The sequence below is a fragment of the Dryobates pubescens genome, chromosome 16, assembly GCF_014839835.1.
Source record: "Dryobates pubescens isolate bDryPub1 chromosome 16, bDryPub1.pri, whole genome shotgun sequence".
NCBI classification, from domain to species: domain Eukaryota; kingdom Metazoa; phylum Chordata; class Aves; order Piciformes; family Picidae; genus Dryobates; species Dryobates pubescens.
Genome location: NC_071627.1, coordinates 4,470,408 through 4,756,848, shown reverse-complemented (window position 1 = coordinate 4,756,848; position 286,441 = coordinate 4,470,408). Strand labels below are relative to the sequence as shown.

The 286,441-nt window shown below is 51.1% G+C and overlaps 5 protein-coding genes across 9 annotated transcripts; all 5 read right to left on the bottom strand.

Moving 5' to 3' along the window:
* Positions 1 to 58,247: 58,247 nt before the first annotated feature.
* Positions 58,248 to 270,708, bottom strand: LOC104304271 (protocadherin alpha-C2). 5 transcript variants are annotated; one of them, XM_054168629.1, is made up of 5 exons: positions 126,342 to 129,752; positions 114,976 to 115,034; positions 111,813 to 111,901; positions 58,962 to 59,063; positions 58,248 to 58,505 (listed from the first exon to the last, which is right to left on the bottom strand). In XM_054168629.1, the coding sequence occupies exons 1-5, from the start codon at positions 128,856 to 128,858 to the stop codon at positions 58,435 to 58,437; spliced, it is 2,838 nt and encodes a 945-aa protein (XP_054024604.1). In that variant the 5' UTR covers positions 128,859 to 129,752; the 3' UTR covers positions 58,248 to 58,434. The 5 variants fall into 5 exon arrangements, with proteins under 5 accessions (XP_054024604.1, XP_054024601.1, XP_054024602.1 ...); XM_054168626.1 differs by lacking the exon at positions 126,342 to 129,752 and adding an exon at positions 268,173 to 270,708 and having other exon boundaries at positions 58,248 to 59,063; XM_054168627.1 differs by lacking the exon at positions 126,342 to 129,752 and adding an exon at positions 202,828 to 205,314 and having other exon boundaries at positions 58,248 to 59,063.
* Positions 179,580 to 182,518, bottom strand: LOC104304280 (protocadherin alpha-6-like). Its single transcript, XM_054168596.1, has 2 exons — positions 179,930 to 182,518; positions 179,580 to 179,606 (listed from the first exon to the last, which is right to left on the bottom strand). The coding sequence occupies exons 1-2, from the start codon at positions 182,516 to 182,518 to the stop codon at positions 179,580 to 179,582; spliced, it is 2,616 nt and encodes an 871-aa protein (XP_054024571.1).
* LOC128897947 (protocadherin alpha-8-like) lies at positions 210,656 to 213,313 on the bottom strand. The gene has a single exon (XM_054168595.1). The coding sequence runs from the start codon at positions 213,311 to 213,313 to the stop codon at positions 210,656 to 210,658; it is 2,658 nt and encodes an 885-aa protein (XP_054024570.1).
* LOC128897946 (protocadherin alpha-8-like) lies at positions 216,987 to 223,785 on the bottom strand. Its single transcript, XM_054168594.1, has 3 exons — positions 221,173 to 223,785; positions 218,116 to 218,280; positions 216,987 to 217,007 (listed from the first exon to the last, which is right to left on the bottom strand). Exons 1-3 carry the CDS (start codon positions 223,783 to 223,785, stop codon positions 216,987 to 216,989), a joined length of 2,799 nt encoding a protein of 932 aa, XP_054024569.1.
* On the bottom strand, positions 251,779 to 256,308 carry LOC128897917 (protocadherin alpha-3-like). Its single transcript, XM_054168375.1, has 3 exons — positions 254,573 to 256,308; positions 253,771 to 254,485; positions 251,779 to 251,868 (listed from the first exon to the last, which is right to left on the bottom strand). Exons 1-3 carry the CDS (start codon positions 256,306 to 256,308, stop codon positions 251,779 to 251,781), a joined length of 2,541 nt encoding a protein of 846 aa, XP_054024350.1.
* Positions 270,709 to 286,441: the final 15,733 nt, after the last annotated feature.

Below are 286,441 nucleotides of genomic sequence, written 5' to 3'. Positions count from 1 at the left end.
AGCAGAGCCTGTTGTGACAGGACAAGGGGGGAAGTTTGGGAGCTAGAAGAGGGAGATCCGTGGTGGCTATAAGAGAGTTTTGATGGTGACAGTGGTGATACCCTGGCCCAGGTTGCCCAGGGAGGTGGGAGATGCCCCATCCCTAGAGACATTTCCAGGTCAGGTTGTTTGGGTCTCCGAGCAACCTATTTGAGTTGCAGATGTCTCTGCTGGTTGCAGGGGGGTTTGGACAAGATGTCCTTTAAAAGTCCATTCCCACCCAAACCAGACCATGACTCTGGGTGCATTAGACTGAAAAAAAAAGGCGGGGGGGGGGGAAAGAAGTTGATCTATTTTTATATTAAAAGACTTTTTTCCACCAGTGAAGACCAATAGAAAACAACCTGTAGTCCATGAGCACTGCCACATATCAAAATGTTATCTGCTTTAGACCACCCAAGAAGGCTCGTGCACATCTTGGAATCACTTCAATGCAGTTTTGGTCACCAGAAAGTCTGCCCTTTGCCCTGCCCAGGGACGGGGATGAGCAGCAGGGAGCCGATTCGATTGCCTCGTCCGTGGCCGCTGCAATTCCACCTCTTCAGCAGCAGAGGGCAGCAGCCACCCGGGGAAAAGCGAGCGGCGGATTCGCGAGTCACGGGAAGGAGCTGCTGGGAGAGGCTGGGAGAGGCTGGGAAACAACCGGGCTGGGCAGAAGCCAGGGACTGAGTGCCCCGGAGAAAGAGGCAGGTCTCTTTATCTATCTATCTATCTATCTATCTATCTATCTATCTATCTATCTATCTATCTATCTATCCATCCACCAATCCATCCATCCATCCATCCATTCATTTATCCCCATTTACCCAGGTATCTATCAATCAAATTAACTACTTACACATCCAACCATTATGTATGCATGTATGTGTGTATATATGTACCCATCCATCCACCCATCCATTCTTCTATCCATCCACATCCTGTCCACAGGAACTGGCTCCTCTTGTGCTGCTCTCTGCATAGGGAGAAAGGAGCACACATCCAGATCTAGGGAAACAAACCCATATTGAGAGAATTTCAGACTCAAAGCAGGAAGCTGGAGAGAAAGGGCAATTATGAGGCCATTAGGGATGTGGTTGGTGTGGGGGAATGTATCCCAGCACTCTGGACTGAGTTGGGTTTGGGAGGGGATATAGGTCATGGAGCAGCCATGAGGATCATTTTATCCCTTGGGGTCCCTAACACTGTTTTTCTTTGCCCTTGCCACAGATCAAAAATGGAAATCCAGTGATATTGAGCAGTGTGCTGCTTCCCCCCCAGCACTGGGACTGCAGGGCGAGTGAGGACAGCAGCCAGCTTAAACCCTGGGAATCAGGGATTGTTGCAGGAAACACCAGGGCTGATTAATGTCTTAACTTCCCTCCCTGTCAGGCCAGGGCATTTCTAATGCAGAAAATATTTAGAACATTTTAAATATGCCTAAAAAATTGTGTTCACATTCATTACTGCATGCTTGTCTGTTTTAATCTTTGCAGAGGACAAAGACACTTATTTAGAGATAGAGAGGCAGGATACACACACACACACACACACATATATATATATATCACCGAATCATAGAATAGTCTGGGCCAGAAGGGACCACCAAAGGTCATCCAGTCTGATCTCCCCATAATCAGCAGGGACATCCCCAACTAGATCAGGTTGCCCAGGGCCTTGTCGAGCCTCACATTGAATATCTTCAGGGAAGGAGCCTCAAGCACCTCCCTGGGCAACCAGGTGTTCCACCACCCTCATAGTAAAGAACTTGTTCCTCATATGCAATCTAAATCTGCTCTGCTCTAGTTCGAAGCCACTGCCCCTCGTTCTGTCACTCCAGGTCTTTCTAAATAGTCTCTCTCCATCCTTCCTGTAGCCTCCTTCAGGTACTGGCAGGCTGCTATTAGGTCTCCCTGGAGCCTCCTCTTCTCCAGACTGAACACCCCCAGCTCCCTCAGCCTGTTCTCATAACAGAACTGCTCCAACCCCTTGATGATTTTCCTGGCCTCTTCTGGACCCTCTCCATCAGGTCCATGTCCTTCTCATATGGAGGACTCCAGGCCTGCACACAGCACTCCAGGTGAGGTCTCACCAGAGCCAAGTGGCAGAATCACCTCTCTGGCTCTCCAGGCAATGCTGCTTTTGGTGCAGCCCAGGATGTGATTTGCCTTCTGTGCTGCAAGCTCACACTGCCTGCTCCTGCCCATTACACTCCTAATTGCATCTTAATTTAAAGTGGAACTCTCATGTTTGTCCACTATTGATTTATTAATTTAAAATACCTCAGAGAAAATACACCTTAAAAAGTCTAAAAGCCAAGATCATTAAATAAGATTAGTCTGGAGAAGAGAAGGCTCTGAGGAGACCTTCTTGTGGCCTTGCAGTATCTGCAGGGGGCTACAAGAAAGCTGGGGAGGGACTTTTGAGGGTGTCAGGGAGTGATATGACTGGGGGGGGATGGAGCAAAACCAGAAGTGGATAGATTCAGATTGGGTGTTAGGAAGAAGTTGTTCAGCATGAGGGAGGTGAGACACTGGCACTGGTTGCCCAGGGAGGTGGTGGAAGCCTCATCCCTGGAGGTTTTGAAGGCCAGGCTGGCTGTGGCTGTGAGCAGCCTGCTGTAGTGTGAGGTGTCCCTGCCCATGGCAGGGAGGTTGGAACTGGTTGATCCTTGAGGTCCCTTCCAGCCCTGACAGTTCTATGATGTGCATGCACTTGAAATCAAGAATTTTCAACCAAGGCACAGCAAGCAGATCTTCTTTTCCAAAAGCAACTGTGTCATGCACCTCTAGGAATCTCCCATGCAGATCCTTAAGGTGCAAGCAAATAACATATTTTTCTTGCCTCTGTTTTGCCTTCTTTTAAAAATGCCTTGTAGAAAACATTCTTGTTCCTGCACTTCACAGGGCTGGTTCATTTCTGCTGAAGATCATTTTATTGTTTCATTTTACCTGGGCTGTACAGTTTTAGTTCTCTAGGCCCTGGGCTGCCCACTTTAGTCCTCTACTCCTGCAGACTTGCATTTGTAAGTTAGAGAAAGATATTTGCAATGTAAATGGGCAGTGTGTTGGTCAGCATGTTAGAGGTAAATTCACTTTAGATGTCTCATTAGCCAGGTACAAAATATTTGTATTACATGTCTAGGAAGTGTGACCCCTACTCAGTTTCACCAGCTGGCACTGGGTATGCTTAGGACTAGCCCTCAAAGCCCAGATGATAAGAGGTTGCTTAAAATACTTCTTATGTGGAAATTAAGGGCAGATTTCTTGGAGTGTAATCCTGAAATGCCTTCTCTGTGTCTCCTAAACTTGGAGACACACTGCTGAAGAGCATTAGCTCCTTAACTCCAGAGTTCTGTGAGCCCACAACATTCTGCTTTTGCACCTGCAAATATCATAGAATTGTCAGGGTTGGAAGGGACCTCAAGGATCATCCAGTTCCAAACCCCCTGCCATGGGCAGGGACACCTCACACTGCATCATGTTGCTCTGAGCCACATCCAGCCTGGCCTTAAAAACCTCCAGGGATGAGGCTTCCACCACCTCCCTGGGCAACCTCTGCCAGTGTCTCACCATCCTCATGGGGAAGAATTTCTTCCTAACATCCAATCTGAATCTATCCATTTCTAGTTTTGCTCCATAATCAGGTTTCCCAGAGCCCTGTTGAGCCTCACCTTGAATATCTCCATGGATGGAGCCCCAAGCACCTTCTCAGGCAACCTCTTCCAGTATTCCACTACCCTCATGGTGCAGAACTTTTTCCTAACATCCAATCTAAATCTGCTCCTCCCTAGTCTGAAGCCATTGTCCCTTGTCCTATCACTGCAGGCCCTTGTAAACAGTCTCTCTCTCCTTCCAGGGTCATCCAACATTCTTAGGGTAAAATCAGGGTGTTGGATACAGTGTCAGGAGCAGCCTGTATCAGGAATAGTGTGGCCAGCAGAAGCAGTGAAATCATTCTGCCCCTGTACTCAGCACTGGTTAGGCCACATCTTGAGTTCTGTGTCCAGTTCTGGGCTCCTCAGGTTAAGAAAGATGTTGAGTTGCTGGAACATGTCCAGAGAAGGGCAACAAAGCTGGGGAGGGGTCTGGAGCACAGTTCTGTGAGGAGAGGCTGAGGGATCTGGAGGTGTTCAGCCTGGAGGGAAGACCTTATTGCTGTCTACAGCAACCTAAAGGGAGGTTGTAGCCAGGTGGGGGTTGGTCTCTTCTCCCAGGCACCCAGTGGCAGAATGAGAGGACACAGCCTCAAGCTGCACCAGCGGGTGTTAGGAAGAAGTTCTTCCCAGAAAGAGAGATTGGCCATTGGAATGTGCTGCCCAGGGAGGTGGTGGAGTCACTATCACTGGAGGTGTTTAGGAAGAGCCTGGATGAGGCACTTGGTGCCATGGTTTAGTGGATTAGATGGTGCTGGGTGATAGGTTGGGCTCAGTGATCTCAAAGGTCTTTTCCAATCTGGTTAATTCTATATTCTGTAAATGCTCATTGCCCTGTTGTTCAGTAGATGGAGTGTGAGCTACTTGTAGATAAAAAAGCTAAACCAAAAGACTCCTGGCTACCCATTCTCCTTCCCAGAATCACAGAACCAGTCACAGCATGGTAGGGGTTGGAAAGGACCTCCAGAGATCATCCAGTCCAACTCCCCTGCCAAGCCAGCTTCACCTAGAGCAGGCCTCACAGGAACACATCCAGGTGGGTTTAGAATCTCTCCAGAGACAGTTACTTCACCACCTTTCTGGTCAGCCTGCTCCAGTGCTCTGTCAACCTTAAATTAAAGAAGTTCCTCTTCACATTTAAATGGAACTTCTATGGTCAACTTTGAGACCACTAGCTCTGGTCCTGTGTACCACTGAGAAAAGACTGATCCCATCCCCCTGACACTCACCATTGAATTATTAATCAGTATTGATGAGATCCCCCCTAGTCAGCTCTGCTCCAGACTAAAATGCCCCAATTCTCTCAGCCTTTCCTCATCACAGAGATGTTCCAGTCCCCTCAGCATCTTTGTAGCCCTTTGCTGTACTCTCTCCACCCTGTCCTTCTTGAACTGGGGAACCCAGAACTGGACACAGTATTCCAGATCTGGCTTCATCAGGGCAAAGTAGAAGGGGATAAGAACTTTCCTTGACCTGCTTGCCACACTCTTCATGATGCACCCCAGGATGCCATTGGCCTTCTGGCCACAAGGGCACACTGATGGCTCATGGTCACCCTGTTGTCCACCAGGATTTCCAGGTCCTTTTTCCCTAGAGCTGCTCTCCAACAGATCAGCCTCCAACCTGTGCTGATCCATGGGGCTGTCCCTCCCCAGATGCAGGACTTTATACTTGCTCTTATTGCCCCTTCCCACTAAATGCACATAACAAAAAGACATCAGAGGATCTATTTGGCAAAACCTTTAAGTTGAACAGAAGAAACTCATGGAGTGATTCTTGCTTTGAACACAACCTTCACTCACTTATCACAAACCTCATGAGCAAAACACCAGAAACATCAAGATCACAGAATAACCAAATGCCAGGTTGGAAGAGTCCCCAAGGATCATCTGGTTCAGCCTTTCTAGGTGATAGTGCAATGAGCTGGCCCACAGCCTGTCAGGCTGAGTCTTCAAACCGTCCAGTGCAGGGGAATTCACTTCCCTTGGGAGATGATTCCGGTGTCTAACTGTGCTCATGGGAAACATTTTCTTCTGGAGTCCAACAGGAATCTCCCCAGCAGTACCTTGTCCCCATCAGCCCTTGTGTTTTCCATGGGACTCCTTGTGAAAGGGACTCTCCATCCTCCTGGTAGCCACCCTTTACGTCCTGGTCCATGGTAAGAAGGTCTCCCTTAGGACTTCTCAAGGCTAAACAAACCCAACTTTCAGCCTCTCCTCACCTGGAAGGGCTGACAAGTGTTGAGTAAAATTGGACGATGACTTCATCTCTGCTGCTGATGTCCTTATTGCCTTTCTTTGCCCTTGCAGCACACTCCACCAAGACCCCCAAGGTTCCTTGCCACAGGACTGCTCTCCAGCCAGGCAGATCCCAGTCTGAGCTGCACTTATGAGTTATGCATTCCCAGGTGCAAGACCCTACATTTGTCCCCATCATAAGGTTCTTGATAGCTCACTCACTCAGCCTGCCCAGATCTCCTTGGGGTGCGGTCCTCCCGTCTGGACTATTGACTTCTCCATTCATTTTGGTGTTATCTGCAAACAACATCAAGCTGCTGGTCCATGAGAAGCTCAACATGAGCCAGCAGTGAGTGCTTGCAGCCCAGAGAGCCAAGCAGAGCCTGGGCTGCAGCAAGAGAAGTGTGGCCAGAAGGTGAAGGGAGGTGATTGTCCCCATCTGCTCCACTCTGCTGAGACCACAGCTGGAGCACTGTATCCATTTCAGGAGCCCCTAGGACAGGAAAGATCTGGAGGGGCTGGAGGGTGTCCAGAGAAGGACCATGAGGATGAGCAGAGGGCTGGAGCTGCCCTGCTCTGGAGACAGACTGAGAGAGATGGGGTTGTTCAATCTGGAGAAGAGAAGGTTCCAAAAGGACTTTCTTGTGGCCTTACAGTATCTGAAGGGGACTACAGGAAAGCTGGGGAGGGACTTTTGAGGGTGTCAGGGAGTGATAGGAGTGGGGGGAATGGACTAAAACTAGAAATGGGTATATTCAGATTGGATGTTAGAAAGTTCTTCCCCATGAGGGTGGTGAGAGACTGGCACAGGCTGCCCAGGGAGGTGGTGGCAGCCTCATCCCTGGAGGTTTTTAAGGCCAGGCTGGATGTGGCTGTGAGCAACCTGCTGTAGTGTGAGGTGTCCCTGCCCATGGCAGGGGGGGTGGAACTGGTTGGAACTGGATGGTCCCTTCCAACCCTGCAATTGTACGACTCTATGATCAGTGTTGAACTGCACAGATAATTGAATTCCAGCATCACACAGATACAGCAAAAGCTTTCCCCAAGGCACTTTTGCCTAAAGGTGAACTACAGCAAAAGGAGAAGTAAGAAGGCAGTATGCTAATGGGCTGCTGATTTCCATACCCTTCAGACAAGCTGAATGATGTGTCTGAGATTTTTAACTTGCTGACTCTTCTCCTTACCTCAAATGCTCTCCAAGTCTGGAACAGTGAGACACAGCTGGCTGAAAAGTCAGCTTCCACAGGGAAACATCTGCTTTGTTCCAGGGTGTTGCAAAGGTGGGGACTGAGTGCAGCCTTATCCAGTCTGCAGGCAACACCAGGTTTGGTGGCTGTGAAGAGCTGCTGGAGGACAGGGAGTCTCTGCAGAGAGATATGGACAGGTTGGATCAATGGGTCTGACACCAATGGTATGAGATTCAATAAGGTCAAATATTGAGAGCTGCAATTGGGCCACAACAACCCTATGAAATGTTACAGGCTTAGGGCAGAGTGACTGGAGAGGTGTTTGGTGGAGAAGGGCCTGAGGGTGTTGATTGATGGCTGGCTGAATATGAGCCACCAGTGTGCTCAGGTGGCCAAAAAAAGCCAATAGCATCCTGGCTTGCATCAGGAATGGTGTGACCACCAGGACTAGGGATGTGATTGTCCTCCTTGGGCACTGGTGAGGCTGCACATTGAATACTGAGCTCGGTTTTGGGCCCCTCACTCCAAGAAGGACACTGAGGTACTGGAACAGGTCCAAACAACAGCAGCTAAGCTGGTGAAGGCTCTTGAACACAAGTCTGATGAGGAATGACTGAGGGAACTGGTTTTATTTTTATTAGAGGGGGTTAAGGGGAGATTTCAGTGTCCTCAGCAACTGCCTCAAAGGAGGCTGGAGCCAGGTGATAGTTTTCTGGCTCACAGGATGTTAGGGCTTGGAAGGGACCTCCAAAGATCATCAAGTCCAACCCCCCTCCCAGAACCCCCCTCCCAGAGCAGGACCATAGAATCCAGCACAGGTCACACAGCAACACATCCAGACAGGGCTGCAAAGTCTCCAGAGAAGGAGACTCCACAACCTCTCTGGGCAGCCTGCTCCAGTGCACTGTGAGCCTCACAATGAAGAAGTTCCTCCTCCTGTTGAGATGGAACCTCCTGTGTTGGAGTTTCCATCCACTGCCCCTTGTCCTCTCCCAGGGTGCAACTGAGCAGAGCCTGTTCCCTCCCTCCTGACACCCAGCCCTCAGATATTTATAAGCATCTATTAAATCCCCTCTCAGCCTTCTCCTCTCTAGACTAAACAGCCCCAGGGCTCTCAGCCTCTCCTCACAGGGCAGTGCTCCAGTCCCTTAAACTTGTGATCATTCTTTAAAGGAAATTTTAAATATATAAAAATTTCTCAGACTTCACAGTAATGATTCAGAAGCAGTCAACAAGTACCAGGATAGGAGGAAATGGCCTCCAAGTTGTGCCTGGGGAGGTTTAGATTGGATATTAGGAAAAATGTTATCCCAGCAAGGGTTCTCAGGCACTGGCACAGGCTGCCCTGGGAGGTGGTGGAGGTCCCGTCCCTGGAGATGTTTATATGACCCGCCTGGTGGATGTGGGGCAGGCTGTGGATGTAGTCTACCTGGACCTCAGCAAGGCCTTTGACACTGTCCACCACAGCAAACTCCTGGCCAAGCTGTCAGCCCATGGCTTGGATGGGAGCACACTGCGATGGGTTAGGAACTGGCTGGAGGGCTGAGCCCAGAGAGTGGTGGTGAATGGTGCCACAGCCAGCTGGCAGCCAGGCACCAGTGGTGTGCCCCAGGGATCAGTGCTGGGCCCTGTGTTCTTTAACATCTTTATTGATGATCTGGATGAGGGCATTGAGTCCATCATCAGTAAATTTCCAGATGACACCAAGCTGGGGGCAGGAGTTGATCTGCTGGAGGGTAGAGAGGCTCTGCAGAGGGACCTCGACAGGCTGGACAGATGGGCAGAGTCCAAGGGCGGGAGACTGAACACATCCAAGTGCCAGGTGCTGCACATTGGCCACAGCAACCCCATGCAGAGCTACAGGCTGGGGTCAGAGTGGCTGGAGAGCGGCCAGGCAGAGAGGGACCTGGGGGTACTGGTTGATGGTAGGCTGAACATGAGCCTGCAGTGTGCCCAGGCAGCCAGGAGGGCCAATGGCATCCTGGCCTGCATCAGGAACAGTGTGGCCAGCAGGAGCAGGGAGGTCATTCTGCCCCTGTACACTGCACTGGTTAGGCCACACCTCGAGTACTGTGTCCAGTTCTGGGCCCCTCAGTTTAGGAAGGAGGTTGACTTGCTGGAAGGTGTCCAGAGAAGGGCAACAAAGTTGGTGAGGGGCTTGGAACACAGCCCTGTGAGGAGAGGCTGAGGGAGCTGGGGTTGCTTAGCCTGGAGAAAAGGAGACTCAGGAGTGACCTTATTGCTCTCTACAACTACCTTAAGGGAGGTTGTAGACAGGCAGAGGTTGGTCTCTTCTCCCAGGCAACCAGCACCAGAACAAGAGGACACAGTCTCAGGCTGTGCCAGGGGAGGTTTAGGCTGGAGGTTTGGAGGAAGTTCTACACAGAGAGAGAGATTGCCCATTGGAATGGACTGCCCAAGGAGGTGGTGGAGTCACCATCACTGGAGGTGTTCAGGAGGAGACTTTATAGGGTGCTTGGTGCCATGGTTTAGTTGATTAAGTGGCGTTGGATGATAGGTTGGACACGATGATCTCGAAGGTCTCTTCCAACCTGGTTTATTCTATTCTATATGCTGTGTTGATGTGGTGCTGAGGGATGTGGTATGGTGGTAGTGGCTAAACAGTAGCTCTAGGTGAGTGGTTGGACTTGATGATCTCAAAGTTTTCTTCTAACCTCAAGAGTTCTACGATTCTGTGGAAGGAGAAGCACGGAGAGATCTGGTACCAATAATACAAACTGGATTAGAGCAGCAGCTATGGGATAAGACTGGGAAACTAACTTGGCGTCTTTCACAACAAAACAGTCTGACTTGTTTGTTACTGAGGGGGAAAGAGATGCTGAGGAACACAAAATAATCATAGAATGGCTCAGGCTGGAGGGGAATTTAGAGATTATCTACTCCAACCCCCCTGCTATAGGCAGGAATGCCTTCCAAATAGACTTGGTTGCTCAAGGCCTCATCCAGCCTGGTGTTGAACACCTCCAGGGAGGGGCCACCCACAGCCACCCTGGACAACCTGTTCCAGTGTCTCCCCACTCTCACTCTAAAGAATTTCTTCCCAATCTCCAGGCTCAATCTCCCCTCTTCCAGCTCAAAGCCATTGCCCCTTGTAAAAAGTCCCTGCCCTGGTCTTCTGTAGACCCCTTCAGGTGCTGGAAGGCTGCTCTAAGGTCCACCCAGAGCCTTCTCTTCTCCTCCGGTCTGAACAGCCCCAACTCTCCCAGTCTGTCCCCATAGCAGAGGTACTCCAGCCCAGTGATCATCTTAATGGCCCTCTCTGGACCCACTTAAACAGTTTCATGTTCTGCTTGTGCTGGGGACCCCAGAACTGGACACAGTACTGCAGCTGGGGGTTCACAAGAGAGGAGCAGAAGGGCAGAATCCCCTCCCTGTCCTGCTGATCACACTTCTCTCAATGCAGACCAGCACACAGCTGCCTTCTGGGCTGCAAGCGCACGGTGCTGGCTCATGTCCCCAAGTCCTCCTTGAGACTGCCCTCAAGCCACCCCTCTCCCAGCCTGTATTTGTGCTTAAATAACTTATTTAATGCTTTCTCCCAGAGCCTCCTCTCCTTGCATGGCAAGTGCTTGAACTTTCCTCACAAGTTTAACAAGGAGAGTGCGGCTTAATGGAAAGCAGATTATGTCAAAGAGATTTGAGATCTTTCTCTGACAAGATTACAAATATGAAAGATAATGGAGGAGGCCCTGCTGATAAAATACACTCAGACTTTGGGAGAGCTTCTGGCTTTAGGCCTCTAACATTCAGATGAAAAAAAAAAGAAGAAAAGGAAAACTAAGAGCACTGTGGAAAATCAAGAAGCTACTGAATCAAATCTGATTTGTTGAGTTGATAGTCTCATTGCAATTAATGTGGACTCATCAAATAATTGCAATTACACCAGTAGTGCCCCAGGAAGTCTTCCTCTGGTGTTCTCATGCAGTTAGAATCTTCTTTTGTAATGATAGAGAGAGTGTAGATAGAGGGCAGGTCAAGAGAGGTGATTCTGCCACTCTGCTCTGCTCTGGTGAGACCCCACCTGGAGTACTGTGTTCGGCTATGGGGCCACCAGCACAAGAGGGACATGGACCTTGTGGTGGGTTGAAATTACCACCCCAATTAATTTGGAGAAAACTACCCCCAAAATAAATTGCCAGAGCAGCTCAGTTTGGGATGGAAGCAAATGAATACCAGAATCACAGAAACATTCAGGTTGGAAAAGACCCTCAGGATAACCAAGTCCAACCCAGAACCCTCCTCTACAAGGGTCACCCCTAAACCATATCCTCATGCACCACTTCCAAACCACCTTTAAACATATCCAGGGTTGGTGACTCAAGCACCTCCCTGGGCAGCACACTCCAATCGCTGACCACTCTTGCTGTGAACAAATGTTTCCTGATATTCAGGCTAAACCTACCTAGTCAGAGCTGGAGGCCATTCCCTCCTGTTCTATCACTAATTACCTGTGAGAAGAGACCAGCACCAGCCTCTCCACAACCTCCTTTCAGGTAGCTGTAGGCAGCCACCAGGTCTCCCCTCAGCCTCCTCTTTTCCAAATGAAGCTCATTCAGTTGCTCTTCTTCATAAGATTTATTCTCCAGGCCCTTCACAGCTTCCCTGACCTCCTCTGCCCTGGCCCCAGCACCTCCACATCTCTCCTGTATTGAGGTGCCCAAAACTGGACACAACACTGTAGGTGTGGCCTCACCAGAGCTGAGTACCAGGGGACAATCCCCTCCCTGCTCCTGCTGGACACAGCATTTGTAATACAGGATGACTGCATCTACAAGCAAACTAAACTCTAGAAATATGAAATGCAATGAATATGTACAAAATATACAATAGATGTAGGATATAGACATGTTTACAATGTATGAACAACACAGAAACTCCTCAGACCCCCTTGGGTGGATACAGGGGACAGTTCAGCCCCTCCCCACTCCCTCCCTCCTTCCCATGACCTCACACAGGAATTAAAACAGAGATACTCCTGGCAAGGCCATGGAAGAAAGAGAGAGAAATTGCAAGCAGAAGCAACAGAAAAAGAGAGGAGATAGAACTGTTTTTGCCTCTGCTCTATATCCCTTTAGCAATCCAATGAACTCTATAGACCTTAGCATAATTTTCCTTTTGCATTCAATGGTAATTTCTTTTACTTTCAGCCTTTGCAGTCAGGTTCTAGGCTAAAGTTCCCCCTTCAAACTGTAACAGACCTGGGTGGTTGGATGAGGCTTTGAGCAACTTGGTCCAGTGGAAGTGTCCCTGCTCATGGTGATGGTGTGTGTGTTGAAACTAGATGATCTTTAAGGTCCCTTCCAACCCAACCCATTCTATGAATCTGTGAAATATCTCCACTGGTATCCATCATGCCCCAGGTGATCTATCATGTCACCCGTGTTTAGCCTGTGTTGATGCCCAAATATCATGCAGCTATTAGCTTTCAGAATCATCTCCTGTTTTAATTAACACTCAGATTCCCCAGGCCTCAACATTCTGAAACAGTAGTATGAATGAAATTCAGCTTCTACTCTGCTTTGTGCCTCTAGTGGAGATGAAGAGGACTGAAGACTCTCACAGAAGTTACTGAAACAAGAAAGTTCAAACCTTGGGAAACACATATGTCCCTTTCCTTCTGGTCAAGACATATGTGAGCATCAGATGTTGCTTCCTGCAAGTCCATTTCCCACAAGATTCTTTCAGATGACAGGCTGAGCCCAGTGCACTTTGCCTTGTTGAACCTCAAGAGGTTCTCCTGAGCATCCTCATTACCACTTCAGTTCATATTTGTGATACTGAAGAGGCAGAGCATGGAGTCCTCAAGGACTGCATACATGTGTGCCAAGCAGAATGAGCTGGGGTTAGGCTCTTCATTTTGTCATTTTGGAAATAGCACTTTTCACTTCCAATTATCTTCTGCAGAGCAGACACCCTGCTGATCCTCCAGCTACATTTGGTTATCCTGCTTTTGTTTGTTTGCTTCTTTTTCCTTTGAGATCTTGTAAGCCAGCTCTGCTCTGCCTCTTCAGTATCACAAATATGAACTGAAGTGGTACTGCAGATGCTCAGGAGAACCTCATGAGGTTCAGTAAGCCAAAGTGCAAGGCCCTGCACCTTAGTTGGGACAATCTTTGATAGCACTCCAGGCTGGGAGATGATGAGACTGAGAGGAGTCCTGCAGAAAAGGACTTGGGGGTGCTGGTGGGAGAGAAGATGGAGAGGAGCCAGCAATGGGCAATGACATCTAGATGTCCCTTCCACCCCCTACCATTCTATGATTCCTTGCTGCTTTGTCCAGGTATTTCTTCACACCACCCTCTAGAAATTAAAGCCAAGAAGTTCAGATACAGTTCAACTCTGTCCCTTGTTCTGTACAATGAGCTTCCAGTCAGCTTCCTGTTTTCCAAACAGCAGAGATGAAGCTTTTGTAGTGTTTTTAATTAACTCCACTTCCCAAGTCCATGTGCAGTTCTGACTGATTTCTGCTCTCTCTGTTTCTATCATATCCGCCTGATAACACACACATGGCCACAGCACACAGGAGAGCTCCTCTTCAGCAGCTTAGCCAGTCCAAAGGAATATTACCAAGTGATAAAAGCCTTGAAGGAAATTAAATGTGAGGAAAGAGAGTTAAAATACATATAGCTTACGGCAAAACAGATGAGGAGATGAGATATAAGTCTCTGAAACTCAGAAGTGTGTCAGCAACGAACCAAGAAGTAGCAGAGGCACAGGGGTACAAAACTAAGTACTTGCACAAAAGGACTGAGGGGAAGATGTGAAGTGAATGCTAAGGAACTGCTGGGGTTTATTTACATATAGATCCCTGCAAGTCCAAACATAATCTCCATATAAAAGCACTGTCTAAAATTAATTAGAGCAGAATATATTTTTTTGGGGGGAGGGGTGAATATTCTTGGAGTAAGACTGGGAAATAAAGACCATGAAAAGAGAAGAATCAATCTTCTTGACCTACTTGATCATTCTTCTTCTAGTATCTTTTCCCAGACTGCAAATTGTATTAGAAAGACATTAATTTTACAGGGAAATGCTTCAAATTTCAGAGGAACTGCTGTGGTTAGGCAGACAAATCAACATTCCTGAGATCAAAATTCCAGGCTGAAATTTGTCCAGTTGTACAAAGATAAGGAGGCCAACCATACCCTGGACTGAGACCCCACCTGGAGTACTGCATACAGTTCTGGAGCCCCAAGAACAGGAAGGATCTGGAGGTGCTAGAAGGTGTCCAGAGAAGGGCCACGAGGATGAGCAGAGGGCTGGAGCTGCTCTGCTATGGAAACAGACTGAGAGAGTTGGGGTTGTGCAGTCTGGAGCGGAGAAGGCTCCAAGCAGACCTTCTTGTGGCCTTCCAGTATCTGCAGGGGGCTTCAAGAAAGCTGGGGAGGGACTTTTTAGGGTGTCAGGGAGTGATAGAACTGGAGGGAGTAGGATAAAAATAGAAATGGGTGGATTGAGATTGGATGTTAGGAAGAAGTTCTTCCCCATGAGGGTGGTGAGGCACTGGCTCAGGTTGGTCAGGGAGGTGGTGGCAGCCTCATCCCTGAAGGTTTTGAAGGCCAGGCTGGCTGTGGCTGTGAGCAACCTGCTGTAGTGTGAGGTGTCCCTGCCCATGGCAGGAGGGTAGGAACTGGATGATCCTTGGGATCCCTTCCAAGCCTGACAGTTCTGTGATTCTATGAAAAGCAGTGTGACCAGCGGGATGAGGGAGGTGATTCTCCCCCTCTACTCTGCTCTTGTGAGACTCCACCTGGAACACTGCATTCAGTCCTAGGGCAAATGCATCTGAGGGACATCAAACTGTTGAAATTTGTCCAGAGGAGGCCACGAAGATGATCAGAAGACTGGAGCACTTTGACAGGCTGGAAAAGTTGGGGCTGTTCAGCCTGGAGAAAAATGGCTCCAGGAAGACCTTAGAGCAGCCTTCCAGTACCTGAAGGGGCTACAGGAGAGCTGGGAAAGGACTTTTTCCAAGGGCCAGAAGTGACAAGATGAGAGAAAAAATGGGAGATTTAGACTGGAGATTGGGAAGAAATTCTTTAGAGTGAGGGTGGGGAGACACTGGAACAGGTTGCCTAGGGAATTTGTTTATGTCCTTGCCCTGGAAGTATTCAAGGTCTTGAGCAACCTGATCTGGTGGAAAGTGCCCCTGCCCATGGTGAGGCGAGTTGGAACTAGATGACCTTGAAAGTCCCTTCCAAAGTAACTCATTCTGTGATTCTACCTATGATGAAGTTTTATGTCTACCTTTATAGTTGCCGCTGGTGTCATGTGTATCACTTCTTTAATGACCATTACAGTGCAAAAGAAGTTTGTGCTGCCACTTTACTATCGGGTATGTAATGTTTTGGAACAAATTTGGTGTTGACCAGCCTGCAAATGGTTTTACAGAATGCAGAAGTAACCAGGTTGGAAAACACCTTCGAGGTCCATCAAGACCTTCGAGATCATTGAGTCCAACCTATCATCCAACACCATCTAGTCAACTAAACCATGGCACTAAGTGCTTCATCCAGGCTCTACTTAAACACTTCCAGTGGTGGCAACTCCACCACCTCCCTGGGCAGCCCATCCCAATGGCCAATCTCTCTTTCTGTGAAGAATTTCTTCCTAACATCCAGCCTAAACCTCCCCTGGCACAGCTTGAGACTCTGTTCTCTTGTTCTGCCACTGGGTGCCTGGGAGAAGAGACCAGCCCCCACTTGGCTACAACCTCCCTTCAGGTAGTTGTAGATGGCAGTAAGGTCTCCCCTGAGCTCCCTCTTCTCCAGGGTGAACAAGCCCAGCTCCCTCAGCCGCTCCTTGTAGGGCTTGTTTTGACAGAGAGCTTCTGGCCTGGCTGCTCAGCAGGAACCAACATAACTGACAAGAGTATTTCAACCACGTGAGAAAGAGGAGCACTCATGGGAATGACTTAAAAAACATATAATCATTAAAGCCAGGCACTTTGCCCAGGAACAGATGCTATTATTTTAGAAAACAAAACCCACTGGAGGAGCTTGGAATTTTGCCAGAGCTGGTGCTTAAAGAGAAAGGATAAAAAACAAAAAAGGGAAGAAGAGAGAGAGAATAAAAGAAAAAAATTAGAGCATTTGAAGATTAAGCAACTGTGCAAAATGAGCAAACCTCCTTCACAGAATCCTCAGGCAAGAACCACCAGAACTGGGCCAGGATTAGCATAAGTAGCATAGATTCGTAGAATCAACCAGGTTGGAAAAGGCCTCAGAGATCATCAAGTCCAACCTATCACCTATCACCTAACCACTCCTGACAACTAAACCATGGCTCCAAGTGCCACATCCAATCCTATTTTGAACACCTCCAGGGACAGTGACTCCACCACCTCCCTGGGCAGCACATTCCAATGGCTAACAACTCTCTCAGTGAAGACCTTTCTCCTCACCTTGAGCCTAAACTTCCCCTGGCACAGCTTGAGACTGTGTCCTCTTGTTCTGTGCTGAGGGCCTCGGAGAAGAGACCAACCCCCACCTGGCTACAACCTCCTTTCAGGTTGCTGTAGACAGAAATAAGGTCTCCCCTGAGCCTCATCTTCTCCAGGCTAAGCAACCCAGCAACCCCAGCTCCCTCAGCCTCTCCTCACAGGGCTGTGCTCCAGACCCCTCCCCAGCTTTGTTGCCCTTCTCTGGACACCTTCCAGCAACTCAACATCTTTCTTAAACTGAGGGACCCAGAACTGGACACAGTACTCAAGGTGTGGCCTAACCAGTGCTGAGCACAGGGGCACAATGACTTTCCTGCTCCTGCTGGCCACACTGTTCCTGATCCAGGCCAGGATGCCATTGGCCCTTTTGGCCGCCTGGGCACACTGATGGCTCATGTTCAGCTACTATCTACCAGTACCCCCATATCCCTCTTTGCCTGGCTATTCTCCAGCCACTCTGACCCCAGACTGTAGTGCTGCATGGGGTTGTTGTGGCCAAAGTGCAGAACCTGGGACTTGGACTTGCTAAATGCCATCATGTTGGACTCTGCCCATCTGTCCAGCCTGTCAAGGCCCCTCTGCAGAGCCCTTCTGCCCTCTAACAGTATTAAGTGTGCTTCTGGAAGCAAGGAGATGGTTAGAAAGCCTCGAGTGTCACACCTGGCTGTTCTACTAAGGAAAATATCAAGGCATCAAAAATGCAGGGAGGGTAAGAGAGGACACAGTTAAGCCGAGCTGGAGCAGGCCAGCTGGACTGTTATGATTTAATTAAGGAGAGTTTGACTCAGTGGGATTCACACATGGGAGATTATTCCTATCACATCTGACAGGGTTTGTCACAGTGGTAACAACCATCACAGAGGGAAACTGCGGACATGAAAACGATTTGACACTGCACTGCATGCTGTACAATGAGAAAATGAATGAAAAAGGGGGAAAAGTTGGCTTGGAAATGAAGTATATAAAATCAAAAAATAAAGCATGGACCAAATGAATTCACTCAGCTTCACCAAATTCAATGTATCTGCCTACTCCTTGCATCTTTCGGTCAATGAACCGTGGAGGCAGAATAGAATCAGAGATTCGTAGAATGGTTTGGGTTGGAAGGGACCTTAAAGATCATTCAGTTCCAACCCCATGCCATGGGCAGAGACACCTCCTTCTAGAGGCTGCTCAAGGCCTCATCCAGCCTGGCCTTGAACACCTCCAGGGAGGGGGCAGCCATGACTTCCCTGAACAAACTGTTCCAGGGTCTCCCAACCTTCACAGTCAAGATTTTTTTCCTCATCTCCAATCTCCCCTCTTCCAGCTCAGAGCCATTGTTCCTCATCCTATCACTCCAAGCCCTTTTAAAAAGTCCCTCCCCAGCTTTCTTGTATCACCCTTCAGGTACTGGAAGAAGGCTGTCCTAAGGTCTCCCTGGGGCCTTCTCTTCTCCAGGATGAACACCCTGATATAATACACCACTTTCAGCAAAACATGAATTCCCTTCTTCCACCTCACAGTGCATTAGCTGCACGTTATCTTAACCTGACTTTCTTGATTCTGGTCTTGTCTGTTCTTTCCGGGAGCTCACTGTCAAACTGCTTCATCAGGAACCAGTTTTCCTATCATCCACAGAGCCACAGAACAGCTGAGGTTAGAATGTAACCTCTGAAGGAAGAATATAGAATTGTTTTGCTTGGAAAAGGCCTCCAAGATCCTCAAGTCCAACTGTCATCCTACCATCACCATGACCATTCAACTATGTCCCCAAGTGCCATGGCCACACATTTCTTGAACATCTCCAGGAATGGGGACTCCACCACCTCCCTGGGCAGCCTGTGCCAATCCCTGACCACTCTTGCAGCAAACAGTTTTTTTCCTAATCTCCAACCTAACCTTCCCCTGGCACAATTTCAGGCCATTTCCTCTCACTCTGTCACCTGATACAAAGGAGTAGAGACCTACCCCCACCTCACTACACCTAGCTCACAGCCTATCCCAGTGCTGGGGAAGCTGAAGCAGGTTACTCAGGCTCTTAACTAGATAGATTTTAAATACCTCCAGGAATGGAGACTCTGTAACCTCTCTTTCCTGTGCTGTTCTTCTTTGTTTATAGGGTCTGTATTCTTTACTTCCTAGGGTGCTTGGTGCCGTGGTTTAGTTGATGAGGTGGGTTGGATTAGTTGATAGGTTGGACGCGATGATCTTGAAGGTCTCTTCCAACCTGGTTTATTCTATTCTATTATATGGAGAATAAATCTCATGAAGAGCAACTGAAGGAGCTGGGGATGGTTAGTATGAAACAGAGGAGGCTGAGGGGAGACCTCAGGGCTGTCTACAACTACCTGGAAGGAGGTTGTGGAGAGGTTGGTGCTGGTCTCTTCTCACAGGTAATTAGTGACAGAACAAGAGGGAATGGCCTCAAGCTGTGACTGGGTAGGTTTAGATTGGATATCAGGAAACATTCTTTCACTACAAGAGTGGTCAGGTATTGGAATGTGCTGCCCAGGGAGGTGGTTGAGTCACCAATCCTGGATGTATTTAAAGGCCATTTGGATGTAGTGCTTGAGGATATGGTTTAAAGGTGAACCTTGTAGTATGGGGTTCTGGGACGGACTTGGTGATCCTGAGGGTCTTTTCCAATGTGAATGTTCCTGTGACAAACTGTTCCAGAGCCTTAAAGTTTTCTCCTTGTGGTTAGAACTGCATTTAACATCTTTCCATTCCTGCCCACTGCACAGTGAGTCATTCAGTCTGTGTCTGCTTTTCTCTCTCTAATTAGGTGTTTGATAAAATCTTCCTGAGCCTCCTCCTCTTGAAGGTGCACTCCACCAGCTCTCAAAGCATCTCCTCGTGATGGTGTCTAGTCCCCAGCTGAACTTTCTACCTCTAGTCACAATTCTTTGAGTCTGGTGGTTTAACCATTTTTCAGTCCACATTGGTGCCCACTTCTCTAAGCCATTCCTTATCATAGACTCATAGAATCAATCATAGAATCATAGAAATGTTAGGGTTGGAAAGGACCTCAAGGATCATCTGGTTCCAACCACCCTGCCATGGGCAGGGACACCTCACACTAGATCAGGTTGCTCAGAGCTTATCAGTTTGTCTGCATGGATGTTAGAGCAGACAGCACTGAAAGCCTTATTAAAGTCAAGGTGGACAACATCCATTGGTCTTCCCTCATGCAGTGGTCTAATCAGCTCATTGTAGCAAGACATCAAGATGATCAAACATCATTTCCCCTTCATAAATCCATGCTCACTACTCTTACTCACCTTATCCTTTCTATGTTTCAGACTGGCTTCCAGGAATCTCTGCTCACTGTCTTCATTGAGGTCAACCTGATGGGCTGTAGATCCTTCCTCTTGCTGGGCCTGAAGATACTACTCATATTTGCCTTCTTTCAATTCACAGGAACCTCCCCCAAACACCTTGACTTTTCAAGGTTGAGTGGCCTTGCAGTGACATCAGCCCAGGTCACTCAGCTCTGGTGGATGCATCCCATCAGGTGCCATGGACTTGTGCATATTCAGTTTGCTTAAAGCTTCTCTACCCTCATCACAAGATTCACAGATTCACAGATTGCATCAGGTTGCAAAGGTCAACTTGTCCAACCCTTTGCATTCAGCAGGGACACCTCCAACTAGAGCAGGCTACTCAGGGTCACATCAAGCATGATCTTGAATGTCTCTGGGACAGGGCCTCAAACACCTCCCTGGGCAACCTGTTCCAGTATTTTACAACCCCCATTGTGAAGAACTTCCTCCTAATGTCCAACCTAAATCTCTCCTGCTCCAGCTTCAAACCATTGCCCCTCCTCCTACCATTACCTGCCCTTCTAAGCAGTCCCTCCCCAGCCTTCCTGTAGGGGATGAATGACCTTCAAGGGTCCCTTCCAACCCAATGCATTCTATGAAATCTTCTTTAGTGAATACAGCTGAGTTCTAAAACTCATAAATTGTAGAGTTGTTAGGATTAGAAGGGACCTCAAGGATCATCCAGTTCTAACCCCAATGCCATGGGCAGGGACACATCACATTACAGCAGGTTGCTCACAGCCACATCCAGCCCAGCCTTAAAAACCTCCAGGCATGAGACTTCCACCACCTCCCTGGGCAACCTGTGCCAGTGTCTTACCACCCTCATGGGGAAGAACTTCTTCCTAATATCCAGTCTGAATCTACCCATTTCTAGTTTTTTCCCATTACCCCAGTCCCATCACTCCCTGACATTCTAAAAAGTCCCTCCCCAGCTTTCTTGTAGGCCTCCTTAAGATACTCATCTCTCTACTTGACTAAAGAGAAGCAAAGTCTGGAGACTTTGGCCCCCAAGCTGCACTTTAGTTAACACTGAAGTTATTTGTCTAAGTACCAAAAGTTTATAGATAAGAGTTTGTGAAGGTTGAAGGCAGCCACTGTAGATAACATCAGCCAAATAACAGAGAATGTTAAAGAACCACTCTTTGATTTTCCCAACAGTAATGTTTACAGCAACATAATCTGTAAGGAAGATCATTTGAGAGCAGCCTAATATTTGGAAGGAAATTAAATGCAGGCTTTGACAGTTATCTGTCCTGCAGATCAGAGCTGGGGCCACCCATATTGACTCTGCCTAATAACATTTTGAGTTCAGCCTGCAGACTTCGAGAGCTCTCAGTTTGGCACCAAGAGAGCAACACATTCATCTCTGTCAGGCTGAGACTGTGTTTGTTCCATAGACAAGAAGGAAGATGGTGAGTTCCTCCCTAAGAAAATGCAATATCAAGGAAAAGTTCAGTCCTGGGCTTCTTGGACATTGGAAACCTATGCTCTGGCATTTCATTACACACTTTGTAGGGCACAGGCTGCCTGGGCAAGTGGTTGAGTCACCATCCCTGGAAGTGCTGGAAAGTGTCCAGAGAAGGGCCACAAGGATGAGCAGAAGGATGGAACAGCTCTCCGATGGAGACAGACTGAAAGAGTTGGGGTTGTTCAGTATGGAGAGGAGAAGGATTCAAGGAAACCTTCTTGTGGCCTTCCAGTATCTGCAGGGGGCTCCAAGAAAGCTGGGGAGGGATTTTGTAGGGTGTCAGGGAGTGACAGGACTGGGGAGAATGGAACAAAACTAGAAGTGGGTAGATTGAGATTGGAGGGTAGCTCTCCCTTCTGGGGGGATCAGATGTGATCGTTTTAGGCTACACCTTTACATTTTTGTCACAGATTTCGAGCAGAAAAGTAGAAAACCATAAATAAATCACTTTTGGGTGTGAAAAAGAAAACTAAGGATCATTCTAAACTATTTCATTGGAGAAATTTCTGCCGTATTTTGGCTTCAATTTGGTCCTAACTGAGCTAGTCTGGCAACGTTAATGCTGGGGGGGAAATTTCAACCCACCACATCAAATTACTCAAAGCCTCACCCAGCCTGGTCTTAAACACCTCCAGGGATGAGGTGTCCACAATTTCTCTGGGCAACCTGTTGCAGTTTCTCACTAACTTCATAGTAAAGAACTTCTTCCTAATGTCCAATCTAAATGCCCCCTGCTCTAGGTTAAAAATGCAAATGGATAAACCCACATTTTGGTCTCTGCCCACACCATCTATCCTTCAACAGCCTTTTTCCTCACATCCCCATACTGACCACAGCCTGTGCCCAGAGTAACTTGTCCAAAATGTCTTGATGTATTTATAACATTTATAACTCATCATGAGTACTGTGATCAGTTTTGGGCTTTGCAGTATGAGGGACAGGGATCTGCTGGCGAGGGTCCAGTGGAGGGCTACAAGGATGATTAGGGGACTGGAGCACTGCCTTGTGAGGAGAGGCTGAGGGACCTGGGGCTTTTTAGCCTGGAAAAGAGAAGACTTAGAGGAGATTTAACAAATGTTTATAAATATCTGAGGGCTGGGTGCCAGGAGGAAGGGGAGAGGCTCTGCTCAGTTGCTCCCTGTGATAGGATAAGGAGCAATGGATGGAAACTCCAGCACAGGAGGTTCCACCTCAACACAAGGGTGAACTTCCTCACTGTGAGGGTCACAGAGCACTGGAATAGGCTGCCCAGAGAGGTTGTGGAGTCTCCTTCTCTGCAGACTTTCAAGACCTGTCTGGATGTGTTCCTGTGTGACCTGTGCTCTGGCAGGGGGATTGGACTCGATGATCTCTGGAGGGCCTTTACAACCCCTGACATCCTGTGGTCCTGTGGTCTCCTTCTTTCCTTTTACTTAACCCTGGTGTGCCTTTCTGTATGTGGCTGAAGAGCATTGATCTTTCCTGCAGTTTAGTCACTTGCTGTCCATGGAGACTGAGTTTCTGCTGACTGGTGCCCCAGAATGCAGATAAGGGCAACCTAAAAGGTAGGCTTCCGTGAGCTGAAATTAAGATTCAGGTCTTTCAGCTCTTAAACATAAATAAAGCAGAGTGAATCATCAAAAGGAAGGAAGATGTAGTGTGGTGGGTTGAAATTTCCTCCCCAACATAAAATTGCCAGACCAACCCAGTTGAAAGCAAATGAAGCTCAATGTAAAAGCAAAACTACAATCTAAAATATGAGATGCAACGAAGATGTGCAGAATGTACAATATCTACAGGTATTTACAATCTACAAACAGCACAAGAACCCCCTGGACAAAACCAAGGGGTCACCAACAGCTTCCTCCTCTTCCCCCCTTTCCCTCTCCCCCCTGCACACAGGACAAGAGAAAGAGCAAATGGTAGCTTAGCCACAACAAAAACACCGCCAAGGTGAGCAACAGCCAAGCAAAAGCTACCAGCCAGTAGCAGCTAGAGCAAAGAAACCAGAAAGAGAAAGAATAATAGAATCATAGAATTGTTAAGGTTGGAAGGGACCTCAAAGATTGTCTAGTTCCTACCCCCCCGCCATGGGCAGGGACACCTCACACTACAGCAGCTTGCTCACAGCCACATCCAGCCTGGCTGCAAAACCTCCAGGGATGACGCTGCCACCACCTCCCTGGGCAACCTGTGCCAGGCTCTCACCACCCTCATGCTGAAGAACTTCTTCCTGACATCCGATCTGAATCTACACATTTCTTTTTTTTTCCCCATCCTCCCCAGCCCTATCCCTCCCTGACACCCTACAAAGTCCCTCCCCAGCTTTCTTGTAGTCCCCTGCAGATACTGGAAGGCCGTAATAAGGTCTCTTTGGAGCCTTCTCCTCTCCAGCCTGCACAACCCCATCTCTTTCAGTCTGTCTCCAGAGTAGAGCAGCTCCAGCCCTCTGCTCATCCTTGTGACCCTCCTCTGGACACTTTCCAGCACCTCCAGATCCTTCCTGTCCTAGGGGCTCCAGAACTGGACCCAGAGCTGCAGCTGTGGTCTCAGCAGAGTGGAGCAGAGGGGCAGAATCCCCTCCCTCCCCTGCTGGCCACACTTCTCTTGCTGCAGCCCAGGCTCTGCTTGGCTCTCTGGGCTGCAAGTGCTGACTTCTGGCTCCTGTTGAACTTCTCCTCCCCCAGCACCCCCAAGGCCTTTCCTCCAGGGCTGCTCTCAAGCCAGTCCCTGCCCAGCCTGTATCAGTGCTGGGTTTGCCCCGACCCAGCTGCAGAACTTTGCACTTGGTCTTGAACCTCATGAGGTTCAACATGAGAATTAGTTTATAGAAGTAACTTTCTGTTAGATTTCAGACCAAAGGGATTATTTAGACCTTATCATCATTTTTCCCTTTACATCCAATGGTAATTTATTTCCATTCTTATATTTTTACTCAAGATCTGTGGAAAATTTTTCCTAGGCACAGCCCAAAACTGCCACATGGAGGCTTCTTTAAGGAGGCACAAAATGCCCTCGAGCAGCACAACGACACAGAGCGAAGGAAGCATGAACAGAAGAGAGTGATTCACACATGAGAGGCCCTGTGGAGCATGCAGTGAAAGGTCCTTATCGTGCACAGGAGCAGCCAATGGCATGGGCAGCAGTGGGCTTGGCTTCTCCCACTGTGCTGTCACCCTTCAGCACAGGGAACTTCAGTGGCAGTAACTGCACAGGGAAATCCCTGTGCTGGCACAGAAAGATGGCACTTAAAGGAGCAACTTGCATCATGAAAATCACAGAATTACAGAATCACAGAATTTCAGGGGCTGGAAGGGACCTTGAAAGATCATCTAGTCCAATTCCCCTGCCAGAGCAGGATCATACAAACCAGATTACACAGGAACTCATCCAGGTGGGTTTTGAATGTCTCCAGAGAGGGAGACTGCACAAACTCTCCAGGCAGCCTGTTCCAGTGTTCTGTCACCCTCACAGGGGAAAATTTTCCCTCATATTTATGTGAAACTTCCTATGCCTTAACTTCCACCCACTGCTCCTTGCCCTGTCACTGGGCACCACCCAGGAGAGCCTGGCTGCATCCTCTGGGTACTCACCCTGCACATCTTTATAAACATTGATAAGGTCATCTCTCAGTCTCCTCTTCTCTAAGCTAAAGAGCCCTCAGCTCCCTCAGTCTCTCCTCATACAGATATTCCATTCCCTTAATCATCCTTGTGGCTCTGCACTGGACTCTCTCAAGCAGCTCACTGTCTTTCCTGAACTGAGGGGCCCAGAACTGGACACAATATTCCAGATGCAGCCTCACCATGCAGAGCAGAGAGGGAGGAGAACCTCTCTCAACCTACTGGTCACACCCCTTCTAATCCACCCCAGAATGGCATTGGCCTTCTTGGCCATAAGAGTACATTGCTGGCTCATGGTCATCCTTCCATCCACCAGGATCCCCCAGCTCGCTTTCGCCTTCACTGTTCTCCAGCAGGTTTGTCCCCAGCCTATACTGGTGCATGGAGTTGTTCCTTCCCAGGTGCAAGACCTAATCAAGTTTCTCCCTGCCCAGCCCTCAACCTGTCCAAGTCTGGCTGAATGGCAGAACAGGCTTCTGGTGTTTCAGCCACTCCACCCAGCTTGGTGTCATCAGCAAACTTGCTGACAGTGCATTCTATGCCACAGTTCAGGTCAAGAAGTTTTGCCCAAGAAGTTTTCTGCCCTTTGCATAGAATCACAGCTCCTAAGACATCCTCCTGAGGCCCTTTCCAACCCCTAACATTCTCTGATCCTGTGACATATTGTGCTGGTAATGGTCCTGATTGGGTTCTTGATGTTGACAGCTAGTAGATGAAAATTGGAAATCCAATACAGGTGCTTTGAGAGTTAAACTCCTTAAAATTTTTCTGGCCTAGAAAGGCAGCTTTGAAAATGTCTTTGGGAGTTTAACCTTTCTCTGTGCATGACAGAGTCATGGAATTGTAAAAGCCCTCTAAGATCATCCATTCCAACCGGCAACCCAACCCCACCATGGCCATCTAACCATGTCCACTAGTGTCATGGCCACACAGTTCTTGAACACCTCCATGGATGGGGACTCCACCACCTCCCTGGGCAACCTGGGCCAATCCCTCACCACTCCTGCAGGAAACAAATTTTTCCTCATCTCCAACCCAGCCCTCCCCTGGCACAATTTCAGGCTGTTTCCTCTCCTTCTATCACCTGAGACTAGGGAGCAGAGCCCAAACCCCACCTCGCGTCAGCCTCCCTTTAGGGAGCTGTGGAGAGCAATGAGGTCTGCCCTCAGCCTCCTCTTCTCCAGACTAAAACCCCCCAGGTCCCTCAGCTGCTCCTCCTAAGTCTTGTTCTCCAGACCCTTCCCCAGCTTTGTTGCCCTTAACCCTCTCAATTCCCCTGTGTGCTGTGGTTAGCAACATCTTTCTTGGAGAGGATGAAGAGAGACCTGTAACCTCTTGCTGCTCCTTCCCTCCATCTGGTTGTTCATCTGCCATCCACACTTCCAATCACCCATTACAAGTCCCTCTGTCACAGCACTGTGCTTTCTCTGTTCATTTGGATGTCCAGAGGAGGCCACAATGATCAAGAGGGCTGGGAGCACCTCCCCTATGTGGACAGGTTTCAAGAACTAAGGCTGTTCAGCCTGGAGAAGAGAGTGCTCTGGGGACATCTTACAACGGCCTTTGAATACCTGAAAGGGGCCTCTGAGAAAACTAGGGAGGGAATTTTTACAAGGGCTTGTAGTGATAGGATGAGAGGGAATGGATTGAAGCTTGAGGAGGGCAGATTTAGACTGGATAGGGAAAAAATTCCTTTCAGTGATGTTGGTGAGCACTGGAACCGGTTGCCCAGGGAGGCTGTGGATATCCCCTTGCTGGAGGTGTTCAAGGCCAGGTTGGATGAAGCCTTAAGCAACCTGGGCTGGTGGGAGGTGTCCCTGCCCATGCCAGGGACTTGTATCTGGCTGATCTCAAAGGTCTCTTCCAACCCAAACTATTCTATGATTCCATGAATCTATGTTTTCCTTTTCCATCCAAAAAGGAGGTGTTTCCATGAAGAAGAGTTGAGGTCTGTTTCCCAAACATGCTTCTGCTGCTTTTGCTTATGATGTTTCACAGTTCCACAAGAAGACTTTTGGTAAGGTCATCTTTCTACTTTCCAAAGTCAGTTTGCCCTTCAAATCTGCTTCTTTTTCAACTACAGAAAATTGCTTCTCTTTTCCTAGCTGCATAGATCCATAGAATGGGTTGAGTTGGAAGGGACTTTAAAGCTCATCCAGAGCCAACCCCCTGCCATGGGCAGGGACACCTCCCACCAGCCCGGGTTGCTCAAGGTCTCAACTAGCCTGGCCTTGAACACCTCCAGGGAGGAGGCAGCCACAGCCTCCCTGGGCAGCCTGTGCCAGTGTCTCCCCATCCTCACTACCAAGATTTTCTTCCTCAGCTCCACTCTCAAACTTCTCTCTTCCAGTTTATAGGTCGCAGCATTCTCTATCTGTAGAAATGCACACAGACAGCTAACTGCAAATGCAGAGCAGTGGCACTGGATCCTCCAGGGAGCAAGGCAGGCCACAGAGAGGAGAAATCCCTCAGGAGAGCAGAGAACACAGCATCCCCACACCAAGAGCTAATGGATCTCTAAGGTCCTTTCCAACCCAGGTCATTCTGTGATTCTCTGACCTGGTTGTGCTGCTCTGCAGACCCCTGCAACACCTTCTGTCAGTGCTGGTACTGCTCCAGTAAAGAAAAAGCAATCTGATTTTTCGAGGTGATGCTACTATGGTGACTTTATGCACCCACCTCTAGATCCTGTGTGGTTCACAGCTCCCAGGATGTTAGGGGTTGGAAAGGACCTCTGGAGATCATGGAGTCCACCCCCCCTGCCAGAGCAGGACCATAGAATCCAGCACAGGTCACACAGGAACACATCCAGATAGGTCTTGAAAGATTGCCTAGTTCCAACCCCCCTGCCATGGGCAGGGATGCCTCCCACCAGCCCAGGTTGCTCAAGGCCTCATCCAACCTGGCCTCAAACACCTCCAGCAAGGGAGCATCCACAACCTCCCTGCCACCCTGCACTTTGCCTTATTGAACTTAATGAAGGGCTCCTAAATCCAACCTCTACAGCCTAGCTAGGTCCCTCTGGATGCCATCCCATCTTTCAGTCTGATCAACCACACCACTCAGATTGGTATCATCTGCACAATGCTGAGGGTGCCTCAATCGCAATGACATTTCATGTGTACTGCTACAGGGGTCTGTCCTGCATCCAGCTCTAAAAGCTGTTTCACTAGCACCTTGTACACACTTGTAGTGCACACAAAACCTCAGAATCACAGAACCATTCAGGTTGGAAGTGACCCTCAGCATCACCAAGTCCAAGCCAGAATCCTACTCTACAAGGGTCACCCTTAACCACATCCAAACTGCCTTTAAACACATCCAGGGTTGGTGACTCAGCCACCTCCCTGGGCAGCACATTCCAACACCTGACCGCTCTTGCCATGAAAAAAATGTTTACTAATGTCCAGTCTAAACCTACCCTGTTGCAGTTTGAAGCCATTCCCTCTTGTTCTATCACTAATTACCTGTGAGATGATGTTGTAGTTTGAGCATGAGACCAGCACCAACCTCTCCACAGCCTCCTTTCAGGTAGCTGTAGACAGCCATGAGTCTCCCCTCAGCCTCCTCTGTTTCAAACTAGCCATTCCCAGCTCCTTCAGTTGCTCTTCATAAGATTTATTCTTTAGGCCCTTCACAGCTTCCTTGCCCTCCTCTGCCCTGTCTCCAGCACCTCCACATCTCTCTTGTATTGAGATGCCCAAAACTGGACACAACACTTGAGGTGTGACCACACCAGAGCTGAGTACCAGGGGACAATCACTTCCCTGGTCTTGCTGGACACAGCATTTCTAATGCAAGCCAGGATGCCATTGGCTTTCTTGGCCACCTGGCCACACTGCTGGCTCATATTCAGCTGCTTGTCCATTAGCACCCCCAGGTCCCTTTCTGCCAGACACTTTCTGGCCACACTGCCTCAAGCCTGTAGTGTTGCTGATCTGATGCCAGCCTGATAAAGTGGGGGAAAAGGAATATTTTTTTGTGTGGAGTTCAAGAGCAAGTTCAAGAGCCTTGACAATCTGGGAGGAGAGTCTGAAATAAGACAAAATTTTCTAATGGCCTGTTCAAACAGGGAACAGCAAAGAAGGTCAGAGCACAGAGAACAAAAGAAATGGGGAAATAAATGAATGAGCAGTGCTGCAGAAAATATCTGGGGCTGTAGTGGTTCACAGCCTGAGAGATGCTACTTTCAAACCCACAGCAGATCTCATTCTGGGGGATATGATCAGAAGTATTGTATGGAAGACAAGGGAGGTAATTATTCTGCTCTACTTGTTAGTAGTGAAAGCTTGGTTCCTGCTTTAAAGCATTTAAAGGAGCATGGACATAAAGAATATCCAACAGAGAGCAAGGGAAACCAGAAATTTGGTAAAACACCAGCATGAAAGAATAGATTAGATGATAAAAAAGGAGGTGCAGGGGAGAAGAGTCCTTCAGTTTACCAGAGGTGTTGCAGTGAAAACAAGGGACCTTGAACTACAGGAGAGCTGGGGAGGGACTTTTGACAAGGGTTTGTAGTCATAGGATGATGGACAATGGATTGAAGCTTGAGGAGAGCAGATTTAGGCTAGAGATTAGGATGAAATTCTTTCCAGTGAGGGTGGAGAGGCACTGGAACAGGTTGCCCAGGCTGGCTGTGAATGCCCCCTCTCTGGAAACACTCAAGGGAGTGTTCACTAACATCAGTTGTTCTCCATGTCCTCTGAAGAAGGGCAAGAAGTAATCTGCTTAATTTGCAGCAAAGAGGATTTAGGTTACACACAAGAAAATATTTGCTCCTCTAAGGATAGCTAAGCTCTGAACCAGGCTATCTGGAGAAGCAGTAGGATCCCTTCAATAAGAAGCCTTAAGGACAGTGCTGCCAGGGATGGGAGCTGCGTGTGTTGAATGTTTAAACTGGGGGAGAAGATCATTTGGTCATCTCTTGAATCTTTGATGTAATTTTACCACTGCACCTACACACATACACAGAATGTTAGGGGTGGGAAAGGACCTCTAGAGATCATCCAGCCCAAGCCCCCTGCCAAAGCAAGATGACATGGGGCAGGTCACACAGGAATGCGTACAGGTGGGTTTTGAGTGTCTCTGGAGAAGTAGACTCCACAACCTCTCTGAGCAGCCTGTTCCAGGGCTCCAGCAGCCTCACAGCAAATAAATTCCTTCTCATGTTGAGGTGGAGCTTCCTGGGTTCCAGTTTGCATTCATTGCCCCTTGTGCCCTTTCAGCACCACTAACAAGCGCCTGCAACCTTCATCCTGACACCCAGCCCTCAGATATTGATAGACATTGATCAGATCACCTCTCAGCCTTCTCTTCTCCAGGCTAAACAGCCCTAGGGATCTCAGTCTTTTTTCACAGGAGAGATGTTCAAGTTCCCTTCACCATCCTTGTGTCTTCTGTTGGACTCTCTCCAGCAGGACTCTCTCCAGTCTCTCCTGATTTGGGGAGCCCAAAACTGGACACAGTATTCCAGGTGTGGTCTTACCAGGGCAGAGTAGAGGGGGAGTAGAGCCTCCCTAGACCTGCTGGACACATCTTGCTTGATGCACCCCTGTTTGTAATGATACTGGACCAGCCTGTGCATCTGACCTTCCCCTGCTGAGCACCTTGATTGCAGATCTGGCAGGGTTTCTTAGGAGAGGCTTGCTGAAGTGTTTGACAAATAGTACTGATTCTATTCCTGTTGTCTTTGATCTAATTGGCTATTTACACACATGCCAGCCAGGATCATTAGCAGCACCATTTGATGATGCTGTTTCATTATGAAGCAGAAAAGAAAATGAAAGTAAATTATTAGAGGGCAGATCGTACTTGAGCAGTCTGTGACTGTAGCAAGAGGTTGCTACAGTGCTTTTGACACTGAACTTGTCTAACTTGGGGGGCTGGAGCAACTCCTCTGCAGGGACAGGCTGGGTTGTTCAGCCTGGAGAAGAGAAGGCTCTAGAGACACCTTAGAGCAACCTTCCAGTGCCTAAAGGGGGCCCACAAAAAGCCAGGGAGGGAGTTTTCACAAGGGCTTGGAGTGCTAGGATGAGCGGGAAAGGACTGAAGCTTGAAGAGGGCAGATTGAGACTGGAGCTGAGGAAGAAATTCTTTCCAGTGAGGGTGGTGAGACACTGGAACAGGTTGCCCAGGGAGGTTGTGGATGCCCCCTCCCTAGAAGTGTTCAGTGCCAGGTTGAGTGAGGCCTTGAGCTACAGGAGAGCCAGTGAGGGACTTTTCACAAGGGCTTGTAGTCATAGGATGATGGACAACGGATTGAAGCTTGAGGAGGGCAGATTTATGCTGGAGATTAGGAAGAAGTTCTTTCCAGTGAGGGTAGGGAGACACTGGAACAGGTCATCCAGGGTGGCTGTGGATGCCCCCTCCCTGGAAACACTCAAAGTCAGACTTGATGGGGTTGGACTTGATGATCTCTGGAGGCCCCTTCCAACTCCTGGCATTCTATGATTCTGTATGCACAAAGCGTGTAGCTTTTCTTTTCCATTGAGTCAGCACTCTACAAGTGGTGTAAGCCACCTGTGTTTACTCCATGCCTTTAATCTGTCAGCAGCCTGTAGAATACATCCCTAGAGTCTTTCCTAGTCCTTGAATTCTAGCAGCTGTCACTTTAAATTTATTTCTTCCCTTGTCTGGAAGCTATTTTGGTACAAAAGCATCAGACATGCTCTAAACAAGGCTCCAAAGAGCAGCCCCCATGACAGGACCTCTCCTGCATCTCTGTGTTATCTTCTTTCAACAGGCTAGAAACTGGTGGCAAGCAGTTTTCCTTTTCAGGGATTTTTTGTTAAGCCATAGCCTATTGCAGTGTTCCTTTCCCTCACTGCTTCCCAGATCATCCTCTATGGCCTAAAGCATTGGTCACAGGAGCTTAGTACTGTTCAAGGTGGTATTGGACTCAAAGCAGCCAAAAGATGCTATGGAAGGAGCAGCACAGGGCCCTGTGCTGGGGATCAGACGTAACACGTATCCCCCACTGTAGTCTTTCATGTCTGTAACTCTTTGAGCTCCAGCCTGTTCAGTCAGCAATTGCTCTTCAATCATGAGAAAAGGAAATTCCAGACTTAAGGCTTCACTGCCTCATTTGTGGCTTCCTCATTTCTGGCTTCCTCATTGCTTCTCAAATGCCTGAGAGCTTCCTGCCTTCCCTTACACTGCAAGATAATTACAGGTGCAAACTTCCCCAGCACTGCTTCCTTCTCTGCCTGTTTGTTCTCTCTGGTATCATAGAATCACAGAATGGTTTGGGTTGAAAGGGACCTTAGAGATTGTCTAGTTCCAAGCCCCTGCCATGGGCAAGGGACATCTTCCACCAGCCCAGATTGCTCAAAGCCTCATTCAGCCTGGCATTGAACACTTCCAGAGAAGGGGCATCTGCAGTCTCCCTGAGCAGCCTGTTCCAGTGCCTCACCACCCACACTGGAAAGAATTTCTTCCTAATCTCCAGACCTCCTCAAGATTTAATTCTTTCCCTCTCATCCTAGCACTCCAAGCCCTTGCAAAAACTCTCTCCCTGGCTTCCTTGTAAGCCCCCTTCAGGTACTGGAAGGCTTCTCTAAGGTCTCCCTGGAGCAGTCTCTTCTCCAGGCTGAACAGCCCCAGTTCTTGAAACCTCTCCCCATAGGAGAGGTTCTCCAGCCATCTGATCATCTTTGTGGCCTCCTCTCGACCAGCTTCAACAGCTCCAGCTCCTTCTTGTGTTGGGGGACACAAGAACTCCAGGTGGGGTCTCACAAGAGCAAAGAGGGAAAATCACCTCCCTCCTTCTGAGCAAGGACGTTATGAGCAAGTGACTTCTAGAAGAGACTGAATTTCATTCCATTAGCCATCTTCTCCCTTTGCTCAGTATAAATTGCTTTACCTTGCTCCCCAGATTAATAACCTATTAACCTTCTGGTGAGACCCCACCTGGAGCACTGTCTCCAGTTCTGGAGCCTCTGTTCCAGGAAGGATCTGGAGGTGCTGGAAGGTATCCAGAGAAGGGCCACAAGGATGAGCAGAGGGCTGGAGCTGATCTGCTCTGGACACAGCCTGACAGAGTTGGGGTTGTTCAGTCTGGAGAAGAGAAGGCTCAAAGGGACCTTATTATGGCCTTCCAGTATCTGCAGAGGGCTACAAGAAAGCTGGGAAAGGACTTTGTAGGGTGTCAGGGAGGGATAGGACTGGGGGGAATAGAAAAAAATAGAAATGGGTGGATTGAGATTGGATGTTAGGAAGAAGTTCTTCCCCAGGAGGGTGGTGAGACACTGGCACAGGTTGCCCAAGGAGGTGGTGGAAGCCTTATTCCTGGAGGTTTTGAAGGCCAGGCTGGCTGTGGCTGTGAGCAACCTGCTGTAGTGTGAGGTGTCCCTGCCCACGGCAGGGGGGGTGGAACTGGATGACCCTTGAGGTCCCTTCCAACCTTAACAGTTCTATGATTCTATGATTCTCATTAGCACAGAAATGTGCACTCCTCCTACACTCAGCTTCAGGAAAAAGGAGACTGGGAGTAGCAATTTAGGCAGGGAGAAGAAAAATACAGTCTGCATAACACATTTACTCTGTACTTAGTCTTAACTAATCAATACCTACTTGACCTCAAAAACTGGATTCTTTGGAGAAGGTCAAGAACAGCAAATAGTTGCTGGGCTTTCTAACTCTGTCTAAACCAAGATTTTAGTAACTTTTCCTGTGAATAGACAAGATGAACTCCTGGCTAGACAATCTTCCAGGAGCAGACATCTCTAATAGCCAAAGGGTGAGATTCCCCTGTCAGAATGGAGATGGTGGTAGTGCAGACTGTCACCTTGGAGCTCATTGTCTGGGCTCTCTTTACAAGGAGACAGAAATAGGCCTTTCAAGGGTCACCTCATTTCAATGGAAGATAGGACAAATGACTAGACTTTCACAAGAGTTTATTTCCCTCCACTGAATCTGAAAGGAGAATCAAGGATTAGGTCAGATGCAGATAGCTATGTTCCAGCCTCCTCAGATTAGGCAAGATGAGTCCCACTACTGCATCTTGCCTACAGGTTTCCCATCACAGAATCACAGAATGTTAGGGGTTGGAAGGGACCTCAAAAGCTCATCCAGCTCAACCCCGCTGCCAGAGCAGGAGAACCTAGAGCAGGCACACATCCAAGTGGTTTTTTAATATCTCCAAAGAGGGAGACTCCACAACCCCCCTGGACAGCCTGTTCCAGTGTTCCCTCACAGGGAAAAAAAATCTCCCTCACGTTTCCACGGAACTTCCTCTGCCTCAGCTCCCACCACTGCCCCTTGTGCTGGCATTGGGCATCACCCAGCAGAGCCTGGCTCCAGCCTCTGGGCGCTCACCCTGCGCACGTTCCCAGGCTTTCACAAAGTCACGCTTCTATACTTAACTACAGGAACTACCAGATGGTTTTCACCTCCTTGCCATGTTTACCAACTATCTGTCCTCTTTTTGGAGCAACCAGTCTGAGATTACACGGGGGGGGGGGGGGGGGGGGGGGAAATCCCCTCCTTTTTGAAAGAAGCAGCAAAAATCACAGACTTTGTGGCTCTGTTGTTCTTAACTCCAAAGTTCCTCTCACTCCTTCATTCATCACAGACTCCATTATGCCACTCAGGGAAAAGGAACACCCAATTCTGTGGTTTTTATAGGCTGAGGTAGCTGGGGTTGTTCAGCCTGGAGAGGAGAAGACTCCAAGGAGACCTTAGAGCTGCCCTCCAATACCTGAAGGGATCCTACAAGAGGGCTGGAAAAGGACTTTTCATGGGGGTGCCTAGCAATAGGACAAGGGAGAATGGTTTGAAGCTGAGGGAGAGTAGGTTTAGACTGGATCTCAGGAAAAAGTTCTTCAGTATGAGGGTTGTGAGACTGAAATAGGTTGTCCAGAGAGATTGTGTATTCTGCCTCCCTGGAGGTGTTTAAGGCCAGGTTGGATGAGGCCTTGAGCAACCAAGCCTAGATGGGAGGTGTCCCTGCCCATGGTGGGGAGGTTGGAGCAGATGATCTCTGAGGTCCCTTCCAACCTAAGCCAGTCTGTGATTCCATGATTTTCTGGTATCAGGAAGGGTTTGGACTGAATGGCTCTCTAGATTATCAGCCACACTCAGTCCTTACCTTGTGACCTCAGTCCTACACAAGCTCTGCAGGCCATGCTGGGAGACAATGAGCTGGAGGAGTATCTCCACCTTTTGCTCTTGTTTTTTTGCAAGTAGTGAGGTCCTTTCCAAGCTCAGCCATTCTGTGATTCTGTGAATCAGATAGATGTTTCTTGGCCTGAACCATTTGTACTCATTGGCATCCACCCAAAGCACATGTTGCTCAGCTGTTTATCCCTCTGCCTTTGCAGTTATCCCCCAAGCCCATCTGCTTCTCAATGTGACGTGTTTGCTCTGCAGTACTGCTGCCAGACTTCAGGACAAGAAGCAATATTAAACAATTAATTGTCTTTAAATCTAAGAATCTTTCAGTTGAGGTGAAAGCCCTTCCATGATTTGTCTAGGGAAAACAAAATACTTCAGATGCAAGAACATTTCTTCCTTGTTGCATTCAAGAGCTACTACCTGCGAAAAAGCAAGAGGAAAAGGTGGAGATACTCCCCCAGCTCATTGTCTCCCAGCATGGCCTGCAAAGCTTGTGTAGGACTGAGGTCACAAGGTAAGGACTGACTGTGGCTAATACTCTAGAGAGCCATTCAGTCCAAACCCTTCCTCATATCAGAAAATCACAGACTGGCTGAGGTTGAAAAGGATCTCGGATATCATCTACTCAGACCTCCCGACCGTGGGCAGGGACATCTCCCATCTAGGCTTGGTTGCTCAAGACCTCCTCCAAACTGGCCTTAAACACCACCAGGGAGGCAGAATCCACAACCTCTCTGGACAACTTATTTCAGAGTCTCACAACCCTCATACTGAAGAACTTTTTCCTGAGATCCAGTCTAAATCTTCTTTCCATCAGCTTCAAACTATTCCCCCTTGTCCTATTGCTAGACACCCCCATGAAAAAAGTCTCTCTCCAGGTTCCTTTGACACAGGCAGTCTGGAATGATTGAGAGTTGAATGTCATGGGATAAGTGTTGTTTTCTTCTTTCTCTCTCTTCCAGACAGTGATTTCAAACCCTCAATGATTACAGGCACTTGTGTCTTATAAGAGGAGCAACCAAATGAATGTGCCTCAATTATTTACCAAATAGAAGGGGGAAGATGAAGGAAAATATTTAAACATCTCCCTAATATTTGATGCTCCAACAACTCCCCCAGTCACAAGGCTTAGCAATGAATCAGGAGTTCTGCTCTGTAGAACAGCATGGAAGGAGGCAGGCTCCTGTGCACACAGATTTCCTCAAAGGATCCACAGCTGACAGCACACATCAGCTCTAACAGAAAAAGTCATCACTGGGCAGAAAGAACAGAAAAGGAAAGCTCCCCTAGCAACTGAAAGAGCATCTCCTCAAGTGCAGCAAGGAAACCCCAAATGCTTTCCCAACCATAACAAGAGAATAGAATCACAGAATGGTTTGGGTTGGAAGAAACCTTAAAGATCACAGCTCACAAGATATTAAGGGTTGGAAAGGACCTCCAGAGATCATCAAGTCCAACACCCTGCCAGAGCAGGACCATAGAATCCAGCACAGGTCACACAGGAACACATCCAGACAGGGCTGGAAGGTCTCCAGAGAAGGAGACTCCACAACCTCTCTGGGCAGCCTGCTCCAGTGCACTGTGAGCCTCATAATGAAGAAGTTCCTCCTCTTGTTGAGATGGAACCTCCTGTGCTGGAGTTTACTTCCATTGCCCCTTGTCCTACCCCAGGGTGCAACTGAGCAGAGCCTGTCCCCTCCCTCTTGACCCCCAGCCCTCTGATACTGATAGACATTGATCAGATCTCAGACTTCTCCTCTCCAGACTAAACAGTCCCAAGGCCCTCAGCCTTTCCTCACAGGGCAGTGCTCCAGTCCCTTCTTCATCCTTGTAGCCCTCCCTTGGACTCTCTCCAGCAGATCCCTGTCCCTCTTGAACTGGGGAGCCCAAAACTGGATACTATATTCCAGGTGAGGCCTCACCAGGGCAGAGTAGAGGGGGAGGAGAACCTCCCTGGATCTGCTGGCCACACTCCTCTGAATGCAGCCCAGGATCCCATTGGCCTTCTTGGCCACCAGGGCACATTGGTGACCCACGGAGAACTTGTTGGATTTCCAGATCAGCTGTTTTGCCCAGGGAGGTGGTCGGGACCCCATCCCTGGAGATATTCAGGGTGAGAGCTCTGGGAAACCTGATCTAGTTGGGGATGTCCCTGCTGACTGCAGGGAGGGTTGGACTGGCTGAGCTTTGCAAGTCCCTTCCAACCCAAACCATTCTGTGATTCTATGATTCTGTGACTCTTATGTAATTATGGCAGGGAGTGTCTTGTACAGAGGAAAGCAGTGGAGGCAGCCATGCTGTGTTTTGCAAACATGCCATTGAAGGCCAAGCTGCCCCCAGCTTTCACCACAGCTTGTTGCATTTCATCACTGTTAAAAGCTGGAGGCTGAGGCAGGAGCTTGTGCCATTCGCCCACTGCATGACCGAAACTCCTCTTCCATTTCTGCGCTTTCTGCTCTTTCATGCTTGTCCTTGTCACCCAGACGACAATCTTGACAGCATGTCTGGTCTCTGAAGGGCTTGTCCTAAGCCAGTAGGCAGCCAGAGAAATGTGAACTGCCACGTCTCAAAAGAGCTGAGAATGGTGAAATGAAACATTTATAATTCCGCAGAATCGATGCCTTTGACTCTTTCATTTCTCTTCATATTCAGAAAAAGAAAATCTCCCTTGTCTGCAACTGCCTCCCACATCATCAGCAAGTGTGTAGATGGCACCAATCTGAGTGGTGCTGTCAATACACCAGAGGGACAGGATGGCATCCAGAGGGACCTGGACAAGCTGGAGAGGTGGTGCCCAGGTGAGCCTCATGAGGCTCAGCAAGAGCAACTGCAGGGTCCTGCAGCTGGGCCAGAACAATCCTCACTGTCAGTACAGACTTGGGGGGGAGGTGATATAAAGCAGCCTTGAGGAAAAGGACTTGGGGGTGCTGATGAGTGAGAAGCTGGACAGGAGCAGGCAGTGTGAGCTTGCAGCACAGGAGGCCAGTAGCAGCCTGGGCTGCATCCAAAGCAGTGCTGCCAGCAGAGCCAGAGAGGTGATTCTTCCACTTGGCTCTGCTCTGCTGAGACCTCACCTGGAGTACTGTGTGCAGGTCTGGAGCCCTCAACACAGGAAGGGCATGGACCTGCTGGAGAGAGTCCAGAGGAGCACCATGAAAATGATCAGGGGGTTGGAGCAGCTCTGCTGAGAGGACAGGCTGAGGGAGCTGGGGGTGTTCAGTCTGGTGAAGAGGAGGCTCCAGGGAGACCTAATAGCAGCTTCCAGTACCTGAAGAGGCTTACAAGAAGGATGGAAAGAGACTGTTTACAAAGGCCTTCAGGGACATTACCAGGAACAGTGGCTTCAAACTAGAGAAGGGCAGATTTAGACTGGATGTTAGGAAGAAGTCTTCTGCTATGAGGGTGGTGAAACACTGGAACAGGTTGCCCAGGGAGGTGGTTGGGGTCTCATCCCTGGAGATACTCAAGGCGAGGCTTGACAACACCCTGGGCAGCCTGATCTAGTTGGAGATATCCCTGCTGAGTGTGGGGAAGTCAGACAGGATGAGCTATGGAGGTTCCTTCCAGCCTGCACCATTCTGTGCTTCTATGATTCTGTGATCTTTTTGTGTGTTGAAAGCTCCAACTCTCCTCTACTAATTTTGGACACTTTCTCTGAGACTGTGAATAGGACAATCAGGGCTCTTGAGGACAAATGGAAAAGTGTGTCATGGAGAGCACTGAATATTGAAGCAAACAGTTCAGGAGAAGTGCAGTGATTATGTGAGCACTTGAAAATGAAAGCACTGCAAAATTTCCTGTCTTTTGCACCAGGGAGTGAAGAATGAGATGCTTGAAAGGAGGATTTAGGACTCGGTTTGCAGCAGCAAGTGCATGGCCTTGACAGCTGGGTTGGTGATATTTTTCCACCCCCACTGAAGTGTATTTGGCAGAGGCATTGTACTGAATCATGGAGGGTTGGAAGGGAAATTGGGGATCATCAAGTCCAACCCACTCCCAAGGCAGAGTTACCTAGAGAAGGTCATACAGGAACAAATCCAGGTGGGTTTTGAATGGCTCCAGAGACTCCACCACCTCTCTGGGCAGCCTGCTCCAGGGCTCCATTACCCTTAAATTAAAACAGTTCCTCCTCATGTTCAGATGGAAGTTATATTCACTTCTGTGCCTGTTGCCCCTTGCCCTGTTGCTGGGCACCACTGAACAAAGCTTGGCCCCATCGTCCTGACACCCACCCTTGAAGTATTGATCAGCACTGATGAAATCCCTCCTCAGTCTTCTCTTCTCCAGACTGAAAAGCCCCAGTTCACACTGTTGCAGTCAAGGTTGGAAGGGGCCTCCAGAGCCCATCCAGTCCAACTCCCCTGCCAGAGCAGGGTCACCCAGGGTAATCTGCACAGGAATGCATCCAGGCAATCAGCACCCTCAAGTCTTTTTCATCAGGACTACTCTCCACCAGCTTTGTACCCAGCCTGGATTTGTGCCTGGGGCTGGCCCTACCCAGATGCAGGATCTTACACTTTGACTTGTTGAACCTCATGCAGATGGCACTGGCTCACTTCTCAAGCTTGTCAAGATCTCAGTATCACACAGTACATTAGAGGTTGGAAGGGACCTCCAGAGATCATCCAGTCCAACTGCCCTGTCAAAGCAGGATCACCTGGGGTAGTCTGCACAGGAATGCATCCAGGTGGGGTTGGAAAGTCTCCAGAGAAGGAAACTCCACCATCTCGCTGGGCAGCCTGTTCCAGGGCTCTGTCACCCTCACTGTAAAGAAGTTTCTCCTCATGTTGAGGTGAAATCTTCTATGTTCAAGTTTGTATCCATTGTTCCTTGTCTTAGTATCGTACACCAATGAAAAGAGCTTGGCCCCCTCCACTTGACACCCACCCCTCAGATATTTATAGACATAGGTAGACATAGATAGATAATCCTCTCAGCCTTTCCTCATAGGAGAGATGTTCCAGTCCCCTCAGCATCTCTGGAGCCCTAAACAAAAGCTGTGGTAAGGGCTGATTCTCAATAGATCACCAGGAAGGAGCTGCTCTGTTATGTACCAAACCCTCACCCAGAACCAGGTTGTCCATGAATGATTCAGCCCCAGCTGCCCCACAATCATGCAGTCACAATGGGGGACAGCACCACATCTGTCCTCCTCCCCTCATGCTTCATTGTGGTCTGAGTGAAACATTTCATCACAACTCCACCTCCAGTAGACCCTGCTGTCAGTATGAGTCAAGAAACAAGCCCTGAGAGCCTGAGAGAGCTTAGAATCACAGAATGCATCTTGTTGGAAGGGATCCTCAAAGGTCATCTTGTTCAGCCCCCTGCAGTCAACCAGCCCAGGGCTCTACCAGGTTTTACTCTGAATGTCTCCAGGGATGGGAACTCCACCACATCTCTGGGCAGCCTGTTCCAGTATTTCACTATCCTTGTTTTGAAGAACTTCCTCCTGGTCCAACCTGAATCTGCCCTGCTCCAGTTTCAAACCTTTGCTCCTCATCCTATCCCCACAGGCCCTTCTGAACAGTCCCTCCCCAGCTCTCCTGTGGGTCCCTTTCAGGTATTGAAATGCAGCTCTAAGGTCTCCCCAGAGCTTTCTCTTCTCCAGGCTGAGCAACCCCAACTCTCCATCCTCTCTTCACAGTAGAGGTTCTCCAGCCCTCTAACCATCTTCATGGCCTCCTCTGGACCCTCCCCAGCAGGTCCATGGCCTTCCTGTGTTGGGGGCCTCGGAGCTGGACATAGCACTGTATGTGAGGTCTTAGCAGAGCAAAGCAGAGCAGAGGGGAAGGATGACCGCTCTCTATCTCTGGCCATCTTGCTTTGGATGCAGCCCAGGCTGCCCTAAACCTTCTGTGCTGCCAGTGCCCATTGCTGGCTCCTGTCCAGCTTCTCCCCCACCAGCACCCCCAAGTCCTTCCCTGCAGGGTTCCTCTCAATTTCATTGATACCAAAAATTGCCCCAACCCCGATGTAGGACCTTGCCTTTGCCTGTTGAACCTCATGCTTCATTTTACAGAGCCTCGAAGGGGATGAGAGACTGCTGGATAAATATCCACCCATAGTAACTGTAAGAAAGGAGAGCATTTATGGACAGGTTTCTACTGCACGTGGAGTTTCACAAGCTCTTGTTGTGTTATTCCAGCGTTGGCCCAGAAGCTTCACCTGAGATTGTTGATCTGTTATGATGAAAATAAAGTAAACCTCTTCTGTGATCACAGCCAGAGCAGCTGAAATACTACAAAGTGCAATGAGTCTGTTTACACCTGCTCACATTTCTGCATGTATAAATGAATACAGAATTAACCAGGTTGGAAAAAAACCTTAGAGATCATTGAGTCCAACCTATCACCCAACACCATCTAATCAACTCAACCATGGCACTAAGTGCCTCATCCAGTCTCTTTTTAAACACCTCCAGTGATGGTGACTCCACCACCTCCCTGGGCAGCACATTCCAATGGCCAATCTCTCTTTCTGGAAAGAATGTCTTCCTAACATCAGCTTAAACCTCCCCTGGTGCAGCTTGAGACTATGTCCTCTGTCACTGGTTGCCTGGGAGAAGAGACCAACCCCCAGCTGCCTACAACCTCCCTTCAGGCAGTTGTAGATGGCAAGAAGGTCTCCCCTGAGCCTCCTCTTCTCCAGGCTAAACAACCCCAGCTCCCTCAGCTGCTCCTCACAGGGCTGTGCTCCAACCCCCTCCCCATCCTTGTTGCCCTTCTCTGGACATGTTCAAGCAACTCAGCATCTTTCTGAACTTGGAGCTGATGAGAGATCAATAGAATCACAGAATGCATCAGGTTGGAAAGGAGTCTTGAAGGTCTTGTCCAACCCCCTGTGGATATCAGCATTCAAGAACAATACAAGGATTGGTTCAGGTCCCTTCAGTGACTATTTTATAGAATCATAGGCACATAGAATGGTTTGGGGTGGAAAACATCTCCAAGATCATTGAGTCCAACCATCAACCCAATCCCACCATGACCACTAACCCATGTCCCTTAGTGCCAAGGCCACACATTTCTTGAACACCTCCAGGGATGGTGACTCCACCACCTCCCTGGGCAGCTTGTTTCAATCCCTCACCACTCTTGAAGGAAATAAATTTTTCCTCATCTTCAGCCTAAACCTCCCCTGGCCAGTTCCTGTTGTTCTATCACCTGATTGTAGGGAGAAGAGACCAATCCCAGCTCACTGCAATCTCCTTTCAGGGAGCTGTGGAGAGCAATGAGGTCTCCCCTCTTCTCCAGACTGAACAACCCCAGCTCCCTCAGCTGTTGCCACCAGATCTGCTCTCTAGTCCCCTCACCACCTTTGTTACCCTTAAATGTCCTTAGGAACTCTGAAAAGAGACCAGTGAATGAGGCCAGATGGCAAGAGCTAGAAAATTGAAGAGCAAAGAGCCTGAAATCTGTGCCAGGAAAGAACTAAGGAAGGTCTATGGTGCGCAAACAGTAAAGTGTAGAAGGATGAAATTGGTCTTGTTGAAAGAAATGCAGTAGGAGTTTTTAATGGATCATTGCCCTCATTTATGGAGCACAGCCTGCTAACAAATCCTGAGCAGTTTCTGGGCCTTTGTCTTACTGAACAGTGATCATACAGAATAAAGCTCAACAGGAGCCAGCAGTGAGCACTTGCAGCCCAGAGAGCCCAGCAGAGCCTGAGCTGCAGCAAGAGAAGTGTGGCCAGCAGGGCCAGGGAGGGGATTCTGCCCCTCTGCCCCACTCTGGTGAGACCACACGTGGAGCACTATGTCCAGTTCTGGAACCCCTAAAACAGGAAGGATCTGGAGGTGCTGGAAGGTGTCCAGAGAAGGGCCACGAGGATGGAGCAGAGGCCTGGAGCTGCTCTGCTCTGGAGACAGCCTGAGAGAGTTGGGGTTGTTCAGTCTACAAAACACAAGACTCCAAGGAGACCTTCTTGCAGCCTTCCAGTATCTGAAGGGGGCTACAGGAAAGCTGGGGAGGGACTTTTGAGGGTGTCAGGGAGTGATAGGACTCAGGGGGATGGAACAAAACTTGAAGTGGGGAGATTCAGATTGGATGTTAGGAAGAAGTTCTTCTCCGTGAGGATGGTGAGACACTGGCACAGGTTGCCCAGGGAGGTGGTGGTAGCCTCATCCCTGGAGGTTTTGAAGGCCAGGCTGGATGTGGCTGTGAGCAACCTGCTGTAGTGTGAGGTGTCCCTGCCCATGGCAGGGGGGTTGGAACTGGATGATCCTTGAGATCCCTACCAACCCTGACAATTCCGATTCTATGACTTGTGGCCAAGATGGCCAAAGGTGCATCAAGTAAAGTGTGTCCAGCAGATCTAGGAAGGTTCTCCTTCCCCTCTACTCTGCCCTGGTGAGATCACACCTGGAATACTGTACCCAGTTTGAGGCACCCCAATTCAAGAGAGAAAGGCATCTCCTGGAGACAGTCCAGTAGACTGAACATTTGTGCTGTGAAGAAAGGCTGAGAGCCCTGAGGCTGCTTAGTCTAGGGAAGAGAAGGCTGAGAGAGGATCTTATCAATGTCTATAGATATCTGAAGGGTGGGTGTCAAGGTGTAGGTGCCAGGCTCTTGTCAGTGGTGCCCACTAATAGGACAAGGAACAGCAGGTATGAGCTTGAACACAGGACCTTCCACCTCAACAGGAGGAGAAATTTCTTTGGTGTGAGGGTGCTGGAGCCTTGGAGCAGGCTGCCCAGAGAGGTTGTGGAGTCTCCTACTCTGGAGAAATTCTAAACCCACCTGGATGTGTTTCTGTGTGTCCTGCCCTAGGTGATCCTGCTTTGGCATGGGGGTTGGACTGGATGATCTGTAGAGGTCCCTTCCAGCCCCTACCACTCTATGATTCTATGATCTTATTGAGCTAACCTAGAAGATGAGAGGAATGACAGCCCTGCCCTCACAGCTGCACAGGCATGAAGAGACCTGGGGAGCTTTCAGGATCACAGTTGGGATAGACCCAAGCAAATCACTATTTGCCATGGGGCTGGGTGAGCATTGCTGCATCTGCTCCATTTGCCACCATAATCCCACCATTGATTCCCAGCATGTATGGATTGTGTAGCCAGCCCTATGCCTTTACACAGAGCTGGTACCAGCATCTTAAAGCCCACTGGGCATCTACAGTCAGCAATATAGATATGGATGGTGGTACACACATGACCTTGCAGTGAGATCAGGGATCATGGCCAAGTGCCTCTAGGGTTAAGAGATTTTAGCACTATGTTCACTGAATCATAGAATGCCAGCTAGGAAGGGACCCCAAGCATCATCTGCTCCCACCTTGATAGGTGATAGTGCAGTTGCAATTTGCTGGCCCAGCAGTGGGTCAGGCTGAGTCTTCCAACTGTCCAATGTAGAGCAAGCCACTGCTTCCCTTGGGAGACAATTCCAATGCCCAGCTGTTCTCATGGGGAAGTATTTTTTGCTGGAGTCCAATGGGATTCTTCCCCAGGAGCAACTTGATCCCATTACTCCTTGTCTTTTCTATGGGACTCCTTGTAAAAAGGGAGTCTCCATTGTCCTGGTAGCCACCCTTTATGTCCTGGTCCATGGGGGAGACTTCACAGGATCCCAGGTCAGAGGATGTTAAGGGTTGGAAGGGACCTCCAGAGACCATCAAGTCCAACCCCCTGCCAGAGCAGGACCACAGAATCCGGCACAAGTCACACAGGAATGCATCCAGATAGGTCTTGAAAGTCTCCAGAGAAGGAGACTCCACCACTTCTCTGGGCAGCCTTCTCCAGTGCTCTGTGACCTTCACAGTGAAGAAGTTCCTCCTCCTGTTGAGGTGGAACCTCCTGTGCTGGAGTTTATAGTCATTACCCCTTGTCTTATCCCAGGGTGCAACTGAGCAGAGCCTGTCCCCTCCCTCCTGAACCCAATCCCTCAGATATTTATAAACATTTATTAAATCCCCTCTCAGCCTTCTCCTCTCCAGACTAAATAGCCCCAGGGCTTTCAGTCTCTCCTCACAGGGCAGTGCTCCAGTTCCTTCAGCATCCTTGTAGCCCTCCCTTGGACGATCTCCAGCAGATCCCTGTCCCTCTTAAACTGGGGAGCCCAGAGCTGGATGAAATAATTCTAAGTGTGGCCTCACCAGGGCAGAGTAGAGAGGGAGGAGAACCTCCCTCGACTTGGCACAGCATTAGAATTTTCCAGAGCCTCCCCTGCAGGGAGTGCAGCTGTCGTGAGTGCTCCTTGCAGTCTGCTGTTGGGGCTGCTCATACTCATACCTGCAGCCTGCCAGTGACCTATTTAGCACTGGATGCAGCCACATGATCCTGATGGCCGCTGGAGCAGGGAGAGCCTCACCACAAACCTCACTGCCTGCAGGGGTTTCACTCTGCAAGTTAATCAATGCAGGCCAAGCTGCACCATCGATATTAATCAGGTTGTGAAGGCTTTGGCGTTCCAGCACTTCAATTCTCTGCTACTTCCAGCGTGCTGTGCAGTCTGTTTTGTGCATACCAATGGATGCCAGCACCTCCATGGCTCAGCAGGTTCACAGGGGAGCCCAGGAGTGCCCAATAAGGGCCTAAGCAAAGACACTCGACAGTGATTTAAATTCTTTTCTGATGCACAAACAACTGGAGCAGTAGAACTCACAGGTCAGCAGTTGCTGCCCTCAGCTGAGCAGCCTATTTGACAGCTCTGCAGATGATAGGGGTTGGCCATTTGTGAGAGCTTGCTTGACCCAGGGGGCTATTAGCGAGATCCATAGGCAGGATAGCTCCTCCCTCTGACTGGAAGTGCTTGCATTTAGTGCCCTGGCTTGACCTGCCACGCTTTGAATCTCTGGCATTGTCTAATGCCGTGGAAAAATTCACCCACATAACACTCCCATTAGTTCCTGGCTAATAAATGTCTCCTTGCTGGTGCTGCTGGCCACGACCTGACCCTACATGGCCAGCTGAGACCTTCCTTTGTGTGTGTGAAGGGAGCCTGAGGATGAAATAAAACTGATTTTGACTTTTTGTGCCACTCAGTCCCTGAGAACAGAAGGAGGAAGGCTCTTGCTCCTGCCAGTTCCAAGTGCAGTCAGCCCTCAGGGTAAGAGGCAGCTGATCTTCAGGATGGCATTTGCATTGCAATTGCCCTGACAAGAGAGATTAACAAGAGATTGTTCCACGTGGTCTTGGAAAGATCAAGGATACTTTCGTGGTGCTTAGTGGCAGCTTAAATTCACTTCTACAAAGAACTTTCTGAGTCTACAGGTCTAGCACAATTTGCACACTCTCGGGGTTAGGCAGCTCCTTGTTTCAGGGCAAGAAGCTCCCAGCAGGAGCTCCGTGAGTCACTTTTTCAAATGTCAGCATCTGAACGTTGCATGGTCCCCTCTGAGGTGTCTAAGGAGACATAGTCATAGAACAGCTTGAGTTGGAAGGGACCTTCACGATCCCTTAGTTCCAAACCCCTGCCATGGGCTGCAACACCTTCCACGAGGTCCAGAGGAGGCCATGAAGATGATAAGAGGGCTGGAGAGCCTCTCCTATAGACATGGGCTGGGAGACTTGGGGCTGTTCATCCTGGAGAAGAGAAAGCTCCAGTGAGACCTCAGAGCAGCCTTCCAGTACCTGAAGGGGCTCCAGATGAGCTGGGGAGGGACTTTTTACAAGGGCTGGGAGTGACAGGAAGAGGGACAATGGCTTTGAACTGGAAAAGGGTGGAGTGAGACTGGAGATGAGGAAGAAATTCTTTAGAGCAAGGGTGGTGAGACACTGGAACAAGCTGCCCAGGGAGGTTGTGGATGCCTGCTCCCTGCAGGTGTTGGACAGCACCTTGAGAAACCTGGGCTAGTGTGAGGTGTCCCTGCCCATGGCAGGGGGATTGGAACTGGATGATCTTTAAGGTTCCTTCCAACCTAACCCATTCTATAATGCTATGATTCTATGATGAAGAAGAAGGCAGACACCAGTGATAGCTTTGCCACTGTACCTAATCTGGGAGTAGGAGCAGTGATGTCTGAAAAGCCTTAAATCCTGCTGTAGAGAACTGATTTGCTTGGCAACTGCTTAGCAGACCATTGCACAGGTAGAGAGACTTCAGGCTGCATTCTTCCAACACTGATGGAATCAAGCTCTCTGAGACAGAGACTGTTTCATGTCTTCCTAAAGGAGGGCTGTGATGCACTGGGGGCTTAGCTAGGACATAGGTTTGCATGTACAGATATTTTCAGTCTACTTTTCCTCCAAATTCCACACATTTTTTTTCCCACTGAGGCTTCACTGAGTGGATTTTGAGTCCCAGAAAAGCTGAAGGATTTATCTAACAGGAAAACTACTGCAGGAGCACAAGCCTGGGGTGGCTGTGATGGACGTGTTTCAACAATTACTGTGCCTTGCACGGCGCCATTCCTGTAATTTATGGGCAAGGACTTTCTAATTCTCCTTGGTGCTGCTCAAGTGGTGCCAAGACACTTGGACCTTCCATAAATTAACTCTCAAGCAGCTGGAACAGGGCTGCCAGGGCCACCTCTAATTTATCTCATCTCAGTGCTGAAGCCTGAAATCAGGTGTAGAGCCACAGCAGGGATGTAATAGCCTGGCAGGGATGTAATACCCAGCAGGGATGTGACAATCCAGCAGGGATGTGGTACCCAACAGGGATGTAGCAGCCACTGCTGAGCCCTTCAGGCTCTTACATTTGGGAGGAGATGCTGGAATGGTGCACTGGTAACCAGGGCTTTCACCCCTCACCTAACACAAAGCCCCAGAGGTGTCCCCAGTGGCCTTGTGGCAATAGCATGCCTGTAGGCTAACACTTCATGGAGCCATAGAGTAGTTTGGGTTGGAAAAGACCTCCAAGATCATTGAGTCCAACCAGCAACCCAACACCACTGTGGCTGTTAAACCACATCCCCAGGTGCCATGGCCACATGTTTCTTGAACAGCTCCAGGGATGGGGACTCCACCACCTCCCTGGGCAGCCTGTTCCAGCCCCTGACCACTCTTGCAGCAAACTTTTTTTTCCTAATATCCAACCTAACCCTCCCCAGCACAATTTCAGGCCATTGCATCTGGTTCTGTCACTTGACACTAGATATACACCCGATAGATTCCCACCTGACAGCATGCACAGGGAGCTACTAGAGAAGAGTCCAGCGCAGAGCCACAAAGATGATTCAGGGAGTGGAACATCTTCCATAGGAGGAGAGCCTGAGGAAGCTGAGGGCTCTGTAGCTTGGAGAGGAGGAGGTGACCTCATTCCTGTTGATAAAGATGTGCAGGGTGTGTGCCCAGAGGATGGAGCCCAGGCTCTGCTGGAGGATGTCCAATGCCAGCACAAGAGGCAGTGGTGCAAGCTAAGGCAGAGGAAGTTCCATGGAAACAGGAGGAAATTTTTTCCCTGGGAGGGCAACAGAACACTGGAACAGGCTGCCCAGGGGGGTTGTGGACTCTCCCTCTTTGGAGATATTCAAGACCTGCCGGGATGTGTTCCTGTGTGATCTGCTCTAGGTGATCCTGCTCTGGCAGGGGTCTTGGACTGGATGAGCTTTGGAGGTCCCTTTCAGCCCCTGGCATTCTGTGATTCTCTTCATGAGGTGTCCTACTCCAACATACGATAATGCAGTTCATTATGTTGAGGAGCATTTAAGTTGAGCAAAATCAGAATTATGGCTGCTCTACTTAGTATGCAGGGCAGCTTAATGCCTTCAACTCTTCATCAGGTTTCTGGGTTTAAAATCTAGTTTTGAAGCCTAGCACATCCCTGGAACATGTCCAGAGAAGAGCCACGAGGATGAGCAGAGGGCTGTAGCTGCTCTACTCTGGAGACCGACTGAGAGAGTTGGGGTTGTTCAGTCTGAGGAAGAGAAAGCTCCAAGGAGACCTTCTTGGGGCCTTCCAGTATCTGAAGGGGGCTTCAAGAAGGTTGGGGAGGGACTTTGTAGGGTGTCAGGGAGTGATAGGACTGGGGGGAATGGATCCAAGCTGGAGAAGGGGAGATTTAGATAGGATGTTAGGAAGAAGTTCTTCCCCATGTGGGTGGTGAGACACTGGCACAGGTTGCCCAGGGAGGTGGTGGCAGCCTCATCCCTGGAGGTTTTGAAGGCCAGGCTGGCTGTGAGCAACCTGCTGTAGTGTGAGGTGTCCCTGCCCATGGCAGGGGGGTTGGAACTGGATGATCCTTGAGATCTCTTCCAGCCCTGACAATTCTGTGATTCTTAGATGTGGCTGAGTTACTCCCTGTCTTTTCTCAGAAAACAATTACTCAGCTCTGGGCACCACTTCCAGGCAAACAATTGTAGTTCTTGCCAGGCTGTGTAGCTTCTGAGAGATGTTTCCTTCACTACATCTCTGTCATCTTTTGATGTTAAAGGCTGTGTCAGAGCAGCTGCATGGGACATGAAAGAAAATACACAGCACAACTTCAGTTGCTCTCTTCTCACATCACATGGCAGAAGCAATTCTGCAGCACTTCATGCTGAAGGATTCTTAGACTTCAAAGCCAGCACTAGAACCCAGAGGGAGATTCTCCTCCCTCTCTACTCTGCCCTGGGGAGACCTCACCTGGAATATTGGATCCAGCTCTGGGCTCCCCAATTCAAGAGGGACAGGGACCTGCTGGAGAGAGTCCAAGGGAGGGCTACAAGGATGCTGAAGGGACTGCAGCACTGCCTGGGGAGGAGAGGCTGAGAGCCCTGGGGGTGGTTAGTCTGGAGAGGAGAAGACTGAGAGGGGATTTAATAAATGTTTGCAAATATCTGAGGGCTGGGGGTCAAGAAGGAGGGGACAAGGGACAGGCTCTGCTCAGCTGCACCTTGGAATAGGACAAGCAGCAATGGAAGTAAACTCCAGCACAGAAGGTTCCACCTCAACAGGAGGAGGAACTTCTTCACTGTGAGGGTCACAGAGCCCTGGAGCAGGCTGCCCAGAGAGGTTGTGGAGTCTCCTTCTCTGGAGCCTTTCCAGACCCATCTGGATGTGTTCCTGTGTGACCTGTGCTGGATTCTCTGGTCCTGCTCTGGCAGGGGGGTTGGACTTGATGATCTCCGGAGGTCCCTTCCAACCCCTAACATCCTGAGAGCTGTGAACCACACAGGATCTAGAGGTGGGTGCATAAAGTCACCATAGTAGCATCACCTCAAAAAATCAGATTGATTTTGTTTTATTTGAGCAGTACCAGCACTGACAGAAGGTGTTGCAGGGGTCTGCAGAGCAGCACAACCAGGTCATAGAATCACAGAATGACCTGGGTTGGAAGGGACCTTAGAGATCCATTAGCTCTTGGTGTGGGGATGCTGTGTTCTCTGCTCTCCTGAGGGATTTCTCCTCTCTGTGGCCTGCCTTGCTCCCTGGAGGATCCAGTGCCACTGCTCTGCATTTGCAGTTAGCTGTCTGTGTGCATTTCTACAGATAGAGAATGCTGCGACCTATAAACTGGAAGAGAGAAGCTTGAGAGTGGAGCTGAGGAAGAAAATCTTGGTAGTGAGGCTGGGGAGACACTGGCACAGGCTGCCCAGGGAGGCTGTGGCTGCCTCCTCCCTGAAGGTGTTCCAGGCCAGGCTGGATGAGGCCTTGAGCAGCCTGGGCTGGTGGGAGGTGTCCCTGCCCATGGCAGGGGGTTGGCTCTGGATGAGCTTTAAAGTCCCTTCCAACTCAACCCATTCTATGAATCTATGCTCAGAACCAGGGCATGAACTGGGGGGAGTTGGGCAGCTTGGATATCAGTCATTGGCTGCTGTGCAACTGCATTGTGCAGCACTTAGCTTGGGTTTATTTCTCTCTCTTTTATTTGTTGGTTGTTGCATTCCTTCTCATTACTATTATTATAATTATTATTGCTATTATTATTATTATCATTATTCTTGCATTTTTATTTTGGTTTAGTTTGCTTTGGTTTATTAAGAGAAATGATATTTTTAAATTTTTATTTTGTATTTTATTTTATGTTGTGTTTTATTTTATTTTATTAAATTGGGGGGGTATTTTATTATTTTTATTTTATTTTAATTGTTTTTTATTTTATTTTATATTAGTTTATTATTTTATTTGATTTAATTTAATTTAGTTTCATTTTATTCTATATTTTTAGTTTATTTTATATTATTTTTATTTTATTAAATTGGGGAGGTATTTTATTATTATTATTTTTTAAATTTTATTTTATTTTATTTTAATTGTTTTTTATTTTATATTAGTTTATTATTTTATTTGATTTAATTTAATTTAGTTTCATTTTATGTTATATTTTTAGTATATTTTATATTATTTTTATTTTATTAAATTGGGGAGGTATTTTATTATTATTATTTTTTAAAATGTTATTTTATTTTATTTTATTTTATTTTTTCATTTTATTTTATATTAGTTTATTATTTTATTTGATTTAATTTAATTTAGTTTCATTTTATTTTATATTTTTAGTTTATTTTATATTATTTTTATTTTATTAAATTGGGGAGGTATTTTATTATTATTATTATTTTAAATTTTATTTTATTTTCTTTTATTTTTTCATTTTATTTTATATTAGTTTATTATTTTATTTGATTTAATTTAGTTTCATTTTATGTTATATTTTATTTTTTAGTTTATTTTATTTTATATTCTATTATTTCGATTTAATTTTATTTCGATTTTATTTTATTTATTTTCATTATTTTTCATTTTATTTTATATTAGTTTATTATTTTATTTGATTTAATTTCGTTTCATTTTATGTTATATTTTATTTTTTAGTTTATTGTTATTATCATCATCATTATTTTATTTTAGTTTAGTTTTCATTTTATTTTAGATTATTTTATTATTTGATTTAATTTAATGTTATATTATATTATATTATATTATATTATATTATATTATATTATATTATATTATATTATATTATATTATATTATATTATATTATATTATATTATATTATATTATATTATATTATATTATATTATATATTAATTTCATTTCATTTCATTTTACTTTTTATTTTATTTGTGCTATTTTATTTCATTTCATTTCATTTCACTTTATTTTATTTCATTCATGGAACCTTTTTTCATCTCAACCCAGGAATTTTTTACTCCTTTCTTTTCTTTTTTTTCCCCTCCCTTGATTCTCCCAATCCCACTGGGAGTGGGGAGGAGGGAGTGAGCAGCTGAGTGCTGCTTAGCTGCCATCTGGGGTTAAAGCACAACATTTGGGAAACATATTTTGGATTCCCTGTTCTTGCCCTTATGTAAGATCACTGGGAGAAAAGAAAACCACAAACCCACCAAACAAAACCCAAGCAAACCTTTAATTGAATCCTCCTCCTATGCTGTGCAGTGACCCAAATACTGAGCAGGGAGAAGCTGCACAGGATTAAGCCTTAGAAGCCTAAAGTAAAATGAGATGTCCTTTTAATGACAGGAGGTAATTAATGTACAACATCATTTAGGCTTAATTGCCATCAAATCCCAGCGGTTTGGGCCACTGAGCTTGTGTGCACGAAGCCCAAAATACCAAAGTCAATATGCTGGCAGAAAACAGGGATTTTGGGAGAAGCAAGAGGTAAAAAGCACCCCCACTGTAATTTCCCTGCAGGCAGTTTTGTCTTGCTCCTTTCACTGGCAGCAAGAGGATAAATCCCCTCCCCCTCTACTCTGCTCTGCTGAGACCCCACCTGGAGCACTGCACCCAGGTCTGGAGCCTCTGTGCCAGGAAGGATCTGGAGGTGCTGGAAGGTGTCCAGAGAGGGGCTGGAGCTGCTCTGCTATGAGGACAGACTGAGAGAGTTGGGGTTGTTCAGTCTGGAGAAGAGAAGGCTCTGAGGAGACCTAGTGGCCCTCCAGTATCTGCAGGGGGCTCCAAGAAAGCTGGGGAGGGACTGTTGAGGGTGTCAGGGAGCGATAGGACTGGGGGGCATGGAGCAAAACTAAAAGTGGGGAGATTGAGATTGGATGTGAGGAAGAAGCTGTTCCCCATGAGGGTGGTGAGAGACTGGCACAGGTCGCCCAGGGAGGTGGTGGCAGCCTCATGCCTGGAGGTTTTGAAGGCCAGGCTGGATGTGGCTGTGAGCAACCTGATGTAGCATGAAGGGTCCCTGCCCATGGCAGGGAGGGTTGGAACTGGCTGATCCTTGAGGTCCCTTCCAACCCTGACAATTCTCTGATTCTATGAAACCAGACATTTATTTTACAGACTCTCAGCTTGCATCTAGTTCAAAGGGACCTCAAAGGTCATCTTGTCCAACCCCCCTGCACTCAGCAGGGACACCTCCAGGCAGCCCAGGGCCACAGCAAGTCTGGTGTCTGCAGGGACACAGCTCTCAACCACATCCCTGGGCAACCTGTTCCAGTATTTTACCACTCTCTTTGTGAAGAACTTCCTGCTGATGTCTGACCCAAATCTCCCCTGCTCCAGTTTCAAACCATTGCCTCTCATCCTATCACTGTAAGCTCTTCTAAACAGTCCCTCCCCAGTCTTCCTGTAGGTTCCCTTCAGATACTGAATTGTATTTATAAGGTCTCCCTGGAGCCTTCTCCAGGCTGAACAACCCCCAACTCTTTCAGCCTGTCTTCATAGCAGAGGTGCTCCTGCCCTCTGATCATCTTTGTGACCCTCTCCATCAGCTCCAGGTCCTTCTTGTTTTGTGGGTTCCATATCAGGACACAGCACTGCAGGTAAGGTCTCCCCAGAGCAGAGCAGAGGGGCAGGATCCTGTCTCTCCATCTTTGGCCACACTGCTTTGGATGCAGCCCACGCTGCCATTGGCCTTCTGTGCTGCCAGTGCCCATTGCTGGCTCCTGTCCAGCTTCTCCCACACCAGCCCTCCCAAGTCCTTTTCTGCAGGGCTCCTCTCAATCTCATCATTCCACATCTTGGATGATATCAAGGATTGTCCTGACCCTGGTGCGGGACTTTGCACGTTGCCTTATTGAACCTCATGAGATTCTCCTCAGCCACCTCTCCAGCCTGTTGAGGTCCCTCCCATCCTTCAGTCTTACCACCCACACCAGACAGCTTGGAGTCATCTGCAAATTTCTTGATGCTTGTTGACCTTGGCCACCTCTGATTCTCTTTTCCTGCTGCTGTGTTATTTTAATGCTAACCCCCAAAACTGTGGCAGAATGTGCAAGTGTCTCCATCCTGCCCTCCCACACCTCAGCCTCCATCCTCCACAAATACTTCAACCCCCGAGTTTCTTCTCCTCCTGGACATTCAAAACCAAGGCTATCAATGGTATAATTTGCACACTGGATAGAAGTAGCCAGATTTCACTTATCTCAGCATTCCAGATGTTCAAATATTCTGTATTTCAAAATCTTTTAACATCCTGTGAGGTGCTCAACTCAGTCTTCTGCAGTGAACCTGAGTTATGTTTATTCTGCTACTCCTGGGCATAAACAGCTCCAGCAAGAGCATCTCCTCCTGTGAGAGCTGTTTGGGTTTGGGTTTTTTTTTTGTTTGGTTTGGGGTTTTTTTGTGTTGCTTGTTTGGTTTTGTGTTTCAGGTGAGGGTAATTTGTGTTAAAACAGGCAAATGTCTGTAAATGTTTTAAACTCTGACCCGGTGAGGCCAGAGCTGGAGTACTGCATCCAGTTCTGGGCTTCCCAGTTGAAGAGAGACAGGGAACTACTGGAGAGAGTCCATGAGAGGCTTTGAAGAGGCTGAGGGGCCTAGAGCATCTCTGTGAGCAGCAAAGGCTGAAAGCCCTGGGGCTGTTGAGCCTGGAGAAGAGCAGCCCCAGAGGGGAGCTGAGCAATGCTCAGCAAGAGCTAAAGGGTGGGGGGCAAGAGGCTGAAGGCAGACTCTTGTCAGTGGTGCCCAGGGACAGCACAAGGGGCAAGGAGCACAAACTGGAACCCATGAGGTTTTATCTGAAGATGAGGAGAAATTTCTTTTGTGTGAGGGTGCTGGAAGCCTAGAGCAGGCTGCCCAGAGAGGCTGTGGAGTCTTCCTCTCTAGAGAGCTTCCAACCCCACCTGGTGTGCTGGGTTACACCCATCCTGAATGGGGGCTGAACGAATCCAGCCCCTAGGAGGACAAAAGAAACTTGATCCAGGTGAGCAGAGAAAGACTTGGTTTTCCCCCTCCCAGGAGGAGCAGGCTGCTCAGAGAGGCTGTGGAGTCTCCTTCTCTGGAGAGCTTCCAACCTCACCTGGCCATTGTGCTCCTGTGCAAGCTGCTGTGGTTGTTCCTGCTATGGCAGGAGGGTTGGACTGGATGAGCTCCAGAGGTCCCTTCCAACCCTTCCCATGCTGGGATTCTGTGATTGTGTGAAATCAAAGATACACTGCAGCTCTCTTGGCTCATTCTGATAGAAGCAAGCTTTGGAAAAACGGCTCTGGATGACTAGTGATGAAAGATTGGGCTGCAGAGAGGAAAATGCAAGCACTCAAAAGAAGAAGGGAAGGGAGGAAGGAAGGGAGGGAGGAAGGAAGGAAGAGAGGGAGAAAGGAAGGGAGGGAGAAAGGAAGGAAGGAAGGAAGGGAGGAAGGAAGGAAGGGAGGGAGAAAGGAAGGGAGGGAGAAAGGAAGGAAGGGAGGGTGGAAGGAAGGAAGGGAGGGTGGAAGGAAGGGAGGGAGGGAGGGAGGAAGGAAGGAAGGGAGGGTGGAAGGAAGGAAGGGAGGGTGGAAGGAAGGAAGGGAGGGTGGAAGGAAGGGAGGGAGGGAGGAAGGAAGGAAGGGAGGGTGGAAGGAAGGGAGGGAGGGAGGAAGGAAGGAAGGGAGGAAGGAAGGAAGGAAGGAAGGAAGGAAGGAAGGAAGGAAGGAAGGAAGGAAGGAAGGAAGGAAGGAAGGAAGGAAGGAAGGAAGGAAGGAAGGAAGGAAGGAAGGAAGGAAGGAACTGGCCTGTTTTGATCTGTCAGAAGTTTGGAACCTTAAAACATCCAGGGCATGTCTCAAGGACCCCAGCTTCTCACTTTGAACACAGATTAAAGGATCTGGTAGGTGGTTTAGAGATATAGAATCATAGAATTGTTAGGGTTGGAAGGGACCTCAAGGATCATCCTGTTCCAACCCTCCCTGCCATGGGCAGGGACACCTCACACTACAGCAGGTTGCTCACAGCCACATCCAGCCTGGCCTTCAAAACCTCCAGGGATGAGGCTTCTACCACCTCTCTGGGCAACCTGTTCCAGTCTCTCACCACCCTCCTGGGAAAGAACTTCTTCCTAACATCCAATCTCAATCCACCCACTTGTATTTTTTTTCCATTCCCCCGAGTCCTATCACCCCCTGGCACCCTACAAAGTCCCTCCCCAGCTTTCTTGGAGCCCCCTACAGATACTGGAAGGCCACAAGAAGGTCTCCTTGGAGCCTTCTCTTCTCCAGACTGAACAGCCCCAACTCCCTCAGTCTGTCCTCATAGGAGAGGAGCTCCAGCCCTCTGTTCATCCTCGTGGTCCTTCTCTGGACACCTTCCAGCACTTCCAGATCCTTCCTGTACTCCAGAATTGGACACAGTACTCCAGGTGGGGTCTCACCAGAGTGGAGTTGAGGGGGAGAATCACCTCCCTCGACCTGCTGGCTATGCTTCTCTTGCGGCAGCCCAGGATGTGATTTGCTTTCTGGGCTGCAAGTGTAGGAGGTGTTTCAGAGCTATGTAGGTGCTTACACGGTTCCAATTCATATGCCAGTCGAGCTTTATTCTGTGAATGTACAGTCACGAAGAAAACTCCTTGGAATTCCCTCATCAGCTCTCTTGTAGTTAAAAAATTACATGGATTGGTTTCAGAGCAACATCCTCAACCACTTTTAATTCTCCATTTTACACCCTTCAGGCTTAGTACTGCACAGAGCTTCCAGCTTTTCACAGAGCTTTGAGCTTTCACAGATTCTTCCCAAGAAATCCCAACGATGCATGCATGGCTTGATTTAAGAAAGATATTTTACTTGTGTTTCATACACACAGAAAAGAAAGAAAAAGAAAGAAAGAAAGCTGATGATCAACAGTGGCTTTAAAAAGAAAGTAAAATCAACACTACTCCACTTTTCCACAAGTGTACAAAGAAAGAAAGAAAGAGAGAAAGAAAGAAAGAAGAAGAAAGCAAAGAAAGAAAATGAATTTACATTCAACGGTAAAGCTTAAAATCCACTCTAATAATAGTTGCATTGACATTCACATACACAAGCACAGAATAAATATTTCAGGATCCTTATAAGAGCATACAGCATACATACAGTACTTGAATGTTACATAAGGAGTGGTAGCAGGGTCAGGGATTCATCATCTCATTGAAAAAAAAAACAAACCAAACAACCCAAACAACCAAACAAAGCAAAAAGCCAAAGGAAACGCAGCAAAAGAAAAACCCCAAGGTGCCGGGGGAGGGTTAACACCAAGGTGCTTTGCACAGAGCTAGCAGGTTCAGAAATCCATTTGTGTGAGGAGTTGGCTTTTGCTTCTTCAGTAAGCAGGAAGAGTTGGTTTGCAAAGGTGTGGTCAAAGTGCAGATTAATGCAAAAATTACCCCCCCCCCAAAAAGAAAAAGAAAAGAAAAGGAAAACCCAAACAACCGAAAAAGAAACCCAAAGAGCTATTCCTGTATTTATTAATCCATGCAAGAGTCAGCCCCCGAATCACCCCACAGAATAAAGCTGTTGCCGAGGACAGATGTTTCAGGCAGTTGGTTGGTTTGTTTTGTTCTCTAAAGCACTTTAATAGCAGCAATCGTAGTTCAGAATGGCTCTAGATCGACTCCTGTTTGGGTTCAAGGGCATCCTATTTCTTCCCCATTTACAGCTATATTTCTTTAGCAATGAATCTCTCCAACAACAAAGAGCACAGTTCACAGGGTTGTGTGTGTGTGTGTGTGTGGTTTCGTTTTCTCTCTCTCTCTTTTGCATAAGTGTCGTGGGGAAAAACAGCAAAACCTCTGACTTTTTTCAGAGACATTATGTGCAAAATCATCTCCTTAAATGTGGCAAAGAGGGACACAGAGCATCACAGTCACTTCGTATTCCTGGGGTGTCAGCCCAGCCCTTCCTACACTCTGAGGGCTTTGCCAGGATCAGGGCTTTCAGGGGTCTTATTTTTTCCTTTTGTTTTCCTTTCCCAATGGCTTGCTCGGTAAGAGATAACATTTGTGGTGTCTTAAAAAAGGAGCTGCAAATGTGAGGGGGGTTGGAGCAGAGCTGTGTAAAATACGTCATACATAGGGCTCAGTATTTCCACACAGGGACTTCTCAAGGCTTGCAAAGTTCCTTTCCATCCATTTCCACCCCAGCCTGAACACCCTTGCAGATTGGTGTGCATGGGGGTGGGGGGTGTGGGGGGGTGGTTCTTCTGTTATTTACCAGCCCTCCTTGCATTTTACAACCTGATCTCGTGGTCCCCTAGCTGACATCTGCACACACAAGATTTCCAATCAGATAGAGGGTGCACAACATTACAGCTTTGAAACCTGGCCTGTAAAGTGTCACCAAGACAGGAGCACAGGAACCACAGTGCAGAGTCCAACCTCTCACTGGCTGTACTGGGAAGGTTCTCCTGTTCGGCGGAGGAGAAAGGAAACTTGTGTCTGCTTTTTAGAGTCTGAAAACAAGCCAGAGTGGAGAAAAAGAGTTAACACCAGACTTAATAAAGCTTTTTTTTTTTTTTAAGACAAAAACCTGTTAAGCAATTTGAGACAGACACTGGAAAAAAATTTCCTGCTGCTTTTCTCAAGTCTGTACATAACAGGAAATTGGTTAAGAGTAGGAAGAATTTGGGAGTTGCTACATAGGAGAAATCTGCCATGGTTACAAAATCTGGCTAAGGAGGTTCCTTCAGTGCCAACCCCTCACTGGTCACTGTTCTCAGTGGTGCTGTTGCCCTTCTCTTTTTTCTCCTGAGTCTTGTTTCCCTTCTTCTTTTTCTTCTTCTTCTTGGTCTCTTCCTTCTTGCCAAAGGTTATGAAGTCACTTTTGTCAATTTGGCTGTTGGGTGGCTCCTGCCGGATGGAGATGATTGCAGGAGATCCTGGGATAATGAATTTGTCTGGCAACTCACCAGGACCACCTTGTTTGGAACTGCTGGGTCCAAATTTAAAGGTCCAGCTGTTGCTGTTCACACCGGCTCCCACCGGGGGGGACACCTCTCCTGCTTCAGGTTCTGAAAAAGCCAAAAGAGCAAGAAAAGCTTTAAAGCATCTTTAAGCAGCAGCATTTGGTGAGTAGCAGCTTCCCAACTGAAAACTCTGCCTTTAGCCTGGCTCTGCATTGGCTCTTGCTTGCCTGGCTGGATGTGACCAACTGGTTTTTGCCCAGGATCACACAGGACCACAGGATGTTAGAGGCTGGAATGGAACCCTTGAGATCCCACAGTAAACTGCTGGCTAAGCTGTCAGCTCGTGGTTTGGACAGCAACACTCTGTGCTGGGTTAGGAACTGGCTGGAGGGCCGAGCCCAGAGAGTGGTGGTGAATGGTGCCACAGCCAGATGGTGGCCAGGCACCAGTGGTGTCCCCCAGGGATCAGTGCTGGGCCCCATCCTCTTTAACATCTTCATTGATGATATGGATGAGGGGATTGAGTCAGTCATCAGCAAGTGTGCAGATGACACCAAGTTGGGAACAGATGTTAGTCAGTTAGAGGGTAGAAAGGCTCTGCAGAGGGACCTTGACCGACTGGACAGATGGGCAGAGTCCAATGGGATGGCATTTAACAAGTCCAAGTGCCAGGGGCTGCACTTTGGCCACGGCAACCCCATGCAGAGCTACAGGCTGGGGTCAGAGTGGCTGAGAGCTGCCAAACAGAGAGGGACCTGGGGGTGCTGATTGACACCCACCTAAACATGAGCCAGCAGTGTGCCCAGGTGACCGAGAGGGCCAATGGCATCCTGGCCTGTATTAGGAATAGTGTGGCCAGCAGGAGCAGGGAGGTCATTGTGCCCCTGGACTCTGCATTGGTTAGGCCACACCTTGAGTACTGTGTCCAGTTCTGGGCCCCTCAGTTTAGGAAGGACATTGAGACACTTGAAGGTGTCCAGAGAAGGGCAACAAGGCTGGGGAGAGGCCTTGAGCATAAGCCCTATGAGGAGAGGCTGAGGGAGCTGGGATTGTTTAGCCTGGAGAAGAGGAGGCTCAGGGGTGACCTCATTGCCCTCTACAACTACCTGAAAGGTAATTGTAGACAGGAAGGGGTTGGTCTCTTCTCCCAGGCAACCAGCACCAGAACAAGGGGACACAGTCTCAAGCTGTGCCAGGGGAGGTTTAGACTCGAGGTGAGGAGAAGGTTCTTCACTGAGCGAGTCATTCGTCATTGGGATGTGCTGCCCAGGGAGGTGGTGGAGTCACCGTCCCTGGAGGTGTTCAAGGGGAGATTGGACGTGGCACTTGGTGCCATGGTCCAGTCGTGAGGTCTGTTGGGACAGGTTGGACTTGATGATCCTTGGGGTCTCTTCCAACCTTAGTTATACTGTGAGACTGTGATGCTGTGAGATCCTCAAATCCAACCCCCAAACACTCAATGCTAGTGATTCACTCCACATATTGCTGGGCCAAATATGCTCTAGATCCCCTCTAGATCTCTCTTCTAGAGCCTTGAATACAGATTAGGAGGTGATCTGCTAGAAAGCAGCCATGTGGAGAAGGACCTGGGAGTCCTGGTGGACAACAAGTTCTGTATGGGGCAGCAATGTGCCCTGGTGGCCAATAAGGCCAATGGGATCCTGGGGTGCAGGCAGGGGAGTATGGCCAGCAGATCCAGCGAGGTTTTCCTCCCTCTCTACTTTTCCCTGGTGAGATGTCACATGGAGTATTTTGTCCAGTTTTGGGTTCCCCAGGTCAGGAGGGACAGGGATCTGCTGGAGAGAGTCCAAGAGAGGGCTACAAGGATGCTGAAGGGACTGGAGCACTGCCTGGTAAGGAGAGGCTGAGAGCCCTGGGGCTGTTTAGTGTGGTAAAGAGAAGATTAAAAGGGGACTTAATAAGCGTTTATAAATATCTGAGGGCTGGGTGTCAGGAGGGAGGGGACAGGCTCTGCTCAGCTGCACTGTGGGATACAACAAGGGGCAATGGATATAAACTCCAGCACAGGAGGTTCCACCTCAACATGAGGAGGAACTTCTTGACTGTGAGGCTCACAGAGCCCTGGAGCAGGCTGCCCAGAGAGGTTGTAGAGTCTCCTTCTCTGCAGACTTTCAGGACCCATCTGGATGCCTTCCTGAGTGAACTGCACTGGATTCTGTGGTCCTACTCTGGCAGGGGGATTGGACTCCATGATCTCCAGAGGTCCTTTCCAACCCCTGACATCCTGGGAGCTGCAATCCTGTGAACTAAAGTTGTTCTCTAGTATTCTTTTCAATTCAGAGAGCATGGCATAAGAGATTGCTGTGATGCAGCCCGCTGCAGATTGTGTTGCATGAAACAAGCAAGTGCACTGCATGGCACAAGGCCGTGTTTGAGGGCATCAATTATTCTGGGATAGGGTTAGAGGAATGTCTAGGGCAGGGGCAGTCAGCCTTGGCAGTATGCACTCCCATGGGGGATCTCTGTCAGCTGTCTCCAGAACTCCTCAGTGAGGGACTGTCTTGGTGCATCCCAGAGACAAAGCTGAGAGCCATCTTGTGTGTTGTGTGTACTTGTGTCTGCTCAGCAGACATGGACATAGAATGGTAGGGGTTGGAAAGGAACCTCCAGAGATCATCAAATCCAACCCCCCTGCCAGAGCAGGGTCACTCAGGGCAGGTCACACAGAAACACATCCAGGTAAGTCTAGAAAGTCTGCAGTGAAGGAGACTCCACAAACTCTGTGGGCTCTCTGCTCCAGGGCTCCAGCACCCTTGCAGTAAAGAAGTCTTCCTCATGCTGAGGTGGAACTTCCTGGGTTCCAGTTTGTGTCCATTGTCCCTTGTCCTATCACAGGACAGCACTGGGAAGAGCCTGCCCCCTTCTTGACAGCCACCCTTCAGATATTTATAAACATTGGTGGTCCCCTCTCAGTATTCTCCAGGCTAAACAGCCCCAGGGGCCTCAGCCTTTCCTCATCAGTCACATTCCAGCCTCTTCATCATCATCATCACAGCCTCTGTTGAACACTGCAGTACATGTTTGTCCCTCTTGAGCTGGTGAGCCCAGAACTGAACACAATACTCCAGATGTGGTCTCACTAGGGCAGAATAGAGGGGGAGGAGAGTCTGGAATAGGCTGGCCAGGAAGGTTGTGGCTGCCCCCTCCCTGGAGGTGGTCAAGGCTACGTTGGATGAGGCCTTGAGCAACCTGGGCTGGTTGAGTGGCAGGGGGAGGGGGGGTTAGAGCAGATGATCTCTGAGGTCCCTTCCAACCTAAGCCATTCTGTGAACATACTGGTATCCATTTCACCACAGTGTATGAGCAGAGAGCATCTTTAAGCTGCAGCATCTCTTCCACAACCACTCTTGCCACTCTAACAGGGTGCTCCTACAGGTCTGCATCATGAAATCTAATTCAGAGCAGGACACTGAGCCATTAATCTGGTTCTGCCTGGACAAATCCACTCAGCAGATGAAGTCAGGGGTATTTATCACAAAGTCATCTGAGATAAAGTAGCCCAAACACATCAAACCCATCACATCTCCTCTGAAAACAGGCTTCTGGTTCTGCCCTAAAGACCAAGGGGGGTTGCTTGTGCTTCTGTATTCCTCCCAGCCCCTGAATGTGTTTGCTGTCCCCACAAATAGCTTCATAAGAGATTCATAAAATGCTTTGGGTTGGAAGGAACCTTGAAGATTGCCTGTCCTTTGTAACTATTTCCACCCCCAGGCTTTCACAAGGTTCTGAAGATGCAGTTCCAGGCATGTAGTCTGTGCTATCCCTATCACTTTTTGTGCCAGTATTAGTTCTCAGAAGCAGCTAATGAAGTGGAAAATTAAGTCTACAGAAGCTTTTTCAGGAAGATTAGTTCCCTGAACCAGGTGACTCCATAGTCAGAGAAGAAACAATTCCTGATTTGAGAGAGAATCACAGAATGGTTTGGGGTGGGAGGAACCTTAGAGATCTTCCAGTTCCTCCCACCCTGCCCTGGGCAGGGACACCTCCCACCAGCCCAGGTTGCTCAAGGCCTCATCCAACCTGGCCTCCTTGAACACCTCCAGGGTGGGGGCAGCTACAACCTACCCTGGGCAGCCTGTTCTAGTGTCTCACCACTCTCACAGTAAAGAATTTCTTTGTCATCTCCAGTCTCAATCTGCCCTCTTCCAGCTCAAAGCCATTGTCCCTCATCCTGTCACTCCCAGTCCTTGTAAGAAGTCCCTCCCCAGCTCTCCTGTAGTCCCTTTCAGGTACTGGAAGGCTGCCCTCAGATCTCCCCAGAGCCTTCTCTTCTCCAGGCTAACAAACCCAACTCTCCCAGCCTGTTCCCCTAGGGGAAGTGCTCCAGATCATCTTTGTGGCCTCCTCTGGACCTGCTCCAACAGTTCCAGAACTGGATGCAGTACTCCAGATGGGATCTCAGGAGAGCAGAGGGGGAGAACCACCTCCCTCATCCTGTTGGTCACACTGCTGTTGATGCAGCCTAGGCTTTGGATGTGCTGCAGCATGTCCAGAGAGGGTCCATGAGGATGATTAGAGGGCTGGAGCTCCTCTGCTATGAGGACAGACTGAGGGAGTTGGGGCTGTTCAGTCTGCAAAAGAGAAGGCTCCAAGGAGACCTTCTTGTGGCCTTCCAGTATCTGCAGGGGGCTCCAAGAAAGCTGGGGAGGGACTTTTGAGGGTGTCAGGGAGTGATAGGACTGGGGGGGATGGAACAAAATTAGAAGTGGGGAGATTGAGATTGGATGTGAGGAAGAAGTTCTTTCCCAGGAGGGTGGTGAGAGACTGGCACAGGTTGCCCAGGGAGGTGGTGGCAGCCTCATGCCTGGAGGTGTTTGCAGCCAGGCTGGATGTGGCTGTGAGCAACCTGCTGCAGTGTGAGGTGTCCCTGCCCATGGTAGGGGGGTTGGGACTGGCTGAGCCTTGAGGTCCCTTCCAGCCCTGACAATTCTATGACTCTATGTCTGGTTCTGGCAGACAGAGATGGCAGAACTTAAAGAGTTAACATTCAGCATTCCCTATGAGCAGGGTTTCCACAGCCTCCTCAGGAAATTTCCCTTCTGCATCATTTACCTGACACCACCACATGCTGATCTGTCTTGGCAGGCTGGAAGGTCACAGTTCAGCTGTACCAACAACTGTTGGATGTTTAGGCAGCTCAGATCAAGGATAAATGTCACTTATCACAGAGTTTCCAAAGCTTCCTTTAAAACATCTCTCCTGCTTTTGTTAGCAGCAGGAAGAAAACAACCAAAGCTTCCTACTCTGAGGCTATTTTACATTTAACAGGATTAGTTGGACTTCTCTGGCATCATTTCTGGGCTTATTGAATGCTTTCAAGTTGTTTATTAAACTCAAAGGAAACGCTAAATAAAGCAAATCTGTCCAGCTATATTTATAACACTTGACTGAGAATATTACAGCTACACAAAGGAGAGGTTTGGGTTAGAGCTCCCACATAAAAGCTCAGAGTTTGGCCATTTCGTGGTGTAACTCAAAGGATCACTTTGGAGACTACCTCCTTGCTTTATTCATAGGGTCACAGAACGGGCTGGGTTGGAGGGGACCTCAAAGATCATCCAGCTCCTGCCATGGGCAGGGACACCTGGTCTAGTGACAATCCCTGACCAATCTTTCCACATCAAAATTTTCCCTCATCTCCAGCCTAACCCTCCCCTGACACAATTTCAGGCCATTTCCTTTCATTCTATCAGCTGACACCAGGGAGAAGAGACCAACCCCTCCTGACTCCAACCTCCTTTCAGGGAGTTGTAGAGAGCAATGAAGTCTCCTTTCAGCCTCATCTTCTCCAAACTAATCAACCACAGTTCCCTCAGCTGCTCCTCACCAGCCCTGTTCTCCATGGGCAGGGACACCTCCCACCAGCCCAGGTTGCTCAGGGCCTCATCCAGCCTGGCTCTGAACACCTTCAGGCAGGAGGCAGCCAAAGCCTCCCTGGGCAGCCTGTGCCAGTGTCTCCCCACCCTCACTCTCAACAATTTCTTCCTCATCTCCAGCCTCAGTCTCCCCTCTCCCAGCTCAAAGCCATTGTCCCGTGTCCTGGCACTCCCAGCCCTCGCCCAAAGTCCCTCCCCAGCTCTCCTGCAGCTCCCTTCAGGTACTGAAAGGCTGTTCTCAGGTCTCCCTGGAGCCTTCTTTTCTCCAGGCTGAGCAAGGGGCACAGCATGCCCAGGGACTGCATCAGCCTTCATGTTCAATGACCAAACAGTTTATTTGTTTTAATGCTTGCATGGAGCAGAACCCAAAATCTGGGCTGCTCCTGCACCTCCTGATGCTTCCCTGCCCATGTGTCTGCACGCTAGAATGGAGGTGAACTTCTCACCCCTTCCATCTCCTTCTCCTGCCACCAAAAGCTGAGTGTCTCTGTAGACTTCAAATGGAACTCAGAGCAACAGGGGCTCTGCAGATGAGCAGATTATATATTTAGTTGGGAGGAAAGGATTTCTAGGTTGGCTTTCAAAATATTTCCTTCTCTATCCAGGCTGAAACACACAGCAGAGAGAGATCCAAACCCCCCACCCCTCACCCTCAAACCATCTGTCTCAAAGCTTGAAGCAGTAGGGTGTGGTGCTCAGCTACTTTTTTTCTCTTCCAGAAGCATTTTGGGCCATCCTCAGGCACAAATCCAGGCTGGGTGCAGAGTGGGTCGAGAGTAGCTCTGAAGAAAAAGCCTTGGGGGTGTTGGCTGCTGAGCAGCTCCCCAGGAGCCAGCAGTGCCCTCCTGCAGCCCAGCAGGCAGCTGTGTGCTGGGCTGCAGCCAGAGGAGTGTGGGCAGCAGGGCAGGAGAGGGGATTCTGCCCCTTGACTCTACTCTGCTGAGACCCCACCTTAAATACTGCATCCAGTTGTGGTGTCCTCATCATAAGAAGGATATGGAACTGTTGGAGCAGGCCCAGAGGAGGGCCACAAAGATGATCCAAAGGCTGGAGCACCTCTGCTATGAAGACAGGCTAAGGGAGCTGGGGTTGTTCATCCTGGAGAAGACAAGATTCTAGGGGGGAGCTCATAGCTGGATGTGCTAAAGTAGCTGTGTCTCAGTTGCTTTCCACCTTCCAAGACACTTGAAGGTAGGAACTACAATTGACCTCCTGTTGGAGCAAGTCCAGAGGAGGGCCACAAGGATAATGCAAGGGCTGGAGCACCTCTGCTATGAGGACAGGCTGAGGGAGCTGTGGGTGCTCAGGCTGAGGGAACTGTGGGTGCTCAGCCTGGAGAGCTCGGGAGAGGATGACCTTAGAGCTGCCTGCCAGTACCTGAAGGGAACCTACAGGAAGGCTGGAGAGGAACTTCTCCTGAGGGTGTCTAGAGACAGGATAAGGGAGAATGTTTTGAAGCAAAGTGAGAGCAGGGTTAGACTGGATCTTAGGAAGAAGTTCTTCGGTACAAGGGGTGGTGAGACTGGAACAGGTTGCCCAGGGTGGTTGTGGATGCTCCCTTCCTGGAGGTATTCAAGGTGAGGTTGGATGAGGCCTTGAGCAACCTGGGCTAGTTGAGAGGTGTCCCTGCCCATGGCAAGGAGGTTGGATCTCTGGGGTCCCTTCCAACCTGAGCTATTCTATGGTTCTATAATTTACAGGTCCTATGTTGTAGCCCTCTCCACTTCTCACAGTACCTACATCTCCCTGTGCTCCATGCATGGAGCCCAGGCACCTACTACAAGGGACAAGGTCCCTGAAATTTAGCTTGTTGTAGCTGTAGGCACCTAAATTCTTATTCTTAGCTGCCATCCTAATTCTTTTTCTTAGGTGCCATCTAAGGTGGCCTACAATGGGGCCAGTCTCTTTTCAGGGGTGTCCTGTGACAGGACAAGGGGCAACAGATACACAGTGGAACACAGGAAGTTCTGCCTCAGCAGGAGGAAAAACTTTCTCTTACTGTGAGGATGGCACAGCCCTGGGGCACCCTGACCAGAGAGGTTGTGGAGTCTCCTTCTCCAGAGACTTTCACAACTCACCTGGAAGTGTTCCTGTGTGAACCTACTTTGGATGGGTCCCTTCCCTCCAGAGTGTCAACAGGACCACACAGCTTGACGTCATGGAATCAGAATTGCCAGGGTTGGAAGGGTCCTCAAGGCTCATCCAGTTCCACCCCCACTGCCATGGGCAGGGACACCTCACACTAGATCAGGTTGCTCACTGCCACATCCAGCCTGCCCTTAAAAACCTCCAGGGATGAGGCTTCCACCACCTTCCCAGGCAACCTGTTTCACCACCCTCCTGGGGAAGAACTTCTTCCTAACATCCAAATCTGAATCTACCTAGTCTTAGTTTTGCTCCATCCCCCACCCCCCAGTCCTATCACTACCTCTACAACTCTCTACAACTACCTGTAGCCAGGTGGGGGTTGGTCTCTTCTCCCAGGCAACCAGTGACAGAAGGAGAGGACACAGTCTCAAGCTGAGGCAGAGGAGGTTCAGGCTGAATGTTAGGAAGAAATTCATCCCAGAAAGAGAGATTGGCTACTGGAATGGTCTGCCTGGGAGGTGGTGGAGTTACTGTCCCTGGAAGTGGTTAAAAAGAGCCTGGATGAGGCACTCAGCACCATGGTTTAGTTGATTGGGTGGTGTTGGGTGATAGGTTGAACCTGATGATCTTGGAGGTCTTTTCCAACCTGGTTAATTCTGTGAGGTTTTGTGTGTGACTCTTCCCCTCCCTTCCATGTCAGGAGGACAGGCAGCTTTGCCCTTGTGCTAAACCTTTACAGATGGCTTCTAAATTTGGGGCAAAATGCCATGCAGGGAACATGTCAGCACTCAACCCACAAATCAATATCCCAGCAGGGCTAAGGCTGTGCTCTCCTTCTCACTGCCATTTCTCTCTCTTTTAGGGAAGCCACATGTTGGGGGGTTTTATCCCTGTCCCTGCAGAGCCCCACAGCTCCAATCTGGTGCTGGCTAGGAACAGGTGGTACTCCCTTCCCTTAATGGGAGCTGGTCATGGATTCTGAGTGCCATGTCCATGGGCTCTGCCTCCTATGCCTCTGCTGCTTTCTTGCAGAGCCTTTTTCAGAAGGCAGCTAACTCATGCTGGAACAGATGTGCCCCTGCTTCAAGGGGAGAAGAGGAAAGTAATTCTGTGCAGCTCTGCCTCCCTGCAGAGCTCATTTGGGCTCTGTGACATGTTCAGCCAAGACAGCAGCTCCATTCCATCCCTTTCCACTCATCATTTTAACAGAATCACAGAATTGTCAGGGTTGGAAGGGACATCAAGCATTATCCAGTTCCAATCCCCCTGCCATGGACAGGGACCCCTCACACTAGATTAGGTTGCTCACAGCCACATCCAGTCTGGCCTTAAAAACCTCCAGGCATGAGGCTGCCACCACCTCCCTGGGCAGCCTGTGCCAGTGTCTCACCACCCTCCTGGGGAAGAACTTCTTCCTAACATCCAATCTGAATCTCCCCACTTCTAGCACGGATCCTGGGCCACAGCAAGACAAGCATAGCCAGAAGGGCCAGGGAGGTGATTCTCCCCCTCTGCTCCACTCTGCTGAGACCCCACTTGGAGCACTGTCTCCAGATCTGGAGCACCTAGGGCAGGAAGGATCTGGAGGTGCTGGAAGGTGTCCAGAGAAGGGCCATGAGGATGAGCAGAGGGCTGGAGCTGCTCTGCTGTAAGGACAGACTGAGGGAGTTGGAGTTGTTCAGTATGGAGAAGAGAAGGCTCCAGGAAGACCTAATTGTGGCCTTGCAGTATCTGAAGGGGGCTCCAAGAAAGCTGGGGAGGGACTTTGTAGGGTGTCAGGGAGTGATAGGACTGGGGGGGATTGGAGCAAAACTAGAAATGGGTGGATTGAGATTGGATGTTAGGAAGAAGTTCTTCCCCATGAGAGTGGTGAGACACTGGCACAGGATCTTTTGGACCTTTGAGGTCCCTTCCAACCCTAACAATTCTATGATTCTATGATCCATGCTCCCCATTCCTATCACTCCCTGACACCCTAAAATGTCCCTCCCCAGCTTCCCTGTAGCCCCCTTCATTTTGTCCCTGTCTTGAAGAACTTGGTGGTTCATGGGCACAGGAATTCATTCAGATAAAAGCTTTCAGTCAACCCATCTATTCTGATGAGGTTTAAAGGAAATCTTTGTTAATGTCATTGAGGTTTGGTTTGCTTGGGGGTTTTTTTCTAGACACCAGAACATTCTGCCTACAGCCACCCTGAGAGCAGGACTACCCCAGCGTTAATCACAGCCCCTCCTGTCCTCAGGTCAGGGTAGCAAAACACATTAATTAAATGAATTTATTTAAAAGTGAGGTCAGGCAATAAGCAGGAAGCAAATTGCAGAGGAAGCAAGTCATTAACCTGATTTCTCTCTTCCCTGCCTCCTCCACTGCTGCTAGACTGACTGCAGCTTCTGCCTCTGGCAGGCTTAATGAATATTCACTGCTAGGAAGAGGCTGCACCGATTCTGAGACATCAAATGCAAACAGCCTGCGCTGCAAAACCCTCTCTGTGGCATTTGGAGGATCTCTGCAGACATTCTGGCTCCACTGATCATCTCTAAGCCTCTCTGGGATTAAAATGTCCATTTAATCTTTGGTTGTTGGTTTTTTTTTTTAATTCCTGTTTTGCTTTTTTTTTAAACACACAGACAAAATTCCCCCCTCTCAAACCCAAACCCAAACCCAAACCCAAACCCAAACCCAAACCCAAACCCAAACCCAAACCCAAACCAGCAGTACAACGAAGAAAGCAGAGATAAATCCATCAGCAGCACGATAAAGTGAACTGAAAGAGCGGGGAAGGATTTGACCAGGACAAAGTTGATGTCACTTTGATGACCACTGATGGATCACAGACTCACAGGACTCACAGAACCAGAGAATGACTCAGGTTGGAAGGGACTTCAGAGATCATCTTACTGCAACCCCAACTGCTGTGGGCAGGGACACCTCTCAGCCAGATTTGGTTGCCCATGGCTTCACCCAGCCTCGGTCTCAGGTTACTGCCCAGGCTGACATTGACACTGAATTTCAACTGGGATTGTTTTTATCTCATTATAAGAAAAGAAAAACCCATTTCAACTCCTGGTTTGCCAAGCAATCCTAACCATCTCTGAGGACTATGGCAGGCAAGCAAAGTAAGGGTGGGGAGACACTGGAACAGCTTGCCCAGGGAGGTTGTGGATGCCCTCTCCCTGGAGGTTTGCAAGGCCAGGATGGATGAGGCCCTGAGCAACCTGGGCTGGTGGGAGCTGTCCCTGCCCTTGGTAGGGGGCTGGAACTGGGTGAGCTTTAAGCTCCTTTTGAACCCAACCCATTCTATAAAGCCATGAATCTCTAAGGACTATGTCACTTTGGAGTCTTCAAGAGAAAACATAATTCTCCCTCTCTTCCCTTCCATCTGCTTGACCTGTTCTTCCCTGATGATTTGGAGATGGGAGGAATGAAAAACCTTCTCCCCACCAAGAAAGAATGAACAAAAGCAAACCTTCTCCTCACAAAGGAGGGGTGAATAAAATGAAACCTTCTCCCTCTAAGGAGGAATGAACAAAAGGTAAACTTCTCCTCACCAAGGAGGAATGAACAAAAGGAAACCTTCTCCTCATCAAGGAAGAATGAACAAAAGTGCAGAGGAGGGCAAGGAAACTGTGAAGGGTCTGGAGAACAAAGAGCAACTGAAGGAACTGGGGCTGCTTAGTTTGAAATAGGAGGCTGAGGGGAGACCTTATTGCTGCCTACAGGTACCTGAAAGGAGGTTGTAGAGAAGCTGGTGCTGGTCTCTTCTCACAGGTAATTAGAATCATAGAATCAACAAGGTTGGAAACTACCTCAGAGATCATCAAGTCCAACCTATTACCTAAAACCTAACACCTCCTGACTAACTAAACCACAGCTTCAAGTGCCACATCCAATCCTTTTTTTAACACCTAAATTAGTGACAGACCAAGAGGGAATGGCCTCAAGCTGTGACTGGGTAGGTTTAGACTGGCCATCAGGAAACATTTCTTCCCAGCAAGAGTGGTCAGGGATTGGAATGTGCTGCCCAGGGAAGTGCTTGAGTCACTAACCCTGGATGTGTTTAAAGGTGGTTTGGATGTGGTGCTTGGGGATATGGTTTAGAGGTGACCCTTGTAGAGTAGGGTTCTGGGTTGGACTTGGTGATCCTGAGGGTCTTTTCCAACCTGAATGTTGCTGTGATTCTGTGAAAAGAAAACCTTCTCCCCACCCAGGAGGAGCGAACAAAAGCAAACCTTCTCCCCACCAAGGAGCCTGTAGCTCTAATCCACTCTTTGGATTTCAAGCCAGCAACATTAATCAGGGTAATTACAGAACATATGTGGTGGGAGCTTCATAATCCCCCACTGCTTCAACATCCAGATCCAAAGCAGGGGGTGGGCAGGGAGGTTACTTCTAGCTCAGTCTCAGGTTACTGTCCATGCTGCCACTGAAATTGAATTTCAACAGGGATTATTTATCTCATTATGAGAAAACAACCTCATGTGGCTGTGGATTCAGAGGGCTGGAGCACCTCTCCTGTGAGGTCAGGCTGAAAGAGTTGGGGCTGTTCAGCTTGGAGAAGAGAAGGTTCCAGGGAGACCTTAGAGCTGCATTTCAATATTTGAAGGGGACCTACAGGCAGGCTGGGGAGGAACTGTTTAGAAGGGCCTGGGGTGATAGGACAAGGGGCAATGCTTTGAAGCTGGAGCAGGGCAGAGTTAGGTTGTACATCAGGAGGAAGTTCTGCACAGTGAGGGTGGGGAGACACTGGAACAGGCTGCCCATCCCTGGAGACATTCAAGGCCAGACTTGATATGACCCTGGGCAGACTGCTCTAGCTGGATGTGTCCTTGCTGACTGCAGGAGGGTTGGACAAGATGACCTTGGAGGGTCCCTTCCAACCCAATGCAATCTGTGAAGCTGTGATTCAAGCAAATGTCTGAGCTGTCAAACAGCCCTGCCAGCAGGTTCTGGGATCTGTGAAAGCAAAAACTGATGTGCTTGCTACCACAGTCTGCTGTGGCCAGAGCACCACATAGGCAAAATGGCTTCTTCTGGCTGCTGAAAAAGCAAGCAGAGAACTATTTTTTTGCAGCTCCTCTCACTCTCCTTTCACTAAAAGAAGCTTTTCCTCCCACAAAAAGGTCACAAACCCATCAACCTTCTCAGGTAACAACCTTCTGGTGCTCTACTCCTGCCCAACCCTGCTCCCAGGGGTAGAATATGTCTTGGAAAGCACCTGTCAGTACTTGCTCGGCACAAGCTTTAACCTTTTCCTCACCAAACTGGGGATTCATCTGCTGCATCCCCAAGGCAGCAAGCACACAGATCCAGGATGCTCCATATGTGCTCTCCAGCTCTAAGCAGACACTGGGCTCCGGGGGATGAATGTTTGCGTCGCAAGCAGAGGTTGTTAGGGAGCGACTGCTCCTGCAGTCTAAGGTAAATGGAGGTTTATTTGGGCATTTCCCCACCTTTGCAGGCTCCCAGTGATCATTTCAAAGAGCTAATAGTTAGAAACAGCCATAAGGTCTGATGTGTCTCCTTGCCAAGGCAGATGAGCTGCTTTTTCTGTTGCTGCAGGGCTAAGCTCCCCATAGCAGCCCAGCTTCTGATGCCTGCCTGGCTACAGGAACCTTGGGTTTCCAACAAACTGTTAATGCCTCATCCCTTTTGTTTTGGTTTCTTCTCCCTTCAGAGATACTGAGGGAGTCAGGTTTAGGCAGCCCCAGGGCAGTAATGCCCTTAATGCTAGGTTAATGGTTGGACCTGATGATCTTAAAAAGTCTTTTCCAACCTAAATAATTCTATGCATCTCTGAAAACCAAACCCAAACAGCAACAACTCCAAACAGGATGATATTCATCTTGTAACTGCATAGTGAATAAAGTGTGGGCAGCTAAAGCATCAGCATCTGCCCTGCAACAAGGCAAAGGGCAGTGACCAGCGCAGGAAAATTGGTGCTGGGGGACACTACCTGTGCCCATCAGTAGCTGGGGAGGGGATGGGGAGAAGTGGTGTGGACAATGCCTCCCTGAAGACCTGCAGTGGGTTGATCTTGCTGCCACCTACTCCACCTTCACCAAAGAAAAAGCTTTTCTTTGTCTTCATGTCAAAGGAGGTGCTGTGTCACCTCCTCAAATGCACTAAACTGAGCCTTCTGGAGCAACTCACATCTATTCAGGCTGCTGCTGAGGGCTGGTTTTATAGATTCACAGAATGGTTTGGGTTGGAAGGGACCTCAAAGGTTATCCAGTCATCCCTCCTGCCATGGGCAGGGACACCTCCCACTAGCCCAGGTTGCTCAAGGCCTCACCCAACCTGGCCTTGAACACTTCCAGGGAGGGGGCATTCACAACCTCCCTGAGCAACCTCTGGATTCTGGGTGGCAGATGCAGCGTTTCTAGGTGGCACATCCCCAAAAGCGTGGGCTTTGAGACACCTCTTCAAAAACTGAGATGCCTGATTCGTGGCTCAAATGTCCCTCTGGATGTGTCCAGGAGGGAGGTGACATTCTAACAGCTTCCATCTGCAGGGTGCTGTGGGGGGGTGCTGCCTCCATTATTCTATAGAGACACGAAGCACTGCAGAGAGCAAAAAACACTACAGAAGACAAAGCTCTGAATGTCAGGAGGACAGGAAAAGATCTGGGCACTGCTTAGTCACAGTGGAAAGCCAAGGCTGGCTTCTGTCAAATTTAAATACAGAGTAATTCAATTCTCCCATACAAGGACTCTGATATGAAACACAACAGGCTCCCAGACCACCATAAATCCTGCTGGGAAGGTGAAAAGGAGGAAGCATTTCCTGGCTGCTGCTGCAGCCTGTAGCATTCTGCAGCCAGCCAGCCCCCCAGCTCCCCCTCCCCTTGGCTCTCTGCTAGATGAGCTGCTGAATGGAGGCCAAGAGCACAGACACACTTTCTGTCTGGCTGGTTCCTGCCACTGGAGGCCACTCTGCCCCTATGGGGTGAGCGCAGCAGCAGCTCAGGCTGCTGTTCACAGCCCCTTCCCACCTCAGCCTCCACCTCAATGGCTGCCTGTGACTGACTCACAGAATCCCAGGATGTCAGAGGTTGGAAGGGACCTCTGAAGATCATCAAGTCCAACCCTCCTGCCAGAGCAGGATCACCTAGAGCAGGAATAAGAAAACCTCCCAAAAGAAGGATAATTTCAGGTGAGCTCAAGGGAAGACAAAAGACAGGAGCAGATGTTCTCCTAGTGCTGGATCTCTTGGACAGGACTAGTTTATAGAATGATAGACTCATAGAAGTGTTTTGGCTGGAAAAGATCTCCAAGATCATCCAGTCCAACCATCAACCCAACATCACCATGGCCATCAAACCATGGCCCCAAGCACCACATCCACACATGCCTTAAACACCTCCAGGGATGGGGACTCCACCACCTCCCTGGGCAGCCTGTGCCAAGCCCTGACCACTCTTGAAGGAAATAGATTTTTCCTCCTCTCCAACCTAACCCTCCATTGGCACAATTTCAGACCATTTTTTTCTCCTTCTATCACCTGAGACTAGGGAGCAGAGCCCAACCCCCACCTCACTGCAGCCTCCTCTCAGGGAGCTGCAGAGAGCAATGAGGTCTCCCTCAGCCTCCTCTTCTCCACACTGAACACCCCCAGCTCCCTCAGCTGCTCCTCCCCAGCTCTCCAGACCCTTCCCCAGCCTTGTTGCCTTTCTCTGGCCCTGCTCCAGCTCCTCAATGTCCTTCTCGGAGTGAGAGGCCCAGAATTGAACCCAGCACTCAAGCTGTGGCCTCCCCAGTGCTCAGTCCAGGGGCACAATCACTTCCCTGCTCCCGCTGCCCACACTGCTGCTGATTCAGGCCAGGCTGCTCATAGCCTTCTTGCCCACCTGGGCACTGCTGGCTCATCTTCAGCTGCTATCATGCAGCACCCTCCCCACCCTCCCCTAGGTCCTTTTCTTCTAGGCAGTTTACAGCCCCAAGCCTGGAGCCTTTCTGGAGTTGTTGTGCCCCAAGAGCAGGACCCAGCCCTTGGCTTTGTTAAACCTCATCCCTCTGACCTTGGGCCACAGATGCAGTCTGGCCAGGGAGTGAACACTCCTAAGAGAATTCAATTGAACTCAGTCCATTCCTTACCCTCAACAAAACCATTTCCCAAGCACCAACCTCTGCAGCTGTGCAAACCTCCTGCAAGCAACCTTTAGTTCTCTGCTGGTGCACCAAGGGGCAGGAACCCAGCATGGCTGCCAGAAACCCCCAGTGCTGGCAGGCAGGAGAATCCTCACTCCTTAGCAGAGCACAGTTAATAGAAAGACAGTAGCTATGGCAACTGGAAGCATCAATCTGAGTCTTTCGAAGCAGGACCTATTTTTAACCAACTTAATTGGATGCTTGAAGTGGTAGTGGAAGAAGAAGGGACCCATTTTTTATTTCAGTGCTTTTGGAGGAGTCTGTTTTAAACATGAATGAAGGGCTGAGCTTCACCACTTGGGAAGGGCAGCGCAGGAGTGGAGCATGGACATCTCACAAACGCTCTCAGAAGACAACTTCTTTTCTTTCTTCACCATCTATGTTTAGCTTACAGGCTTCAGCCATTCCTGTGTCTAGTAGAGTCTCTCAGGGGTCAGTACTGGGACCAGTTCTATTCAATATATTCATCAAGGACCTGGTGAGGGCACAGAAGGCACTGTCAGCAGGTTTGCTGATGACACAAAGCTGGGTGGAGTGGCTGACACAGGAGGGTTTTGCTGCCATGCAGCCAGACTTAACCAGGCTGAGAGCTAGGCAGGGAGAAATGGAATGAAATTCAACATGGGCAAGGGGAGAGTCTTGCAACTGGGAAAGAACAACTCCATGGAGCAGGAGAGGTTGGGGACTGAGCTGTTGGAGAACAGTGAAGGGGAAAAGGACCTGGGGGTCCCGGTGGATGGGAGGTTGACCACGAGCCAGCAAAGTGCTCTTGTGGCCAAGAAGGCCAAGGGCATCCTGGGGTGGATTAGAAGGGCTGTTGTTAGTAGGTTGAGAGAGGTTCTCCTCCTCCTCTACTCTGTCCTGGTGAGGCCACACCTGAAGTATTGTGCCCAGTTCTGGGCTCATCAGGTCAAGAAGGACCTCAGGGAACTGCTAGAAAGAATCCAGCACAGAGCCACAAAGATGCTGAAGGCAGTGGAACATCTTCCTTATGAGGAGAGGCTGAGGGAGTTGAGGGCTCTGTAGCTTGGAGCAGATAAGCCTGAGAGGTGACTTCATTCCTGCTGATAAAGATGTGCAGGGTGAGTGCCCAGAGGCTGGAGCCAGGCTCTGCTGAGGGATGCCCAATGCCAGCACAAGGGGCAGTGGTGGAAGCTGAGGCAGAGGAAGTTCCATGGGCACAGAAGGAAGAATTTTTTTCCCTGTGAGGATGACAGAGCCCTGGAACAGGCTGCCCAGGGCAGGTTGTGGAGTCTCCTTCTCTGGAGATATTCAAGACCCACCTGGATGTGTTCCTGTGTGGCCTGCCCTAGATGATCCTGCTCTGGCAGAAGGGTTGGACTGGATGAGCTTTCAAGGTCCCTTCCAGCCCCTTCTGTGATTCTGTGATTCTCTTGCATATGGCTCCCATCCCAGCAGCCCAAAGGTTTGTAATCTCCAGGCCAGATGACCACAGTGTGAAGCCTTTTGCCTGGATCTTCCTTTCAAACTGCACACAAAGCTTCAGAGAGTGGAAAATGCAGTGCCTTGGCTCAGAGGTCGAAGGTGGCTCCACGCTCTGAAAACGAACCTTTTCCCTGACTCCCTCTGCCTCTGATCACAGCCAAAGGGATGATTCGACTGGAATTTTATGGATGAAAGCTGAAGCTGGACCATAAAGGGGAACAAAGAGTACTACTGCTGCTTAGTTTAGTTTGGTTTTGTTCTCACAGAATGGGTTGGGTTGGAAGGGGCCTTAAAGATCATCTGGTTCCAATTCCCCTACCATGGGCAGAGATACCTCCTGCTAGACCAGGTTGATTTCTCCATTTTAGAAGTCAACTTTACCATAAAATCAATGCAGACCTACAGAATCCTTTTATTGAGTGACTCTGACTAGATTATCTCTGCAAACTTCTCCTCCTCCAAAGGCAAAGACATTTGTCCAGAGGCAAAATAACAGAATGCTAATCAAAACCTATTTTGAGTCCTTCTGGTATGGCTCTCAGTCAGCAACCTGCACTAAAAGAGCTGTGGTGACTTCAAAATCCTTTCACAGGAAGATATTACAGCCCTCAAATCAGTACTGCCTCCAGTTTTGTTCGGTATCTTCATCAGGCACCTGATGAGGGGATAGAGAGAACCCTCAGCAATCATCAAATCATAGAATTATCAGGGTTAAAAGAGACCTGCCATGGGCAGGGACCCCTCACACTAGATCAGGTTGCTCACAACCACATCCAGCCTGGCCTTAAAAACCTCCAGGGATGGGGCTTTTACCACTAATGATGATACCAGACTAGAGGGGTGGCTCTCAGGCTGTGCTGCCATGCAACAAGATCTGACCAGGCTGGAGAGCTGGGCAGAGGGGAGCCTCATGATGTACACTAGGGACAAGGTTACAGTCCTGCACATGGGGAGGAATATCAACAGGCACCAGTACAGACTAGGGGTTGTCCTGATGGAGAGCAGCTCCATGGAGAATGACCTTGGAGTGCTGGTGGACACCAAGTTCTACATGGGACAGCAATGTGCCCTTGTGGCCAGGAGAGCCAATGGGATCCTGGGGGGCAGCAAGCAAAGTGTGGCAAGCAGGGCTAGGGAGGTTCTTCTCCCCCTCTGCTCTGCCCTGGTGAGACTACACCTGGAATGCTGTGCCCACTTTTGGGGACACAGTTCAAGAAAGACAGAGAACTGCTGGAGAGACTCTAACAGAGAGCTACAAGGATGACTGGGGGGACTTGACCATTCCTCCTCTGGAGAAAGACTGAGAGCCCTGAGGCTGTTTAGTCTGGAGAAGAGAAGGCTGAGAGGGGATCTGATCAATGTGTATCAATATCTGAGGGGTGGTGTCAGGATGAAGTTGCCAGGCTCCTTTTGGTGGTGCCCAGTGACAGGACAAGGAACAATGGGGTACAAGCTGGAACCCAGGAGGTTCCACCTCAACATGAGGAGAAACTTCTTTGTTGTGAGGGTGCTGGAGGCCTGGAGCAGGCTGCCCAGAGAGGTTGTGGAGTCTCCTTGTGTGGAGACTCTCAAAACCCACCTGAAGTTGTTCCTGTGTGGCCTGCCCTAGGTGACCCTGCTCTGGCAGGGGTTTGGACTCAATGATCTCCAGAGATCCCTTCCAACCTCTACCATTTTATGTTTCTGTGGTTCTGTGATAACCAAGTCTGGCAGTCACAGCTCTCTTCCCCTTCCACAAGATGTATGTCACATTAGCAGCTTCCTATCATCTCCTGTTAGCATCACATCCCATTATTATTCCTGTCTCCAGACATGGGATGAATGGAGCCAGTGATATTTCACATCAGCTACAAAGGCATCCTAATTAAACGTGATGAGGAGCTGCTAATGCAATTTGATGAGCCCCCAGGATAAGCACACTGAAGAGTTTCTCTGCTTTTCAAAATCCTTTCCACATTCTCTGAGGAGAAAATGGAGGTGGCCTTGCAGAACCCCCCCAGACCCCCTCCCCTTCTGCAGAAACAACTTTGCTCCTTCATGTGGTTGTGAGGTCCACACTTGAAGGACTTTTTCTGAGGTTCTAGGCAAATCCAAGCAATGTCTTCATTTAGTTATCTGTGGCCCTAACCCTGTACAGGAGGATGAGCAGAGGGCTGGAGCTCCTCTGCTATGAAGACAGATTGAGAGAGTTGGGGCTGTTCAGTCTGGAGAAGAGAAAGCTCCAAGGAGACCTCCTTGTGGCCTTCCAGTATCTGAAGGGGGCTACAAGAAAGCTGGGGAGGGACTTTGTAGGGTATCAGGGAGTGATAGGAGTAGGGGGAATGGATCCAAGCTAGAGAAGGGGAGATTCAGGTTGGATGTTAGGAAGAATTTGTTCCCCAGGAGGATGGTGAGAGACTGGCACAGGTTGCCCAGGGAGGTGGTGGCAGCCTCATGCCTGGAGGTTTTGAAGGGCAGGCTGGCTGTGGCTGTGAGCAACTTGCTGTAGTGTGAGGTGTCCCTGCCCATGGCAGGGGGGTTGGAACTGGCTGAGCCTTGAGGTCCCTTTCAACCCTAACAATTGTATGATTCTATGATTTTGGTACTGAAAAGATTCATAGATTCATAGAATGGTTTATGTTGGAAGGGACCTTGAAGCTCATCCAGTTCCAACCCCCCTGCCATGGGCAGGGACACCTCCCACCAGCCCAGGCTGCTCAAGACCTCATCCAGCCTGGCCTTGAACACCTCCAGGCAGGAGGCAGCCACAGCCTCCCTGGACAACCTGTTCCAGTGTCTCCCCACCCTCACTGGAAAGAACTTCTTCCTAATCTACCAAACTAACTGCCCTGGAAGTGTTCCTGCTTTGGAAGGGGGTGTTGGGCTTTCTGATCCCTGGAAGCCCCTTCCAAACTCTAATGTTCTATGCTTCTAAGTCTGGAGCTATTGCATCATAGCTCCAAGCCTTCTACCTGAGTGTCCTGCAGCTAAAGGTGTCCTGTCTTATAGAACTGTAGAACTGTTGAGGTGGGAAGAAACCTTTGAGATCATCAAGTTCAGCTGGTTAGCCTGGAGCTCACAATCTCATCACTACTGCTAGGCTGCTACCACTAAACCACAACCCTCAGCACCACATCTTGAGAGGGCAGAGCCTGCCTGAACCACATGGTGAGACGTTTGCATTGGGTTTTCAACAGCATCTGTGCAGTGCTGCTGAATTCACCAGGTCTGACTGCAGTTCTGATTTGGGTGGCTGCTGAAATCTGGAGTGGGTCCAGAGGAAGCCAAGAAGATGATCAGAGGGCTCCACTGTGGGGACAGGATGAGAGAGTTGAGGCTGTTTAGCATGGAGAAGGCTCCAGGGAGACCTTAGAGCAGCTTACCAGGGGACAGGATGGGAGAGCTGGGGTCGTTCAGCCGGGAGAAGAGAAGGCTCTGAGGAAACCTTAGAGCAGCCTTCCATCATCTCAAGGGGCTCCAGGAGAGCTGGGGAGGGACTTTTGACAAGGGCTGGGGGTGACAGGATGAGGGACAATGGTTTTGAGACTGGAGATGAGGAAGAACTTCTTTAGAGTGAGGGTGGTGAGGCATTGGAACAGGTTACTCAGAAAGGTTGTGGATGTCCCCTCCCTGGAGGTGTTGAAGGCCAGGCTGGATGAGGCCTTGAGCAACCTGGGCTGGTGGGTGGCAGGGGGTTGGAACTGGATGATCTTGAAGATCCCTTCCAAGCCACTCAATGAATCTATGAATTTAAATGTGTTTCTGAACCTTCTAACTTGTTCAGAGCTTTCTTTTCCTTGCCACCAGAGCCTGCTGCAGCCAGGCAGAGCACAGCACGGGAGCACAAACTGAAAACACCAAGTGCCAGGTGGGGGATGTGCTGTAAAGGGCAGATACTGCTTGAAGGGGGTTCACAGACAAACAGGGAATGTTAAGGTGTGATCAGCCAAGTACAGATGAGATCGAAGTCGGCAGGCACCAGAAAAGACCTCAGAGATCATCAAGTCCAACTTATCACCTAACACCTCCTGACAACCAAACCATGGCTCCAAGAGCCACATCCAATCCTTTTCTGAACACCTCCAGGGACAGTGACTCCACCACCTCCCTGGGCAGCAGTTTCCAATGGCCAATTACTCTTTCTCTAAAGAACTTTCTCCTCACCTCCAGCCTAAACTTCCTCTGGTGCAGCTTGAGACTGTGTCCTCTTGTTCTGGTGCTGGTTGCCTGGGAGAAGAGACCAACCCCCACCTGGCTACAACATCCTTTCAGGTAGTTGTAGAGAGCAATAAGGTCTCCCCTGAGCCTCCTCTTCTCCAGGCTAAGCAACCCCAGCTCCCTCAGCCTCTCCTCACAGGGCTGTGCTCCAGACCCCTCCCCAGCCTTGTTGCCCTTCTCTGGACACGTTCAAGAGTCTCAATGTCCTTCTTAAATTGAGGAGCCCAGAACTGGACACAGGACTCAAGGTGTGGCCTAACCAGTGCTGAGCACAGGGCAGAATGACTTCCCTGCTCCTGCTGGCCACATTATTCTTGATCAAGCCCAAGGACACCATTGGCCTTCTTGGCCACCTGGGCACACTGCTGGCTCATGTTCAGCTGCTGTCCACCAGTACCCCCAGATCCCTTTCTGCCTGGCTGGATGGAACCACACTGCCACAGAGCTGCAGATGCCTTGTCTCCAGGGCTACACTTTCTATAATATTCATCAGCTGGGAAAGAAGAAGTCTTGGAGGTTTAACACTTAAAAAAAAATCTGAGTAGAGTCATTTTGTTAATTTTCCATCCCTGCAACCTCCTCAGAACATAGCCCTCATGATGCCAGTTTAAGAGAGAGTAAATTATCTACTTGGTATTTCACTCCTTCCTTGGTTTTATTTTTACAGCCCCAGACATGCTTTAAGCCAAGGATTCTTCCCTCAATGGAATAATTGCAGACATGGCTCTGGCTCTTTCTTCCACAGCACAGCCTCTGGTTTTGTTCAGTATCTTCATCAACCACCTGGATGAAGGGATAGAGGACCCTCAGCAATGATGACACCAAACTAGAGGGATGGCTGAAACCCTCTCAGGCCAACAAGATCTGACCAGGCTGGAGAGCTGGGCAGAGGGGAGCCTCATGATGTACACTAGGGACAAGGTTACAGTCCTGCACATGGGGAGGAATATCAACAGGCACCAGTACAGACTAGGGGTTGTCCTGATGGAGAGCAGCTCCATGGAGAATGACCTTGGAGTGCTGGTGGACACCAAGTCCTGCATGGGACAGCAATGTGCCCTTGTGGCCAAGAGAGCCAATAGGATCCTGGGGGGCAGCAAGCAAAGTGTGGCAAGCAGGGCTAGGGAGGTTCTTCTCCCCCTCTGCTCTGCCCTGGTGAGACTACACCTGGAATGCTGTGCCCAGTTTTGGGGACACAGTTCAAGAAAGACAGAGAACTGCTGGAGAGACTCCAACAGAGAGCTACAAGGATGACTGGGGGGACTTGACCATTCCTCCTCTGGAGAAAGACTGAGAGCCCTGAGGCTGTTTAGTCTGGAGAAGAGAAGGCTGAGAGGGGATCTGATCAATGTGTATCAATATCTGAGGGGTGGGTGTCAGGATGAAGTTGCCAGGCTACTTTTGGTGGTGCCCAGTGACAGGACAAGGAACAATGGGGTACAAGCTGGAACCCAGGAGGTTCCACCTCAACATGAGGAGAAACTTCTTTGTTGTGAGGGTGCTGGAGGCCTGGAGCAGGCTGCCCAGAGAGGTTGTGGAGTCTCCTTGTGTGGAGACTTTCAAAACCCATCTGAAATTGTTCCTGTGTGGCCTGCCCTAGGTGACCCTGCTCTGGCAGGGGGGTTGGACTCCTTGGTCTCTAGAAGTCCCTTCCAACCCCTACCACTCTATGATCTCACAGTGGAAAATGATCCTTTATGTTGTATCAGAAACTGCTCTTTTGCTAATGAACCTCTTTCAGGAAAGGCATTGCTCAAACAGCTGCAAGAGCATATCAGAAACTCCCTCCTATCAATCTTCCTCCCATATCACTTCTCTGAAGGAGTGATTAAAAATAGAAGAACTGCCCTGAAATGAAGAGGAAGAATCACATCTGGCAAATGAATTAACTGCCCATAAAGTGTAATGAATATCAAAGGGAGGTCTGAGAGCAAAGCAAGGAAAATGAACTGAAGCTCATTTCCACATTAAAGCATTGAGGTTGATCCCATTGGCTCTCTTGGCCACAATGGCACATTGCTGTCTCATGCAGAGATTGCTGCCCACCAGCACTCCAAGGTCTCTCTTCATGGAGCTGCTTTCCAGCAGGACAGCCTGTGGTCTGTAGTGGTCCCTGCTCTTATTCCTCCCCAAGTGCAGGACCCTGCACTTGCCCTTCTTGAGTTTCATGAGGCTCCCCTCTGCCCAGCTCTCCAGCCTGGCCAGATCTTGTTGGATGGCAGCACAGCCTGAGAGGGTGTCAGCCACCCCTCCCAGTTTGGTATCATCATTGCTGAGGGTCCTCTCTGTCCCTTCATCCAGGTGGTTGATGAAGATATTGAACAAAACTGGAGACAGTACTGTAGAAGGAGAAGCCAGAGCCATGTCTGCAATTATTCCATTGAGGGAAGAACCCTTGCTTTAAAGCAACATTAAATTGGCTTAAAGTTCAACATTATTGCTTAATGGAGGCTGACTTGGGAGGGGGAAAAATAATCCTGTCCTGATTAAATTTGAGAAAATTCCCATTTCTTAAGAGCTGTGATTCCTTTAAATGAAAAGGCAGTGGGGGGGAAATCAAGGCCAGGCTGGATCTGGATTGACAGCATAGTGATTTTCCTTCCAGGAAATGTGTCATATCCCCAGGTAACTAGGACAAGCTGTCAAAGAATAGAGACATTTAAAAGATCTTGGTGGTTGTAAAGGCTAAAAAGGCAACCTCACTGCTTCTTGGAGGCCTCACTTCAAAGGGGAATTTAAGTCCCCAGGGTGGGAGCTACAAGAAGGGTATTTAACTGAATTAAACTTGAAATGTTTGGTTTCCCTTTGTCATTGTGAGCATCTACTGAGAGTCATAGAACAGGCTGGGTTGGAAGAGATCTTAAAGCCCATCCAGTTCCAGCCCCCCTGCCATGGGCAGGGACACTTCCCACCAGCCCAGGCTGCTCAAGGTCTCATCCAGCCTGGCCTGGAACACCTCCAGGGAGGGGACATCCTGGGTAGCTTGTTCCAGTGTCTCCCCACCCTCACTCTCAACAATTTCTTCCTCATCTCCAGTCTCAGTCCCCCCTCTCCCTGCTCAAAGCCACTGTCCCTTGTCCTGGCACTCCCAGCCCTCGTCAAAAGTCCTTTCCCAGCTCCCCTGGAGCCCCTTTCAGGTACTGGAAGGCTCTAAGGTTGAACAGCCCCAACTCTTGCTGCCTGTCTTAACAAATACTAAAATAATGTAGAGAGATCTACAGGTAGGATATTTACAAGCTATTAACAACACTGGGCTCCCCTTCACATGGCTGCTTTCCCTTTGGGATTGTGAGGGCACACACACCTTCATTGGTTACATCCATATCTGTTGTCAGTCTCTGTGCCTGCTGAGGAGCTGAATGATTTTTCCATTCTGATATAAACATTCTTCAGCTTGATGGTCTGCATCCAAAGCAGTGGGACCAGCAGGATGAGGGAAGTGATTCTAACCCTCTGCACTGCTCTGGTTGAGACCCCACCTGGAGAAATTAGTTGAGTTCTGGGGCTCCCAAGGAGGAGACATGGAAATGTCCTCCTCACAAGAAGGACATGGAAATGTTGGAGAGGGTCCAGAGGAGGCCATGAAGATGATCAGAAGGCTAGAGAACCTCCCCTGTGGGGACAGGCTGAGAGCTACAGCTGTTCCTGGAGAAGAGAATACTCCAGGGAGACCTTAGACCTCCCAGTACCTGAAAGGGGGCTACAGGAGAACTGGGGAGGGACCACCTCTCAGGGCAACCTGTTCCAGTGTTTCACCATCCTCAGTGCAAAAAATGTTCTTCCTCTCTAGCCTGAATCTCTCTTTTAGTTTCAAAGCATCCCTCAACCCTTGTCCTGTCACAACATATCCTGCTAAAAAGCCTCTCCCCTGCTTTCTTACACCAAGTCCTTGTCCATTCTCCCCCACGCAGACCTCTCAAGTTCACAGAGCCCTGATGTGCTGCAGCTCACATGTGACAGAGCACAGGGTGCTAAAGGCTTATCCCTGTTGGCCCAGGGAACACTCTTCTGCCACTCAGGGATCCCCTGTGCCAGGCAAAGCAGCTCGCCCACCACCTCTCCACTTCCCTCAACTGACTCCATTGGCTGTCTGGAGCTGGCAGCAGCAGCAGCAATTCTTCACTGCAAAGGTGTGAGACCAGCCCTTGTCAGCAGGAGAGCAAACAAGTCAAAACAGCCTCATCCTCAGCCTGAGAAACCTGAAGAAGCTACAAAGGAGAATTTTTTCCCCCCCCAGCTACTTCAATATATTCTCTAACTGGAAAGAGGGAAAAATAAAGTTAACCTCTGCAGCAAAATGCCACTTGCTGGGGCATCAGCAAGAGCAACCCCTTCAATCCTCTTGATGCTCCTTGTCCCACTCAGCACTAGGTGCAAATGGCTGCAATCCTTAAATTGCTGCTGCTTCTCTCTCTGCTCCCCCACTGCAGCGCTGAGCCCATCAGAAATGTATTCCCTCTGCAGCAGGCTCAAAGAAGAAATAGCTTGGGGTGCCCAGCAGAAGCATAGTTTGTGACAACAAGGAGCAAAAAGCTCTATTTTTAGCCCTTCCTGCTGACACATGGAGCAGCAGAGGCTTCATTCAAGCATGCAGGCAGCTGCTCAGCGGCTGGAACTGCTGCGGAGCCTTGGAGGCTGCAAGAAGTGCAGTCAGAGCACATTCACTGTGCAGCCAGGAGAAAAGACAGCCAAAGGATGCTTTAAAATGCTGGGCTTGGTCTGCTTCATTCCACTCACCAGAGAGGCACAGAGCTCTGAATTTTGCATTCAACCCCCTGTGAGTGTTGACTGCAGCCAGCACTCATCTTTAATAACTCCTGCTGGAGAGTCAGAGACCTGTCGAGGCTGAAAGGGACCTTGGAGACCCCAGGGCACTGAAATGTTAGAGCAGGTCCAGAGGAGGCCACAAAGGTGGACAGAGGGCTTAAGAATCTCTCCTATGGGGACAGGATGAGAGAGTTGGGGCTGGACAGCCTGGAGAAAGCTCCAGGGAGACCTTAAAGCAGTCTTCCAGTACCTGAAGGGGGCTACAGGAGAGCTGGGGAAGGACTTTTGACAAGGGCTTGTAGTGATGGGATGAGGGACAATGAAATGAAGCTGGAGGAGGGGAGATTGATACTAGAGATGAGGAAGACATTGTTGAGAGTGAGGGTGGGGAGACACCCTCAGTCTGTCCAAGTCTCTGAATGGCCTCACAGCCTTCAGGTGTCGCAGCCAAGCCTCCCAGTTCAGTATCATCAGCAAACTTGCCAAGCAGAATCTGTCTGTCCCCTCATCAATGTCACTGATGGTTATAGTCTGGTTTTGGTTGCTTGGTTGCTTGGTTTTTTTCACAGGGGCCAGAGCTTTCCCTTTGGCACATAAACATGTTTTTTAGAGATACTGACACAGTTTAAAGGGAAGGGGAGTTAAAAAAAAGGTAAGAAGGGAAGCCAAGAATATGCCAATTGTCTATAAATAGTGAAAATAATCTGTTAATTGCTCAGCTGCTCTCTTCAGGGCCTCAGTTATTCATTAAAGTACTCCAAATGGTGCCGAGTGGGATGAGTTTCCCCTCACTGAGGGAGCTGAGACTGTTGGAGGACATCAAATTGTTGGAGAGGGTCCAGAGGAGGCCATGAAAATGCTCAGGGCTGGAGCACCTCCACTACAGAGACAGGCTGGGAGAGTTGGGGCTGTTCAGCCTGGAGAAAAGAAAGCTCCAGGGAGACCTTAGAGCCTTCCATTACATGATAGGGAGCTCCAGGCGAGCTGGGGAGGGACTTTGGGCAAGGGCTGGGAGTGCCAGGACAAGGGACAATGGCTTTGAGCTGGGAGAGGGGAGATTGAAACTGGAGATGAGGAAGAAATTTAGATTGGATATTAAGAAGTTCATTCCAGTGAGGGTGGGGAGACACTGGAACAGGTTGCCCAGGGAGGCTGTAGATGTCCTCTCCCTGGAGGTGTTCAAGGCCAGATTGGATGAGGCCTTTGTCAGCCTGCTCTACTGGAAGGTGTCTCTCTGCCCTTGGTAGTTTGGCTCTGGATGACCTTTAAAGTCCTCTTCAATCCAAACCATTCCATGAAACTCATTGATTCAAAGCCACTCTAGGACTCAAAGTCACCTCTTTGAACAACTATGTCTGCAACTTCCCCCAGGCATACAGAGCTTTCTTAAGGCTAAACCTCACTAATTTTCTCCTCTATAAATAACTTAAGAATCAGTTCATGCTCCTCCCAAATACCCTTCCCACTCCCACCTGCAGCTTTGATCTAGTGCCTGTCTTCACAAGTGAATCACCCAGTTCCTGTCTCCTCATCCTCACCTCCCTCAAGCCTCCCTACAAGGTTTCTGTTGCTCCTCCAGGTAATCAAAGAATCACAGCATGTTAGGGGCTGGAAGAGACCTCGAAAGCTCATCTAGCCCAACCCCCCTGCCAGAGCTGGATCACCGAGAGCAGATCACACAGGAACACATCCAGGTGGGTCTTGAATATCTCCAGAGAAGGGGACTCCACAACCCCCCTGTGTAGCCTGTTCAAGGGCTCTGTCATTCTCACAGGGAAAAAACCCTTCCTCCTGTTTCCATGGAACTTCCTCTGCCTCAGCTTCCACCACTGCCCCTTGTGCTGGCATTGGGCATCCCCCAGCAGAGCCTGGCTCCAGCCTCTGGGCACTCACCCTGCACATCTTTATCAACAGGAATGAGGTCACCTCTCAGGCTCCAAGCTACAGAGCCCTCAGCAAACTCAGGCTCCCCTCTTGAGGAAGATGCTCCACTCCCTGAATCATCTTTGTGGCTCTGTGCTGGACTCTCTCAAGCAGTTCCCTGAGGTCCTTCTTGACCTGAGGGGCCCAGAACTGGGCACAATACTCCAGATGTGGCCTCACCAGGGCAGAGTAGAGGGGGAGGAGAACCTCCCCCTCTGCAGCACAAGAGCTGCATTAAGCAAGAAAAATGCTAAGCAGGTGGCATTTGCCATAGTCTAACCCAGAGAATGGAATCAAGGCTGTTCCCTTCTGTCTGCTCTATTTTAACCACAATTAAATAATGAAAGAGCATGAAATGCAGCCTGGATTTTTTCTCCTGTAGATTTTTCTACCCAGGTGGGATTTTTGTGTCTCTAGCCTTTGCACTTGGGGGGATCACATCATGCCCATCCAGCCTGCCAGCTCTCAGAAGATTTGTCATTTGATTTAAACAGCAGTGGGGATTTAAACAGCAGTGGGGTTGTGATTTCTGTGAGAATCTCAGGTTTCACAGGGGAAAAGAAAGAAAGAAAGAAAGAAATCACTTTGGGCTGCTAATGCTCCAGAAAGTTAAAGAGAAAAAGAAAAGAGGAACCTGTTCTTTGTTTTACAAAAATCATCATTTAAAACCCAACCTTTTCTTGAGGCTTAGGTTCTGAGAGGTCAGGATTGGCAGCATAGGACTAGGGATGTGATCTTACCCCCCCCGGTACTCAGCACTGGTGATGCTGCACCTCCAATAATGGATTCAGATTTGGGCTCCTCACTCCAAGAAGGACGTTGAGGAGTTGAGCAGAAGGGCAACCCAGCTGGGGAAGGGTCTGAAGAACAGGGCTGGGGAGGAGCAGCTGAGGGAATTGGGGTTGTGCCATCTGGAGAAGAGGAGGCTGAGGGGAGACCTCATCACCTTCTACCACTATTTCAAAGGAGGCTGAAGCCAGGTGGGGGTTGGTCTCTTCTCACATCCAACAAGCGACAGGGCAAGAGGAAATGACCTGAAATTGTGCCAGGGGAGGTCTAGGTTGGAGATTAGGAAATATTTCTTTACTGAAAGGGTTCTCAGGCACTAGCCCAGGCTGCCCAGGAAGGTGGTGGAGTCACCTGGAAGTATTTAAGGGTCATGGGGATGTGGTGCTCAGGGCTGTGGTTTAGTCAAGGACTTGCCTGATGATTGGACTCGTTGATCTTAAAGGTTTTTTCCAACGTGGGCAATTCTGTGATGCTGTGATGCTGTGCCTGCCCCAGTGCAATTTCATGGCCTGTTGAGCCATCCTGTTCTCTGCCCCATCCTGCATTTGTCAGCAGGTAGAGCTCTCCCTCAGCCAGGCAGCTGTGACAAACAGATCAGGCCACACACGAGCTCCTGCTCTCAGTCTGTCCAAGTCTCTGAATGGCCTCACAGCCTTCAGGTGTCTCAGCCAAGCTTCTCAGTTTAGTATTGTCAGCAAAGTTGCTGAGGAGACTGTCTGCCTGTCGTGTCATCAATGTCCTTGATGAAAATGCTGTACAGGACCAGACCCAGTACTGGTGCAGGCTGCCCAGAGAGGTTGTGGAGTCTCCTTCTCTGGAGACTTTCAAGATCCATCTGGATGTGTTCCTGGGTGACCTGAACTGGTTTCTATGGTCCTGCTCTGGCCGGGGGGGTGGACTCCATGATCTCCAGAGATCCCTTCCAACCTCTAACATCCTGTGAGCCTGTGTGATCCAGTGAGTAATCAACCATCGTGGGCTCTGCCTTAGTTTAGTTTAGAGTGGGCAGAAAATATATTTTAAGCCTCCCAAAAGGAGTAAGATAAAAAGGCTCCAGACAGAACTGGCAGCTTCAACGGCTCTCCTATGTACAAATCTTTACATGACTGCAGAACACCCACATTCACATTTCAGCATATAACCAGTTCAGTAAGCCAAAAGCCTTCTAACAACCCAGGCTTCAATGCACTCCCAGCCTCCCAACCTTCCTCCCTACCCCCCAAGCTGGGCCAGATGGCTCCACTACAAAAGGAGCTTTGCAATCCTGTGTCCAGTTCTGGGCTCCCAAGCTCAAGAGAGACAGAGACCTGCTGGAAGGAGTTCAAGGAAGAGCTGTGAGGATGATTTGGGGATTTGAGCATCTTCCCTGTGGAGACTGAGAGCCCTGGAGCTGTTTAGTCTGGAGAAGAGAAGGCTGAGAGGGGATCTGATCAATGTCCATCAATATCTGAGGGGTGGGTGTCAAGTGGAGGGGGCCAAGCTCTTTTAATAAACCAAGGAACAACAGGTTCTAGCTTGAACAGAGATTTCAGCTCAACATGAGGAGAAACTTCTTTACAGTGAGAGTGACAGAGTCCTGGAGCAGGCTGCCCAGAGAGGCTGTGGAGTCTCCTCTGGAGACTTTCCAAACCCACCTGGATGCATTCCTGTGCAGACTACCCTGGGTGGTTCTACTTTGGCAAGGGGGGCTGGACTCGTTGGACTCTAGATGTCCCTTCCAACCTCTAATGCTCTGTGACACTGTGAGCCAGGCAGTAAAGCTCCCCCACATGGCAAGACATAAAGAGATCTGAGCTCAGAAGGGAGAGAGAGGCAGAAAGAAGGGGAGAAAAATGATCAAATGATCTCTCACTCAGCTTATATAGCAGACACAGGGCTGATGGGATGAAATAACATAGAGTACAATTTCCTGTGTCTATCTAGCTCCTTGGAGGACTCTCAGCTCTCTGCTTCTTAAGGGCATCTAACCTTAACCCACAAGAGGCTGCCAGACAGAAAAATACCTTCCCATGGCTTCCCTCAAAGCTGTGCACAGCTCCCTGGGTTCCTTTTCAGCATTCCAGGCTTCTGCTGCATCCCTAAAGGCCGGGCTGGACCCACACTCTTATGCAGCATAACTGTATCTGGCACTTGACCTGAATATGTTTCTCCCAATTAGAGGGTGACATTCTCAGCTGGAAGCTTCTCTTTTTTGTACATTCAAGCTGTTGTCTCAGCTCCAAGGTGCAGACAAGTTGTTCTGAAAAGCCAGCTGACTGCTAGGATGTGCTGTCCCTATCTCCAAAACTCCAGCGATGAGCTTGACAGGACGAGGGGCAATGGCTTTGAGCTGGAAGAGGACAGATTGAGACTGGAGCCCCTAGTACCTGGGGGTGCTGATTGACAGCTGCCTAAACATGAGCCAGCAGTGTGCCCAGGTGGCCAAGAGGGCCAACGGCATCCTGGCCTGCATTAGGAATAGTGTGGCCAGCAGGAGCAGGGAGGTCATTGTGCCCTGTACTCTGCATTGGTTAGGCCACACCTTGAGTACTGTGTCCAGTTCTGGGCCCCTCAGTTTAAGAAGGACATTGAGAGACTTGAAGGTGTCCAGAGAAGGGCAACAAGGCTGGGGAGAGGCCTTGAGCACAGCCCTGTGAGGAGAGGCTGAGGGAGCTGGGGTTGTTTAGCCTGGAGAAGAGAAGGCTCAGTGCCCTCTACAACTACCTAAAAGGTGGTTGTAGCCAGGAGGGGGTTGGTCTCTTCTCCCAGGCAACCAGCACAAGGGGACACAGTCTCAAGCTGCACCAGGGGAGGTTTAGACTTGAGGTGAGGAGAAAGTTCTTCACTGAGCGAGTCGTTCGTCATTGGGATGTGCTGCCCAGGGAGGTGGTGGAGTCACCGTCCCTGGAGGTGTTCAAGAGGAGATTGGACGTGGCACTTGGTGCCATGGTCTAGTCATGAGGTCTGTGGAGACAGGTTGGACTCGATGATCCTCGAGGTCTCTTCCAACCTTGGTGATACTGTGATACTGTGATAGTACAGGAAGGATCTGGAGGTGCTGGAAGGTGTCCAGAGAAGGGCCATGAGGATGAGCAGAGGGCTGGAGCTGCTCTGCTCTGAAGACAGATTGAGAGAGTTGGGGTTGTTCAGTCTGGAGAAGAGAAGGCTCCAGGGAGATCTTAGAGCAGTCTTGCAGTATCTGAAGGGCGCTACAAGAAAGCTGGGGAGGGACTTTTTAGGATGTCAGGGAGTGACAGAACTGGAGGGAATGGACTAAAAGTAGAAATGGGTAGTTTCAGATTGGATGTTAGGAGGAAGTTGTTCCCCATGAGGGTGATGAGACACTGGCACAGGTTGCCCAAGGACGTGGTGGAAGCCTCATCCCTGGAGGTTTTGAAGGCCAGGCTGGCTGTGGCTGTGAGCAGCCTGATCTAGTATGAGGTGTCCCTGCCCATGGCAGGGGGGTTGGAACTGGATGATCCTCGAGGTCCCTTCCAACCCTAGGAATTCTGTGATTCTATGATTCTATGACCTGAAGCTGAAAATTAACTCTTATATTTTAATTACAATTACTTGCAGCAAGCCTACCACAGAGCAGAACAGAGATCAGTTTCCCAGTGCTGACTCCAAACCCTTTGTGCATCCTCCATAACCTTGCTTAGCCATCACCATAAAAAGAGAAAAAGAATTAAAAGGGAGGAATAGGAGCAAAAATCTGTCATGCTGATTATATCTCTGTGCTTTGCAAAGCAGGGATTTTGGGTTTGGTTTCCTAGCAACCTTGCAGGCCAGCTTGGTAGGGACCAGATCTGTACTGAGTACTCCTTAATGTAGGGTTGCTGCAGCTCTTCCTGAAGAGATCATGGAGTCATAGAATGGTGGAATTGTCTTGATTGGAAAAGATCTACAAGATCCTCCAGTCCAGCAACACCATGACCATTAAACCACTTCCCAAACTCCATGTCCACAGCTTTCTTGAACACCTCCAGGGATGGGGATACCACCACCTCCCTGAGCAGCCAGTGCCAATCCCTGACCAATCTTGCAGGAAAGAAACTTTTCCTCATCTCCAACCTGACCCTCCCCTGGCACAATTTCAGGCCATTTCCTCTTCATCACCTGAGACTAGGGAGAAGATCCCAACCCCTACCTCACTGCAACCTCCTTTCAGGGAGCTCAGCAATGAGGTCCCCCCTCAGCCTCCTCTTCTCCAGACTGAACAACCCCAGGTCCCTCATCTGCTCCAGCCCTGCTCTCCAGACTCTTGACTCTGCTCTGCTGAGACCTCACCTCCAGTCCTGCTTCCAGTTGTGGTGTTCCAAGCATAAGAAGGATATGGAACTGTTCAAGCAAGCCCAGAGGAGGGCCACCTGGAGGATCCAAGGGCTGGAGCACCTCTGCTATGAGGTTAGGATGAGGGAGCTGGGGGTGTTCAGTCTGGAGAAGAGAAGACTTCAAGGGGACCCTAGATCTGCCTCCTAGTAGCTGAAGAAAGCCTACAGAAAGGCTGCAGAGGGACTTTTCCTGAGGGTGTCTAGAGACAGGACAAGGGGGAATGGTTTGAAGCTGAGGGAGAGTAGGTTTAGACTGGATCTTAGGAAGAAATTCTTCAGTGTGAGGGTGATGAGACCCTGGAATTGGTTGCCCAGAGAGGTTGTGGATGTCCTCTCCCTGGTGGTATTCAAGGCCAGGTTGGGTGAGGCCTTGAGCAACCAAGTCTAGTTGAGAGGTGACTCTGCCCACAGCAGGGAGGTTGGAGTAGATAGTCTTTAAGGTCCCTTCCAACCTGATTCCTTCTGTGACTCTATGACTCCAGGCACTGTTTACCAGCCTGTCTGCTTAGGCTGTCTGAGATGACAACAGGAGCAGCTCAAAATAGTGTGGTGAACACTGAAGACAAAGCATTCAGTTCCTGCAGCTATTAATGATGACCACTTCAACACCAGCATAGGCAGGCAAGTTGATTCACCACACAAATGACAGCCTCTTGCTCCTGGGAGCATAGAGGATCACAGAAAATTAATACATAATGAGAGAGTGAGAAACTGAGAGTGAGGAGGAGGAGAAGGTCATTTGCAGCTGCAGAACCTGAGATGCTTCATGTGTAATGTTTCTTGATTATGAACATTCCAGACTGGATTTTAGACTTAGAGAACTGCTTGGGTTGGAAAAGACCTCCAAGATCAGTGAGTCCAACCAGCAACCCAGCACCACCATGGCCATTAAACCATGGCCCCAAGAGCCATGGCCACAGGGTTCTGGAACACCTCCAGGGATGGGGACTTCACCACCTCCCTGGGCAAGGTGTTTTGTGTCTTAAAAGCAATGTTGCAAAGGTCTGCAGGCAGAGTTGGAAGGAAACCTGAGGGAAGAATTGTTCATTCTGCCTTTTGCAGCACTATGATCATATTTTTCTCACAGGTTTTGCCAAGTCTCATGAGGAGCAGCTGAGGGAGCTGAGGTTGTTTAGTCTGGAGGAGAAGAGGCTGAGGGAGACCTCATTGCTCTCTATAGCTCCCTGAAAGGAGGCTGCAGTGAGGTCTTCTCCCTAGTCTCAGGTGATAGGAGAGAAAAAGGCCTGAAATTGTGCTAGGGGAGGGTTAGGTTGGAGATGAGGAAAACTTTGTCTCCTGCAAGAGTGGTGAAGGATTGGCACAGGCTGCCCAGGGAGGTGGTGGATCCCCATCCCTGGAGGTGTTCAAGTGCCATGGCACTTGGGGCCATGGTTTGATGGCCATGGTGGTGTTAGGTTGGACTGGATGCTCTTAGAGGCCTTTTCCAACCCAAACCATGATTCTATGATTCTGTATTTCACTCACTGCTTTTGTTCAGAACCCTTCTGATTTTATTCTGTACAACATTTATTCTCCCTTGAAGTTCAGCTACCACATTCAAGTGATTATGTGCAACAAAAGATATCAGAAAATTGAATCAAGAGAACTAACAGAAGTTCAGGGCTGTCAGGACTTTCTTGACTGTTTTGGAGCTCAGGCTCTGGTTCCTTAGTTTCCAAAGGCCTCCCCAAAACTTCTCCTTGTGCAAAACCTGCTGCAATTACTTGAAGAGCAGCTCTTGTTTTGGAAATGCTGAGGTCAAGGTTTGAGTAACCTAAATAAGCTGGGCCAGGCACTGGGCCAAGGAGACAAGCTAAGAAGGTATAACCTAAGGCAAAATCCCTTGGCCAGCTTGAGTAGCCCCAGGGACAAATGCAGCCAGGGAAGGGTAGAGAACCTCTCTTGGCATTAATTGTCTAAGTGAGCCTAAGGAGATTAGCTGCACGATTAGGTACTGCACAATTAGGTATCTAATCAGTGCTCCTCCCAGCCCAGACAGCAGCCTGTGTGCTTTGGGTGTGCTTCAATGGCTGAGCTCTGACCTTTACATGGAGGCTGGGGACTGATCTGTTGCAGAGCAGTGAAAGGGAACAGGACCTGGGGGTCCTGGTGGATAGGAGGTCGACCATAAACCAGCAATGTGCTCTTGTGGCCAAGAAGGCCAACAGCCATCCTGGGGTGGATTAGAAGGGCTGTGGTTAGTAGGTCAAGAGAGGTTCTACTCCCTCTCTGCCCTGCCCTGGTGAGGCCACATCTGGAATATTGTGTCCAGTTCTGTGCCCCTCAGGTCAAGAAGGACCTCAGGGAACTGCTTGAGAGAGTCCAGCACAGAGCCAGAAAAATTATTCAGGGAGTGGAACATCTTCCTTACAAAGGGAGACTAAGGGAGCTGAGGGCTCTGTAGCTTGGAGAAGAGGAGCCTGAGAGGTGACCTCATTCCTGTTGATAAAGATATGCAGGGTGAGTGCCCAGAGGCTGGAGCCAGGCTCTGCTGGGGGATGCCCAATGCCAGCACAAGGGGCAGTGGTGGAAGCTGAGGCAGAGGAAGTTCCATGGAAACAGGAGGGAAAACATTTTCTCTGTGAGGATCACTGGAACAGGCTGCCCAGGGGGGTTGTGGGTCTCCTTTTCTGGAGACATTCAAATCCACCTGGATCTGTTCCTGTGTGAGCTGCTCTAGGCGGCCCTGCTCCGGCAGGGGGGTTGGACTGGATGAGCTTTCGAGGTCCCTTCACATTCTGTGATTCTGTGAGACTGAATTCCTTTGGCAGCCCTTCAAATCCCACCCCACTCCAAGCAACAGGATTGCACAGATCCCTCCCCAGGAGAGCCTGGAATCCACTAGCAGCGGATTTCCATGCCAGTCAGCAAACCTGACTTGCTTTTTCAACAGCTCCTTCTTGACTGTCAAACAGCAAGCAAGGAGAGGAAGGCACAAGACAGAACTGGGCCACTGTAAGAGACTGAGTCTTGTCTCTCTTGATGTGAATCAACAAAGATAAAATCACCTTTACTCTTTGCCCAGACAACAGCTGCCCAGGGAGGGGATGGTGAAGAAAAGACCCTCTGGAAGATCCAACAAAAAGATTGTTGTGAACAACCTCCCTGCTGGGTCAGCTCTGCCCACTGCTAGCACACCTGGGAGTCACAGAGGCATTAATGTGACTGGGGTGTGGGCCAGGGGGAGCTGCCATCGACTGAATAAAAGACACTGAGCCTTAGCAGCTCAGAGAGAGATAAAAAGACAGAGAAAAAGACATCCCCATGCATCCTGGAAGCAGCAGTCCAGGAACCCTCTCTGTGCCCTAAGTTTTGCCTGCTGTGGGAAGAAAAGAAGAACGAGGCGAGGGGAGGGGAGACATCTTTACTGAAGACACTACGTGTTGGAGGCTGCTCAGAGAGGGACTTGGACTTTGGGATCTCTGCCTCCTCTCCCCCAGGGAGGACAGCACAAGACAACAAGGATGACCTCTCCTCCAAGCCAAAGCAGCAACAACCTTCTTCAGATGTTGCATCCAGCTTTGGGCTCCCCAGTTCAAGAGGGACGAAGATCTGCTCAAGAGAGACCAGTGGAGTGTTACAAGAATGATTGAGGGACTGAAGCATGTGGCCTGTGAGGAGAGGTTGACAGCCCTGGGGCAGTTCAGTCTGGAGACAAGACTGAGAGGGGATTTAATAAATGTTTATAAATATCTGAGGGCTGGGGCTCAGGAGGGAGGTGACAGGCTCTGCTCAGTTGCATCCTGGAATAGGACAAGGGACAATGGATATAAACTACATCACAGGATGTTTCTTCACTCTGAGGGTCACACAGCACTGGAGCAGGCTGTTCAGAGGTCTTGTGGAGTCTCCCTCTCTGGAGCCTTTCAAGACCCATCTGGATGTGTTCTTGTGTGACCTGTGCTGGATTCTATGGTCCTGCACTGGCAGGGGGGGTTGGATTCGATGATCTCTGGAGGTCCCTCCCAACCCCTAATATCCTGTGAGCCTGTGTGATCCTCTGACTGAAATCATCTTGGGGCTGGGAGGCGGGAAGGGGGCAGGTAATATAATTCCTTTCCTGCTCTTCCTCTCTCTCCCTTCTTCTGTTCCATCTACTTTATTCTGTTAATCAACAGCCTGGCTTTTGGTCTTTGGCCTCATATGTGCCTTTAATTTCACAACATGGCAATGTTCAAAAAAGAACCAAGGCTCTCTCTCCCTCTGGACTGAGACAGCCCCCAAGAACTGAGCCACTAGCAGCAAATGAAGCCCTTGCTGTGTTCCTAGCTGCAAATTCAATTGAATTTCCTCATCTCCCAAGCACTACCAGTAAATCCTGCTCCAGCTCCATCCTCCTTGATAACATTTGTTGGGGGCTGAGCTGCTGCTGTTAACCGTTTAGCTCTGGTTGCCTCCCGTTATCCGATCCCAGCTGGGCTGTGCAGGCACCACGTAAGGCCACACAAACTGCCCCAACTGTACCCTGCCTTCTCTCAACTGGTCCCTGCCTACCTGTGCAAGCAGAAGCTGCACAACGTTTTTTCCTCAGCATAAACACACAAAACCAATTTCCACAAGACCACAAAGGGTTTGTGGAGGCTTCCCCCCCCCCCCCCCCCCAATCAACCCATTTATTTTGCTAGCTCTGTGTGCAGGCTAGGAGGGGATGCTTTTAGGGATGGCTGACTGTAATTATACAAGACAGGAGCAGAGAAGCTGCACTCAGATTCATTCCCTCCACAGCCAGAGCCTTGATTTTTTTTCTTTTTTTTGAGAATTAAATCTCCATAATGAAGGGGAGGCCTTTGCATGCTGCTGCCTACTGCTTTCCATCCTCTCATTACAGCCTCTGAGTGCACCCAACAAGTTCAGAGTAAATTCAGCTTCTCTAGGTCGAAGTTACATGAATCATCAGGATGTGTGCTGGCAAAATAGGCATGGGATTGCTGTATTGCTTTGTTCTCTGCTCTGCTGAGACCCTACCTGCACTACTGCGTCTGCCCCTGACCTCAAGGGCTCTCTCTGGCTCACCAGGCTGGAGAAGAGCAGGGAAGGACAAGCTCCCAGCTCTGTTATTCTTTGCTCACCTCCACTGCACTGAGAGCATTTGGGGCCAGCTGGATGCTGATCCACTCCTCAGCATCACCACAGATCGCTCTGATAGAATCACTGAGATTTTTCTGCAGTGTGGTTTTCCTTTCAAATCCAGGAGAACGATCATGACCTTTCCCTTATGTTGTTCTCAGACTTTGTCTGCTCTGCTCATGCAAGTGGGAAGTTCCTTAAGGCAAGGAAATACTGTGCATGTTTTCTCCAACCCACACCCTGATTATTTATGCAACATTGACCTGGAGATGCTGACTTCACTCTGAAGTTGTTTGGTCATTACTTGTGTGCACCTTCTCCAAGTGACTAGCAGGACAAGTGAGGTGATTCTGCCCCTCTGCTCTTGTGACAACCAACCTGGAGTACTGTGTTCAGCATGGGGCCCTGACAAGAGAAGGACATGGAAATGATGGAGAGGGTCCAGAGGAGGCCACGAAAATAATCAGAGGGATGGAGCATGGCCCCTAGGGGGCTGGGAGTGTTGTGCTGGAGAAAAGAAGACTCTGGCCAGACCTTCAAGCAGCATTCCAGTACCTGAAGGGAGCTCCAGGAGAGCTGGGGAGGGACTTTTGACAAGGGTTGGGAGTGTCAGGACAAGGGACAATGGCTTTGAGCTGGGAAAGGGGAGATTAAGAGTGGAGATGAGGCAGAAATTCTTGACAGTGAGGGTGGGGAGACACTAGAATAAGTTGCTCAGGGAGGCTGTGGCTGCCTCCTGCCTGGAGGTGTTTAAGGCCAGGCTGGATGAGACCTTGAGCAACCTGGGCTGGTGGGAGGTGTCCCTGCCTGTGGCAGGGGTGTGGGAATTAGCTGACCTTGAAGGTCCCTTTCAACCCAAACCATTCTGTGATTCTGTGACCTTTATCTACAGAAAAAGGCTCTGAGACTCATCCAGCAGCCACTGCAAAGGATGTGCAGAGACTGAAAGTGCTGCTGCTCTGAGACTGTTAAAGGTTAATTCACAAACACCAGTAGAGAAATCTGCTCTGCTTTAGCTTTAGCAGCTCCTTGATTAAAGCTATAAAAGATAAGAACTAATTAGCAACCCAGAACACAGGACTGGCATCTTGGTTTATGGCAGAATGCTGCAGCTGTGTACAATGGAAGGAGCTAGAAAATGCAGCTGTGCACATCTCTGGCCTCTATATTTATTTCAATTAATAAGGGACTGGAACACCTCTCTGATGAGGAGAGACTGAGAGGATTTGGGCATTTTAGTCTGGAAAACAACACTGAGGGGAGGATCTCATCAATGATGACTAATATGTACAGGTGGGTGTCAGAAGTTAGGGGTTGGAAGGGACCAGGCTTGGTTCGGTGGTGCTCAGTGACAGGGCAAAGGGTAATGGGCACAGATGTGAACATAAGAAGTTCCATCTGAACATGAGGAGGCATCTGTTTAGTTAAAGGGTGGTGGAGCACTGGAACAGGCTGCCCAGAGAGATGGTGGTCTCCATCTCTGGAGACATTCAAACCCCTCCTGGATGTGTTCCTGTGTGAACTTCTCTAGCTGAACCTGCCTTGGCAGGGGGGTTGGACTTGCTGATATGATACAATCATAGAATTGTTAGGGTTGGAAGGGACCTCAAGGCTCAGCCAGTCCCAACCCCCCTGCCATGGGCAGGGACACCTCACACTACAGCAGGCTGCTCACAGCCACATCCAGCCTGCCCTTTAAAACCTCCAGGGATGAGGCTGCCACCACCTCCCTGGGCAACCTGCACCAGTGTCTCACCACCCTCATGGGGAGCAACTTCTTCCTAACATCCAATCTCAATCTCCCCATTTCTAGTTTTCTGCAATTCCTCCCAGTCCTGTCCCTCCCTGACACCCTACAATGTCCCTCCCCAGCTTTCCTGTTGCTCCCTTCAGATCCTGGTAGGCCACAAGAAGGTCTCCTTGGAGCCTTCTCTTTTGCAAACTGAACAACCCCAACTCCCTCAGTCTGTGCTCATAGGAGAGGAGCTCCAACCCTCTGCTCATCCTCATGGCCCTTCTCTGGACACCTTCACAGAATCACAGAATCATGAAGTTTGGAAAAGACCTCTAAGATCATCGAGTCCAACCTTCTACCCAACACCTTCATGACCACATAACCAGGGTGACCCCCCTCCTCCAGACACACTGCCTTTGGGGAGAGGGTTCAGCCTGGCCACCACATCTCAAGGTGTTACAAAAAAGATTTACAAAAATGAAAATAAGGTAAAAAATACAACTATTGGCACAAGTGTTTGGAAGCTCTACGGACCTTCTAGCCCTGGGTAGGGGCAACCAGCTCCTGTCCTTCTCCACCTCCCTTATCCTTAAATCCCTGCAGGACCTGGGTGAGGTCATTTCTCTTCTTGTAGTGTTTGCCAGGAGGCCACTTCCAAAGCTCTTCTTGCCCAGCAAGAAACGCCATCCTCCCAGGGCAGAGACTGCGTGGAGACATCAGATGTTGGGGCCATTCACAGTGGGACAAGGCAGCTTTGGTGTCCCCTGCAGGTTCCTCATGCTGGATGAGGCTCTGGGTCTCATCTCACCTGTCCCCATCACCTCACAATGTCCCACCAAGGCTTAAAAGTCCGAATCGGCATCCAGCAGCTCAGTGTCCATCAGGTTGGTCCGAGAGTGGATGGGAGCCAAGCCAGCTCGTCGGCCCTGAGTCCTGGACCCACCACCACCATGGGGCAAGGGGCCATGGCTGGGGGGCCAGAGCAGCTTCCCGTTGCACTGCTGGTGCCTGCTGCTGGTGCCCGGGCTCTCCTCCTCAAGGGACCCATTCTCGGGGCAGAAGGGGTTGCTGATGAGGTGGAACACGTTGGCTCTGCGGTGGCCATCCCATGGTCCTCCTGAGAAGGTGGCTTCAGGTGGGAGTCCTGGAATGGCATCAGGGGCAAAGGCAACCAGGCAGGGCTGGGTGGGCAACTGGGGCAGGCGAGGGACAGCACTGGGGGCTGGGTGTGCTGCAGAACCCCCCAGGCAGTGCTCAGGACCTGGGTACACTTCCTCCTTCTTCTTCTTCCTCCGCTTCTTCTTGCGGCCACTGCGCTTCTGTAGCTCGGGGGAGACGTCAGCCTCCACCACCCAGAGGTTGGGCCTCTCCTCTGGTGGCACAGGGGTTGCCACGGGTGTCACGGAGATGTCCTGGGGCAGGATAGCCCCTCTTCTGGCCACCATCTTGGTGACATGCTGGGCCCACGCTGAGGAGACATCAGCTGATCCTTCCTGTAATAGGGGCTCCAGAAGGTCCCTTCTCCAGAGGTCCCTTCCAACCCCTACCTACCATTCTGTGATTCTGCAATAACCAATTTGCTACAGAATTCCACTGTCTCTCCCCTCAATGCTGTTATTCCAGGAAGGCTGAAATGTCGATCCCTGGCTTGGTCACACATCACCTTTTCAGTATTTGTCCTTTCCATGGGCTTTCTGTGGTGCCATCTGAGCTGAGAGGCACTGCCACACTGCAATGCTCAGAACAGGCAAGAAGCAAAGCCTGCTTCCAAAAATAAGCACATGAAAAATAAATCCCTGACCTTTGTGTACAGCAAAGTGCTGCACACAGGCAGACATCCATTAGGGGAAGATGGAACATCACAGAGTGGTCTGTACTCGCTCCATCTCTTTCCTCCTTCCATCCCTGCCACTATAAACACATTCCAGGTCCAAGTGTATTGGCATTGTTCGGAACCTTCCTTATTTTATCCACCTATTTTCTGTCACAAAATGGTTTGGGTTGGAAGGGACTTCCAAATGCTTATGTAGTCCAACCCCCTGCAGTCAGCAGGGACATCAACTAGATCAGGCTGTCCAGAGCCCTGTCCAGCCTCACTTTGAGTATCTCCAAGGATGGGGCCTCAACCACCTCCCTGGGCAACCTGTTCCAGTGTTCCACCACCCTCGTGGTGCAGAACTTGTTCCTCACATCCAGTCTAAATCTGCTCTGCTCTAGTTTCAAGCCATCATCCCCTATCCTATAACCACAGACCTTTGCAAACAGTCTCTCTCCATCCCTCCTGCAGCCCCTTCAGGTGCTGGCAGGCTGCTATTAGGACTCCCTGGAACCTTCTCTTCTTCAGGCTGAACACCCCTACCTCCCTCAGCCTGTCCTTGTAGCAGAGCTGCTCCAACCCCCTGATCATTTTCATGGCCCTCCTCTGGACCCAGTCCATCATGTCCATGTCCTTCCTGCATTGAGGGCTCCAGATGGTGAATTGTAGATGAGTTAAGGTTCCCCTGGGATCACGAATATTGTCGTAGAACCACAGAATCATTTGGGTTGGAAGGGACCTTAAAGATCATCTCATTCCAAACCCCTGCAGGGACAGGTAGGGACAGCAGGTAGGATGCCTTCCCCAGGTAGAGACACCTTCCACTAGATTCCCTATTATTAGCTACCTGGGTATATTTTCTTTCTAAAACTGAAGCTTAGAAGAATAAAATTACAGCCACAACAGCAGAGGAAAATACACAAATAAACAGAATCAAGCAAACCACCCAGAGAGAAGGGAGGCACAGCAGGGAGAAAATACAGCAGCTGTAACCTCATGAGGAACCTATTTGATTGCCATCAATTCCCTGAAGTACTGAGCAGGGAAACACTTGGTTAGCTTAGAAATTTTGACAAGACCACAACCCAGGGTGGTACAGCTGCAGCTGAATGGTTCCTTTATTGAAAACTCTGAATAAATAATAGAGATGGGACCCAAAATCCATGCCTAAAGGAGACCTCAGAGCAGTACCTGAAGGGGGCCTACAAGAAAGCTGGGAAAGGACTTTTTGAAAGGGCTTGTAGGGATAGGACATGAGGGAACGGATTGAAGCTTGAGGAGGGGAGGTTGAGACTGGAGATGAGGAAGAAATTCTTCACAGAAAGAGTGATTGCCCATTGGGATGTGCTGCCCAGGGAGGTGGTGGAGTCACCATCACTGGAGATGTTTATAATAAGACTGGATGAGGCACTTGGTGCCATGGTTTAGCTCATTAGATGGTGTTGGGTGATAGGTTGGGCTTGATGATCTCGGAGGTCTTTCCCAACCTGGTTAATTCTGTGATTCTGAGAGTGAGGGTGGTGAGACACTGAAACAGGTTGCCCAGGGAGGTTGTGGATGTCTCCTCCCTGGAGGTGTTCAAGGCCAGGCTGGATGTGGCCTTGAGCAACCTGGGCTGGTGGGAGGTCTGACTGCAGGGGGTGTTGGACTGGATGACCTTTGGAGGTCCCTTCCAGCCTGGACCATTCTGTGATTCTCTGACTGTTCATCATGTTGAGAGTCTCTGCAACTGTGTGGAATTGACTTGAGAATTCAATGACCAAGGTCAAAACAGGAGATAAAAGAAGGGATTTAGCCTTATATGGTCCTTGCAGATTATATTTATTTGTGTGTAGTGCCAGTGCTCTGCAGCTCCATGAGGGAGCTGGCAGGATTCCCTCCTTGGGGCTGTACTCAGCTGGTAGAGATGCTGCAGCTCACAGACAGATTTTTAGTGTGCTTTATGCAGATGATTTTTTTCCCCCCATGATTACAAGAGGCTGTGCACCAAATCTCTGAGATACCTCACAATGCAGACTTAGGAATTAGTTAAATTGCATATAACCTTCATTTTGGGGGATTGAATCACTGATTGGAATCATAGAAATATAGAATTTTAGGGGTTGGAAGGGACCTCTGGAGACCATCAAGTCCAACTGCCCTGTCAGAGCAGGATCACCTAGGGCAGGCCACACAGGAGCACATCCAGGCAGGTTTTGAAGGTCTCCAGAGAGGGAAATTCCACAACCTCTCTGGGCAGCCTGCTCCAGGGCTCCAGCATCCACACAGTGATAATTTTCCTCATGTTGAAGTGGAACTTCCTGGGTTCCAGTTTGCGTCCATTGCCACAGGAAATATCTCTGGGCACCAGTGAAATGAGCCTGGCCCCTTCTTCTTGACACCCACCCCTCAGATAGTGATAGATACTGATCAGACTCCCTCTCAGCCTTCTCTTCTCCAGACTAAACAGCCCCAGGGCTCTCAGTCTTTCTTCACAGGAGAGACGTTCAAGTCCTGCAATCATTCTCATGGCTCTCTGTTGGACTCCCTCCAGCAGATCCCTGTCTCTCTTGAACTGTGGAGCCCAAAACTGGATAGAGTATTGCAGGTGTGGTCTCACCAGGGCAGAGTAGAGGAGGAGGAGAATACACACAGTCCTCTTCAGACTAGAGTTGACCTCTAGGTTCCTTGGTCAGAATATTCCCCTGCCTTTTGGAGTAGTTCTGATACCCAGAGCTAACCTGCCTCTCCTGCTTATTTCCCTCAAGGAAAAGCAGCCAATATTCCCACTGCTTTTTCCTGGCCAGTTCCAGGGATAAACATATGCACCACAAATGTCAAGCATGGAGGACTGCCCATGGTGAGGTCAGGAGATTCTCACGTGGTCTAATTGCTTATTTCATCAGAGTGCTTTCAAAAACAAGGCTGCCACCTCTGATTCCCAGATGGTTAACTGGGAAAAGGAAACCAAAATGCCAGCTGCACTCAGAAGAATCATAGAATTGTCAGGGTTGGAAAGGACCTCAAGGCTCAGCCAGTTCCAACCCCCCTGCCATGGCCAGGGACACCTCACACTACAGCAGGTTGCTCACAGCCACATCCAGCCTGGCCTTCAAAACCTCCAGGGATGAGGCTGCCACCACCTCCCTGGGCAACCTGTGCCAGTCTCTCACCACCCTCATGGGGAAGAACTTCCTAACATCCAATCTCAATCTCCCCATTTCTAGTTTTGTTCCATCCCCCCTAGTCTTATCACTCCCTGACACCCTACAAAGTCCCTTCCCAGCTCTCCTGTAGCTCCCTGCAGGTATTTTAGGATTGCATTTGTCTATGCAACCTTAATTTGATCACTTGTGCATATTCCTAAGGCCAGACACGGAAATCCTGGCTTCCTTCATGTCACAGGATCACAGCTCACAGGATGTTAGGGGTTGCAAGGGACCTCTGGAGTCCACCCCCCCTGCCAGAGCAGGACCATAGAATCCAGCACAGGTCACACAGCAACACATCCAGACAGGGCTGGAAAAGTCTCCAGAGAAGGACACTCCACAACCTTTCTGGGCAACCTGCTCCAGTGCTCTGTGACCCTTACAGTAAAGAAGTTCTTCCTTATGTTGAGGTGGAACCTCCTGTGATGGAGTTTCCATCCATTGCCCCTTGGCCTATCACAGGGACAGTGAGCAGAAGCTGTCCCTGTCCCTTCCTTCCTCACCCCCAGCCCTCAGATATTTATAGACATTGATTAGATGCCCTCTCACTCTTCTCCTCAGGGCTTTTTGCCATGGACTTAAGGGCTGTGGTTAGTAGGCCAAGAGAGGTTCTCCTCCCCCTCTGCTCTGCCCTGGTGAAGCCACATCTGGAGTATTGTGTCCAGTTCTGGGCCCCTCAGTTCAGGAAGGACCTCAGGGAACTGCTTGAGAGAGTCCAGCACAGAGCCACAAAAATGATTCAGGGAGTGGAGCATCTTCCTCACAAGGAGAGCCTGAGGGAGCTGAGGGCTCTGTAGCTTGGAGAAGAGGAGCCTGAGAGGTGACTTCATTCATGTCGATAAAGATGTGCAGGGTGAGTGCCCAGAGGCTGGAGCCAGGCTCTGCTGGGGGATGCCCAATGCCAGCACAAGGGGCAGTGGTGCAAGCTGAGGCAGAGGAAGTTCCATGGGAACAAGAGGAAGAATGTTTTCCCTGTGAGGGTGACAAGAGCCCTGGAACAGGCTGCCCAGGGGGGTTGTGGAGTCTTCTCTGGAGATACTCAAGACCTGCCTGGATGTGTTCCTGTGTGGCCTGCCCTAGGTGACCCTGCTTTGGCAGAAGGGTTGGACTGGATGATCTCCAGAAGTCCCTTCCAACCCCTACCAGTCTCTATGATTCTTGTTCAAGAAATGTGTGCCCATTGCACTCTGGGTCATTGTTTGATGGCAATGGTGGTGTTAGGTCCATGCTAGGACTCGATGACCTTTGGGGTCTTTTCCAACCAAAACAATTCTATGATTCTGTGACCTAATTTTTTAACACCTCCAGGGATGGGGACTCTCTCACCTCTCTGGGCAGCATTTTCCAGTCTCTGACCACTCTTACAGGAAAGAAATAATTCCTGATCTCCAGCCTAAACCTCCTCGGCACAGCTTGAGGCCATTACCTCTTGTCTTGTCCTTAGTTTCTTCAGTTAGTTTCCTACAGCTTTGCACTGTGGTTGCAAATGGAGAACAATTTCTCTCTAAATGTCAGTGAGTTTCTATTCCCTTTCCTCAAATGCCCTTCCTTATCCTCAGGAAAAGGCTCTAATTGAGGCTCATTGAGCAGCCACTGCAAAGGATGTGCAGGGACTGAGAGTGCTGCTGCTCTGAGACTGGTAAAGGTTAATTCACAAACATCAGCAGAGTACTCTGCTCTGCTTTAGCTTTAGCAGCTCAATTTCAGGCCATTTCCTCTAGTTCCAATACTTGATATTAGGGAGCAGAGCCCAACCACCACCTCACTGCAGCCTCCTCTCAGGGAGCTGTAGAGAGCAATGAGGTCTCCTCTCAAGCCTCCTCTTCTCCACACTAAACACCCCCAGGTCCCTCAGCTGCTCCTCCTCTGTTCTCCAGACCCTTCCCCAGAATTTTTGCCCTTCTCAGGACCTGCTCCAGCCCCTCAGTGTCCTTCTTGGAGTGAGAGGCCCAAAACTAAACCCAGGATTCAAGGTGTGGCCTCACACATATAGGGGCACAATCACTTCCCTACTCCTCCTTAGATACTTCAGACTCTTTACCTGCCCTTTCCTCTCCTCTAAAGGCACAGCTGGAGTGCACTTTAAGGCTGTGTGGAAATTAGTTTGAGGCAGGGAGAAACATCTACATTTTACTTTTATCTACATTCCATTCTCTAATGACTTTTCACTCCACATGAAGGAACTGTGTAGAGCTCTCAAACCAGCATTTACTTCAAATTAATGAGGGGAAATGAAAAAATGGAGAGGAGAATCTGGAGATTAGAGTGAAGTTATCATCAAAGATCTCCAGCCAGGGCTGGCCTCACATCTATAGTGGCACAATCACTTCCCTACTCCTCCTTAGATACTTTAGACTCTTTACCTGCCCCTTCCTCTCCTCTAAAAGCACAACTGGAGTGGGCTTTAAGGTTGTGTGGAAATCAGTTTGAGGCAGGACCTGCTCCAGCCCTTCAATGTCCTTCTTGGGGTGAGGGCCCCATAATTGAACCCAGTCTGTAATTGGCCTGGTGCATAAGAAAATAAAAGGACTATTAAAACCTGCCAGCTGGAGATTCACTGAGTTCTGCATGGGTGCAAAAAGCAATGAAGGCAGTGGCAGATGAGCATCTGACCACCAGGTATTTGCTGAAGCCTGCTGTGATGTTCCAGTACAGCTCCGCGTTAGGCATTAGGGATTTACTGATTTAACACTTGTTCATCCTTCTTAAAGTGCCCCTGTGACATCATCTCTGACTGCTCTCATTGATTAACTCTCGAAATCTGTCTCTGTCAGGCATCTTACCCATGGCTTTGAGGGATTGGTAAAGGAAAGTAATGATTTAGGGACAAACTGACTGGGAGGAATCAATTCACTAACACCGCAGGGAGAATGTGTGCACAGAGCAGGCTCTGAAGCGGTTTGTGGCAGTCAGAAGTCAAGACTTGGAGCTGTCACAGGATGCTGTGGATAAGAGAGATAACAGAGAGCTTCTCTAGGAGTTTATCTAGACCCAGGTGCACTTCATTCATATCTAAATAAGTCAGGAATCACCACAGCACGGGTTGGGTTGAGAGGGACCTCAAAGATCAGCAGTTCCTACCCCACTGCCATGGGCAGGAACACCTCCACTAGACCAGGCTGCTCAACACCTCACTAAACCTGATTTGTAATGCTTCCAGGCTTGCAGCCTCCATGACTTCCCTGGGCAACCTATTCCACTCATGGGGAAGAATTTCTTCCTAATGCCAAGTCTAAATCCATCTTCTTCCAGTTGGAAGCCATTGCCTCTCGTCCTGTCACTGCAAGCCTTTGTACAAGTCCCTCCTCAGCTCTCCTGTAGTCCCCTTCAAATACTGGAAGGCTGCTCTAAGGTCTCCCTGGAGCCTTCTCCTCTCCAAGCCCAATTATCTCGTCCTGTCTTCACAGGAGAGATGCTCCAGCCCTATGATCATCTTCCTATGGAGAAGCTGTATCCAGTTCTGGAGCCCCTATTACAGGAAGGATCTGGAGGTGCTGGAAGGTGTCCAGAGAAGGGCCATGAGGATGAGCAAAGGGCTGGAGCAGCTCTGCTCTAGAGACAGATTGAGAGAGTTGGGGTTGTGCAGGCTGGAGAGGAGAAGGCTCCCAGGAGACCTTCCTGTGGCCTTCCAGTATCTGAAGGGGGCTCCAAGAAAGCTGGGGGGGGACTTTTTAGGGTGTCAGGAAATAATAGGATTGGGGGGGATGGAACAAAAGTAGAAGTGGGGAGATTGAGATTGGATGTGAGGAAGAAGTTGTTCCCCATGAGAATGGTGAGACACTGGTGCAGGTTGCCCAGGGAGGTGGTGGCAGCCTCATCCCTGGAGGTTTTGAAGGGCAGGCTGGATGTGGCTGTGAGCAGCCTGCTGTAGTGTGAGGTGTCCCTGCCCATGGCAGGGGGGTTGGACCTGGCTGAGCCTTGAGGTCTCTTTCCAACCCTAACAACTCCATGATTCTATGAGTCTATGAAATACTTTTGTTGAGTCAGTTGACTGCAAGTGGCCATAATGAGTTGAATCTCTTCTGCAAAGCCCCAGCTGTGTATGTGAACCTCACAAACAAGATTACAGACCTTGAATTTAAGGCAGAAGAAGAAGAAAGAAGCATTGCAAAAGACATTGGTGGGAAACTGCAGACAGGATTCTGAAAGAGTGGCAGTGAGCTGCTGAAAATTTGCTGCATGTTGCCACACTCAGAATCACAGAATGTTAAGAGGTTGGAAGGGACCTCCAGAGATCCTGCCAAAAGCTACCCAGGGTAGACCACACAGGAATGCATCCAGGAGGGTTTGGAAAGTCTCCAGAGAAGGAGACTCCACAACCCCTCTGGGCAGCCTGCTCCAGGGCTCTGTCACCCTCACTGGAAAGAAGTTTCTCCTCATGCTGAGGTGAAACCTTCTACGTTCTACTTTGCATCCATTGCTCCTTCTCTTAGTACTGTGCAGCACAGCTACCACAACCACTAATCCTCACTGAGATTTCCCTGTGAATCACCTGTTTGCTGGTAAGGAGCAGGGAGAGCTGTAGGTGCAGACTGGAGAAGAATATTGCCTGAAACTCACTAACAACAAGGGTTAATTAATGTTATGTCAGGGGCATCAATACCTTGGGAGTGGACAAAGACAAAACAAATGAGACTGTGCTGTGCAGGGAAAAAAATAGCTCATCTACAAGGAACCTGGTTCCCAAAAATGGGATTTCAAGGGAGCTGTAATTAGCATGGACATTCTGTGCTGCAATTCTAATGAGTCATATTTTCCTCTGTGGTGGAAAAATCTCCTCTTCACGGAACCATAGAACTGCTGAGGTTGAAAGAGACCTTTGAGATCATCAAGTCCAAGCAGATAGAGCTCACAAGCCCACCACCACTGCTAAGCCACTGCCACTACATCACAGACAGCATCAGGTTGGAAGGGACCCTCAAAGGTCATCTTGTCCAACTTCCCTGCAGTCAGCAGGGTCACTTCCAACCAGAGCAAGCTGCCCAGGGACACATTGAGTCTGATCTTGAATGTGCCCAAGAACAGGACCTCAACCACATCTCTGGGCAACCTGTTCCAGTATTTCACTACCCTCCTTGTGCAGAACTTCCTCCTGATGTCCAACCTAAATCTGCCCTGCTCCAGTTTCAAAGCATTGTCCTTCATCCCTTGAACATCTTCAGGGATGAGGCCTCAACCACCTCCCTGGGAAACCTGTTCCAGTGTTCCACCACCCTCATGGTGCAGAACTTCTTCCTGACATCCAACCTAAATCTACTGTTTTCTACTTTGAAGCCATTGCCCCTGGTGCTGTCCCTGCAAGCCTTTGCAAACAGTCCCTCTGCAGCCTTCTTGTAGCCCCCTTCAGGTACTGGCAGGCTTCTATTAGGTCTCCCTGGAGCCCTCTCTTCTCCAGGCTGAACACTCCTACCTCCCTCAGCCTGTCCTTGTAGCAGAGCTGCTCCAACCCCCTGATCATTTCTTTGGCACTCCTCTGGACCTGCTCCATCAGGTCCATGTCCTTCCTGTATTGAGGGCTCCAGATGGTGAAATGCAGATGGCAAAAGATAACAGGGTTAGAGTTCCTCTGGGATCATTAATATTGTCACAGAATCACAGAATGGTTTGGGGTGGAAGGGACCCTAAAAATCATCTAATTCCAAACCCCTGCAGGGACAGGTAGGTCGCTATTAGGTCTCCCCAGTGCCTTCTCTTCTCCAGGCTGAACAATCCCAGCTCCCTCAGCCTGTCTTCCAGAGAGTGGAACAGGGCTGTGAGACCTAAATGCCAATGGACCTCCTCAGAAGACAGGACCCATCCTACATTTGCATTTGCATTCAGGTACTTAGAACTCTGCACTCCCAGCAAGTAGAAGCTCTGGGTGCATGTTTGCATCCTTCCTGAACTCGGCACAAGGTAACAGACTGAGCACTCAGTCGAGGCTGATTAGTGCAGCTGAAAGCCTGAGGGAACCCCCCTGGAAAGGGCAGAGTGTACTTGAGATGACATTTTCAAATGCAAGCTCAAAGGTTAGGCACCATGCACACCATTCACAAGCTTCCTGCAAAGCCTGCAACAGAAGGAAGGGCATAACCCGCCCCCCCCAGGATGATTCTAGCCCCTGTTAGTTACAGTCATTTCCAACTCTGGGTCTGCAGACAGCTCCCCTGCACCACCTTGGCAGGCCTTGCTAGGCATCATTAAGTCATGGCTATGTTGTAACTGGGAGTGCCAACCATAGACTAGAATCAGAGAATCACCTGGTTGGAAAAGACCTTCAGATGATGAATTCCAACCATAACCTAACATCTCCCTGTACACAGCTCTTAGACCATGGCCCTAAGCTCCTCATCTAAACATCTTTTAACTGTCACCCAGGATAGGGTCTCTAATGCTGTCCAGTGCAGCCTGTTCCAATCCCTGACCACTCTTGCAGCAAAGACATCTTTTCTAATCTCCAACCCAACCCTCCCCTGGCACAATTTCAGGCCATTTCCTCTCCTTCTGTCACCTGAGACTAAGAAGAAGAGACAATCCCCACCTTACTCCAACCTCCTTTCACAGAGTCACAGAATTATCGAATCATTAAGGTTGGCAAAGACCTTCAAGACCTTCAAGCCCAACCATAACCAAACTACCATGACCACAAAACTACAGCCTTCAGCACCACATCTACACACTTAACACACTCCCTGAACACCTCCAAGGATGGGGACACCATCACCTCCCGGAGCAGCCTGTTCCAATCCCTGACCACTCTTGCAGCAAAGACATTTTACCTCATATCCAACCTAAAACTTCCCTGGGATAATTTAAGATCTTAAGATCATTTCTTCTTGTCCTATCACTAGTTAGTTGGGAGAGGAGACCAACAGTGGCCTCACTCAACCTCAACCTCACCTTCAACCTCAACCTCAGCACATATCAACCTCCTTTTAGATAGTTGTAGAGATCAAGGAAGCCACATTCTAAAATCTGGGTTTGGTTTGACAAGGAAATAACAGTTCAGCTTCCATCATTGTATACTAGGGAATGAAACTAGCTAGCAAAGAAAATCAGGTCTGGTTTCAGCAGGGAAAACAAGATAAGACACTCAGAGAGACTTAGTGGGCTTGCAAAACTGACAAAGGGAGAACTGATAAGCTCCTGCTCCACTTTGACTCTTCTTTTTGAAGTCAGCTCTAGAGCCCAGCATTCTGACTCTGAATGCACACACCAGGACTAAACTCCTTCCATTGTTTCATTACACAAAGCAACAACCTCCCGAGGCAGAGTGGAAGCTGGGATCAAGGACTCTTTTATCTCTATGCTCACCTGAGCCTGAGCAAAGAAAGAGATGCATTTGAGGCTTTATAGTTCCACTCTGTTTAGATTCCACAGATTAATTTGCAAGAACTTTAACCCAAAGACACAAACCAGATGTGAAAAACTAAGCAGCATTTGGAGATCTGCTTTGGTCAACAGGAGTTCCTCACATACATTCTTCCTTTCCACATCCTTACCTGTAGTAGCACTGGAGACAGTTGGCCACTGCTGCTCAGGCCCTCCTGGTCCTCCACGTAGGACTCCAGCCTCCTCCACATGCACAGCACTGAAGAAGCAGATAACAAGAGTTAGATTCTCCAGTTCTCCTCTGTCCTGGGCTGTATAAACATTTCCCTTGCTTGCTGCTCTTCAAAGGTTGTAACTGTTGCTGTGCAGCTACTACTAGAGTATTGCAGGAGGCTACCAAATTCTGCTGGGGCATTGGAGATATAAGGCTAAAGGGACCTGATGCTTAGTGGGTAGCACATAAGACCCTTAATAGGAAGGTCCTGAGTTCAAGCCTGCAGTGGGCAGTAGTGTCCTCCCTACTCTAGTCATGAGGTCTGTGGTGACAAGTTGGACTCGATGATCTTTGAGGTCTCTTCCAACCTTAGTGATACTGAATACTGAATACTGAATACCTAAGCTTAGAGCCCTGGTTAGTCTGGAGAGGAGAAGAGTGAGAGGGGATTTGAGCAATGTCTATAAATATCTGAGGGCTGATGGTCAGGAAGGAAGGGACAGGGACAGCCTCTACTCACTTGCACCCTGGGATAGGCCAAGAGGCAATGGATAGAAACTACAGCACAGGAGGTTCCACCACAGCATGAGGAAGAACTTCTTTACTGTAAGGGTCACAGAGTACTGGAACAGGCTGCCCAGAGGGGTTGTGGAGTCTCCTTCTCTGGAGACTTTCCACCCCTGTCTGGATGTGTTCCTGTGTGACCTGTGCTGGCTTCTATGGTCCTGCTCTGGCAGGGAGGTTGGACTCAACGATTTCCAGAGGTCCCCTCCAACCCCTAACATCCTGTGAGCTGTGATCTACCTGTTTGCAAAAATATCTTTGATTATTTACTAAAGTACATCTGTGGCACAATTCATAAAGGAAGCTCCCAGCAGGACACTGCTTTTCTTGGCCAGACATCACTAACAAGAAATTTACACATGGTCTTGGCTGCTAGGATTAGATTCACAGACTGAATGGGGGTGAAAGGGACCCCCAAAGATCATCTTGTCCAACCCCCCTGCAGTGACACTTCCAACTAGAGCAGGCTGTCCAGGGCCACATCAAGTCTGCTCTTGAGTCTCCCCAGGGATGGAGCCTCAATCACATCCCTGAGCAACCTGTTCCAGTGTCTCACCACCCTCACAGTGAAGAACTTCCTCCTGCTGTCCAACCTAAATCTGCCCTGCTCCAGTTCCAAACCATTGCCCCTTGTCCTGTCACTACAAGGCCATCTAGACAGTCTCTCCCCAGCCTTCCCTGTTCAGAAGGGCCTGTGGGGATAGGTTGAGGGGCAATGGTTTGAAGCTGGAGCAGGGCAGATTTAAGTTGGACATCAGAAGGAAGTTCTGCACAATGAGGGTGGTGAGACACTAGAACAGGCTGCCCAGAGAGGTTGTTGAGGCCCTGTTCTTTTCAGCTTCTTCACTCTAACTGGTACTAGCTGGTGGTTGTTGCTTGGCTGTTGCTGACCTTGGCTGTGTTCTTGTTGTGGCTAAGTACTAACAGCTACTCTCTGCTTTGCTCCTCTTCCTTTTTTTCCCTTGTACAGGGGGGAAGGAGGGGGAGCTGTTGGTAACCCCCTGCTTTTGTCCAGGGGGTGGTTCTTGTGCTGTTTATAAATTGGAAATCCATGTAAATATTGTATACTTTGTACATCATTGCATTTCATGTCTCTAGATATTAGTTTTGCTTGCAAATAGAACTTCATTTGCTTTCCAACTGAGCTGGTCTGGCAATTTCATTTTGGGGGGGGAGGTCATTTCAACCCATCACACCCTTTTACAGGGGGCATGGGGAGGGGGAAGGGGGAATGGAGATGGGGAGAGCTATTGGTAGCCCCCTGGTTTTATCCAGAGGGGCTCTGTTGTTTATAAATTGCAAATACATGTAGATTATTGTGTATTTTGTGCCTATTCATTGCATTTCATGTTTCTAGATTTTAGTTTGTTTGTAAACAGAGCTTCATTTCCTTCCAAAACCTTCTGAGCTAGCCTGGCCATTTGTTTTGGGGGTAATTCTCCAAATTCACGCTCTGTGTGTGTGATTACCAAACCCACCACGTAGTGGGTTTGGTAGAGGACTTTCAAAGTAGAGGACTTGCAAAGATCTGGACCCAGATTCGCTTTCCCTTCTTTCCAAATCCCTCTCCCCTCTTCAAAAGGTTCTTTAAACTGCACTAATCATCTTGACTGCTTAATAAACTTGACTGCAGGCACAGCACTTTGGTGGTAATGAGAGACAAGGTGGCAAACACATCAATGATGCAGAGAACCTATTGAAAGGGAATCAGCATTGATGATTGCAGGCAGCTTTAAAGTAAACAAAAGGTGGATAAGCACAGTTAAATAATTCAATAATTGGAGCAATCAGGCCTTGACAGTCAAAGTAGGGGGAGAAAAAATAAAAAGGCAGGAGGTAAACACAAAATAAAAAGGCACAGATCTGTGGTAGCAAAATAACAGCATGAGATGCAGACAGCCTGGATCTGTAATGCTTGGAGCAGAACTCAGCAGCGAAACATAGAATCATACAATCAACCAGGTTGGAAAAGACCTCAGAGATCATCAACTCCAACCTATCACCTAACACCTCCTGACAACTAAACCATGGCTTCAAATGCCAAATCAAATCCTTTTTTGAACACCTCCAGGGATGGTGACTCCACCACCTCCCTGGGCAGCACATTCCAATGGCCAATTACTCTTTCTCTAAAGAACTTTCTCCTCACCTCGAGCCTAAACTTCCCCCTGCTCAGCTTGAGACTGTGTCCTCTCCTTCTGTTGCTGGTTGCTTGGGAGAAGAGACCAGCCCCCACCTGGCTACAACCTCCCTTCAGGTAGCTGTAGAGAGCAAGAAGGTGGTCTCCCCTGAGCCTCCTCTTCTCCAGGCTAAACAACCCCAGCTCCCTCAGCCTCTCCTCATAGGGCTGTGCTCCAGACCTCTCAATGTCTCAGTGTCTCAATGTCTTTCTTAAATTGAGGAGCCCAGAACAGGACACTGTAGCCCAGAACAGGTGCTTTCCATCTCAACCTATAGATATCCTCAGTCTAAGGCATCAGAGAAGCCAGGCAGCTTTGCCCTTTTCACAGAGGACAAAGAATTTCCCCTCCCAGTGGAGAAACATCCATACATACCTTTGCATTCCTGCCCGGAGGGATGCAGAGTAGCGCCAGTCAGGGTTGGGGTGCTTTGGCTGCAGAGACAAAAGCCCAAGACAAGGTTGTTAATGTGTGGTGGTCACTGCTGAAAAGCTGCTGCAGCTGGCTGGGTTTCATAGATTCACAGAATGGGTTGGGTTGGAAGGGACCTTGAAGATCATCCAGCTCCAAAACCTCTGTCCTGGGCAGGGACACCTCCCACTAGAGCAGGTTGCTGAAGGCTTCATCCAATTTGGCCTTGAACACCCCCAGAGAGGGGGCATCCACAACCTCCCTGGGCAATCTGTTCTTTCTTCACTGGAAAGACTTTCTTCCCATTGTCCAGAAGATTCTACAGGGGGCTGTGTTACAGTTTGAAGGAGGAACTTTAGCCTAGAACCTGACTGCACAGAATGAAAGTAAAAGAAATTACCATTGGATACAAAAGGAAAATAATGCTAAGGTCTATAAAATTCATTGGATTGCTGATGGGATATAGAGCAGAGGCAGAAACAATTATTTCTCTTCTCTTTTCTTCTGTTGCTTCTGCTTGCACCTTCTCTCTCCCTCTCCCCCACGGCCATGCCAGGGGATCTCTATTTTAACTCCTGTGTGAGGTAAAGGGAGGGAGTGGGAGAGGAGGTGAACAGTCCCCTGGATCCATCCCAGGGGGGCTGAGGAGTTTCTGTGTTGTTCATAAATTGTAAATATAGCTATATCCTACAACCATTGTGTTATCTTGTACAAATTCATTGCATTTCATACTTCCAGACTGCAGTTTGCTTGTAACTTGAGCTTCATTTGCTTCCATCCCAACCTGAGCTGGTCTGGCCATTTATTTTGGGGGTAGTTTTCTCCTAATTGGGGGGGGGGAGGGGGGGGGGCTAATTTCATAGAATTATAGAATCAACCAGGTTGGAAAAGACCTCAGAGATCATCAAGTCCAACCTATTACCTAATACCTAACACCTCCTGACAACTAAACCATGGCTCCAAGTGCCACATCCAAGCCTTTATCAAACACCTCCAGGGAAGGTGACTCCACCACCTCCCTGGGCAGCACATTCCAATGGCCAATTACACTGTCTGTGAAGAACTTTCTCTCCATCACAGGCTACTCTATTTGTGTGACCATTCAGAACTGCCTCATATGAAGAATTTTCAAGCAGGCACACAAAGGGTGGGTGGCTCTGTGGCAGAGGAACTTGTTGGCCTGCCAAGGCCTTTGGCTAGAGATGATCTCCGTGGAATGACATTTAATGCTGGCAAGTGGTGGACAGCTACTTCCTATATTCATCACTATTCTGGGCACAGCAACTAAAAGCCATCATAAATCCACAGCACACATTGCCTCTTTACCTGATAAGCTGAGGAAAGACTGCAGAGCAGCTGCCAGGGGATGTATAAAATTGACCCTCCCCTGCCCTATGAAGGGGTCCCAAGTGATGACCTCTCTGCTGTGAGGTTTCTGCTGGCACTTAGTGCACTGCAGAGGACTGCACTGGATTGTATCAGATGTGCAGAGACCCACACCTGCAGCACTGCATCCAGTTCTGGGCCCCCCCAACAAAAGAGGGATAGGGAACTGCTGAAGCAGGTCCAGAAGAGGCCACAAAGATGGTCAAAGGGCTGGAGAACCTCCCCTGTGGGGATAGGCAGAAGGAGTTGGGGTTGTTCAACCTGGAGAAGAGTAAGCTCCAGGAACACCTCACAGCAGCCTTCTAGTACCTGAAGGGCTCCAGGAGAGATGGGGAGGGAGTTTTGACAAGGGCTGGGAGTGGCAGGCCGATGGACAAAGGCTTTGAGCTGGGAAAGGGGAGACTGAGACTGGAGATGAGGAAGAAATTCTTGACAGTGAGGGTGGGAAGACACTGGAACAGGTTGCCCAGAGAGGCTGTGGATTGCCCTCCCTGGAGATGTTCCATGCCAGGCTGGGAGAGACCTTGAGCACCCTGGACTGGTGGGAGGTATCCCTGTCCATGGCAGGCAGTTGGCACTGGCTGATCTTGAAGGTTCCTTCCAACCCAAACCATAGGATTCTGTGAATCTATGAGTAAGTCATTCATGAAAGGCAGAAGTGCTCTTTCCAAGAGCTACTAAATCTCCATATTCAGGAGAAGAAATAGAGGTGGGAGGGGGAATATATGAAAAATGACCTCAGACTTTTAATTCACTGTTCAAGTAACTGCAGGCAAGATCTTGAGCTCTTGAGAGGAAGGAAAAAAAGTGGATCCACAGGATCAGGTTGGGAATACACAAGAGCCACACCAGACTCTGAGGACTGGTAGATAAATGCTCAGGGGAATTCCAGCTTTTCTCAGCAATACTCTTTGACCAACAACCCTCAGCACATGCAGCAGGGTGGCTTGCAAAATAAAGAGGTAATTAACCAGTCCTCTGCTGCTCAAAGAAATTGCTCCAGAAGAGTGTGGTTTGCATTGTCAGGGAACCATCAGACTCATTTTCAGCTCCAGCCAACGAATGCAGGCTTCAGGTGCCTTGAAATGAAGCCCTGAACACCTAACAAGGTTATTTCTCAGGATTCTCAAGAAGTTATTCTGGAGGTGATACCACAGCCAGGACTACACTTCAGGCACTTGAATTCAAGGAGACAACTTGTGTCCAGATACATAATGGACTCCACTCATTCCTGGGCTGCCTTGACCAGTGCCAAACACACAAATAATAGATGACAGTAATGGTTTCATTCTCTTCAAGTTGCTGGAGGCAGATCAGGAATTAATTTTGCCCCATTACTTGGAAGAGAAAAGAAAGAAAAGAGTTGAATATCCTGAATTATTTAAAGCCAACTCTGGGTTTCCTCTGGAGGCCTGAGGTCTGCTTTGCCCTGGATCAATAGGTTTGATGCAAATCAAAATGGAGCAATTACAACTCACACTGTGGTTCTATCACCACATTTCCCAGCTCCAGCATCACTCAAGGCTGATCTACTCTTGGATGAAGCACAGCCCTGGTATTCTTTATGGGCTGACTTATACAACAGGGAGAAGGCTGCTACTTGCAACCACACATTAAGCATCTGTGCTAGCAATTTCCTTCCCATTTAGCCCCCCAGTTCCCTGGCATGCTCAGGTTCTGCTGACTTTAGCAGAAAGTGGCTTGACAAGGAGCCTATTATGCATGCTTCTAGTATTTTCTGCTTCATTCCATTTTTGGCCCCTGTCCCAGGGGTGTCAAAGCAACTCTTAAAGTCAACCATGCAGGAATAGCCAATGCAAGAGGGTAGAAAAGAACACACACTGCTCAGATCCTCTCCTGAGGTTGCTTTTCTTGATGCATGAAGGATGCTGACACCACAAGGTCTGACTTGTCCTCTGCTAGGGGATTTTCTCCTAGCAGGGGAACTGCCAGGCTGGGGATGGGGAAGAGCTTGTGCTCTGGTTTTGCTGTTGGAGAGGTGCAGGGTGGTGGTTGTGCAGTGAGAGGAAGAGGAGGAAGGTAAAAAAGCCCCAGGTAAAACACAGATGAAGAGAGATCATCTCAAAGAGCTGGAAGAGTCTGACCTGAGTTGGGTAGGAGTGAGAAAAGAGGGCAGCAGCCACTTGCTTACAGGATATAGATTTTTGATTTTCAGCTGAGAGCTTTCAAGCTCTTGGCCAGAAGACAAAAATCTGTGTTGTGTTGCAATGGCAACCTGCAGACATCAGATCAGCAATGAGTGAGATGGCAGGAGAAAGTCATCAGTTAGAAATCCATTGTTCATTCACTCCACTGTTTACCATGGCAATGGGACAGAGACAGCAGCAAACAGCAGATTGTGGCATCTTCCAAGGTTACTATCTAGAAGCTGTGGCATCTTAGGACTGCTCCCAAACAGTTCTCTAGTTGCTGTTACTCTCTCCAGCAGATCCCTGTCCCTCTTGAACTGGGGAGCCCAGCTCTTTCTGTGAAGAACTTTCTCCTCACCTCAAGCCTAAACTTCCACTGGTGCAGTTTGAGACTCTGGCCTCTTGTTCTGTTGCTGCTTGCCTGGGAGAAGAGACCAACCCCCACCTGGCTACATCCTCCTTTCAGGTAGTTGTAGAGGGCAATATGACCTCCCCTGAGCCTCTTCTTCTCCAGGCTAAGCAACCCCAGCTCCCTCAGCCTCTCCTCATAGGGCTTGTGCTCGAGACCAGGTGAGACTGCTAAAAGCATCCTGCTCCCTTCCTCTTTGCACACAAATGCAGGACAACACTACACAGGGTCCATTTGTCAGAGACATTTCCTTTGAAGCAAGAACAAAGAGCCCCTGACCCCTTACAGCTCTGCTTATTTCCTGGGGAGATAACACTGACAGATGTGGGGAAAGAGAGGCTTCTATTCCTGGCTTCCTTCTGTAAATGGTCTGAATTCGATGTGGAAAACAAACCACTTCTAGTCTGGACATGTTTTTATCACACAAGAACTCTGAATAGAAACTGGAAGAGGGACTGAGTCAGAAGCCCAAAGATTTTCTTCCTCATTTGCATTTCTAACTCTGAGACAGCTAAAGAGAAGGGAACAATCAGGTGCTTCTGCAAAGTGGATTTAATGAATTCTAAGAGGGTGGGAAAAAAAACCCAAACCTTCCTCTGCTTAATATTGGCTGCCAATTTCTGCTGGCAGAGCAGGAAGCGTCAGCCCCGGAGTGTGACTGCCCTGAAGTAGAGAGCACTGTCCCTGCTTAGCTGAACAGATTCAGGTGCTGCCACTGAACAACAGAACAAACACTTATAGTTAACCTTTCCAATGTCAGTGGGGTTGAAGAATTTCTTAAAAGCTTAAGGTCTTGAACTGAGATTGTAAGATATTCCACCATTAATACCTCTAAAGCCTCTGTGAGAAAGACAGCACCAGCTGATGCTGTGGCTTGACTGGATTTAGACACTTCAAAACAGGCTCACCTTTTAAAGTGGTATCAAGATGAGTCCTTCTTGGGTGCTGGTTTGGTTTATAGAATTGTTTGGGTTGGAAAAGGCCTCTGAGATCATCCAGTCCAACCAGCAACTCAGCACCACCATTGCCATTAAACCATGGCCCCAGGTGCCATGGCCACAGGGTTCTTGAACACCTCCAGGGAGGAGGCATCCACAGCCTCTCTGGGCAGCCTGTTCCAATCCCTGACCACTCTTGCAGCAAAGAACCTTTTCCTCATCTCCAACCTAACCCTTCCCTGGCACAATTTCAGGCCATTTCCACTCCTTCTGTCACCTGAGACTAGGGAGCAGACCCTGATCCCTCTTCACTACAGCCTCTTTTCAGGGAGCTGTAGAGAGCAATGAGGTCTCCTCTCAACCTTCTCTTCCCCAGGCTGAACACCCCCAGTTCCCCCAGGAGCTCTTCCCCAGCCCTGTTCTTCTCTGGATACACTCCAAGTCCTCAATGTCCTTCTCGGAGTGAGAGGCCCAAACACTGAACCTAGGATTTGAGCTGTGGCCTCACCAGTGCTGAGTACAGGGGTACCATCACTGCCCTGCTCATGCCCCCCACACCTTTGCTGATCCAGGCCAGGACACTCTTGGCCACCTGAGCACACACTGGCTTGTGTTCAGCCAGCTGGTAACCAGCAGCCCCATGTCCTTTTCTGCCAGGCAGCTTTCCAGCCACTTTCCCCCAGGCCTGTATCATTTGAGACCCCATTTTGAGCACTGCATCCAGTTCTGGATCCCCCAATACAGGAAGGAACTGGAGGTGCTGGAAGGTGTCCAGAGAAGGGCCACGAGGATGAGCAGAGGGCTGAAGCTGCTCTGCTCTGGAGACAGACTGAGAGAGTTGGGGTTGTGAAGGCTGGAGAGGAGAAGGCTCCAAGGAGACCTAATTGTTGCCTTCCAGTATCTGAAGGGGGCTACAAGAAAGCTGGGGAGGGACTTTGTAGGGTGTCAGGGAGTGATAGGACTGGGGGGAATGGGAAAAAAAATAGAAATGGAGAGATCGAGATTGGATGTAAGGAAGAAGTTGTTCCCCATGAGGGTGGTGAGAGACTGGCACAGGTTGCCCAGGGAGGTGGTGGCAGCCTCATCCCTGGAGGTTTTGAAGGCCAGGCTGGACGTGGCTGTGAGCAAGCTGCTGTAGTGTGAGGTGTCCCTGCCCATAGCAGGGGGGTTGGACCTGGCTGAGCCTTGAGGTCCCTTCCAACCAGACACTTCTATAATCCTATGATTCATGTGGTTGTTGTTGAGACCCAAGTCAGGACCTGACATTCAGCTTTGTTAAACCAGCCTGGAGGGACCCCTTTGCAGAGCCTTCCTACCCTCCAGCTGATCAACACTGCCTCCCAGTTTAGAGTCATCTGCAAACTGTTTTGGTTTCTGTGCTTAGCAAGCTGGTTCTGAAATGCAGAACACAGAGAAAGACCCAAAGGTAGAGCAAACAGCTGGAAAACTCCTCTGAACACCTGGATCTTAGCACCACTAATGTGCAGCTTTGCTTTAGCTTTCTGAAAAGTGTCCTTAGTGCACCATGCAAATTTCTTTCTGAGCAGCACACTTGGTCAGCCACAAAAAAGGCAAGAAGGAATGTGTTTATATCTAATTCTAGCAAGAATCCAGATTCATCACTAGGAATGTGCCAGGCTGCCTTCTGGGGCACAAAACTCCTGTCAGAACCTCTGTTGGTGGTTTCGGCTTGGTTGGTTTGATTGTTACTCCTTGAACTGAAGGGAAAAGATTGTCATGAGACACAAGACATAAGGAGTGAGCTTAACCAACCAGAATGTAAGAACAAGACAAGAGAGATAAAAAGTTAAACTAAGGACAAGACAGAAGCCAGGCATCACTCAGCATCTTCACAGGCATGTGAGGGAAGGGACTCCAGAGCAAAGCACCAAAACCTTGCCTGAAAGTGGCAGAACCCAGCAACAAAATCATGGAATCACAGAAAGGTCCAGGCCAGAAGGGACCTTCAAAGGTCACCCAGTCCAACCCCACTGCAGTCAGCAGGGACATCCCCAACTAGATCAGGCTGCCCTGAGCCCTGTCCAGCCTCACCTTGAATATCGCCAGGGATGGGGCCTCAACCTCCTCCCTGGGAAACCTGTTCCAGTGTTCCACCACCCTCATAGTAAAGGACTTCTTCCTGACATCCAATCTCAATCTGCTCTTCTCTAGTTTGAAGCCATTGTCCCTTGTCCTGTCACCACAGACCTTTGCAAACAGTCTCTCTCCATCCTTCCTGTAGCCCCTTCAGGTACTGGCAGGCTGCTATTACATCTCCCTACAGCCTTCTCTTCTCCAGGCCAAATACCCCCAGCTCCCTCAGTCTGTCCTTGAAGCAGAGGTGCTCCAACCCCCTGATCATTTTGTGGCCCTCCTCTGGACCTGCACCATCAGGTCCATGTCATTCCTATATGGAGGGCTCCAGACCTGGATGCAGTACTCCAGGTGAGGTCTCAGCAGAGCCAAGTGGCAGAATCACCTCTCTGGCTCTGCTGGCAACGCCGCTTTGGATGCAGCCCAGGATGCGATTTGCCTTCTGGGCTGCAAGCTCACACTGCCTGCTCTTGTCCAGCTTCTCATCCATCAGCACCCCCAAGTCCTTTTCCACAGGGCTGCTTCCAAAAACTGAAATAAAAACCCCAAAGGAGCCTGTTGACATTACCCAAAAGTGCCACACAGATCAGAGATGAACTTTATAAACCAAGAGGAGGAGAATGCTGCCTGTTGCTAAGCTGCCCCGAGGAAGGCTTCTAAAGACTGGTTAGAAGTTCACTTCCACTAAAAAGAAACACAGCTCTCTGAAGGACCTAGCAATGCAAAGATTATTATCCTTTAAAAGCAGAATTCAATGTTGCTAAGCAATGGGTGGCATGATCTTGAAAGGAGGGAAAAGAGAGGATTTGATAGCATGTAATTAGCTGAGAACTAGTAATTAGTGAATGCCAGGATGTTCACCCATTTGCTTATGCACACCTGGCACTAAATGTCTTCACAGGACCCACTACCCCAGGACAGTTTAAAGCAGCAGAGACCTAAGGAGCTCATGGCAGGTAGAATTTGTCAGAGTTTCAGCTCAGTTTAAATCACACAGAATGATCTGAACAATCGATTCCTCTCTTGGCAGCTCTTACAGTTTGAAAGGGGAACTTTAGCCCAGATCCTGACTGCACAGAATGAAAGTAAAAGAAATTACCATTGGATGCAAAAGGAAAATAATGCTAAGGTCTATGGAGTTCATTGGATTGATAATGGGATACAGAGCAGAGGCAGAAACAGTTCTTTCTCCTCTCTTTTCTTCATCTATCACTTCTGCTTGCAACTTCTCTCTCCCATGGCTTTGCCAGGAGTATCTCTGTTTTAACTACTGTGTGAGGTAATGGGAAGGAAAGAGATAGTGGGGGAGGAGGTAAACAGCCCCCTGGATCCTTCCAGGGGGGTCTGAGGAGTTTCTGTGTTGTTTATGAACTGTAAATATCTGTATATTGTACATCTATGGTGGATTTTGTATATATTCCTTGCATTTCATGTTTCTAGAGTTTAGTTTGCTTGTAACTAGAGCTTCATTTGCTTCCATCCCAACCTGAGCTTGTCTGGCCATTTATTCTGGGGGTAGTTTGGCCAGATTAGTTGTGAGGCTAATTTTAACCCATCATAGCAGGCAGGCAGTAGTTTGCTCTGTACATCCCTCTGCTTTTGCACTCCAAGCCTGAGCTGGCTCTGAGGCCAGTGCCTGATTTGCACCGTGTTCAGAACTTGCCAATTCATTGCATTCAGCAGAGTGATTCACAGGATCACGGCATCACAGGATGTCAGGGGTTGGAAGGGACCCAAAGAGATCATTGAGTCCAACCCCCCTGCCAGAGCAGGACCATACAATCTAGCTCAGGTCACAGAGGAATGCATCCAGACAGGCCTAGATTCCCTAAAATGCAAGAGGAATCTGCTAAACTATTTTCCTGCCACTCTTGCATCCAAACTGAAGCCATCTGCAATTACTTCTCCTCTTTTTCCTTCCCTCCCCTTAAATTAATCACATTTAAGGTTTATATTTCACTCTCTGATTCTGCAGCATACATGGAGCATGTCTCATGTTCCATCCTATAGCAAACGGATCCCAGGCATAGAATCACAGACTGGGTTCGATTGGAAGTGACCTCAAAGATCATCCAGTTCCAAGCCCCTGCCATGGGCAGGGACGCCTCCCAACAGCCCAGGTTGCTCAAGGCCACATCCAACCTGGCCTTGAATACCTCCAGGGAGGGGACATCCACAGCCTCCCTGGGCAACCTGTTCCAGTGTCTCCCCACCCTCACTGGAAGGCATTTCTCCCTAACATCCAGTTTCCATCTCCCTTTTTCCAGCTTCAATCCATCCCCACCTTTTCCTATCACTACAAGCCCTTGCAAATAAAGTCCCGCCCCCCCCAGCTTTCTTGTAGCTCCCTTCAGCTACTGGATTTTTACTTATTGCACTCATAAATAATTCAAAGTGCAAGAACTGTGTGAAAACAGGAAAAAGAATACTCCCCCTGTATCCTGTGACTGATAGAAAACAACTGCACCAACCTTAACTGGATTAGTTTTGAATGGATGATCATGACCCTCTAAAAGCATTTTTAATGGAAGATTTGCCACTCCTTAAGATTTGTGTATCTCTGTGCAACTAAACAACCATTTGCAAGAGCTGCTGAGCTCTTCATATGTGAGGAAGAAAATTATCTAAAGGAATAGATTGCATTTCTGTGACATTAACACCCGAGTCAGGCTCCTTCCCTCCCCACTGCAGTCACCCCTTTAGCATTCCCACGTCTGGAGGCACAGCAAAGGCTAATGTACAAACTGATCTTAAACGGCTGCCACAGCGGTAGGGTACAAACAGCACTCAGCGACTGCAAAACGCTCCTTTTGTGATGCAGAGTTAGTCTCTCCTGTGAGCCCTCCTGAATGTAATTGTGCTCTAATGTAGGAAGGAAACTGTCGAGAGCAGGCAAACCACACAGCGACTGCAGGCTGCCTGCGTGCTGGCATAAAGCAACCACTGTGGGCAAATACTGAAATGGTTAACAGGCTGCTGGCCAAACCAGAGGTATTAAACAATTTGTCAGCAGCAAAGCAGCACGTTAGGAGCTGTCACACTGCAACAGAACGAGGCTAACTTGTTGTTATCCCCTCCACAAAGATCACAGGATTGCAGGGTGTTAGGGGTTGGAAGGGATCTCTGGAGATCATTGACTCCAACCCCCCTGCCAGAGCAGGACCATAGAATCCAGCACAGGTCACACAGGAACACATCCAGATGGGTGTTGGAAGTCTCCAGAGAAGGAGACTCCACCACCTCTCTGGGCAGCCTGCTCCAGTGCTTTGTGACCCTCACAGTGAAGAAGTTCCTCCTCCTGTTGAGGTGAAACCTCCTGTGCTGGAGTTTATATCCACTGCCCCTTGTCCTGTCCCCGGGTGCAACTGAGCAGAGCCTGTCCCCCACTTGACCCCAGCCCTCAGATACGGATAGACATTGATCAGATCCCCTCTCAGCCGCCTTCTCTCCAGACTAAACAGCCCCAGGGCTCTCAGCCTCTCCTCACCAGGCAGTGCTCCAGTCCCTTCAGCATCCTCATAGCCCTCCCTTGGTCTCTCTCCAGCAGATCCCTGTCCCTCTCGAGCTGGGGAGCCCAAAGTTGAATGCAATATTCCAGGTGAGGTCTTACCAGGGCAGAGTCGAGGGGAAGGAGAACCTCCCTGGATGTACTGGACACACTCTTCTTAATGCACCCCAGGATCCCATTGGCCTTCTTGGCTACTAGGCCATATTGCTGTCCCATATAGAACTTGTTATCCACCAGGACTCACTGGGTGGTCACCATCCAGAAAGCACAAAATGAAACACTGGGTACAACAAATATGCTCAAAGGAGGAACTGCAGTTTTCAGACAACTAAACCACCACTGTGTTAGTAAGCAAAGCCTATTAGTGCCATGAGCTAAATTCAGCAGCTTGGCCCAGGCATGAAATCAATGCATTTGCAAACATCTGTAACTGCCATCAAGTAAGCTATGGATTTCCAGGCTAATCACTTTGGGGTTTTTTTTTTCCCCCTGCAATATTAATTTCAGCATTAAAACTTTAAACCCACACATGTCACTCCCTAGCAGTCTCTGGCAGCAGGGAGAGATCTGTAAGAGAAGGGAGAAGGAAGCATCACCCTTGCACAGTTGCAAAGGTGAAGTGGCATACACTGAACTTACCAAATGGACCCTGAAAGTCCCAGTGTTTACCTAAAACCAGAATGCACTGCACAGATTAGACTCATTAGAACCACGTTTCATAGCTGCATGGCAGGGAGCCCAAAAAGAGAGGAAGACTAAGCAGTTTCCCCAGCTTGAATTTCTCCTGGAGGACAGCTTTGCTCAGAGCACTTCCCTGAGCTGCCCATTTCTCACCACAGCCTCACCTCGTTAGGAGTCATGGAGTCATTTTTAAGTATGATCAGGTTTTGTGCACTCTGCCCACTCTGTCCTGTCAGATGCCTCTCAGTCACCACCGCAGAGGGCCCAGTTGTCCCTGTTGGGCCACAGGTGTTGTAAAACATAAAAGTGTCACTTCCTGACCCCGCTGTCAGGCAAGCCTTATAGCAGTAGGTCTTGGTGAGGGACCCATTGCCCCTCACTTCAATGAAATGGGGTTGGACTTTCAAGCCCTGGGGTAACCTGGCGTCGATGTTGTTGTTGGCCTGCTTGTATAAGTCAGCAGAGCAGCGCTCTCGGACCCCACAGAAGCCTGCACAGCAGGAGTGCCCATACAGACTGTGTCTGTAGCACTTGATGATGCTGAGCCCAACGATGGTGAAAAGGAAAACGAAGGAGACGGCGCTCAGAGCGATAATGAGATACAGAGTGATCTCTGAGTAACTGCTTGGGCTCTTAACGTGTCTCCTCCTGTCGGGGATGATCTTGGAAACTCTGTCCACCACGGCAACGGTGATGGCTACCGACGAGGACATGGGGGGCTCTCCGTTGTCCCTCACCTCCACCGTCAGGTTGAAAGTGGGCGAGCTCTCCTCCCCCAGTTTGCGAGTAGTCCTAATCTCCCCAGTGTGGAGCTCTATCCTGAACAACCCCGGGTCTGACATCTGCACCAGGTGGAAGAACAACCAAGCGTTTTGCCCTGAGTCCCCATCAATGGCTATAATTTTGGTTACCAAATATCCAGCATAGGCCGAGCGGGGGATCATCTCCAGGGCTGCTGAATTGTTGGTTGAGGTAGGATACAGAATCTGGGGAGCGTGGTCGTTCTCGTCCACCACATAGATGTAGACAGTGACAGTGCTGCTCAGTGGTGGCATCCCAGCATCCTGAGCCTGGACAGTCACTTGGAACTCCCTCAGCGTCTCATAGTCAAAGGACCTGGTGGCATACATGTTGCCGCTGTCAGATTTGACGGAGACATAGGAGGTGGCAGGTAGCCCTTCGATCTCCCCAGCCAGGAGAGAGTAGGACACGTAGGCATTTTCGGCGACATCTGGGTCAGTGGCTTTGATAGTGCACATCAAGGCTCCAATGGGGTTGTTCTCTGGGATGTAAACGGAGTACACGGGCTCCTCGAAGCGCGGAGGGTTGTCGTTGATGTCGGAGATCTCCACGTGGATCACCTTCTGGGAGGAGAGTGGGGGGCTGCCGGAGTCGGTAGCTGTAACTGTGATGTTATAGGCTGCTGCTTTCTCGTGGTCCAGTTTGCCCTGGGTGACCAAGGTGTAGGAGTTCTTGAAAGAGTTGAGTGTGAAGGGGAGGCCAGGGGGGATGCGCAGGCTCACTTGCTTGTTCAGCCCCGAGTCCTGGTCGGTGACGCTCATCAGGGCCACCACAGTTCCTGGTTTTGCATCCTCTGGCACTGGGCTGTACAAGGAAGTCAGGACCACCTCAGGAACATTATCGTTGGCATCCACAATGTTGACCAGCACCTTGCAGTGCCCAGCCATAGAGACAGGGCCCTGATCGGTGGCTTGCACATAGATCTCATAGGAGGATGCCTCTTCATAGTCCAAGGTACCATTAACCCGCACCTCCCCCGAGTGTGGGTCCACACTAAAGAGCTCTCTCACCTTCTGTGGGGTGTAGCTGCCAAAAGAGTAGATCACATCCCCATTGGAGCCTTCATCAGGATCTGAGGCATTGAGTTTGACCACTAGTGTGCCTGGCGGGGCATTCTCCAGAAGGCTCACGGTGTAGGTGGAACGGTCGAAGGCAGGAGGGTTGTCATTGGTATCCATAACTCGCACAGAGATCTGGGCTGTACCAGACTTGGGGGGGTCCCCACCATCCACAGCAGTTAGCACCAGCTGCTGCAGGGCACTCTGCTCCCGGTCCAGTGGCTGCTGCAGCACCAGCTCCAGGAGTTTGCTGCCACTCTGGAAGCCTTTCAGGTCCAGGGCAAAGTGGTGGCTGGGGCTGAGCTGGTAGCTCTGCACAGAGTTGGTGCCCACATCGGGGTCCTGGGCACTCTCTATGTGGAAGCGAGCCCCAGGCAGGGCAGACTCACTGATTTCCAGCCGGTAATCCTGGCGGGGGAAGCGCGGGGCGTTGTCGTTGATGTCCAGCACCTCCACCTCCACGTTGTGCACCTCGATGGGCTGCTCGATGACCAGCTCCAGGCTGAGGAAGCAGGTGGGGCTGAGCTCGCAGAGAGCTTCGCGGTCCATCCGCTCCCGGACCAGCAGCGCTCCGCGGCCCAGTTCCAGCTCCAGGTATTGCCGGCCGCTGCCCGAGGTTAGCCGTGCTCCCCTGGCTGCCAGCCGCCGCGGATCCACGCCCAGGTCGCTCGCCACGCTACCCACGAAGGCTCCAAGCGGCAGCTCCTCCCGCACCGAGTAACGGAGCTGCCCTCCCGCCGCTCGCCCGGTGCCGAGCCCCAGCAGCAGCAGCAGGCCCAGCACCACCGCCCCGCCGCGGCTCCGCCGAGCTGCCGCCGCCATGGCCGGGGCCGGAGGGGGGTGGGGGGAGCTGCCGGAGCCCGGAGCCGCCTCGCCCGGCCCTGGCCCGGCCTCACTCCCCGCCGCCGCCTCCGCCCGGCCGCTTCATGCAAGCGGCGAGCAGCAGCCACCGGCTGCCTCCGGCCCCGCCGCCGCCCGCTCCATGCTCACCGGCTCCCACCTCGCTCTTCCTCCGGCAGCTCCGAGGAGGAGGAGGAGGAAGGAGGAGGGACCGGGACTCGCCGGATCCGCTTTCTCCTGCTCCAGCTGCTGCGCGGGAGGAGGCGGCGGGGGAGGACGCGTAAGCCGCGGCTGGCTCCGGTTCAGCACCTCGGCGGCGAACAGCGGCGGGGCCGCCGGCGGGAGCCGCCCCTGCCCTGCTGCCTGCGGGAGCCGCTGCCCGCCGGAGGGACCCCGCTGCCCGCCGGAGCCGCTGCTCGCCCCGCCGCACCGTCCTCACCCACGTGTTGCAGCCGCCCCGGTGAGCCGGGCCCCGAGCTCCCGAGGTGGCCGCTGCCGAGCCGGGGAGGGGTGCGGCTCCTGTTCCGCCGCCGCCCCTCGTCTCCGCCCCGGCTTCGCTGCTGAAGCTTTGGGGGCGCGGGGAGGAGAAGAGGTGTGTGCGTGGGGGTGGGTGGAGAAGAGCCGCAAACCGTCCACGCTTCTGGACCTGCTGCTGCAGTGCTAAAGTGCATCCGCTGGAGAGGGTTAAATCAGCGCAGGGCTCCGGAAAAAAACGGGCCTCCAGCCAGGTCCGGTGCCGTCGGTGTGCTGCTGCAGTGTGTTTGACGACCTCTTTCTTGGAGACCTGCCCCTCTGCTCCCGCGGAGATTCATCCTCGCTGCAGCACCGGCCCTCTGCCCAATCTCTGCGGGCCCCCCTGCCCTGCTTCCAGCCTCCTCCCACTCAGCTCCCTCTCGCCCTTGCAGCAGCCACCGTGCCCCGACAGCAGCTGGGCTTGGTAGGATTCTGCAAGTCACACCCACGAGATACCAGCATTGAACGTGGGCTTCAGTTTCTCATCCAATGCAATAAACAGGCTCAAGGTGATCCAGTGCAGGTGGGGAGAAGACAGAGAAATGCAACACAATCCCTTTTTCCAGTTTTCTCCTCCTTTGCCCTTGTGATGAAGGACTGACAAAAAACCAGGGCCATGAACTGGAACAGACTCAGCAGTGAGGGTGAGGCTGCTGCAGCTGCAATGAGTTTCATCCCAATGCCACAAATCCCAGCAAAGACAAAACACTTCAGCATTCTTTCTTGCAATACCTAAGTCACTACGTTGGTTTTTAATGAGACAAACCACAGGATGAAAAAGGTCCTGAAAGGCTGAACCAGATGATCCTTAAGGTCCCTTCAACCTGGTATTCTATGATTCCATGACAGGACTATGGCACAGTCCTCCATGTTGTACCTACTGCCCAGGGAAGAAATTGCTTCTCTGCTGGTGTTTGTATCCCTGATTTTTCCCTCACTTGCCCCATAAAAATCTTTTGGAATGACCAAAGAATCCTCTCTGGATTGGCCAGGTGATGCCAGCCTTCAGCTAAAACCTCATTCATTGCCCTTTGTGGGCTTGGGCACCATGTGAGATAACTTTCAAGGGTACAACCTTACACTATAAATCCCAAAAGATTTTACTATCATGTACCTGATGAACGAATCTCAGGAGGCAATTGTCCTAATTCTGTTTCATAGCTGTGCTGAGTAATTCCCACTCTATTGGCTTTTGTCAGCAGCCACCATTATCAGAAGAGACAACAGAAGAGAGCAGGATTATCCCATTTCTGCTTTGGCTGATGGGATAATTTGCTTCTTAGCTCATTTTTGTGGCCCAAATATTTGTCCTCATACTTATCCTCATATCCTCAGTATCTCAGCAAACAGCTCTGTGAAACCACTCAACCCTGCTTAGCTTTTGAAGAAAGAGAAATGTAGGTCTGTGCAGACCAAGAAGGACAGAGATGCCAAGTGCCTAGAACATGTGTGGAAATTTGCCCATTTTGTCCAGTTGGTGAAACATGAGCCAAAAGAAAAAAATATTAAAGAAAACTCAGCTTCACATTTTTGGCTAGCTCCCCACCTTCAAGATCATAATACTCAGATTCAGAAGTGAATGACCTGACAGTCTCACCAAACAAAAGCAAACCCCAAAAGAAAATCCAAAAGCAACCCCCAAAAGAAAACCCAAAAGCAACCCCCAAAAGAAAACCCAAAAGCAACCCCCAAAAAACACCCAAAAGCAATCCCCCAAAACCCCAAAAGCAGACCCCAAAAGTGCAAGCCCTGCCAAAACCCCCCAAAATACAACCCCAAAAACCCCACCAAAACACAACCCCCCCAAAAAAAAAAACCCAAACCCAAAAGCAAACCCCAAAATACTCCAAAAGCAAACCCAAAAATACCCCAAAAGCAAATGCCAAAAAAACCCAAAACAGCCCCAAAATCAACCCCCCAAAAGCAAACTCCAAAAGCACAACCCTCAAAAAAAAACCAAAACACACCCCCAAAAATCAACCCCCCAAAACCCACACAAAAACCCCTCCAAAACCCCAAAAGCAAACCCCAAACTACCCCAAAAGCACCCCCTCCAAGAAAACCCAAAACAACCTCAAAATCAAACCCAAAACCACCCCAAAAGCAAACCCCAAAAGTGCAACCCCCCAAAAACCAAAACAGAACCCCAAAAACTCACCCCCCCAAAAAAACCCCAACCCCCTACAAGTACCCCAAAAGCAAATGCAAAAATACCTCAAAACAACCCCAAAAGCAAATCCCAAAATACCCCAAAAGCAAACCCTCAATAAAACCCCCAAACTACCCCAAAAGCAAACCCAAAAGCACCCCAAAGCAACCCCAAAAGCAACCCCCCCAGAAAACCCAAAACAATCCTAAAATCAAAACCCAAACCACCCCAAAAGCAAACCCCAAAACCACCCAAAAGTGCAACCCCCAAAAAAAACAAAACAGAACCCAAAAAAACCACCCCCCCTCAAAAACCAAAACCCCAAAATTACCCCAAAAGCAAACCCAAAAATACCCCAAAAGCAAACCCTCAATAAAACCCCTAAACAGCCCCAAAATCGAACCCAAAACCACCCCAAATGCAAACCCCAAAAGCAAACCCCAAAAATACCCCAAAAGCAACCCCCAAGAAAACCCAAAATAACCCCAAAATCAACCCCCAAACCACCCCAAATGCAAACCCCAAAAGTGCAACCCCCCAAAAATCCAAAACAGAACCCCAAAAAACCCAACCCCCCCAAAAAAACCCCAACCCCCTAAAAGCACCCCAAAAGCAAACCCCAAAAACCTCAAAACAACCCCAAAAGCAAACCCCAAAATACCCCAAAAACAAACCCTCAATAAAACCCCCAAACTACCCCAAAAGCAAACCCAAAAGCACCCCAAAACAACCCCAAAAGCAACCCCCCCAGAAAACCCAAAACAACCCCAAAATCAAACCCCAAACCACCCCAAAAGCAAACCCCAAAACCACCCAAAACTGCAACCCCCAAAAAAACCAAAACAGAACCCAAAAAAACCACCCCCCCAAAACCCAAAACCCCAAAATTACCCCAAAAGCAAACCCAAAAATACCCCAAAAGCAAACCCTCAATAAAACCCCTAAACAACCCCAAAATCGAACCTCAAACCACCCCAAATGCAAACCCCAAAAGTGCAACCCCCCAAAAATCCAAAACAGAACCCCAAAAAACCCAACCCCCCCAAAAAACCCCCAAAAGCACCCCAAAAGCAAACCCCAAAAACCTCAAAACAACCCCAAAAGCAAACCCCCAAATACCCCAAAAGCAAACCCTCAATAAAACCCCCAAACTACCCCAAAAGCAAACCCAAAAGCACCCCAAAGCAACCCCAAAAGCAACCCCCAAAAGTGCAACCCCCCAAAAAAACCAAAACAGAACCACAAAAAAACAACCCCCCAAAAAACCCCAAAACTACCCCAAAGGCAAACCCAAAACCACCTCAAACAACCCCAAAAGCAAACCCCAAAATACCCCAAAAGCAAGCCCTCAATAAAAACCCCAAACAACCCCAAAAGCAAACCCAAACCCACCCCAAATGCACCCCCCAAAAAAACCCCCAAAAGCAAACTCCCCAAAAGCCCCAAAAGCAAACACCAAAAGCAACCCCCCAAGAAACAACCCCCCCAAAAACCCACCAAAAGCAAACCCCAAAATACCCCAAAAGCAAACCCTCAATAAAAACCCCAAACTACCCCAAAAGCAAACCCAAACCCACCCCAAATGCAAACCTCCAAAAAATCCCAAAAGCAAACACCAAAAGCAACCCCCCAAAATACAACCCCCCCAAAAAAACCACCAAAAGCAAACCCCAAAATACCCCAAAAGCAACCTCAAAAAAACCCAAACAAAAAAACCACCCCAAAAGCGAACCCCAAAATGCAAACCTAAAAAGTAAGCCCCAAAACACCTCAGAAGCAACCCCAACTATCCCAAAAGCAAACCCACAATGCAAACCCCCCCAAAAGAACACCCCCAAAAAAACCCAAAAGCAAACCCAACCCCCCCAAAATCCTCCACACCCCCCAACCCCCAATCCAAGCCAGCCCAGAAGCCAGCACCTTGCTAATGGCTCCAGAAGCGCTGCATCAGCACCACCACGCAGGCTCCCTGTGGCTGTGTGTCAAAACACCTTGCAGGCATCATCCACAACAAGCCTGAAGGGTCACAGAATGACTTTTGCAGGCAATCAAAGAGTGGTTTCGCCCAGACAGTCCACAGATCAGTTCTGCCCCACACCTCCTGTGGGCAGAGCCACAGAGCCCTCCAACAAACATACAGCACAACAATGAAAGGCCTCAGGCTGCAGCAATGCGGGTCCAGAGGAAGCCATGAAATGGTCAGGGCTGGAGCATCTCAGCTATGGGGACAGCATGAGAGAGTGAGGTTTGTTCAGCCTGGAGAAGAGAAGGCTCCAGAGAGACCTTCTAGGGGTCCTACATGAATAGAGGGGAGAGACCTTATAAGGGGCTTACAAGAAAGCTGGGGAGGGACTTTTGACAAGGGCTGGGAGTGATAGGATGGCTTTGAGCTGGAAGAAGGCAGATTGCGACTGGAGATGAGGAAGAAATTCTTTAGAGTGAGGGTGGGGAGACACTGGAACAGGTTGCCCAGGGAGGTCATGGATGCCCCCCGCTCCCTGGAGGTGTTCAAAGCCAGGATGAATGAAGCCTGGTCTAGTGGGAGGTGTCCCTGCCCATGTCAGGGGGATGGGAACCAGATCATAGAATGGCCTGGGCTGGAAGGGGCCTCCAAAGCTCATCCAGTCCAACCCCTCTGCAGTCAGCAGGGACATCCTCAACTAGATCAGGTTGCCCAGAGCCCTGTTGAGCCCCACCTTGAATATCTCCAGGGATGGGGCCTCAACCACCTCCCTGGGCAACCTGCTCCAGTGTTACACCATTCCTTTCATAAAGAACTTGTTCCTAACATCCAATCTAACACTGCTCTGCTCTAGTTTGAAGCCATTGCCCCTGGTCCTGTCACTGCAGGCCTTTGCAAACACTCTCCCTCCTTCGTCTAAGCCCCCTTCAGATACTGGCAGGCTGCTACTAGATCTCCAGATGACCTTTAAGGTCCCTTCCAACCCAAACCATTCTATGATGGATCTATGCACATCAGCAATATCTAAGACCCTACACTGAAGAATGTGTGGGTAGAGACTTCCCTGGAAATGGACAATGCACAGGCTAAGAGGTGATGGAAAAACAAACCCCATCTCTGCAGGCAATTATTTTCCAGCCACAAGTTGGTTTTACTTGAAGTGTGTGAATGAAGGACACCAACCACACATCCAAGGTGGGTGTTTAACACTAGCAAGGAATCTTCACACTACCCTAGACTCCAGGGCCTTCTGGATCAGCTTTCAAGCTCTGCTCCAGTGCATTCAATTGGATCCCCAAGCAAGGCAAGGCTGATGAAAGCTTCAATCCTGGCTCACCTCAGCATTTGAATGCTACCTAGCTCCATCTTTCTTCACAGCTCAAACCTTGCACACCAAAAGCTTTCCAAACCACCACACGATGTAAAACTGAACAGAGACAACCCCCACACCTCACCAAGCCATTCCAGGATGTAATCCCTCATATTTTCCTTTCCATTCCTAAACCTTAGGTTCTTAGAAATGTTTGTTCTGCTAATTTCAGAATCATAGCTCCTGGGACTGTTTGGCTTCTTGCCTTTTTGTAAGTTTGATAGCACCAATCAGCCAGGCACTTCAATTTTCATCTGCTAGATGAATGCCACACCTTGGCTGCTTTACAGCAGCACTGCACAAAGGTCACAGCCTATCTCCAAACCTTAGCTTTGGACATGCTGACCACACACTTTCCAAGTCATGTACTGAAATATCTCCTGTTCTGATTAATGTTCCCTGAGCCCCCTGGAATCACAGAATGTGTCAGGTTGGAAGGGATCCTCAAAGTTCATCTTGTCCAAACCCCCTGCAGTCAGCAGGGGCATCTCCAACTTGAGCAAGTTGCTCAGAGTCACATCAGGTCTGACCTTGAATGTTGCCAGGGACAGGGCCTCCACCACAGCTCTGGGCAGCCTGTTCCACCACCCTCATTGTGAAGAACTTCCTCCAGCTTAAATCTACCCTGCTCTAGTATGAAACCACTGCCTTTCATCCCCATCACCACAAGCAGTACCCTCCCCAGCCTTCCTGAAGATCCCTTTCAGATACTGAAATGCAGCTCTAAGGTCTCCAACTCTTTCAGCCTATCTTCATAGCAGAGGTGCTCCAGCTGTCTGATCCTCTTCATGGCCTCTTCTGACCTGCTCCAGCAGGTCCCTGTCTTTCTTGTGTTGGGGATCCTGTAGCTGGACACAGAACTCAAGGTGAGATCTCCCCAGAGCAGAGTAGAGTAGAGGGGCAGGATCCTCTCTCCCCAGCTCTTGCCACACTGCTTTGGATGCAGCCCAGGCTGCCCTTGGCCTTCTGTGCTGCCAGTGCCCATTGCTGGCTCCTGTCCAGCTTCTCACCCACCAGCACCCCCAAGTCCTTCTCTGCAGGGCTGCTCTCAGTCTCATCATCCCCCAGCCTGGATTGATAGTGAGGATTACCCTGACCTAGGTGCAGGATCTTGCACTTTGTATTATTGAACCTCATGAGGTTCTCCTCAGCCTATTTCTACAGCCTGTCCAGATCTCTCTGGGTGGATCCCATCCTTCAGTCTTATCAACCACCCCACTCAGTTTGGTATCACCAGCAAAGCTTCTGAGGCTGCCTCAGTCTTGCTGTCTGTATCATTGATGAAGCTACTGAGCAGCACCTCTCCCAGTACAGACCCCTCTATAAAACATCTCTATGAAATTCATTGATGGCCACAATAATTTCAGGGATTTCCATCTGTTTCCATTCCACCTGGTAATGCTGAGTCAGTCCTGCAGGCTTTGAGTATTAATTCAGCAAAAAAAACTTCCATTGAGAAAACCCTTCAGGAGCTGCTCTGGAGTGATATTGATTTTTCTCGTGAACAGCAGAAATTGAAACACAGAAAAGCATCATTTCTGGTTTGATTAAATCCAGGCTTAGGGGCTTTTTGAGCTTTGTTTCCCCCAGAGCTTTGTTTTCCAGGAATGTCATGACAATTTCCATTTAAGCACCAAATTTTCACAGACTCCCAGAATGCCAGGTTGGAAGGGACCCCAAGGATCATCTGGTCCAACCTTTCCAGGTCACAGGACACAGTCTAATTGAAATTAGCTGGCCCAGCACCTTGTCAGGCTGAGGCTTCGAACTATCCAGTGTAGAGGACTCCACTGCTTCCTCTGGGAGATGAGTCCAATGTCCAACTGTACTCATGGGGAACTCATTTTCTTCTGGAGTCCAACTGGAATCTCCCCAGGAGCAACTTGTCCCCATCACTCCTTGTCTTTTCCATGGGGCTCCTTGTAAAATGGGACTCTGTCCTCCTGGTAGCCACCTTTTATGTACTGGTCCATGGTAATAAGGTCTCCCCCTGAGCCTCCTCCTCTCAAGGCTGAATGAATCTGAGGAGAGCTTCATGAGGTTCAGTAAGGCAAAGTCTTGCACCAGGGTCAGGGCAATCCTCACTGTCAGTGCAGGATGACAAAATTGAGAGGAGCCCTGCAAAGAAAGACTTGGGGGTGCTGGTGGGTGAGAAGCTGGACAGGAGCCAGCAGTGGGCACTGGCAGCACAGAAGGCCAAGGGCAGCCTGGGCTGCATCCAAAGCAGTGTGGCCAGAGCTGGAGAAAGGGGATCCTGCCCCTCTGCTCTGCTCTGGGGAGACCTCACCTGGAGCACTGGGACCCCTAACACACCTGCTGGAGCAGGTTCAGAGGAGGCCATGAAGAGGATCAGACAGCTGGAGCACCTCTGCTATGAAGATAGGCTGAAGGAGTTGGGGTTGTTCAGCCTAGAGAAGAGAAGGCTCCAGGGAGACCTTAGAGCTGCATTTCCATATCTGAAGGACTGTGGTAGGTTGAGAGAGGGCTTAGCTCTCTCTCCTCCACAGAGTAAGAAACCACAACTAGCCCAGTCGAAAGAGCAAGCTATATATTTACAAGCATATATGGAAAGCAGGTTGGAGCAGGGAGGTCATTCTGCCCCTGTACACTGCACTGGTTAGGCCGCACCTCGAGTCCTGTGTCCAGTTCTGGGCCCCTCAGTTTAGGAAGGAGGTTGACTTGCTGGAACGAGTCCAGAGAAGAGCAACAAAGTTGGTGAGGGGTTTGGAACACAAGCCCTACGAGGAGAGGCTGAGGGAGCTGGGGTTGCTTAGCCTGGAGAAGAGGAGACTCAGGGGTGACCTTATTACTCTCTACAACTACCTGAAGGGAGGTTGTAGACAGACGGATGTTGGTCTCTTCTCCCAGGCAAGCAGTACCAGAACAAGAGGACACAGTCTCAGGCTGTGCCAGGGGAGGTTCAGGCTGGATGTTAGGAAAAAGTTCTATACAGAAAGAGTGATTGCCCATTGGAATGGGCTGCCTGAGGAGGTGGTGGAGTCGCCATCACTGGAGGTTTTTAGGAGAAGACTTGACGGGGTGCTTGGTGCCGTGGGTTAGTTGTTTGGGTGGTGTTGGATTGGTTGATGGGTTGGACGTGATGATCTTGAAGGTCTCTTCCAACCTGGTTTATTCTATGTATTCTATGTATTCTAATACATACAGGTATTTACAATATCTACACAGAAATATACAGCAAAGAGAAATAACACAACAAAAATCCCTCCCCGAGGGAGGGATCCCCTCCTTGGAACCCCCTCTCTCCCCCCCCCTACCTTCCTTTTTCCCCAAATGGGTTAGAGAGAGAGAGAAAGGCAAGTTACTAAGGAAAAGAGTTGTTAGCAAGCTTCAAAAGCCCATGCAGGATTAGTGTTTGCTTATCTGAAGGCCAACTCCAGCAGCTCGCAGAAGAAGCAGGCAGGGAGAACAGGCTGAAACTCCACACTCCCCCAACTCCCCAAACCGAACTGAACTGAGGGAAAAAAAATTCCAACTGCTCTACAATCTAAAGCTGCATTTTTTTGTCTATCCACCAATGAAATTCGTTTAGAATATCAGAATGTTTTGGTTCTAGTACCGAAAACATTTAGCCAGTGTCTCGGCACTGTTTGTCCTTAAAGGCACAGCGTCAAACGGGCACAAGGACTTACAGGAAAGCTGTGGGGGAACTGTTTAGAAGGGCCTGTGGTGATAGAACAAGGGGCAAAGGAGTAGGGGAGATTTAAGTGGGACATTAGGAGGAAGGTCTTCACAATGAGGGTAGTGAAACACTGGAACAGGCTGCCCAGAGATGTGGTTGATGTCATGTTCCTGGAGACATTTAAGGTCAAACCTGATGTGGCCTTGGGCAGCCTGCTCTGGTTGGAGGTGTCCCTGCGACCGCAGGGGAGTTGGACAAGATGATCCTCGAGGGTCCCTTCCAACCCCATGCAATCTGTGACTCTGTCTCAGCCTTCATTTTGAAACACCTTCAAGCCTCACAAAACAAAAATGCCCTCATGGGGCCGAGAGCAGTGCACACGAGCAAGAGACTCAGAATCCATCCCTGCAGTAAAAACAGCAGCTAGGAGATACCAGCCCCAAATATCCATTTGCTGATAAACCTGATAACCCCTGAAGTGCTTGGATACTGCCTGGATGCACTTAGCTATCTCCACAGGCCTACAGGGCTTTGCTGACACAAAAAACTGCAACCAACACTGCACCACTTTAATTAGCTTAGTTAAATGAAATGGGGAGAGTCCTGGAGCAGGAGGCCAAGCACAGGGATGTTGTAAAGAACACACTGATTTTATCAAGGCCTGCAGAAGAACATCAGCTATACATCAAGACACTGATACATTGAGATATGCCTATATAAGAGGTTGAAGTAATATTATTAGTCTGGAATGAATCATGGACTCACAGAATGGCTCTGGTTGGAAGGGACCTCAGAGATCACCTACTCCTAACCCCCTGCCATGGGAGATTTGCTGGTTGCTCAAGGCCTTACCCAACCTAGCCTTGAACACCTCCAGGAAGGGAACATCCACAACCTCTCTGGGAAGCTTATTCCAGAGTTTTCACCCCCCATATACTTCTTCCTCAGCTCCAGTCTAACTCTGCTCTCCCTCAGCTTAAAAACATTCCCCCTTGTCCTGTCTCTAGACACTCTCCTGAAAAGTCCTTCTGCAGCCTTCCTGTAGGCTCCTTTCAGGTGTCAGAAGGCAGCTCTAAGGTCCCCCCTGAGTCTTCTCTTCTCCAGGCTGAACATCCCCAGCTCCCTCAGCCTGTCCTCATAGCAGAGGTGTTACAGCCCTTGGATCATCTTTGTGGCCTCCTCTGGACTCACTCCAACAGTTCCCTGTCCTTCTTGTGATGGGGACACCAGAACTCGACACAGGATTGGAGGTGAGGTCTCCGCAGTGAAGAGTCAAAGGCTCTCCTGCCCTGCTGCCCACACTCCTCTGGCTGCAGCCCAGCACACAGCTGCCTGCTGGGCTGCAGGAGGGCACTGCTGGCTCCTGGAGAGCTTCTCATCAATCAACATCCTCAAACCTTTTTCTTCAGGGCTGCTCTCAACTCACTCTGCACCCAGCCTGGATTTGTGCCTGGGGTTGCCCTGACCCAGCTGCAGGACCTTACAGCACTTTGACCTGCTGAACTTCCTGAAGTCCTCAAATTCCCATGCAAGCCTTCCTTGAAACTGTTCTACACACAGACATGCCTGAATGAATGGCAGAGCAATGCAGACCCACAGGGGCATTTCTGTGAGGATATTTCTCTTGGGAATGATGCAAATATACACAGATAAAGGTCTATAGGTACTCAGGGCCTCAGACTGTTCATCCATTTCAAAGCACAGAATTATAGAAGAACTTTGGTTGGAAAAGATCATCCAGTCCAACCATCATCTCAACCCCACCATGTCCCCTAAACCATGTCCCCAGGTGCAATGGCCACACATTTCTTGAACACCTCCAGGAATGGGGACTCCACCACCTCCCTGGGCAGCCTGTGCCAGTCCCTGACCACTCTGGCAGCAAAGAAATTTCCCCTAATATCCAACCTAACCCTCCCCTGGCACAATTTCAGTCCAATCACACCTGTACAAGGAATGATTTTATATAACACTGTAGCTACAATCACCTAAATTTGCTTCTGCAGCAATAAATCTGTGTTCAATTTGCTTCGCTGCAGAACACTCTGCAGAATCCTTCCTCTGGCTATTTCTGAGCCTCACGCAGCAAAAGGAGAGAGAAAGACATATGAGAAAACAGGAAGCTCTGAAAATACAACACAGTCACTGAAGGACTCCAGTGGATTTTGACATCTGAAAAGATGTTCTGCTTCTTTGTAAATAATTTCACCTTCAGCAACTCACAGAACCACAGAACAGGAAGGGTTGCAAGGGATCTCTGGAGACTCACAGATTCATGGGACCTCAAAGCTGTCCATCTGCCTGTCCCCATGCCATGGACAGGGACACCTCCCAGCAGCCCAGGTTGCTCAAGGCCTCATCCAACCTGGTCTTGAATGCCTCCAGGGAGGAGGCATCCACACACCCCCTGGGCAACCTGTTCCAGTGTCTCCCCTCTCTCACTAGGAAGAGCTTCTTCCTCATCTCCAGTCTTAATCTCCCCACTTCCAGCTCAAAGCCATTGCCCCTTGTCCTGACACTCCAAACCAAAAAACTCCAGCCAGTCTATCAGATTCCTTCCCTTGATAAACCTACCATCAAGAAGATGGACATACCCCAAATGATGCTGTAACTGAGCAAAAACAATAAACAAGGGGTGAGGGAGTGGGCAGGACATAGAATCATAGCATCATTAATGACCTCCATGATCATCAAGTCCAACCTTCTACCCAACACCTCCAGGAATGCTGAAGGGACTGGAGCACTGCCTGGTGAGGAGAGGCTGAGAGCCCTGGGGCTGTTTAGTGTGGAGGTGAGAAGACTGAGAGGGGATCTGAGCAATGTCTATCAATATCTGAAGGCTGGGTGTCAAGAGGGAGGGGGCAGGCTCCGCTCAGTTGCACCCTGGGATAGGACAAGGGGCAATGGATATAAACTACAGGACAGGAGATTCCACCTCAACATGAGGAGGAACTTCTTCACTCTGAGGGTCACAAAACACTGGAACAGGCTGCCCAGAGAGGCTGTGGAGTCTCCTTCTCCAGAGACTTCCAAGACCCATCTGGATGTGTTCCTGTGTGACCTGTGCTGGAGTCTATGCTCCTGCTCTGGCAGGGGGTTGGACTCGATGACCTCCAGAGGTCCCTTCCAACCCCTAACATCCCATGAGCCTGTGATCCATCACCATTAGACCATATCCCAAAATGCTACATCCACACACCCCTTGAACACTTCCAGGGATGGTGACTCCACCACCTCCCTGAGCAGCCTTCACCAATGTCTCACAACTGGGTTTAAGTCATTCTGAGTTCAAGTTTGATCTATAGCCACAATATAGCCACACCATAGCCACAATATCACTAGGTGGTTTGTTGGTTTTTTTCAGTCACCCCTTGGTCTCCTCCTTCCATCTCTTTCACTAAGGTGCCTAGAACAAATAAAACTATTTAAAAATACCCAAACATATATTTGGTACCCAGACATCACAGAATCATAGCCTGGTTTGGGTTGGGAGGGACCTTAAAGATCATCCAGTTCCAACCCCCTGCCATGGGCAGGAACACCTCCCACCAGCCCAGCTTGCTCAAGGCCTCATCCAACCTGGCCACAACTCATGGTAGGAAATTATTTCCTAACTAAAAGGAAGTCTGGTTTTCAAATCTAAGCAGCCTTTTCACTTGGTCATTGCTCTAGGCAGGAGCTTCTTGCCCAGAGAAGAGAAGGCTCCTGGGAGACCTTCGAGCAGCCTTCCAGTATTTAAAAGTGGCTGCAGGAGAGCTGGAGAGGGACTTTTTACAAAGATGTGTACTGACAGGATAAGGGCTGATGGCTTCAGACTGGAAGAAACTCTTGTCCTGGCACTTTATGTGAGAAGAGACCAAACCCCACCTCACTGCAACTTTCTTTGAGGTAGTGGTAGAGGGTGATGAGGTCTCCCCTCAGCCTCCCCTTCTCCACACTAAACACCCCCAGCTCCTGTTCTCCAGACCCTTCCCCAGCTTTGTTGCCCTTCTTTGGACCTAATCCAGCTCCTCAATGTCCTTCTTGAGGTGAGGAGTCCAAAACTGAACCAATATTTGACGTTTGCCAATTAGTGGGGGGGGCAATCACAATCCTGGTGGGTAATTCTGAGGTCTGTGGAATAAACCTCTTGGTGATTTCAGGGGATGCTCACACTGCTGCTTCAGTCTAATCCCACTTTTCATTTCACTCTCCTGGGATTCCTGTATTCTCCTGTACCTTACTTACAGGCTCACAGGATGTTAGGGGTTGGAAGAGATCTCCAGAGAGCATCAAATCCAAACCCCCTGCCAGGGCATTGGCTGGATTCTATGCCAGGACCATAGAATCCAGCATAGGTCACACAGGAACACATCCAGACAGGGCTTGAAGAAGGAGACTTCACAGCCTCTCTGGGGAGCCTGTTTCAGTGCTCTTACTTCAGCTGTGCCACTCTCTCCATCCTTCCCTGGAGGAGAACACGTACAGAATTGTTTCTGGTGCCTTTCCATGTCTCAAGTACCATCTGCTTGGGAAGATATGACCTGGAGATGATAAGGCAACATAAAGCAGGAGTGAAAAGGCTTCACACCCTACAGTTGCTCCTCCCTACTGAAGCCTCCATCAATATTGATTTAGGAATCTGAGCTCAGAGATGCCAAATATGGGTGGGTAGGTTCTGCTGGCAGAAGACAGCCACTGAGCATCCCCTAAGCAGATCACAGAATGCTAGGGATTGGTAGGGACCTCTAGAGTTCATTCAGTCCAATGCCCCTGCCAGAGCAGGATCACCTAGGGCAGGTCACACAGGAACACATCCTGGAATGTCTCCAGAGAAGGAAACCTCACAGCCTCTCTGGGTTGTTTCAGTGCTCTGTCATCCTCACAGTAAAGAAGATTCTTCTCCTGTTGAGGTGGAACCTCCTGGGTTCCAGCTTGTGCCCATTGTTCCTTGACCTGCCACTGGACACCACCAAAAGGAGCCTGGCCCCTTCATCCTGACCCCCACCCCTCAGATATTTATAGACATTGATCAGATCCCCTCAGCCTTCTCTTCCCAAGACTAAACAGCCCCAGGGCTCTGAGCCTTTCTTCACAGCAGAGCTGTTCAAGCCTGCAGCTGAAGCAGATAGAGAATGGTCTGCATTCCCTGCACAGGATTTTCTGGGAATGTGGGATTCTCCCTCTGCCTAAAAATACTGCAAAAAGCCTCCCTGAGGTAATGCAGAAGTCTTGTTTCTGCTCCTTGGCATAGATAAGCTCGGTGCCAAATTGCTTGGTTGGGTTGGCTCTGTTCTTTCATATCTTTCCCTAAATCCCTTTTTCACACTGGTGTGAATCTAAGTGGTGAGAATTGTGTGTGTGTGTGTGTGTGTCACAAACATCTGAAGGCAGCCTATTTAAAACGTTGCTGTTATGGGAACCAAGGCTGCTAAAACAGCCAGGGGGAAAAAAAAAATCCTGTTTGAATTTAGGTCACAATTTCCTTGCAGTTATTCTAGAGGTGGTGTGTTAGGGTTTAGAGAGGGATCTGGTTTGCAAATGTGAATGCAGAGACAAAGAGAGAGAGAAAATAAATCTCTTTTCTTCTCCTGGCTGCCAGTGGACATTGAATTATTTCTCATTTCCAGGCAAAAATTTAAGGATGGATCTCTCTCTGCCTCAAGCTGTTTGCCTTCTGCTCTATTTTGCTGATGACTTCAAAATCCCTCTGGTAATTTGTTGACCATAATGTCACAAACTGCACCATTCTACATGGAAGGAAGTTAACAACTTGGCCATTGACGCATTTCACCTTTCTAAAGTCACCACAAAGTCCATAAGAGCTGCTTCTACTGCCAAATGTTCTTCTTGAAGCTCTGGGTTGATTGTGTTTTCCTTTGTCCCTTCAGAGGCAACCTGTTCCAGAGTCTCACCATGCTCACAGTGAAGAACCTCTTCCTCATCTCCAGTCTCAATCTGCCCTCTTCCAGCTCAAAGCCATTGTCCCTTGTCCTATCACTCCAAGCCCTTGTCAAAAGTCCCTCCCCAGCTTTCATGTAGGCCCACTATAAGGTCCCTTCCCTCTATTCTTGTAGGACCTCTAGAGGGTCCCCCTGGAGTCTTCTCCAAGCTGAACAAACCTAACCCTCTCATGCTGTCTTCATACAAAAGATGCTCTATCCCCCTGATTATCTTCATGGTCTCTCCTGGAGCCACATTGCTGCAGCTTTATGCAGGCTAAATCTGCCTTCCTCAAGCTTCAATCCATTGCTTCTTGTCCTACCACTACAAGCCCTTGTAAAAGCTCCCTTCCTGGCTTTCTTGTGGGCCCCTTGCAGGTACTGGGAGGCTGCTCTAAGGTCTCCCTTGACCCTCCTCTTCTCCAGGCTGAACAGCCCCAACTCTCCCAGCCTGTCCCCACAGGGGAGGGGCTCCAGCCTTGGACTGGATGATCTTAGGGCTCTTTCCCAACTGAAACAATTCTAGCCTTCTCTCAGTTTTCTTACTATCCATCCTCAATCAGCCCTTCTGCCTTTTTGACTTCTGCCTGCATCAGCCACTCCGTTTCCTTCTGTGTGTTGATTTTCCCTACTTCTTTCCTCTCAGCACCCTAAGACTTTCACATTTGTCCTTCTGGAAGGATAAGACACTTATTCTGTCTGCTGATCAGGGATGCTGATGTCTCCTTTTCCCTTCATTTTTGACTACCCAACCCAGATAAAGTAGGAAGCTAAGCACCAAAGAGTGGCACAGAACCAATGGAAACAGAGACCTAGCTATAAAAAGAGCTGGCTAGAATCAAAAGTACAGACAAGGAGTAATATGAGGAACAGTCACCTTCTTCACTGCTGAGAAAGACTGGCAGCATCTCCTTCAGAGCCTGGCAGGGCTTCTCTTTAATAGGCTAAAGAGGTCAAGTTTGCATTGTGAAAGACTATACAAGTGGAGTCTCCACCCCTGGAAGGCCTCAAGAAATATGTGGACATGGCACTTCAGGACATGGTTTAATGGCCATGGTGGTCTTAGGTTGATGGCTAGAATTGATGAGTCATAGAATGGTTTGGGTTGGAAATTACTTTAATGATCATCTAGTTCCAAACCCCTTGCCATGGGCAGGGACACCTCCCACCAGCCCAGTTTGCTCAAGGCCTCATCCAGCCTGGTCTTGAACACCTCCAGGGAGGAGGCAGCCACAGCCTCCCTGGGCAACCTGTGCCAGTGTCTCCCCACACTCACTGGAAAGAATTTCTTCCTCATCTCCAGTGTAACTCTCCCCTCCTCAAGCTTCAATCCATTCCCTCTCATCCTATCACTCCCAGCCCTTGTCAAAAGTCCCTCCCTTGCTCTCCTGTAGTCCCCTTTAGATACTGGAAGGCTGACCTGTGGTCTCCCTGGAGTCTTCTCTTCTCCAGGCTGAACAGCCCCAACTCTTGCTGCCTGTCCCCATGGGAGAGTTTCTCCAGCCCTCTGATTATCTTTGTCTCTGGACCCACTTCAGCAGCTCTATGTTCCTCTTATGCTGGAGGCACCAGAACTGGATGCAGTACTCCAGGTGGAGTCTCAGAGGAGCAAAGCACAGGTAGAGAATCACCTCCCTCATCCTGCTGGTCACTCTTCACTCAATGCAGCCTAGGACACAGTTGCCTTCTGGACCTCAGAGGTCTTTTCCATCCAAAACAATTCTGTGATTCTATAAGTATCACAGTATCAAGAGACCTCGAGGATCATCGAGTCCAACCTGTCACCACAGACCTCATGACTAGACCATGGCACCAAGTGCCACGTCCAGTCCCCTCTTGAACACCTCCAGGGATGGTGACTCCACCACCTCCCTGGGCAGCCCATTCCAATGACGAATGACTCACTCGGTGAAGAACTTTCTCCTCACCTCGAGCCTAAACCTTCCCTGGTGCAGCTTGAGACTGTGTCCCCTTGTTCTGGTGCTGGTTGCCTGGGAGAAGAGACCAACCCCTTCCTGACTACAACCACCTTTCAGGTAGTTGTAGAGGGCAATAAGCACCCAAGCAACATGGATTCATACTCTTGAAAGACTGAGACACGGCTACTGACTTCATTTCTGTTCCCTGCTTACTCCTTACAAGTTAAGCATCTCCATCTGAAACTGGATCTGGAGAGGAGCTGGCAAGCACAGAGGTTTGTTTCACTGTTCTAATGATGACCTAAGGCTGCCTTTGAGCACATAGGGACTGCCAGTGCTCTAACTACAACCTCTACACCTCGTGCTAGATCAGATTTTGCTTTTTTTCTTTTTTAGAAGGTCAGTGCTTTCTCCTCCTTTGTTTGCTGTTCTTTTTCTTCCTCTCCTGCTCACCTAATGACTTTTCCAGGTGTGTGGCACTGCCCACATGAATTCTCTCAATCCATGAAAGCACATCGAAGTAGAAATGATAAATTCAAGACACAGAAACATATTTTCAGCTTTCATTTCACAGAATAATTGTCAGGGTTGGAAGGGACCTCAAGGATCATCTAGCTCCAACCCCCCTGCCATGGGCAGGGACACCTCACACCACAGCAGGTTGCTCACAGCCACATCCAGCATGGCCTTCAAAACCTCCAGGGATGAGGCTGCCACCACCTCCCTGGGCAACCTGTGCCAGGCTCTCACCATCTTCATGGGGAACAACTTCCTGACATCCAAACCAAATCTCCCCACTTCTAGATTTGCTCCATTCCCCCCAGTTCTATCACTCCCTGACACTCTAGAAGTCCCTCCCCAGCTTTCTTGTAGCCCCCTTCAGATACTGGAAGGCCACAATAAGATCTTTTCAGAGCCTACTCTTCTCCAGCCTGCACAACCCCAACTCTCTCAGTCCGTCTCCAGAGCAGAGCAGCTCCAGCCCTCTGCTCATCCTCGTGGCCCTTCTCTGGACACCTTCCAGCACCTCCAGATCCTTCCTTTAATAGAGGATCCAGAACTGAACACAGTGCTCCAGGTGGGGTCTCACCAGAGTCCAGTTTGTTGAGCCCTCAGTGCTCAGTTTATTGAGCCCTCAGTGCTCAGTTTATTGAGCCCTCAGTGCTCAGTTTGTTGAGCCCTGCATCTGAGCAATCATATTTCATTCAGAGCCACACAAAAACTGCAGAAAAAGGCACTGTGAAGATCTCCTCTCCTCAGCAGAGTTCTCCTGCAGGCATACTAACAGGATTTCCACCCCTACTCAATGCTTAACTCCTGCTTTTGCCACTCAAAGATTCTTCTTTCACTGCCACTTTCTTTCACAAGCCTGCCTAAACCCATCCTTAACACATCTCCAACTTATCTAACATGTCTCACCTGCCTCATATCTGCTGTCATTCTGCTTCCTAATATCTTCAGGAGATCACAGAATTGTCCACACTGGAAAAGACCTTTTAGATCAAGTCAAACCATCAGCCTACCCTGACAAGTCCTTGACCAAACCACATCCCTAAGTACCACATCTGCACAACTCTTAAATACCTCCAGGGATGGGGACCCCACCACCTCCCTGGGCAGCCTGTTCCAAAGCCTGAGAACCCTTTCAGTGAAGAAATTCTTCCTAATATCCAACCTAAACTTCCCTTTGCACAACTTGAGGCTATTTCCTCTTGTCCTGTTACTTGGTGCTTGGTTGAACAGACCAACCCCCAGCTCACTGCAGCCTCCTGTCAAGGAGTTGTAGAGAGCCAGAAGGTCTCCCCTCAGCCTCCTTTTCTCCAGACTAAACAATCCCAGTTCCCTCAGCTGCTTCTCACCAGCTTTGTTGTCCTTCTCTGGACACACTCCAGCCCTTCAATGTCCTTCTTGGAGTGAGGGGACCAAAACTCAACCCAGTATTTAGGTGTGGCCACCCCAGTGCTGAGTAAAGGAATGAGATCACTTCCCTACTCCTGCTGGTCCCACCATTCCTGATCCAGGCCAGGATGGTGGTGGCCTTCTTGGCCACCTGGGCACACACTGGGGTCATGTTCAACCCTGTTGTCACATCAACACCCCGAGGTCCCTCTCTGCTGAGCAGCTTTCCAGCCACTCCTCCCCAAGCCTGTAGCACTGCTGGAGGTTGTTGTAGCCAAAGTGCAGAACCAGGCATTTGGCCTTCCTGTGACTCACACAACTGCTCTGAGCCCACAGATCCAGCCTGGCCAGAGCTTCCCTGCCCTTGAGCAGCTGCAGCACACATGAACCCAGCACACTGGGCTGCCAGCACCAAGTGCATTTTCTCCAAGCTGATCCAGATGCCAACCTCAGTCCCATCTGTTGTCTTAAATGTGACTTAGGCAGTTTGTGTTTATTCCCTGTCCAGGAATTCCTTCCAATACACATCCAACACACTGCCTGCAGCCACTCCAGACAGCTCAAGGCACAAGATGTGAAGATGGATGGATCATCCCTACCACAGAATCACAGAATCATTCAGGTTGGAAAAGACCCTCAGGATCACTAAGTCCAACCCAGAACCCTAAACCATATCCCCAAGCGCCACATCCAAACCACCTTTAAACACATCCAGGGTTGGTGACTCAAGCACCTCCCTGGGCAGCACATTCCAATCCCTGACCACTGTTGCTGGGAAAAAAATGTTTCCTGATGGCCAGTCTAAATCTACCCAGTCACAGCTTGAGGCCATTCCCCCTTGTTCTTTCACCTGTGAGAAGAGACCAGCACCAACCTCTCTACAACCTCCTTTCAGGTAGTTGTAAACAGCAATGAGGTCTCCCCTCAGCCTCCTCTTCTTCACGTTAACTCTCCCCAGCTTCTTCAGTTGCTTTTCATCAGATTTATTCACCAGGCCCTTCCCAGCTTCCCTGACCTCCTCTGCCCTGGCTCCAGCACCTCCACATCTCTCCTGTATTGAGGTGCCCAAAACTGGACACAACACTGTAGGTGTGGCCTCCCCAGAGCTGAGTACCAGGGGACAGTCTCCTCCCTGCTCCTCCTGGACACAGCATTTCTGATGCTGTGGTTACAGCAAAGCAGTTTTCAGGTTGCTCTCAATTTCTTTCAGCAGCTGAGAGCCACAGCTGTGTCCTTTCCCCCTCCATGGCAGATCTCCACTCCAAAGCCATGTGGGAGGTTAGAACTGAGTTACAAATGTCCATTGCAAACTACCATGGTGTTCTCACACAGCACCAAGGCACAACTTGCTCCTGATATCATGTGTTCAGTTTTGGGGCCCTCACTCCAAGGAGGACATTGAGGAGCTGGAGCAGGGCCAGAGAAGGGCAAGAAAGCTGGGGAAGGGTCTGGAGAAGAGGGCTGGGGAGGAGCAGCTGAGGAAGCTGGGGGTGGTCAGTGTGGAGCAGAGGAGGCTGAGGGGAGACCTCATTGCTCTCCACAGCTTCCTGGAAGTATGTTGGAGTGAGGTGGGAGTAGGTCTCCTCTCCCTAGTATCAGGTGATAGGAGAGGAAATGGCCTGAAATTGCATCAGGGGAGGTTTAGGATGGAGATGAGACAAACATTTTCTTTGCTGCAAGAGTGGTCAGGGACTGGCACAGGCTGCCCAGGGAGGTGGTGGAGTCCCCATGCCTGGAGGTGTTCAAGAAATGTGTGGCCATTGCACCTGGGGCCAGGGTTTAGTGGCCATGATGGGGTTGGGCTGGATGACCTTAGAAGGCTTTTCCAACCCAAACCATTCTATGATTCTTTGTCAGGCAGCACAGGAATTATGAAGGACAGATTCTCCCAGTCTAAAATGAGAGCCAAAATGCTACTACAGTGAGTGGCCCAGAGATGCTCTAAATTTCAGCAACTTCTCCAATTAATGGAACAAATTACAGTTAATCAGAGCTGAAAGAGCAGAGGGGACTTTCCTTTCCAAGGTTATCTTTGAAGATGAAGTGCTTCATTGCCTTTTTCTTGCTGCTGGGAAAAGTCAATGTCAAATTTGCCAGGAAATTAAATCATCACAGGGATGTTTTTTAAAACACAGAAGGGAGGCAAATCCTCCTGCCCTGCCTCTGCTCCTGCACTCAGACACCATTCCTGTGCTGTCTGCTCAGCCACTGCTGTGGGATTGTCTCCATGCCAGAATGGGCAGAATTGTCTAGATATAGAATCAGAGAATCACCTGGTTGGAAAAGACCTTATGATCATCAAAGCCTAACTATAGCCTAACAGCTCCCTGCACACAACTGTCAGACCCTGTCCCTGAGCTCATCATCCAAATGGCTTTTAAACACCTCCAGGGATAGGGACTTCACCACCTCCCTGGGCAGCCTGTGCCAATCCTTGACCACTCTTGCAGCAAAGACATTTTTCCTAATCTCCAACCCTCCCCTGGCATAATTTCAGGCCATTTCCTCTCCTCTCACCTGAGAGTGGGGAGCAGAGCCCCCACCTCACTGCAGCCTCCTCCCAGGGAGCTGTAGAGAGCAATGAGGTCTCCCTCAGCCTCCTCTTCCCCACACTAAACACCTCCAGGTCCCAGAGCTGCTCCTCACCAGACCTGTGTGTTAAAGACCCTTCACCACCTCCACTGCCCCTCTCTGAACACACTCCAGCCCAAAAACTTCCTTCTTGTAGTGAGGAGTCCAAATCTGAACACAGTATTTGAGGTGTAGCCTCAGCAGTGCCAAACAGGGGGGAGGACAATCAAATATGTAACAACCCTGCAGCCACCCTTCCCCTTGTGCCTCCAGCTGCAGTTCTGATGACCGTGTCCAGAGAAGGGCCACAAGGATGAGCAGAGGGCTGGACCTCCTCTGCTATGGAGACAGACTGAGAGAGTTGGGGCTGTGCAGTCTGGAGAAGACAAGGGTCTGAGAAGATCTTATTATGGCCTTCCAGTGTCTGAAGGGTGCTGGGGAGGGACTTTTTAGGGTGTTGGGTAGGGATAGGATTGGGGGGAATGGATCCATGCAAGAGGAGGGGAGATTCAGATTGGATGTCAGGAAATTGTTCCCCATGAGGGTGGTGAGAGCCTGGCACAGGTTGCCCAGGGAGGTGGTGGCAGCCTCATCCCTGGAGGTTTTGAAGGCCAGGCTGGAGGTGGCTGTGAGCAACCCGCTGTAGTGTGAGGTGTCCCTGCCCATGGCAGTGGGGCTGGAACTGGATCATTCTTGAGGTCCCTTCCAACCCTGACAATTATTCTGTGATTCTGTGATCCCTGTACCAAGTACACAGACAGAAAATGAAAAAAACCCTTCAACCATTTTAAAGAGCAGCTGGGAAACAGAAAGGAGGCAGAAGTGGCTTAGAGCACAGACCCCCCAAAACCTGCTGAGAACCTACTGCTTCTCCTCAGCTTTCTGCATCTCATGTGCCTGCAGAGGAACAGCTGAGGAGGGAAAGTAGGGCAGGGAAATGTATTTATTTTCCTTTGCTCTTCTAATTCTCAGTAGGCATTTCTGAGCTTAGAAGATTTTTAACTTCAAATCCTATTAAAAAAAAGAAAAAAAAGAAAAAAAAAAATCCATCTGCCCAAACTGTGCTGTGCTTGGGCTATTTTTAACCCCTAACCACAGCTATGCTGGGGCAAAACGTTAATGCTGCAGATTCTGCTGATATTGCCTGACCTCAGGACAAGGCCTATTGATTTTCTTACTCAGCACAACCAGGAACAGCATCTGACCCTGACTTATGTACCCTCTGCCAACGATTTTGGTTTATATTTGGGCATCTCTTCAGGGCCCTGGCACATGCTAGCAACCCACACTCTCCTTGCTGCCCAATGGTGTCCTAAAGAGACATCCAAAAGTCTGTTCTTCCCCCCCCCCCCAATTTGTAATCTATATTGCAGCCATTTTATGCTCTTTATTGCTCTTCTACAGTCTCAGTCATATTTTCCCTTTAATAATCACAGGATCACAGCTCACAGGATGTTAGGGGTTGGAAGGGACCTCCAAAGATCATTGACTCCAACCCCCCTGCCAGAGCAGGACCACAGAATCCAGCACAGGTCACACAGCAACACATCCAGATGGGTCCTGAAAGTCAGCAGAGAAGGAGTCTCCACAACCTCTCTGGGCAGCCTGTTCAGTGCTCTGTGACCCTCACAGTGAAGAAGTTCCTCCTCCTGTTGAGGTGGAACCTCCTGTGCTGGAGTTTACTTCCATTGCCCCTTGTTCTATCCCAGGGTGCAACTGAGCAGAGCCTGTCCTCTCCCTCTTGACCCCCAGCACTCAGAGATTTATAAACATTTATTAAATCCCCTCTCAGCCTTCTCCTCTCCAGACTAACCACCCTCAGGGCTCTCAGCCTCTCCTCAGCAGGCAGTGCTCCAGGCCCTTCAGCATCCTTGTAGCCCTCCCTTGGACTCTCTCCAGCGGATCCCTGTCCCTCTTGAAATGGAGAGCCCAGAACTGGATGCAATTCACCAGGGCAGAGCAGAAGGGGAGAACAACTTCCCTTGATCTGCTGGACATATTCCTCTTAATGCACATAGAATGGTTTGCATTGGAAGAGACCTTAATGATCATCTAGTTCCAACCCCCTGCCATTGGCAGGGTCCCCTTCCACTAGACCAGGTTGCTCAAGGCCTTATCCAAGGAGCTAGGTAGCATTTAAGTGGTGAGGTGAGCCAGGATTTGAGCTTTCAGCAGCCCTGCCCTTCTAGGGGACCCAATTGGAAAGCACTGGAGCAAAGCTTGAAAGATGATCAGAAGTCACAGAGGTCTAGGACAGTGTGAAAGACTCCTTGCTATTAACACTACTACTAAGCCCCTGGATGTGTGATTGGTGTCCTTCATTCACACACTGCAAGTAAAATCAACTTGTGGCTGGAAAGGGATTGCCTACAGAGATGGGTTTTGATTTCTCATCACCTCTTAGCCTGTGCATTGTCCATTTCCAGGAAAGTCTCTACCAACACATTCCTTAAGGTAGGGCCTTAGATGTAGCCAACATTCACAGAATGATCATAGAATGGGTTGGGTTGGAAGGGACCTCAAGGATCATCCAGTGCCAACCCCTTGCCATGGGCAAGGACACTTCCTACCAGCCCAGCACAGATATCCCCCAGGTCATAGCTGCCAACCTTGCAGGGATACATCTGTTAGCCCTGGTATACCTCAGATGACAACAGACTCCCAGCTTTTAGCAGCTCAGATGAGCTCAGTGTATTTCCTCCACCCTTGACCAGCTCAGTGTATTTCCTCCACCCTTGAGCAGAGAAACCACAGCAGGATACATGAGGCTGCTGAGTGATAAGTAGAGATGATGCTATCAGATGGACCCACTGAAATCAATCCTCCTTCCTTGTACCAATCCAACCATTGTCCTCCACAACCAGAGAGAGACCTGAGAAGTGTCAGCAGGATTCTGCCCATTTTGTCTGCTTTTTAAACTGCCCTGTTTGGAGACAGATGTCAGGATTGAGCATTTGGAATACAAACTATGAATGGCCACATGGTTAGGAAAAAAAACACAACAAAATCATAGAATGGTTTGAGCTGGAAGGGACCTTAAAGATCATTTAGATCCACCCCCCTGGCATGGTGTGGTGGTTTTAGGCCCTTCTCTGGACATGTTCCAGCACCTCCAGATCCTTCTTGTAGACATCTGCACAGCTTGACTCATGCTGTAATCCAGGTTTTTTTTCCTCCTCAGGAAACCTCACTTCTACTAAAAGAAACTGTTCTAACTCTATCCCAGTTTCCTCTTGGAATTTATTAAGGGATATCAGGACCTCTCCTGTAGGAGAGCCAGCAATGAGAGAACCCTGCTCTGGCAGGGGGGTTGGACTCGATGATCTCTGGAGGTCCCTCCCAACCCCTCACATCCTGTGATCCTGTGAACCAGAATGCTGGAACCCAGCCCAGTGCCCTAGGAAACAGAGCCTCTGCCCAGGCTAAGAGCTGCAGCTGCTGCCCTCTCATTTGCAAGTTTAAGCAGTGGCAAAGCTGAGCAGAGAGATACAAATGACACAGACATGGCCGGTCACAGACTGCCACGGGCAAGGTGCCGCCTTCCACACCACCCACAGCCAGGGCTTAGACAAGACAGAAGCACAGACAGCCAAGTCCCCTTCTCCTCTTTGGCTGGCAGAGACAGAAGGGCATTAGTGTAAGTCACACACACTGAATTCAAAGCTTTCTGGGGCTGTACAGTCACAGATCTCTCAAATACTCACAGGGTAGGGGTCAGGAACATGGGACCAGGCTTGGTTCAGTGGTGTCCAGTGACAGGACAGGAGGTAAGAGGCACACACTTGAACACTTTTGTTCCATCTAAACATGAGGAGGAACTTCTTTAATTTAAGGGTGGTGGAGCCCTGGAGCAGGCTGCCCAGGGAGGTGGTGGAATCTCCAACTCTGGAGGCATTCAAAACCTTCCTGGATGTGATCCTGTGTGACCTCCTCCAGGTGGCCCTGCCTTGGCAGGGGGATTGGACTTAATCTCCAGAAGTCCATTCCAATCCCTACCACTCTGTGATTTGTGAAGCACCAGCATAGCCCTTCTGCTGCTGAACACCCCAGCTCCTGGCCCTCTGACCCACCCCACATGTCCCCTGCTCCCTGTCTAGTCCATCTTGATGCTCATTGCCAACACTCAGCACTCACACACACATCCAATAGGTATCCCATGCTCATGGGTACCCCTGGAGACCAAGGGCCCCTTCTTGCCTGCATCCAAACCCCCCTGTACTGTTCAGTTTGAAGTTTGCAGGTGAATGCATTTGCATGCCCCACATACACCCACTTGAAGTAGGTACAAGATACCCTCCAGCAGCAGGCACGTGGCAGCTGTCACCTGCTGCCCCATTCCAGCCACTGGTGCTGAGTCCCACACTCATGCCAGTCTCTCAGTAAGCTGGAATCTGGGACATGACCATTTCCACTCCACTGGCTGGCACCGAAACCCCCACTTATGCCAGCTGCTGACACTGTAGCTGAGGGGACACCTGCAGTTCTAGTAGCTGGGACCTCAAAAGATCATCCAGTCCAACCCCCTGCCCAGAGCAGGATCATATAGAGTAGGCCACACAGGAATGCATCCAGGCAGGTTGTGAATGTCTCCAGAGAAGGAGACTCCACAACCTCTCTGGGCTGTCACCTTCACAGCAAAAAGGCTCTTCCTTACATTCCCATGGCACCTCCTCTGCTCCAGCTTGCACCCACTGCCCCTTGTCCTGTCCTTGGACATCCCTGAGCAGAGCCTGGCTCCATCCTCCCAACACTGCCCTGCACATCTTTTTCCCCATCAATGAGGGCAGCCCTCAGGCTCCTCTGCTCCAAGCTTCAGAGTCCCAGCTCCCTCAGCCTGTTCCTGTGTTGGAGGTGCTCCATCCCTCTGATCATCTTTGTGACCCTCCTGGCAGGTGGAAATGATGACACTGAACAGAGAAAGAACAAACTGACAATGGCAGAAGGACATGTCAAGACCAGGCAGGAGAACCAAAAGCACATCCTTGTCTGTCTCCTACAACCCAGTTCAGTTCTCTTCTCAAGGGCTCATTTGGTCTCCTCCCATGCAAGGCATTTGCACACTTTCTGCACTGAAATTAGGGACCCTGCCCTTCCCTGCACCCTGATCCTAGACTGGGCATTGGTTTTTCTTTGCTTTCAGGCTTTGGGTCACAGCAACCCTAAGCAACAGTACAGGCTTGGGACAGTGTGGCCAGAAAAGTGTCTGGCAGAAAGGGACCTGGAGGTGCTAACACACAAGCAGTTGAACAGGAGCCAGCAGTGTGCCCAGGCAGCCAAGAGAGCCAAAGGCATCCTGGCTGGGATTAGAAATGCTGTGCCCAGCAGGAGCAGGGAGGGGATTGTCCCCTGGTACTCAATACAGGAGAGAGATGGAGGTGCTGGAGCCAGTGCAGAGCGGGGCAAGGAAGCTGTGAAGGGCCTGGAGAATAAATCTCATGAAGAGCAACTAAGGTGCTGGGGATGATTAGTTTGAAACAGAAGAGGCTGAGGGGAGACCTCATGGCTGCCTACAGTTACCTGAAAGATGCTGTGGAGGGGTTGGTGCTGGTCTCTTCTCACAGGTAATTAGTGATAGAACAAGGGGGAATGGCCTCAAGCTGTGGCAGGGTAGCTTTAGGCTGGACAGTAGGAAACATTTTTTTCCCAGCAACAGTGGTCAGGCATTGGAATGTGCTGCCCAGGGAGGTGCTTGAGTCACCAACCCTGGATGTGTTTAAAGGTGGTTTGGATGTGGTGCTTGGGGATATGGTTTAGAGGTGAACCTTGTAGTGTAGGGCTCTGGGTTGGACTTGGTGATGCTGAGGGTCTTTCCCAGTCTGAATGATTCTGTGATTCATGTTCTCAGCTCCAGCCCCAACTTTGGTCTGGACCACAATCATACAACTGTAATTACAGGAAGGTCCTGCCAGCTCTTGGCTGAAAGAGGGCTCTGTGCTGGCAGGACTCAGAAGGAGCTGAGCTTTCCAGCTCTTGTAAGAATCTCCCAAGTACAGTGAACAGGAATTTCTAAGAAGCTTGTAACTCAGCCAGCCTTAGCAGACCTTAATGGCTATCAAACATGACAGAGAGACAACTTCATGACAAACAGCAAGTCCTCTTCCAAAATATACATCAGCAAGGCTTCAGGGAAGATCAGACACACTTTTATGCCAGTCCAGAGGGATATTTTTCACTACCCTGAGGCTGGGGGCTGACCACATTGTGCAGCTGAACTTGTCTGACAGGCAGCCCCCAGCTGACACTCAGCCCCTCTATGAGAGACCAGGTGGGGTTTATAGTGAGTAGCACAGAGCAGTTGTACAGTGAGCAGTGGGATGAGCACAGCCTGAAACACTTGCAAGGTTTTCATTCATTCAATAAGGGACAGAGCTGGAAAAATAGAATGGACCTCTGGAGCTCACCCAGTCCAACCCCCTGCTCCAGCAGGGCACCCACAGCAGCTTGCCCAGCAGCACAGTGCCCAGGGGGGGTTGGAAGCTCTCCACACAAGGAGACTCCACAACCTCTCTGGGCAGCCTGCTCCAGGCCTCCAGCACCCTCACACCCAAGAAGTTGTTTTTCAGGTGAAACCTCCTGGCTTCCACTTCATGCCCACTGTTCTTTGTCCTATCACTGGGCACCACTGACAAAAGTCTGGCCCCAGCCTCTTGCCCTCCACCCTTCAGCTCTTGCTGAGCGTTGCTCAGATCCCCTCTGGGGCTGCTCTTCTCCAGGCTCAACACCCCTAGGGCTCTCAGCCTTTTCTCATCAGAGAAATGCTTTCATTCCTTAATCATCTTTGCAGCCCTTCATTGGACTCTCTCCAGTAGTTCCCTGTCCCTCTTGAACTGGGGAGCCCAGAGCTGGACACAGCCCTCCAGGTGTGGCCTCAGCAGGACAGAGTAGATAGGGAGCAGGACCTCCCTTGACCTGCTGGCCACTCTCTTCTTAATGGACCCCAGGAGACTGCTGGCCTTCCTGGCCACAAGAGCACACTGCTCCCTAATGGGGAACTTTTCCACCAGGATGTAGCTTCAAAATAACCAAACACAATTGCTTTCATTACATAGAAAAGACCAACCTGAAAACTGCTCACACTCATGAATTTTCTTACATTTGTCACTGAGATGACAGAGTTCTCCTCAGATGGCACAATATCAGTCACAGAATGGGTTGGGTTGGAAGGGACCTTCAAGATCATCTGGTTCCAACACCACTGCCATGGGCAGGGACACCTCCCACCAGCCCAGCTTGCTCAAGGCCTCATCCAGCCTGCCCTTGAACACCTCCAGGCAGGAGGCAGCCACAGCCTCCCCAGGCAACCTGTGCCAGTGTCTCCCCAGCCTCACTGGAAAGAATTTCTTCCTCATCTCCAGTCTCAATCTGCCCTCTTCCAGCTCAAAGACATTGTCCCTCATCCTGGTACTCCCAACCCTCATCCAAAGTCTCTCCCCAGCTCTCCTGGAGCCCCTTCACCTACTGGAAGGCTCCTCTAAAGTCTCCCGAGAGCCTTTTCTTTGCCAGGCTGAACAGCTCCAACTCTCCCAGCCTGTCCCCATAGGGGAGGTTCTCCAACCCTCTGATCATCTTTGTGGCTCTCTTGAACCCTCTCCAGGAGGTCCATGTCCTTCTTCTGTTGAAGGCCCCAGAACTAGGTGCAATACTCCAGGTGGGGTCTCACAGCTTATCTATCTCCTTAAGCAATTAGCATCCTTCCAGTACCTGAAGAGGGCTACAAGAAGGCTGCAGAGGGACTGCTTCCAAAGGCCTGCAGTGAGAGGATGAAGAGCAATGGTTTGAAATTAGAGAAGAGTAGATTTAGGTTGGATGTTAGGAACAAGTTCTTTACCATGAGGGTGGTGGAACACTGTAAAAGGTTGCCATGAAGGTAGTGGAGGCCCCATCTCTGGAGCTATTCAAGGTCAGGCTGGATAAGGCTCTGAGCAACCTGATCTAGTGGAGGATGTCTCTGCTGACTTCAGCAGGTTGGGCTAGGTGAATTTTGGAGGTCTCTTCCAACCCAACCCATTCTATGGTTCTATATAAACATCACAAGGTTGGCTACCAGAAGCAAATGGAGTTGCAGCACCAGATGCTGCTGTACACAGGAGCTGCCACTGCCCAGTTCCTCTCTGTGCAAGCAATGTGCAGGAACATTCCTTCTGGAAAAACTAATATTGCATTAAAAATAGATGATAGCAAGTGACTCAACACTCCTCAGAATAGTAGCTACAGAACATCTTTCATGCAGAACACTTCTCCCTGTAAAACCCTCCCAGCTAAGTTTATTGGAAAGAAAACAGGGCTGGGCATGGGAGGAGTGGCTGACAGCCCCTCAGGCCATTCAGCAAGGTGAACCTAATGAAGCTCAACAAGGGTTAAGTGCAGAGTCCTGCACCGGGGGAGGAACAACACCATGCAGCAGTAGAGATGAGCGGTTGACTTGCTGGAGAGTAGCTCCAGGGAGAAGGACCTGGGAGTCCTGGTTGATAATTAGTTATCCATGGGACAGCAAAGTACCCTGGTGGCCAGGAAGGCCAATGGTGTACTTGGGTGCATTAAGAAGTGTGGCCAGCAGGTCATGAGAGGTTCTCCTCTACTCCAACCACATCTGGAATGTTGTGTGCAGTTCTGGGCTCCCCAGTTCAAGAGGGACATAGAACTGCTGGGGAGAGTTCCATGGATAGCTACAAGGATGCTGAAGGGACTGAAGCATCTCTCTCATGAGGAAAGACTGAGAGCCCTGGGGCTGTTTAGTCTGGAGAAGAGGAAGCTGAGGGGGCACCTTATCAGTGTCTACAGATATCTTGCAAGAGGATGCAGCCAGGCTCTTCTCAGTGATAGGAGGAGGGACAATGGACATAAACTCAATCCCAGGAAATTCTATCCCAACAGGAGGAGAAACTTCTTTGGTGTGAGGCTGCTGGAGCCCTGAAGCAAGCTGCCCAGAGAGGTTGTGGAGTCTCCTTCTCTGGAGATCCTCAAAACCCACCTGGATGCATTCCTGCTCTAATTGATCCTGCTTTGCAGGGTGGTTGGACATGATGGTATCTGGAGGTCCTTTCCAACACCTACCAGTCTATGATTCTGTGACTAGCAGCAGACAAATCTATACTTGGAAGAGTCTAAAGCATCATGGCTAATAAAAAGGATAATTGTGCTGCTTCTATGGAGATGTACTGGAAGCCCTTGGTATATAAAGATGAAATAAATCATCAGACATATTTCTTGGAGCTTCTAATGTGTTTTAAATGGCCACAAGTTGTGGAGATTTTCCAGAGTGCACAGGACAAAAGCTTAGGCCAAGACTGTGGTTTACTTAGAGTGAGGGTGGGGAGGGGGAAGTTTGCCTCTTTTTGGTGGTATTGGGGTTTACAAATGAGGAAAAAATATCTGGCCATGGTTTCAGGGGAAAAAAACCACCAACAAAGCAAAGAAAAACCCACCCTCTGACACAACAAACCCACAGCTGCTGGAACTCTGTTCTTCTGCTAACTCTGTTCTGACCTAACTTCACCTCTACAGAATCAGTTATAAGGAAATAGAGAGTTTAAAGATATCTTTGCCATTTCCAGTGCTTTGTGCTCTCATGAGGTGGGATTCAAGGCTCCTCAAAACCCTCCAGTTCCAGAAGTGTTGCCTCACTCACCCAATGACCATCTCCCTTCTCTAAAGGCAGAAGTGGTAGCCCTGACAGCCTGCAGCTTGTTCTACAGATGACTTAAAGTAGCCTCAGGATTACAGAATGACAGAATTGTTTCAGCTGGAAAAGGCCTCTGAGCTCATCCAATCAGCAACCCAGCACCACCATGGCCACCAAATCATGGCCCCAAGTGCCACTGCCACAGGTTCCTTGAACACCTCCAGGGATGGGGACTCCTCTACCTGCCTGGGGACTCCACCACCTGCCTGGGCAGCCTGTTCCAATCCCTGACCAATCCTGCAGCAACCTAACCCTCCCCTGGCACAATTTCAGGCCATTTCCTCTCCCTCTATCACCTGAAACTAGGGAGAAGAGACCAACCCCCACCTGGCTCCAACCTCCTTTGAGGGAGCTGTAGAGAGCCTCCTCTGCTCCACACTGAACACCCCCAGCTCCCTCAGCTACTGCTCCCCAGCCCTGTTCTCCAGACCCTTCCCCAGCTTTCTTGCCCTTCTCTGGACCTGCTCCAGCTCCTCAATGTCCTTCTCACAGTGAGGGCCCAAAACTGAACCCAACATTCAAGGAGTCAAGCTGCTCTACAGATGGAGATTCCCAGCCCCACTCTGGGTCCTATCCCTGAGTTTCAACACTTATGAGGAAGAATTTCTCACTCAAGTCCAGCAAGAACTTCCCTTCCTCTCTATCACTGTAATGTCCATGAGGCAGCAGCAAACTACTGCTCAATTCCCCCCTTACTGGGTGTTGGGGGTTAGGGTTGGGTTTGGGTTTTTTTGTGAGGGGTTCCTTTTTTATGGGTGAGGTTGCTTTTTGTGAGGTTTTGGTGGTTTGCTTGTTCTTTTTCCAATCAGCTTTAACACCTCGCTGGAGGAGAACTTCCACCTCTCCGAAGGTGACCACCTCCTCTCTGGAGGTGTTCAAGGCCAGGCTGGATGAAGCCTTGAGCAAAGTGTCCTTGCCTGTGGCAGGGGGTTTGGAACTGGATGATCTTTAAGGTCCCTTTCAACCTAAACCAATCTATGAATCTATGGCTGTTGGTCCCAAGTTTTCAAAGAACCTAACCTAGCTCCATTTAGAAACCTGGGCTCCATACCCTGGATTGATAATACAAACAATATGCTGAACTAACTTTGTGCTAGATACTATGGTCCTCCTCTGGCAGGACTCCATGATCTCCAGAGGTCCCTTCCAACCCCTGTGTGATCCTGTGATCTGTTGATTCAGAACTGATGCTTTACAGTTGCAGGGCTTGGGGCTTCCATTCAGATTTTATCCAAAACCAAAAGCAAACATCTGGGACCAGCTTGAGGGAAGAAAAACTTGTTTATGAAACATTGTGGTGCCATAATGAATGGCCTCAGAAGGCTGAGAGCTCCAAAAATGACAGTATTCATCAGTATGAATTTGTATTCCACAGCTACCTTCTAACCAGGATCAAACTGGCATCTTGCCATGCTCTGACCAGGATCAAACTGGCATCTTGCCATGCTCTGACCAGGATCAAACTGGCATCTTGCCATGCTCTGCATTAGCTGGGGTTAATTTTTCTTGTAGGTTTTTCCCTTTTCAGCTAAGGTGAGATGCATTAAAGAGATTGACTGCCTTGGAGAGAAGCAGGATGTTGTTACAGAGAAGACAGCAACTCACTAATGCTAAATTCCCCAGGCAGATATATAATAAAATTAAAACAAAGCTGAAAGTGCAAATAGCAGCCCTGAAACAACAACTCAGCCCCCTTTGAAGGTTTTCCAGCTGGCATCTCTGGTTAGAAAAATCACTGACAGGCTGAGGGAGCTTGGAGAAGACTCCAGGGGGATCTTAGAGCTGCATTCCAATACCTGAAGGGAAACTACAGGAAGGATGGAGAGGGACTTTTCATAAGGGTGTCAAGAGACAGGACAAGGGAGAATGGTTTGAAGCTGAGGAAGAGTAGGTTTGGACTGGATCCTAAGAAGTTCTTCAGTATGAGGGTGGTAAGACTCTGGAATAGGTTGCCCAGAGTAGTTGTGGATGCTGCCTCCCTGGAGGTGTTTAAGGCAAGTATGAGGCCTTGAGTAACCAAGTCAAGTTGAGAGGTGTCCCTGCCCACATCAGGGAGGCTGGAGTAGATGATTTCTTTCCAACCTAAGCCATTCTGTGATTCTGTGTTTTGCTAGGATGATTTTACTTCACCAGGAGAAGAAATTCTTTCCAGTGAGGGTGGGGAGACACTGGCACAGGTTGCCCAGAGAGGCTGTGGCTGCCTCCTCCCTGGAGGTGTTCACACCAAGGTTGGATGAGGCCTTGAGCAACCTGGGCTGGTGGCAGGTGTCCCTGCCCATGGCAGGGGGTTTGAACTGGATGATCTTTAAGGTCCCTTCCAATCCAACCTATTCTATGATTCTGTGACTTATGCCTTGGCAGCGTAAGAAAGAAATGAAAAGGCACTACATGAGGTGTCAGGAGCCAGCAGGCTTGGACAAGCCCAGGGAGAGATGGAAGAAAAGGCAGATCAAAATGTGAAAATCACTCCTTTGGAGAAGAAAGAATCCAAAGAACAAAAATCTGTCTGTTTCCCTTAGAGATTGCTCAAAGACTCCAAATCTTTTCTTTACTGCTAAATGTTCCTCCTTGCTCTGATATTTCCTCTTCTTGTGTTTGTTAAATTTGCCTTCATTCTCCAAATGCCTCTGATGGCATCAAATCTTTGAGCTGCTGCCCTGCCCTGCCCTTTGCTTTGCCTCACAAATCTCAGCTGAGTATCTTAATTAGCCTGGTTGGTAATAAGTTGTCCATGGGACAGCAATGGGCCCTGGTGGCCAAGAAGGCAAATAAAACTTGCCCTCACACAACTTAAGCCTATTTCATCTCATCCTATCACTAATTACTTAGAATCATAGGATCACAGAATTGTTTGGAGCCATCTTTATCTTATCCACCTATTTTCTATCATAGAATTGTCTGTGTTGATAGGGACCTCCAAGGGTCATCCAGTCCAACTTCCTCTGCAGTCAGCAGGGACATCCTCAACTAGATCAGGTTGCAAAGAGCCCTGTCCAGCCTCACCTCAAATATCTCCAAGGATGGGGCCTCAACTACCTCCCTGGGCAGCCTTGAGAGAAGAGACCAACCCCAGCCTCACACCAGCTTCCTTTCAGGGAGCTGTAGAGAGCAATGAGGTCTTCCCACAGCCTCTTCTTCTCCAGACTGAACAAACTCAGCTCCCTCAGCCACTCCTCTTACAACATGCCCTCCAAACCCCTCACCAGCCTCATTGCTCTCCTGTTGTCCAACCTTCAACTTGTTCAGCTTAGTCAAACAAAGCCTAAGAAAAGTTGTGGTTGCTGCCTAAATGGTGAGGAAAGCCAGCCCCAAAGAGGGACCAGAACCCTGTACACCAAAAGGACACTGCCAGCACAAGAGCAAAGGTCTGCAAATTCCTAGCAAATAACTGTTGACAGGATGTCAGAAGAGGGTTTCAAAGCATTTGAGGAAGAATTTCCCATGAACATGACCTGGTGAATTTTGCAGCTGAACTGAGTATTTGCACAATTTCAGTTCATTATGAATCTTTGCGTGTGGAGAGTTGAGATGGTTCAGGTGGCTGATACAGGACAGCACTTGGACTTGATCCAAAGTGTGTTTTCTTGTTCTGTGCTCTCCTACAAGGATTACTACTCACACCTACCCTCCCCTCAACCCAAGCCACCATCCAATCTCGTCCTTCCCCTGTCCAACCCACCATCAGGAGTAGTCAGCATGGATTTGCCAAAGGGAAATCACGCTTGACTGATCTGATAGCACTCTGCGATGCTGTAATTAAATGGTTAGATGAAGGGAGAGCAGCAGATGTAGATTACTTTGACCTTGGTAAGGCTTTTGACACTGCCTCTCATAACATCCTTGTGAGCAGGTTCAGGAGGTGTGGGACAGGAGAGCAGACAGTGAGATGGATCAGGAACTGGTTACACAATGGAATGCAAAGTGTAGTGGTCAGTGGTGCCAGGTCCAGCTGGAGAGCTGTGACCAGTGGAGTCCCCCAGGGACCAGTGCTGGGTCTGGTCCTGTTCAATCTCTTCATCAATGACATTGATGAGGGGACAGACAGACAGTCTGCTCAGCAAGTTTGCTGGTGATACCAAACTGGGAGGCTTGGCTGAGACACCTGAAGGCTGTGAAGCCTTTCAGAGACTTGGGCAGATTGAGAGCTGGGCAGAGAGGAACCTACTGAGGCTCAACCAGGATGAGTGCAGAGTCCTGCAGCTGGGCAGGAAGAATAAGCTGCAGCAGGACAGGCTGGGAGGTGATCTGCTGGAGAGCAGCCCTGTGGAGAAGGACCTGAGAGTGCTGGTGGGCAGCAAGTTCTGCATGGGAGAGCAGTGTGCCCTGGTGGCCAAGAAGGCCAATGGGGTCCTGGGCTGCATTCAGAGGAGTGTGGCCAGCAGAGCCAGGGAGGTTCTCCTCCCCCTCTACTCTGCCCTGGTGAGACCTCACCTGAAATATTGCACCCAGCTTTGGGCTCCCCAGCTCAAGAGGGACAAGAATCTGCTGGAGAGAGTCCAAGGAAAGGTTACAAAGATGCTGAAGGGACTGGAGCACTGCCTGGTGAGGAGAGGCTGAGGGACCTGAGGGTGTTTAGTCTGAAGAGAAGAAGACTTAGAGGGGATTTAATAAATGTTTATAAATACCTGAGGGCTGGGGGTCAAGAGGGAGGGGACAGTTTCTGCTCAGTTGCACCCTGAGTGGACAAGGACAAGGGGCAACAGATGGAAACTCCAGCACAGGAGGTTCCACCTCAACAGGAGGATGAACTTTTTCACTGTGAGGGTCACAGACCCCTGGAGCAGGCTGCCCAGAGAGGTTGTGGAGTCTCCTTCTCTGCAGACTTTCCAGCCCTGTCTGGATGTGTTCCTGTGTGACCTGTGCTGGATTCTATGGTCCTGCTCTAGCAGGGGGGTTGGACTTGATGATCTCTGGAGGTCCCTTCCAACTCCTAACATCCTGTGAGCTGTGATCCCTGCCTTATGCATCTCCAAATAGTGACACTGCTCTCCACATCCCCTCAAGCCCTTTCAATCTACTCCTTCTGCCACTCTCTCTTCCTCTCTCTCCGAAAACACTCCACAGCAGGTATCAGACAAGCAGAGTTTCAGACCAGGCTTTAATGGACATGCTGTTCTTTAGTTGAACGCTGGAGCTGCATCCATCATTGCAAAAGGTAACAGAAGTGGGCAGAAAGAGGGAAATCTGCAGCAGTTTCCCTGGCTGAACTTTCTTTCATCATCTCTCTTTCTATGATTTTCTTGGCCTGACCCCAAGAGTCATTTCTGCAGCTAAGAATCACAGAACCACAGAGTGGTAGGGGTTGGAAGGGACCACTGGAGATCATCCAGGCCAACCCCCACGCCAAAGCAGGATCATGTGTGTGTGTCGTGTGACCTAGGGCAGGTCACACAGGAACACATCCACATAGGTTTTAAAAGTCTCCAGAGACTCCACAACCTCTCTGGGCAGCCTTCTCCAGAGCTTCAGCAACCTCACAATGAAGAAGTTTCTCTTCATGTTGAGGTGGAACCTCCTGGGTTCCAGCTTGTAACCATTGTTCCTTGTCCTATCACTGGGCGACTCGTATCACTTGTCCTATTACCAAACAGAGCCTGGCACCTTAATCCTGACACCCAGGCCTCAGATATTGATACACATTGATCAGATCCCCTCTCAGCCTTCTCTTCTCCAGACTAAACAGCCCCAGGGCTCTCAGACTTTCTTCACAGGAGAGATGTTCCTGTCCCTTATTCATTCTCATAGCCTCTGTAGGACTCTTTCCAGCAGATGTCTGGCTCTCTTGAACTGGGGAGCCCAAAACTGGATACAGTAATCCAGGTGTGGTCTCACCAGGGCAAAGAGGAGGGGCAGGAAAACATCTGCCTTCACAACTGCATTCTTACAGTGTGGGCATAAGACTGCTGGTTCTGGGCAGCATAGAGAGAAAAAATGGGGAAGGTGCTTCACCCTTCCTCTACTTTGCCCTAGTGAGGCCCCACCTGGAATATTGAATCCAGTTCTGGGCTCCCTAGTTCAAGAGGGACAGGGATCTACTGAAGAGAGTCCAGAGGAGGGCTGCAAGGATGCTGAAGGCACTGAAGCACTGCCTGATAAAGAGAGGCTGAGAGCCCTGGGGCTCTTTAGTCTGGAAAGGAGAAGGCTGAGAGGGGATCTGATCAATATCTGAGAGCTGGGGGTCAGGAAGGAAGGGAAAGGGATAGCCTCTGCTCAGTTGCACCCTGAGTGGATAAGGACAAGGGGCAACAGATGGAAACTCCGGCACAGGAGGTTCCACCTCAACAGGAGGATGAACTTCTTCACTGTGAGGGTCACAGACCCCTGAAGCAGGCTGCCCAGAGAGGTTGTGGAGTCTCCTTCTCTGCAGACTTTCCAGCCCTGTCTGGATGTGTTCCTGTGTGACCTGTGCTGGATTCTCTGAACCTGCTCTGGCAGGGAGGTTGGACTTGATGATCTCCAGTGGTCCCTTCCAACCCCTAACATCCTGTGAGCTGTGATCCTTGTACCTGGCTCTGCTGTGGGGCCTGCTCCCATCAGAATGAGATGCAGGGAGGGTTACTCTCATGGCTGGTCTTGACTTGTGCAGGCAAGCCACTGATGCTTCGCCTGCAGCAGCACAGCCTGGCTTGCACAGCATTGTCTCCATGTAAATGGATCCATTTTTGTCCCTGCAGATGCACGCCACGCTGCACTAAATCATTCCACTCCTGTTACAATTCAGCAAGAAGCATTCCCCATTGCAGGGCTGGAGTCTATTTTTGGATGTAACCTAAATATTGAATGTCGAGTCACAGGGAGGTCACTACGCTGTGCACACACAGATCTTACAGGCCTGTTGAGGAGCACAATGCCCAACACAAGCAAACAAAAGAGCTGCAGCAATCCACGGCCACATTGTGGTCCCAGAAATACTCTGTGAGCTACTGCTTGCTGCAGTGATTCATAGAATGGTTTAGGTTGGAAAGGACCTTAAAGACCTTCCAGTTTCAAGCCTCTGCCATTAGCAGGGATACCTTCCACTAGCCCAGGTTGCCCAAGGCCTCATCCAACCTTGCCCTTGAGCACCTTTCCTCCAGGGAGGGGGCATCCAAAACCGCCCTGCACAATGTGTTGCAGCGTCTCACCAACCTCATTGGAAAGAATTCCTTCCTAATCTCCAGTCTAAATCTGCCCTCCTCAAGCTCAAAGTTGCTCCCTCTCATCCTGACACTCCCAGCCTTTGTCCAAAGTCCCTCCCCAGCCCTCCTGAAGCCCCTTCAGGTACTGGAAGGCTGCTCTGAGGTCTCCCTGGAGCCTTCTCCAGGCTGAACAGCCTCAACGATTGTAATCTGTCCCCATAGGGAAGGTGCTCCAGCCTTCTGATCATCACTGTGGCCTCCTCTGGATCTGCTAGAGTAGCTCCTTGTACCTCTTATGCTGAGGGCACCAGAACTGGACATTCCAGGTCTCACAAGGGCAGTTAACATTCCCAAGGTACACCAATGCTTTAGGCAGAAATTCTCCTCCATAATCTGCCACTGCTTTCCTCCTGGACTCCACAATTTTCTGCTGAAAGACACTGGTGCTCCTGATTTTGTCACATTTATTCCACACTCCCTGCTTTGCACAGTGAGAGGCCCCTGAGGCATGCAACCTTGTGCCACCACAGAGAACAGAACTTACAGGTGATTGTGACTTTGAGTAAATGCTGGTAAAGCACCAATGGGATTCTCCCCAGCAGTAACTTGTCTCCAGTACCCCTTGTTACCCATTACACCATGCCTGTCTAACCTGGGTTCCTACATTTGCCCTAAAAACACCTGGAGCAGCTCTTACCTCTGAGCACTGGTCTGGACAGAGCCAACAGCGGTTAGTTACCATTGGCATACAAAAGAAATCTGACAGCCTGCAGGCAAAACACCTCAAAACTTCACAAAACTACCCAAATATACCCACAGCACCTATTAAAAATTATAGTCAGAGTTGTTTTGCATATAAGAAAACTGAATCTTGGACAAGTGACACAGCAACACCCAGCAGATCGCACCTGCAGACATGTCCCACCTGGCAGCCCTACCCTGGGATCGAAGGAAGGTATTTTCTCCCCCATCACACTGCTGAGAAGAAACCAGCTTGGTGGGAGGCTTCGGAGAGAATTATTTTAGGTTGGCAAAGGCTATGGATTGTTTGGAAAGAGAGATGAGCACTATGGATTGTGCATCCTAAAGTGATGTTGGGTATGGAATTCCCGCTGGTCCACCCCAGACTTACCCTGGCCACTGTGAACCAACACCTTGAGTAAGCAAAACTATTCACATGTTGGGAATGGAGCAGGAGGACAAGGGAATGAAAGGGGAGGGGAGGGGGAGGGGAGGGGAGGGGAGGGGAGGGGAGGGGAGGGGAGGGGAGGGGAGGGGAGGGGAGGGGAGGGGAGGGGAGGGGAGGGGAGGGGAGGGGGAGGAAAAGGAAAAAGATCAAAGACCCCACAGAGTGTAGATTGGATTAGAAGCTTGCAGTCCATTATCCTGCCTCTACTTAGCTAACTGCAGACAATGGGTCAGCTTGCAAGGTCCTTAGTTCTCACATTTTCTTTGCAATATTTACTTCTCACTTCTCTCTCCTTTACCTTCAGTTATGTCTGAAGGTTCTAAATATTTGGGGGGGGGGAGGGGTGAAATAATCTTTTTTTGTCATCCCATAACCAAATTTCCCCCCCAGAGAGCTTGGTTTTAGGAACGATATACAAGGAACTGAAGTTTCCATCAGGTGCCATGAGATGACACCTGCTCTCCTGGCAACGCCCTCAGTACCTCCTTCCACAGTGACAGAAACCCAATGTAGACACAAGGCCACGTGCCTGGGAGAGAACAGTGAAAGGCAGCAGTACTTACCACGAGGACAGCGCTCAACCGATCGCTTTGGACCTGCTGCACCTGGATGCAGGGTCCTGGCACTTGTAACCTTGAGCCACTGGGACCGTTCCCAGCATCACCGTTTGGGATGTTGCCATTTGGCCCAAGACCAACAGCTGCCCTGTACAGATAAGTGTGAGTCAGTTTACCCACGCCAGCGACCTCCAGCACATCCGGGGGGAGGTGGGAGCTGGGCAGCATGCGCACACTGTAGCAATACTTCCCATACGCATCCGCTGGGCGACAGCAGCCGCAGGTCTGGCAGCGGCAGAGCCGCACGGCGGCAAAAAAGAGGAGGAACGCCGCAAAGACGAAGGAGACGCAGGCCAGGGAGGCGATCAGGTAGATGTTTGTGGTGTTGAGCAGCGGCGGGGGCTGCCCGTTGTCATCGAAGTCAGGCAGCACCTGGGGCAGGGTGTCAGCCAGCAGGATGCCCACCGTTAGGGTGGAGGAGAGCGGCGGCTCCCCGTGGTCCTGCACCACCACCACCACCTTGTGCTTGAGGAAATCGGTGGAGCGCATGGAGCGTGCGGTCCGCAGCTCACCAGTGTGGGGTGACAGGTGGAACAGGGTGGAGTCAGAGGAGTAGGTCAGGTGATAGGAGAGCCAAGCGTTCTGTGCATTGTCCTCGTCATCTGCCACCACTTTGGTGACCAGGTAATCCTCATCAGCCAGGCGGGGCACAACTTCAACGGCCACGGAGCCATTCTGGCTGCTGGGGTAGAGGATGGCCGGGGCGTTGTCATTCTGGTCTGAGATGTAAACATTCACAGTTATGGCAGCACTCAAAGCTGGGGACCCATTGTCCTTGGCTTCCACTTGGAAATAGAAGCTCTTCAGCTGCTCAAAGTCAAAGGCACGTTTTGCATAGATGCTCCCATTGGCCACACTCACAGACAAAAGGTTGGCCAAGGGACTGCCCGCAACGGTGGAATTCCTGAGCATGTAAGAGACCCTTCCGTTCTCCCCGGTATCAGGATCAGATGCTGAGACCTGGTAAAGAAAAGCACCAAGTGGATTGTTCTCCTCCACAAACACGTCGCAGCTGTCAGCACTGAAGACTGGAGGATTGTCGTTGACATCAGAAATCTGCACCCAAAGCGTCTTCTGAGTGGTGATGGGTGGAGAGCCCAAGTCCGTGGCAGTGATGGTGATGTTGTAGTCACTGATCAGCTCTCGGTCCAGAAGCCCACTGGTGACCAGGCTGTAGTAGTTTTCAAGGGAAGGCTTTAACTGGAAGGGAAGGTCCTCAGGGATCTGGCAGGTAATTTTCCCATTCTCCCCAGGGTCCTTATCCAAAATACTTAGCAGAGCTATCACTGTGCCAGGAACTGCATCCTCAGGAATGGGACTGGAAAGGGATGTAACCGTTATCTCTGGGCCATGATTGTTCACGTCAGTGATTTCCACCAGCAGCTTGGCTGTGCTGGACATGCCAAACGCTCCGTTATCCCTCGCTTCAATAAGCAGCTCGAGGAGAGGTCTCTGAACAGCTAAAACGCCGTTGACTGTCACCTCCCCGGTGTGGGGGTGAATTAAGAACATTCGCTGCAGATCAGCAGAAGTAGTATTGCTAAAGGAATACCTGATCTCTCCATTTGGACCTTCATCCAAGTCCGTGGCGTGCACTTGCACCACCAAAGTGCCACTGGGGGAGTTTTCCAGGACACTGGCCCTGTAGACCGAGTGCTCAAATTCTGGGGCATTATCATTGGTATCCAGCACAGTCACAACCACCGAGACCTCGCCAGACTTTGGAGGATCCCCACCGTCTTTGGCTGTAAGGACAAGCCTGTGAGTGGCTTGCTGCTCCCTGTCTAAGGCTTTTTTCAGCACCAATTCAGGATATTTACTCCCATCCCCACGTGTCTGCATTTCCAAATGGAAATGTCCGTCGGAGCTCAGAGTGTAATTCTGGACGCTGTTGGTACCTTCATCAAGATCCTGGGCGTTGGGGAGCGCGAACCGTGCCCCGGGTGAGAGGAACTCAGGCATACTTATGTGATATTCACTTAAGGGGAAGATGGGGGAGTTGTCATTTACATCCAAGACTTTAAATTCCATCCTGTAAAGCTCCAGAGGGTTTTCTAACACAAGTTCATAATTCAGAAGACAGACAGACTTCAACTCGCAAAGCTGCTCTCTGTCTATGGGCTCGTTAACAGACAAAGCCCCCGTGCTGGCATTGATATTAAAATATTGCTTACTTGAACCGGTGAGCATGCGAAATTTCCGAGCTGCCAGGGTAGCTGCCTCTAGCCCTAAGTCCTTCGCTATGTTCCCCACCGGCGCTCCGTGCTCCGTCTCCTCAGCGATGGAATACACCACTTGCCCGTCCACGGTGCAGCAAATAAGGCAGAAGACCATCCAGTAGACCCGCATTCTTCCTCCCCTGGCTCAGCTCCCCGCAGACCAGCTCAGCAGGACCATAATCCAGAATTCCACCAGTTCCCCCCACTCCCAACAAGAAGTTCCCAGCGCGGGGGGAACGGGCGACCGCGGGATGCAGCAGCAGGGCGGCGAGGAGAGAAGTTTGTGGGTGCTGGCGCGGGGAGCGCCGGAGCTCCGCCGGGGCTCCGCGGCGGCTCCCCCGCCGCCGCCGCTCGCTCTGACCGGCGCCGGGGCTCTGAGGAGAGCGGGGCCGCCGCTCCGGTCACACCGAGCGGCGGCCGCGCCCCCTGCAGGCGGCGGCGGCAACTGCGCCGCCGAGGGAGGGGGATGCTCTTCCCCCCCGCTGCTGCCGACCCGCCGGACGGTGACTGCTTCTCCTCTCCCGCCACTCTTTCTTTTTTTTTTTCCCCCCCCTCTCTTTTTTAACCCCTTGACGCAGATCGGCGGCGGCGGCGTGGGGAGCTCCGGGCCCCCGAGTCTGCGGCACGGATGTGTTTCGATGAAGGGGAGATGCGAAGCAGCCCCCGCCGCCTTCTCTCTCCCCGCCTGTGCTCCCTGCAGGAGAGACAGCGAGAGGATGCGCTGCCGCCGCTGCCAGGATTCGGCGGTGGAGGGGAAACGCCGATGAGAAGTGACAGGCATCGGCTAAACATGGGTCAGCACAGTCCAGGCACGCTCCAACTGAGCACAACATTTCCCAGAGGGGTTTTAAGAGCACAATTAGAGGAGGCAGTCGACTCTATCCCAGTTCAACTTATTAAAAAAATAATAATAAAATAAAAGGAAGGAGGGAAAAAGAAGAGGAGGAAAAAATGAAAGAAAATGAAAAGGGGGGGGGAAAGGGAAATAAAAACGAGGATTACAAGGAAAAGAGAAAAGGAAATTAAAGAAAATAGAATAAAACAGGAAAAGAGAGGGAAAATATTAAAAAGGTATTAAAAGGAGGGGGAGAGGAAAAGCTTCTTTTCTGCTTCTCCTTCAAACAAGGTAAATCAGCACAGATTATCAGAGACAAGAAGGGTCTCTCCTCTGACAGTCCCCAGTCAGATTCCCCGCAGCCACAGACGAGCTCCCATCCAAGCAGGATGGGGCTGACTCGAGTGGGCGGGAAGAAACAGGAGGCTGCAGCGGTCGAATTACATGCAGAGAAATAAAATTCGGCGCCAGAGGTGGTCTTGTATTTAGGACATGCCCAGGAACCAGGAGACGAGCTCCCAAAAGGCTCTACTCCCCGACTTTCTGCACAGTTAGCAACTGGCCCCAAAACAGGTGAGAGAGGGCAGAAAACTTTTCAATATCTCCTGGATTGACCTTCGGCGACAATTTACAGAGGAGAGCCTCCAGCTCTGGCAAGCCCTCCGGTCTTCTCCATTTAACAGCTTTCTTCTGCGAGAAGGTATTGTCATGAGATACTTGATCGATTAAAAGCAAGAGGCTATAAACGTGTGAAAGAGTCAGTTTTTTAACCCTTCCTGTGTTCATTGTGGGGTTTATGCACCTAAGAATTTCCCACCAGGTGAAAAAAAACAAACCCCACCATTTCAACTGCACATAGTATCAAGAATTTTCAAGAAAGAGGGGGGAAATGGAGCACAGCCCAAAAATGTACATTAAAGGCGCGGGGGGGGGGGAATAATCGATAGCTTTCTTTGCTTTCTCAAACTCAGCAAAACCTCCCAGTGAGGCTTTTATCCTGCCCGCACTGGAGCAAGCCTTTTCAGTCCCAGCACAACAATCTGCGGCTATTAGGATTTGGGTTTTCATTCCAGCTGTTCATGGCAGTACCTGAATGCGTTTTACTTCTACTGCGTAAGTTAGAGCGGGGGGTGGAGCGGGGAGTGTTGGGTCTGAGTGCAGGAGCTGTGGAGCTCGTTTGTAACCGCCTTAATTCACACATTGTGTAAATTTGCTCAGTGGACCATTACACACAGTGTGAGCATTCACAGTACGCCGTTTATCTTGTTTGGAGTCGGTTTTTTCGTGATTCCTAACTGCAGAAACCCCCAGTTCCCACCTCGTCACCATAAAATTGTTGATCCAGATCCCCCTGCCCCAGATTCACCCTAGATTCCTCGTCTGCCAAGATACGGATGTCATCTACAACATGTGAAAAAGTCGCTAGTTGCAGTGCTTAGCATTGCAAACACCCTGACCCCACCACTGAACACCCACTGGAGTCACAGCAAAGACTGAAACAACGACAAACCCCAAATCCCAATTCTGTCGCCTGGGAAGGGCAGCAGGTGTTGGCATCCCAGACTCACGCACACGTTAAGCACACAGACTCTACTCACCAAGGGCTAGGTTTGCAACAAAGCAACCCAAGAATTTCAGATCTGAGATGCTCCCGTCGACAGAGAACCAACTCGAAGGCAGATCTCCTCTAAATCTTAGTATTGGAATAATATTGCCTGAAACACCATCAGCACAGAAACGGATGAACAAATAGCCAAAATCAGTCAAAATAGTTTGCCTTTTTCCAAGATGTAGAAGTATGTGTCAGCCTACTGCCAGCTTTTAGCTTTAATTAACTCATTTACTACTCATTTATCATCAAAATAACCTCTTCAGCTTTCTGCTACAGCTCTTAAATTTTGTATTGTTGCCTAACGCTTGTTGGCAGTGGTCTAAAGGAACTCATCTTCGATTCCCTTTCTATTTGATAACATTTTAAAACCTCACAACCCTTCTTTAATACTTCGGCATCCCTTGTCCAAATGTCATTTCCCACACTCTGCTGCGGACAGCATGTTCCCAGCCGTCAGGTAGTTTCATTCACGCTGGTTTATTGCCAGCACCATCTCAACACCCAGCTCCCACCACACCGGACAGGATACACATTGCTCAGGTAGACAGCTCCGGGTCACGGCCAAAACTCAGTGCTCGGCGATATTCAATACCCAGGGCCAGTTACCACCACATAGCCACTCCTGCCGCGGAGGGAGTAGCACTGTGGAGGCAGAATCCAGCCCTGGTGTATGTGTCAATGTCTCCATTCTCAAAAACCTCCTCTTCATCTCAAGTCATTTATTCCAATTACGTGATTCGCACATCTATTAGCGGTATTAAACACCCCTAATGCAGACACTTCCCTTGGTATCACAACAAATAATGTAACGTTAACTCATTTCTAAACTTGATTTTACCCGAGTCGCCGATGAATTCAGCTTTCACGAGGTCCCGAGGGCGTAGTGCGAGACCTCTGAGGATACACCTACTCACAACCCTTCTCATCACCTCCCGCTTCCCGACGTGCTCATAAAGCACTTCTTCCACGTCCATCCGCCCGACAGGCATCTCCTCAGAGCCCCAGGCATCCCTTATATGTTCTTTCTCCCACCCCGTCTTATATTTTCAGTCAGTAATCTCCTTTTCTGGCAAGAGGATGACATTAATTCAGCCATGCACTTCGTGCTGGGAACGATGTTACTGTCCAGAAGAAACTGCTAGAGAATCATAGAATGGCTTCACTTGGAAGGGACCTTAAAGATCATCTAGTTCCAACCCCCTACATAGGCAGGGACTACACCCCCCACTACACCAGGCTGCTCAAAGCCTGATCTAGCCTGGTCTTAAACACTTTCAGCAATGAGGTGTCCACAACTCTGGACAACTCGGTTTAGTGTCTCACCACCCTCATAGTAAAGAATTTCCTCCTAATGTCCAATCTAAATCCACTTCGAAACCACTGTCCCTTGTCCTGTCACCACAGACCGTTATAAATAGCGAAAAGCAAAAGGCAAATAATAAACCCGAATCACTTCGGAGCTGCAGAATACACGGCTGCACCACGCGAATGGCCATCAGCGATGGCCATCAGGCACGTCATCAGCTACGTCAGTGATAGTTTTAAGGCGCCGTCTCCGCGGAAAATACGTGAAAAGCAGCGAAGACGCCGACAGGTGTCTTTGGCAGAGTTTTGCAGGACACGTCCTGCTTGGGAAAATCCCAAAGACGCTCACCAGAAACGGAGGGACGCAGAGCAGAACCCATCGGGAGACAGCAGAATCAGCTGGACCCGTTCAGAGAAGCAGAGCCCTGCGGTTTCTCCTCTACGGGGAACCGACGAGCTGCCGCAGCGGCAGCTGTTCCCGGACGGACCGGCAGCCCCAGCCCTCATTTTCCCCCCAAGGAAATCAGCACCTGAAAGGCTCGTACACCGACGAGAACCCGACACGAGAAAGGATTTGCCTACGGACTGAAGAAGACGGAGCCCCTCCTCGGATAGAGTCTAAACCGCCATCGCGGAGCCGCCGGCGGAGGAGCAGAGACTCCGTTACCGCCCTTCGCTTGTGGGCTGCTCCGGGCAGAGATGAGAGCAAGAACAGTGGTACCGACACACGGGACTCCTATCGCTCGGGACCCGGCGTGACAGGCAGCCCGCACTGTCTCCCGTGGGTCCTATCGTCCCGTCCCCCCCCACATACACACCCCTCCCCTGGCGGAAGGAGCGGACAAAGCAGCTCTGGTGCTGGCACAGCTCTGGGATGATCCGCTGCTGTTCTCGCAGCTCCGATCCCGCATTCCCCCCTCCTCCTCCTCCCCGAACCCGTGGAGGCAGCCTGTGCCCCCGGCAAGGCAGACAGAGATGCCAGGATGCCCTTCAGCAAAGCCACGGAAGCTCGCAGATACCGCGTGGGGACAGAGGGAGCGGAGATGACTAAAAGGAGCCCGGGAGGACAATCCCGTACGTAGATGATTTCTAGATTTCGGCGAACCCCACTAAAGTCCTCATTCCCCATATCAAGCGGCAGAAACACGGAGCCACGACATGCTGTTCGTTACATCGCAGGCAAGAACTCATTTCTTGAACGCGGGGGCATAGATTGGTCTCTTCGCCCGCAGTTACAGACCATTGCACTTGGAAGAAGCTGATGAGGGGGACACCAGCGACAGCGGATTACGGGAGACCAGACCCGCTCTTGTCGCAGAGCAGCTCCTACCAGCTCGCACAACTCCCCCAGCAGCCTTGCCGGGCATTTCCCTGCCTGTAAAATCTCCTGTTGTGAGGGTGCAAAGCAGCCTCCGACCAGCACGGCGACGCGGGCGCAGCAGCCGCTGCTCCGCTCCTCCCCGCGCTCCTCCCCGCTCCCACTGAAACGCTCCACAGCGCGCCCAGCCGTCAGCCCAGATTCGGCCACATTCACACAGCGCCTGGTGACGTCGCTGCTTGTCAGCATCATCCTCCAGAACAACGTGCGGGAGGAATGAGAGATTGTTCTGGCGGCAGCTGACAGCCCTGCGCAAACGCGCTCTCTTTTAGACAAGATACTATACTAAACGCGATATTCTAGAGCCTTCTGATTCTCCTGCCCAGACTATGCTACGAAGTTAAAGCATCCACGAGCTCCGTTTCTAAAGTCAGAATTGCTTCATGTCCCTAAAGAAATACAAAGACATATTTCCTGACAGTGTCCACCCACAACAAATCTCATTCGGACCTTCAGTTAGTTGCTGCAGTCCCAGAAACCAAGAGAAACGGTACGGAAGGCAAAGCTTCCCTTGCCCCAAACGATCGGCATGACGAGACCCTTAATCAAAGCCCAAGGACACGAATTATTTCCCAGCTCCGTGAGCAAAGCGCTGTCTTTCCATCCTCTTCAACAGAAATAGTTAAACCTTGATACAAATTTAACCAGAGGATTTTTCTTTCGGAGGTCGCCGTTTGCTGTTCCTGCCTCTATCACACCCACGTGAAGCAAGGAAAGAAAGCTCTCTACCTTTAAAGCTCAGCCTTGTTACTCGCAAGTGAAGGTAGTTCACGCGTGCTTAAGAAGTGATGACGCACTCCCTTTAAGTACAACATTAAGCAGGGACATAATCAAAGCAGAGCAGAAGCGCAATCCCCAGCAAATAACACAAAGAATCGGAAATACTTACTTTATAACCTGAAATAGAGATAGGAAGGAAAGAAAGAAATCACTGGGACAGGTCCGTATGGATCAATGGGAGATAATTCACTCCTACGATTTTTTTTTTCAATGCAGACATGATGTTTTTAACCTTTTGTACTGGTTTTCAACACCCTTGTAAGCATCCTTCTTGTCAATTTACAACTAACGACATACGATTTAATTTTGTTAGTCCACATCCTTCATCTAAAACGTGCCTGTGGTGAACTGAAAGCTTAACACGGCAAAAGAATTATATCAAAATACTGCTCGTTCTTGGTACCGCGGCAGCCTTACAGACTTCGATTTTATGTTACAACGGAATTAAAACAGATATGACAATCATGGAATCGTTAGGGTTGGAAGGGACCTCAAGGATCAGCCAGTTACACCCCGCCTGCCATGGCCAGGCACACCTCGCACTACAGCAGGTTGCTCACAGCCACAGCCAGCCTGCCCTTCAAAACCTCCAGGCATGAAGCTGCCACCACCTCCCTGGGCAACCTGTGCCAGTCTCTCACCATCCTCCTGGGGAACAAATTCTTCCTAACATCCAACCTGAATCTCCCCTTCTCTAGCTTGGATCCATTCCCCCTACTCCTATCACTCCCTGATACCCTAAAAAGTCCCTCCCCAGCTTTCTTGTACCCCTCTTCAGATATTGAAGCCCACAAGAAGGTCTCCTTGGAGCCTTCTCTTCTCCAGACTGAACAGCCCAAACACTCTGTCTGTCCTCATAGGAGAGGTGCTCCAGCCCTCCGCTCGTCCTCGTGGCCCTCCTCTCGACACGCTCCAGCACGTTCAGATCCTTCCTGTGCTAGGGGCTCCAGAACTGAATGCAGTACTCCAGCTGGGGTCTCACCAGAGCAGAGTAGAGGGGGAGAATCACCTCCCTCGACCTGCTGGCTATGCTTCTCTTGCTGCAGCCCAGGATCTGGTTCACTTTCTGGGCTGCAAGTGCACACTGCTAGCTCATATTGAGCTTCTCATCCACCAGCACCCCCAAGTTAATTTCTTAAGGGAAATCTTGGCTTCTCCTTGGAAAAGATGTATCCAGTATCAAACATCGGAAAAGGAACATACATATGACCTTAACATCCCATTTCAATTGGAGAAACAGGGCTTCGGGACTGATCTCAATGAGAATGGAGACAATTCAGTGTCATCAGTGCACGGCCAGGATCACCTGCTTCGATAATGGTGTTTAAACAACTCTAATTAATCAATCTCTCTGCACGCAGGAAAATCAATGTGAGAAACAGTATGGGAAACGGTTTTTTTCTAGCAGAACAAGCTGGTTTTCTGCTTCTTCTGCTTTCCTGATGGGTGAAGCAGAGGTTTTCAATCTACCACCCCTGGACTATTCAATACTACAGATAGGTCTTCCTTCAACTTTTCCCTTGACCACTCTCCCACCCTTTCACGACTCCCACCTACATTCGACGTTAGGGTAGGGGTAGACGGGGTACGAACGATTCCACAACGCTACAGAGAGCAGGATCGAGTCGTGAGGAGGGGCCCAAGGAGGTCGGGAGCACTCCGTCCCTCATTTTTCCACTTTATCGTGAAGCATCCCGTATCTCCCCGCACTTTCCCCACGTTTCTAATGAACTTCCAGAGGTGAAATGGTTCTCGCGACCTCCAAATTTATTCTCACTGCAGCCCACAATTCTCTCTACATATGTATTTCAGCTTCTTAAGCGTGGCGAAATCCAAACCCACTAAGTTTCAAACGAGCACACTTCATCATAACAATCTTCATCAACCCAATTGTAATCACTCCGGCTTCCAAAGACATTTAGCACCCTAATCATAGCGACCCCGAAGGAACTCCCAAGCTCTTAATCACCTGTCAGCTGTTTTCACACCTTCAAAAGCACTACAAAAGGGAAATAAGAGACCCGCTAACATCCACTACTGCCATTAGATGCCTAGCAGAGAGAGGAGGAAAAAAAAATCATAATGCCAATATGCTCTGCGAATGAAGAAGTAAAACAAGAAAAGGTGACATAAAATTATGAATGAAATAGACATAAAACTAAAATTAAAAATGATCAATAAGATCTCGAAAGGCGAACATGATTGTCTGATGTAGATCACTAAAGTTACATGCAAAAGCAAGACAAGGTCATAACAACTTAGGTAAAACTAATAATCCAGAAAAGAGGCAGTAACAGGTGGATAAACCATGAAAAGTATCAGGCGGGTAAAACTAGACAAGAGAAGAAAAATACACATTGACGAATACACTTACCATGCTTGAAGAGAGCGGGGAAGGAGACAGCCCATTGCCAACAGAACCATTTTCTGCAACGGGGCCGGGAGGCGGCGGTGGCAGATTAGGGGTAAAAACAATGAGGTCGCTCTTGCCTGCTCCTTCCGCCACGCACAGGCTCCGGCTCTGCCGCTGAGAGTACGACCAGCTGCCCACTTCGCTGGCGCACACTAGCGTCGCCGGAGAGGGACCCGATAGCACCGCCGCCCGCGGCGCACAGCGCGCCACGCCGTACAGCACCAGTGCCAGCACCAGCAGGCTCGACACCGCGCAGATGGCCACCACCAGCCACACGTTGGCCGACGACGAAGCCGCGCCCGCTGCCAAGCTGCCCTCCGCCACCGACAGCACACCCAGCCTCGAGGAAGACGACGACCCCGCGACCGACAGCGCCGCCTCGCCGCCCTCCACCAGCGACACGCTCAGTGTCGCCGTGGCCGAGCGCGACGGCTCGCCGTGGTCCCGCACCACGATCACCAGCCTCTGACGCGGGCCGTCCGCCTCCTCCAGCGCCCGCGCCGTGCTCACCTCGCCGCTGTACAGCCCCACGCGGAACGGGCCCTTCCCACGCGGCTCCCACACCTCGTACCGCAGCCACGCGTTGTAGCCCGAGTCCGCGTCCACAGCACGGATCTTCGCCACCACCTGCCCTGCAGGCGACCCCCATGTCGCCCACGCCCACAGCGTCTCCGACTCCGACCCCGTCGCTGCTTCCACCGATGCTCCGACAACGCCACCCACAAACGGAACCAGCCCCGGGCCGCCGCCCGCGGGCGGTAGCAGCATGGGCGCGTTGTCGTTCTCGTCCACCACGAAGAGCTGCACCGTGGCGTTGCCGAACAGCGGCGGCTCCCCCGCGTCCACCGCTCGCACCTCGAACTGCAGCACCTGCAGTTCCTCGTAGTCCAACGGCCGCACCGCCCACAGACGACCACTCTCCGCGTCCACCGACACGTAGCTCGATGCAGGACGCCACCCGCCGCCTGACGACGTGGCCCCCGTGCCGCCCTCCCACACCGAGTAGCTCACGCGACCGTTCTCCGCCTCGTCCGGGTCCCGCGCCCACAGCCGCGCCAGCTCCGCCCCCGCCGCGTTGTTCTCCCGCGCCAGCACCGTGTACACGGCCTGCGAGAACGACGGCGCGTTGTCGTTCACGTCGGACACCGGCACACGCACTCCGCGACTCCCACGCAGCGCCGGCTGCCCGCCGTCCTCCGCACGCACCTCCACCTCGTACGCAGACACCCGCTCCCGGTCCAGCGCCTCCCGCAGCACCAGCGAGTACGACCCCGCGAACCTCGACTCCAGACCGAACGGCGACGACGGCCACACCCAGCACCGCACTCGCCCGTTCGCCCCCGAGTCCCGGTCCGACACGCTCAGCAGCGCCACCACCGTCCCCACCGACGCGTCCTCCGGCACCGGCACCGACAGGGACGTCACCCACACCTCGGGCGCGTTGTCGTTCACGTCCAGCACCTCCAACAACACCTTGCAGTGACCCGACAGCGGGGGTGTCCCCTTATCTCTCGCTTCTATTGTAATCTCGTAATTATCCATTTCTTCATAGTCTAATTTCCCCTGCAGTCTCAGTTCCCCTTTGTTTTCGTCAACACTGAACATTTCTTTAACTTGAGCAGCAACTCGCCTGCTAAATAAATACATAATATCACTGTTGCTCCCTTCGTCCAAATCCGTGGCACTGAGAGTGATTAACAGAGTTCCAACTTCTGACCCTTCTAACACTTTAATTTTATACACCGACTGGTTGAACTGGGGAGCATTGTCATTCGCGTCCAGCACCGTGATCACCAGCTCCATCGTGCCCGTCAGTGATGGCCGGCCCCCGTCAGTTGCAGTCAGAATCAATCGGTGCACAGGCACCCTCTCTCGATCCAGTGGTTTTGTTAGAATAAGAGCCAAAGAGTCGCTCTGGTCATCATTTCTCTGATGATCCAATCGGAAGTGCTCGCTGGGGCTAAGTGTGTAGGAGAGCTCCGCGTTCGCGCCGATATCTGCATCCGACGCGCCCTCCAGCGGGAAACGGGAACCCGGCAGCGACAGCTCCGCGATGTTAAAGGCTTCTTCGTTTACGGGGAAGCGCGGGGCGTTGTCGTTAATGTCGGTCACCTCCAGCTCCACAGGGAAGACGCGCAGCGGCCGCTCCAGCAGCACCTCCAGGCGCAGCGAGCACGGAGCGCTCTTCCCGCACAGCTCCTCCCGGTCCAGCCGCGAGCTCACCACCAGCGCCCCGCTCGCCCCGCTCACCTCCACGCTCGCCCGCCGGCCCTGCCACACCACACGCAGCTGACGCGCCTCCGCATCGCCCGCCTCCAGACCCAGCTCCTGCCACAGCCGGCCCACCACCGTCCCGGTCTTAGCTTCCTCCGGCACCGAATACCGCACCTGCCCCGACACCAGCGCCCAGGCCCGCACCAGCACTAGCAGCCGTACCGCGGGACCCCAACGCGCATCCATCTCCATCGCCGCCGGGCCCCGCACGGCTCTACGCCGCTGCCTGGATGCCTGCCTTAATGGCCTGCTCTCAGAGACGGGGGCCTTCTCCATTCACCGCTGCCCCGCCCGGCCCTGCCCGGCCCTGCCCGCCGCATCCTTCATCCTCACGCCGCTCCAGTACCGCCGCTCAGTGACGCCGCCGCGACAGCGGCTCGGGGAGGAGCTGCCGCTCCCCGCTTCAACGAGTTCACGTCGCCTTCGCGGCCAACAGCGACACCTGGTGTGCGGCCGCGGCTCTCCGCCGCTGAGTTCGCCCAGTAAGGGAAGAGCTATTGCTAAGCTCCACTGACCGACAACTTCAGTTTCCCTTCATAACATTTCCCTTCCTCAAAAAATGTAATAATTGCTGCTTCTCTCTTCTCTTCTCTTCTCTTCTCTTCTCTTCTCTTCTCTTCTCTTCTCTTCTCTTCTCTTCTCTTCTCTTCTCTTCTCTTCTCTTCTCTTCTCTTCTCTTCTCTTCTCTTCTCTTCTCTCTATACTTTGTGGTAAAAAGGCTATTCAACTTTTAATCTCGTTTTCATCTTCCCTACAGTTGCTGAGATGGTATAATTCAGTTTCCTCATTCATTTCTTTCTTTGAGATGAGAATTTCAGTTTCCTCTGCAGCAGAAGACTGTACCCCTGGTCTCTCATGGATGGAAAATAGGTCTCCAGAAGACGTAGATTCACATGGAATTTATTTGTGTCTCTTGCAGCAACACTAAAACCAAACAGAAACTGTTTTTCCTTGGATTTGTGATAGTGATGTGGCTGAGCAATCCCATGAGTTCAATTTTCTTACAGGACATAATACCAAGGACATCATATTATAGTGAATATCTGTGTCCATTAGACAAGGTTTACCTTCTGATGTGTAGATCCAACCTAAGAAACCAGCAATTAATACAAATTCCAAAGAGTTCCAACTCCATCAGTGACTCTCTAAGTGTCAGTCTAAACATAACTCTCAAACCCTCTTGGAAGGGAACCTGAAGTCTCCAGTTGTCCTTATGTATCCCAGCAAAGTGTTTCCTGATAGTTTTATGCCCTTAATGGAGCTGCACAATGAATGACAAATTCTTTCTTACCTTTTCAGGCAGGTTGGCACTCACCACAGACTCATTACTGATGGAGATGAGGGGCTGCATGATACAAGACATCATCCACCCAAAAAATAACTGAGGACAACTCAAAAGGGTCACAGCACATCTCTGGCTAGGCACAATTTTTCTTACATGTTCCCAGGCTCCACCACTGATAGAAACACACCAGGGCATCTTCTCCACGAAGCTGCTTGCTGTTGTCCTACCACTCAGGCCAGGCAGCAACATGGAACAGATGACTTCACACAACAGTGAGTTGATGGTTGTCCCATAGAAGCATCGATGCAACAGGAGGTTAAAACAAAATTAAGATACCCAATGCTAAAAAAAGTCCAGGTAGGGCTGTTGACAGGTCACCTTTAATTACACCTTTCACCATTAAAACAGTGAGCTTGGTTTATTTCTAGGTCTTCATTGTTAGGGGGCTGTTCAAGAATCACTGTTCACAATTCCAGGGAAGCAGGGCTGGAAAAGCAAACAAGTTTTGTTTAGCTTCCCAGATCCCTGCTGTATCAGCTGGGCTTCTGTACCCACTGCCATGAAAGCAGAAACAGAAATTAAGCCCTTGAGTTAAACCTCATTCAAAGAGACTAAAAGAGAGTGAACCACCATGGTGGTAAGCGGCCATTGGCATCAAGCATTCAACAGTATTTGCCAGCGAGGCTCTCACTCACAATTGCTGACACATCTCCTGAGACAGGCGAACTAAACCATGCTGCTTGTGGGGGAATTAGGAGTGTCACATGTCAAAGAATCACAGAATTTCAGGGGCTGGAAAGGACCTCGAAAGTTCATCCAGTCCAACCCCCCTGCCTGAGCAGGATCACCTACACCAGATTACACAGGAATGCATAGAGGCAAGTTTTTAGTATCTCCAGAGAGGGAGACTCCACAACCCACCCTGGGCAGCCTGCTCCAGTGTTCTGTCATCCTCACAGGGGAAAAAAATTGCCTCATATTTATATGAAACTTCCTATCCCTCAACTTCCACCATTGCTCCTTGTCCTGTCCCTGGGCACCACTGAGCAGAGTGTGGCTCCATACTCTTGGGGCTCACATTTTACATATTTATAAACATCGATGAGGTCACTTCTCAGTGTCTTCTCCTCTAAGCTACAGAGCCCTCAGCTCCTTCAGTCTCTCCTCATGCAGATGCTCCATTCCCTTAATCATCCTCGTGGCTCTGCACTGGACTCTCTCAAGCAGCTCACTGTCTTTCCTGAACTGAGGGGCCCAGAACTGGACACAATATTCCAGATGCAGCCTTACCAGTGCAGAATAGAGGGGGAGGAGAACCTCTCTCAACCTACTGGTCACATCCCTTCTAATCCTCCCCAGAATGGCACTGGCCTTCTTGGCCATAAGAGCACATTGCTGGCTCGTGGTCATCCCTCTATCCACCAGAACCCCCAGGTCCCTTTCGCCTTCGCTGCTCTCCAGCAGGTCCATCCCCAGCCTATACTGGAGTTGCTCTTCCCAGGTGCAAGACTCTACACTTGCCCTTGTTGAACTTCGTCAGATTTCTCCCTGCCCAGCTCTCAGCCTGTCCTAGCCTCGCTGAATAGCAGCACAACCTTCTGGTCTGACAGGCACTCCACCCACCATTCTGTCATCAGCAAACTTGCTGACAGTGTCACCCCACTTCATATACACATGATTACCACAAGGCAAACAACAAAATACAAAATAACCATTTATTTTTTAAAGCTTTCTCAGGAAGAAGGAAAACAAATAAAAATAAGGAAATGCAAAGGCTACCACTGCAGAGTGCTTGGATTCAGCAGTCAGGAATCATAGCCGTGGTGCTTCTGCAAATACATTTGCCCACCAAAATCAAGTCCTGTGACAACACATCCGGCCTAACACACCACTACAGATGCACAGGTTTCACACCTACCTTGGTTCATGCTCTTCAGATATTAAGTGCTCTGTGTTGGGAAGTACACCTGCATCATACTTGAAAAGGGGCAACATGAAATGCTTCTATAATCGCTTCCATGTTCATAGTCATTCTGTAGTATTCCACAATCTAACATACACATGGAAGGTGAACAAAGCAGAGCTCAGAATACCAGCTATGGACACCTTCCATGACCTCTGTTTCAGAAGAAAATCAAAAAGGAGGACAGACTTCTGATTAAGGCACTGAAATGACATCTTTGGCAGAGGGAACTCAGTGACATAAATATGCACTGGTCTGTCTCTGTGCCTATGAAAAGACCAAGGAAGAAAAGCGCATTTCATCCATATTTGCAGAAAGAGAAGGTTCACCAAACCTCTGAATACTTTCCAGAGGCCCTCTTGTCTTTAATATGGTAACAAGGAAAGTGGAAACAAGAAGAGATCAGAAGTAGCCAGGAAAATGATCATAGATTCAGAGCAGCTTCAATTACAGCAATATCTCCTCGTGTTAAAAAGAAATGTAAATCAAATGAACAAAACCCTACCAGCCCCACAAAACAGACTAAAAGGGAACACGATAGAAGTTTTTTCAGGCAGAAGTACCATCATGTGATCACAGTTAATGCGCTTGATCTCCCCATCTGCTCGAGATAACGAGGTGCTAGAGAACAAAGCAACCCACCCTGTCACACCTCATTTAGAAAGTAGCAAACGATCACAACACGGTAATTGCATTGGGGACAGGATGCCACGAAAATGGATGAAGAACAGCTCCCAAACCTCCAATCCAAGTGAAAAATAACAGCAAACACTGCAGGACAAAACGAGCTTGAAAAGCCACAAGACACAATGAACTTCGAGTAAGCACTAAAATAAAGCCTCCCTCAAGTCCCTCCCACAGACTGTCTCTGGCATCCCACACGACAGGGGAGACGCCAGAAGGGCGAGAGAGGAGGAGTCTTGGGCTGCGAGGGCAAGCAAGAAAGGTTGGGTAAGAAGATGGGTGGAGAAAAAGGAAAGGGAGGGGCACTGACCGTGTCCAGCAAAGACGTCGGTTGCGGCTGCGAGGTGTCCTTGGCCGCGGGGACCGCAGGCGGAGGCGGCAAGTTGGGGCTGAAAACCATCAGGTCGCTCTTGCCCGCGCCCTCCGCCACGCACAGGCTCCGGCTCTGCCGCTGCGAGTACGACCAGCTGCCCACTTCGCTGGCGCACACCAGCGTCGCCGGAGCGGGACCCGACAGCACCGCCGCCCGCGGCGCACAGCGCGCCGCCCCGTACAGCACCAGCGCCAGCACCAACACGCTCGACACGACGCAGATCGCCACCACCAGCCACACGTTGGCTGTCGCCGAAGCCGCGCCCGCTGCCAAGCCGCCCTCCGCCACCGACAGCACACCCAGCCCCGACGAAGACGACGACCCCGCGCCCAACAGTGCCGCCTCGCCGCCTTCCACGAGCGACAAGCTCAGCGTCGCCGTGGCCGAGCGCGACGGCTCGCCGTGGTCCCGCACCACGATCACCAGCCTCTGACGCGGGCCGTCCGCCTCCTCCAGCGCCCGCGCCGTGCTCACCTCGCCGCTGTACAGCCCCACGCGGAACGGGCCCTTCCCACGCGGCTCCCACACCTCGTACCGCAGCCACGCGTTGTAGCCCGAGTCCGCGTCCACCGCACGGATCTTCGCCACCACCTGCCCTGCAGGCGACCCCCACGACGCCCACGCCCACAGTGTCTCAGACTCCGACCCCGTTGCTGCTTCCACCGATGCTCCGACAACGCCACCCTCAAACGGAACCAGCCCCGGACCGCCGCCCGCGGGAGGCAGCAGCATCGGCGCGTTGTCGTTCTCGTCCACCACGAACACCTGCACCGTGGCATTGCCGAACAGCGGCGGCTCCCCCGCGTCCACCGCTCGCACCTCGAACTGCAGCACCTGCAGCTCCTCGTAGTCCAACGGCTGCACCGCCCACAGACGACCGCTCTCCGCGTCCACCGACACGTAGCTCGACGCAGGACGCCACCCGACGCCTGACGACATGGCCCCCGTGCCGCCTTCCCACACCGAGTAGCTCACGCGGCCGTTCTCCGCCTCGTCCGGGTCCCGCGCCCACAGCCGCGCCAGCTCCGCCCCCGCCGCGTTGTTCTCCCGCGCCAGCACCGTGTACACGGCCTGCGAGAACGACGGCGCGTTGTCGTTCACGTCGGACACCGGCACATGCACACCCCGCTTCGCACGCAGCGCCGGCTGCCCGCCGTCCTCCGCACGCACCTCCACCTCGTACGCAGACACCCGCTCCCGGTCCAGCGCCTCCCGCAGCACCAGCGAGTACGACCCCGCGAACCTCGACTCCAGACCGAACGGCGACGACGGCCACACCCAGCACCTCACTCGCCCGTTCGCCCCCGAGTCCCGGTCCGACACGCTCAGCAGCGCCACCACCGTCCCCACCGACGCGTCCTCCGGCACCGGCACCGACAGGGACGTCACCCACACCTCGGGCGCGTTGTCGTTCACGTCCAGCACCTCCACTAACACCTTGCAGTGACCCAGCTGCGGCGGATTTCCTTGATCTCCTGCATCCACTTGCAGGCGATAGAGACCAACATCCTCAAAGTCCAAGTCTCCCCTTAGACGGATCTCTCCGCTCTTTCTGTCGATCTCGAAAACTTCTCTCCCCTCCTGTGGGAACAGCTTTTGAAGAGAGTACACGATATTGCCGTTTGTTCCCTCATCCAAGTCTGTGGCGTTCAATTTGATCACCAAAGCACCACGTTCTGTATTTTCCGGCAGCTGCACCTTATACATTGACTGGTTGAACTGAGGGATATTGTCGTTGGTGTCCAGCACTAAGATCACCAGTTCCATCGTGCCTGTTAGCGAGGGCCGCCCCGCGTCACTCGCCGTCAGCACCAACCGGTGCACAGACAGATTCTCCCGATCTAGAGCTTTCGTGAGGACCAGGAATAAGGAATCACCGTCCTCATCGGTTTTTTGTAAATCCAGTCGGAAGTGCTCGCTGGGGCTGAGTGTGTAGGAGAGCTGAGCGTTCGCGCCGATATCTGCATCCGACGCGCCCTCCAGCGGGAAACGGGAGCCCGGTACCGTGGTGACTTCCGCGATGCTGATGTTTTTCCGTGCGGCGGGGAAGAGCGGGGCGTTGTCGTTAATGTCGGTCACCTCCAGCTCCACAGGGAAGACGCGCAGCGGCCGCTCCAGCAGCACCTCCAGGCGCAGCGAGCACGGAGCGCTCTTCCCGCACAGCTCCTCCCGGTCCAGCCGCGAGCTCACCACCAGCGCCCCGCTCGCCCCGCTCACCTCCACGCTCGCCCGCCGGCCCTGCCACACCCCACGCAGCTGCCGCGCCTCCGCATCGCCCGCTTCCAGACCTAGCTCCTGCGGCAGCCGCCCCACCACCGTCCCGACCTTGGCTTCCTCCGGCACCGAGTACCGCACCTGCCCTGACACCAGCGCCCACGTCCGCACCAGCACCATCAGACGCACCGCGGGACCCCAGCTCAGGTCCATCGCCGTTCACGGTTCCCGCCGCGGTTCCGCAAGGCTTCCCGGCCTCTTCCGCAACCACCGGTTCTGCGGTCTGCCGGGCCCCGAGCCGTTCCCTTGCTCTCTCCGCTGTGCTCGCCGCCGCACCGGGGCGGAGCCGCTGAGCCGCTCGGCCGCTGTTTCTGAGCCTGCAGCGACACCGTGTGCCACCTCGCATGATGACTGAAACCGACCGCGTGTGGGGATTTTGTTTTAATATTTATTGATTTACATATTCAAAGAAAATGGAAGGGAAAAAAGACGTATTTATTGATATCCGTCTTTCTTTATTCCATCTATTTCTTCCTGTCCCCTGCTCTACCTTTATATCTTTCTTTTTCTCTCTCTTCCACCGTCTCTCTTCTTCGTCTCTTTTCTTCGGATTCCTTTCATTTCTTGCTCTGCTCTCCTTGGTTTAGTCTCCCCCCTTTCCTTATCTTTCCATCGCCTCTCTAATTAACCCCTTTCTCGCCCCCCAGCCACCTCCTGTGCCACGGCGGAAACTCGCAAAGTCGGAGCCATCAGTCTTAACTACCGGACATCAGCATTGATAAGGGGACATCGTCTCCGGAGAGCGGTTCTCTAGTCAGGGAGGAGGTTCTTAGGGACCAACTGTATTCACGGGCTGAAGGTAAGTTCGGTGGATGCTGATCATCTTCCTTACGGTTTCTCTGCTTTCTTCTTTTTGTCATCTTCCCTCCTCAATTATTCATTGCATCTTTCTTTTTCTTTATCTTCTCTTTCCTTTGTCTGCCTCAGCACATTTCTGTGTACAGTGACAACCTTGCTGCATGCTGATAAATTCGTTTCTCATGTCTCGTTTTCTCTCCCTTCTTTCTTTCTGATGCTGCCTTCATCCTTCTTTTTCTTCCTCTGCACTGCTCCCTTATTCCTTCAGTCTATTCTTTCCCTTTTTTCTCCTCATGTTCTCTTCCCTGTTATGCCCTTTTCTCTTCTTCTCTCTTTGCCTTTGTTCTGCCTCCTTAAACAGCACATTTTCTATGTGATTATGTCACTCTTGCCTTGAAGCATGGACACATCATAGAACCACAGAATTGCTTTGGTTGCAAAAGACCTCTAAGATAATTGATTTAACCATCAACCCAATACCACCATGGCCATTAAGCCATGACCCAAAATGCCATGGCCACACATTTCTTGAACACCTCCAGGGACGGTGACTCCTTTGATACAATCTCTCATTTCTCTTCCCTGACACCTTCTATCTCTCCAGACAATGAAGAACCTTCCTTCTTTCTTCCAGTCTATGCAAGACAGACTCCCCCTGCAGGTCCCCTTCTGGCAGGAGACCACACCCTTCAGCCTCCATCCTCTGAAGGAACAGAAGCCACCACCCTCTGAAGCAGAAGACCAAGCCCCTGGTACTTGGTTATCTGCACAAATAGGCTCCGATGAAGGGAGTCTTCCTTTTGGGAAATCAAACGCGTCACAGCCCAGCACACTAACTCTTTACCAATGTGAAAAAGCATGAAACAGCCACAGGACCTAAGCCCTCTTCATGTACTGTTATGAAGTGCCTTCTGGCCTCATTTATCCAGATGCAAGATGACCGTCAGGTTCTTGCTCTCCCTTTCAGGCTGGCATACTCTGCCAGAACAACACACCAAGAGCCCCCATACCCAGGGTCATTAGTCCCCACAGAATGCTGCTTATTCATTAGCCTGAGCCATGCATCAAAAGCCACAAAGGTCACACCATGTACTAGTTTCACTGGGAACATCCCCTCAGCACCCATCACATTCACTCTGAGAAACACATTGTGGTCCCTCCTCCATCCATGCTTGCTGCCACCTACTCACACTGTGCCTGGAAGCAGCAAAGAAGGAATTAGAGCAGTGCTTACCTGGTCCAGCCGTGGAATACCTCAAACTGGAAGGGACCCACTAGGATCATCAAGCCCTGTTCCAAATCCAGTCAACACTGAGTCAAGCCAAGAGGATGACACCAGGACTAAGCAGGAATAAAAGTGCACCTGACTCTCAGACTCATCTTCTTCATGTGGGAGCAACTTACCTGTAGCATCACTCATTTATTCTTCAGAAAAGAAACATTTTCATGGGAGGGGACTCAGTTTTAACATTTCACATTAATGTTATGATAACACCATTGGGAAGATTTCTTGAGAAGATGGATAGGAGAAAATGAGCCATGTTCTGCAAAGGCCTTGAAGTCATTGGACAGTGCACGGCACTCCTGTAAGCGTTTCTATCACAGGAAGCAGGAGGGACACTGAAAGCTAAGAACATTCTCTTAATGTCACTGTCAGCTCAAGGGAAAAGCCACCCTGACATTGATGACCAGCTGTCTGAGGCTCTGCCACCCAACAGCTACCAAATGGCATTGGTCTTCATCTCATCCACTGCTACCAAAGCATTGCCAGAGGGAGAGAAGAAACAACAAAGCTGTGAGTGGTTTTGGTAAGAGGGTGAAGAAACCCAAAGGGTCCCATTCCATTCTACTGTAACAAGGTGTGCCAACTTCATGAATACAGAGAGCATTTCTGTCTCTCTCTAGTCAGACTAAGATCGGAGTGATGACTGAGGACACATTCAGAGAAGGCTGCTAACTCCATAATCAAAATTTGGAAGAGCTTCCACATGACCAGCACCATTCTACATCAAACCTAACTGACTGAGAGTCCATATGACTCTTCACAAGGACCTTCACAAGGAGCAATACCATGAAGCAAAATAGGGCACAAAGATGTGAAGAACTTCTGGAGGTCCTGAGAGGATCCCATGCAAGTCTGCTGGAGCTTTCCTGAGGATTTCTCCCAGCATCCTCTGCCCTACAGCACATGGAAATGGGCTCTCCAGCTAAGTGGAAACTCTCCAGTCCTTCCCCAGTGACTCAGACCATATTTTACCCAGCACCCCCATTTCCAGAGGAAACACTTTTCCCCATTAAAAATCACCCTCCCTTTGAGAGATGCCCAGACCCTATCTTGTGCCACTCAAAGGATCACTGCCACAATAGCCAGACACTGCTCCACTGCAAGTACATGCCCTCTAAACTCTGCTCTGATTGTTACCCAGTCCTTCATCCATCCTCACCTTGTCATGATCAGCCCAAAGACCCCATGGAGGGACACAGACCACAAATGCCTGCCAGACTCCTCTTGACTGCACGAACCTGAATGCTTGGCACCTTTCTGGTAAGGTCAGATGGAAATGCCACAAAGCTGTGCAGTAGTGTTCTTGATTGATTCTGTGATGAGAGCTGTGACAGCTCTGATCCCAGTCTATACAGACTTTATTCTTGGAGAGAAGAACAAATGCTGAAATGCAAGTGATCTCCAGTCAAAAACTGAGGGTGAGAAGTTCTGCTACAGAAATCTGCTCTGGAAGGTTTGCTGTGTCCATCTGGATATCAGAATGAGTTATGTGTGACAACACAACACATATCTCTACCAAATTGAACAGTGCAAGGGGAAATTAGGCTGCAAAAACTAGTATAGCTGCCAACCACTACACTAGAAAGCAAATTCAAGCACTATCCTCACACACCACCTCCCTCAAGGCGAGAGGGGAAAGGTCCATCAGACATACTTTGGCAGACTGCATCTCTCCCCAGCTCACCTACACATTGCCTACATCAGGCACTACCTCTGGTGGTAGCACTTCACAATCCCAGAGAATATCATGGGTTTTTCACTACCATCTAACTGTTTCAAGATCCAGAGGAGCTTTAACTTCAGACCCTTGGAGCCTGGAAAAGAATCCTGGGCAAGAAAACACTGTTCCCATTCTGCCTTCTGCTTTCCTCCAGGACTCCTCCATTTCCCACTCCAGGACAAACACATCATCTCCCATTACTGTCTCATTACATGTTCTATGGTCTTTCCAAGGATTTCCAATTTCTGCAGACATGTCTTCCCACTGCTCAAGGATCACTCAGGTCCTATTCAGTGGCACTGCCACATTCACCACCCTGACACATCAGAGTTTCCTTTGGCACCCCAGTACTCCAGCTTTTGCAGACACTTCCCTTCAGTGACAGCACCATAAACCTCACACTGGCCGTCTGTGTATGCATATACATGGGGTCCAGGAAGAGTCTCTGCAGCTGACCCATGGGGTTGAGCAGTCCTTCAGCTCTCTCGGATGGAAATGTGGCAAACTTGGAAGCAATGTTCTTTCTAATGGTGATTTCAGGAGAGCAGTAAATGGTGAGAGTATTAACTTCAAGCCCTGAGAGGCACCACTGATGAGCACCCCGAAGTAACAGAAGATACTGAATGTGCAGGAGAATTTGATATGGAGGTTTGTAGATTTATATTCTTTGCTTTTTTATCTCTGGTTTGGTTTGCATTTTTGTCTTGGTGTGGGTTTTTTGGTTTGGTTTGGTCTGGTTTGGGTTTTTCCTATTGTTTGTTTTGTATTGCTTTGTTTTGCGCTGCTTTGTTTTGCTTTGCTTTGCTGGCTTTTTTTGTTGTTGTTTATCTCTTTGTTGTTGGGTTTGTTGGTTTGTTTTGTTTTAATTTTGATTTGTTTTCTGAGAAAAACATTTACAGCATTTACAGAGCTTCTCTATCCATGTGGTTACTGATTATAACTTAGAAAAACACCTAAAGAGGCTTCTGTACACCACACCATCTCTGTGGTCGTGGAGGACCTGTCTTGTTGGGTGAATATTTTAGTCCAGCACCTAAGGTTACAACATTCTTGGGAAAGGAGCACAGGAAAAGCTCAGATTTTCTCTCCTACATTAATCATGCTTCTGATGCAGACAAATTACACCGAAGAGAGAGAAATTACACCAGAGGGAAAAATCCCTGAACATCTAATTTTTACCTTGAACCTCATCTTTTTGCAGAACACAAATAATGTGTAGTAGGACAGACGTTTCGGGAAGAAACCACAGCTGCTATCAGTACAGTCAGCATAGGGCGAATGTAATGAGGCACTACAGAGTGCCTGAAGGAACGACATCATCAATGCTTTAGAAAACTCGGATGGAAAAGCCACACGCCAGCAAAAAAAACAGGGAGAACAATTCACACCCAACAGAGAAAACCACAGCCGCCGACGCCCCACGATGTTCGGTCCGGCAATACTCCAGTTGTGGCTTCTCACAACAGGAGATAAAACTCCACGGGAAGGCAGTGGCTAATTCAGATGTTTAACCACGCGCTAAGCACCCACTGCCGGCAGAACGCCAGGGCTCAGCTCTGCTCCCAGCAGCTCCTACCCGGGGGGGGTCTCAGGAAGAGCGATGGCGGCTCAGGTTTCGTGGGGAAAAGAAAGAAAAGAGGGAAAGAAGTTAAAAAGCACAAAAGGGAGGGCCACTGACCGTGTCAAGCATAGAGGAAGGCTCCGGCTGCGAGGTATCCTTGGCAGAGGGGACCGCAAGCGGAGGCGGCAAGTTGGGGCTGAAAACCATCAGGTCGCTCTTGCCCGCGCCCTCCGCCACGCACAGGCTCCGGCTCTGCCGCTGAGAGTACGACCAGCTGCCCACTTCGCTGGCGCACACCAGCGTCGCCGGAGCGGGACCCGACAGCACCGCCGCCCGCGGTGCACAGCGCGCCGCCCCGTACAGCACCAGCGCCAGCACCAACACGCTCGACACCGCGCAGATCGCAACCACCAGCCACACGTTGGCCGTCGCCGAAGCCGCGCCCGCCGACAAGCCGCCCTCCGCCCGCAATAGCACACCCGGACCCGACGAAGACGACGACCCCGCGACCGACAACGCCGCCTCGCCGCCCTCCACCAGCGACACGCTCAGCGTCGCCGTGGCCGAGCGCGACGGCTCGCCGTGGTCCCGCACCACGATCACCAGCCTCTGACGCGGGCCGTCCGCCTCCTCCAGCGCCCGCGCCGTGCTCACCTCGCCGCTGTACAGCCCCACGCGGAACGGGCCCTTCCCACGCGGCTCCCACACCTCGTACCGCAGCCACGCGTTGTAGCCAGAGTCTGCGTCCACCGCACGGATCTTCGCCACCACCTGCCCTGCAGGCGTGCCCCACGCAGCCCACGCCCACAGCGTTTCCGACTCCGACCCTGCCGCCGCCTCCACCGACGAACCGACAATGCCACCCGCAGCCGGACCCAATGCCGGAATCAGCCCCGGACCAACGCCCGCGGATGGCAGCAGCATGGGCGCGTTGTCGTTCTCGTCCACCACGAACAGCTGCACCGTGGCGTTGCCGAACAGCGGCGGCTCCCCCGCGTCCACCGCTCGCACCTCGAACTGCAGCACCTGCAGCTCCTCGTAGTCCAACGGCTGCACCGCCCACAGGAGACCGCTCTCCGCGTCCACCGACACGTAGCTCGACGCAGGACGCCACCCGACGCCTGACGACGTGCCCCCGGCGCCGCCCTCCCACACCGAGTAGCTCACGCGACCGTTCTCCGCCTCGTCCGGGTCCCGCGCCCACAGCCGCGCCAGCTCCGCCCCCGCCGCGTTGTTCTCCCGCGCCAGCACCGTGTACACGGCCTGCGAGAACGACGGCGCGTTGTCGTTCACGTCGGACACCGGCACACGCACTCCGCGATTCCCACGCAGTGCCGGCTGCCCGCCGTCCTCCGCACGCACCTCCACCTCGTACGCAGACACCCGCTCCCGGTCCAGCGCCTCCCGCAGCACCAGCGAGTACGACCCCGCGAACCTCGACTCCAGACCGAACGGCGACGACGGCCACACCCAGCACCGCACTCGCCCGTTCGCCCCCGAGTCCCGGTCCGACACGCTCAGCAGCGCCACCACCGTCCCCACCGACGCGTCCTCCGGCACCGGCACCGACAGGGACGTCACCCACACCTCGGGCGCGTTGTCGTTCACGTCCAGCACCTCCACCAACACCTTGCAGTGACCCGACAGCGGAGGGGTCCCCTTATCTTTCGCCTTAATTTGTAGCTCGTAGAAACTAACTGTTTCGAAGTCCAGAGCTCCTCTCAGTCTGATCTCGCCGCTCTTGCCATCAATGCTAAATAGATCTGAACCTGAGGCAGGAACAAAATTATCAATTTCATAAACCACTTCCCTATTACTTCCGAAGTCCGGATCTGTGGCATTTACTCGCACCACAAGTGTCCCTTCTAAGGCATCTTCGGGCAAATGTACTTTGTATACCGACTGGTTGAACTGGGGCGCGTTGTCGTTGGCATCCAGCACCGAGATCAACAGTTCCATTGTACCTGTCAGAGACGGACTGCCCCCGTCAGTCGCCGTCAGCACCAACCGGTGCACAGGCACCGTCTCCCGGTCTAAGGGTTTTGTGAGGACCAGAAACAGGGATTTACTGCGCGAGTCGCTGTTTTCTTCCTCTATTCTGAAGTGCCCGCTGGGGCTGAGTGTGTAGGAGAGCTGAGCGTTCGCGCCGATATCTGCATCCGACGCGCCCTCCAGCGGGAAACGGGAACCGGGCGGGGAGTTCTCCGATAAACTGATGTTTTTCCGTGCGGCGGGGAAGAGCGGGGCGTTGTCGTTAATGTCGGTCACCTCCAGCTCCACAGGGAAGACGCGCAGCGGCCGCTCCAGCAGCACCTCCAGGCGCAGCGAGCACGGAGCGCTCTTCCCGCACAGCTCCTCCCGGTCCAGCCGCGAGCTCACCACCAGCGCCCCGCTCGCCCCGCTCACCTCCACGCTCGCCCGCCGGCCCTGCCACACCACTCGCAGCCGCCGCGCCTCCGCATCGCCCGCCTCCAGACCCAGCTCCTGCGGCAGCCGCCCCACCACCGTCCCGACCTTGGCTTCCTCCGGCACCGAGTACCGCACCTGCCCCGACACCAGCGCCCACGTCCGCACCAGCACTACCAGACGCACCGCGGGACCCCAACGCAGGTCCATCGCGGCTCACGGTCCCCCGCCGCGGTTCTTCAAGGCTCCCCGGCCTCTTCCGCAAGCACCGATTCTCCTGTCTGCCTGGCCCCGCGCGGCGCCGCCTCCCCCCGCTCCCCGAGACGTACTCGCCGCCGCACCGGGGCGGAGCCGCTCAGCCGCTCTGCCGCCGTTTCTGAGCCTGCAGCGACACCGTGTGCTGCTCCACCGCCTCGCATGCTCCCCGCCGCCAACCGTGCCGCTAGAGCCGCGCGGCTCAGCTCCGCTCAACCACTTTCCTGCTCTTCCACTAACGCTTCATTTTTCTTTTACTTATTTATTTTTTCTTTCTCTATTTTTCCTTGTTTGCTCCTAGGTTTTTTGTTTGTTCTAATATTCTTCTTCTTTCTTTTTCCACTCTCCGATACTCCTGGCCTTCAACTTTAGCACTTTTGTTGCTGCTGTTTTTTAAAATTATTATTTTCTTCTTCTTGTCTCTTTTTTTTCCCGCTCCCATAGATTCCTTTCTTTCATTCTTCCTCCTTCTTTTATTTTCCTTTTCCTTCATCTCTCTTTTGTTTTTCTATTTTCTCACATTCTTATTTTCTCTTTCCTGACGCCATCCTTCTCTTTCAATTTTATTACCCATCTGTGTTCTTTCTTCTTGCTTATGTTTCTTCTCTCTTCTTTTCCTTCCCTATTTCTCTTTTCCTTTTCTTCCTCTGCTCGTGCTGCCTTTAGCGGTCTCAACCACTGCCTCTTTAGCTTCGTTCTCAGCTCCCCAGTCCTCTCCTGGGACACTCGAAGACCATCGAATTCGGAATCATCGCCGCTAGTTACGGGGCTTCAACGCCAGAGCGCAGGTCTCTAACCGAGCCGGTGTCTCCTAGGGACCAATTGCCTTCGGCATCACGCCGTGACATCGTCCTCTTAATGTCCTCTGTCGTTTCCTCTTTCCTGCCTTTCTCATCTTACTTGCTTTTTACCGCCACAAGTTCATTCCTTGTCGTCTTCTCTCCCTCCAACCATTCTTATTTTCTTTCTCTCTTTATCCTCCTTTATACCCTATCATTTCCCTCGTGGTTTCCCTTTCTTCTACCCTCTCTTTACTTCACTCTTCTCTTCTTTCTTTCCCTGCCATTCCTCATTTTACCGTCCCAATCTTTCCTGTTCCTACAAAAACAGTCGAGCCCTTCTCTCCTTTATTTTTCTCCTTAACCAAAAGTATTTAATAAATGCCCACCCCACGCTCATGATGAAGCATGAACATCCCTTCAGGCACAAGTGCTCATTCCTCTTCCTCACCACTTTTCATCAAGCCTTACACAGCGTCCCTCACTGCCGAAGATGCTGAGCCACTGCTACTGCTTGAATGCTACTGATCCCCTCTATCCTCTCTTCCTCCTTTCTTGTTCGTTTTCTTTCTTCATCAAATAATTCTAATTTACAGAGATTCCTTCCTTTCCTTCTCCCTCCTACTATTCTTCTTTCATCTTGCTTTTTCTCCCCTTCTCTTTTACTTCCATCCTTGTTGCTTCTGTTCACTTTTCCATTACCCCACTTTAAGATGTCTACACCACTCTCACCTTGAAGTACAAACAAGTCCTTCGGCCCCAGCTCTCATTATTCTGCCCTCTCACATTCTATCCTTCCAGGCATGGAACAACTTTCCTGTTTTCCTTTTCTTCACAACCACTTCTGGAAGAACATCACATCCTCATAATTCAAATGTACCCAGCAAATAACAGAGGAAGGCAAAGGAGAGCTCTGCTACATCAGAACACAAACCACTGCCATAGAAAACACAAGCCCAAGACCCGTGTGCTTGGAGCTCTGATTGAAAAAGGCTCTGAAGAGTCCAAACAAGACAGGAAAAATCAAACCCATCACAGACCAGCACAATAACTTCAGGAAGGCTAAGAAAGCACAGCACATCCACACCTCCCAAGCATTCTTCAAATACCTCCATTCTTGCAACCTCATTTTCCATTCATTCTGGCTGCTCATACTGTGCTCAAAGAGGCAGGAAAGGAACAGGAGCAATCCTACAGCTGTTTAAATCCAGGCAACACTGGGGCAATCCAGCATGAGATAACACAGTTGAACAGGAGTAAAAGTGTATGTCTCTGACACATCTTTCATGGGTATCAGCGACTTACCTGTGGCATCACTGGTTGTTGCTTCAGAAAAAGAAATATTTTCAGGATATTGTGGATTGGTTTTAAGGGATATTTCCCCTCAGCTTTATCAGAGATTTCTGGGGAACCTGAACATAAGATTACGGGCTGCAAGAGTTGTAACAATACTAAAGAGTGCTCATTGATCACTTACACACTTCCATCACAAGGAAGTTAGCAGAGATATCTGAAAGCAAAGAACATTCTGTCAATGTCAACCTCAGCTCAGGACACTGGAAAATCCAACTCCACACCAAACACAAATTGTCCCTATGTCTGAAACAGCTGCTCAAATTGTACAATCAGCATCACTTCCACTGTTATGAATGCACTGCTAACGGGAGAGAAAATAACACAACAGGATGGGACTTCTTGGTGAGAGAAGGGAAGAAAACCAAAGAATCCCCTTCTACTATATTGACACACAGGAACAGAACAACAGGGACACAAGGATATGGAGAAATCCTGAAGGCTCTGAAAGGATCCCATGCAAGCAGCACTGTGTGTGAAGTCTTTTCATGAGGTGTTCTGCTGGAATCCTCTATCCCAAACAAAAGGAAAAGGCACCTCCATTTAAGAGGACTCAGACCATGTTCCCCCCAGCACCTCTGCTTCCCACAGGCAAGATATTCCCATCTCAGTTGCCATGAAGAATGCCTAGGTATGCTTCAGCCACTCACAGGAACATTGCCATGCTAGCCAGGACTGCTCTAGTCCAAGAACAAGTCCCACCTCCAAACCCCAACCTGGACCAGGCCTTCACATGTCCTCACTTTCCCTCACAAATGGCACAAAGAACAAATGGAGGACTGCAAAGCCACACAGTAACTGACAGACTGTTCCCAGCTACCTGAACTTCACCCTCAATGTTTTGTGACTTTTCAGCAGTCTCAGGTGGAAACAACAGAGCTATGCTTTAGAACATAGAGATCCTTGTGATCAGAGCATGACAATGCTGAATCCCATGCACGTGGGTATCGTTCACTGAGACAACCACACCCAATACTGAAGCAGAAGTGCATCTATTATGTCAGCTGTGTGAAGGAAGTTGTACCCAAGGGGAAAAGCACAGCTGGGTTGCTGTGCAGGGCTCGGCCTGTGCCTGCTCATATCTGAATGAGTTACGCATGACAGAGTGAAGCACAACTCTGCCACAACACCTTTCCCAAAGCAGCACTGAAAATGACCACCAGACAACATTCAGCAGTCTGCATCTCAGCCCCTTTTACTTACACTCTGCCTAAGTCAGGCAGGTAGCAGCAGAGAAGTCTCTCTTGTAGAAGATCTTCATAACCTCGAAAGACTGTGAGCATTTCAATACCACACATTACCTCAAAGCCTAGAGGAGGCCTGCAACCCCAGGCACCTTGGAGCCTGGGGAAAGATCCTGAGTAAAAACATTCCATGCTTATCCTGCTTCATGCTTTCCTCCAGGCAGCCTTCGTTCTGCACAGCAAGATGTGTTGTCAAAGCATCAGCCCCCAGATTTGCCTTCTAATGACGCAGGCAATAGGCTTCCCAGATCCCTTAGACAAATCTTCCTACCGTGCAAGGTCAAACTTCACATCAGAAGATGTCCAGGCTCCCTCAGTTCTAATGGGACATTCAAGGTTCACTCAAGCCTTTGCAGACCCTTCCCATCAATGAGAGTACCATGACAGAACATCCAGAGGACATCACATACACTGGGTCTAGCAGTCCATCTGCTTCTCCTATAGGTGATGCTCCAGGACAGCTCAAAATGGCATTGATTGAATGCAGTAAGAGAACAATCCAAACGCTGACGAGCACAGCATAGTAACAGATTCAGCCACCGACTGTGTAGGAGAATGGAGGTTTGGGGGGCTTTTCTTACATAGTTTACCATGAAAGGAGGGTTTCAAAGTCCTTGGTATCTATGCAGCTGCTGAGGCAAATATTGAAAAACCACGACAAGAGGCCATTGTACATCTCATCACTTCTCTGGCCATGAAAGCAAATCAGCGACAAGGATATGGTGGGAAGCAGGAAAAGAAAAAGGAAACTCCCAGCTACAACACCAGTCTGCCATTCTATAAGGTCTGCCTGAACACCTGAACACTCTGTGCAGACAACCACACTTTCCTGACTTTTCCACAAGAAATCAAATCTGGTAGCAGCACGGTTAGCAGCAACGGTAGCAGAGCATTTGAAAATGCCTCGGGGACTGTCTCCACCACAGACTGCCTTTCTTGGCACTTCCTCAGCAAGCTCACGTGGCAACGCTACGCACAGGCAAGAAAGAGAGAGCAATTCACACCCAACACAGAAAGCCACAGCTATGCGCAGTAAATCCTGAGGGGTACCGCAATAGGTTAAATTCGATTCACACACAGCAAAACAAGAGCTGATATACTTCAGCAAGGACGCACAGGCGGAAGCAAAGGTACCATCAAGATCATTGAGCACCTGCCAAGCACCCACCACTCGCCAGCCCTGCAGGCTCAGCCCGACTCACAGCAGCGCCTGCCCGGGCAGAACTAAGAAGGGCGAGAGCAAAGGAGGAGGAAATGATGGTGGCCAAGGAAACTCCGTGCTGATTTTGAATCAAGCTTTTATCTACGTAAGCACCGTTCCTGACTAGGAGATACACAAAATCAAGGAGAGCAGGACGTCTGCTATTATCTTTCACACCATGGATCATGATACTGCCAGACATTTTGAAATACGGAATTAGTAACTTAATGACTCATGTATATTGGTCTCCTTACTTCAATTTCCACTGCTCAAGGTTACCCTCCACTCCAGGAAACGGTCAGGCCCTACTCAGTATCACAGACACATTCACATCCACGACATTCCACTACTTCCTTTCCCATCTCAAGGCTCATTCCAGTTTTTGCAGACCCTTCCATCAATAAAAACCTAAGGAAAACATTTACACACGGTAACATATATACCATGTCCAGCAGACTCTACTCCTTCTATAAATGATATAAAGACTGCTCTGAAGGCCAATGGCATTGATTTCATGCTGTAGGGGAATGATCAAAACGCTGGTGAGCACAGCACTGCAACAGATTCTTTTTGAGTGTGTGGCATGATGTGGGTTTGGGGTTTTGCTTTCCAAGGGGATGTCCTCGGTTCTGTTTCTTTATTATCATGAATTCTAGGCCGTTTCTAATCTAGGTCATTTCTAGGTCTTTTGTAGCTGCGTGGCTACTGATGTACATACTGAAAGAACATCAAGAGGGCAGCATACATAATTCTAATGTCTGCAATATGGGCAAGGCGGGGAGCAGAAAAAGGAATAGGAGAATCCCTTTTCCAAAAGCTACCTTCCATCACATTCCTCTGCCCTGAAACTTGACACTTCTAAATATAACGACAACATTCTGGGGAGAAGGCTATATGGCAAAGTGGAGGTATTATGGCATGGGGACTCTAGTGAAACAGAAGCGGAGCGGGGTGGGGGAGAACGGAGTTTTCCACTAGAGATAACAGCACAATCGCCGGTGACAAAGGGCAGCCAGGTACTTGAAAGTTCCTGTGGGACTGTAAAAAGTGAGAAAGAGCCTCTCGAAAACTGACGTTATCTCAATCGACATGCATTTCAAGCCACGAAGGAACAACTCAAACCAATCACACAAAATCATCAGCTACTATTAGTAACAAGTGCGGGGTACCACACAAAACGTTACTTGACACTTCCACAAAACAAGAAGCAGAAGGTTACAGGAAGGAGGTGCAGACAAAAACAAAGAGGTGGAAGCGCAGCGGAAGGTGCTATGAAGCCCCGCAACACCAGCCAGCCACGCATCACCCGCAGGCTCCCGACACCGAATCTCCGAGGAGTCCTTAGATGAGGGAGAGAGAGGAACAGTGGGTGGGAGAAGAGGTGAGACAGGGAGAGCCACTGACCGTATCCAGCAGAGCTGACGGCTCCGGCTGCAAAGTGTCCTTGGCCACGGGGCCCGCAGGCGGAGGCGGCAAGTTGGGGCTGAAAACCATCAGGTCGCTCTTGCCCGCGCCCTCCGCCACGCACAGGCTCCGGCTCTGCCGCTGCGAGTACGACCAGCTGCCCACTTCGCTGGCACAAACCAGCGTCGCCGGAGCGGGACCCGAGAGCACCGCCGCCCGCGGTGCACAGCGCGCCGCCCCGTACAGCACCAGCGCCAGCACCAACACGCTCGACACCGCGCAGATCGCAACCACCAGCCACACGTTGGCCGTCGCCGAAGCCGCGCCCGCCGACAAGCCGCCCTCCGCCGGCAGCAGCACACCCAGCCCTGACGAAGACTGCGACCCCGCGCCCGACAGCGCCGCCTCGCCACCCTCCACCAGCGACACGCTCAGCGTCGCCGTGGCCGAGCGCGACGGCTCGCCGTGGTCCCGCACCACGATCACCAGCCTCTGACGCGGGCCGTCCGCCTCCTCCAGCGCCCGCGTCGTGCTCACCTCGCCGCTGTACAGCCCCACGCGGAACGGGCCCTTCCCACGCGGCTCCCACACCTCGTACCGCAGCCACGCGTTGTAGCCCGAGTCCGCGTCCACTGCACGGATCTTCGCCACCACCTGCCCTGCCGGCGCGCCCCACGACGCCCACGCCCACAGCGTCTCTGAATCCGACCCCGTCGCTGCTTCCACCGATGCTCCGACAACGCCACCCGCAAATGGAACCAGCCCCGGACCACCGCCCGGGGGCGGTAGCAGCATCGGCGCGTTGTCGTTCTCGTCCACCACGAACAGCTGCACCGTGGCGTTGCCGAACAGCGGCGGCTCCCCCGCGTCCACCGCTCGCACCTCGAAATGCAGCACCTGCAGCTCCTCGTAGTCCAACGGCTGCACCGCCCACAGACGACCGCTCTCCGCGTCCACCGACACGTAGCTCGACGCAGGACGCCACCCGCCGCCTGACGACATGGCCCCCGTGCCGCCCTCCCACACCGAGTAGCTCACGCGGCCGTTCTCCGCCTCGTCCGGGTCCCGCGCCCACAGCCGCGCCAGCTCCGCCCCCGCCGCGTTGTTCTCCCGCGCCAGCACCGTGTACACGGCCTGCGAGAACGACGGCGCGTTGTCGTTCACGTCGGACACCGGCACATGCACACTCCGCTTCGCACGCAGCGACGGCTGCCCGCCGTCCTCCGCACGCACCTCCACCTCGTACGCAGACACCCGCTCCCGGTCCAGCGCCTCCCGCAGCACCAGCGAGTACGACCCCGCGAACCTCGACTCCAGACCGAACGGCGACGACGGCCACACCCAGCACCGCACTCGCCCGTTCGCCCCCGAGTCCCGGTCCGACACGCTCAGCAGCGCCACCACCGTCCCCACCGACGCGTCCTCCGGCACCGGCACCGACAGGGACGTCACCCACACCTCGGGCGCGTTGTCGTTCACGTCCAGCACCTCCAGTTCCACCTTGCAGTGACCCGACAGTGGGGGAGTTCCCTTATCTGTAGCTGTGACGTGCAATTCATAGAAACTAACTGTTTCGAAGTCCAGGGCTCCTCTCAGTCTGATCTCGCCGCTCTTACCATCAATGTTAAATAGATCTGAACCTGAGGCAGGAACAAAAGTATCAATTTTATAAATCACTTCTCGATTACTTCCCATGTCCGGATCCGTAGCATTTAACACCACCACGACTGTCCCTTCTGAGGCATCCTCGGGCAAATACACGTTGTATACCGACTGGTTGAACTGCGGCGCATTGTCATTCGCGTCCAGCACTGTGATCACCAGTTCCATTGTGCCCGTCAGAGACGGCCGGCCCTCGTCACTCGCCGTCAGCACCAATTGGTGTATAGGTACTATTTCGCGGTCCAGAGCTTTTGTCAGTACCAGAAACAGGGACTTACTGCGCGATTTACTGGTTTCCTCTACTACCCCAAAATGCTCACTAGGGCTGAGTGTGTAGGAGAGCTGAGCGTTCGCGCCGATATCCGCATCCGACGCGCCCTCCAGCGGGAAACGGGAACCCGGCAGCGACAGCTCCGCGATGCTGATGTTTTTCCGTGCGGCGGGGAAGAGCGGGGCGTTGTCGTTAATGTCGGTCACCTCCAGCTCCACAGGGAAGACGCGCAGCGGCCGCTCCAGCAGCACCTCCAGGCGCAGCGAGCACGGAGCGCTCTTCCCGCACAGCTCCTCCCGGTCCAGCCGCGAGCTCACCACCAGCGCCCCGCTCGCCCCGCTCACCTCCACGCTCGCCCGCCGGCCCTGCCACACCACTCGCAGCCGCCGCGCCTCCGCATCGCCCGCCTCCAGACCCAGCTCCTGCCACAGCCGCCCCACCACCGTCCCGACCTTGGCTTCCTCCGGCACCGAGTACCGCACCTGCCCTGACACCAGCGCCCACATCCGCACCAGCACCACCAGACGCACCGCGGGACCCCAGCTCAGGTCCATCGCCGTTCACGGTCCCCGCCGCGGTTCTACAAGGCTCCCCGGCCTCTTCTGCAAGCGCCGTTTCTGCTGCCTTCCCGACCCCGAGCCGCGCCGCTCCCCGAGCCGTGCTCTCCGCCGCACCGGGGCGGAGCCGCCGAGCCGCTCTGCTGCCGTTTCTGAGCCTGCAGCGACACCGTGTGCTGCTCCGCCGCCTCGCATGCTCCTCGCCGCTGACCGTGCCGGCTCGGCTCCGCTCACTGATCGTCTTCCCCTTCCTTTTTTCATTCTTTCTTTTTCTGTATTTTTTCCTTCACGTTATTTTATTTTATCCTGCTTGGCTTTTTTCCACTGCCACAGATTCATTGCTTTTCTTCTTTCTGACACAACCTTACAGACCTATCACCGCTAATTACGAGGCATTAGCCCCGGAGCAAGGACTCTGAGGGACCAGCGCCATTCAACGACCAAAGAAAATGCCTCTGCACCTGAGCTAACGTCTTCCTTCCTTTATTACTACCTTGCTTCATTTCTTCAGTACTTACCTTTTTATCTCCTTTCCCTTCCTTTGTCTTCCTACCCTCTTCTTTTTATCTTCTTTCTCTATGTTTCTTCCTTTCTTCTTACTGACTTTCATTTCTTCCAGCTGCTCCCTTCTTTCTTCTTTCCCCTAACCCTTTACTTCTTCTGTCCTCTTATCTATCCTGTCCTCCTCCTTTCCTTTACCAGCTTGATTTCTATATGCCTAAATTACACCCTCCATGGAGCAAGAGCTGTCTCCTCTTCCTTGCCACTTTAGATCCGGCCTTCAGTAGTGCATGGCCCATGCAGGATTAACATTGCTGCATCCTGGTAATCTCCTTTATCATCTCTTCCATTTTTTCTCTTTCTTCATGATTTGCTTACTTTGACTACTTGGTTTCCTTCTTGCTTTCACCTTTATTTCAGTCTTTGTTTCTTTTTGATCCACACTTTCTCTTCCATATCTTCTCTTACTGTCTCTTCTCTTTGCTCCTTATTTTCTTTCTCCTTCTTTTCCTTTCCTGGTCTGTTTTTCTTTCCAAGTCTTTCAATTTCTTCTGCTTGCATCCTTGTTTCCTCTTCTCTTTCCCCCCTTTAATAAAGTGTTTTCCACATGACTATGAAGTATGGAAATGTCCTTTTACAAGAGTCCTCATTCCCCTTCCCTTCATCTTCCATGCCTCCAGAGGGAGAATAAACTTGATGCTTTCCTCGAGTCTGTGCTAGACAAGACAGACCCTTCACCTCTCCTTCTTCTGGAATAAGGCCACACTCTTCATCAACTGTCCTCTCAAGGACCCAGCAAATAGCAGAGCAAGGCAACCATATCACAAAGACCAACTCAGATACATTAGAATAGAATCCATTCCAATCTGAAACTCAAGCCCAAGTCCCAGGCACTTGGATGACTGTGCAAAGAGGCTTCAATGACTCCAAACAACCCAGAGGAGTCTCTTGTGCTAGAAAACAATCCCAGCACAGCCCAGTACAACAGTCCTTCAAGAAGGCTGAAAAAGCACAGGGCACAGGACTGCTCCCAAGCAGTCTTCATGTACCTTGAGGAAGATCTGTTCTTCCTGACTCATTTTCCGTCTGCATGGTGAATGCCAAGCTCTTGCTTCCCCTCTCACACAGACATATTCCGACAGAATCACACAGCAAGAGCTTTGCTACTCAAGAGATTTAATTCCCACAGAACATTAACTTGAGGATCACATTACACAAAATGGCAAAATGTGCACATTACACGTGGCAAAAAAAGACATGAAGGAAACACCATGATGTTTTCACCAAGAACATCCCCTCAATACCCAACACATCCACTCCCAGAAACACACTGGAGTCCCTCCTCTGTCCATGCTGGGTGCCATCTGCTCACGTTGTGCCAAGAAGTAGCAGGAAAGGAACAGGAGCAGGCAGTGGCCAATACAGTGCAGACAACATTGGGTCAATCCAGCATGAAGATACCATGACTGAAGAGAAGCAGAAGCACACAGCTTCCATAGGTATTGTTGACTTACCTGCAGCATCTCTGGTTGCTTCTTCAGAATAAGAAACACTCTCAGGAGAGCAGAAATAGCTGTGAGGGACATTTTCCCTGAACTTTATCAGAGGTTTCTGGGGAAGATGGACAGATTAAAAAGGGACCCACATCCTGCAAAAGCCTTGAAATTACAAGGCAGCGCAGAGCATTCCCATAAGCACTTCTATCACAGGGGTAGCAGGAAGGACACCTGAAAATTAAGGGGATCCTCTTAAAATCTCAACTTCACATCAGGAGGCTGGAGGAATCACCTCTGATTCTGATGGCAAGCAGCCCAAAGCTGCTACCTGGTAGCTACAAAAATTCTGCTGTCTGCATTTTATACACTATCACCAACACATTGGCAATGGGAGAGAAGAAAAACTAAACAAAACAAAACTAACAAACATGGAGGAGATTGGTGAAAGAAGAAAACCAAAGGATCCCACTCCACCATACTGAAACCCAAGGTCTGCCAACCTCTTGAATGTAAAGAATATTTCTTCTGCTCCCTGGCAAGATGAAGAGCAGAAAGGTAACCAACAGGAGCTTCGGAGAAGGCTGCCCAAATGTGACTGTAAATCTCCTGTTTGACCAGCACCATTCCCTGCCAAAACCAAGACATTGCAGTTTTGTGTGGCAGATGTCTTCACATCTGATAGGAACAGCACAGAGAACACCAAGGGAGGTCCTGAGAGGGCCCAGAGCAAGAAACACCGAGTCAAGTGCGTTCCCAAGATTTTCTACTGAAATCCTTTATCTCAAACCCTAGGAAATGTGATGTCCAGCTAAGCAAATGTTCTCTCTTTTTCCACCAGTGACACAGTCCATGCTCTACATGGCATCTCCATTTCCTCAGAGAAAACCCCAGAGTCACCCTCCCCATGACAAACCTGTCAGGACTTAACTGTGCCACTCGGATCATTGCTATGCAGTACCTAACCTTGATGTCTCCTGGCACAACTTGAGGCCATCCCTCTTGTCCTATCAGTTGCTACTTCAAAAAAAAAATGAGACTGACTCCCATCTTGCTCCAACCTCCTTTCAGCTAGCTGTAGAGAGCAAGGTATCCCCTCAACCTGCTTTCCTCCAAGGCAAACAACCCCAGTTCCCTCAGCTACTCCTCACCAGACTGCTACAGACCATTCAGCAGTTTCATTGTCCTTCTCTGGATGTACTCCAGCAGTTCATCTTCCTTCTTGGAGTCAGGGCCCCACCACTACCACCACAACATACCCCAGCTCTAAATCTCCCTCTAAGCATGGCTCAAGTTTTTGCACAGCTTCATTTTCCCCTCATAATTGTCACAAAGATCCTACGAGGTGCTGCAAAGGCAGTGCAAGGCCCTTCCCAGCTGCCTGGATGCTTTGTGTCTTTGCAGCGATTTCAAATACAAACAGTTCTTGAACTTTCTCTGATGACAGCTGTGACAGCTCTGATCCCAGCCCAAGGGATTTTATTTTTCAGGAGAGCTACACCAAATGCTGAAGCACAAACACATTCAAGGCATCAGCTGGGGGAGAGAATTTGTGCCGCAGGAAAACAGAGCTTGGCTGCCATGCAGGGTTTGATGTGTGCGTGTGCACATCAGAATGAGCCTTATCTAATAGGACACAGAACCTCTACTGAGGCCAGCTGTGCAAGTTCACAAGTAGGGGAAGTCAAGCACACAAAGATTCGACCCACCTCATCACATGGCCTTCCTGAGCAGGACCATCAAGCCACCAACTGCTGTGGAAGGTGCGATCAATGCCTGCTACTACACAAGCACAGCAAGTTAAAGTGTCATCCTCCTACAACACTTTTCTTCATAACCTCAAAAGCCATTGAGGGCATTTTGATATCATCTTTTATCTCAAGATTCTGAAGCTCTTCAAGTCCAGGCTCTTTAAAACTGGAAAGAATCCTGGGCAGACATTTCATACCCATCCTGCCTCATGCTTTCCTGGGAAGCCCATGCTATAGATTCTATCTTCTGAAGAAAAGCACATCAGTGTCCATTCTTCTCTTCTTATGACAAGGCCTTCCTGAGGAATTCTAGTTCCCTCAGACAAGTCTTCTCACTAGTCAAGGTCACCCCTCACATCAGATAAAGCCTGTGCCCAATTCAGTGCCACTGTCACATTTACCTCTGTGACATGACACAATTTTCTCTCCCATCTCAAGGCTCAATGTGACTTCTGCTGATCCCTCCAATACAACAAAGACACCATAAAACCCACAGAGATGGTATCACATAGATTGTGTCCTGCAAGCATTCTGGAGCTGCCCATTCAGGTCTGGCAATGCTTCAGCAATTCCAGAGTGAGTGTTACAGAGTGAATGTTACAGAGCTGAGGCCAAACCTCTTTTGAGAAGTCGGGGATGGGGGGGGGGAGGGGGGTGGGGGTGGTGTTGGGGGGGTGTGCAGAGGAACAGGGCAGGAGACAGTCAGGAGGCATAGAAAGTTCCACGTAAAGATGAGGAAACATTTTTTCCCTGTGAGGGTGACAGAACACTGGAACAGGCTGCCCAGAGGAGTTGTGGAATTTCCCTCTCTGGATATATTCAATACCTGCCTGGATGTGTTCCTGTGTGACCTGCTCTAGATGACCCTGCTCTGTCAGGGGGGTTGGACTGGATGAGCTTTCGAGGTCCCTTCAAGCCCCTAATGTTCTGTGATTCTGGGACAACTGAAATGGCAAAGGACAATGATTTCATATTGAGAAGTACAACCCACCAATTGATCTATCTACCTGATGGCATCTACTGTGTAGCAGAAGGTGTTTGAGGAGCTTATTTTGTTGCTGCTGAAAAGAGGATTTCAAGGGAATCTGTAAGGATGTTGCTGCTCATGCAAGCCTTTTTACCAAGAAATTAAATCAGGCTACATCAATCTACCTGACCATCCAGGAAAACAATGACACAATGCAGGCAGAGTAAAATCAGGAGAAAAAGAAAATTCCATTTCTGATGCTGTTTTGGATCACACTCCTCATCCAGAGTACTTTATACTACTAACCATGATTGTAACACCCCTGGGAAAACAAACAAACCTACCTACCTATAAAGGCTGTAAACCTATAAAGTCCACCCAACTTTCATAACACCTCAGCTAAGACAATTACACTGGAGAAATAAAACCACAGGAATAGAAAATAAGGAAGAAGTCGAAATTGTCCCAAAAGTCTATTACAGAGAAGAATGAAAGAAATAGAGAACAAAGAAGAAGCTACATCAGCACCAGGATGTTGAAATAACTTCGGTTCCCACACGTATTATATAATTAGCCCAGGGGCACGGGCTAAGGGACAGAGACCAGGGAGGTTGCAATCAAGATTGTTAAGTACCCACCAAGCACCCAGAGTACGCAGGACCCACGGGCTCAGGCCGGCTCCTGATAGGACCCTGCCTCGAGAGAACCGGAGTAGGGCAAGGGCGGGAAAGGGGAGCTTCAGGCTGTTGTGGCAACGAAAAAAAGGTGGGTGGCGAGGTGAGACAGGGAGAGCCACTGACCGTATCCAGCAGAGCGGACGGCTCCGGCTGAGAGGTGTCCTTGGCCGCGGGGACTGCAGGCGGAGGCGGCAAGTTGGGGCTGAAAACCATCAGGTCGCTCTTGCCCGCGCCCTCCGCCACGCACAGGCTCCGGCTCTGCCGCTGAGAGTACGACCAGCTGCCCACTTCGCTGGCGCACACCAGCGTCGCCGGAGCGGGACCCGACAGCACCGCCGCCCGCGGTGCACAGCGCGCCGCCCCGTACAGCACCAGTGCCAGCACCAACACGCTCGACACCGCGCAGATAGCAACCACCAGCCACACGTTGGCCGACGACGAAGCCGCGCCCGCCAAGCCGCCCTCCGCCGGCAGCAGCACACCCGGTCCCGACGAAGACGACGACCCCGCGCCCGACAGCGCCGCCTCGCCGCCCTCCACCAGCGACACGCTCAGCGTCGCCGTGGCCGAGCGCGACGGCTCGCCGTGGTCCCGCACCACGATCACCAGCCTCTGACGCGGGCCGTCCGCCTCCTCCAGCGCCCGCGCCGTGCTCACCTCGCCGCTGTACAGCCCCACGCGGAACGGGCCCTTCCCACGCGGCTCCCACACCTCGTACCGCAGCCACGCGTTGTAGCCCGAGTCCGCGTCCACCGCACGGATCTTCGCCACCACCTGCCCTGCCGGCGCTCCCCACGACGCCCACGCCCACACCGTCTCTGACTCCGAACCCAACGCTGCCTCTACCGACGACCCGGCAACACCACCCGCAAACGGAACCAGCCCCGGACCGCCGCCCGGGGGCGGTAACAGCGTCGGCGCGTTGTCGTTCTCGTCCACCACGAACAGCTGCACCGTGGCGTTGCCGAACAGCGGCGGCTCCCCCGCGTCCACCGCTCGCACCTCGAACTGCAGCACCTGCAGCTCCTCGTAGTCCAACGGCTGCACCGCCCACAGACGACCGCTCTCCGCGTCCACCGACACGTAGCTCGACGCAGGACGCCATCCACCGCCTGACGACGTGGCCCCGGCGCCGCCCTCCCACACCGAGTAGCTCACGCGGCCGTTCTCCGCCTCGTCCGGGTCCCGCGCCCACAGCCGCGCCAGCTCCGCCCCCGCCGCGTTGTTCTCCCGCGCCAGCACCGTGTACACGGCCTGCGAGAACGACGGCGCGTTGTCGTTCACGTCGGACACCGGCACATGCACTCCGCGACTCCCACGCAGCGCCGGCTGCCCGCCGTCCTCCGCACGCACCTCCACCTCGTACGCAGACACCCGCTCCCGGTCCAGTGCCTCCCGCAGCACCAGCGAGTACGACCCCGCGAACCTCGACTCCAGACCGAACGGCGACGACGGCCACACCCAGCACCGCACTCGCCCGTTCGCCCCCGAGTCCCGGTCCGACACGCTCAGCAGCGCCACCACCGTCCCCACCGACGCGTCCTCCGGCACCGGCACCGACAGGGACGTCACCCACACCTCGGGCGCGTTGTCGTTCACGTCCAGAACTTCCAACAACACTTTGCAGTGACCCGACAGTGAGGGAGTGCCTTTGTCTCTCGCCTCTATTCGGAAATCAAACACACTGACGTCTTCGAAGTCCAGAGATCCTGTCAGTCGGATCTCACCCGTCTGCGCATTGAGACTAATCACATCTCTTCCACTAGGAGGAAAGAAGTTGGTCGTCTTGTATGTTATCTCACTGTTACTTCCCAAGTCTGGATCCGTGGCGTTAACCCGAGCCACCAATGTGCCCTCTGTGGCGTCCTCTGTCAGTTTCGCTTTATACACCGACTGGTTGAACTGCGGGGCGTTGTCGTTCGCATCCTCCACAGAGATCACCAACTCCATTGTGCCTGTCAGAGAAGGCCGGCCCCCGTCACTCGCCGTCAGCACCAACCGGTGCACAGGCGCCGTCTCCCGGTCCAGAGCTTTCGTTAGAACAAGATCGGGTACGATATTTCCCTCATCCGACCTTTCTAAATCAAATCGGAAATGCTCGCTGGGGCTGAGTGTGTAGGAGAGCTGAGCGTTCGCGCCGATATCTGCATCCGACGCGCCCTCCAGCGGGAAACGGGAACCCGGCAGCGACAGCTCCGCGATGCTGATGTTTTTCCGTGCGGCGGGGAAGAGCGGGGCGTTGTCGTTAATGTCGGTCACCTCCAGCTCCACAGGGAAGACGCGCAGCGGCCGCTCCAGCAGCACCTCCAGGCGCAGCGAGCACGGAGCGCTCTTCCCGCACAGCTCCTCCCGGTCCAGCCGCGAGCTCACCACCAGCGCCCCGCTCGCCCCGCTCACCTCCACGCTCGCCCGCCGGCCCTGCCACACCACTCGCAGCCGCCGCGCCTCCGCATCGCCCGCCTCCAGACCCAGCTCCTGCCACAGCCGCCCCACCACCGTCCCGACCTTGGCTTCCTCCGGCACCGAGTACCGCACCTGCCCCGACACCAGCGCCCACGTCCGCACCAGCACCACCAGACGCACCGCGGGACCCCATCGCGCGTCCATCGCCGCTCACGGTCTCCGCACGGCTCTCCGCCGCCTCCCTCAACCACTGGCTCTGCTTCCTTCCCGACCCCGCACCGCGGCGCCTCCCCCCTCTCCCCGTTCTCCCAGCCGTGCTCTCCGCCGCACCAGGGCGGAGCCGCCGAGCAGCTCCAAAGCTGTTTCTGAGCCTGCAGCGACACCGTGTGCTGCTCCGCCGCGTCGCACGCTCCTCGCCACCGACCCTGCCGGCTCAGCTCTGCTCACCGATCTTCTTCCCCTTCAGTTCTTTCTACTACTAGTTTTCCTTCCGCCCCCACCCCTTCTTTTTTTTTTTTTTTTTCTTTTTTCTTTTCTTTTTTTGTTTGTTTGGTTTTTTTCACCCTACTTGCTTGTTTTTTCACTTACTCAAATTCCATCTTTTCTTCTTCCTGACATTCAGACAGAGGCATCCGAGCTAATCCCAAGGCATCAGTGCCGAAGTGCAGGTCTCTAACCATGGCAGAAGCTATTAGGGAGCAACTGTATCAGCAACCAGAGATTAGATCCTTGCACCTGAGCTGACATCTGGCTCATGTCTTCTCTCCGATCTTCTTCCCCTTTCCTCTTTTTCTTCATTTTTTTTTCAATCCGTTTTCTGTCCCTTCCACATTTCCTTACCTGCTGTTTGCTTGCACAGTTTTCTTCCTTTCCTTATTCTACTGTTGTTCTTCAGCTTTGTCTTCCCTGTTTCCTAAGATTCTCTTTCTACTTTTCTGTTTTTCTTCTGCCTCTTCTTTCTTCTCCTTTCTGTTTATTCTTTTGTGTCTTCCTCTCCTTTTCCTTCTTCCTCTGCCAGTCCCTAGTCTTTCATCCTTCTGTCCTCCTTAACCCCGCTCTCAGGTTCCCAGTCCTCTCTGGCGCCGTGACAGAAACCATCAAAGTCGGAAGTACCATCACTAATTACGCGGCCCCAGCGCCGGAGTGCTGCTCTGTAAACGGGTGGAGACTGTCAGGGATAAGCTGCATTCACCGACTGGAGAACACTGCTGTTCTCTCCTAATCTCCTTTATTATTTCTTCCTGTTATTCTCCTCTTTATCATCTTTCCTCCTTTAATTCTTACTTTGTCTATTTCCTTTCCTTCCATTTTTCCTTTACCTTTTTTCCCCTCCCTTTTTTCTTTCTTTCTCTCCCACTCCTCTGTGCACAGTGAAAGCCTTCTTCCTTTTCTCCTTTTCCCGCTTTCTCCACCTTTTCTTTTCCCTGTTCTGCCTTCTCCTTCTCTTTTGCTTCACTGTTTTCCTCTGCTTTGTCTCCTCTCTGAGAAGTTTTCCACATGATTTCATCACACCTTCCATGAAGCACAGAAATGCTCCCAGGCACGAGATCTTTCTTCTTTCTCACCATTTTCATCAGGAATTGAACAGCATGCTAGGGTACCGAGGATTCCAAGGTCCTCAACCCATTAACCACGCATGGGTAACAGCAGTGCATGTTGCTAATCTCTTATCATCATTTGTTTCCTTCCTTTCTCTTCCTTCTATCTTAATACTTTGCTTCCTTTTTCTTTCCAGAGATGCCTTCATGTCCTCCATCATCTCTTATTTGTTCAGTCTTTATTTACCTTTTGTGCTCTTTCATGTCACCTCTTCCACATAACTACACCAGACTTTCCATTAGGCACAAAAATGCCCTTAGGTATGAATTATCCCCCTTCCCTTCATCTTCCTTGTTTCTGGATGGAGAACAAATTTCCTGCTTTCCTTCAGCCTATGCTATGCAAGACAGATGGCCCTGTCACCTTCTCTTTCCTCCCTTCTGGAAGAATACCGTATACTGTCCTCTCCAGAACCCAGCAAATGCAAGGCAACCATATCACAAAGACTGGATACATTAGAACAGAATCCATTGCAATCTAGAAGCCCAGGTACTTGGACAACTATGCAAACAGGCTCCAATGAGTCCAAACAATTCAGAGGAGTCTCTCATGCTGGAAAACAAAGCCACCACAGCCCAGCAATACAGTCCTTCAAGAAGGCTGAAAAAGCAGAGGACAAGCACATCTTCATAGTATTCTTCATGTATTTAAGGAGGATCTGTTCTTCCCAACTCATTTCCCACCTGCATGGGGAATGCCAAGCTCTTGCTGCTTCTGTCACAGTCAAGCTCTCCCAGAGCAACACAGCAAGAGCTTTGTTATCCAAGGGATTTAGTCCCCACAGTATACATCTCTTTCATTAGCATGATCCATGCATCACACAGACAAATAAAAGCCATGAAGGAAACACTACGACTTTTTCAGTGGGAACATCCTCTTGACAACCAACCCATCCACTTCCAGAAACACACTGGGGTCCCTCCTCCATCCATGCTAGTTGCCATCTGCTCATACTGTGGCTGGAAGCAGCAGGAAAGGAAGGGGAGCAGGGAGTGGTGCTTTCCTGCTCCAAACCTACAGACATTGCAACTCAGGCAACATTCAGTCAATCCAACATGAAGGTAGCATGACTGAAGAGGAACAAAAGTACATCTGTCTCTCAAACACATCTTCCATTGTTATCAGTGACTTACCTGTAACATCACTGGGAGCTTCTTCAGAACAACAGACATTTTCAGGACAAGAGAAGTGGTTTTAAGGGACATTTGTCTTGAAAAGCCACCTGCATGCTGATGGCAAAGCACTCAAACCTCTCAGCAGTCTGCATCTCCAACAGTTGCCATCACATTGCCAAGAGAAACCAAAAAGGTAGGAAGGTTTGTGAAGAGATGAAAACCGAAGGAGCCCATTCCACTGGCAGAGTTTGCCAACATCTTGCACACAGAGGACACTTTTTTCCCTCCCTAGCAAGGAACATGACCAGAGAGATGACTGAGGAGCTTTAGGGAAGGCACACAAAGTGATTCCAATATCAAAAGCCTACTCTCTGACCAAAACCAGAATGCATTCAAGAGCAAATGTGTAAAGGAGCCTACAGCCTACAGATTTCTTCACATCACTCAAGAACTCTGCAGGGCACAAAGGGGTGAGATGATGTGAATAGGACCCTGAGCAAGTAGCTCTGTGTGTCAGGTTTCATTTTCAAAGGTCTCTACTGGCATCTTCTCCCCCAAGTCCTGGGATATGAGATCTCCAAGTTAGCATACAGTCTCCAGCCCTTTCCCTGTAACACAGACCATGTTCTACCTCACATCTCCATTTCTTTCAGGAAAGACTCTTCCCACCTGAATTTCACCCTTGCTGTGACACACACCCAGGCATTATTCCATGCCAGTAGAAGCATCACTACCACAATACCCATACACTGTTCCTCTGCAGGAACATTGGCCAGCTCCAAACCCTGCACTGAGCATGACTCAGGCCTTCTCTCATCCTCAGCTTCCCTCATCCTTGCCACAAAGAACATATGGACAGATGCAAAGAAACTCAATGCCCAGCAGACTCTTCCCAGCAGCATGAACTTCACTCTAACTATTTTGTGCCTTTACAGCACTTTCAGAGGGGAACACTGCAGAGCTGCATATTGGAGTACTCCAAGAAATGAGTTCAGGGCTATAACAGCTCAAATCCCTTTCTACATGGATTTTATTCTTCAAGAAAACCACACCAAATGCTGAAGCAGAACAATGTCAGCTGGGTGGGAGGATTTGTGACACAGAAGACCACATCTAGGCTGCTGTGCAGGGTTTGGTTTGCAGACGTCAGAAGGAGCCATATCTCATAGACGTAGCAAGGCCACCTGTGCAAGTGCACAAGTGACAAGGTCAACTGCATGAAGATTACTTTGATCACTACATGCCCTGAAAAATCATAGAATCATACAGGTTGGAAAAACACCCCTGAGATCGTCAAGTCCAACCATCAACTCTACTCTGCAGTGTTCACCCCTAAACTGTATCCCCAAGCACCACAACTAAATGACCTTTAAACACATCCAGGGATGGTGACCCAAGCACCCCCCTGGGCAGCCTGTTCCAATGTCTGACTACTCTTACTGGGAAAAAATTGTTCCCAATGTCTAAACTTACTCTGTCACAGTCTGAGGCCATTCTCTCTTGTTCTATTGCCAATTACCTGTGAGAAGAGACTAGCACCAACCTCTCTACAACCTCCTTTCGGGTAGTTGTAGAGAGCAATGAGCTCTCCCCTTAGCCTCATCTTCTTCAAACTAACCATCCCCAGCTCCTTCAGTTGCTCTTCATCAGATTTATTCTCCAGGCCCTTCACAGCTTCCTTGCCCTCTGCTGCACTGGCTCCAGCACCTCCACATTTCTCTTGTATTGAGGTGCCCAAAACTGGACACAATACTCAAGGTATGGCCTCACCAGAACTGAGTACAAGGGGACAATCTCCTCCCTACTCCTGCTGGACATCAGATTTCCAATACAAGCCAGGATGCCATTAGCTTTCCAGGCCACTTGGGCACACTGATGGCTCATGCTCAGCTCCTTGTTGGTTAGAACCCCCAGGTCACAATCAAATGCTTTCCAGACATGATTCCCCAAGCCTCTAGGATTGCATGAGGTTGCTGTGGCCCAAGTGCAGGACCTGTCACTTGGCCTTGTTGAAACTCATCCTGTTAATGTTGGCCATGGATCCAATCTATCAAATTCCCTCTGTAGATCCTCTCTACCCTGGTGCAGTTCAACACTGCCTCCTAACTTGGAGTCATCTGTGAAGTTACTGCTGACATACTCTGTGTCCTTATCAAGATCATCAATAAAGATGTTAAACAGAAGTGGTTCCAACACTGAGCCCTAAGGAACACCACTTGTGACCGGCTGCCAGCTAGATTTAACTCTATTGTCCACCATCCTTTGGGCCTGGCCACCCAGCCAATGCTTTACCCAGCAGACCATGTGCTTATCCAAGCCACGAGCAGCCAGTTTGTCCATGAGAATTTTGTGGTAAACAAAAGTTTTTCCAAAGTCTAGGTAGACAATATCCACAGCCTTTCCCTCATCCACAGTCAGGTCATCTTGACATAGGAGATCAGGCAGGTCAGGCAGAACCTGCCCTTCATAAAGCCATGCTGACTGGGCCTGATCCCCTGGTTGTTGTCTATATGTTGTGTAATGGCACTTGAGATGCCCTGCTGCATGCCCTGCTGCATGCCCTGCTCTGGTACCAAGGTCACACTGCCAGCTCTATAGTTTCCCAGATCCTCCTTTCTTCCTTTCTTGTAGATTGGTGTTGCATTTACTACCCTCCAGTCCAGTTAGCCAGGACTTCAGGTCAACAATGGAAAGCAGCATGGCAAGTCTGCCAACTTCTTCAGCACCTTTATGAATAACCCATCTGGCCCCTGTTCCAGTGAGCTCTTTTTGATGAGGAATTAGTTACACATACTACAGGTGCTGATAGGTACAGCTTTATTTAATATGAAGGCAGATGAGGCTGTGCCACAGCACTGCAAGGCACAAACCCCAACAGCAAGGCACAACCCCATGAGTTACCCACAAAACCCCAAAGCAGAGCCTGATCCCCAGTAAAGCACAGATTGGTGTTGCATTTGCCATCCTCCAGTCCATTGGGACCTCCTCAGGTAGCCAGGACTTCAGGTCAATATAAAGCAGCTTGGTGAGCACCTCTACCAACTCCCTCAGCACCCTTGGGTGTAGGCCATCCAGCCCCATAGACTGGTGTGTGTCTAAGCGGCACAGCAGATCACTGACCACTGCCTCATTTATTGTGATGGCCTCATTCTGATTCCCCTCCCTGTCTCCTAGCTTATGAGTAGCTGTCCAGCAAACAGACAGTTCCAGTGCTAAAGACTGAGGCAAAGCAGGCATTGAGCACTTCAGCTTTTCCTCATCCTTAGTCACTATGTTTCCCTCTGCATGCAAAAAAGGATGGAGATTTTCCCCCAGTCCTCCTTTTGTTGTCAATGAATTTATAGAAGCATTTTTTATTATCCTTAATGGCTGTAGCTAGGTTGAGCTCTAGCTGTGCTTTGGCTCTCCTAATTTTCTCCTTGTACAGCTTCACTACATCTTTATATGTCTCCTCTTCCAAAGGCCAAAGACTCCCCTTTTGTTCTTGAGGTCCAGGCAAAGGTCCCTACTCAGCCAGGCCAGATTCTTTTTTAGCACATGAGGACAGACTGCTCCTGTGCCTTTAAGATTTTCCTCTTGTGTGTGCAGCCTTCCTGGACTCCTATATCCTTCAGGGTGGTCTCCCAAGGGACTTTGTTAATTAGTCTCCTGGACAGGCCAAAGTTTGCCCTCGGGAAGTCCAAGGTGGCAGTTGCACTAACCCCTCTCTTTCTTTCACCAAGGATAGAGAACACAATCATCTTGTGATCGCTGTGCCGTAGAACACCTCCCACCTTTACTTCCCTCTTCAGAAGAAGCAGGTCCAGCAGGGCACCTTCCCTGCTTGGCTCCCTCACCAGTTGTGTCAGGAAGTTATCTTCCACACAGTTCAGGAACCTTTGAGACTGTTCTCTCTCCTTCTGCTGTATTGTATTCCCAGCAGACATCTGGGAAGCTGAAGTCCCCCATGAGAACAAAGGTTAGTGATTGTGAAACCTCTCTCAACTGTTTATACAAAATTTCATCTATCTGTTCATCCTGGTTGGGTGGTCTATAACAGATCCCCACCACAATACCACTCTTGCTGGCTTTACTCCTGATTCTTACCTATAGGGACTAACCCAGAAGGATGTGGGGGTCCTGGTAGATAGAAGGATGACCTTGAGCCGGAAATGTGCCCTAACAGCCAAGAAGACCATTGGTATCCCAGGGTGTATTAGAAGGGAAGTGGTTAGTAGGTCAGAGAGGTTCTCTTCCCCCTCTACTCTGCCCTGGTGAGGCTGCATTTTTGTGGCCCTTCTGTGGCCCCTCTCCAGCAGGTTCATCTCCTTCTTGTGTTGGGGGCTCCAGAGCTGGATGTAGTACTCCAGGTGGGGGCTGACAAGTGCAGAATAGAGGGGAAGAATCAGCTCCCTTGACTTGTTCACCACACATCTTTTGATGCAGCTTTTGATGCTTTTGGGGATACCAGAGCATACTGCTAGCTCACGTCAAACACCTCATCGACCATCATCCCCAGATCCTTTTCTGCAGAGCTGCTCTCATTCCACTTGTCACCCAGTCTGTATTTGTGCTCAGGATTGCCCCAACCCAGCTGTAGGACCTTGCGCTTTGCCTTGTTGAATTTCATGAGGTTGGCATGGGCCACCTCCCCAGGTCAAAATCCCTCTGGATGGCATTCCTTCCCTTCCAGCGTGTTAACAGCACCACACAGCTTGGTGTCATCGGCAGACTTGCTGAAGGTACCTTGGTGCCACTGTCCATGTCACCAGCAAAGAGGTTAAACAGCACCAGTGCCGGTACCGATCCCTGAGGGACTCCTCTCACCAAGTGCCCAGGCCAGGACCTACTGAGTACCACTGCCACGTTCATTCCCAGGACACGCTAAAGTTTCCTGTACCACATCAAGCCTCAATCTCACTGCTGCAGACCCTTCTGCACAGGCAGCAATAAGCAATGGTAATAAGGAGCTAAACAGTGGTGGGGGGGATAATACCACCACAGCCTAGCACTCCTTCAGCAAGCTCAGGTGCAAAAGCCATACCTCAGCAAGAAACAGCTTCTCAAAAGTTGTCAGCAATGATTTCTTTATAAGGGAGAACAATTCACACCCACCACAAAAATCCGCAGCTGTAGATGACACATCTCTCACAAAGAGACGAAGGTCACCGGCAATGACTTCATTTTAATTCACCCCCAGCAGAGCAAACCACAGGTGTGAACCGTAAACGCTGAGGGCTGCCACAACGGGCGTACCTCCCATTTGTACATCAAGGCAAGACCTGAGTAAGTAAATTAAGGCGGAGCGAGCAGACACAAAGGTGCCATCAAGATCATTAGCCACCCAATAAGAACGCCCCCAGGTCCTACGCGCTGATCCAGGCTCCCAGTATCCCATGGACGAGGGCCCCCAAGGAGGACGAGAAACGAGATTTTCAGGCTGGGGGGAAAACAGAGAAGGAGAATGGATAGAGAAATGACAAAGGGAGAACCACTGACCGTATCCAGCAGAACAGGAGGCTCCTGCTGCGAGGTGTCCTTGGCCGCGGTGACCGCGGGCGGAGGCGGCAAGTTGGGGCTGAAAACCATCAGGTCGCTCTTGCCCGCGCCCTCCGCCACGCACAGGCTCCGGCTCTGCCGCTGCGAGTACGACCAGCTGCCCACTTCGCTGGCGCACACCAGCGTCGCCGGAGCGGGACCCGACAGCACCGCCGCCCGCGGCGCACAGCGCGCCGCCCCGTACAGCACCAGCGCCAGCACCAACACGCTCGACACCGCGCAGATCGCCACCACCAGCCACACGTTGGCCGACGACGAAGCCGCGCCCGCCGACAAGCCGCCCTCCGCCACCGACAGCACACCCGGCCCCGACGAAGACGACCCCGCGCCCGACAGCGCCGCCTCGCCGCCCTCCACCAGCGACACGCTCAGCGTCGCCGTGGCCGAGCGCGACGGCTCGCCGTGGTCCCGCACCACGATCACCAGCCTCTGACGCGGGCCGTCCGCCTCCTCCAGCGCCCGCGTCGTGCTCACCTCGCCGCTGTACAGCCCCACGCGGAACGGGCCCTTCCCACGCGGCTCCCACACCTCGTACCGCAGCCACGCGTTGTAGCCCGAGTCCGCGTCCACCGCACGGATCTTCGCCACCACCTGCCCTGCCGGCGCGCCCCACGACGCCCACGCCCACAGCGTCTCTGAATCCGACCCTGCCACCGCCTCCACCGACGAACCGGCAACACCATCCACAAAAGGAACCAGCCCCGGACCACCGCCCGGGGGCGGCAGCAGCGCCGGCGCGTTGTCGTTCTCGTCCACCACGAACAGCTGCACCGTGGCGTTGCCGAACAGCGGCGGCTCCCCCGCGTCCACCGCTCGCACCTCGAACTGCAGCACCTGCAGCTCCTCGTAGTCCAACGGCTGCACCGCCCACAGGCGACCGCTCTCCGCGTCCACCGACACGTAGCTCGACGCAGGACGCCACCCGACCCCTGACGACGTGGCCCCGGCGCCGCCTTCCCACACCGAGTAGCTCACGCGACCGTTCTCCGCCTCGTCCGGGTCCCGCGCCCACAGCCGCGCCAGCTCTGCCCCCGCCGCGTTGTTCTCCCGCGCCAGCACCGTGTACACGGCCTGCGAGAACGACGGCGCGTTGTCGTTCACGTCAGACACCGGCACATGCACACTCCGCTTCGCACGCAGCGCCGGCTGCCCGCCGTCCTCCGCACGCACCTCCACCTCGTACGCAGACACCCGCTCCCGGTCCAGCGCCTCCCGCAGCACCAGCGAGTACGACCCCGCGAACCTCGACTCCAGACCGAACGGCGACGACGGCCACACCCAGCACCGCACTCGCCCGTTCGCCCCCGAGTCCCGGTCCGACACGCTCAGCAGCGCCACCACCGTCCCCACCGACGCGTCCTCCGGCACCGGCACCGACAGGGACGTCACCCACACCTCGGGCGCGTTGTCGTTCACGTCCAGCACCACTAGCTCCACGCTGCAGTGGCCTGACAGTGGGGGCCACCCTTTGTCTCTCGCCTCTATTCGGAAATCAAACACGCTGACTTCTTCGAAGTCCAGGGCTCCTGTCAGTCGGATCTCACCCGTCTGCGCATTGACGCTGATAATGTCTTTCCCACTTGGCGGAATGAAATTCGTCGCCGTGTAAGTCACCTCACTGTTGCTTCCCAAGTCCGGATCCGTGGCATTTACCCTCACCACCAGCGACCCGTCTGTAGCATTTTCCAACAGCTGCGCTTTATACACCGACTGGCTGAACCGCGGGGCGTTGTCGTTGGCATCCAGCACTGTGATCACCAGCTCCATTGTGCCTGTCAGAGAAGGCCGGCCCTCGTCACTCGCCGTCAGCACCAACCGGTGCTCAGGCGCCGTCTCCCGGTCCAGTGCTTTTGTTAGAACAAGATCGGGTACTGTGTTTCGCTCATTCGATTTCTGTAAATCCAGTCGGAAATGCTCGCTGGGGCTGAGTGTGTAGGAGAGCTGAGCGTTCGCGCCGATATCTGCATCCGACGCGCCCTCCAGCGGGAAACGGGAACCGGGTGGGGAATTCTCCGATAAACTGATGTTTTTCCGTGCGGCGGGGAAGAGCGGGGCGTTGTCGTTAATGTCGGTCACCTCCAGCTCCACAGGGAAGACGCGCAGCGGCCGCTCCAGCAGCACCTCCAGGCGCAGCGAGCACGGAGCGCTCTTCCCGCACAGCTCCTCCCGGTCCAGCCGCGAGCTCACCACCAGCGCCCCGCTCGCCCCGCTCACCTCCACGCTCGCCCGCCGGCCCTGCCACACCACTCGCAGCCGCCGCGCCTCCGCATCGCCCGCCTCCAGACCCAGCTCCTGCGGCAGCCGCCCCACCACCGTCCCGACCTTGGCTTCCTCCGGCACCGAGTACCGCGCCTGCCCCGACACCAGCGCCCACGTCCGCACCAGCACCACCAGACGCACCGCGGGACCCCAACGTGCCTCCATCTCCGCTCACGGGCCCCGCACGGCTCTCCGCCGCCTCTCTCAAGCACCGATTCTGTTGTCTGCCGGGCCCCGCGCCGCGGCGCCTCCCCCCGCCCCGTTCTCCCAGCCGTGCTCTCCGCCGCACCGGGGCGGAGCCGCCGAGCAGCTCCAAAGCTGTTTCTGAGCCTGCAGCGACACCGTGTGCTGCTCCGCCGCCTCGCACTCTGAACGACACCGACAGCCCTGCCGGACCAGCTCGACCCATCTTCTCTCACCGACCTTCCTGCCCTTCGGCTCTTTAGTTGTATTTTGCTTTTGGGTTTTCTCTCATTTTTTTTCGTTACTTGCTGTTTTCCTTACTGTATTCATTCCTTCCTTCTTTCTCTGTTCATTTTCTTGCTTTCTTTTTCACTTACTGTCTTGTCTTTGGTCGCAAATATTCTTTCTTTTCCTTCTATTTATCTTTTTTTTTTTTTTTTCCCCTGTCTTTCTCAGTCCCGTTTCTTTCTTACTTTTCTGATTGCCCTTTCTTCTTCTTCTCCTCGGTTTCCTGTTCCTTCTGCATTGGATTCTCCCTTCCTCGTTCCCTACTGTAGACTGCCCTTTTCTCTTTCCACCTTTTCATCTTCAAAGGTCCCTCCATTCAGCTCTATCATTGGGGTGACGCAATCAAAGCCGGCACCATCAGCGCTAATCAAGGGACGTCGGAGCGCGGTTCTTAAGGCGTAACTGTTAGGGACCTACTCCGTTCACAGAGCAGAGGTGACGTCGCTTCCTGATGGTCATCTCCTTTGTCTTCTCTTCTTCCTCTCTTTCCTTTCTCCCTGCCTTGCTTTTCACTTCTATAGACTTCCTTTCTTTTTCCTTTCCCTCTTTATTTCCTTCTGATTTTTTTTTTTTCAATTTCTCTCCTATCTTTATCTCCCCTTCTCTTCTGTAGCCATACTTGGCTATTCTGTTCTTGGTTTCCTTGACAAATTATTTCACACAAGTACCCACCCTGCTCAAAAGGACAGGCATTTTTTCTTCTTGCTTCCTTTTTCACTCTGCTGTGCACTGTCTTTGCTTCCCTATCTCTTCTGTTTCATCCTTCCACGTTCTCTTCATTTTCCCCTTTACCAAAATGTTGTTAAAGCAGTTACACCCTGCTCACCATGAAGAATGGAAATGCCTTTTGTCAGAGCTTTCACTCATATTTCTTAACATCTTCCAACCCTCTGGACCCGGAAGAACCTACCTGCTTGCCTACAGTCCATGCACGTCCCAACTCACTCCTTTCAGGATGAACACCACACCCTTCAGCCTCCAGTCCTCTCAAGGACTCAGCTAATACCAGAGCAAGGCAATCATATGGCTCTGCTATGTAGGAATAAAATCCACAACCCTCTAAAACACAAGAACAAACCCCATATCCATACAGAACAGGCTCCAAACAATGCAGGCAAGCCTGTCATTCAGGAACTCAAACCCAACAGCCCAGCAGAACGACCCTCCAGGAAGGCTGAAAAACCACAGGGCAACCACAGCTCCTGAGCATTGTCCATGTCCCTTGATGATGAGCTCTTCGTTCAGCCTCATTTTCCACCTGAAAGTCAACATCTTGCTTGCTTTCAGGCAAAAATGCTCAGCCAGAATAACAGAAGGAACCTCCATACAAAGGGGCTCTTGTTTCCATGGAACCTTTCTCACTCAACAGCATGATTCACTTGTTATAGACCCCCAAAAGAAACCCCACAATGATCACACACAACATTTTCACTGAAAACAAAACCAAACATCTTCTCGGTACCAAATATATCTGCTCCAAGAACTTCATTGTGTCCCTCCTCCATCTGTCCTTGCTGCCACCTGCTCACACTCTGCCTGGAAGCTACAGGTAAGGAAAGAGAGCAGGGCGGTGCTGCTTTGCTGCTCCACACCTACAAGCATTCCAATCCAGACAACATTCAGTTGATCTGAAATTATCACAAGTCATCAGGAACAGAAGTACAGCTGTCTCAAATCCATCCTCTTCATTCATGGACTTACCTTTAGCATCACTGGTGACACCTTCAGAAAAAGGTATGTTTCCAGGAATTTCTTTTAGGGGACATTGTCCCTTAACTTTATCAGCAATTTTAGGGCATGATGGACATGGGGAAAAAATAATAAATTAAATTAATCATGTTCTCCAAAGATGGTGAAAAACTCTGGGCAATGTACAGAGCTCCCGTATGCACTTCAAACACGAGGGAAGCAGAAGGGAGACCTGAAAGCTAGCAACATTCTTTCAAGATCAGCCTCGGCTCAGGAGAGTGGAAAAACCTTTCCACATACTGGTGGAACTGCCCCAAAATCTGCAACCTGGCAGCTCTAAAACTTCCACTGCCTAAGTATCTTTGAGAGTTATCAACACATGGCTGATGAGAAAGAAAGAAATGAAAGGGGAAGGGCAGAAGCCCAAAGGATCCTATTCCACTTTGCTGAAATGGGGGCAACATCTTGAATACAGAGAGCACTTCTTCCCCTGACTACCAAGACTAAGATCTGAGACATGACTGAGGAGACAGAGAGAAGGCTGGTAGAATGATCCAAATTTGGAAAAGTTTCTGTTTGACCAACATTTCAGGTCTGAATAAATAAATAAAGGCATGTCTGGCAGATACCTTCAAAAGCAGAACTTCTGGAAATCCTGAGAGGATGTTGGGACAGATGCCCTGTGTGTGCACCAGGCTGCTTCTCAAGGTTTTCTGCAGGCATCCTCTCTTCCACACTACAGGACATGGCATCTCCACAGCTAAGCACATGTTCCACAGCTCTTCCCCAATGACACAGAACATCTTCGACCCAGCGTCTCCATTTCCCTGAGGCAAGACTCTTCCCCACTCAGAAGTCACCCTCCCTATGACACTAGCCCAGGCCCTACTCAGTGCCACAAACTCAGAGGTTGCTCCACACCCACAACATGCCCCACTCTAAACCCCACTCTGAACATGACCCAGGCCTTTGCACATCCTCATCTCCCTCACAATCAGGACAAAGAACTGAGGGAAGCAAAACCACACAGCATCAGGCAGGGTCTTCCTAGGTGACTGAACCTCACAGTGAATGTTTTGTGCTTTTTCAGCCATTGCAGGTGGAAGTACCACAGAGCTGCACGACACAGCTCTTCAGTATTTTGTGATTAGAGCTGTGACAGTTCTGATCCCAGTCCACACATGAAGACCACGCCAAATGCTGAAGCAGAAGTCCTCTCGCAGTATCAACAGGGCGGGAGAATTTGTACCAGAGAAAACCAGAGCTGGGCTACTGTGCAGGGCTGGCTACATGCACACATCAAGAAGAGCCATGTGTGACACCAGGACACATCAAGTCTACCCAGATCACCTGTGAAAGAGTAGAAGGAGGGGACATTGAGAGCCCCAAAACAACACCCCCTTCATCAATGTCCTTACAATCCTTCCCGAGGCAGAGCAAGGAATCATGATTGCAGCATCAGTGGCTCTGGAAGCTACGGTGGATGTCCACCACTACACAAAGACACCAACAGAGGCACTACTGTCCCACAACACCTTGCCCAAAACAAGGGTTTCATCAGACAACATGCAGCAGTCTGCACCTCACCACCCATAACCAGCACATTTCCTACATCTGGCAGACAGCAGCCAAAGGGACTGTCTCTGGTGGAACATCTTCATAACCTCAAAAGATACTGTGGGCATTTCAACACCACATAACTATTTCAAGATCCAGAGCACCTTGGACCCTGGGAAAGGATCACAGACAGGAAAACAATGTTTCCATCCAGCCTCATGCCTTCCTTGATGCAACATCCACCTCCAGGCCAGGATGTGTGTTCTCAAGACAAGCACTTATGGCCCATGATCTTCCCAAGGACTTCCAGGTCTCTCAGATAAATCTTTCTACTGCTCAAATTCACCCTCCATATCAGGAAATGGCCAAACCCTATTCAGAGCTACTTCCACATTCCCCTCCATGATATGTCACAGATGCCTTTCACACCTCAAGCCTCAGCCCAGCTTTTGCAGACCCTTCCCATCAATGACAGCACCAATAAAGTCACACAGGTGGTCTGCATATGAATTGTGTCCAGCACAGTCTCCACAGCTGATCCATCACATTTGGTAATGCTTCTGCTGTATCAGAAGGAAATGTGGCAGACTTGGGAACAATGTCAATGTCAGGACAGATCTAAGGGGCAATAGCTTTGATTTCACACCATGAGAGAATGAATCAAAGATTGATGAGTGCCCTACTGCAAAGGAAGATTTCTGTAAGCACGTGGTTGCTGATCCACGTATCAGAAGAACACCAAAGCAGACCTGCATTGTGTCACCACTTGTCTGCCAACAACGGATCAAAACCTGGGGGTGGTGTTAGGAGGAAAATAAAAAGACTCCAGCATCTAATATCTACCTTGTGTAAAAGTCTTCTGTATGAACACTTCATTCTACCAACTACGATTAGTTGGAGTTTTCCATAGGAAGCCACAGCTGTTACCAGCAGAGTCCCCAGTCAGCACCAGTAATAACATTGCACTGAATAGTGCCTGATGGATCGTCACAACCTCAGCTTGAAAATCTCTCACTCCTTTAGCACAGATCGGCTGGAAATGCCACACACAAGCAGACAGGATGGTCCACAAAGCTGATGTTGTGGCACCTTTCACTGAAGTCAGCAATGATGTCGTTCAACAGGAAAACAACTGACACCCACCAGAGCAAACCTCAGATCATAGTATCAGTCAGGGTTGGAGTGGACCACAAGGATCATCTAGTTCCAACACCTCTGCCATGGGCAGGGACACTCCACAATAGATCAGGCTGGCCAGAGCCTCATCCAGCCTGGTCTTAAACACCTCCAGGGATGGGGCCTCAATCACCTATGAGGAGAACTGCTGTTGAGTGCAGCAATAAATTTCTTTCCCTCCACTCCCATGAAAGCAAGAGCCCAGGAGGTCTGGCAAGGAGGGAAGGCAGAGGCAAAGGTCCTATCAACATACTAAGGCACCCCCAAGCACCCAGCTCCCACAGACAAGTCCTCCCGCTGCTCAAGATCACTCTTCCCACCAGTAAATGACCACATCCTGTTCAGTGCCACAGACACGTTCACATCCACGAAATGCCACAGTTTCCTGGAACACGTCAAGGCTCACGCCAGCTTTTATTAACCCTTCCATCAGTAAGAGCCCAATGTAAAAAAAAACAGTGTTCAGAAGAATCCTTCCGCTTTATACAGACGGTGTTAGGACAGCTCTGAATATTAATGGCACTTATTTAATGCCGTGAGAAAACAATCCAGAGGTATCTCACTGTGAGGGGTTACTTTGACTGTGTAGGAGAATGTGGGGGTTCGTTTTATTCTGTTTGTTTTCCCGGAGTGGGGGTCTTTGATTTTGTTTGTTATTTATAATACCAATAGCATCGCTGTATCTTTGTGCGTGGCTGTTGATTGAAATATTGTAAGAGAAGTAAAACAGGTCAGCTTATGCCACACCACTCAAAAAACACAGGGCAAAACAGGGAGAACAGAAGACCTCACAAATTCCTGTTCCTAAAAGCGACCTTGGCATCGAAGTCATTCTACAGGACAACTCCCACCCACAGACGAAAAACTCTGATGCAGATGGTAACTCTAATAGACGTTAAAATATCTGTATTTACCACTCTCGGCAAGAGCCAAGGAGTTCCATTAAGGAGGAGAAAACAACGGCAAAGGTCCGATCAAGCAACCACTGACCGCAGATGTCCGCGGGCTCAGCCCGGCTCTCAGCGGCGAGAAGGGCGACAGCGGGGAAAGGACATGCAAGAATAGAAAGAAAAGAGATGAAAGAAACAAAGCTGACCGGCAAGGACGTTATTCTACCGGAGAAAAATTCACACCCACCAGAGCAAACCTCAGCTGTGAACCGTAACCGCTGAGGGCTATCACAATGGGTTTACCTCGCATTCGCACATCAAAGAAAGAGCTGAGTAGGTAAATTAAGGCGGAGCGAGCAGAGAAAAAGGTGACATAAAGAACATTAGGCACCGAACACCCAGAGCCCTCAGGACTCAGCACCACATGAGAAGGAGAGAGCAGGGAGGGGGTGTATCAGACTATGTCGGCAAGCAAGAATGGAAGGGCGAAGAGGCGAGAAAGGGAGAACCACTGACCGTGTCCAGCAGAGCAGAAGGCTCCGGCTGCGAAGTGTCCTTGGCAGCGGGGACCGCAGGCGGAGGCGGCAAGTTGGGGCTGAAAACCATCAGGTCGCTCTTGCCCGCGCCCTCCGCCACGCACAGGCTCCGGCTCTGCCGCTGCGAGTACGACCAGCTGCCCACTTCGCTGGCACAAACCAGCGTCGCCGGAGCGGGACCCGACAGCACCGCCGCCCGCGGTGCACAGCGCGCCGCCGCGTACAGCACCAGCGCCAGCACCAACACGCTCGACACCGCGCAGATCGCCACCACCAGCCACACGTTGGCCGACGACGAAGCGGCGCCTGCCGACAAACCACCCTCCGCCACCGACAACACACCCGGCCCCGACGAAGACTGCGACCCCGCGCCCGACAACGCCGCCTCGCCGCCCTCCACCAGCGACACGCTCAGCGTCGCCGTGGCCGAGCGCGACGGCTCGCCGTGGTCCCGCACCACGATCACCAGCCTCTGACGCGGGCCGTCCGCCTCCTCCAGCGCCCGCGCCGTGCTCACCTCGCCGCTGTACAGCCCCACGCGGAACGGGCCCTTCCCACGCGGCTCCCACACCTCGTACCGCAGCCACGCGTTGTAGCCCGAGTCCGCGTCCACCGCACGGATCTTCGCCACCACCTGCCCTGCCGGCGCGCCCCACTTCGCCCACGCCCACACCGTCTCTGACTCCGAACCCAACGCTGCCTCTACCGACGACCCGGCAACACCACCGGCAAACGGAACCAGCCCCGGGCCGCCGCCCGCGGGAGGCAGCAGCATGGGCGCGTTGTCGTTTTCATCCACCACGAACAGCTGCACCGTGGCGTTGCCGAACAGCGGCGGCTCCCCCGCGTCCACCGCTCGCACCTCGAACTGCAGCACCTGCAGCTCCTCGTAGTCCAACGGCTGCACCGCCCACAGGCGACCGCTCTCCGCGTCCACCGACACGTAGCTCGACGCAGGACGCCACCCGACGCCTGACGACGTGCCCCCGGCGCCGCCCTCCCACACCGAGTAGCTCACGCGGCCGTTCTCCGCCTCGTCCGGGTCCCGCGCCCACAGCCGCGCCAGCTCCGCCCCCGCCGCGTTGTTCTCCCGCGCCAGCACCGTGTACACGGCCTGCGAGAACGACGGCGCGTTGTCGTTCACGTCGGACACCGGCACATGCACTCCGCGACTCCCACGCAGCGCCGGCTGCCCGCCGTCCTCCGCACGCACCTCCACCTCGTACGCAGACACCCGCTCCCGGTCCAGCGCCTCCCGCAGCACCAGCGAGTACGACCCCGCGAACCTCGACTCCAGACCGAACGGCGACGACGGCCACACCCAGCACCGCACTCGCCCGTTCGCCCCCGAGTCCCGGTCCGACACGCTCAGCAGCGCCACCACCGTCCCCACCGACGCGTCCTCCGGCACCGGCACCGACAGGGACGTCACCCACACCTCGGGCGCGTTGTCGTTCACGTCCAGCACCTCCAACAACACCTTGCAGTGGCCTGACAGTGGGGGCCACCCTTTGTCTCTCGCCTCTATTCGGAAATCAAACACGCTGACTTCTTCGAAGTCCAGGGCTCCTGTCAGTCGGATCTCACCCGTCTGTGCATTGACGCTGATAATGTCCTTTCCACTTGGTGGAATGAAATTTGTCGCCTTGTAGGTGACTTCACTATTACTTCCCTCGTCCGAATCCGTGGCGTTCACTCGCACCACCAGGGTCCCCTCTGCAGCGTTCTCCGGCAGCTGCGCTTTATACACCGACTGACTGAACCGCGGGGCGTTGTCGTTGGCATCCAGCACTGTGATCACCAGCTCCATTGTGCCTGTCAGAGACGGTCGGCCCTCGTCACTCGCTGTCAGCACCAATTGGTGCACAGGCGCCGTCTCCCGATCCAACGGTCTTCTGAGAACGAGATCGGGTACAGTATTTCCTTCATTCAGTTTTTCTAAATCCAAAGCGAAATGCTCGCTGGGGCTGAGTGTGTAGGAGAGCTGAGCGTTCGCGCCGATATCTGCATCCGACGCGCCCTCCAGCGGGAAACGGGAACCGGGTGGGGAATTCTCCGATAAACTGATGTTTTTCCGTGCGGCGGGGAAGAGCGGGGCGTTGTCGTTAATGTCGGTCACCTCCAGCTCCACAGGGAAGACGCGCAGCGGCCGCTCCAGCAGCACCTCCAGGCGCAGCGAGCACGGAGCGCTCTTCCCGCACAGCTCCTCCCGGTCCAGCCGCGAGCTCACCACCAGCGCCCCGCTCGCCCCGCTCACCTCCACGCTCGCCCGCCGGCCCTGCCACACCACTCGCAGCCGCCGCGCCTCCGCATCGCCCGCCTCCAGACCCAGCTCCTGCCACAGCCGCCCTACCACCGTCCCGACCTTGGCTTCCTCCGGCACCGAGTACCGCACCTGCCCCGACACCAGCGCCCACGTCCGCACCAGCACCACCAGACGCACCGCGGGACCCCAACTCGCGTCCATCGCCACTCACGGCCGCCGCACGGCTCCGCAAGACTCTCCGCTGGCTTCCGCACACCGCGGCTCTCCTGCTGCTAGCTTGGCCCAGCTCCGCTTCCTCCCCCCGCTCCCAGCCGTTCTCTCCGCCGCACCGGGGCGGAGCCGCCGATTCTCTCTGCTGCCGTTTCTGAGCCTGCAGCGCCACCGTGTGCTGCTCCGCTTCCTCTTCTGTCCCTTCCACATTTAATTTTGCTTACTTCCTGCTTGCTTCCACCGATTCCTTCCTTTTCTGTTTCATTATTTTTTCTTCCTTTCTCTTCTCTGCCTCTGAGGTTTCTTTTCCTGATTCCGTGTTTTTTTCCATCTCTGCTTTCTTCTCTTTCCTCTTTCTTTTTTTCTTTCGTCTGTTCCTTTCCTCTTCGTTCTTGCTTTGCCGTTCCCTCATGTTCTCACCCCTTTCCCAAATTCTTGCATTCTTCTCTCTGATGTACCCGAGCTTGCACCTCCCCATGCCCCCTCCGGCGCCACTACAGAGATCATCTATGGGGGAGCCATGAGCGCTAAATACGGGGCAGTAGCACCCGGGCTCGTGTCTCTAACTGAGGCAGAGACTGTTTTGGGACCAAATGCGTTCAGCGAGCAGAGGAAACGTTGCTGCACTCTGGTTGACATTCCCTCCGTTATTACTTCCTTGCTTCACTGCTTGTTTCCTTCTTTCTTTTTCCTCTCTACTTATCCCTTGATGCCCTCCTATCTGTGTGCACGCTGGTAAAGTCGCTTATCCTTTCTTTATCTTCTTTCTCTCTGTTCCTTCCTTGATACTTCCTTGCTTTTGTTTCTCTCCATTGCTCTCTTATTCCTTCTCTTTTCTTCCCTGTTCTGCCCTCCTCCTCTTCTTCCCTTTACCAATTTGATTTCGAATTATTTCTCTGTGCTTATATCACGCCCACCAAGCAGAAAGAGCTCTTTCCTCTTCATCTCCACTTTATATCAGGCTTTCAACAACATCCTAGTGTACCATAGATGTCTATGTCCTTGCCTCCATTGATAATGGAGGGGTATCATGTGTGCATCCTGGTAATCTCCTCTATCATCTCTTCCATCCTTCCTTTTGCTTTCTTTATGCTCCATTAATATGATCCACACATCACACAGACAAAACAAAAGCCACAAAGGAAACACTGCAACATTTTTGCCAAGAGCATTTCCTTTGACACCCAACCCACCCGCTCCCAGAAACACGCTGGGGACCCTCCTAAATTCATGCTGCCTGATGCCTGCTCACAGTGTGCCTGGAAGTAGCATGAAAGGGACCGGAAGAGGCAGAGGTGTTTTACTGCTCCAAACCTACAGGCATTGCAATCCAAGAAATAATTGGTCAATCCAATATGACCGAAAAGGAACTAAAGCACATCTGTCTGTCAAATACAACTTCCAACTGGTATCAGTGACTTACCTGTAGCATCACTGGGAGCTTCTTCAGAAAAAGAAACATTTTTCAGTACAAGAGAACTGGTTTCATGGGATATTTCCCCTCAATATTATCAGAGGTTCCTAGGGAACCTGAATGTTTTGCAAAAACCTGGAAATTCCAGGACACTGCAGAGTGCTCCTCTAAGCACTTCTGTCACAGGGAAAGCAGAAAGGATACCTAAACAGGGGAGCCTGAAAGGACATTCTCTCAACCTCAGCATAGGAGACAGGAAAAGCCACCCCCCACACTGATGGTCAAACTTTTGCAACCAGACAGAGGTCACAACTCTGCCAGCTGTATCTCCTCCAGTTAATACTGACAAGGGGAGAAAAGAGAAACCCAAAGTGTGAAAGACCTAAAGGAACTCATTCCACTGAATTGTACCACAAAGCCAGCATCTTGCAGATGGAGCACTTCTTCCCCTTGCCTCGCAGGGGGAGCAGAAAGATGAGAGAGGAGAGCTTTAGAGAGGGCACACAGAGTAACCTAAACCTCAAAAGCCTCCTATTTGATCACCAACAGAATGCATTCAAGAGCAAAATTTTAAAGGAATTTATGGCAGATGTCTTCGTATCATACAGGAACTCCATGCCCAGGGGATCCCAAGCAAGTAGCTCTGTGCATCAGGCTTCTTCTCAAGGTTTTCTACTGGTATCCTCTATGCCAAGGCCTTGAAAATGAAATCTCTGAGGTAGATGACAATCTCAAATCTTTTCCCAATACCACAGACTGTGTTCTACCCAGTATCTTCATTTCCCTCAGGCAACACTCTTCCCCATTCAAAGCCACCCTTCCAGTGTCCAGGCCATACTCCATGCCCCTAGAAGCATTGCTGCCACAATACCCAGACACTGCTCCACCACAAGAACATGTCCCAGCTCTAAAGTCCACTCTGAGCATGACCCAGGCCTTTAAACTTCCTTATCTTCCCTTGTTATCAGTGCAAAGGAAATATGTATGGATGCAAAGCTGCTCACTGTCTGGTAAATTCTTCTCAGCTGTACAAATTTCCACTCTAAAAATTTTGGGCTTTTTCAACAATTTGAGCTGAAAACTACAGAGTTCTGAAAGGATCTGAGATCAGAGCTGTGGCAACTCTGATCCCAGTGCACACAGATTTTATTCCCCAGGAGAACGCTGAAGCGTGAGAACACTCAGAAGATATACTGGGTGGGAGGGGTTTTGATACAGAGCATCAGAGCTGTGCTGCTCTGCAGGGTTTGGTCTGTGCATGCACCCATTGAATGAGCCATGTCTGATAGGGCACTGCAGTATTGGTACCAAGGCCAATATGTATAGTGAACGAGTAGAGGAAGCCAGGAGCACAAGCAGGGCAAGCACAAAAATTTCACCCATCTCCTCACGTGCCCTTAACACCCCCATCAGATGAGGACCAATGAACCATCATGGAAACATCAATGGTTGTGGAAGCTACCATCAATGCCCACCACTACACAAGGACAGCAGCAGGAAACACTACCCTCCCAGGTGTTAACCTTTCCCAGCCAAGAAAGAAAATATCCATCAGCCAATATTCAGCAGTCTGCTATCTCACCAACTTCCACCAGATCATTCCCTACATCAGGCAAGCAGCAGCACAAGGATTGTCTGTGGTAGAAGGTCTTCAGAACCTCAGGAGACACTGTGGGCATTTCAACACTGCATGCTATTTCGATACGGGGAAGGCCTCCAACGCCAAGCTCTTGGCGCCTGGGACAGAATCCTGCAAAAGAACATTCTGTGGCCAGGCTGCCTCATGCTTACCTTGGTGACATGCCAAAAGTTGCCTTTCCCAATCAAGGCTCAATCCAACTCTTGCTTACCCTTCCCATCCATGAGAGCACCATAATCCTCCTCCCATTCCCTGCCCCCCACCCATATGGTCTATATATTCATACATACAATGTCCAGCAGAGCCTCTGCAGCTGACCCATCATGCTTGGCAATGCTTCAGCTATTTCAGAAGGAAATGCTCCCCAGAGAGGTTGTGGCGTCTCCTTCTCTGAAGACTTTCAAGCCCTGTCTGGACATGTTCCTGTGTGATCTGTGCTGGGTTCTATTGTCCTGCTCTGGTAGAGGGGTTGGACTCCATGATCTCCAGGGGTCCTTTCCAACCCCTGACATCCTGTGATACTGTGAAATGTGGCAGAACTGGGAGGTTCTAGAGGTGATGTTGGGACAGCTCTGAATGGCAGTAACATTAATTTCACGCTGCAAGAGAACAACTCAAACACCGATGAGCACTGCACAGCAATGGATAATATCAACTGGGTAGGACAATGTGGTTTGGGGTTTTCTGGGCAGCTTTGTTGGGGCTTTGGTTCCTTTTGTTTCTGGGTTTTAGTTTGGGTATTTTGTTTTGTTTTCTTTTCCAAAAACATTCTCAGGGATTCTGTAAGCTGCAAATTCATATATTAGAGGACCATCAAATCAGGTCAGCTTATTCTCACACCACCTCTGTCAACAAATGACAAACCAAAACCTGGGGGAGAATGGAAACAGGAAAATAAACATAAACCTTCCATTTGTTACACTTACCTTGCTGCAGGACACTCTTCTTTCTGAGCACTTTATTTGACCATTTATGATTACACCATACTTGGAAAAAGAGCATACAAAAAAGTGCACTATGCCTGCCTGGCTTTCATTAATGAGTCCAGTGGTAGAACCACAATGGAGACTTTGTCTCTTCACTTGTAGAGAAAACCCTTCAATCCCAAATGCCAACTTGAGTCAAGTCTTGTCAGAGGGGAATCAGAGAGAGTTTTAGGTAAGGTAACACATCTGTATGATTTCTTAAGGCAATTACTACTGTATGCAAAGCATCTTCTGGAGGTTTTCTACTGGAGTTCTCTGTCCCACTCAAGAGGAAAAGGTATCTCCAGCTAAGCAGATATTCTCCAGTTCCACCAGGCACCTCCACTTCCCACAGGAAAGCCCCACTCAGGGCCACACTCTCCACACCACATGTCCAGGCCCTACTTCAGCCACTCACAGCACCATTGCCTACCTTGCATCACACTCCTCTGTCTTAACGTTTTACATAGAGGTCATCAGATCATCAGGCTTCTTTTTCTCACGTAGTTCATCATTAAATGAAGGATTCTAAGGCCCTGCTATCTGAACAGCTACCAATGCAAATGCTGAAAGAACATCAGAAGAGGCCAAGCACACTCACACCATTTCTCTGGACAGGAACATAGGCAAGGCGGGGAGCAGGAAAGGAAAAAGGAAACACCCAGTCGAGTTGCATAGATCTCGCTGTGCATTTTCTACAAGTCACCACAGTCTCCTAAACCTGATACCAGCACAGTAAGTAGCCAGCAATAGGGTGACCAACAATGCCGGGAAACTGCCACTGCCTACGTGTCTTGCACTCCTTGAGCAAACTCGGGTAGAAATGCTACACACCAGTAAGCGACAGCATATATTTCATTCTACAAGACAATAATTCACACCCATCAGGGCAAACCTCAGATGTGAACGGTAAATGTTGAGAAGTAACACACAGCTAAATTTCCCATTCACAAACATCAAAGAAAGAGCCGAGTGGTGACTGCTAGAGCGTGAGGGCAAAAGCGAAAACTCCTATCAAGACGCTTAATCAGCAGCTAAGCACCCAACGGCCGCAGGCTGCGCGGGCTCAGCCTGGCTTCCAGCAGCGCCTGCCAGAGTGCATGCAAGAAGGGTGAGGGAGAAAAGTAATCTCAGGTTGTGGGGGCAACCAAGACAGGAAAGAAAGAAGAAAGGAAAGGTGGGAGGGAGAAGAGGGAGGGGCACTGACCGTGTCCAGCAGAGCAGAAGGCTCCGGCTGAGAGGTGTCCTTCGCAGCGGGACCCGCAGGCGGAGGCGGCAAGTTGGGGCTGAAAACCATCAGGTCGCTCTTGCCCGCGCCCTCCGCCACGCACAGGCTCCGGCTCTGCCGCTGAGAGTACGACCAGCTGCCCACTTCGCTGGCACACACCAGCGTCGCCGGAGCGGGACCCGATAACACGGCCGCCCGCGGTGCACAGCGCGCCGCCCCGTACAGCACCAGCGCCAGCACCAACACGCTCGACACCGCGCAGATCGCCACCACCAGCCACACGTTGGCCGACGACGAAGCGGCGCCTGCCGACAAGCCGCCCTCCGCCACCGACAGCACACCCAGCCCCGACGAAGACGACGACCCCGCGACCGACAGCGCCGCCTCGCCGCCCTCCACCAGCGACACGCTCAGCGTCGCCGTGGCCGAGCGCGACGGCTCGCCATGGTCCCGCACCACGATCACCAGCCTCTGACGCGGGCCGTCCGCCTCCTCCAGCGCCCGCGCCGTGCTCACCTCGCCGCTGTACAGCCCCACGCGGAACGGGCCCTTCCCACGCGGCTCCCACACCTCGTACCGCAGCCACGCGTTGTAGCCCGAGTCCGCGTCCACCGCACGGATCTTCGCCACCACCTGCCCTGCCGGCGCGCCCCACGTCGCCCACGCCCACAGCGTCTCTGACTCCGACCCTGCCACCACTTCTGCCGTCGACCCAACAACGCCACCGGCAACTGGACCCAGTACCGGAAACAGCCCCGGACCGCCGCCCGCAGATGGCAGAAGCGCCGGCGCGTTGTCGTTCTCGTCCACCACGAACAGCTGCACCGTGGCGTTGCCGAACAGCGGCGGCTCCCCCGCGTCCACCGCTCGCACCTCGAACTGCAGCACCTGCAGCTCCTCGTAGTCCAGCGGCTGCACCGCCCACAGACGACCGCTCTCCGCGTCCACCGACACGTAGCTCGACGCAGGACGCCACCCGACGCCTGACGACGTGCCCGCGGCGCCGCCCTCCCACACCGAGTAGCTCACACGGCCGTTCTCCGCCTCGTCCGGGTCCCGCGCCCACAGCCGCGCCAGCTCCGCCCCCGCCGCGTTGTTCTCCCGCGCCAGCACCGTGTACACGGCCTGCGAGAACGACGGCGCGTTGTCGTTCACGTCGGACACCGGCACATGCACACTCCGCTTCGCACGCAGCGCCGGCTGCCCGCCGTCCTCCGCACGCACCTCCACCTCGTACGCAGACACCCGCTCCCGGTCCAGCGCCTCCCGCAGCACCAGCGAGTACGACCCCGCGAACCTCGACTCCAGACCGAACGGCGACGACGGCCACACCCAGCACCGCACTCGCCCGTTCGCCCCCGAGTCCCGGTCCGACACGCTCAGCAGCGCCACCACCGTCCCCACCGACGCGTCCTCCGGCACCGGCACCGACAGGGATGTCACCCACACCTCGGGCGCGTTGTCGTTCACGTCCAGCACCTCCAGCTCCACGCTGCAGTGACCGGACAGCGGGGGAGTGCCTTTGTCTGCTGCTTCTATTTGTAATTCGTGTAAATGGACGTCTTCATAGTCCAGGGCTCTCACTAGTCTCATTTCGCCTGTCTTCGGATCAATGCTGAACAGATCTCTGCTAGCACTAGGAACCGCACTCACAATGCTGTAAGTAAATTCCTTGTTGAGACCCTCGTCCGGATCCGTGGCGTTTACTCGCACCACCAGGGTCCCCTCCGCAGCGTTCTCCGGCAGCTGCACTTTATACACCGACTGGCTGAACTGCGGGGCATTGTCATTCGCGTCCAGCACCGAGATCACCACCTCCATAGTGCCGGTCAGGGAAGGACGGCCCCCGTCACTCGCCGTCAGCACCAACCGGTGCACAGGCACCGTCTCCCGGTCCAGAGCTTTCGTGAGCACCAGAAACAAAGATTTCCTGTTTTCATCAGAAGATTTAACATCCAGCGTAAAGTGCTCGCTGGGGCTGAGTGTGTAGGAGAGCTGAGCGTTCGCGCCGATATCTGCATCCGACGCGCCCTCCAGCGGGAAACGGGAGCCCGGCAAAGATGATTCCGCGATGCTGATGTTTTTCCGTGCGGCGGGGAAGAGCGGGGCGTTGTCGTTAATGTCGGTCACCTCCAGCTCCACAGGGAAGACGCGCAGCGGCCGCTCCAGCAGCACCTCCAGGCGCAGCGAGCACGGAGCGCTCTTCCCGCACAGCTCCTCCCGGTCCAGCCGCGAGCTCACCACCAGCGCCCCGCTCGCCCCGCTCACCTCCACGCTCGCCCGCCGGCCCTGCCACACCACTCGCAGCCGCCGCGCCTCCGCATCGCCCGCCTCCAGACCCAGCTCCTGCCACAGCCGCCCCACCACCGTCCCGACCTTGGCTTCCTCCGGCACCGAGTACCGCACCTGCCCCGACACCAGCGCCCACGTCCGCACCAGCACCACCAGACACACCGCGGGACCCAAATGTGTGTCCATCTTCGCTCACGGTCCCCGCTCTCCGCCTCACGGCTCTCCGCCGCCCCCCGCAAACAGCGGTTCTGCTGCCTGCCGGGCCCAGCTCCGCGTCCTTCCCCTCACCGCTCCCAGCCGTTCTCTCCGCCGCACCGGGGCGGAGCCGCCGAGCCTCTCCGCTGCCGTTTCTGAGCCTGCAGCGACACCCTGTGCTGCTCCGCCGCCTCGCACGCTGACCGACACGGACTCCGCCACCGGACCCGCGCCGATCAGCTTTTCTTACAGATCTTCTTGCCCATTTATTATTTTTGTTCTTCTCTTCATCTTCCTTTTAGTATTAGTTTTTTTCCTCCTGCTTGCCTCCTGTTTCAGGAAATTCCTTCCTTTTATTTTTCTTGACACACCCTGACAAAGCATAATTAAGTGGCAGCAGCGCTAATTACGGAGCATCAGCGTGGGTCTCTGACGGAGATGGAGGCTATTAGGGAGCCGCAGTTCAGTTCAGCCACTAGAGAGAATGTCGCTGAACTCTATATGACATCTTCCATCCATTATTACTTATTTGCTTCATGTCTTTTTTCTTTCCCTTTTCTTCTTTCTTTTTCTCCCCGCCCTCCTTTCTGTGTACAGTGATATCAGTCCATGACAGTGAACTCTTTTATCCTTTCTTCTTTCCATATCTTCATTCTAATTTTGTTGCTGCTGTTGGCTTTTACTTTTCTCATTTACTACCTTTTTACTTCGCTTGTCTAACTCTTTATTCCCTCTCCATCCTGCCCTTCTCTTCTTCACTTTACCAACTTCATTTCTATATGCCTGCATTACAGTGACCATGGTCCCAGATCTCTTTCCACTTCATCAGCACTTCAGGCCAGGCACATGGTCCCTGAGTATTAATGATGTCAAGGTCCTCACGCCCATTAGCAATGCAGGAGTAACGTTACTGCATCCTTCTGACCTTCTCTATAATCTCTTCCATTTTTCTTTTCTCTTCCTTTATGCTGTCATTGATTTTTTTCCATCCACAGATTGCTTTGGCTCCGTCATCCTTTCTCCTTCATTGTCTCTATTCTTCTGTTTGGTCTGCTCTTTCTCTTCCATCTTCTCTTAATTTCCATTCCCAGTCTCTTTTCCTTTCATTTAATTTGTTTTTCTGCCTTGGTCTGATCTGCTCTTCCCTAGCCTCTTCGTCTCTTCCAATTTCTACCTTCCCCCCCCGCCACTAAAGTACTTTTCAGATGACTGCACCACATGTGTTGCGCAACATGGAAATGCTCTTCACCACGAGTTCTTATTCCCTTTCCCTTTGTCTTCCAGGACTCTGGGTGAAGAACAGTCTATGCTAGACAATACAGACAGACCCTTCACCTCCCATTCTTCTGGAATAAGGTCACACTCTTCATCCACTGTCCTCTCAAGGACCCAGCAAATAGCAGAGCAAAGCAACCATATCACAAAGACCAACTCAGATACGTTAGAATACAATCCATTACGATCTGAAACTCAAGCCCAAGTCCCAGGCACTTGGACGACTGTGCAAAGAGGATTCAATGAGTCCAAAACAACCCAGAGCAGTCTCTCATGCTGGAAAAGAAACCCAGCACAGCCCAGCACTACAGTCCTTCAAGAAGGCTGAAAAAGCACAGGGCAGCCACTGCTCCCAGGCACTCTTCATGTACCTTGAGGAAGATCTGTTCTACCTGACTCATTTCCCACCTGCATGGTGAATGTCAAGCTCTTGCTTCCCCTCTCACACAGACAGATCCTGACTGAACCACAAAGCAAGAGCTTTGCTCCTCAAGAGATTTAGTTCCCACCGAATACCTCTGCTTCATTAACATAATCCACACACCACACAACCAGACAGAAAGCACAAAGGAAGCACCAGGAGGACATTTTCACTAGCAGCATCCCCTCAACAACCAACACATCCACTCCAACAAACATATTGTGGTCCCTCTGCTGTCCATGCTTGCTGCCACAGGCTCATGCCATGCTTGGAAGCAGCAGGAAAGGAACAGGAGCAGGCAGTGGTGCTTTGCTGCTCCTGTCCTACAGGCATCAGAACCTAGGCAACTACAGATCCTCCCTGGCAGAACAGGAACCTAAGCAGATCTCTCAAACACATCTTCCATAGGTATCAGTGACTGTAGCTTCACTGCTTTCATCTTCAGAATAAGAAACATTTCCTGACAGTTTAAAGACATTTTCCCAGATAGTTTCAAGGACATTTCCAGCTGAACTTTATCAGAGATTTCTGGGGAACGTGAACAGGAAATAAATCACTTTCTGCAAAGGGCCTTGAAGCCAGTGGGCAGTGCAGAGTGCTTTGGGCACCTCTATCACATGGGAAACAGGAGGGACACCTGAACACTGAGGGCATTCTTTCAGCAACAACCTCTGCTCACCAAACCCTGCATCTCATTTGCTTTTACCAACATACTGCCAAGGGGAGAGAAGACAATGATGGAGGGCTGGAAACCTGAACAGTGTCCATACAGCCATTCAAGACAATATCCTGGGCCTTGAAAAGCAAGTCTTATGCAGAGTTGGCACCCCAGGAAGAATTCAGACTCGTTTCTCAAACAAATCAGAGACACCTGGGGCAAGGAGGGTGGCACTCCATGGGTGTATCACATCCCTCACCATGCATGAGCGGCTGGGAAGATTGAACACTGCAAGGGACTGCTAGAAGCTGCACTGACAGCAATGGGAGGAGGGACCTTTAAAAACCGGGACACACATCCAGCACAAACCACCTGATGAATCCACACTGGATGATCTGCCATCCAAGCTGGCCCTGCTCAGTCAGAATTCCCACAATGTAGAAGGGATCAAATTCCCTGCGGTGCACATTCAGAATGTAGTAGGGAAGATGGTCTGGGTAAGTCCCAGTTCAGGCAAAGGCAAACCATTGATGGGATTCCTTTTACCCAAGGACCTGGGTGCACATGCTGAGGAATGTGGGAGGATGGTTATGATCACAGTGTGGCTACAACCCACAAAGTGATCTCATTTTGATGGTGAGAAGAACCAGTGAGTGAGGTACATTGTATGATATCAATTGATGTTAATTAAAAAAATCATGTTATTAATTAATAAAACGATAATGAGTAAACCTTAACCCCACTCTGTTGGGCATGACATAGGGGTTATGTTTTCAGGCAACCAGCTGAACCAGTCAGTGCAAAGAAAACCCTTCAATCCCAAATGCCACCTTGAGTCAAATCTTGTCAGAGGAGAATCACAGAGAGTGAGGACACTTTGCACTCACAAACCACAGCTGCTACCAGCATGGTCTGCAGTGACACTAATGCAGGGAAGAGTGCCTGGGGGATGGTCAAGACCACAGCCTGCAGGTCTTGCAGTCCTCCAAGGAGCTCAGGTGGAAATGCTGCAAACTAGCAAGGAAGGAAGCATTGATCTCATTCTACAGTAGAGCAACAGTAAAAAGATTTTTAGGTCTGTTTTCAGTTAACATTCTGAGAGTTATGCAGAGATTTGGGAGGCTCTGAAAGGATCCTGTGCAAGTAGTACTTCCTTCAGAACCTCTTCCTGAGGTTTTCTATTGCCACACTCTATAGCACTCTTGGGGGAAAGTAATCTCCATCTCAGAGGACATCTGGAAGTTATTCCCAAGTGACACACACCAGGTGCCACCCAGCAACTCCATTTCCCACAGGCAAGACGTTCCTGACCTTGAGTCTCTATTGCCATGACACATGCCATGCACAGGATCACTCCCACAGTAGCTGACGCTCTGCCAGCCCAACAACATCTCCCACCTCCAAACACCGGTCTGAACATTACCAGGCCTTCATGAATGGCACAAAGAAGTTGCACTGCAAAGTCATCCAATCTCTGTCAGACTCTGCCCAGATGCCTGGACATCTCCTGGAATACTTTGTGACTTTTCAGCAATCTCAGGTGGAATCAACAGAACTATGCTTCAGAACCCAGAGGTTCTCTGATCAGAGCCTGACACTGATGATTCCTGTGCGTGTGGATATCATTCTTTGAGAGAAGCACAACAAATACTGAAGCAGAAACACACTCAGAATGTCAGCTGAGTGGCAGAACTTGGACCAGGGAAAACCAGAGCAGGGCTGCTGTGCAAGGTTTGGACTGGTCATGCATGTACCTGAACGAGTTAAGGATAACCACAGGACACATCATTGCTACTGAGGTCCACCCTGCAAGTGAACAGGAAGATACAGCCAAGCACTGAACATTGCACCAACCTCCTTACATCCCTTACAAATCCTGCCTGGAGAGGAGAAAACAGCAATTAATGCAACAGGGACAGCTGTGGAATCTGCTGTGGATACCCAAAATGGTGCAAGAACAACAGGCAGAGGCACAAGAGACTCTCTCTGATGTGAGATCTTCATCACTTCGAGGGCAGTGGGAGTATTTCAAAATCCATGTAACAATCTCAAGGCGCAGACGGCCTCCAACTCCAGACACTTTGCAGCCTGGCAGAGGGTGTTGGACAAGAACACTCCATGTCTCAAGCTTTCTTCTATGAACACTCAGTTGATGACAACAAAATACACATTCTCAGGACAAGAAGAGCTTCTAACATTGTTGTCTTCTGATGACATGGCTCATGGTCTCTCCAGGGATTTCCAGTCCCTTCATACAAGACTTCCTACTGCTCAAGGTCACCTTCACATCACCAGGCCCTACTCAGTGCCACAGACACAGTCAGATCCATGAAATGTCACAGTTTCATTTACCAGCTCAAGGATCATTCCAGCTTTTGTAGACCATGACAAAGGGCCCAGTGAAAAAACACATGACTGATGTCACATACACGGAGTGCAGCAGACTTCCTGCTCTTTCTACGGGTGATATCAGGACAGCTCTGAATAGCAATGGCATTGATTTAATGCTATGGGACAATGATCCAAACACTTTTGTAGTACAATTTGGGGGCTGCGTGTTTTCCTTTTGTAAGGGACTGTCTTTGATATTGCTTGGAGTTTCATTACAAACCTAACATTTCTAGGTCTTTGAACCTGCATGGCTGATGATTGATATACTGAAAAAATGCTACAACAGCTCAGCTTATTGAATCCACTTCTTTGAAACGTGGGAGAGGTGGGGAGGAGAAAAGAAAATAAATAATTCCCATTTCCAAAAGCACTTTCGATAACACGCCTCTGCCTTATTATTTGATACTAATAAACATGGCTATAACACAACCAAATGTGATTCCAGCACGGACAGCAGTCAGCATCCATACTAAGGCACCAAAGAGTGCAGGCTGCGAGTCTTGTACACCTTCAGCAAGCTCGAATGTAAATGCTACACACCAACAAGCAATGGAATTGATTTCGTTTCAACAGAGAAAAAGTCACACCCATCAAGAACGCGCAGAGAGAGGCAAAGCTGCCATCAAGATCATTAAGCTTCCGCAAAGCAGCGCCTGCCCGGGGCAATGCACCAAGGGCAAGAGCAGGAAAGGGGCATCACAGGGGTGGGGACAAGCAAGGAAGGAAGAGTGGTTGCGAGGAGAGAAAGAGAGGAATACCGACCGTGTCCAGCAGAGCAGAAGGCTCCGGCTGAGAGGTGTCCTTGGCAGCGGCGACCGCAGGCGGAGGCGGCAAGTTGGGGCTGAAAACCATCAGGTCGCTCTTGCCCGCGCCCTCCGCCACGCACAGGCTCCGGCTCTGCCGCTGAGAGTACGACCAGCTGCCCACTTCGCTGGCGCACACCAGCGTCGCCGGAGCGGGACCCGACAGCACCGCCGCCCGCGGTGCACAGCGCGCCGCCCCGTACAGCACCAGCGCCAGCACCAACACGCTCGACACCGCGCAGATCGCCACCACCAGCCACACGTTGGCCGACGCCGAAGCGGCGCCTGCCGACAAGCCGCCCTCCACCGGCAACAACACACCCAGCCCCGACGAAGACTGCGACCCCGCACCCGACAGCGCCGCCTCGCCGCCCTCCACCAGCGACACGCTCAGCGTCGCCGTGGCCGAGCGCGACGGCTCGCCGTGGTCCCGCACCACGATCACCAGCCTCTGACGCGGGCCGTCCGCCTCCTCCAGCGCCCGCGCCGTGCTCACCTCGCCGCTGTACAGCCCCACGCGGAACGGGCCCTTCCCACGCGGCTCCCACACCTCGTACCGCAGCCACGCGTTGTAGCCCGAGTCCGCGTCCACCGCACGGATCTTCGCCACCACCTGCCCTGCCGGCGCTCCCCACGTCGCCCACGCCCACAGCGTCTCTGAATCCGACCCTGCCACCGCCTCTACCGACGACCCGGCAACACCACCCGCAAACGGAACCAGCCCCGGGCTGCCCCCCGAGGGCGGAAGCAGCATGGGCGCGTTATCGTTCTCATCCACTACGAACAGCTGCACCGTGGCGTTGCCGAACAGCGGCGGCTCCCCCGCGTCCACCGCTCGCACCTCGAACTGCAGCACCTGCAGCTCCTCGTAGTCCAACGGCTGCACCGCCCACAGACGACCGCTCTCCGCGTCCACCGACACGTAGCTCGACGCAGGACGCCACCCGCCGCCTGACGACGTGGCCCCGGCGCCGCCCTCCCACACCGAGTAGCTCACACGGCCGTTCTCCGCCTCGTCCGGGTCCCGCGCCCACAGCCGCGCCAGCTCCGCCCCCGCCGCGTTGTTCTCCCGCGCCAGCACCGTGTACACGGCCTGCGAGAACGACGGCGCGTTGTCGTTCACGTCAGACACCGGCACATGCACACTCCGCTTCGCACGCAGCGCCGGCTGCCCGCCGTCCTCCGCACGCACCTCCACCTCGTACGCAGACACCCGCTCCCGGTCCAGCGCCTCCCGCAGCACCAGCGAGTACGACCCCGCGAACCTCGACTCCAGACCGAACGGCGACGACGGCCACACCCAGCACCGCACTCGCCCGTTCGCCCCCGAGTCCCGGTCCGACACGCTCAGCAGCGCCACCACCGTCCCCACCGACGCGTCCTCCGGCACCGGCACCGACAGGGACGTCACCCACACCTCGGGCGCGTTGTCGTTCACGTCCAGAACCTCCAACAACATCTTACAGTGACCTGACAGCGGGGGTGTCCCCTTATCTGTCGCTTCGATTTGTATCTCAAATGATCGGACGTCTTCAAAGTCGAGAGCACCGGTGAGACGGACCTCACCCGTCTGAGGATTTAAAACGAAAAGCTTCAGGCCCTCTGGGGGAAAAGAGTTTATGGCCGTGAACTTCATTTCACTGTTGCTTCCGACGTCTGGATCTGTTGCATTCACCCGCGCTACCACAGTCCCCTCTGGAGCGTTCTCCGGCAGCTGCACTTTATACATTGATTGGTTGAACTGGGGGGCATTGTCATTTGCGTCCAGCACCCAGATCACCAGCTCCATTGTGCCGGTCAGCGAAGGACGGCCCCCGTCACTCGCCGTCAGCACCAACCGGTGCACAGGCACCGTCTCCCGGTCCAGAGCTTTCGTGAGCACCAGAAACAGGGACTCTCGGAATTCTTCACTCCGCTGCAGATCAACTCGGAAATGCTCGCTGGGACTGAGTGTGTAGGAGAGCTGAGCGTTCGCGCCGATATCTGCATCCGACGCGCCCTCCAGCGGGAAACGGGAGCCCGGTGCCGTGGTTAATTCCGCCATGCTGATATTTTTCCGTGCGGCGGGGAAGAGCGGGGCGTTGTCGTTAATGTCGGTCACCTCCAGCTCCACAGGGAAGACGCGCAGCGGCCGCTCCAGCAGCACCTCCAGGCGCAGCGAGCACGGAGCGCTCTTCCCGCACAGCTCCTCCCGGTCCAGCCGCGAGCTCACCACCAGCGCCCCGCTCGCCCCGCTCACCTCCACGCTCGCCCGCCGGCCCTGCCACACCACTCGCAGCCGCCGCGCCTCCGCATCGCCCGCCTCCAGACCCAGCTCCTGCCACAGCCGCCCTACCACCGTCCCGACCTTGGCTTCCTCCGGCACCGAGTACCGCACCTGCCCCGACACCAGCGCCCACGTCCGCACCAGCACCACCAGACACACCGCGGGACCCCAACGTGCCTCCATCTCCGCTCGCGGGCCCCGCACGGCTCTCCGCCACCTCCCGCAAGCAGCGGTTCTGCTGCCTGCCTGGCCCAGCTCCACGTCCTCCCCCCCACCGCTCTGAGCCGTTCTCTCCGCCGCACCGGGGCGGAGCCGCCGAGCCTCTCCGCTGCCGTTTCTGAGCCTGCAGCGACACCCTGTGCTGCTCCGCCGTCTCGCACGCTGACCGACACCGACTGCGCCACCTGACCCGCGCGGCTCATTCCGCTCAGTTCTTGCTCCTTTCCTTTCTTCTTATTCTCAGCTTTTTTTATCTTTGACTTTTCCCCCCTGAGCTGTTTGCTTGCTCAGATTCCTTTCTTTCATTCGTTCTTATTCTTTCTTTTTTTTTTTCCTTTTTTTGGTTTTCTATTATTTCCCTTTATTTCACTGTCTTTGCTGGAAATCTTTCTTCCTTTTTCTTTCTTCTTTCTATTATTTGTCTTGTTTGTAATTTATTCATTCCTGTGCCTTTCTTAGATTTCTGCTAGTCTATTTTTTTTTCTCTTTTTCGTTTTCTCATTTTTTTGTTTGATTGTTTGTTTTGTTTTCTCCCTGATTGTTTTTTTTTTCCTTCCACGGATTCCGTCCTGTTCCTGATGGATACACCAGCGCTGCTTACAGAACCATCTACGGAAATTACAGAGACGTCAGCCCTAGTTGCTCTTCTCTAATGAGTGGTTCTCTAACCATGGTCTCGTCTTTTCCCTCAGGGCCTAGAGAAGCCGTCGCCGTGTGTTGGTCATCTTCTTTGTGTTTGCCTTTTGTTTGTTTTAATATCGGTTTCTTCTCTTGTAATATTTGTTCCTTTATTACTTCCTTGTTTCATTTCTTCCTTTCTTTTTTTCCCCCTCATTTATAAATCACTGTCCTCGATTCTGTGTACACTGATAATGTTTGTACGTGATGGTAAAATCGGTATCAGCTCTTCCTTTCTTTATCTGCTTTCTCTCTTGCTTCCTTCCTTCGCACTTGTTTGCTTTCACTCTCAGTTGTGCCCTCCTTCATTCCCTTCACTGTTCCGTTACACCTCCTGCCCTCCCCTTTAACAATACCATTTCTGTGTGGTTGCATCACACTCACCATGGAGCTCTGAAACGCCCTCAGGCAAGCGAACTTTCCTCTTCCTCATCACTTTTCATTAGGAATTCAACAGCTTCCCAGGACACCAAGATGCCAAGATCCTCACCCCATTAACCATGCAGGTAACATGGGTGCATGCTGTGCTCATCTCCTCCTCATCCTTTCCTTCTTTCCTTTCTCTTCCTTCTCTCTTTATGCTTTGCTTGCTTTTGCTTTCCGTAGATTCCTTCACTTCCTTCTATCTCACTCATTTGTTCCTTCTTCAAACGACTCTTTGGCCCTCTCTTTCTCTTCCTTTTCTCCTTTACTTTTTTCCCTTTCCCTCCCCCACCCCCCCTCCACCTTGATTTCTCCTTTTCTTTACTGCCCTGTCTTTCCATATTCTTGGTTCAAATCTACTTCTGTCCCTCTCTCTTCTTTTCATTTTCCTCCTTAATAAAATATTTTCCACAGAACTGTGCCACACTTGACATGAAGCATGGAAATGCCCTTTGGAAAAAGTACTCAGTCTCTTCACCTTCACCTTCTCAAGTCTCTGGATGGAGAGTAAATCTCCTACTTTCCTCCAGTCTGTGCCAGACAAGAGACAGACATCTTCCCTCCCTTCTGGAAGAAGACCACACTCTTCAGTCACTGTCCTCTCAAGTACCTCACAAATGTCAGAGCAAGGCAACCATGTGGGAAAGACCTGCCCTACTACAATAGAATAGAATCCATTCCATCCTGAGACACAAGCCCAAGTCCCAGGCTTTGGACAACTGTGCCAACAGGCTCCAATGAGTGCAAACAACCCAGGGAAGTCTCTCGTGATGCAAAACAAACCCACTGTAATATCCCAGCACAAACAGCTGAAGAAGGCTTGAAATATCATAGGGCAACCACAGTGATCTGTTCGTCCTGACCAGGTCTCCCCCTGCACACCTACTCTCCTCTCAGGCACCCAGCAAACACCAGAGCAAAGCAACTATGTATCTCTATGTATCCCAAGGCAGATACACCAGAACAGGATCCATTCCATTCTAACAGATGCCCAAGACCCATGGACTGTGGCATCTCAGTAAACAAGCTCCAATGAGTCAAAACAATCCAGGAAAGTCTTTCTTTTGAAAGAAAACAAACCCATTACAGCCCAGCACAACGACCCTGCTGAAAAAGCACAGGGCAGTCATAGCTCCCAAACACACCTCCACGTATTTGAGGAAGATTTGTTCTTCCTGACTCATTTTCTGCCTGCACACTGAGTGTCAAGCTCTTGCTTCCCCTCTTGCACTCATGCTCTGCCAGAACAACACAGCAGGAACCTTGTTACCCAAGGGATGTACTTGCCGTCGAACATCATTAACATGATCCACACATCACACAACCAAGCAGAAGCTACGAAGGATACATCCTCGTGGTGACATTTTCCCTGAGAACATCCCCTCAAAACCAAACACATCCACTTCCACAAACATTTTGGGGTCCCTTCTTTACCCATGTTGAGTGCCACCTGCTCCCACTGTGCCTGGAAGCAGAAGCAAAGGAACAGGAGGGCAGGCAGTGGTGCTTTGCTGCTCCAGTCCTACAGGCATTGCAATCCAGGCAACATATGGTCAATCCAACATGAAGATACCCTGACAGACCAGGCAGAAATGTACATCTGTCTCTCACACACACACCTTCCATAGGAACCACTGACTTACCTGTAGCTTCACTGGTTTCATCTTCAGAAGAAGAATCATTTCCAGGACAGCAGAAGGGCCGTTAAGGCACATTTTCCCTGCACTTCTCTGTGTCTCGTTCACTGTTACCAACACACTGCCAGTGGGAGAGGAGGCAATGATGGGGAGCTGGAAACTTAACCACTGCCCTGTGACCCCACCCACAATACCATCCTGGGCTTTGAAAACATGGCAACTCTTACAGCACCATGGCAGCCCAGAAAGAACTGAGCCAGGAAAGGAGAAAAAAATGCACTGACGGCAATGGGAGGAGGGACCTTTAAAAGCTGGGACACACATCCGGCACAAACCACCTGGTGAGTCCACACTGGAAGATCTCTCAATCCAGATGCCCCTGCTCAGTCAGAACTCCCACACACTGTAGAAGGGATCAAATTCTCTGCAGTACACACTCAGAATGTAGCAGGGAAGATGGACTGGGTGGGTCCTGCTTCAGGCAAAGATCCATAGGATTGATTTTTGCCCAAGGACCCTGGGTTATGTGGGAGGTTGGAAAAGTCAGCTGTGTACCACAGAGTGAACTCATTGTGGGTGAGAATAGCCAGTGAGTGCGGTATGTTGTATGATTATTAATAATTTTATTAATTAATAAAATAATAATGAGTAAACCTTGACCCCACTCTGCTGGGCATGACATAGGGGTTATGTTTTCAGGTAGCCAGCTGAACCAGTCAGTGCAAAGAAAACCCTTCAGTCCCAAATGCCACCTTGAGTCAAGACTTGTCAGAGGAGAATCACAGAGAGTGAGGACACTTTGCACTCACAAACCACAGGTGTTATCAGCATGGTCAACAGTGACACTAATGCAAGGTGGTCAAGACCACAGCCTGCAGGTCTTGCAGTCCTCCAAGGAGCTCAGGTGGAAATGCTGCAAACTAGCAAGGAAGGAAGCATTGATCTCATTCTACAGTAGAGCAACAACAGATACAATTTAAGGGCCTGTTTCAGTTAAGATGATGAGAGAGATGCAGAAATCCTGGAAGCCATGAAAGGATCCTGTGAAGGTAGCACTTTCTCCACAGCCTCTTCTTCAGCTTTGTACTTCCATCCTCTATATCACTCATGAGGAAAAGTAATCTCCATCTCAGAGGACATTTGGAAGCTCTTCCCAAGCGACACACACCAGGTGCCACCCAGCAACTCCATTTCCAACAGGCAAGACTTTCCCCACACAGAATTTCTATTGCCATGGCACATGCCAAGGGCCTACATCAGCCATGCACAGGATCACTCCCATAGTAGCTGGTGCTGCAGCTGCCCAACAACATCTCCCACCTCCAAACACCAGTCTGAACATTACCAGGCCTTCACAAATGGCACAAAGAATAATGCAGCACTGCAAAGCCATCCAGGGTCTGGCAGATACTTCCCAGATGCCTGAACTTCTCAGCAATCTCAGGTGGAATCAACAGAACTATGTGCCAGAAACCAGAGATTCTCTGATCAGAGCCTGACACTGATGATTCCTGTGCATGTGGATATCATTCTTTGAGAGAAGCATAACAAATACTGAAGCAGAAACACACTCAGAATGTCAGCTGTGTGACAGAACTTGGACCAGGGAAAACCAGAGCTGGGCTGCTGTGCCAGGTTTGGCCTGGGCAGGCACGTATCTGAAGGACTTAAGGATAACCACAGGACACATCATTGCTACTGAGGTCCACCCTGCAAGTGAACAGGAAGATACAGCCAAGCACTGAACATTGTTGTCTTCTGATGACATGGCTCATGGTCTTCCCAGGGATTTCCAGTCCCTCCATACAAGACTTCCTAATGCTCAAGGTCACCTTCACATCACCAGGCCCTACTCAGTGCCACAGACACATTCAGATCCATGAAACGTCACAGTTTCGTTTACCAGCTCAAGGATCATTCCAGCTTTTGTAGATCTTTCCATCACAAAGAGCCCAAAGAAAAAACACATGGCTGATGTCACACACACGGAGTGCAGCAGACTCCCTGCTCTTTCCATTGGTGATGTCAGGACAGCTCTGAACAGCAATGGCATTGATTTAATGCTGCGGGAAAATGATCCAAATGCTGAGGACCTGGCAATGAATTATTTCAGAATCACAGCATCACAGAAATATTCAGTTTGGAAAGGACCCTCAGGTTCACCAAGTCCAACCAATAACCTCACTCGAAAAAGTTCACCCCTAAGCCATATCCCCAAGCAAACTGTATTTCAATTGTGTAAGAGAATTTGAATGTTTTATTTTGTTTTGTTTTCTAGGGCAGGTCTTTGATTTTCTATGCTGTTTTTAATCACAAACCCAAGAATTCTCACTTTGTGCCTGTGATGGTCTCAATGCTGAAACAATGCTAAACCAGCTCAGATTATTAAATTCACTTCTTTGAAACGTGGGAGAGGTGGGGAGCAGGAAAAGTGAAAAATAATTCCCATTCCCAAAAGCACCTTCCATAACACTCCTCTGCCTTAGTATTTGCAACTAATAGCACTGTAACACAACCAAACTATAACACAACCAAATCTCATGCTAGCACTGATAGCAGTCAGCATCCATGCTAAAGCACCAAAGAGTGCAGGCTGTGAGTCTTGCACACCTTCATCAAGCTCGAGTGCAAATGCTACACAGCATCAAGCAACAGAATTGATTTCGCTCCACAGGAGAAAAATTCACACCCGTCAAGGACGCGCAGAGAGAGGCAAAGCTGCAATCAAGATTATTAATCATCCGCAAAGCACCCACCAGCAATGGGCTCAGCCCGGATCCCAGCAGTGCCTGCCTGGGGCAATGCACCAAGGGTGAGAACAGGGAAGGGGAGTCTCAGGATATGGGGATACTGAAGGAAAGAAGGGTGGTGGGGAGGAGAGAACGAGAGGACTACTGACCGTGTCCAGCAGAGCAGAAGGCTCCGGATGAGAGGTGTCCTTGGCAGCGGCGACCGCAGGCGGAGGCGGCAAGTTGGGGCTGAAAACCATCAGGTCGCTCTTGCCCGCGCCCTCCGCCACGCACAGGCTCCGGCTCTGCCGCTGCGAGTACGACCAGCTGCCCACTTCGCTGGCACACACCAGCGTCGCCGGAGCGGGACCCGACAGCACCGCCGCCCGCGGCGCACAGCGCGCCGCCCCGTACAGCACCAGCGCCAGCACCAACACGCTCGACACCGCGCAGATCGCCACCACCAGCCACACGTTGGACGACGACGAAGCGGCGCCTGCCGAGAAGCCGCCCTCCGCCGGCAACAACACACCCAGCCCCGACGAAGACTGCGACCCCGCGCCCGACAGCGCCGCCTCGCCGCCCTCCACCAGCGACACGCTCAGCGTCGCCGTGGCCGAGCGCGACGGCTCGCCGTGGTCCCGCACCACGATCACCAGCCTCTGACGCGGGCCGTCCGCCTCCTCCAGCGCCCGCGCCGTGCTCACCTCGCCGCTGTACAGCCCCACGCGGAACGGGCCCTTCCCACGCGGCTCCCACACCTCGTACCGCAGCCACGCGTTGTAGCCCGAGTCCGCGTCCACCGCACGGATCTTCGCCACCACCTGCCCTGCCGGCCTGCCCCACGTCGCCCACGCCCACAGCGTCTCTGAATCCGACCCTGCCACCGCCTCTACCGACGACCCGGCAACACCACCCACAAACGGAACCAGCCCCAGACCGCCGCCCGGGGGCGGCAGCAGCGCCGGCGCGTTGTCGTTCTCATCCACCACGAACAGCTGCACCGTGGCGTTGCCGAACAGCGGCGGCTCCCCCGCGTCCACCGCTCGCACCTCGAACTGCAGCGCCTGCAGCTCCTCGTAGTCCAGCGGCTGCACCGCCCACAGACGACCGCTCTCCGCGTCCACCGACACGTAGCTCGACGCAGGACGCCACCCGACCCCTGACGACGTGGCCCCGGCGCCGCCTTCCCACACCGAGTAGCTCACGCGGCCGTTCTCCGCCTCGTCCGGGTCCCGCGCCCACAGCCGCGCCAGCTCCGCCCCCGCCGCGTTGTTCTCCCGCGCCAGCACCGTGTACACGGCCTGCGAGAACGACGGCGCGTTGTCGTTCACGTCGGACACCGGCACATGCACTCCGCGACTCCCACGCAGCGACGGCTGCCCGCCGTCCTCCGCACGCACCTCCACCTCGTACGCAGACACCCGCTCCCGGTCCAGCGCCTCCCGCAGCACCAGCGAGTACGACCCCGCGAACCTCGACTCCAGACCGAACGGCGACGGCGGCCACACCCAGCACCGCACTCGCCCGTTCGCCCCCGAGTCCCGGTCCGACACGCTCAGCAGCGCCACCACCGTCCCCACCGACGCGTCCTCCGGCACCGGCACCGACAGGGACGTCACCCACACCTCGGGCGCGTTGTCGTTCACGTCCAGCACCTCCAGCTCCACGCTGCAGTGACTCGACAGGGGAGGCAATCCCTTATCCATTGCCTTAATTTGCAAGTCATACAGTGTGACTGCCTCAAAGTCCAGGGACCCCTTCAGTCTGATCTCGCCACTCTTCGTATCGATGCTGAATAGATCTGAACCGGAGGCAGGTTCAAAAGTATCAATATCATAAATCACATCTCCGTATGGTCCCAAGTCCGGATCCGTGGCGTTCACTCGCACCACCAGAGTCCCCTCCGCAGCGTTCTCCGGCAGCTGCACTTTATACACCGACTGACTGAACTGCGGGGCATTGTCATTCACGTCCAGCACCGAGATCACCACCTCCATAGTGCCGGTCAGGGAAGGACGGCCCCCGTCGCTCGCCGTCAGCACCAACCGGTGCACAGGCACCGTCTCCCGGTCCAGAGCTTTCGTGAGCACCAGAAACAGAAGTTTCCTGTTTTCATCAGGAGATTTAACGTCCAGCGTAAAGTGCTCGCTGGGGCTGAGTGTGTAGGAGAGCTGAGCGTTCGCGCCGATATCTGCATCCGACGCGCCCTCCAGCGGGAAACGGGAGCCCGGTACCGTGGTTAATTCCGCCATGCTGATGTTTTTCCGTGCGGCGGGGAAGAGCGGGGCGTTGTCGTTAATGTCGGTCACCTCCAGCTCCACAGGGAAGACGCGCAGCGGCCGCTCCAGCAGCACCTCCAGGCGCAGCGAGCACGGAGCGCTCTTCCCGCACAGCTCCTCCCGGTCCAGCCACGAGCTCACCACCAGCGCCCCGCTCGCCCCGCTCACCTCTACGCTCGCCCGCCGGCCCTGCCACACCACTCGCAGCCGCCGCGCCTCCGCATCGCCCGCCTCCAGACCCAGCTCCTGCGGCAGCCGCCCCACCACCGTACCGACCTTGGCTTCCTCCGGCACCGAGTACCGCACCTGCCCCGACACCAGCGCCCACGTCCGCACCAGCACCACCAGACACACCGCGGGACCCCAATGCGCGTCCATCGCCGCTCACTGTCCCCGCCGTGGACCCCGCCGCCTCCCGCAAGCACCGACTCTGCTGCTCGCAGGGCCCAGCTCCACGTCCTCCCCCCTCTCTCCCAGCCGTTCTCTCCGCCGCACCGGGGCGGAGCCGCTGAGCCGCTCGGCCGCCGTTTCTGAGCCTGCAGCGACACCCTGTGCTGCTCCGCCGCTTCGCACGCTGACCAACACCGACCCTGCTACTGCACCAGCGCTTCACTCAGCTGTCTTCCAGTCGTTTTATTATCTTTCTTTTCATCCTTATATTGTTTTAGTGGGGTTTTTTTCCCCTTCTGCTTTCCTCCTATTTCCACGAATTCCTTCCTTTTTTTTTTACCTTCTTGACACAGCCTGGCGAAGCCATCCTCGATAATTAAGTGGCATCAGCGCTAATTACAAGGCATCGGCGCCCGGGCGCGTGTCTCTAACGAAGGTGGAGCCTATTAGGTAGCTGCAGCTCAGTTCAGCTACTAGAAAATGTCGCTGAACTCTGTAGGACATCTTCCATCCGTTATTACTTCATTGCTTCACGTCTTTTTTTCTTTCCTTTTTCTTCTTTTTCTCCCCGCCCTCCTTTCTGTGTACAGTGATTTCATCAGTCCATGACAGTAAACTCTTTTATCCTTTCTTCTTTCCATATCTTCGTTCTAATTTTGTTGTTCACTTTTATTTTTCTCATTTACTACATTTTACTTCTCTTGTCTAACTCTTCATTCCTTCTCAGTCCTGCCCTCCTCCTCTTCACTTTACCAGCTTCATTTCTATATAATTTCTATATGCCTGCATTACAGTGCCCATGGTCCAAGAACTCTTTCCTCTTCGTCACCACTTCAGACCAGGCACAAAGTCCCAGAATATTAATGATGTCAAGGTCCTCACCCCCACTAGCCATGCAGGAGTAACGTTACTGCATCCTGCTGATCTTCTCTATAATCGCTTCCATTTTTCCTTTCTCCTCCTTTACGCCGCCCTTGATTGTTTTTTTCCATCCACAAATTCCTTTGGCTCCTTCATCCTTTCTCCTTCATTCTTTGTATTCTTCCGTTTGGTCTGCTCTTTCTCTTCCATCCTTTCTTCATTTCCATTCCCAGTCTCTTTTCCTTTTCTTTCATTTCTTTTACTGTCTTCTGTTTTCATCCTTTTCCCCTTATTAAAATACTTTTCACATAACTGAACCATCTCTTGTGCATCATGGAAATGCTCTTCACCACGAGTTCTTATTCCCTTTCCCTTTGTCTTCCAGGACTCTGGGTGAAGAACAGTCTATGCTAGACAACACAGACAGACCCTTCACCTCCCATTCTTCTGGAATAAGGTCACACTCTTCCTCCACTGTCCTCTCAAGGACCCAGCAAGACAACCATATCACAAAGACCAAGTCAGATACGTTAGAATACAATCCATTACGATCTGAAACTCAAGTCCAAGTCCCAGGCACTTGGACGACTGTGCAAAGAGGATTCAATGAGTCCAAAACAACCCAGAGCAGTCTCTCATGCTGGAAAACAAACCCAGCACAGCCCAGCACTAGAGTCCTTCAAGAAGGCTGAAAAAGCACAGGGCAACCACAGCTCCCAAGCACTCTTCATGTACCTTGAGGAAGATCTGTTCTTCCTGACTCATTTCCCACCTGCGTGGTGAATGCCAAGCTCTTGCTTCCCCTCTCACACAGACAGATCCTGACTGAACCACAAAGCAAGAGCTTTGCTCCTCAAGAGATTTAGTTCCCACCGAATACCTCTGCTTCATTAACATAATCCACACAACCAGACAGAAGGCACAAAGGAAGCACCAGGAGGACATTTTCACTAGCAGCATCTCCTCAATACCCAACATATCGACTCCAACAAACATATTGTGGTCCCTCTGCTGTCCATGCTTGCTGCCACAGGCTCATGCCATGCTTGGAAGCAGCAGGAAAGGAACAGGAGCAGGCAGTGGTGCTTTGCTGCTCCTGTCCTACAGGCATCAGAACCTAGGCAACTACAGATCCTCCCTGGCAGAACAGGAACCTAAGCAGATCTCTCAAACACATCTTCCATAGGTTATCAGTGACTGTAGCTTCACTGCTTTCATCTTCAGAATAAGAAACATTTCCTGACAGTTTTAAGACATTTTCCCAGATAGTTTCAAGGACATTTCCAGCTGAACTTTATCAGAGATTTCTAGGGAACGTGAACAGGAAATAAATCACTTTCTGCAAAGGGCCTTGAAGCCAGTGGGCAGTGCAGAGTGCTTTGGGCACCTCTATCACATGGGAAACAGGAGGGACACCTGAACACTGAGGGCATTCTTTCAGCAACAACCTCTGCTCACCAAACCCTGCATCTCATTTGCTTTTACCAACATACTGCCAGGGGGAGAGAAGACAATGATGGAGGGCTGGAAACCTGAACAGTGTCCATACAGCCATTCAAGACAATATCCTGGGCCTTGAAAAGCAAGTCTTATGCAGAGTTGGCACCCCAGGAAGAATTCAGTCAGACTCGTTTCTCAAACAAGTCAGAGACACCTGGGGCAAGGAGGGTGGCACTCCATGGGTGCATCACATCCCTTACCATGCATGAGCGGCTGGGAAGATTGAACACTGCAAGGGACTGCTAGAAGCTGCACTGACAGCAATGGGAGGAGGGACCTTTAAAAACCGGGACACACATCCAGCACAAACCACCTGGTGAGTCCACACTGGATGATCTGCCAACCAAGCTGGTCCTGCTCAGTCAGAACTCCCATGCCGTAGAAGGGACCAAATTCCCTGCAGTGCACATTAAGAATGTAGTCTGGGTGAATCCTCCTTCAGGCAGGACAGTCCCATCCATGGGACTGCATTTGCCCAAACACCTGGGTGTACATGCAGGGTGATGAGGGAGTTTGGAAAAGTCCACTGAGTACCACAAAGTGATCTCATTGTGGGTAAGAACAGCCAGTGAGTGAGGTATGTTGTACGATGTTTTCAGGCAGCTGAACCTGCCAATGGGTGGTTCTCTTCACTTGTAGACAAAACCCTTCAATCCCAAATGCCACCTTGAGTCAAGTCTTGTCAGAGGAGAATCACAGAGAGTGAGGACACTTTGCAATCACAAACCACAGCTGTTATCAGCATGGTCAGCAGTGACACTAATGCAGGGAAGAGTGCCTGGGGGATGGTCAAAGCCACAGCCTGCAGGTCTTGCAGTCCTCCAAGGAGCTCAGGTGGAAATGCTGCAAACTAGCAAGGAAGGAAGCATTGATCTCATTCTACAGTAGAGCAACAACAGAAATAATTTCAGGGCCTGTTTCACTTAACATTATGAGATATGCAGAAATCTGGAGGCCCTGAAAAGATCCTGTGAAGGTAGCCTCTGAAGAGCCTCCAGAGCCTCTTCAGGTTTTCTACTACCATCCTCTATCACTCTTGGGGGAAAGTAATCTCTATCTCAGAGGACATTTGGAAGCTCTTCCCAAGCGACACACACCAGGTACCACCCAGCAACTCCATTTCCAACAGGCAAGACTTTCCCCACTCACAATTTCTATTGCCATGGCACATGCCAAGGGCCTACTTCAGCCATGCACAGGATCGCTCCCATAGTAGCTGGTGCTGCAGCTGCCCAACAACATCTCCCACCTCCAAACACCACTCTGAACATTACCAGGCCTTCACAAATGGCACAAAGAATAATGCAGCACTGCAAAGCCATCCAGGGTCTGGCAGATACTTCCCAGATGCCTGAACTTCTCAGCAATCTCAGGTGGAATCAACAGAACTATGCTTCAGAACCCAGAGATTCTCTGATCAGAGCCTGACACTGATGATTCCTGTGCGTGTGGATATCATTCTTTGAGAGAAGCACAACAAATACTGAAGCAGAAACACACTCAGAATGTCAGCTGTGTGACAGAACTTGGACCAGGGAAAACCAGAGCTGGGCTGCTGTGCCAGGTTTGGCCTGGGCAGGCATGTATCTGAAGGACTTAAGGATAACCACAGGACACATCATTGCTACTGAGGTCCACCCTGCAAGTGAACAGGAAGATACAGCCAAGCACTGAACATTGCACCAACCTCCTTACATCCCTTACAAATCCTGCCTGGAGAGGAGAAAACAGCAATTAATGCAACAGGGACAGCTGTGGAATCTGCTGTGGATACCCAATATTGTGCAAGAACAACAGGTAGCAGCACAAGAGACTCTCTCTGTCTGATGTGAGATCTTCATCACTTCGAGGGCATTGAGAGTATTTCAAAATCCATGTAACAATCTCAAGACCTAGAAGGCCTCCAACTCCATACCTGTTTCAGCCTGGCAGAGGGTGTTGGACAAGAACACTCCATGCCTCAAGCTTTCTTCTATGCACACGCAATTGCTGACAATGAAATACACATTTTCACGACAAGAAGAGCTTCTAACACTGTTGTCTTCTGATGACATGGCTCATGGTCTCTCCAAGGATTTCCAGTCCCTTCACACAAGACTTCCTACTGCTCAAGGTCACCTTCACATCACCAGGCCCCACTCAGTGCCACAAACACATTCAGATCCATGAAACATCACAGTTTCGTTTACCAGCTCAAGGATCATTCCAGCTTTTGTAGACCTTTCCATCACAAAGAGACTAATGAAAAAACTCAAGGCTGATATCACATACATGGAGTGCAGCAGACTCCCTGCTCTTTCCATTGGCATTGATTCAGTGCTATGGGACAATGATCCAAATGCTGAGTACCTGGCAATGAATTATTTCAGAATCACAGCATCACAGAAATATTCAGTTTGGAAAGGACCCTCAGGTTCACCAAGTCCAACCCATAACCTCACTCTAAAAAGTTCACCCCTAAGCCATATCCCCAAGCAAACTGTATTTCAACTGTTTAGGAGAATTTGGGTGGTTTAGCCTGTTGGTGGTTTTTGTCTTTTTTTGTTTCTTGCTGAAGGCATGTCTTTGATTTTCTTTATTTGGCTTTGTTATTTTTTAATGACAAAACTAACATTTCTAGAACTTGGTACCTGCATGGGTGATGATTTGAATAATGAAAGAGTGCTAAAACAGCTCAGCTTGTTGAACCCACTTATTTGAAATGTGGGTGATGCGTGGAGCCGGAAAAGAAATTCTCGTTCCTCAAAGAACCTTCCCTAACACTACTCCGCCTTAAAATTTGATAGTATTAAACATCGCTGAAACGCAACCAGATCTGCGGCCAGCACGGGCAGCCGCCATCACACATACTAAGACAACAAAGATTGCGCTTTCAGCAAGCTCCAGTCAAATGCTACACGCCAGCAAGAAATAGAATTGATTTCGTTTCACAGGAGAACAGTTCACACCCATAGGACGCGCAGACAAAGGCAAAGCTGCAATCAAGACCATTAAGCATCCGCAAAGCACCCACCAGCAGCGGGCTCAGCGTGGATCAGAGCAGCGCCCGCCCGAAGCAATGCGAAAACGACGAGAGCCGGGAAGGGGCATCTCAGGTGTAGGGACAAACAAGGTGGGGAGAAGAGAAAAGAGAGGACTACTGACCGTGTCCAGCAGAGCAGAAGGCTCCGGCTGAGAGGTGTCCTTGGCCGCGGCGACCGCAGGCGGAGGCGGCAAGTTGGGGCTGAAAACCATCAGGTCGCTCTTGCCCGCGCCCTCCGCCACGCACAGGCTCCGGCTCTGCCGCTGCGAGTACGACCAGCTGCCCACTTCGCTGGCGCACACCAGCGTCGTCGGAGCGGGACCCGACAGCACCGCCGCCCGCGGTGCACAGCGCGCCGCCGCGTACAGCACCAGCGCCAGCACCAGCACGCTCGACACCGCGCAGATCGCCACCACCAGCCACACGTTGGCCGACGCCGAAGCCGCGCCCGCCGACACACCACCTTCCGCCGGCAACAGAACACCCAGACCCGACGAAGACTGCGACCCCGCGCCCGACAGCGCCGCCTCGCCGCCCTCCACCAGCGACACGCTCAGCGTCGCCGTGGCCGAGCGCGACGGCTCGCCGTGGTCCCGCACCACGATCACCAGCCTCTGACGCGGGCCGTCCGCCTCCTCCAGCGCCCGCGCCGTGCTCACCTCGCCGCTGTACAGCCCCACGCGGAACGGGCCCTTCCCACGCGGCTCCCACACCTCGTACCGCAGCCACGCGTTGTAGCCCGAGTCCGCGTCCACCGCACGGATCTTCGCCACCACCTGCCCTGCCGGCGCTCCCCACGACGCCCACGCCCACAGCGTCTCTGACTCCGACCCTGCCACCACTTCTGCCGTCGACCCAACAACGCCACCGGCAACTGGACCCAGTACCGGAACCAGCCCCGGACCGCCGCCCGCAGATGGCAGAAGCGCCGGCGCGTTGTCGTTCTCGTCCACCACGAACAGCTGCACCGTGGCGTTGCCGAACAGCGGCGGCTCCCCCGCGTCCACCGCTCGCACCTCGAACTGCAGCACCTGCAGCTCCTCGTAGTCCAGCGGCTGCACCGCCCACAGACGACCGCTCTCCGCGTCCACCGACACGTAGCTCGACGCAGGACGCCACCCGACGCCTGACGACGTGCCCGCGGCGCCGCCCTCCCACACCGAGTAGCTCACGCGGCCGTTCTCCGCCTCGTCCGGGTCCCGCGCCCACAGCCGCGCCAGCTCCGCCCCCGCCGCGTTGTTCTCCCGCGCCAGCACCGTGTACACGGCCTGCGAGAACGACGGCGCGTTGTCGTTCACGTCAGACACCGGCACATGCACACTCCGCTTCGCACGCAGCGCCGGCTGCCCGCCGTCCTCCGCACGCACCTCCACCTCGTACGCAGACACCCGCTCCCGGTCCAGCGCCTCCCGCAGCACCAGCGAGTACGACCCCCGCGAACCTCGACTCCAGACCGAACGGCGACGACGGCCACACCCAGCACCGCACTCGCCCGTTCGCCCCCGAGTCCCGGTCCGACACGCTCAGCAGCGCCACCACCGTCCCCACCGACGCGTCCTCCGGCACCGGCACCGACAGGGACGTCACCCACACCTCGGGCGCGTTGTCGTTCACGTCCAGCACCTCCAACACCACCTTGCAGTGGCCCGACAGCGGAGGCAATCCCTTATCCATTGCCTTAATTTGTAGCATGTACAAAGTAACTGCTTCAAAGTCCAGCGCTGCCTTCAGTCTGATCTCGCCGCTCTTCACATCGATGCTGAATAGATCTGAACCGGAGGCAGGAACAGTATTATCAATTTCGTAAATCACATCTCCGTATGGTCCCAAGTCCGGATCCGTGGCGCTTACCCGCACCACATGTGTCCCAAACAAGGAATCTTCAGGCACCTTCACTTTATACACCGACTGGTTGAATTTGGGCGCGTTGTCATTCACGTCCAGCACCGTGATCACCATCTCCATAGTGCCTGTTAGAGATGGTCGGCCCCCGTCCGTCGCTGTCAGCACCAACCGATGCACAGGCACCGTCTCCCGGTCCAGAGCTTTCGACAGCACGAGAAAGAGAAATTCCCCATTTTCGCCTGAGGATTTAACATCCAGCGTAAAGTGCTCGCTGGGGCTGAGTGTGTAGGAGAGCTGAGCGTTCGCGCCGATATCTGCATCCGACGCGCCCTCCAGCGGGAAAAGGGAACCCGGCAAAGATGATTCCGCCATGCTGATGTTTTTCCGTGCGGCGGGGAAGAGCGGGGCGTTGTCGTTAATGTCGGTCACCTCCAGCTCCACAGGGAAGACGCGCAGCGGCCGCTCCAGCAGCACCTCCAGGCGCAGCGAGCACGGAGCGCTCTTCCCGCACAGCTCCTCCCGGTCCAGCCGCGAGCTCACCACCAGCGCCCCGCTCGCCCCGCTCACCTCCACGCTCGCCCGCCGGCCCTGCCACACCACTCGCAGCCGCCGCGCCTCCGCATCGCCCGCCTCCAGACCCAGCTCCTGCCACAGCCGCCCCACCACCGTCCCGACCTTGGCTTCCTCCGGCACCGAGTACCGCACCTGCCCCGACACCAGCGCCCACGTCCGCACCAGCACCACCAGACGCACCGCGGGACCCCAACGTGCCTCCATCTCCGCTCGCGGGCCCCGCACGGCTCTCCGCCGCCTCCCGCAAGCACCGGCTCTGCTGCCTTCCCGGCCCAGCGCCGCTTCCTCCCACCGCTCCCAGCCGTTCTCTCCGCCGCACCGGGGCGGAGCCGCCGAGCCTCTCCGCTGTCGTTTCTGAGCCTGCAGCGACACCCTGTGCTGCTCCGCCGCTTCGCACGCTGACCGACACCGACTGCGCCACCCGACCCGAGCGGATAAGTTCCTCTTGTCCCTTTCCCTTTTTCTTTTTCCTTCACTTCCTTCTTTCTCACTCATTTGCTCCTTCTTCAAACGACTCTTTGGTCCTCTCTTTCTCTTCCTTTTCTCCTTTACTTTATTATTTTTTCTTTTTTTCTTTTCTTTTTTAATTTTCACCATCATTTCTCTTTTTCTTTACTGCCCTTTCTTTCCATATGCTTGGCTCCAATCTCTTTTGCTTCTGTCCTTCTCTCTTCTTCGAATTTTTCTCATTAATAAAATACTGTTACATGCAACGGCACCACACTTCACATGAAGCACGGCAATCCCCTTCACCTTCCCAAGTCTCTGGATGGAGAGCAAACTTCCTGCTTCCCTCCACTGTATGCCAGACAAGATAGACAGATCTTCCCACACTCTTCAGTCACTGTCCTCTCAAGTACCTCACAAATGTCAGAGCAAGGCAACCATGTGGGAAAGACCTGCCCTACTACAATAGAATAGAATCCATTCCATCCTGAGACACAAGCCCAAGTCCCAGGCTTTGGACAACTGTGCCAACAGGCTCCAATGAGTGCAAACAACCCAGGGATGTCTCTCGTGATGCAAAACAAACGCAGCACAAACAGTCCTTCAGGAAGGCTTGCAACATCATAGGGCAACCACAGTGATCTGTTCGTCCTAACCTGGTCTCCGCCTTCACACCCACTCTCCTCTCAGGGACCCAGCAAACACCAGAGTAAGGCAACTACGTATCTCTAATACCAAGACAGCTACACCAGAACAGGATCCATTCCATTCTAACACATGCCCAAGACCCATAGACTGTGGCATCTCAGTAAACAAGCTCCAATGAGTCAAAACAATCCAGGAAAGTCTTTCTTTTGAAAGAAAACAAACCCATTACAGCCCAGCACAACGACCCTGATGAAAAAGCACAGGGCAGTCATAGCTCCCAAACACACCTCCACGTATCCGAGGAAGATTTGTTCTTCCTGACTCATTCTCTGCCTGCACACTGAGTGTCAAGCTCTTGCTTCCCCTCTTGCACTCATGCTCTGCCAGAACAACACAGCAGGAACCTTGTTACCCAAGGGATGTACTTGCCGTGGAACATCATTAACATGATCCACACATCACACAACCAAGCAGAAGCCACGAAGGAAACATCCTCGTGGTGACATTTTCCCTGAGAACATCCCCTCAAAACCAAACACATCCACTCCCACGAACATTTTGGGGTCCCTTCTTTACCCATGTTGAGTGCCACCTGCTCCCACTGTGCCTGGAAGCAGAAGCAAAGGAACAAGAGGGCAGGCAGTGGTGCTTTGCTGCTCCAGTCCGACAGGCAATGCAATCCAGGCAACATATGGTCAATCCAACATGAAGACACCATGACAGACCAGGGACAAAAGTACATCTGTCTCTCACACACACACCTTCCATAGGAACCACTGACTTACCTGTAGCTTCACTGGTTTCATCTTCAGAAGAAGAATCATTTCCAGGACAGCAGAAGGGCCGTTAAGGCACATTTGCCCTGCACTTCTCTGTGTCTCGTTCACTGTTACCAACACACTGCCAGTGGGAGAGGAGGGAATGATGGGGAGCTGGAAACTTAACCACTGCCCTGTGACCCCACCCACAATACCATCCTGGGCTTTGAAAACATGGCAACTCTTACAGCACCATGGCAGCCCAGAAAGAACTGAGCCAGGAAAGGAGAAAAAAATGCACTGACGGCAGTGGGAGGAGGGACCTTTAAAAACTGGGACACACATCCAGCACAAACCACCTGGTGAGTCCACACTGGAAGATCTGCCAACTGAGCTGGTCCTGCTCACTCAGAACTCCCACACACTGCAGAAGGGACCAAAGTCCCTGTAGTGCACATTCAGAATGTAGCAGGGAAGATAGTCTGGGTGGGTCCTGCTTCAGGCAAAGACAAGCCATCCACAGGACAGTTTTTGCCCAAGGACCCTGGGTGCATGCGCTGGATGATGTGGAAGGATGGTTATGATCACAGTGTGGCTATAACCCACAAAGTGAGCTCATTGTGGGTGAGAATAGCCAGTGTGTGGTGTATGTTGTATGATGTTAATTTTTAAAAAATAATAATTAATAAAATATTAATGAGTAAACCTTAACCCCACTCTGCTGGGCATGACATAGGGGTTATGTTTTCAGGCAGCCAGCTGAACCAGTCAGTGTAAAGAAAACCCTTCAGTCCCAAATGCTACCTTGACTCAAGTCCTGTCAGAGGAGAATCACAGAGAGTGAGGACACTTTGCACTCACAAACCACAGCTGTCACCATCACGGTCTGCAGTGACACTCGTGCTCAGCATAATGCCTAGGGATGGTCAAGACCACAGCCTGCAGGTCTTGCAGTCCTTCAAGGAGGACATAAGACACATCATTGCTACTGAGATCCACTCTGCAAGTAAACAGGAAGATGCAGACAAGCACTGAACATTGTTGTCTTCTGATGACATGGCTCATGGTCTTCCCAGGGATTTCCAGTCCCTTCACACAAGCCTTCCTACTGCTCCAGGTCACCTCCACAGCAGGAAATGGCCAGGTCCCTACTCAGTGCCACAGACACATTCAGATCCATGAAACGTCACAGTTTTGTTTACCAGCTCAAGGATCATTCCAGCTTTTGTAGGTCTTTCCATCACAAAGAGCCCAAAGAAAAAACACATGGCTGATGTCACACACACGGAGTGCAGCAGACTCCCTGCTCTTTCCATTGGGGATGTCCGGACAGCTCTGAACAGCAATGGCATTGATTTAAAGCTGTGGGACCATGATCCAAATGCTGAGGACCTGGCAATGAATTATTTCAGAATCACAGCATCACAGAAATATTCAGTTTGGGAAGGACCCTCAGGTTCACCAAGTCCAACCCATAACCTCACTCTAAAAAGTTCACCCCTAAGCCATATCCCCAAGCAAACTGTATTTCAATTGTATAAGAGAATTTGAATGTTTTATTTTGTTTTGTTTTCTAGGGCAGGTCTTTGATTTTCTATGCTGCTTTTAATCACAAACCCAAGAATTCTGTCTTTGTGCCTGTGATGGTCTCAATGCTGAAAGAATGCTAAACCAGCTCAGATTATTAAATTCACTTCTTTGAAATATGGGAGAGGTGGGGAGCAGGAGAAGTGAAAAATAATTCCCATTCCCAAAAGCACCTTCCATAACAATCCTCTGCCTTAGTATTTGCAACTAATAACACTGTAACACAACCAAACTATAACACAACCAATTCTGATGCCAACACAGATAGCAGTCAGCATCGATGCCAAGGCACCAAAGAGTGCAGGCTGCGAGTCTTGCACACCTTCATCAAGCTCGAGTGCAAATGCTACACAGCACCAAGCAACAGAATTGATTTCGCTCCACAGGAGAAAAATTCACACCCGTCAAGGACGCGCAGAGAGAGGCAAAGCTGCAATCAAGATTATTAATCATCCGCAAAGCACCCACCAGCAGTGGGCTCAGCCCGGATCCCAGCAGCGCCTGCCTGGGGCAATGCACCAAGGGTGAGAACAGGGAAGGGGAGTCTCAGGCTGTGGGACCACTGAAGGAAAGAAGGGTGGTGGGGAGGAGAGAACGAGAGGACTACTGACCGTGTCCAGCAGAGCGGAAGGCTCCGACTGAGAGGTGTCCTTGGCAGCGGCGACCGCAGGCGGAGGCGGCAAGTTGGGGCTGAAAACCATCAGGTCGCTCTTGCCCGCGCCCTCCGCCACGCACAGGCTCCGGCTCTGCCGCTGAGAGTACGACCAGCTGCCCACTTCGCTGGCACACACCAGCGTCGCCGGAGCGGGACCCGACAGCACCGCCGCCCGCGGCGCACAGCGCGCCGCCCCGTACAGCACCAGTGCCAGCACCAACACGCTCGACACCGCGCAGATCGCCACCACCAGCCACACGTTGGCCGATGCCGAAGCCGCGCCCGCCGACAAGCCGCCCTCCGTCCGCAATAGCACACCCGGCCCCGACGAAGACGACGACCCCGCGACCGACAACGCCGCCTCGCCACCCTCCACCAGCGACACGCTCAGCGTCGCCGTGGCCGAGCGCGACGGCTCGCCGTGGTCCCGCACCACGATCACCAGCCTCTGACGCGGGCCGTCCGCTTCCTCCAGCGCCCGCGCCGTGCTCACCTCGCCGCTGTACAGCCCCACGCGGAACGGGCCCTTCCCACGCGGCTCCCACACCTCGTACCGCAGCCACGCGTTGTAGCCCGAGTCCGCGTCCACCGCACGGATCTTCGCCACCACCTGCCCTGCCGGCGTGCCCCACTTCGCCCACGCCCACAGTGTCTCCGACTGCGACCCTGTCGACGCCTCTCCTGACGACCTGACAACGCCACCCACAACTGGACCCAGTGCCGGAACCAGCCCCGGGCCGCCGCCCGCAGACGGCAGAAGCGCCGGCGCGTTGTCGTTCTCGTCCACCACGAACAGCTGCACCGTGGCGTTGCCGAACAGCGGCGGCTCCCCCGCGTCCACCGCTCGCACCTCGAACTGCAGCACCTGCAGCTCCTCGTAGTCCAACGGCTGCACCGCCCACAGGCGACCGCTCTCCGCGTCCACCGACACGTAGCTCGACGCAGGACGCCATCCACCGCCTGACGACGTGGCCCCGGCGCCGCCCTCCCACACCGAGTAGCTCACGCGGCCGTTCTCCGCCTCGTCCGGGTCCCGCGCCCACAGCCGCGCCAGCTCCGCCCCCGCCGCGTTGTTCTCCCGCGCCAGCACCGTGTACACGGCCTGCGAGAACGACGGCGCGTTGTCGTTCACGTCGGACACCGGCACATGCACTCCGCGATTCCCACGCAGCGCCGGCTGCCCGCCGTCCTCCGCACGCACCTCCACCTCGTACGCAGACACCCGCTCCCGGTCCAGCGCCTCCCGCAGCACCAGCGAGTACGACCCCGCGAACCTCGACTCCAGACCGAACGGCGACGACGGCCACACCCAGCACCGCACTCGCCCGTTCGCCCCCGAGTCCCGGTCCGACACGCTCAGCAGCGCCACCACCGTCCCCACCGACGCGTCCTCCGGCACCGGCACCGACAGGGACGTCACCCACACCTCGGGCGCGTTGTCGTTCACGTCCAGCACCTCCAGCTCCACGTTGCAGTGACCAGAGAGGGGAGGTGTCCCTTTGTCTCTCGCTTCGATCTCCAGGTCATACGAATGAACATCCTCATAATTCAGTTCCCCGGCAGTTCGTATTTCCCCAGATTTTGTGTCAATTATGAAAAGGTTCTGAACCCTGGCCGGAACCGAGTCACTGAAGGAATAATGTATCTCGCGATTAATTCCTTCATCCTCATCTGTCGCTGTTTGCTGGAAAACTACAGTTCCCGCAGCAGCGTTCTCCGGCAGCTGCACTTTATACACCGACTGGTTGAAGTGGGGAGCATTGTCATTCGCGTCCAGCACAGATATCACCAGCTCCATAGTGCCGGTCAGCGATGGTCTTCCCCCGTCACTCGCTGTCAGCACCAACCGGTGCACAGGCGCCGTCTCCCGGTCCAGCGATTTCGTTAATATAAGAACTACAGAGTTTTTATTTTCATCTTTAGTTTTCGCTTCCAGTCGGAAGTGCTCGCTGGGGCTGAGTGTGTAGGAGAGCTGAGCGTTCGCACCGATATCTGCATCCGACGCGCCCTCCAGCGGGAATCGGGAACCTGGCAGCGACAACTCCGCGATGCTGATGTTTTTCCGTGCGGCGGGGAAGAGCGGGGCGTTGTCGTTAATGTCGGTCACCTCCAGCTCCACAGGGAAGACGCGCAGCGGCCGCTCCAGCAGCACCTCCAGGCGCAGCGAGCACGGAGCGCTCTTCCCGCACAGCTCCTCCCGGTCCAGCCGCGAGCTCACCACCAGCGCCCCGCTCGCCCCGCTCACCTCCACGCTCGCCCGCCGGCCCTGCCACACCACTCGCAGCCGCCGCGCCTCCGCATCGCCCGCCTCCAGACCCAGCTCCTGCCACAGCCGCCCCACCACCGTCCCGACCTTGGCTTCCTCCGGCACCGAGTACCGCACCTGCCCCGACACCAGCGCCCACGTCCGCACCAGCACCACCAGACGCACCGCGGGACCCCAACGCAGGTCCATCTCCGCTCACGGTCCACGCACGGCTTCCGCAAGCACCGGCTCCTCTCCGCCCCCGCGCCCACCGGCTCTGCTGCCTTCCCGGCCCCGCGCGTCACCACCCCTCCGCGCTCCCAGCCGTGCTGCGCTGCCGCACCGGGGCGGAGCTGCCGAGCCTCTCGGCCGCCGTTTCTGAGCCTGCAGCGACACCGTGTGCTGCTTTGCGTCCTGCACGCTGCCCTGCTCTTAAACTCATTAGTTTCCTTCTCTGTTTTTACTGCGTGTTCTTTGCTTTCCTTAATTTCCTTCGTCGTCTTCTCATTTCCTTCTTTCCTTCTTCCTCCAGTTCTTCTGTTCACCGTTCCTCTTTGCCTTTTCTTTTTTAATTCTATTTTCACTATCTTCTCCTTCCTGCTTTACATTGACCTTCCTTCTCTTTCATCTCCTTTCTCTTTTCATTTTCTTTTTCCTTCCTGCCCCTCCATGTCTAAGTATTTACTCCCTTTTCTTTTCTCTTCACATTCTTCTCTCTTCTTCACCCACGTTGGCACCTCCTGTGTCCTCCGGTGCAGCTGTGGAGACCACCAAAGTCGGAACTATCAGTGCTGATTACTGGATAATGATCTCTGGAGCGCGGGTCTCCAAACAAGCCGGAAGCTGTTGAGGACCAACTGCTTTCAGCGATTAGAGGCGACTTTCTTCACTTCTGCTCATCTTCTCTTCCTTCTTTCCTTTTATTCTTTCTTTCTTTTCTTCTTTCCTTCATTCTTTCCTTTCTCCAGCTCAAATGAATCCAAACTACCCAGGGAAGTCATCTTCAGGAAATCAAACCCAGCACAGCCCAGCACACAAACCCTTCACCAAAGCTGAAGAAGCCCAAAGCAACCACAGATCCCGAGCACACTTAGTCCTTGATGAAAAGCTCAACTTCTGGCCTCATTATGATGAATGCCTAGCTCTTGCTTCCCCTTTCAGGCAGCTATGAACAGCACAACAAGAAACTCAGTACCCAGGGGCATTAGTGCCTTTGAAATGCTTCTTGCTCATCAGCATAAGTCATATGGCTAACGCCACGAAGGTCACATCGTGACACTTTCACTAAGGACATCCCCTCCATGCCCAGTACATCCACTTCAGGGTCCCTCCTTCATCTGTGCTTGCTGCCTCCTACAGCAAGAAATGAATCAAGAGCACACAGTGGTGCTTTGCTGGTCCAAATACAGAATATCTCAAGTTGGAAGGTACTCATAAGGATCATCAAGCCCTACCCCCAGTCCAGCCAACACTGTCAATCCAAGAGGACAATACCAGGACCTATCAGGAACAAAAGTACAACTCTCAGACTCACCTTCTGGAAGTAGGAGCAACTTACCTGTCGAATCACTGGTTGCTTCTTCAGAAAAGAATCATTTTCAAGGGAAGAGAATTGGTTCTCAGAGTCATTTTCCTTCCTGTTATCAGGGATTTCTAGGGAACCTATATAGAGAAGTCCCACATTCTGCAAAACCTGGAAATCACTGGGCAGTGCAGAATGCTCCCATAAGCACCTCTATCACAGAGGAAGCAGGAGGGACACCTACAAGCTAAGGACAATTCTCTCAATGTCAGCATCAGCTCAGGAGGTCCTAAGAGGATCCGGAGCCTTAGCACACAAGGTTGCTTGCTCTTCTCAAAGTTTTCTGCTGCAATCCTCTATCTGAAATCCTGGGAAATGAGATCTCCAGCTAAGCAGACCAATGGCACAGTCCATGTTCTACACAGCATCTCCATTTTGTCAGGGAAGACTCTTTCTCACTCGAATTTACTCTCCCCATGACTGACATCCCAAACCCTACTCTGTGTCACTGTGGTGATGGCTGCCACGGTAGCCAGACACTGCTCCACCTCAGCAGCCTGCTCCAGCAACAAATACAACACCCCCAACCTACCATCCTTCACTCCCCAGCTCCAGGAAAGCTGTGTGCTTGGCTGTTGGGAGGATTTTCAACCACCATTTGAAGCTTCAGAGCAAAACCCACCGCCTGCCCACAAAGCTCTCAGCTGTCCTACTCTTGCCTCTGCAGCTCACGTACACAGCTCACAGTTCAAGCATATTGAACACAATTTTGTCTACTGACCTTTTTGTGCTCCTGCCCGACTGTTCTCCACAGAGCTGCTGGTCCATATGGAAATCTGTCGCTGAAGGTAGTCAGGCACTCAGTGGACAGCAATGAGGTCTTGATTCCAGATCCATTCCTCATGTAATTTTTTGTATGGTCTTTGCCTTCAAAGCACAAGGATGGACTCTTCCTGCTGTGTCTGTGTAACCTACCTGCATTTCCTTAACCCTGAGCAGTGTCAGGAGTTTCTTCCCAAAGATTTTCATATCCCAAATCTTTGTGGAAGCGCAGCCTTTGAAGATGAAGAGTGGTCTTTCACTTCAGCACTGCTCTCGAGCAGAGCAGTCCAGATTGAATAGCAAAAGGGATCTCTGGCAGACAGTGCTGCTGGCGGGGCTCAGGTTTATTAAGTGCACTCATAATGCCCATACAGGGTTTGTAATTCTCTTCCATTGTTTAATTCCACACACACAGATTTCCTTCGGTCTCATGCGGTCACTACCAGAGACTATCAGCAAACAGACAGAGACAAACCTACCCTACTAAGAGGGCCAGCATTTGGTAACTCTTTAACGGTGAAGGTGACAGAAGTGCTCCTTTTAACAGCAGAAGACCAATGAGTAAGATTCTACCAGACATGATTTTTGCCAGGTTAACCTGGAGGCATGATCCCAGCCTCTGAATTTCCAGACATTTTCTGGCTGTTTCTTCTGTTTCGTGTAGCAAAATGAAACAAAGGTTTGAGTAGAGACCATTTGCCTTGACACATGGATAGGAGGAGATGCTGGGACAGATCTTCCATCAGCTCATTCATCGTGTTTGCCCCATGCAGGTTCAGGATGAGAAAAGTTTAAGCAGGATAAGTTTTGGTGGGTTTTGGTTGGTTGTGGGGTTTTGTTCTTGTTTGGTTGGTCTTTCCCCTACTTATCCATTCGTTAAGCTAATTCACTTACCTGGAATAAGTAGATCTTCTCTGAAGGACTATTTCATGCCATACTCAATCGAGCTGGAAATACAGTGCTGAGGTCAGCAAAAAGAGCACCATTTCTTTTTTGGGTAGCTTAGAGCCGTGCTGAGGTCTGAGTTAAGCTTGCTGTAAAATGTGGTTGGATGTTTTACGTCGGTAAAACAGCTGTTAACAAGACGAGGAGCACTGGCATCAACGAAGAGTTGTTTCTTGCTTACTCAAATTGAACCCGTGTGAGATTCTCATATTCTGATGAAATCCAACTACTACCTGAGTAGCAGTAGGTCAGTGGGTGGCAGTGGCAAATCCTTAAGCATTGTAGCATTGTGCTGCTACCACAGATGTGTATCTAAGTTGCCTTTTATACCAACCTGCATCAATAAGAAGCCATGAAGATCACAAGGAAGAGCTGAGATGATCCTGCAAAAAGCACCTGATGTGATGGAAGGCTCAGTTTAACTACTCCAGCTTGGGTCAGACTCAGCACAGTGTATCCTGTGCTTCTGACTGCACAGGGAGACGTGAGGAGTGGTGATGCACCTCAAGAAACGATCTGTAGAGAAAGAAATCAGTAACAGCTACTCACCTTTACTTTTACCTTTACACCGGGAGCCCATCAAGTGTCCGGGCGTCACTCTGAGCCTCCTCTGACAGATAGAAAGGGATGAAAGATTAAAACTGCTGCCAAAAAAAACCCCTCCGCCCCCCAAAGAAACCCAAAACCCCCCACCAAACAAACACAGGTTTGAGCATCCCGAGCTCCATTCCTCCACCAGAGCTCAGGGAGTGAATGCTGGGTTCTGAGAAAAGCAGATACGGCTCAAGGACACGCACCAGCCAAGAGGTTCAGATCCTGTCATTCTTTGGACAGAGAAGAGACAGACAGACTTTTCCAGGGATATTTGGAAAGCTCGAGTTCGACTCTTGCTGTACTCAAAGCATGACTTCAGTTACACTTTGAGACACGAGACAGAGAATTGGCAAGAGGAAGAAAAACAGCAGGTCCGGCTGAATCGCTGCCGTGACAAGGGCCACCTGCAGCTGTAGGCATCTCTGGGATGGAAAGTGACGCAGATCGGCTGGCTCAGGCTCCCGTCGACCGGGAAAGGACAGCCAGTCCCCTCCTGAAGAGCAGGAGAGCCCCGAGCTCCTGCTGTCGGATTTGTCTTCTTTCAAAGCGGGTCCTTCACGCCTCTTTAACGCAGTTTAGCGGTTAGAGCACGCTCAGAAAAGCCAAGGTCTGGTTGTAATGCCCTCTTCAACAGCTTTCATCATTCAGGTGTACCCTAATCGCCGACTGAGGGACTCCCCGTACCGGCCCCCACGCCTCCTTCAGCCCCGGGTAATGCCGGTGTAGAGGCCGGGAAGGAGCTAACCGGGTCCCTCACCGCCGAATGGCTTAGTCCTCGTTTCTGTATATTCCCTTTCAGCACCACGGAAAGCAACGGAGCCGGCTCAGAGAGCAAGGGGCGGACACCAAACCCGCCTCAGTGCTCGGGCAGCGATGGAGCCTCGGCTCCCGCCCCGCCGGTTCCTTGGGAAGCTGCTGGCGATGCCCGCTGCCCTGCACGCAACGGCGGCCGCCGCTCAGATGGAAGCAGGACCCGTCGCAGGACCACGCAAACCCCTTCTCCCCCACACGACCGGCCCCGGTGAGCCCGGCTCATGCGTCCTGACTCCGCTCAGCCGCCATCGCCGGCCCCGGTCAGAAAACGCATCAAAAAATAATAGCAACGAACCCACCCCCGGCCACCTGCAAACCGCTCCCAAGGCAGCGGGAGGGCGCGGAGCTGCTTCTTGGTCCCGGGACCCCCCAGCAGAGCCCGAGCTCCTCCTCCCCCCGTCCCCTCCCTCTCCTGCCGCCGGCGGAAGTACCCAGCAGCCTCTGCGCGCGCCGCGCCGCCCAGAACCGGGATCGTGCGCGGTGGCGGCATGGCAGGAGCCCCGCAGCCCCAACCCCGCAGCCCCGCAGCCCCAACCCTACAGCCCCGCAGCCCCAACCCTGCAGCCCCGCAGCCCCAACCCTGCAGCCCCGCAGCCCCAACCCTGCAGCCCTGCAGCCCTGCAGCCCGGGGCTCTCGGGAAGGGGGAAGCGGCGCCTTCGCCCGCGGGCAGCTGCCGCTGGGACGGGGCTGTACGTGTCCTGCCAGGCCGCCGGAGGTTGTTCCTTTCCTCCCGCCCGTGTCTGGTCGCTCCGGGTTTCGTCCCCAGCTGGCCTTTAGGCCGCAGTGGGGGTTATGTGAGCTCGTTGTTGTGTTTTTTTTTCACGGTGAAGTGTCTGAGGGGCAAGGTGCTCGAGGGGAGCCCACCCCTGGGTGCTGCGGACCGCTCCCGTCACGGAGTTAGCATAGAATCATGGAATGGTTTGGACTGAAGGTCCGTCTGGTGCGACGGTTTGGGTTGAAACTCCTTTGCAGTGATCAGGGACATCTTCGACTAGGTCAGGTTGCTTAGAGCACCGCCCAACCCTGACCTGGAATTGTTCCAGCGATGGAGCATCTACCACCTCTCTGGGCAACCTGTGCCAGTGTCTCACCACCCTCAGTGTGAAGATTCCTTCCTTCTATCTGGTCTAAATCTCCCCTTTTTTTTTAGTTTAAAGCCATCGCTCTTTGTCCTATCACATTGTTGTCCCTCGGGTGGGGTCGTTAGCCTGGTGTGTGTAGCGCCGATGTACACACAGAGCCCGGATTCTATTACCTATTTGCAGCTAAGGGCACACAAAGTGATTCACCTACGCGAGCACTGAATCACACAAATGCACATCTCGGGCTAGTAAATCCTTCCCACTTAATAGATATTAATTCATGTTCTAGTCCTTTACTGGTTACTCCATTCCTCACTTCTACTTAAAATAAAGAAATTAAAACCCAAGCCAACAACAACAAACCAAACCCAAACAAACAGAGGAGCATGCTCAAGAAGCGGGCTCTTCTTCAAGGAGGTATCTCAGGAGGTGTGTCCATTGGGTGTTAATCACATTATAATGAGCATCGTTCACACAATCACAGAATCACAGAAAAGGTCTGGCTGGAAGACACAAAGCTCATCCAGTCCAACCTTAGACCCAGCTTAGGGTCAATCCTAAACCATGTCCCTAAGCACCAGGTCCACAGCTGCTCAAACAGCTCCAGCAACTCCAGCACTGCCGTGGGCAGCCCCTTCCAATGTTTGAGAACCCTCTCAGGGAAGAAATATTTCTAGCATCCAGCCTCACCCTCCCCTGGTGCAGCTTGAAACCATTTCCTCTGCTCTTGTTGCTTGACACCAAGGAGAAGAGGCAGCCCCCTCCTCGCTCCTACCTCCCTTCAGTTGTAGAGAGCAATGAGTTCATCAATTTGTGAATCGCCACCAAATCCACCCTTTTTTGGGGGCCAAATTTATACGGTCTGTTTAGCAAGACCTCCTCTTTCGAGGCTTTTCTCATCTCCTTGTTTCCCGAGATTGTCTTTCAGCAATTATTCATTGTTTCTTAAGACTTACGGTCTTCCGACTGTCATTCATTCACTCCTACCCTTGACAGCAACAGGCCTCGCTAAAAAGTCTGTCCCCGACTTTCTTTTCACTCCCCTTAAGCACTGAGAATGTTTCCCCGGAGCAATATCCTCCAGCAATAAACATTTTGTCTATTCATGCTGCGAGGAGAGCTCGTGTGACAACCCCTCCACGCCCTCCAGCCTTCCTCAGTTAACATAACTGATATCTAGACGTTCGCAACAGCCCACAAGTCAACATTTTCCCCGGGGGACAGCGGACATCGAGACACGATGGTGGGCTGAAGGCTGGCTGCAGAGCCCGCCCCTTCTGCTGCCCAGCGCGGGGAGGAGCCGAGCTGGAAATCCTCTCTTCCTGGTCCGAGAAAAGACATCAGGCGCCGTTAGAGGTGAAGGACAAAAGCCTGGGAAATAGTATTTATGGGCGGCAATTAGCATTGATCCAGAGGAGAGGTGGGTGGGATCAGCTTCTTCACCCCGGGACTGAGGGCACAGGAGCCTTTGGTCCCTCACTACAGGAAGGATGTTGAGGTGCTGGAGCATGGCCAGAGAAGGGCAACAAGGCTGGTCGGGGGTTTTGAGCAAAAGTCCCATGAGGAGCGACTGTGGGAGCTAGGGTTGTTCAGCCTGAAGAAGAGGAGGTTGAGGGGAGACCTCATTGCTCTCTACAGCTCCCTGAAAGGAAGTTGGTGTGAGGAGGGGCTTGGTCTCTTCTCCCTAATATCAGGTGATAGAAGGAGAGGAAAGGGCCTGAAAATGTGCCAGGGGAGGTTCAGGTTGGATACTAGGAACAATTTCTTATTCATCGGGCACTAGAACAGGCTGCCCAGGGAAGTGGTGGAGTCACCATCCCTGGAGGTGTTTAAAAGACCTTTGGGTGAGGAGCTTAGAGACACGGTCTGAGAGCTGTGTATAGGGAGATGTTTGCTTAATGGTCTGAAGGTTTCTTCCAACCAGGAGATTCTGTGATTCTATATTTGGAAAGGATCCTGAAAGGGCTGCCCGACCCTGTGAGGCTGGACAGGTGATGCCCATGCCCTGCCTGAATGCCAGTTCCTTTTGCATCTCTGCAGGATCGTAGCCTGGGAGTAGGAGGCGACTCGCGTCTTATCCTACCCCGGGCACGCCGGGAGCTCGTCTGGCCGGGTCCCGTTGCCTTTCATTTGCTAAATTCATTCCCCAGACACCATTAGAGCCACACTCAGGAGCAGATGGTTCCCCTACGTACCGAGGTTCATCCCGAGCAGATTGGATACAATTTATTAATAACCCAACAGCTGCTGGGGCACTTCCCAGCTCAGATTATATTTCCTGATTGCTCAAATCCGGGCCGGGGGGGAGCTGCTCATTTATCTTCTGCCGCTCACCAGCACAGACCAGACAAGGAGGGAAAGGCTGAAATTCATGTCTCCTCCGCCCCGATCCTGTATTTAAGCATCCAGGATCTGAAGTAGGTCTGATGCCAGCCTTGGTTTATCATAAAATGGCTTGAATTGGAAGGGACCTTAAAGATCATCAACCCCTCTGCCGTAGGCACACCTCCCCACTAGCTCAGGTTGCTCAAATCCTCATCCAGCCTGGTCCTGAATGCTTCCAGGGAGGGGACATCCACAATTTCGCTGGGCAACCCGCTCCAGTATCTCACCATCCGCGCAGTAAAGAGCTTCTTCTCGGGGCTGCTTTGCTCCCCGTTGGGACGCTCCAGTGCTGCTCTCGGCGGCCGGGTTGGAAGCCGAGGTGCCTGGCTGCAGCCTGCCTCACCGGTGTCCGGCAGAGAGCGACATGTCGTGACTCGCAGTAAAACAGCAGGAGTCGCGATTTACGCCCTTTGTTTCCCAGGCTTATGCTAACTGGGTCGTGGAGAGCCAGGTTGCCTCTCCCCGGGCTGCTTTCTGAATGCTGGGGATCGCTGCATCAAGGCAAAATTGAAACAACCCCAGGAAGAAAACTGCCCTCAGCATGACCTCCCCCTCCACACCCAGCCTTGGGCAGTTCAGGCAGCAAGACAGGCAGAGCTGAGGACTGGTGGACCCTCACCTCCCTCCTAGACACAGGTTCTTCAGAGAGGAGGGGGATGTGCAGGCGGGGATGTACAGGGAGAAACTGCTTGAAACCCTGGGAGACCCTTCCCAGAACTAGATAAGATGCTCTGAGCTCCAGAAAAAAAGCCATCACAGACCTCTCAGCAATGCCATGTTCAATTTTAATGTATAAAATGGGTTTTTTCTTTGCTCTGTAGGGAGAAACACAAAAGCAGCAGGTTGTTTACACTACTGAATAAACTAACGGCAGGTCTCTGAGGGATCTTATGCAAACCACTTACCTTGAAACACAACCCCACGGGAAAGTGAGCTATGGAGAGATGCATGGTTAATGTTTTACATCTTCAGAGCAGCATGCAAGTGGCTGGCTCAGCACCAGCTAGCATTAGGTATCCAGAAGCTAAGGGCTGTGGTTGTATTATGGGAATCACAGAACTGTTTTGATTGGAAAAGACCTCTAAGGTCAAATGATTCCAGCTGTCAGCCTGACACCACCAGAGCCATTAAACCATGTCCCAAAGTGCTGTGTCCACCCACAACCACTGAATTGCCAGGGTTGGAAGGGACCTCATGGATCATCCAGTTCCAACCCCCCTGCCATGGGCAGGGACACCTCACACTACAGCAGGTTGCTCACAGCCACATCCAGCCTGGCTGCAAACACCTCCAGGCATGAGGCTGCCAACACCTCCCTGGGCAACCTGTGCCAGGCTCTCACCACCCTCATGGGGAACAACTTCTTCCTCACATCCAATCTCAATCTCCCCACTTCTAGTTTTGCTCCATCCCTCCCAGTCCTATCCCTCCCTGACACCCTACAAAGTCCCTCCCCAGCTTTCTTTAGTCCCTTTAGGATACTGGAAGGCCACAAGAAGGTCTCCTCAGAGCCTTCTCTTCTCCAAACTGAATAATCCCAACTCTCTCAGCGTGTCTCTATAGGAGAGGTGCTCACATGTGTAGAAGTCACTTGTAAGGTGTGAGAATAGAGCATTCAGGGTTAAAGCTTAGTGGAGCACCATGCAGGAGTTAACCCTGAAGAGTGAGGGCTTAAAGTAAGTCTTGAAGCTGCAGTTCAATTGTTAGAGTGAGAGTTTGGAGGGGAAGTGCATTTGTTGTTGGGATGCACACTGTGGAGTAGGTTTAAAATCAAACCAGGAAGCAGGGCAACCTTTTCTGCTCAGTGAGTGGCAGCTGGGCTCAGTAAAAGGCTCTCCACTCAGTGTGAATGCAGGTGAGAGACACTCTCAGCAATAACAGCAGAAGAATATTAAAGGCTGTTACATTTTTCATAGCTCCTGACATTTGCAATATAATTCCACTTCCTTGCCTTCTCCCCCTGCTCCCCATGCCCAGCAGAGTCAGCACAGGGGTGAATTTTCTTCCTTTCAGCCTCTGTAAATAAAGTGAGAGAATTATTGCAGTTGCAGGGGGTGGTGGGGGTGGGGGTGAAATGACTTCTTCCTCCTTGGTCTGCAGCAACAGGGAAGAACTGCATGAAATGGTCACTCAGGACCCTGCCGTGGAAAGGAGAATGAGAATGGGAGAGCTGGGGCTGTTAAGATGTGAGCACTGGGTGAAGGGGAGCTTGGCAATCATCAGAGGCTGAGCTCTTTGTGATTTCAGATGGAAACTATAAGAAAGGATCAGAGAATCACAGAATTGTGGGGGTTGGAAGGGACCTCTGGAGCTCACCCAGTCCAACCTCCCTACTCCAGCAGGGCACCCACAGCAGCTTGCCCAGGAGAACAGTGGCCAGGGTGGGGGTTGGAAGCTCTCCAGAGAAAGAAACTCCACAACCTCTCTGGGCAGCCTGCTCCAGGCCTCCAGTACCCTCTCACCAAACAGCTTTCTCCTCCTGTTCAGGTGGGACCTCCTGGCTTCCAGTGTGTGCCCACTGCCTCTTGTCCTGTGCCTGGGTACCACTGACAAGAGTCTGGCCCCAGCCTCTTGCCCCCCAGCCTTTAGCTGCTGTTGAACATTGCTCAGATCCCCTCTGGGGCTGCTCTGCTCCAGGATCAACCTCCCCAGGGCTCTCAGCTTTTTGTCCTCACAGAGATGCTCCAAGGTCCCTCATCAGAGGGGAGGTGGGGAGCAAGGGCTTGTGGGGCAGCTTTTCAAAGTAGGAAAAATTGGTCCCTAAAATTGATTCTAAGCAGGTAGAGTCATGATGGGATGCAGGGTCAGCCTTGGGGGGGTGCCTTGTGCAGTTTGACAGGAAGGCAGTGTCCAGTAGGGCTAGAGAAGTTCTTCTCCCCCTCTACTCTGCCCTGGTAAGACCACACTTGCAGTATTGTGTCCAGTTTTGGGCTCCCCAGTTCAAGACAGAGACCTGCTGGAGAGAGTCCAAGGGAGAGCCATGAGGATGATTAGGGGATTTGAGCATCTCCCCTGTGAAGAGAGACTGAGAGCCCTGGAGCTGTTTAGTCTGGTGAAGAGAAGGCTGAGAGGGGATCTGATCAATGTCTATCAGTATCTGAGGGGTGGGTGTCAAGTGTAGGGGGTCAAGCTCTTTTGGGCGGTGCACAGTAATGGGACAAGGAACAATGGATACAAACTGGAGCAGAGAAGGTTTCAGCTCAACATGAGGAGAAAGTTCTGCACAGTGAGGGTGACAGAGCTCTGGAGCAGGCTGCCCAGAGAGGTTGTGGAGTCTCCTTCCCTGGACACATTCATTCTGGATGCTTTCCTGTGCAGACTACCCTGGGTGATCCTGCTCTAGCAGGGGGGGTTGGACTGGATGATCTCCAGAGGTCCCTTCCTACCTCTAATGTTCTGTGATTCCCTTCACAAAAGCTGTCTTGAGGTACAAATCTGGGGCAAATCTCTGCCTACATTGCAGGCAGAAATGCCTCTTCTTGGTCACACCACAGCCTTAGCTAAAACCTCTCCTCAATGCCTTATATTCCCCTGAATCCCAGTGTTTAAGGTTAGGTAGTGGCTGTTTTATTGAGTTCTCTAAGTTCTGCCCATTTTGATTCCTTCTTTCTGTAACAACTATAAATATTATCCCATGGCTGAAATTCATGAAGGATCCTGGGCTGCATTCAGAGGAGTGTGGCCAGCAGATCCAGGGAGGTTCTCCTCCCCCTCTATTCTGCCCTGGTGAGACTTCACCTGGAATATTGCATCCAGCTCTGGGCTCCCCAGTTGAGGAGGGACAGGGATCTGCTGGAGAGAGTCCAAGGGAAGGCTACAAGGATGCTGAAGGGCCTGGAGCACTGCCTGGTGAGGAGAGGCTGAGAGCCCTGGGGCTGTTTAGTCTGGAGAGGAGAAGGCTGAGAGGGATCTGATCAATGTCTATCAAGATCTGAGTGCTGGGGGTCAAGAGGGAGGGGACAGGCTCTGCTCAGTTGCTCCCTGTGATAGGACAAGAGGCAATGGACATGAACCATATGAACAGGGAGGTCATTCTCCCCCTATATGCTGCACTGGTTAGGCCACATCTTGAGTCCTGTGTCCAGTTCTGGGCCCCTCAGTTTAGGAAGGAGGTTGACTTGCTGGAAGGTGTCCAGAGAAGGGCAACAAAGTTGGGGAGGGGTTTGGAACACAGCCCTGTGAGGAGAGGCTGAGGGAGCTGGGGTTGCTTAGCCTGGAGAAGAGGAGGCTCAGGGGTGACCTTATTGCTCTCTACAACTACCTGAAGGGAGGTTGTAGCCAGGCAGGGGTTGGTCTCTTCTCCCAGGCAGTCAGTACCAGAACAAGAGGACACAGTCTCAGGCTGCACCAGGGGAGGTTTAGGTTGGAGGCTAGGAAGAAGTTCTATACAGAGAGAGTGATTTCCCTTTGGAATGGGCTGCCTGGGGAGGTGGTGGAGTCACCATCACTGGAGGTGTTCAGGAGGAGACTTGATGGGGTGCTTGGTGCCACAGGTTAGTTGTTTAGGTTGGTTGGATTGGTTGATAGGTTGGACATGATGATCTTGAAGGTCTCTTCCAACCTGGTCTATTCTATTCTGTTCTGTTCTATTCTACTCTATTCTACTCTATGCTATGCTATTCTATTCTATTCTATTCTATTCTATTCTATTCTATTCTATTCTATTCTATTCTATTCTATTCTATTCTATTCTATTCTATTCTATTCTATTCTATTCTATTCTATTCTAACTCCAGCACAGGAGGTTCCACCTCAACAGGAGGAGGAACTTCTTTACTATGAGGGTCACAGAGCACTGAACAGGCTGCCCAGAGAGGTTGTGGAGTCTCCTCTGGAGACTTTCAAGACCCCTCTGAAGACTTTCAAGACCCCTCTGAATGTGTTCCTGTGTGACCTGGGCTGGATTCTGAGGTCCTGCTCTGGCAGGGAGGGTTGGACTCAATGGTCTCTGGAGGTCACTTCCAACCCCTAACACCCTGGGAGCCTGGGATCCTCTGATCCTGTGATCCTGAGCATTGCCATGGAGAAGCACTTGGATCTGCTCCAGCAGCACCAAAATCACACAGGCAGCCTGATGCTTGTGAGGTGGGAGACTAAAAGGCCAGGGCAGGCAGCAGAGCCTGAGTGGTGTGCAAGTCAGGGTTAAGCCCAGGGTACAGCCAGACTTTGTGATGCTGCTGGAGAGCTCCGAGGGAGGGAAGCAGCCTTCGGTTTCCTTGGTAGCTGTGCAGGGCCTGACACTGGGCTGCACGCTGTAAGCAAATGTGATGCAAAGATGGAAGTGCCTGAATTGCCTCCTTTCTTCCCGTGGCCAAAACAATCTGTCCACCTCCTAGGGCTTGAGGAAAGGGAAAAGCTGTGACCACAGACTCACGGAGTAGCTGTGTTTGGAGGAGATCTCTGGACAACATCGAGTCCGCTCCCCTCTGCTCGGAGCAGGCTGTGCAGGGCTGAGTCCAAGGCAGAGATTTTCCCCTGTGTTGGTTTCTTTGGCATCAGTTTTCAGCACTTGGAAGCTGGAGCAGTGGATTTGTCTGAGGAGTTTTGCTTGCTTTGTTTTCTTGGAGCTATGTCTGCACATCAGTCTTGTTTTGGGAAGCCTTTCTGTGCTCATGAGCTGAAAACTGTTCTCTGTCTGTGTCAAGCCTGCTGCTCTCTGCTCATCTTTAAGGCAACAAGCAGCTGTCTGCATGCCAAAAGGGTTTTCTTCCTGAACAAACCCCAACCATAAAGCTGCAGGCAATCCAGTTAAGCCCAGGAGTGAGAGCCCCACAGGCCCAGCCTAGAAAACACTGGAAGCTGCATCTCCTCTGCCTCTACTCTGCCCTGGTGAGACCTCATCTTGAGTATTGGGTTCAGGTTTGGGCTCCCCAGTTCAAGAAGGACAGGGATCTGCTGGAGAGGGTCCAACAGAGGGCTACAAGGATGATTAGGGGACTGGAGCACTGCCTGGTGAGGAGAGGCTGTGAGCCCTGGGGCTTTTTAGTCTGGAAAAGAGAAGACTTAGAGGGGATCTAATAAATGTTTATCAATATCTGAGGGCTGGGTGTCAGGAGGGAGGGGACAGCCTCTGCTCACTTGCTCCCTGTGATAGGACAAGGAGCAATGGATGTAAGCTGCAGCACAGGAGGTTCCACCTCAACACAAGGGGGAACTTCTTTACTGTGAGGGTCACAGAGCACTGGCACAGGCTGCCCAGAGAGGTTGTGGAGTCTCCTTCCCTGGACACTTTCAAGGCCCATCTGGATGTGTTCCTCTGTGACCTGAGTTACATTCTATGGTCCTGCTCTGGCAGAGGGGCTGGACTCAATGATCTGTTTAGGTCCCTTCCAGCCTCTGACATCCTGGGATGCTGTGATTGATACTTAATTTACCACCTAAATAAATAAATACATCAAGCCCTAAGCACCATGAGGTTTATCAGGGAAACAAAAAGTAGTGCAGATTAGCAGCCCCTTCCTCCTCACTTGGAACTCAGGAGGCATTCTGGGGGGTGAGAGCACTGAAGCCTGACTCACAGTTTCAGCACTGGCAGCAAACCCAGATGCTGAGGTTCACTGAATTTTGCTACCTAGAGAATACCAGGGAGTGCAGATTTCCATCAGCCACTCTGGTTGGACTTGCAGCATGGACACCTGACCCTGATCATAGAGTCCTAGAATGGGTTGGGTTGAAAGGGGCCTTCAAGATCATCCAGTTCCAACCCCCTGCCATGGGTGTAGACACCTCCCACCAGCCCAGGGTGCTTAAGGCTTCATCCAGCCTGGCCTTGAACACCTCCAGGCAGGAGGCAGCCACAGCCTCCCCGGGCAGCCTGTTCCAGAATCTCATCACTCTCACAGTAAAGAACTTCTTCCTCCTCTCCAGTCTCAGCCTCCCCTCTCCCAGCTCAAAGCCATTGTCCCTTGTTCTGGCATTCTCAGCCCTTGTCCAAAGTCTCTCCCCAGGTCTCCTGGAGCCCCTTCAGGTACTGGAGGGCTGCTCTAAGGTCTAATTCATTTTTGTTCTCTTCAGCTTTTCAGTCTTTTTGGGGCAGAGGTACATCCAGACCCACCCCACATGAAGAACAGAGGCTTCTGAGGAGATCTGCTGTCTCTGGTTCTTGCCCAGGGCCTGGGTCTCATAGAATCACAGAATGGTCTGGGTTGGAAAGGACCTCCAAAGCTCAACCCAGTCCAACCCCTCTGCAGTCAGCAGGGACATCCTCCACTAGATCAGGTTGCCCAGAGTCCTGTCCAGCCTCACCTGGAATATCTCCAGGCATGGGGCCTCAACCACCTCCCTGGGCAACCTGTTGCAGTGTTTCACCACTCTCATAGTGCAGAATTTGTTCCTAACATCCAATCTAAACCTGCTGTGCTCTAGTTTGAAGCCATTGCCCCTGGTCCTGTCCCTGTAGGCCTTTGGGGACAGTCTCTCTCCGTCCTTCTTGTATCCCCTTCAGGTACTGGAAGACTGTTAGGCCTCTTGGAGCCTTCTCTTCTCTCCCAGCTCCCTCAGCCTATCCTCACACCAGAGCTGCTCCAACCCCCTGATCATTTTTGTAGCTCTCCTCCAGACCTGCTCCATCAGGTCCAAAGTGCTCCCTGTGGCCAAAGTGCTCCCTGAAAAGCTGTAGCTTGAGGGTTTCTGCAGCTGCTTTATTTGTTCCCAGGGGCATCAGGCAATGATGTTCTCCCAGTTTTGTTTTCTAATACAACCTCCTAGCCAGGCTTAGTCATAGAATCATAGAATGGGGTTGGAAAGGACCCACAGAAAGGTGTTGGGAGGGACACATAGAATGGGGTTGGAAGGTACATATAGAATGATAGGGATT

Coding starts and splice junctions, on each gene's coding strand:
- LOC104304271 (XM_054168625.1), bottom strand. CDS start 128,858: ATGGCGGCGGCAGCTCGGCGGAGCCGCGGCGGGGCGGTGGTGCTGGGC. Junction 115,035..126,341: donor ACTCCATGACTCCTAACGAG/GTGAGGCTGTGG, acceptor TTGTCTCTGCAG/CCAAAGCACCCCAACCCTGA. Junction 111,902..114,975: donor CTCCGGGCAGGAATGCAAAG/GTATGTATGGAT, acceptor CTGCTTCTTCAG/TGCTGTGCATGTGGAGGAGG.
- LOC104304280 (XM_054168596.1), bottom strand. CDS start 182,518: ATGGAGAAGGCCCCCGTCTCTGAGAGCAGGCCATTAAGGCAGGCATCC. Junction 179,607..179,929: donor CCCCGCTCTCTTCAAGCATG/GTAAGTGTATTC, acceptor TCTCTCTGCTAG/GCATCTAATGGCAGTAGTGG.
- LOC128897947 (XM_054168595.1), bottom strand. CDS start 213,313: ATGGACGCGCGATGGGGTCCCGCGGTGCGTCTGGTGGTGCTGGTGCGG.
- LOC128897946 (XM_054168594.1), bottom strand. CDS start 223,785: ATGGAGGCACGTTGGGGTCCCGCGGTGCGTCTGGTGGTGCTGGTGCGG. Junction 218,281..221,172: donor CTGGGAGCCTGGATCAGCGC/GTAGGACCTGGG, acceptor TATGAAGGGCAG/GTTCTGCCTGACCTGCCTGA. Junction 217,008..218,115: donor ATAAGCACATGGTCTGCTGG/GTAAAGCATTGG, acceptor GCACTTGCACAG/GTGGCCTTGCTACGTCTATG.
- LOC128897917 (XM_054168375.1), bottom strand. CDS start 256,308: ATGGACGCGCATTGGGGTCCCGCGGTGTGTCTGGTGGTGCTGGTGCGG. Junction 254,486..254,572: donor GGCGGTCTGGGGCTGGTTCC/GTTTGTGGGTGG, acceptor GACGTGGGGCAG/GCCGGCAGGGCAGGTGGTGG. Junction 251,869..253,770: donor CACCACCCTTCTTTCCTTCA/GTATCCCCATAT, acceptor GCTCTACTGTAG/AATGAGATCAATGCTTCCTT.